The following is a 205970-nucleotide window of genomic DNA, read 5'->3' on the forward strand; positions in this document are numbered from 1 at the left end:
TGAGAATTCTGTTTGTCTTAGAATGATGTTTTCAGGTTTGTTTGGGAGATGCAGGGATATCATGCTGGAAAACTGTCAGATTCAGCACTATCAGTTGTATTTCATGACAGTTTATATTTACCTCTATAAATGCACTTTTTGGGGCCAAATTTTAGGTCATTTGCCATAGACATTTGCTCACTTGTGTTTATGCACTCCTGGCTTTCATCTTCCAGGGACAGTATATGTTTGTACACCAATGTCTGCTTCTGGCTATGGATAACAAGAAAAAACAGGAAGTGGATGCTGGACATGTCTATGCTAACAGTGTTCCTGAAGGTAAATCTGGCCATGATATTCTTCCTGATCAGAACAAAGACACTGCTTCCTCAGTCAGAACATATGTCTCAGCTGACAATAACGGCAGAAAGCGTTGAAAATAATGTCAGACATTACTCTATTTTAGCAAGTATAGCTCAAAGATGGATTGATGTCCACCACATTAAGTCTCCATACCTTAAATTCAGTTTATTACACTTATGCTTCTCCCAAACTGAGTGCCATCTTATCACTGAAATATTCTTGAGCACAGAGCCTAATGAAATAAATAAAACAATGAGAATAAATTTACATTTGTTAAAGGTGGGTTACATGTAGCTTAATAAGTTGGAAACCAGTCAAAAATCAGTAGTAGAAGAGTTATGTCCCCTGATACAGTTTTTCAGTATTCCTTCTTTTGTTGGAGGGGACTATACATTTTACACCTTCTCTTTCAGTCTGTCACAAATCAGTTTTCCAGACTTTCTCTCAAAATTGTTCATCATCTTGAATTGAAACTTCATACAGTTTTGGACCGTTTTCCCACTTGTGACAAAATTATAACTTTTTGTCCTGTTTTGGACTTGGACACTTTTCCAACCTTTCTGTCAAAACAATTGGTTTTTCTGAATTGAAACTTTATTCATGGCTTCACTGAGACAAGTTTAAGACCTTGTTCAGGTTTTGAATGATTTCATCCATTTTTAACAATAGTTGACAGAGCTGATCAGGTCAGTTGGGACATTTACAATACTTTCAGAATGTCTGTTTTTCTTATTATCTCCAAAACTACTAGGGTCAAGTCTATGAAAATCCCTAAGTATGGTGTAAACCTGTGTGTAACATGCATTATGAAAATGTATAACTTTTCAGGTGGTGGACCTTCATTAACCAAATGGTCTGTGCTTTAGACTTTTACAGTGTTTAATACTTGACACAGTTCACATATTTTGTTTAAATACATTCTTCAGAAACTACATTACTTTATTATGAAAAAGTAGTTCCAGTACCAAACTGATTTAAAAATAGCAGCAACTAAAATATCTTCAGTACTGTGTTGATCCAGAGTTTAATAGAACAGCAAGTTGATGTTGTTGTTTTGTTTTTTTTTTGTTGCAATTGTAGAAGACTTCAACCCTTATGAAAACATTCCACTAGCTAAAAGGTCAAAAGATGGAGAGCAGAAGACTCTGTTCTCCTCTGGCAGCAGGAAGAGGAAATCCAAGGTCGTGGGCAGTAAATACATAGAAAAGGATTATGAGAATATTGCCATGATAGAGGATAAGAGGAAAAGCCCACCCCCGATTCCCACAAAACCAGAATCACCCAAAGAACCAGGACAGTACAATAAAGGAATGACATCCTCTCGAGAGTTTCTCTATGAAAATGGAAATGTGAATGATGGCAAGAATGATGTAAAAGAATCTTCTGAGAATGAGGACTCATACAAGGGGAATAACCCTAGCTCTGAAGTTGCCTCAGATGAATCTATTGTTCTGGTTGAAGATAAATAAAGTGTATCATGATTTTTGTGATTTGTTAAACAAAACACACCTGGAAAACATTCATCTCATCCTGAAATATGCCTGGATGGTTTTCATGAGCTTCTCATCTAGTGATGATGCCTGGAGTGTACAAGAATGGAACTGCTGATCATTTTGTTGTTAAGGTGTTTCATTCAAACTTCGTGCGATCTTCAAAGGGTATTGGAGTTTTATGTACCACTTTCTATCAAGAAAGTATGTTTTGTTTCAGAAACTACATATATTTGTTAGGTTATCTTGATATTTTATAAATTTGCATTGTATGTGTACACAGAAAATTGTATGCCACTCTCTAAGCAGTTCTAAATGCTAGCTGGTTTTCTTTTCAGCTTGTTTGAGAATGTTCAGGTGTAGCCACATTCAGTAGTCAAACTACTGTACCTGTATGCCCTGAAAACATCTGTATGTCACTGGAGTCTGTGCCCAATATCCATTATGTGGTTATAATTAAAGGGCAACAAAGGAACTTAAAGCTGGCACTTTGGAGTGGAGTTGGGAGGCAGCATCATTTTTAAACTCATGAGGTGGCACTAATGTTATGAGGACCTCAAGTTGTTTTCATGTTAACAAATTACAGGGTACAAATTTTCACTGTACTGTTGTATCATCGCTAATGTGAGGTCATTAGTAAGAAAGGAAGGTTTGACATCCATAAAATGGTGTCAGTGTCCCATATGCAGCCGGGGCCTATGATGGAGACAGTTCTATTGCTTTCATTGTGTTGAACAACTCTGTCTCTTGTAGACTGGAATTTCTCTTGACAGCAGTAAAGGCCACATTGGTAAGTAAACAGTAATGATTGTGATAGTGGCATATTGGCTGCCATGTATTAATGATTCACATATGCAATGCATATGTACCTTACCAGAGGTTACCATATTTGTAGAGGAAGAATGATTCCTAAATTTTGATTTCATGAGAAACCAACCGTGTTCCAAAGGTGAACAGAATATTTTTCCAAATGTGTGATACAATTGTGTGAATGGAACTTTGCACTGGAGCTGCAGCATTGGTGTACATGAGAGAATGACCATGTGTGACAGTTGGTTTATAACATGTCCACAGTAATAGAGGAAAACAAGGAACAACAGAGGAAAACAAGGAGCAACAGAAGATTTTCAGGAAAACAAAACTGATGAACATGCAGAACAGGATGTTGGAATTTGGTAAACGAGACCGACTTGAGTTAAAAGGGTTACTTTTGATTAACGAACACATTACATTTCAATCATTTTTTTTCTCAAGAAAAAATGTTTGATGTAAGTGGTGCCAGACCTTAAATTACCATAGTTTCGCATAGATTTTTCTTCGCATTGACACATCATACATTTAAAATTAATTAATTATATCCATATATGTCGGGCTAATCAGTACAGTGGGTTTTGCTATTTTAATGAATGGTTATATAGATATCAGTATATCAGCACATTGTCTCAAAAAACAAAAACCCGGACAAATTGTTTAACGTACATATATTACACTTGTATGTATTAAAAATCAAAAATTAGAGAAGATTCACAGTGATTATATAATACATAACCAATATCCATTTAGTGCAGACATTTCTCAGCTTAAGCTTCGTTCTATAGAGCTGGTACCCACTGAGAGGATTGCAGTGCTTTTTAAAATGAGGAACTTCAATTTTCTTGCCAGATGTTCTTATTTAGTGTTTATTTATGTGTTTATATTCTTGCTGTGCATGTATGTGACCTTGCTAAACCTTCCTGGGTCTGCCAGTAACCTGCGGATGGTCGTAGGTTTCCCCCGGGCTCTGCCTGGTTTCCTCCCACCATAATGCTGGCCGCCGTCGTATAAGTGAAATAGTCTTGAGTACGGCATAAAACACCAATCAAATTTCCTGACAACAGTTTTTAACTGTAGATCTAAGCCCCATTCTTGACAGTGGCTGAGATCTTCATACATTTCAGTTACTGATGCTCCATAATAATCTCATTTCTCACTTTTATACTGAATATTTATGTGCCGATATAAAGAAAATGTGTATATGTAAACGTGTAATAACCAGATGCAGAAATATATATATTTTTTCTATAATGTTATTTGATAAAGCTGTATGGAATGATATGTACAGAAATGAGTGTATTGTTGATATGTATTATGATCCTGTCATTTTAACTTAAAAATTAGTGAATGAACCAAGATACATGTAGTTGGCAGTAATGAATACTGCTGGAACAGAAGTCTTATAAATATAAGTGTAGTTGTTATAATTGTTCTTTTTTGTTATACTGTTCTGTCATATACTTTTGCTTTTCTTTTTTTGCTTCTGAGAGTTTCTGTGTTTTGTAACTTTTGGGTTTTTATCTCTCTGTTTCGCTTCTGATCCTTTCAGTAGCTCTCTGCTTCGTACCTATTTTGCTCTTGAGCTTTTTAATAATCATGTCTTTGTACATACATGTATTGTGTCATATGTGCCTTTTTATTTTGCTGCTGATCAAGCCTGTTGATATTTTTTTCATAAGGAGGGTAACATGCTTATATTTAGTGCTGAAATCCAGACTCTTGTTATCTTATTCTTTTGTGTTGCTGCCATACACTTATATGTATTTAAACTGTATGAATATCCCACTGCAAGCTTTCCTGTAATACACATAAAGGCATAGGGTGCATATATAAACAATACAATATTCAGTTTGTAGCTAAAAAGTGAAACGTACTTTTGTACATCTACAAATGTATTATATTGACCCTGATCACACCAGGGGTAATTATTGAAATTTATGTGTGGCTGACAGCAGTGTGTAGCCTCTTGCTTTAAATAGGTAATGTTTTGCAAAGTTTCAAAATAGAGATTAATATGAGTGTAACGGAAATATCGGACAGGGTTGATGAAAAGCAGAAACCTTTGCGGAGATATAGCATTTAGCCGTGATGTTAGAATCTGTACTAAAAGTATTTTAAGAAGATTCATCATTTTATTTCATCTTCTTGGCTACCATACTGGAGGTTTTATTTTCGTTTATGTGCCTATGAAGTGGTGTAAAAAATTTTGGCTAAATAGTACAACTAATGTCGGATTTTGAAATTTGGACATGTGCTGATAAAATCATGTCTGCATGAGTGCTTTAAACCAGACAGAAGTAAAAGCAGCACGATATGTTGTATTTTTCCAAATTCTGTTACTGAATTATAATTTGTAGCCTTGTAGACAATGTGATTTCACAATATGAGATCACTGCATGCAGGTAAATTGACTTTCACATCTTCTGTACACATTACATTATAACAGCAGTGACTCACAGAAAATTCCATTGGTGGAGATATCTCACCACCAGATATGTATGTACTGTACTAGATAAGTATTATTCTAGAACTTAGGAAATCACTTGAAGCTGAAGTAGTGATTGTAATTTGACAAAGAATCAAAATTTCTGAGAAATGTGAACCTAAAAAGTTGGTACATTGATTCGATCTTCAAGCACCACCTGATTTGGTGGCATTTGTAGTCACATCCTTATGAAGGAGTGCTAAATTCAGTGTCACATTTGCCTGATTGTACGTACGTTTAATTCTTCATATACATGGTCTGACATTATTAATAACTGGATTTCCTATAACTAGAATGTAATATCTTTTATACCTAAAATGGAGAACATTTTTTTCTGAATAATCTGTACTAGTAGTCTCAATAATCAGGTCCATGATCTTTGGTTTATTTTCGCAGGAATTTGTATTATAAACCGGGTAATTGTTGGCATACATCTTTGCTGTAGGAAATATGACACTGACCAAATGGTCACCGTTGTCACTGGTTATGTACACATGAATTCAGTTTCAGTTCAAATGTAATAAGCAGTTACATGGATGGTTGAGGATCCAAAGAGTATGAAGGATAAATGAAACGTGTAATAATTCAGAGCTGTGAAAGTTATAGTTTGGGTCACAGTGTAACACAGGCGTCATGATATTTTTATATTCTGCTGACAGAAGTGTTGATTTCTGTATAACATTGTCACATACTAGTATGAACTGTATCAAATCTGCTTAGAGGAGAAGATTTGGCAGTAAAACTCCATAAGGGACGTGAAAAGATGATGGTTTCAAGGTTTCACATGAACTAATAATTACTTTGTATCTGTTCCTTAAACTGCATAGAAGTTAAAAGAGAAGATGTTTGTCAGCGGAGACAACTAGGGCAGCCATGTGGGCCATGCTGAACTCTACCGAGTAGCCAGCAAAGCCCATTGTTTTGTGCATGCTTGCCATCCATATTGCTTATATAAGAGGAGTTTATTCATCACAGTGATGTAGTTCTGTATTTGTCACATATTATTCACACTTTAAAGAAACTAAGGCTCATGAACTTGTAATCAATTAACACAGATTGATTCTGTTACCCAGTGCTTATCATAAACCTCTGACGGGAGTAGGAATTATAGCTTAAAACAGAAATCTACGTGATAGCTAGGGTTGTATTTTGTGCGAGTTGAAGAGACTGAAAGAGGAAAAATACAGCAAATTCTGCTTGAATTGTTAAAATAGACAGTTTATGATCAATCGTGGGTATATTCTCTTTAGGAAATGGAAAATATTCACGTTTCATGAAATGTACATTTATTGACCACAAAGCTAAGATTATCCAACTTATTAACCCAGGATTTAATCATGGCTTCTTGAGGTAACTAAATATAACATTTTCTTGTTCATGTAAGTTTGAAGTCCCAACCGTCAATTAAGAAGGTTTCTACATGTGTCAGTCATAACTAAAGCCATAAGTAATGCAAATACTTCAACATTAAGCCAAACATGAACTACTTGTTCATTTATACTTACAGCTATGTCTTAAGTTGTGAACTCATTTATGGTAAGATCTGCGTTCCTTTAATATCATGAAAGATAATTACAAATTTAAACTGCTGTCTTTAATAAATAGAACATTTAACTATTTCAAGTTGCCATCTACTTTGTACCTGTACCTTCTGTATTACAGTATTGATCGTTATTCTATAGTTTGTTACTGTAGCAACAATTTGTTACTTGCTATCCTTTGTAATAACATTTGTCAGAAACCTTCTTTCATGGATTTAGTAATACATGTTAAGTTGTACTTTCAGGACCAAAAGCTGCCAAGTCATACTGTATTTTACCCTGTTTCTGTTTTCCTTTGCTGAATCTGCTCAATGGCTGCTATTATTCATCTGGTCTTAAACAACTCCATATTAGTCACTCAATCTGTCAGCTGATTGGTCAATTTTTTAACATCATATCCTTTAACATGGTCCAAATTTTTAACATCATCTATTCTTCTATTAGGTCTTCTATTGGCATGTTAATTAATACATGATAAAGTGTGGTGTCAAGCAATCATCACCAGATTCCTTTTTTCTACTGAGATGAATGTCTTTTAATCAAAGATAGTTTTTAGCTCACCGTTACAAAGTAAGGCAAGGTATTGTGAGTGTGGGGGGAAAGTGCTGTCATTGTCCGAGTAAGCTAGCTTTTTTGTTTGGGTCAGGTGAGAAAGGTTTTATGTTTGGGTCTGCTAGCCTTACAGTTTTCACGTCACTTTCATGAAATTTGGTGGGAATGATGAACATTGATTCGAACATTTACTCATGTTGATTGTAAATTAGAGCTGTTTGCATTTTTATTTGAATTAGCAGGTTTTGGACTTTTGTCCAAGCTGGCACTATAGCAAGTGAAGGTAAGGCTTTTTGTTAGTGTCAGCTGCTTCCACAGTTGCTGAAACTTGGTGGGGACAATGGGTATGCTTTGAAGACTTCATGAAATAAATAATTCTAAATAATTGGGTATATTTATATTTTTAATCAAATTATCAGGATTTTGACATTGCCATTTTATCTGACCGACTACTATTCATTTTGGTTGGCCAAGGGAAGATTTTATGTTTGGGTCAGATATTCCAACAGTTTTTACATCATCTTTACGAAACTTGATGAGATTGATGAAGAGTATTTGGCGATTTACTGATTTTGTCAAGTTAGGGTGTCATTTGAACTGAAGCCATTACTGACAAGCTGTCGGGTTTCTCATAACCCGTGTTTTACCAGGTTCAGATATTGTGTTCAGAAGTGATGCAGTACAGGAATGATTAAAAGTTTCCCACCAAATAACTGTCATATAAACTATGAAACAATTGTGAAATGTTTTGGTGAGTAATAATTAATGATATTCTACTGTACCTGATGACAAATGGTTTTTAACGATTTCACAGGATCCACTGAGTGTGTAAGAAATGTGTTACAAACTTAGTGGCTGCTTTGGAATGAACTAAAATACGTCTCACGGCTGTCTCCTCAAGTGAACTGTTTGTACTTGAAATAATTTTTCTTCCTAATTGTATAGGGCCAATGATGTGACCATATAAAATTTGATGTTGTATTCTTGCTTTTCTATGTATTTGAGACTGCTCAACTAAAACAGATTTAGAAGAAGCATATTTTAAGTATTCTTGGACTTTCTATGTATTTACCTTGTATATTTTAATATTACATGTAAAATTCGTTATGACTTCATTGTTTTTTTTTACACTTGCCCACATGCTGATGAACTTGTGTAAAAACAAGAAAAATATGTTACGGAGAGTTTATCTATTATTAAAATTTATTTTACCCATGGTTGATTGCTTTGTTTCTGTCTGATATTTAAAGTTTCCTCCAACTTTCTCTTTAACACAGCACTTACAACAATCTTCTCTGCAAAGAACAGGCTGCCGTAACAAATTATTGGCTCATGCATGGGAAGAAAAGTGCCCATAGTTGTATAACATATGCTATAGAGCTTTAACATTACATGCCTAGGATAAAATGAAGGTCTTCTCAAAACGTGTATGGTACACTGGAGCATGCCTAGGATAAAACAAATAGCATCAGAACCTCCCCAGTACAATATGTTAGGGATAAAATAAATGGCACAAAAACCTTCTGCGTACAAAGTGAAGCATGCCTAGTATTTAAAAAAAGTGCATCAAAACCTCCCACTACACTGTGAAACATGCCTAGGATAAAACAAATGGCATCAACTCCCCCCCCCCCCCCCCCAGTACAAAGTGAAACATGTTTTCGATAAAGAAAATGGCACCAAACCTCCCCAGTACAATGTGAAATATGCCTGGGACAACACAAATGGCACCAAAACCCCCCAGTACACTGTGAAACATGTCAAAGATAAAGCAAATGGCATCAAAACCTCCCCAGTACACTGAAACATGCTTAGGATAAAACATATGGCATCAAGACCTACCCAGTACACTGTGAAACATGCTTAGGATAAAACAAATGGCACCAAAACCCCCCAGTACAAAGTCAAACATGCTTACCATAAAGCAAATGGCATGCAAACCTCCCCAGTACACTGTGAAACGTGCTAGAGATAAAGCACATGGCATCAAAACCTCCCCAGTACAATGTGAAACATGCTTAGGATAAAACAAATGGCACCAAAACCCCCCAGTACAAAGTCAAACATGCCTACCATAAAGCAAATGACATGCAAACCTCCCCAGTACACTGTGAAACGTGCTAGAGATAAAGCACATGGCATCAAAACCTCCCCAGTACAATGTGAAACATGCTTAGGATAAAACAAATGGCACCAAAACCCCCCAGTACAAAGTCAAACATGCCTACCATAAAGCAAATGTCATGCAAACCTCCCCAGTACACTGTGAAACGTGCTAGGGATAAAGCACATGGCATCAAAACCTCCCCAGTACAATGTGAAACATGCTTAGGATAAAACAAATGGCACCAAAACCCACCAGTACAAAGTCAAACATGCCTACCATAAAGCAAATGGCATGCAAACCTCCCCAGTACACTGTGAAATGTGCTAGAGATAAAGCACATGGCATCAAAACCTCCCCAGTACAATGTGAAACATGCTTAGGATAAAACAAATGGCACCAAAACCCCCCAGTACAAAGTCAAACATGCTTACCATAAAGCAAATGACATGCAAACCTCCCCAGTACACTGTGAAACGTGCTAGGGATAAAGCACATGGCATCAAAACCTCCCCAGTACAATGTGAAACATGCTTAGGATAAAACAAATGGCACCAAAACCCCCCAGTACAAAGTCAAACATGCCTACCATAAAGCAAATGGCATGCAAACCTCCCCAGTACACTGTGAAACGTGCTAGGGATAAAGCACATGGCATCAAAACCTCCCCAGTACAATGTGAAACATGCTAAGGATAAAACAAATGGCACCAAAACCCCCCAGTACAAAGTCAAACATGCCTACCATAAAGCAAATGGCATGCAAACCTCCCCAGTACACTGTGAAACGTGCTAGGGATAAAGCACATGGCATCAAAACCTCCCCAGTACAATGTGAAACATGCTTAGGATAAAACAAATGGCACCAAAACCCACCAGTACAAAGTCAAACATGCCTACCATAAAGCAAATGGCATGCAAACCTCCCCAGTACACTGTGAAACGTGCTAGGGATAAAGCACATGGCATCAAAACCTCCCCAGTACAATGTGAAACATGCTTAGGATAAAACAAATGGCACCAAAACCCCCAAGTACAAAGTCAAACATGCCTACCATAAAGCAAATGGCATGCAAACCTCCCCAGTACACTGTGAAACGTGCTAGGGATAAAGCACATGGCATCAAAACCTCCCCAGTACACTGTGAAACGTGCTTAGGATAAAACAAATGGCACCACCACCACCCCCGCCCCTGTACAGTGCAAAACATGCCTGGGATACGATAAAACAAATGGCCTCAAAGCTCACACGTTGCCATGCTCTATGAAGCGTGCGTATAGAATAAACTAATGGCTTCAAAACCTACCACGGAACTTCGGTGCAATATGAAGGAGAGACGAACACACACATCCACTGTTGGAGATGATCACCCTACCGGAGATTATATTCTACATAGACATAGACCTTGTCCTTCGCTGTCACTGCGGGTGGGTTGACTCCAAAAGCCACGGTCATTAGGGGAAAGGGCGCAGTGCCAGAGCTGACATCAGGTTTATGTGTGGAGGAAACCGGACAAAGCCCGAAGGAAACACTCTCACCACGGACAATAGACTACCTCAGAGATCTCTTAGCGTGAAGCCTCAGTGGAGCTAGCGGAAGATGAATTCGAGCCCGGGAAATCATACATTGGTCAAGTACTAAAGTCGTGATCCGTGAAGACCAATTTAGGTACCGGTAGGTCGGCCGCACGTGGCCCGTTTTAAACGCATTCTTTTTTTAAGTTACGTAGCTAAAAAGTGGATCAGCTGTATTCTAAGAGATTACTTGTTCTTGATATCTGGAGATTTTTTTTTCACTGCCATTAACACCTGAGCCAATCTGCTTGGATGCCACTTTAAAAAAGCAGTGCAGTCGTAAGTATCAAAACCGCACAAATATAATCCATCAATTCTAGGCCAACCTGCAGACGTTCTGCTGGCAGTAGATAAAGACTGGAGTAACACTGGTATTTGTTATCACAGTGGTGAGGAAAATATTTTGCCTGGTAAGATAACCTGACGGTAGCGTATATACTATAACCAGTAGACATGTCCCCAAAAGACCCGCCCTTTAAATAGGTCTCTTATGGTCCTAAAACAGCTAAACTGAAACTTAAACCAACTGTACACAGTGTTTAACCGATAGTAGTATCGCGCTGCCTTTCTTGTCTATGACATTGGCGCTATTGAAACCAGTGACCAGACTGGGTTGATTTCCAGAGGATTAAACCTCATGATACATCGGTAGTGTTAAGACCGCTACAGATAATTATCAGCTATAACAACTCAGGACCAGATTGTAGTTTTTCCACACCTAAGCTAACAGACATTTAATGGACGGAGTAGGCCAGGTGGTCAAACAATAAAATCAGAACAGGTAAGTTATGTTTTACCTGAGCTGAACTGGGACAAGTAAACCGCTCTGTTACGCGTACTTGTTCACTAAGGCTCAACCTTTAATCAAGGAATAAGCCTTACAGTCAGGGTAGGCATATCGATTTAATGATCTACAGATGATGTGTTGTGATACTGTATACTGTAAAAGTCTGGCTTGGGTAAGTTAAACATATGTCTTCCTTTTTAATCACAAGCCATTCTCCGGCCTTTTAACTTTGGCACCTGTGCCAATTCTCATTACATGTATAAATGAAGATTCTTTAAAGTTGATGGGAATATTGACTAACAAGGAAATAGATAAGGGAGTGTACTCAAAATTTAAATTTAAAAACACTCAGCAATTAGGGCACATTGGTCATAGTATTGTCTTCTTGTATTCAGGCATTGTGAAACCGGGTGCTGATAAACTACAGATAAGATACACCGCCCTACAAACAAGGGGACCTTTATTGTGCTTATAGTCAATAAAGTGCCAGATATATACAGATTGTATTAAAGGAATTAGCAAGTCTTATGTGTCCTACTACGTGTACTCAGTTGTCTGGACTCGATTTTATGGTCATGAAAATTTATGATGGCTACAAAGGCCCGTGCCGGATTGTCAAATTTATGATTTTCTATTGGGACCAACTACAGGTATAAACCAACCCCGCCTTTGCCTCTAAGTCGCCACAGTGAGCTGTTCAGATATAACAGAGCGATCCAGAATATCGCCCGAGTTGTGGGTCACTGAGGGCACAGGTCTGCCGTGTATTGCTTGATTACCTCGTCACTTATCTCATTGGGTAAACCACACTCAACCCTTATACTTCTGCATGCAGGCCTGTCCATCAGACCTATCAACGAGGCCACGGATTATATCAGCACAATCTACTCCAGTCACAAGACGTATTCACCATAACTTGCTTAAACAAGTAAGTTCGAGTATTTTCTTTGTAATTATTTTATTTCCTTATTATTTTTATGTGGAGTACTTCTTCTTGAGAAAACTTTGAATACTACATCGGGAAAGGGGGTTTTCAGCTTTTGTTCGTGTTACAGAGTATATGATGTCGCCTAACTTATGAAAGTACAAAAAAATCTTCTCAACTTTCTTTTCAGGGCATGAAAGTGGGCTTAAACTACAATTTTACTAAGTCTCTATCCATTAGTTCAGAAATTAAGTAGCCTGATGTGATGACGACATTGGCAATAGCTATCAAAACAACTGTGTTTGGGGGAGAGCCCAAGTTGGGGGTTTATCGATGACATCATTTTAAAATATATATACACGGCAAATGTGTATAAAATAGAGGGGTTATTTAGAAACACAAAAAATGAATTTTTATGGCATGCATGTACCTTTCTTCATTTTCCTTAAAACCCAATCTTGGTTTTATACAACCTTTTCATCTATCCTTTACCGCACAATCGGCTATATTTCAGCCATGTTGTTTTCAGTTTGAGGATATGAAGTATTGCATAAACATATGTGTGCTCCAATTTGAACAGCACTGACCTTTAATCCAATGGGGATATACAAAATATGCATAAAAAGCACCCCCTATAAATCTCCAGTATCTGTGTGTACGCTTACAATAGGCTAGTATAGGAGTACATTGCTCTCACAGCGGACTGTTGGGAACAGATCAGCCATTTAGGTAATCATACATAGCGATTTTTGTTTGTTGTTTTCAATCTGTCTTTTCAACGTACGTTAAGAAATACAGTCAAGCAACGAACTGATATTCAAACTAGACTCCAAAAGATAACGTTATATCTGTATAATGTTCTTTTTGTTCCATGAATAAAGCAACCCTCAAAACTTTTTTTCAAAACTTCGATTTTTGCTCGGGGAAGAGTCAGAACTAGGGGGTTAAGGTGGCGTTCCTATTATGTTCATCGATGACATCATTTCCGAATCTCCCCGGTCATTGACGGAAAATAAGCATAAAATAGAGAGGTTATTGAGAAATATAAAATATGCCTCAAAAATGAAATTTTTATCTCATTTCTTTTTGACAGATCTTTCTTCGTTTCCTTAAAAGGGTACTGTTCGTTTTATGGTACCTTTTCATGTATCATTTAATGTGGAGTTTGGTGGGCTTTGTCGAATTCTATCACTCTATCTGGCATTTGTCCTATTTTCACTCGGCTAGTGGAGTTTGACGCGAGGATACCACAAATCGCACTGAGACCGGGATTACGTTTGTTTAAAGGAAGGGTGCCAAAATCAGATGAAAGGGCGTCAAAACTTATTTGCAAATATGATCTTTAATTTTTTTTTGTGGATTTTTTTTGTTCAAGAGAAAAGGGTAGTTGAAAATATTTTTGTATGGTGGGTATTTGGGACCAACTTTGGGTATTTATCGTGGGTGCATCATAATGTTCTAAATAAGGATGTGATGCTTGTATAATAAATTTATTTGCATGTGAATTTGTTGTTTATATCGAAACATATGCATTTAACCTAAATTATGATCATATTTATGAACATATAAATATGTTCCAAATTGAGGTTTACTACATTAGTTAGCTAAAAAGAACAAATTCTAGAGCAAAAATATTTATTAAACCTGTGTTACATCCTCATTTATGACATTATTAAACAAAGACTATTTATACCAAAAGGTGGCCCCCAAATACCCACCATACAAAAATTATTTTCAAGTGTCTTTTTCTCCTTAAGGAAAAATCGGAAAAAATACTGATTATATTAAAAAAAGATTTATATTTAGGAATAGCTTTTTGCACTCTTTCATCTGAACTTTATGTCATTTTGATGTTTTCTCCACCTTTAAGATTTATCTATTACCCAATAGTGCGTGCAAGTCTATACGTCTTTCCTGCAAAAGATCAATTATTAACCACAGGTCACCGATACTCGTTCACCTTTATCCATGAATCTGACCTTCATCATGTAAGTGTGGGCGGGGCGGGGGTATCTAGAGGATGTCGTCATCCTAGCATGATACTGTAGTGTATGTCGTCATCCTAGCATGATACTGTATTGTATGTCGTCAACCTCGCATGTTACTGTATTGTATGTTGTCATCCTAGCATGTTACTGTATTGTATGTGGTCATCCTAGCATGTTCGTGTATTGTATGTGGTCATCCTAGCATGTTACTGTATTGTATGTGGTCATCCTAGCATGTTACTGCATTGTATGTGGTCATCCTGGCATGTTTCTGTATTGTATGTTGTCATCCTGTATTGTATGTCGTTTGACTAGAATCAGCTGATCCTACAAAGCCATTTCTGACTTAAGTCAAAATTTGAGACAGGAGCCTAATTTTGGGCCCAATAAATTTGAACCTTTTCCCATTACATTAATGTCACCCTATAAGACGAAAGTGTTAAAATTGAAACTTTCAGTATAAAAATCAAAGCACTGTGAAAAGATTTTTAATTTTTGTTAAGTCAGAAATGGTTTTGTAGAATCGACCTCTAACAAATGGATAAACCATTCTTCCATAGTCCTCCTAGCGTGTTACGTACAGACGCAGGTAAACCCTGATGTAATGGTTGTAGGCCTATGTCGTTGGACAACAATCAGACAAATAAATATAGAATTCTTCCTGTTACACACGGGTATATTTCGATGAAAGGGAATTATTCATTTGATGAATGTAACCATCTCTATATTCATCCTTGCATGTTACGTGCACTTAGGGAAAACCGGCTGTGTGGCTTGATGCGTCCATTCTGTTTATCTAATACTCTGTCTGATAGTGGAGTTCTGCCTAATCACACGCTCACGCCCATTTACGAAAAATCTCGTGAAGCGCGAGGACTTCGGACTATCGGAATGGGCGAGTAGTAACAAGAAATCCCGGCGTATACAAAACCAGGTCAAGCCCATCACCTGAGGCCGTTCTATTATATCACAGAGGTACATAGATTGACTATGGCGAGGACAAAGTGTTCATTACATGTGTGTTTGACAAACCTCATGATAGACCAGAACAGCATGAAGTACAAATTAATAGCATGTTTAAAATCGCTGTACTCAGCTAATATAATCATGCGGAGAAAAAAACTCACGCGATGTAAAGTAGTGGCATACACTGAGTCAAAATTGAGAGCTGATGGAACTAGGAAGTATTCCTCTACAGATAACACAGAGGTCTATCTTCGCACACTGACGTGTCATCATGGCGGGTTACACGTAAAGTTCGATTTCTTGTCGTTTCGCTCATTTTTCGCTCAAAATTATGGCACGTTTTTGTTCTGTTCTTAAAACTTTTCCGAAATTTTTTTCTAAAGCTGTTCATGATCCTGACACCTAAGGTGGCACCTGGCTTCACCAAGACAACTTACAGGTGAAATTGGAATATCAGATTGTTTTGTCCATTTTCGTCATGCTTTTTTCTTTGATGTGGATTTTGGCTTAGGTATATACTTCTTCGGCTCAAACATGAAGGAGACATATATTGTATTTATAATACATCAAGAACGTTTGTTCTATTTAATTATTGGCATTATTATTGCTAGAAGACCGTTTTAAACTTCACTTCATTGGTGAGTGATGACGAACACAACCCAGAAAAATGTGTGAAACATCACTTCATTTCTGTGTGATAACGAACACAATCCAGAAAACTGTGTAAAACATCACTTCATTGGTGTGTGATGACGAACATACCTCAGATGACTGTGTAAAACATCATTTCACTGATGTTTGATGACTAACACAACCCAGAAGAGCGTATAAAACATCACTTCATTGGTGTGTGATGACGAACACAACCCAGAAGAGCGTATAAAACATCACTTCATTGCTGTGTGATGACGAACACAACCCAGAAGAGCGTATAAAACGTCACTTCATTGGTGTGTGACGACGAACACAATCCAGAAGAGCGTATAAAACATCACTTCATTGGTGTGTGATGACGAACACAATCCAGAAGAGCGTATAAAACATCACTTCATTGGTGTGTGATGACGAACACAATCCAGAAGACCGTATAAAACATGACTTCAGTGGTGTGTGATGACGAACACAATCCAGAAGATCATATAAAACATCACTTCGTTGGTGTGTGATGACGAACACAATCCAGAAGACCATATAAAACATCACTTCATTGCTGTGTGATGACGAACACACACAGAGGACCGTTTAAAACATCACTTCATTGGTGTGTGATGACGAACACAATCCAGAAGAGCGTATAAAACATCACTTCATTGGTGTGTGATGACGAACACAATCCAGAAGATCATGTAAAACATCACTTCATTGGTGTGTGAGGACGAACACAACACTGAAGACCGTATGAAACATCACTTCATTGGTGCGTGAGGACGAACACAACACTGAAGACCGTATGAAACATCACTTCATTGGTGTGTGATGACGAACACAATCCAGAAGACCATGTAAAACATCACTTCATTGGTGTGTGATGACGAACACAATCCAGAAGACCGTGTAAAACATCACTTCATTGGTGTGTGAGGACGAACACAACACTGAAGACCGTATGAAACATCACTTCATTGGTGTGTGATGACGAACACAATCCAGAAGACCATGTAAAACATCAGTTCATTGGTGTGTGATGACGAACACACCCAGAGGACCGTGTAAACATCACTTCATTGGTGTGTGATGACGAACACAATCCAGAAGATCATGTAAAACATCACTTCATTGGTGTGTGATGACGAACACATCCCAGAAGACAATGTAAAACATCGCTTCATTGGTGTGCGATGACTAACACAGTCCAGGAGACCATATGAAACATCATCAGATCGGTATGTTCGTGAAAACTTAATGTTATCAGTCAAATTCGCGCCAAGCAGCAACCAAAGGTAGTGAGAGAAGTACACATTTATGTTTGTTTTTTCTCTTATTACATGATGCATGTAATGTTAAAGAGTTGCATATTAAATCTCTGAGTCTGAAATGAAACCATATTGGGAAATAAATTATGTTTAAAACAACTTAGTGTTATTATATTTATTATAACGCCTAAAAACTGAATTGATGTAGGCGTAAATGGACAAGAGGTCGGATTTCATCGGTTACTTGTGATCATTAGACAATTGTTACACTGTCGTCGATGCTCTAGTTTTACTCCCCATGAGGTCTTTTGAGTTCAACCAGGGCTTAAGAGACCATCTTAATCTCAGGTTCAACGAGGATGCATGTAATAAAGCCGAGTCCGAGGTGCTTTGTACGGCATTGCTTGGGCCTGTCATCTATATATGTATAGATGTCTATATAGGATATAGTAAATATACTGAAAAAGAAGTATATATAAAAATTGCTATGTATCAGTTTCCAAATATCCATCAGCACTACGAGCGCTGTAAGACTACATATGTAAACAAGACAACAAACCATGGACTTAACAGGGAGTATATCTTATGCTGTTCCACATTCGCGGAATACATATGGCTTTCTGAAAGGAATATATATTACTTACGATCGTGCACGATGGTACACACACAGGCCTGTTTAATACTTCTCGAGATTATTTATGGTGTTGTGCCTCAGGCATGATGGTACATCTAAACAGGAGATGAACCGCCATGACAGCTCACCATAACATGTTCGCTGGGAAGGGGATGTATGCCAAAAGGGAAGGGTCGTCGGTTATCCAAATATTAGCTTTATCTGTACACCGTTATGAAGACGTAAGCCCAACAGAAAACAGATATCATGTGCAACGACACCGGCACTATGAAAGACGCTGAAATGGGAACAAGCATTTATCCTCAAGCATTACGTTCAGGAACTCTGTATGTAATATAACTTGAGGACAGACATGTGAACCTGCTTCTGATAACACCTGAACTTTGATGTTAGGTATGGTAACGTGCGCGATACTCGTGAAAATAACAGGATTATTAGTGATTTTGTTAAAAAAAAATGATGTAAGCATCCAAGGGAAGATTACTGAAAGCTACATCTGAAAAAAACATGTGCTTAGTTTTATAGTGAATTAAATGCAGTCAACTGCTTGAATTCCAAGGTTATGTGTCCATATGTGACCTTTTCGTGACTTGTCTGCTGAACTTCTCTTTGGAAGAAACTATGGCGAAGTTTGCTCGCTTGATTTGAGCTCATTATTTACATTTAATCAGATAAAAGGTACAGTTAGACTTTAAATGAGATTGTTTGTACATGTCCAGCAAATATGGCAGCCTCATTTCACCGTGATTGAAAACCTGTCTTCTGTTCCTATCCTCGTCCCCTCGCCCTCGGCCGCTTTCCGTGACTTTCGGGTCGCGGGTGAGTGTCATCATCCGTCTTCCATAGTATGGCTTACTATTTGTAACACTTTGCGAGTATGATGGAACATAAACACCGCAACTAATTTAATTTAATTCTTTATTTATTTTACTGAGGATGAGATTTGTTTTTTCCCTTAAAATATCATGCTTAAAAGATGAGCGGTGAATGTAAAAATGACATTGTAAGGAATAAACATTTTTATTATACACGATTGTGAACTACTAAATTTTGTAAACTTCCTACTTCTAAAATCACTAAAACATTTGAAAAACATCGCATTTAGACTTCTATAATCAGAGCTAGTCAAATTCTCTGAAATTTTAATTTCAGATTATGACCAATGATAAAATGACAAGAAAGTGTCGGCTCCTGTGATCCTGTATCAGTTGATTGCCCCGGACTCTCGGCCAGCCAGGATGGCATACCCACAGACCTGTTTTCCGCTGATTCTATTGCTTCTACGTACAGGTAATTTCTTACACATTTCAGACAACAAATTCATGGTACGTTATGTAAATAAACCTTGGTGTACTATGACTGGGATCAAAGCGGTGGTTGGGTAGTTTCAAAGGAAATGTGTTCAGTCATTAATTTATTATTTTAGTTAGTATATTCTTAATACCGTTGCATACTCAGCTTCTCTATTAACAAATAGAACCTTACATCCAAGAAAATTGTATGTATGCATGTATGTATGTATGTATGTATGTATGTATGTATGTGTATATAGCCAATGATCAATGTGTTTTGTGTCCATGTCTTAGATACTAGAAAGACATAAGATAAGCTTTAAGGGCTACGGACATTTACATGTCTGTTAAATCGCAAATTTGTTGTCGATATTATCGAAAAAAGGTTTTTAAAATTAAAAACAAAGACATAATGACTGCAAACCATTATTCTTGGCATAAAAATAATCATGTTCTTTGCTTTTAGTTTCTGGATCAAGCTCCTGTGGTGCCACTGACTGGCAAGCGATGGTGCATGTCAACGAGAGCGTCACAAGCGGTATGTCTGTTTCCACAGAACACGAATGACATCTAAATCCGTTTCATAGCGTATGAACTATCCCTGTAATTCATCAGAATTTGAAACAAATCTCATTATAAGAATTTTTATGCATGCAGTTTTCTTGCTCGTTTTCTCCTATGAACAAAAAAAGAGCAAGCATTCTTCAACATATAACTCTGGTTCATTATTTTGAATGACATAATGCTTTTCTTCAAGCTTTGTATCATAATGCACTATGTGTATATGGTACAGATATTGTTAAAAATACAACGAAATTTACCTTGGAGGGCCTCCGTGCCCGAGGTTGTTAGGTGCCAGCCCGGCGCAATGAACCAGGAGACTCATACGAGGCGGTCGCTCTGAGTTCAAATCCAGCTCATGCAAGCTTCCTCTTCCTCTCTGTTGGAACGTCTAACAGCAACTTGTGAATAGTCGTGGGTTTCCCCAGGGCTATATCCGGTTTCCTCCCAGCATAATGCTGGCCTCCTTCGTATACCGAAGTGAAAGTATACTTGGAGTATTCTCCAAGTGAAATATTCTTCAGTAAGCCGTAAAGTACCAATCAAATTAAAAAAAGAAAAGAAAAAAACATTTACCTATGTCGACGTGTGTGTATATTTGTAGACACAGTTCTCATACCTTGGTCTCAGGATGACACAATTACTCAACCAGGAAACTTTGTCTGGAAACCTGGCGGAATTTGTAATACGTTCCTTAATGTGACAGCAACAGGCTTAATCACCACAAAGGATTTGGATTTGGAATCTGGGAATAATCTGGTATGCTTATATAATGTTTGTATATTATACCACGAAAACAGATGTGACCTACCACAAGAATAATCGTACACCTAGCTACAGCTGTTTCCGCAGGCTTTTGCAAGCTGACTGAGCAATTATTTGGAAAGAATGGCAGTATACCCTGTGTACATCTAATTACCAGCTTGGCTTCAAGTCTGGCGGATCCACAGGCCATCAGATTATACATATTATGAAGACAGTAATGAGTTTTTGTTGTTCGTATACCAAAGTCTGGTGTGAAGCATTTGACCTCGTCAGTCATTGAAATCTGCTGAATAAGTATCTTGATTATATTTTGAATATACAAAAACACAGCATGGAGAGTAAAATCAGTATAGCCTCGATAATGTAATACACGCAGATGGCAATTAGTCACGCATAACCTGTACAATCCGGCCTCGTATCGATATACCTCAGTTATGATTTTATTCCAACTGTTAATGCTTAAACAGACTATATGCCAGATATTTTTGGCAAAAACCATATCAGCGCAACTCTAATTGAATCTGTGCTATTATTTTAGATTAGCCAGAATCACAAAACAGCAGCTTTGCCTATGCTCGTATTACCATTTCATTAAAATGAGTATTAGCGTTTGTTAATGCAGGTCCCTTTACTACTTTTTCAAATATTAGAATCATTTTAATACTACAAATACGGGACAAATGCGAGTCCATTATTTTCTGTAAGGCACTAATTTGAGCTATTTTTGGTAAATAATAAAAAAAAATGATTTGATAAGCGAATATGAACTTTTTGCCTAAATCTCCGGTATAGCCTCTTTAAATGGTAGCAACTTAGTCACCCTCTAAATATGAGGGGCGAAATTAACTTTTAACTGAGAATTATCTATATTGATAAATGATTTATGGATATCAATAAATGCTATATGGCTATCAATAAGTGATTTATCGCTATCGATAAATAGTGGTTTTTGTCGATATCGATAAATGATTTATCGATATCAATGTATGAAGTAGCAATATCGATAAATGAATTGGCGATATAGGTAAATGAATTAGCGCTATCGATAAATATCCCTATTTATCGAAGTCGATAAATCCGCCATTATAGCCCTCTGTTAATGACTGCTCCTTCCTGACATTTGCGTAATATTTTTAACCGGAAATTTAAAAATTTTAGCGGAACCAAGTAAAAAGAATGCAATTTGACCAATTTTTTTTACAGGTATTATGCTAATACTTTTATCACTTATAGCACAGTCTGCTGCAATAAATCACCGACCAAGATGAAACTATTTTCGATATATTTCATAAATTCATTTATATCGATATCGCATTTATATCGATAAATCATTCATCGATTTCTATATCGATAAATCATTTATTGATTTCGATAAAGGAATTAGTGATATCGATAATTTTTGATTAAATGCCTCTTCATACCTAGCACTATGGTCCAAACAGACTTAGGTAAAAAAAAATGCAGTGATTTTAATTAAAATTTATATGACGTCTCTGGTCTTATTATACTAATGCTGCGTTACCACAGTTTATGAAAAATCTATAAATATTTATTGATATCGCTAATTCATTATTCGATATAAAAGAAAGATTTATCCATATAGAAAATGTATTAGTGTAATTCATATTTTGCTGTCACCAAATGATTTATCGATATCGATACATGAAACCTATGAATGAATGAATCATATCGATAAATAGTTATATCGATAAATAGCATTTTCTGTTAAGTTTCAAATGGAAACAACAGCTTTCTCTGCGTTTTAGAGAAAATTTCTGTATTTACAATGGCCGAAGTAGCATAGTCAGCTAACCAGAAAGCAAGGCATTGACAACAGGGGTATCTCACCGAGGTTTGTGATTTAATGCAAAAGATCGTGTATTACGTATGACAGAAATACAGGTACCAGTATAATACCTGTAATTCATTTATCGATATCAATAATTCATTTATTGATATCGATCATTCATTTATCGATATCGATAAATTCGACTATTTATATAGAGACATAGATTTTTCTAGTAGCGATGTCAGTAAATAAATTATCGATATCGTCAATTGATTTATCGATTGAGGTAAATCATTTTTGATAATTCTCGATAAAATTTTGGTTTCGTTCCTCATTGGCCTCGTTGGGCCCCAGTGAAAGAGGTAGATAGCTGGCCAGGTTCCTTTTACCAAGGCGGTCGCTGTGAGTTCAAGACCAGCTCATGCTGGCTTCCTCTTCGCCCGTATGTGCAACTTGCGGATGGTCGTGTGTTTCCCCGGGGCTTTGCATGCCGGGTTTCCTTCCCACTCACCATATTCCTGACCGCCGTCGTATAAATGAAAAATTCTCGAGTGCGATGTAAAACACCAATCAAATAAATACATTATGGTTTTCTTAGTCCAGCAGGAGAATTGTGGTTTATATTGTTTTTGAGTAGCAGGCAATTGTTAGATTTGACGTTTAATTTGCATCTGCATACCTGATAGCCGCCGTATATACAAGAAAAGTTTTCTTGGGCATAGCACAATTCCCATATAAAAAAATTACATACACATGTCTTGTCTTGTTCTCACAGACGGAGCGCATGACATGCAATTTCGATTGCAAGGTAAGCCCATTTTACTTTTCTTAACGGTAACTGGCATCAAGGACAACAATGCTTAACAACAATGCTTTTTCTTTGAAAGGACAGAAAAAATGGGTAAAATATACGCCAGAAAACAAAGGTGCTGGTGTCTTTCAAAAATCTACCAGGTATAACATTCTCCGACTTCACAGAACTTGAAAGAAACGGTTCATTCATTGAACACTACGAACAGACCAGTTATTGGGTTCGTATCAATGTATAACATAAACCACAGTACGAAATGATTTGTTTCCATGCTAACAGGCCACATATTTACCATATTTTAAAGGCCTTAAGCTACGAAAAATAATTTTGATAGCACCCAATTCACATACATGCAAAGGAAAATTTTGGGAGAGATCTTTCGAGTATTGAGCAGGATTAAGGGTTGCTCTTAATGAAATTTACGGTTTTATACATGTGATGGTGACTTGTGTTTGTACAGGATGAGAGAGGACAGACTCTTAGTTATCCTCTCCAGATATGGCTGGCAAAGATAAATGAGTACAGTCCTCTTTTTCACCCCGATGTGTACCATTTCCATGTTCCAGAGGTGAGTAGAATCCTCTCTTCTACCCCGATATGTATTATTTCCATGTTCCAGAGATGAGCAGAAACATGCTTTGAGAGCTACGAGTTTATAGACGATGAATCCCGTATCAGGTCATGGACCATTTTCGACCGAGACGGAGAATTCTAAATCTCTAACAAAAGATAATATTGTGTAAAATTTAACAGACTTTGGTTTTCAGAGTGTTGCATTTATCGTTTATTTCAGCTGTCTCCAAATGGATATGCTGTGAACAAAAATATCGCTTGGAATGTTACCGATAGGGACGTCGGCGACAAAGTCGCAAGCTATTCCTTTCAGGTAAGTGTACATTTCCGCATTTTCCACTCTTCCCACTGTTTAACTTTCTGTCGTGTGCACTACCTTCTTTTACCACTAGTCTAATAAAAGCTCAGTCACACTTGAGCAATCTCTGCGATTCATCGCGATTTTTTCTATCGTGGTCAACCGATTTACTGTACTGAAACCCAAGAAACTGTTTGCAGTCACACATCGACTAACCCATCGACTCTTGTAAAACTCCAATCCGCAATAGTCATGTGAATGGATGAAATTAAAGACATTCTGTGACAAAAGTGTGCTTACGATTAATGAAGGCCGTTTGCGATGTTCCTAAGTAGCTCGTATACGACAAAATCAGATCCAGTTAACATTGCCTGGTAGTCAGAGTTTATGTAGCTGGTCGCAGGTAGTTTCGTGCATGCACAAAACCACCCGCGACCACTCCGATTGCCTCGCAATCGCTGCTGATGTCTTTAGATTCATCGAAATTCGTTAAAATCCTCCACAATCAATCTATGATTTAGGAAGATATTTGCTCGCAGAACATAGTTTTAAATCGCGTCCTAAAGGCGCAAATTTTGGTGTTCACGTTTCCCCATGGGTGTATATGCTTCTTGGTCAGCAGGACGTATTATGCTAAGAATGTCTTATAATTGGAACAAGAATGTTACATCAAGAACTTATTGATTCTTTAACCAAAGCAGTAAATTAATAAATTAATTTATCATTGGTTAAATCCATGCAGTCAAATCGGATTTTTCCGCTGGCTAATTCATTAATCAATGGCCTATTTCAGTCAATAACTGACCAAGCCTTTTATCTTTCTGATACTACGAGCGGGAAAATAGCTGTGAAGAAGGCGTTGGATTACGAGACTGGTCCAAAGAATTACACTGGAATTCTTTTGGTTTTCGTAAGTATTTTTGTGAACAAAGTCACACTTACCCTGTTTGACAACTCAAACGAGGTCGCCCACAGTTCAGATTTATTTGTCTACTGGTGTATAATATCGCGCATAAGAATACTTCATTAGACTGCGGCTTCACGTCAGGCGGTTTCGAAGGCGTCTGCTGGAGGGCGGTAGTTTCCTCTGGTTTCTACTAAGTAAATCTCATCACCCTCATAAAAGTGAAATATTCTTAAGGGCGAGATAAATCATCAAGCGGTAAAATTAGATTTCCACCTGCTACAAACCTAGTGCACGGGCATCAGGTGTCACAGAGCATTTCGTCAACATAAACTACACTAGTATCACCACGCTTATTGGCAACAAGTGCAAAAAGATAACAGGACAATCCTTCTAGACTGGTACAGTATTGGTCATTTATCCATTTATGTTGCTTGATTGGTATTTCACGTCGTTCTCAGAAATATTTCCCTAGTAAGAGGGTGTTTGGGTCTAGGATAAAGGAAACCTGATGGCGCCAAAACCTCCGAACAACCGTTTCCAGTTGAAACAATAGCTAGATTGGCATACGTGACTTCATATGTCACTAATGGTGTGAACTGTAGTGCCTTAGAAGTTTCCTCCAGATTACTTCCGCGGGTTATGTGTGGCCATTATTATCTCAATTGGACGTACCCAATCCGTTATGTGTGGCAATATGGCAATTATCACAATGTTAAGTGACCGTACCTTGCCGGTTATTTGTGACCATATGGCAATTACTAGTATCACAATCTCAATTGAACGTACTCTACCCGTTATGTGTGACCAATTGGCAATTATCACAATGTTAAGTCACCGTACCTTACCGATTATTTGTGACCATATGGCAATTATCATATTCCCAATTGTACACATGTTATCGGCCATATGGCAATTATCACAATGTTAAGTGGCCGTACCTTGCCGGTTATTTGTGACCATATGGCAATTACTAGTATCACAATCTCAATTGAACGTACTCTACCCATTATGTGTGGCCAATTGGCAATTATCACAATGTTAAGTGACCTTACCTTACCGGTTATTTGTGACCATATGACAATTATTATATTCCCAATTGTACGTATGTTATCCGTTATGGGTGGCCATATGGCAATTTTTACAATTTTAAGTGACCGTACCTTACCGGTTATTTGTGACCATATGGCAATTATCATATTCCCAATTGTACACATGTTATCCGTTATGTGTGGCCATATGGCTATTATCACAATTTTAAGTGACCGTGCCTTACCGGTTATTTGTGACCATATGACAAGTATCATATTCTCAATTGAAAGTATTCTATCCGTTATGTGTGACCATATGGCAATTATCATATTCTCAATGGGGCGTACTGCACCCGTTATATGTGACCATGTGACAATCCTCATATTCTATATGGCAAAGCTCAGCTGTTAAATGGGTTATTTGTGGCTATATGACAATTATCACTATGTCAAGTGACCATACTACACTGGTAGTGTGTGATAATCTGTCAGTTATTACTCTGGCAAATTGGCGTATTTCATCAGTTATCTGTGACGATATGACAACTATTTTACAATCAATTGGCCGTACCTCACCGGTTATGTTTGACCATATGGCAACTACCACAAAGCCAATTGACCGTACCCCACGGGTTATGTTTGACCATATGGCAATTACCACACGGCAAATTGACCGTACCTCACCAGTTAGGTGTGATCATATGTCAGGTACCACCCGGCAACTTGACCGTGCATCACAGGTTATGTTTGACCATATGGCAATTCGCACACAGCAACTTGACCGTACCTCACCAGTTATGTGTGATCATATGTCAGTTACCACACGGCAACTTAACCGTACCTCACCAGTTATGTGTGATCATATGGCAATTACCTCACGGCAAATTAGCCTTACCTCACCAGTTATGTGTGATCATATGTCAGTTACCACACGGCAACTTGACCATGCCTCACCGATTATGTTTGACTATACGGCAATTACCACACGGCAAATTGACCGTACCTCATCAGCTATGTGTGATCATATGTCAGTTACCACAGTGCAACTTGACCGTACCTGACAAGTTACGTGTGATCATATGTCAATTACCACACGGGGGGCCTCCGTGGCTCAGTTGGTTAGCGCGCTAGCGCAGCGTAATGACCCAGGAGTCTCTCACCAATGCGGTCGATGTGAGTTCAAGTCCAGCTCATGCTGGCTTTCTCTCCGGCCGTATGTGGGAAGGTCCATCAGCTACCTGCGGATGGTCGTGGGTTTCCCTCGGGTTCTGCCCGGTTTCCACCCACCATAATGCTGGCCGCCGTCGTATAAGTGAAATATTCTTGAGTACGGCGTAAAACACCAATCAAAAAAAAAAAATTACCACACGGCAACTTAACCGTACCTCACCAGTTATGTGTGATCATATGGCAACTACCAAACGGCAAATTGGCCTTACCTCACCAGTTATGTGTGATCATATGTCAATTACCACACGGCAACTTAACCGTACCTCACCAGTTATGTGTGACCATATGACAATTACCACACAGCAAATTGACCGTAACTCATCATTTATGTGTGATCATATGTCAGTTACCACACGGCATCTTGACCGCACCTCACCTGTAATGTTTGACCATATGGCAATTGCCACACAGCAAATTGACCGTAACTCATCAGTTACGTGTGATCATATGTCAATTACCTCACGGCAACTTGACCGTGCCTCACTGATTATGTTTGACCATATGGCAATTACCACACAGCTAGTGTTTCATATTATTGTGTAGAGAACCGGAGTACACCGGTCTTAATCGAACGTTAACTTGTACAAATGGCACAATGAGTGTCCAAGAAGGTTTAAGACTGGTACTGAGCCCTCGCTTCATTTGTCAGCTGATAAGAGTCACTTATGTCTTTGCACTGAGCCACAAGTCGATCCCCTTTTCAATGTACTTGAGAGCTGTCTGTTATCTGTATAGTTCACCGTGGGGATGACATCTTCTAAATCTTCTATTGTTAATGTCTCTTTTGTTTACATATACATCACCTGTACAAATTTTCAGGATGACGACACAAACTTGAGGCGTACTGGAACCGCCACTGTTTTCATATCAGTGGAGGACGTTGATGATGAGAACCCTGGTTTTAGGTCAGATCATTACAGCCTACAGATCCCGGAGGAGGTAAGATCACATATATACATTTAGCCTGTCCGGGCATTAGCTAAGATCATTACAGCCTACAGATTCTGAAGGAGGTATTATCACACATATACATTCAGCCTGTCCGGGCAGTAGCTCAAATCATTACAGCCTACAGATACGGGGGAGGCTAAGTCACGCATATACATACAGGTTGTTAGGGCATTAGCTAAGATCATTACAGACTACAACCCCCGGAGGAAGGAATATACTCCTGATGCTACCTTATTTGATGAAGAGTTCAACACATGTTATCGAATCAGCAAGATATGTTTGCGCGACAAACAGTGCCCATTATGGCATATTGAGTTCAATACGGGTAAATTTGTATCTAAGAAATGATTTGTATTCACCATTTTCAATTTTCTTTCCAGAATTCCAGTTGGACGAACGTCCCGTTATTCACCAGTCCTAAGCTAGAGGCCTTTGACCAAGATCTGGGTGTAAACAGCGACATTTTGTACAGACTCGTACCCGGTGAGATATAGCGCCCGTGTGGCTGTGTTGGACTTTGGAAATTGTATAACAAAGTGTACTGTGCATGCAGTTAAATATGTATTGGCTTTCAGTTTCTATTTTGGGGTTGGAATAATCGTAATTTTTATCTAAGGGCTACTCAGACAAATTTTCAGGCTACCTTGATTGTTAAGCTTTTTATTTATGGCATGTTTTGTATAAAATAAGAATTTCTCTGTTTGTTTCCGATATAATTTGGAATACCGGTGTCGAAAATTATTCCATCATTTCTTAAATTTCCATCATTTCCAAGACACATTTTAATAATCTAGGAGCGCTTCATTAATAAATTCAGCAGTCTGAGATTAGTGAGTTAATAATCTAACGATTTTCCCTCGCCATTTGCGTAATCTCTGTCTGAGACGGTTTTTGTGCCACTTTCCCCGTCACCAGGTCCACCTGAACCACAGGCGCTCCACGAGCTGTATCACAATTTCAATGTGGACAAGGACACTGGGGCTATCACGATGGCAAACAAGCTAGACAGAGAGCAGATCAGAAAGGATGGGATTACTCTACCTTTCTCTTTGTATATCGAGGTAATATATACCGTTACCGCTGACCAACAATTAGCCTGTAGCATAATGAGGCCACTTCCTAAAGACGCGCATGCGATGTGAAACAGAGTATCGCTTCTTCGATGAATATGGCGAAGAGCAACTCGTGCGTTATATACATTGTTCTGAAGTTTTTGTCACAGATATTGTTGTTGGAGATTTTTTTTACCCAGCAATGCCAAACCATTCCAAAAGCAGAGGAAGGAAATGGAAGCAGAACATGCCACGTTGCTTGAGGTTCCATTACAGCAAGAAGTTACCTTAGAGCTAATCTTCACGGACAGCTCCGTTTGACTTGAAGTTGTCTAACAATGCGCCTTTAAAATTCATATTGGATAATTACCTTCTCTTATCGACCTTTATTGTGCGTTTCTGTCTACGTCAGCAACGTTACAGTGGAGAATTATGAGGACTGGTCCCTTAAAGTATGGTGGGGATCCGGATAGGGGGCTCACGCTAGATACAGGAACTTTTTAAACGATTTACAGGCTAGATAGAATTAATGCAGAGTATTGTCCATGTGTCTGTATAGTGGAGGAATTTCTACATTTAGCTATGGCGGAAGTTTGTGCTGTCTTGGAAAGCATATATACGGCTAGAATTAAAAATGTAATTATTTTCTGCATTTTATAGGCGTATGAGAACAGCACGATTCAGCGCTCCAACATAACAGTTGTCAGCATCACTGTGACAGACTTGGACGACAATCGGCCTGTGTTCTCACATTCCTTGTATACGACGGAAATTGTAGAACAGCCTACTTTCGGCAGCACCGTGGCCTTCGTGACGGCCACGGATAGTGACGAGGTAAATGCCTATTTGGCTATCTCATTTTCTTACATGACAACAATCAGTGAACTAATCTATTGTGGTCAAAAAGACTGTATTCTTGATTAGAATTTATCCCCACTGCCATCGATGATGAAATTCTAAGAACCAAACAGTCAAATTATTTTATTTTATTTTTCAGAAAGTTTCTGCTGAAATTAACTGTTGTTTTGGTCGTAGCAAAATCGGGGCCGGTACAGGCTGTGCATTGAGAAATCTTAATTTCAACCTTTACATAAAGAATTTTTCAATTATGCAATGGCGGTTAGCTTTTTGGTTGGAGAAAACCATTGGCATTTGGCAAGCTACTGACAAACTTTCCCGCATGTGAAACTCTGGTATTCCACTTCATCTTATTTAGGCATACACCATACTGGTGCAAGTTCTCCAACAAATGTTAGACTGTTGAAACGGTCAAACGAAGGTCATCGGCTGCTTATTGGCACAAAGGACTCATCAGTTAGAGCGCGGGGAAAATGTGCTAATTTCGATTTACGTCACAATTTGTTGGAATGATTTAAAAACTAGGGTGTCAAACATCTTCGCTGAGAAACTTTTTCAGTGACCATTATGCCTTCTGTTCTGCAAATTATGGGTAGAAACTCAGATATCTTGCTATCTGTGACATATTTCCGCTTCATCTTTATCTAATTACGCTTAACCTGGTGGTGTAAGTGTCCATGGTTATCAAATCTGGATGGTGCTTTTATGAACAGTTGCAATCAAGCGCGATTCACATAGCTATATATTTGTACTACTACGGGCTACGAGTTTGAAATTTGAGTACGAATATCTGACTTGACGGTTACATCCACAAATTCCCTTCCAAAGGCAGGATTTGAACCCTAGTATGTCATAGCGATTGGAAGGTAAGCAACATAACCACTGGGCCATAGCCCGCTTCATACTAAATTGGACATTTTATTCCAGTTACACGCAGTATACCATATATATTAGAACCATCATGACGAATTAACTAGCACAATACTGTTTGAATTGCAGGGCGTAAATTCTTATTTCACTTACAAGCTTCTAAACGGCACTGAATATTTTGGGGTGACGGGCAACGAGACAGGACCAGGAATTATTGTAGTGAAGAATGGCACAACGCTGGACAGGGAAACGAACCCAACTTATTGGATCAAAGTGAGTTTCTTACTTTTCGACGGAAACCAGTGGTGCAATTTACGTACATTTTTGGAATATTTTAAGATTTAAGCAGTCAGTTGTAGTTCTGAAGAATCTTGAACGATACTAACTTTTACTTTGTCTACTTCAAAGTCATAATTTATAACATACCCTAAAATTGTGCTTGTACGCGTTGCAGAAGAAAGGTAAATACAAAGGAATCGATGTGACGATTGTATTGCTTAGAATTTTTGACCATAGTTGAAACATTCTGAAGGAATTCTATTTACATTTCTTAAATATTCTTATAAATCGGCCAAAGATATTCTAGCTTTTTAGTGTATATTTTTGTTCTTCGTTAGATTGGAACAAACACAGACACGGACCAAAAGCACACGACTATTTTACAAATATCACTACAAGACGTCAACGACAATGTTCCTATCTTTGATGAAAAGGAGTACCATTTTGAAGTCCGTAACAGAACAGTAAGTACATCATGCTTTCTTTGTTATAAAAGTTTAGAATGAAATTCAAGGAAGAATAAACTATTATAGTTTTACAACATTATTTCACACGTTTTTCTGATCAATCCCAAACTCGGCATGTATCATATAGATTTTTTTAAACGTTAATTTTCATTGTTTGTTTGTTGTTGTTGTTGTACTGCATGGTATGAAGGCCTATTACTGCATGTTTGGTGTATCATTTTTCAACATTGCAGGCTTCGGGAGGCTCGTCTATGGTTTTAGTTGGTGATGTTCTGGGTACAGTATCAGTAAGTACCACTGTACTAGCCTATATTTATTTATTTATTTGGTTGGTGTTTTGTGTCATACTCAAGAATATTTCACTTATACGACGGCGGCCAGCATTATGGTGGGAGGAAAAGGGGCAGGGCCCGGGAAAAACCCTCGACCATCCGCAGGTAGATGACAGACCTTCCACGTACGGTCGTATTAGCCTATATAGTTATTCTGTCCACTTGATCATACCTTGCATAGATAGCCCAATCAATGGCGGTGGCTGGTGAATGGCGAAGAATCAGTAATTTAAGGCATTATGCTTCACTCGGACATCCTTTTGTTGGACAAGATTTACGTATTGGAATCCACAATACTTCCGTATGCTAATTTTATTCAATTGAAGCACATTATTTTTTATATGCAGGCATCCGATAAAGACGATGGAGAAAATGGCAGAGTTTCCTATTCATTTGGGAGTCCCGGGTAAATCTGTGTATGCCTCAGCTAGCATGTCAATACGTATATTTATATAGTTGCCAATAAAGGCTCTTTTTATATGGACTTTTCGACTCTTTGTCACTGTTTTTAATCTGTACTACAAGAATTCTGCATTAACAACAAAGAGTGATTAATATACATCAATATTAGAAATGTAAAAATTTTTAGAATTTGGTTCTGTATTCAGATTAAAAATATATAGTTAAGCTAAGATAGTTTACTGTTTACCTTTAGAATCGATGGTTATCTGAGCATTGACCCAACGTCCGGAAAAATAACGGTATCTCGTACGCCTTTACCCTTGGAAGGGGACATTGCTTCATTGGAGTTCTATGTCAAGGCGACAGACCACGGCAACCCTCGGTTGGAATCGGTGACGTTAGTCAAGGTTGGGTCTTCTAACATAAAATACTCAGTGTAATATTTTGAATTATTTTGAGTAAAGTGAGCAGTACTTTTGTGTATACAGATTTACTTATTTATTCACGCGGAAAGTGCTAATAGAAGGCTATTTTCTTTCAATAATCTGCAATGTTGGATTTATTTGTTTGTTTGACTGGTGTTGTACGCCGTACTCCAGAAAATTTCATCTACGCTGGCGGCAGGCATTAAGGTGGGAGGCAACCAAATAAAACCCATGTTGATCAGTCCGGCATGAAGTTTCTTGAATGTGAAAGTTGTTCTTCATTGTTCGCAAGACCCAATGTTGTGGTTATACATTTTCTGGAGATTTATCCGTTTATTTGGTAATCAACCATGGCATAAACTTTTCGAAGGACATAGACGGGGAGTTTTTATATGATGTTTTGACAATAACTACATCATAAAAGAAAACTGCAGCAAATCATGTACATTATATGAGGAAATTGTAGGCAATATCTGAACACTTCTGTGCGAATGTCTCTTTCAGGTAATACAATACAATGACGACATCAGTTATTTCCTGTACGCTGATGTGTCCGCCGATCTTCTGAGGCGTGATAAGGTCCCCTTACAAGGGTACGTGATGATTTCTTAGCAATGCACAAGACTTCGCTTAACACAGACAACTTGAGATTTGGGCGTGTGGATTACTTCCTTGAACGTCATTTTTGATATTCCTGTAGGGAACTAGGTTTTTTCGGTTTCCAGGGATTGTAGAAGAGGTGACATTTTTCTAAATGACTGCATGCAGAATGAGTACATTTTCTTGCCCCGTTTTTTTTTGGGGGGGGGGAGATTAGTGCTTAAAACCGTATTCAAAAATTTTAGTTTTTAACGTGAGATTTAACCTGACATTTAGTCGAAATTCAGGTACATTAGCGCGCCATTTAGCCCTGCGAGATTTAGAGGAATGTCGCATCCAGAACGCGACATTCCTCTAAACCTTGATTATCCGAATATCGCCCTTCCTGAGTTGAGTTGAAAGTTAAAATTGAATAATGAGATCAATTCTGACGAGATTGAGAGTATATAGGGGAGATTCTGACGAGATCCCGGTAAGGAACGAAAAAGCAATATTTATTCAGGGCGGCGAGATACAGCTAACATCGCGAGATTCGGACGCAGACTCAAGATTTAAACGAGATTCTCTACTGAATATCGTTGCAGCCTATTTGTAATTTCTTCAGAATATCGCGTTGGCCTCCTAATCCGGACTGAATCTCGACATATCGCTGTTCCTAGTTTGGAGAAATGTGTGGGAGGGAGCATTGCCGCCCCTGGCTTCCATGCATCCAGTGCAAAAGGGTAGCGTTTCTGCAAAACAAATATATAATGTTGATTCTGCGAAAAGAAACGTGTAATTTCGCCTTTCCTAGTTTACACGACCCTCACCAATTACTTTTGTATCATATGTCTCAATATCATTGCCTTATGACAGATATGCTACTTCTTTCTTGTAGCGATGTGTCATTATTAACTTCTTTGCCTTACTTTCCATTATGTCTGTTGATAGATATGTCATTGTTGCCTTCGTGGAATGGAGATATCATTTCCGACTTCTTTTAGCATGTGTGCCACCAAAAACCTTGTTATGACATGTATGTCTGCAACAGATCTTCCCTCACATAGAAATGGTGCGTCCCATTGTTTTGTTAACATATTAGCGTTATATATATGTACAGTTTCTTCTGTTGTTTTCTTATCACAAAGGAAGATAAAATTGACACAGTTTACTCATGATTTTGTTTATTTTGTCAGAAATCTGAGTGCAATACTGGGTGAGGACGTGACAATAGCTAATGTGATACCGGACAACAAAGGTGGTTTGGATTTATCCAGGTGAGACGCGTTTCTTTATGGAAAAAAGTTAGCTACCTAGCTCCGAAAAAAGACATTATTTTCACTTTTTGGTATTCAATGTTTCAGCATTTCCAATATCGTACATTTCCAGCGCGTAAAGGCAAAATGACATAAAGTTAATTTTGAAAATATTAAATAACCAAAACGAAGACTTGGAGCAAACGTTTCTCGGACATGTCAGAGTATTTCTGTCGGCAACAAGTGTGTGGATATTGCGGATATGTAAATACTACCATCTGTAATGTTTTCCATTCAAGCATGAGGATTTGTACGTAATCACCTATGGCGTACTTTTCAGATCACAGATTCAACTCACGGCCACCCATTCCAACGGTACCCCAGTGACAAGAGATCAGCTCAGAAGGTATACCAGCCTATTCTTGCACACAAAAGAATCCATCGAGTCCGCGGGTCGATAGAATTTTGCAACAAGTCCTAAAAACTATTCTTGTTCATGAATATTAAGCGAAATGTAACAGGAAGGCGTGGACTGTGGCTCACTGGCATGGTGTGAAACTGCAACCACGAAGGCACACGGTCTTGGGACAGGAAAATTTGTATAGATTGAACTGTTAATTGCTCATTCGTTTAGGACCACTCGTCTCCTACCTATAAGGTTTATGGTCTGTGGGAAATTGTGTCAGTAATAGGAAGTTCGATTCCAGTACCCTGAAAACTACGAGTATATTACAAACAAATAAGTAAATATAGTTTGAATGTTTTGATAGGATTCTCATTCATTTCATCATATCACACTTAACATTCTGAGATGAAGAAACAACTTGGATATACATGTATTATGCCATTGTAACAGAATTCATTTTACTCCATATTCTTAGCCTGGCTAATCGTCATCACGCAGAAATCCAAGCCTTGTTCGATGCCTACAAGCAGACCAATCCATCAGGGGAGAATTCCGAAGAGGGGCTGGGTCCAGCCGTTATCGCACTCATTGTCATTGTCTGTGTTGTCTTCATCACGGCGGTCATTGTCTTATTGGGATACTGCCACATGGCGCGGAAGTGAGTTTTATATTTCATCGGCCATTTCTCTTTAGTTACCAGACGTCGGATTGCTTGTGTCACGGATGGTTAGCAATAATGCAGCAGGCAGCTTCTTTGATTGTAATTGTATTCTAATGGAGACCGTTCTGTTAAAAAAAATGCCTACACAAAAGGAAAGTGCATCTGCAACGACTATAAAGTTTCTAGGGCTTTTATATACCAAGGTCGGTGTAAGCCGATTTATTTCCTTTCCTTTTTTAGGAAAGGTACGTCAGATTGTTTGTTTTATTACTGCGATCTGTTCTCTTTTTTCTGTCCAGAATGAAGAAGTTGGCGCGCTTGGATCAGAACATGACTCTGCGACCGACAATTTATGAAACTCAAGAGTTGAAATTAGACGTTGAGGGCGAAACCTCTGATTATGACAAGTCCGAGTCCTTGGAAGATGAAGACGTGGCAGAAAACGATGTGGAAGAGGGCATTTCTGAACTCCGATGGAATCCCGCTTACACTGGGGGGGATAATGTGGTCAATTTTTCGGAAGTAACCGAGCTGAAGCAGTACTTCACATACCCGCCAGTTAGGAGTTCGGAGGATACTGAAGCTGATGTCAGTGATACGCACAAAAGCCAGGGTGACGCTGACACGGTTGTTAGTCAGGAAAAAGCTACTGACGGCTCCGTTACAGACGTCGAGGACACAGAGAACGTGTTAAGTGTGCCTCTACATGGGGCAGCAACGGATGAGGTTTCAACACTCACTGAATTAACAACCGTACCCGAACCAGATATGGACAGTGATGAGTCAAGAGCTTCTTCTCCTGTGTCTGAGACAGTGCCGTTTGAAAGGGAAGACGGTCCTGATGGCCAAGAAGAGGTTTCTTCGCAATCACAGTCTACACCCCCCGAATCACCCAAACCGCCACGAACCGAACAATTAGTGCCACCTAGAGAGACTGACGGGCGTGCTTCATCCGACAGTCTTATTCATCTCGCGCCACCCATTCCAGTAACTAACTCGGAGCCTCAGTTGCCACTACAAAGCACGGGTTCCCTTGAGCACTACAACCCTACAGAGGATTACGATATGAACACGGAGACAGGCAGCGTACCCGACACAGATAGTAATGAAGTAGCACGGGGTGCAGGCCCAGAACCTGATCCGGATTATAACCACCTGGTGCCATTACCTGAGCCCAAACCAGACTATGCTAAGGTATCCTTCTCTGACACAACCATTGCCATTGATACTGACAACAAGGTCGAAGTTATCAAACAGATCCACGACGAAGAAGAATCGGTTAGCGAGGAAACATCCACACAAGCAGACGACGACGATGTTGCAAAAGATGACTTACCGGCAGTACCAGACGCTACTAAACAACCGCCTTTAACTGGCAATAGCAATCAAGTTGTTAATGACGAGATGCCATCTACCACTGACCGTAATTCGGATTCAAAGAGCAATCTTCTTCCACCGGCGGGTCCATCCGAATCAAAACCGGAAGTAACCCTTGGCTTCGCTAACGCTGCGTTTTTACAGGAGTTGAAGGAAAAAGCCAAAGAAATCAAGAGTAAAAGCTTTTATTTTTCTGAACTGTTAACACATTTTTAGGAAATAAATTGATTTCATCCTAATTTAGTGACGGTTTTTCCCAGCTCACCATTATCCGATCACAACTGTGCGAGGCTTTCATTCTGAATCGGATAATCGACAATTACATGAAAATCACAAGGCTGGAATTTCGGCTGGGTATACTTGGATGTTCTGACTTCAAGGATTAATCTATTGTCATTGGTGCTATCTCTAAATGTTTCATCAAGAATTATAAGAAACATTAAGAATCCATGATCCTGTTCTGTTTTTGTCGTGTGTGCTTACTGTGTTTGACAGGCAATGTTTCCACGCTTATTGACCGAATTTTTATTTAATTCTTAGATGTGTGGGATGCATTGTTCTATTAATCTACCATAAATTCGGCGTTATCCACGTTTGTTTGTAAAACCCAAAGCTCTGTCTCATCCATGTGGATATCTATAAGCAAACGCCTACATTTACAATAATCCAGGTGACAAAAAACACTTCAATATGCAGCAAACCCATTTATAAAACTCTTTTTTTCATATCTCAATGTTGACTTTATATTTATATTCGACATGAATGTTGTACATATATTGTAACACTTTATGATGTTTACGTGATCATTGGAATAAATGTGTTTTCATGTTTCGCAGCTGTTATATAAACCGCAAAATGTGTAAAAAAAAATGTTCATCAAAAGATTTATTATGCTGGCTCTGTACGGTTGGCTGGTGTATTTAACCCCAAAATCATTGATAAAGTGCGATATGTATATCCATTTACCCTTGAAAAGGTTAGTGGAAGAAAATTTTTAATCATTTCATTTTCATTTGCACCTGTTATTCTAAACACTTGTTTTAACGTTTAAATTTTAAAGGTACGTGGAAGGTTAATGAAGAAAAACTCAATTAAAGTTTGGACTAGACTTTATAGGTAAATTGAATTTGACCACACGATTAAGCATTAAGTATATCTATCTTTATGGGTCTTTACTTTTGTATTATACGTGTTGATTTATACGAGTGTTGGTGGCACCTGTGTGGTACTTACATGACGGTGGTGAAGTTGCGATGGTTTTCTCAAGGCTTTTCCGGTTTCCCCCGCTGATACATCTCAACGCCTTCATATATAAATAAATGAAAAATCAATCCAGTGTAAAACATCAATCAAATAAATAAATTTTTGTGAGACAAGGTTAATTTATACCAACACATAACGGGAACATTAACTTATTGTTATGTGAGCTTTATATATAGTATTAATTGGTGCTATACAATTATACATGTAATTTTATATTGTCTAAACACAGTGCCTTCAGTTTGATTGATTTTGGCAATGCTTGGTATTTTTCCATTTGTTTTCTTGGGTTCACTATATGTTAAATGGATTAAAGGTGTTGCTTTCGAACAACGGCATATTTATAAAGTATATACTTTAACCAGTGCTTCATAGAGCAGTTTGGCTTGTATCAAACACGAATGGTACAAATGAGCTTATGCCAAAAATTTCATTCGTGCTTTTAAACTTTCGTTAATTAGATAAATGTAGACTTCATTAAACTATTCATGTGTACAGTTAGGCAATAGTTATATGTATATATATATATGCTGTTCTGTATTACTGTGTGTTGACTGCTTTTCTATAAGATTCGACGTCCTTGTTTCATTCATGCTTCTCCGAAGTGGTGTTCGCTCTGTGGGTATATACTGTATATCATGAATCTAAAACTATGAGCAAACAAACAAAAGAACATCTATGAAAAACAAATAATTTGATCAATTTATTTTCTTTTTATTCAATTTCTTGAATAAAAAGAGTACAGTATGGAAGTGGGTGAAAACTGTAAGAAATTTGGAGTAACCGCAAGCAAACAAATATTCATGGTTAATGTTGAAAATTTTCCTTCTCACATTAACCTTGTCGCATTACCAGTCATGTAACTATTATTCAGCTAATGCGGCCGCGTTCAAACCTAGTTAATCAACTAATATTACATTTATTTTATTTATTTATTTATTTCATGGGTGTTTTACACCGTATTCAAGAATATTTCACTTATACGACGGCGGCTAGCATTGTGGTTTGAAGAATTAATAACTATCTTTGATGACGAAAACGTTCTCAAGTTAACCTTCGTGCAAGTATACCATGCAGAGCTACCCGACTAACGTGATAAATGCCGTCCCTCCTCCAACTCTGTCAAAATGCTGAATCTAACATTATTAAAGTAATATATAACATTTCAATTACATTGAGCAGAAAAAAGTATTTCAGCATCTCCTGAGGATAAAACATGATTGCATAAAAAAGATACACAATCTTAGATAGATTGTACTCTCTAGTTTTTGCTAGTCTTTCATTTTATTTCTTAAAACCAACAACAAGCATCAAATCAGATCATAAAATAATTAGGCTTCGTTAGAAACTATATATGCTGATGTCACATATTTTTTGTAATATTTTTATAATAGTCATTGCTCGATGATTTAACTTGAGGAAATAAAAACTCACTGACATGAAATGCATGGTAGACTCTTCCTGTTGCACACTGGAAATGAGTTAAGTTTCGATTATGGCAAATTGTAATTTTTACATCTTAAAGATAAAAAAGATAAAAAGAGGCTAACTGAAGAGAGAAAACTTGGCAATTAACAATTCTTGAAAAACAGCTTGTTTGTGCATCTTGACATTTCCTATTACTCCATTTATTTATTTATTTATTTGATTATTGATTTTTTTTAATGTCGTGCTCGAGAATGCTCACTTATACTATGGAAGTCAGTTTTATATGTGGAGGAAACCGTAGTGACTGACGTAAACCATATGCTGGTGGAAGACAAATGATCTTTAAAATGTTGTGTTATCGTCACATTTAAACAATAACATGAAAAACAATGTAGTGGGACACATTCCACAAAGGTTGGGGTTTTTTTAACAATAGCATGGCAATATCACATGGTAAACAGATGATTGTAGCATACATTATATACCATTGTGAAAATCCGACACGATGAGGTAAAACAAAGAAGCACGGACACGTCGCAGATGTATATAGTAAACTCGTATACAACAGCTCTTCAAACCCAGCCCTTCTTGTCGGCATTTCTTCTCAAAATTTTATGTTATACAAACAATTGTTGGATGGGATGACGGTTACCTGAATATCAGTCTATGCCATGATGTTATCTATACCAACTAGAATTTGGTATGAGGAAATATAGTTTTCACCTGATACACGTTGTGAATGATGTTCATGTTAACCTCATAATGCTGGCCGCCGCCGTATATATAAGTGAAATATTCTTGAGTACGGCGTAAAACACCAATCAAACAAATAAATAAATCATGTTAAGCTTCTGTAAGTTACCTCTTAATCTAATTCGCTCAACGCAGGCCTGCACGGGCGGGGAGTCGGATCAAGGCACTAGGCTGATCCTCTACGAACATCGCTATATAAGGCGAAATGAGGTATGGCGAGTTTCAAATTAAAGCGAAACGAGAATGAACCATGTTACCCTATCACACACCGGATGTATTAATTGTTTACCACCCACATGTTTGCGAGCCCGTTCGTTAATGACCTCGCTTGAGGGAATGGTTTCGTATCGTCTTGCACACAGGCTCCAAGACTGGAGGCCAAACTTAGACCGACCGACAGACAAAACAATCGACTTACAGAACTGCTTAGTCGAAGATATTTTAAAACACTATATATACACACACTGATGATCAAATGGACTCAGATTCTCCTCATCTCCCGTGGACTCGTTTAGGATTGTTTGGACATACCATTTCTTCTTCAAAGTTTATTTATTTCATTGCTGTTAAATTAATCATTATTAAATAATAATTTATGGAATTAATTGCTGTAACTATAACGAGGTTTTGTGGTGGAGTAAACAAAATAAGGAGCCTGGAAAATGCCAGTTGAAGCTTAGCATTACGTATATACTTTTTTAGATTGGTGTTTAACGATTTATTGTCTGTTTCTTTTAGAGAGTCGCCTATATTCAGCTGTCTGTAAAATCAGTCATTCTCGCTACCAAAATTGCCTTTAGTCAGTGACACATTACAACACAAGCTCTACACATGGATATGTTGGAAGTTCATATTCCTGCAAAGAAAATCAAATTAGAACACTTTTTCCTTTTTCTGATGATAACTGCATAAGCTCAGTTACGACGCCAAGAACTCATTGCCTCGGGTGACGTGATAATCATTAAAAAAACAGTGGCATGCTGGGGAACAATTTCAAATATGACAGTTTTAGAAACAGGATTTACCGTAAAATCAATAGCAGTTTAGGTAACTGGCGTCAACCTCTGTCGAAACATGTCGAACTCGCCCAATATCCAACATGCCACTGGTTTTTGAATGATGATGACGTCATCCGAGGCAATGGGTTCTTGCCGTCGAAACCGAGCTTATGGACTTTACATTATGAATTAGAAAAAGTGTTCTAACTTCATTTTCCTGGTAATGATGTGGACGTTCAACATACCAATGCGTAGACCTTATGTTGTTACGTATCACTGACTAAAGACAATTTTGATAGTGAGTATGACTGATTTTACAGACAGCTGAATGTAGATGAATACAGCTGACGCTGTAAAAGAAATAGATTTATTTATTTATTTGATTGGTGTTTTACGCCGTACTCAAGAATATTTCACTTATACGACGGCGGCCAGCATTATGGTGGGAGGAAACCGGGCAGAGCCCGGGGAAACCCACGACCATCTGGAGGTTGATGCAAGACCTTCCCACGTACGGCCATAGAGGAAGCCAGCATGAGCTGGACTTGAACTCACAGCGGCCGCATTGGTGAGAGGCCCCTGGGTCATTACGCTGCCCTAGCGCGCTAACCAACTGAGCCACGGAGGCCCCAAAAGAACTAGACTATAGTCAGTAATTTTTCACTTATAAATACTGAAGTGGCCAGTTTTCTTGGTAGAGGAAACCAGAGTTTCCGGAGTAAACCAAAGGCCTTTCAGTTTCCCCTGTGTGACACAGAGCGCGGTGAAAATCAATGTATTTTTGTGGAAAGTGTGTAATCTCCAGCAAAGCTGATGTTGATTGCTATTTTTATCAAATTCTTGTCGCTTCGCAAGCCTGCTGAATGTGCAGGATACATGTAATAAAACGTGATGTGAAAACTCAAAAAGATTTCATCTGTATCGGTGGCTGATATCAGACTGTAAAGTATATACATGTATGGTAGTGCCTACTGCAGGTGTTATTTGTACAGAGTAGGCCCTATTGCAAGTTCATTTAACTTGGTCACTGTCTAAAAAAAAATAACAACAAATCAGACGCGACTGCGGATGTCATTTCATTAATTATATGGATACACAAATAGCGGACCCAAATACATATCTTACTTAATTTCTGATTTAGATTTTTATTTAGCTTTTATTTAGTACACCATGCATAAACTAAAAATACATAGCCTACAAGCAGGGCTGCGAATCTAATTTTTTATGACACTTCCCCCCATTTTTTTTGGACAATCAGCATATTTTAACCTGTGACATCAAAAAAAAAAAAAAAAACACAAGGCAATAGTCCACAACATTAATACAGTGTATTCTCCATGATTCTGACAAATTTTCCGAGGGCAACAGCCATGAAGAGTGAACGAATGCAAAATGCGACCTCTAATATCAATATTTCATGAATATCTACTTGGAAGGCACTAGAATCAGAAATTAACGGCTTTATATCTTTATATGTGACTTAATATTTACAATTTTATATGTTTGTCGCTGTAGAGTTGTGGAAAAGTTTGCGTGGCAGGACAATCCTTTTTTCAACTATAGAAATCTAAAAACGACAAACATAGCCTACGCACTTTGAAATAAATCACGCCTGTGAAGTGTTAAGAAATGGAAATTCCATAAATTATAAATTATTATTTCCTGAAACCAAATGTTTGTGATGGTGTTGAACAATTGTTCTTTGTTTCCCTTTTATCATCTGAATTAGTAAACATGGGTTTGTAGAATTTTTAGTACGTAGGCCCCAGTAGGCTACTGTTTTTAGCGTCCAGAAAGATAGAAAAACCCATAAATATATAATTATATGATGTAGACCAAACGTGTACATTTTAGACCTAAATTTATTTGTTGTGGACATTTTTACATTGTGACTTTTCGCAGTCCTACTTCATTTACATGTATATTCTATTCGGGCTTGTCTGTGACGATATTACGAGCCTTTCATTAGTGCTGCTATTTTTGGCTTTTGCTGTGAGGGTGATCTCCCCTTGATATCGTAAAAACTGTGACCACGGGTCGTGCGTCTGGTGTTCCGTCTCAACCATTCAACAGCCAGGAACCATTTTTGGGAACGCCCATTTTTGCTATATATGGACTGTACTTGAGGATTTGATTGACGGTTCCTACTACATGAATAAGCCGATAACTTACGCATTCCTACGATTTCGTTTGACATCATCAGTGTATCCAACATGGAGTCGTTGCTGAAAGCAGTAAGGCGAAGTCCGAATGTTTTACGTGATCCTTTTGGGAAATCCAGACATAAAAGTAAGTTTTTTGAAGGCATGAATTTGAAATGTTTGGTTGATTTTGTCCATGTGTTTTTTAATTTCTTTCCAAAGGAGAATTTTCATATTACTTCACTAAACACCGGCGAGGCGTCGGTTCAGCCCGCGCACTAGCCTCCACGTTATGGTACTCTACAACAACAACATCACTGAGCAACAGATTTATTGGTTTCTGTTTCAAACCGAAAAGATTTAGTCAAATTACTTGTAGGACTGGCAGCTTTGATTAAATTTGGAGAAAACATCAAGAGAGCGGCTTAACATAGATAATGACTCAGGTTAATGATTTGTTTGCTAACCAAAAGAATCTGTTGTATTACAATTGATACGTAATATCGTGTCGACCACACGTGTATGCTTGTGTGTTTAACATGCTGTATCTGATAGTGTATCAGTATATATACTCTGATACAAGCGTTTGTGCCTAAACTCTGATAAATCATGAACACACAAAATCTCATTAAATATCATAGAATGACAGCCGAAATGTCGAGTTAAAAAAATATTTGTTGGTCAGTTAATCTACTAGTCAGAGATTGCTTTGAGTAGCCCAAACTATAGCTGAGACAAACTAAGGTAGCATTCAGCATCAGTCCAATCTACCTCCACGCCAAATATTTCACTTAAAATAACAATTCAAACCTGTCCCAAATTATGCTGGGTATTTACTGATTTCCTAAGTCTCTCGAAGTGTAAATATGCCAAGGTAGGCCAGTGATCAAGCAATATCTTGGTTTTACTAATTTAGAATATATGTAGGAACACTTAGAGCATGACTTTTATTGAACTCTGTGAGCACTTCAACTATTAACTACGAAATCCCATGTATAGATTATACCTTTATATTTGAAGGCAATAAAAAGAAAGCGAGCAACAAACGTATTCCCAATGAAACATTTTTCATGCAGTGAACAGGTAAAATGTCTATTCAACAAATGAACTATAGTACCTGAATTCCTCAGCACAAAGTTACCCTGCATGTAAATTCTTAGGAGTGGTGTGGAGCGGAAGGTTTATTACCTAAGTTACTTTGTTATTCCATAAAAGAGAATTAGCGTAAGCTAATACACAATAATGTTTAAACTACTAGCACAATAGTGCCATTATTGCCATGTGGCCTGAGTACGTGCATATACAATAAGCTAGATAGGGCTGTATATAAGAGGAGTCATTGTTTGTTGGTCAGTAATGTAGGAATGTACATATATATATGTATGTGGATTTTTTTTTTTTTCGAGATTCGAGAACTGTCATCAGAGGCCCAACATACATCATCCATACATAGAGGTGTGCGCATGTATACATGTATATATATCGTAGACTTAAGTAGGCCTACATTATTATGATGGTTACTTGCAGACTGTTCCCACAAGTCTAGAAGTCAGTGGCCAACAGAGTTATGGCTGACAGATGAGGTGGAAAGGGTTAAGGCTCAATTGCTCACACTATTAAACCTGATAAACTGAACTATGGTACCTTAACAGACATGGCATTGGAATGTAAACATAGCCTCTTCAGTGAAAGGGGTACGAAATTTTATTGTGGACTCCTGATTCTGAGAGTTCTTTTGATTTTATAAAGGTGCTTTGAGGTGATGATCTTCTACTGGAAAATTGTAAGTTTCAGCACCAAAAATAATATTTTGTGACCTTTATTTGCCTCTAAAAATGCACTTTTGTGGGTGAAATTTTAGGTGATTTAGGGAAGCTGCAATGTGATTTAGGGAAGCTGCAATGTGATTTTCGGGAAGCTGTAATGTGATTTAGGGAAGCTGCAATGTGATTTAGGGAAGCTGTAATGTGATTTAGGGAAGCTGTAATGTGATTTAGGGAAGATGTAATGTGGAAAGGTTATTTTAAACTTAAGATTAAAGAGAGGTGTTGAAAATAAAGTAAGATCATATGATGGTAACTAAATTTGACCTAAAGTTTCCCTCAAGACTTAACTTACTCATTTTGATTCAGAGTACTGTTGATATTAGAATAGCATTTTGAAAGTTTTGTGATGTATCCTGTTGGAAGTGTATGCTCAAAGCACCAAAAGTGATGTTTTATGACCTTTTTTTGCCGTTTTGTGCAATTTTTTTAGGTCAAATTACAGTAGTTTATTACAGATAAATGGTGACTTGTTTAATCGCACTTTTCAGATTTGAATATTGTTACTTTTACTTCATCCTGTCACATGTTCTTTGCTTTGTGATGGTATTCCTGATATGCACTATCAATGACTACAGTGTATGTATATAATTAGTCACTCAGTGATCTGAAGTCAAGTCGATATATGTCATGGATCAAGATATTCTTAAAGTGCTTAAGCTGTTCAGGAAATGTCATTATGCATGTACAGTAACTTGTGAAATCTGCGTCAAACATGTTTAATGTAGGCCATGGTTTAGATAGCTTTGTAACATGCAGTGTGAGAAACATAAGGAAAACTGTAGTACATGTACATATTCGGTTGATTACTACATTGTACGACATGGTGTTGTTACTACATAATGATATATGTTTGTGTATTTTGTGTTGGATTAAAATCAGGGAGCTAAACTTTTTGCACGTGTACATTTCATACCTACATTTCAGAAAACAGTCCAGCCCACCTGTAGATATTATTGAGATGGATATTTAAGACAGGGTTTTTAAGTCATTTAGTATATAGGCCTATTGTCAACTGATAAACAGTTACATATTTATTGTTGTATGATCTCAGCATGTACATTTGGAGCTACACTATGTTATACCATATTGCATGCATGATTAGATGGTAATCAGCCAGCGCACTGCAATGTACATGTACGTGTTATAAGCCTATCTAATGGATTCACTAATTAGTAAACATTATGAGGTTAATACTATAAACCCATTATGTATATTACCTCCTATCTATATTATAGTACAGGTATGTTAACAGACAACAGGATTGATGTGGCAAATGTTTTGCATACATGTACCTGTAAACTTGACAATCTGTTGTCTGGAAAAGAAAATGTAAAAATAAACTATACTTGTAATACAACTTTTTGGGTATTATCTAATTAATGCATCCTTGTTGTGGCCTGTAAAGTTAGACTATTTGGCTACATGTACCTAGGTGTGTATGTACACACAAAGCTGAGCTGTGCCACGTTCAAAACACAACCTGTACAACATCAGTGCATTTATGTGTATACTCGAGGATATGCAAATAATTTTATTTTATTTAATCATATTCCTGCATGTTCTCCAAGCCTTTTGGTTTGTTGATATTATTGCCGTATTTTTTTTCTGGTTATTTTACCTGCTCTGTATGTTTACCTGTTGACAGAGTTACCCGAGGGTTGGGGGGAGAACAATGGAGCAATTAGTGACGGGATGACCTTCTACCTGAAACACCTGGGCTCCACCCTGGTGGAGGAGCTCCCTGAGGGGGACAGCTATGGGGATGGGATCAGTTCTAAGGCTGTCGCCAGTATTGTTTCTATGGTAAGTACAAGAGCCGTCTGTGTACGTGTCCATTATCATAATCTCCATAAGACTGATTTCCATAATTTTTGAGTCACTAACTTCAATAGCAGGAATGGATTTTGTCTGTAGGTCCGGTGATTTTTTTGATTTTTAAGTAAAGGTGGCTCCACATGTCACAGTGTTTCATGAGCATCAAAGTATACTTCCATATTCCTGATTCACCAAACAAAGTGCAAATATTTACATGTAAAATGTGTTAAGCCTAGTTTGTTTTAAATATACTCTCTTAAAAATAAACAAAATAAACATTATGGTTCACAAGATTAGCCAAAATATGAGCAAAGCAACAGTTGCATGGAAACGTATGATTATGATATTATGTCATTACTCTTTAAGATTCAGTAGCTTTGTATTCAGGGTTATATAAGAATGAGGCCATCCGGTGCACTGGGGTATAATACAAAAACATATCACTGGGTATCAGGTTTTGTTTTTAACCCACTCTGTCAGCAAACTTCTTAGAGTGGGTTAAAGTTTACTTAATCTGTTTGAAGTGGATATTGATTTTACTGGTGTGGACTTTTGATCATCTACTCGTATTTAACATGTTTAAGAGCCAGGTAAAGCTTATTTACACAAATCTCTTAGGGTAAAATAAAAAGAGGGTTGCAAACTGCTGTTTATAAAGTATGCTGTACTTACATGTCAGTTACCAAAGATTGTTAACAGTTCATAAATGTAAACTGAATGATATTTACAGCACCTATTCAATGCATTTTTAATCAAATGTATTTGCCAAATATATTATTTAACTTTGACTATAATTGTTAACTTGAATTCATGATATCTGCAGAGTGACATGCCAAATATAATGTATGCACTTTAATTAGGGCTATCTGCTAGAAGTTGTGAATATGACAATCTCCTTTGAAGTATGGCTGGGAGAATCTCTGTCGGTTTCTCTTTATAACTTATGAGCAGTGAAAGTCTGCAAAAGCTGTATACATTAGCACTTTTGAGACCTGTCTATCTTGCTTCCACCCCAGATTTAGTGCATGTAGCTAACAACATGCTGTAAATTTCCTCCCTGTGACTCTTGTGTTATGTTACTCTCTCACACTCCACGTTGGCACTGAGGTAACCCTCCCAGTGTTCTACATATGGAGCTGTGGATGTGTGCAGTCATCATACTAAGGCAGACTATATTGACATGTGCCCGTCACATTGGCCCCAGTGTGGGTCTAATGTTTGTAAACCTCTCTCTGATATACATGTAGTATTACCCAGGCTTCATATTTTTCTGTGTTTCTCGTCTGTACATATGTATATTTATCATGCACATGTTTGTCACGAATGTTTTACCTCCTGCTCGGTGTGAACTTTGCATTTGAGTGTTGGACTTATAACTATAGTTTTCATTGTAAACATGTTGAGGAGAATTCGGCGCATGTATACCATTACGCAACATTTGTTTTTTTAATCGCAGAGAATTGGATGTTCATTTACACATACGCCACAGATAAACAGTAATTAATACACTTTATTGTAGTTGCGTTATTTTCATATGCCCCGCAGATTGGACGTACTCCAAATCCCTGGTGTTTTTGTCTCATTTTACATGGTTCACCAGTTGCATAATTGCTATACATGAACACATGCATAACCAAACACATGTAGTTTCGTGTAGTGTGACAGCTGTAGATCAGAATGACATGCTGTACTGTGACAGCCGGGATGTCCTGAGGACCAGGGACTGCAACTCTAGTCCTAAATTGAACTAATTTTATTAATGAAGACTGGCGGCACTTGTTCAGAAAAAAGGATCTTTGTTTGAAGGTGTTATTTATGAGATTTTAACAACTGAGAAACATTGCTTTTAAGCTGAACGTTGACTTGTGTAGAAATATTGCAGGAAAATCTGAAATAGAAAAAATTTGTTTTGTTTTGGCTTGATGATAAAGGTTTGCAGTGTCACAGTCAATGGTGTCATTAAAAAGCATGTTTTTTGTTTGTTTTGCGTTTCACTTTTTTAAAATTTTTATGTTATTTCTTTTAAAATGACAATAGTGATGTTTTGTATTGTTTTTTTGAAAGGGAAAATATTCACACATGTATGAATTCATGCCAGTCCTGAATGAACATATTGTGAATGTACCAGAGTTCTGTTCAGCTTGAAACTCCCATTCCTTTTGTGGTAAACGTCAGTCCAGTCAGTCAGGTTAATAATAATTTAGAAACAAGTGTTTGGAGTTTTCTCTATGTACATATAGCTCTGTTAATTATACCCCCCACCCCACCCCCTCATGAGAAAATCTGTCAAATCTTACACATAAGTGTACATGTATGAAGATAAGTATGTGTACATGTACATTTTAACCTAGAATATGCCAATAGTTACACACATAGGATGGAATAACACATAGTCTGTGCTACACATGTAAAAACACAAGTGTCTGTGATATATATGAAAGTAGAAGCATTTCTTTTTTTCTCCTCGGCAGATGGAAAGCTATAAAATAAACGTATACATGTAGGTTATTTTGGGTGTAGTGGTTCATTTGTATTCACATTGTATTCTCATTGTATTCTCAACAGTGTCATGATTTTGTTCACCAAAAGACAACACAGCTTTCACAAACTGCCACTTAGAAATGAAAATTACTGTTATTCAGTGTACATGCTTTGTCATTCACTCACATACTTGTAAAACTGCTGGATAAAACTGGTACAAAGATATGCGAGAAACGCCATCCAACAATTTAGAAGATTTATGGTAGGTTCATCATGGAAACAAGCTAATCATTTCCCTTCTAATTATTTCCCACTCAGATCTAATTAACAGCTGACCCACTGAAAGGTTTATTTTCAGCTGCAGCATCCTTGCCAAAAATTTGCAAGTCCTCTAACAATGAGCGCAAAAAAAAGGTGAACTTGAAGGACTTTTGTTGTCTGTAAAGCTAGGGTTAAAAATGGCAAAAGCCTACATACAAATGCAGATTGTGTACACATGTTTAGATTTACATACATGTGTCTCTTATCATAGGGGTGCGATAGCAAGCAAATGTCAGTATAAATAGCTCCATTGTTTGTCCCACTGTTTTGTCTGCCTAATATATTTAAGCATATGTTTATCACTCCTGAAGAATTTTGTGGTAGTAGTTAATATATAAACGTATAAAGTTGTAGGCTTGGTAAAGGACTTGTTTATGGGAACTGGTAGAAGATTACTCTCTTTCTCCCAGGTGTTGTAGAAATGATATAACCTTGAGTTCTACGAGAAGCACATGGCACTTAAATATTTATTTATTCATTTGATTGGTGTTTTACACAGTACTCAAGAATATTTCACTTATGACAGCGGCCAGCATTATGGTGGGAGGAAACCAACAGCCGCACCAAGTAAATATTTGATTTATTTATTTGATTGGTGTTTTACGCCGTACTCAAGAATATTTCACTTATACGACGGCAGCCAGCATGATGGTGGGTGGAAACCGAGCAGAGCCCGGGGGAAACCCACGACCATCCGCTGGCAGCTTTGCTGGCAGGTTGCTGGCAGACCTTCCCACGTACGACCGGAGAGGAACCAAGTAAAAATAAACACATGTATTGCAACAGGTAGATACGTGTGTGTATATGTACACACCTGTTATCAGATAATTATAAAATAGGTACACATACATGACGTTACATGTATATACAGGTATATGCAGGTAAATTTTGGCAGTGTATGTGTTGCATGGGTAAGTTCTAACCATTGAATTGCATCCATAGACACATTAACAGTGTTATTCAGGGTGGGGTAGCTTCTGTAGGAATGTCATCTATGTAAATGTGCTCGGGCTGATGTCACTTGCATGTGGGGTACAGACTACCCCCAGGGTCACAATGTGTTACCAAGCCTGACCCCACCCAGCAGACTGTAACTCCAGCCTGGTGGCTATATGTAGGTGCATGTATCATGCTCCAGTATGTGTACATGCATTAGTGCTTCACACTCTATTGATCCCTAGTTGCATGTTAATCACACAAGTCTGACCCAGTTTTTCTGTGGATGTTTTATCTTTGTTGGACATGTGTTAGCACCGGGTCAGTTTGTCTCCTGTTTATTACACTATATATGTATATGTAGATGTACATGCTGTACTGTTTACTTCAGAGCTGGATTTAATAAAACGATATGCTCATATAAGGATTGTTGAGCAATGGTGACAGTAATTCTCTTAAGAAACACATAATACACACAGTGTGTAAAAAAAAAAAAATTAAAATTTAAGGGGGGGGGGGTGAGGTGGGGGAAATGTCTTACATCTGCCATGTTATCCAGCGTCACTGTGTAAAACTGCTTGCATGTTTTTAGACATCTGCTCCTATCTTTGTATTTAGAATTAAATTTTTGGTTCACAGCAATATAGTTTATTTTTCTCCTTTCATTCATCCATCTAATAAACGACATGTTGATGTCTTTCATTTCCTGCAGACCCGAGAAATTCCTTTCAAAATGACGAAATGTTTTCATTAAAATGAGAAGATCTTCTTGCTATTCCCTTTTCATTATTTAAAGAAAATTATCCTCTACATTTTGGTGTAACTTCATAGGCTTTAACTCTTTGTTAAAAACACTTGCACATGTATATAGAATAAAATGTTTGCAGTTGTCACAATTATTATTAAATGACCCATATTGTGGCCCATATTCCTAAAGCTGGTATAATGTTATTCTGCCACATAAATGCAGACTATTTTAATAAAGGCACTGTGTGAACTTTAATTAACAGGCAAAAGCTGCTGGAAAGAAGTTAAAAAAGGTCGCCATAACTGTTTCTCCAAAAGGAATTAAAGTTGTGGATTTAATTACAAAGGAAGTCAGTGTTGAAGTATCTATATACAGGTAAGTTGTGACTTAAAATACCAGGATATTTTGTTAAATAATGTCTAGTTGATCTCTTAAAATATATGGAATTCCTTGCCTTTATTCAGTATATTTGTCTGACCGATTCCATGTTGACCAAAAAAAAAAAGTGTGTTTCCATAAGTGAATTTTGCTTGAATGTTGATATAGGTGTTGGTGTAGCTAATTCTAGTGTGAACTGGTGGTTTTACAAATGTACATTACTGGCTTTATTATTGTTTCTTGCATTTAATTGATGTACACAGGTATTGTTCATGAATTTTATTTTTAGATTGCAGATAAATCTGTCAAATAGTCACAAGTTTGGCATGTGAGTCTTACAACAGACTTTTTGCTTGTTTTCAGAATTTCTTTTTGCACAGCTGACCGAAACCATGATAAAGTATTTGCATTTATAGCGAGAAACACAATCAATGAGACAATGGAGTGTCATGCCTATCTGTGCGCCAAAGCCAAAATTGTGAGTTGTTGTAAAAGTTATTTTTATCTGGATTCATCATGTGTGTTAATTCCATTGCTAATATATTGGATTTCTATATTATTATTCCAGCCAAAAAATCAAAGAATAGGTTAAGAAAAGCTTGATTACCGCCACTCACTTTTGAACTGCTTCCAAGCATCTTCTTATCCAGAACTTTTCAGTATGTGCAGAACCATAGTGAAAGGTTTTTGAACCCAGAGACGGCAACAGCTCTTTTTCAAATCTTCCTTAAGAAATTGTTGAAGATAATTATGTCCAAGTCATTCATTAAGCGGTAAAGTTTATTACATTTACTATTAAGGAAGCATGTAAATACATGTAATAATTGTACTGAGGCTGCCTAATTAGGATAATCATGATTGTAATCACACATTACTACTTAATCATTCGCTGTAGATTTAATTTAGAGATGCTTGTTCTTCTGGTCAGATGTCACAAAATGAATCATTACTGAGAATTGATTTCTTATATGAAATGAGGACATAGCTTTTGCAGTCACTTAAAGGGATTCAGAATGGACACTGATTGGCTGACAGTAGAGGTAGGGTTTTCTGGGTTAAATCTTGCAGCCTTATTCAAACTTGAATAAATGTACCATACTTAAAATGCAGCTCATGCAAGGCATAGCCTGGACCTGCCTATCTCTCACACCAGCCAATCAGCAACAGTTCTGTATCCTTTAATTATCTCCCTTGATCTGCACATTTGAGAGTTATCTCCTCCTGTATTCATAAAAAGACTTGTTTGTGATATTTGTTTCTAGGCTCAAGCAGTTACATTAACAGTGTCACAGTCATTTAATGTGGCCAATGAAATCTGGCAAAAGCATGAAGCTAAGAAGAAGCAGAAAGAAAGGGAAAATCAAGAGAAGGTGAGTTAACCAGTTAACATATTGACACAATAGATAGTAACAATAACATTATGTTGTAGCATAGTATTTTAAACAACTTGTCTGCTTTAGTATTCCATAAGACTTGTTTTTGTGTAGAGAAAATTTTAGTGGCAAGAGTGAACCACCCCTTTTCACTAAGTACCTGAAAAAAAAAGAAAGAAAACCCAGTTCAAGTCGCAGACAAATCTGCAAGAGGTTGATTTGAGTAACCAACTGACTAGTCAAACGTGAATTTCTGAGGTGAGAACTGTGTATCGACTTAAAAGAAAGCTTGAATTTATAGATGTATATCTTGTACGAGTCTAACAACATTTCTTCTTGCTATATTTCCCTTTCTTTTTAAAACAATGTGATGTATGACCTTTTGTGATAGTCTTTTAATTTATCCATTAAACCAGAAATGTACATCAGACAAGAGAGTGTCCAGTCCGGTCCAGATGCATATGGTTTTGGTAGATGCTGACATCCACGGCCCTAACAATCCCTCGTCTAACTCTCCATGCGCAATATCAACAGGTAGGGCAGGTCAAACTAGTAGTGTCATTTCACTTAGTCTTAGTATTTTTAAAATTTAAAATACATGTACATATTACAGTAAATCACCTAAAATTTCATGGTCAAAATCATGTAAAGTTATGTGTGATAGATTGTTAATAACATAGTTTGATGTGGTCTTTCACCAAGATCATAGTTGGTAGGTGATGAATTTGTTTCAACTTGATTTGGGTTGTATGCTGTAGTCTTTTCTTATGTATAAAATGGTGATCAGCTTATTAGTGAAGAAAATTGCTAGTTTTCCTTGATCAGTTAATCCACAGTATCTGGAATTTGGAAACACTGGCTCCGGTCCACCACAAGTCCTATTCATAATATATTAAATACTTTGCCTGTATAATCACAAAGAAGATCATGAAAAGTTGCTTTTCTGTTTGGGTTTGTTGCTGTATAATGCATTGTGTGCAATGTTTTGTTAATACTTCGTTTTGTTATGAAGTTCAGTTCACTTGCATCAGAATTGTTTTCAGTTTTGCATGCTTTTCTATGTTGTTTTCTTTTTTCCTTCTCTGTACAGATAGTGTATCTTCCTCTTCTTCTGGGGGTAATCTGGTAAGTTGTTGAAGTGCAAGCATAAGTTACTGTTATCAAAATGCATATTATTTAAGTGTATTACATCTGCCTTATTTCACTTCAAGTCATTTGACCAACAGTATGTGTTATTGGTTTTTAGCCTGAGTTTGTTTGTTCATGAAAACTAATATCCATCATCATCGATAGACTGTACCCACAAAACACAACGGCTACATCATCTTATGTTGTTAATCAATTCGATTGGTTACAAAAATCACTTTGTAAATATGAATTCTTTAAGGAGGCTTGGATACACTATCATACCACTGAGCATTTATGGATGTTTTATTTCCATTATTCAGAACAATTTTGAAGATGAAGATTCATCACTGGATGATGACTTTTCAAGGTAACATATTTCGGAAGTGGTAGAATATGAATTCATGTTTTTGTGAGGTCCCCATAATTCATCTGTTTGCTGGATGTTTATACGTTAGCTTTTTGATCCAGTCATTTGATCTCATGTTTTCAAGTTTTTCTAATCAGCCTCGGTGATTAGTTGATAAAATTGCCATGTATTTAAATTCAGTAAAATTAGAAAAGAATTGAGGAATGCATTTATGTACATTCACAGTACAGTAACATAAAACAGCTAGTTGTGTACATCTTGAAAGATAAGTTTGTTTTCTTTGTCTTTTTTTTGGAGGGGGTGGGGAGAGGAGCAAATATTTGCAAATAGGACCAAATGTTTTAATTTTTCTGTCTTGATGAACATTTTGAACAACAGGTTGACTTGTTTTGTACCCCTTTATCATTGTTTTTGTTTGTATGTTACAGATTAGCTGCTGATCGAAGTAAGCAGGACCAGACCTTCTTTAGAACAGACTTACGACAAGCAGATGTAGATGAATCTGTTCACCAATACATCAATGAGGAGAAATGCTATGAAGCTTTCACTAGACAGAAATCAGTGGAAGATTTACTGTCACTATGACAAAAATCTTTCTTTCGTGTTTTCCCCAATGGTGTTGTAAATTGTGATATGACTTTTTCTTCTGAGGACTTCTGTGTGCTCGTGACAACTGCCATCCAGCTTTTCATAACGGCCAGCGCAATTGCTGCAGTCAGAAGCCACAAAACTGCCATTTTGTTAGTCCAGACGCTTGACCTGATTGACATGTAGGGTCAAGTACATACCGCCACCATTGCTTTGGAGGTAGCTTTCTGATTTGCTGTTGGTACATCTCTCTTTAAATAATGACAGTCTCGTTTTCACAAACAGGTCAGCTGTTTATGAATGAAGGCTTTGGGGAATCCCTCACTGACATGACGTACAGCATACAACTATTGGTATCATCGTTATCAGATTCATCCAACCGTGACCCAACATCTGTCCTAAACACTAAAGTAAATCTGCCGTGCATTAAAAATGTAAGGAATGCAGAATTTTGTTTTCTTCAACCCACACAGGTGGCTTGTTTGAATGTGCGTTTGGATAACATTGCACTGCACATATTGGCCAACAGGCGGGATACGGAAAATCTCTCATTGTCGAAATTATTCCCTACGTGAAGAAGGAAGAACTGCCTCAGTTTTATTTCGTCAGGGTGTCGTGGTTGAGTTGCCCGTCATGTTCACGCAGGCCTACTTATCCGTCACATGTTACTGCCTGGAGAATATCTCCATATGAAACAGCGGCAAGTTGAACATCAGCAGTAGTCAGTGCTAGAACCTATGTTGTCAGATCAGGGTCGGTAACAAGGGACTAGGTACTGGACTACCCATTTTATTTGTCAGCCATGACAGTTTGTGTAACTATGGTAACACTGGCAGTCAAGTTTATTATCACTGGATGAAAAGACAACATTCTGACCAGTCTTAAGACAACATCATGAACTACTCCTCTCTCAGAGTAGTTATAATTGTGATTGACGCACAAGGCATGTTGATCAGAGGATGTTGACAAATCGATATAAAGCACTCTCATTTGTAATCAGATTTTATATTTATTGGTTAAAGTACGGTATATTGGCTCTATATTTGTGCTTTCTCGTGGTGCTGCATTTGTCAGTTTCCTCCCAGTGTGTTTTTGAGGATTCATTCTGAGACTTCCAAAGTGGTCTCCCCTTTAATCATCTTATTTTGCTTCAAGCCTTCATTCCATACATGGACAGTTCGCCTGTTCCTGCCAGCTCAACAACTTACGACTGTGTATTCATTTCATGTGAAAATTTAAGTGAAAAAAATATTAGCGAGGATAAAATTAAGTACTCATCAGGGCAGGTTATGCTCATATTAGTACTGTTGCAAGTGAGCTTGTCTGAAAAAAAAAATTTTACATTGCAAACTTAAAACATACTGTGCCAGTTAACATTCAAGTATTGGTTAATATTTGATGATCAGAAATTGTTTTCAGTTATTGTCATCAGGTAATTGGCTTTGCAACTTTAGTTGGCTCTATGATTCAGTCATTCAAATCTGACCCATCTTAGGCCTTACATGTGCAGTGGTTACATGTACTTCACAATGCAATTTATTTAACAGGGCATTTAATGAACATGCCAGAATTTATATTTATTGTTTTGTTTATGAGTTTTATGTAAGAGCTTATTTAGCTGTTATTCTTTAGCTTTTTGTTATTTGCGCATCCATATGGTAAATTGTATTTTCTCCATAAATATGATAGCCAGTCATGAATGCATGTTTTTGAACTTATTTATTAAATGTTTAGATTGTGAAATGTATGTAACACATTTGTGTTGTTATTTTCTAGTTCATTTATTGGTTAATACATAATCTGTACCTTTCTTTCAAAGTCATGGTTTTCTTGGGTGGGTTGGAGTTTACCATGGGAATGGATTACCAGTCCATGGATGAACATAACTCTGTTCTCTTTCACTTAAATATCCATCCCACCCCCCACCCCCGACCCCCACCTGAATTTGTAATGTTATTGTGAATGATTTTCATTCAGAAAGCTGTCATGGTATATTGTACATCAGCTGATAGCAGTTCAAAACTGAGAAATATAATTCCTGTAATACATTTTAGTTATCATAGGTCAATGCAACTCTCTTTCCCGAAGACCTTCACACAATCGTAAAATGTTCAAGTTTGGAACTCTTTACTCCCCAACCCTATGCAGGTAAAATCAGCTAAAACAACTACAGCTGATTAAAATAGTGCTTGCATTAAAAAAACGTGAAATTGCATGCCATGTAAGTTAACTTGGTTGAACGACACATTGGCGTGTCAGTAATATAACAGTAATAAGCTTTGCAATCATAATGAAAAGAAATGTACATGTAATTGTTTTTTTTCTCTGGAGCTTGAATATCCTGAATATCGCACGCATTTCATTTCCAATACCTGTATGTATTGTTACACATTGTTTCTGTTTATACATTAGCCGTTTTGGCTAAGGCTTTTAAGTTAAAAAGTTTCATTGGCCCTGACCGCTTTTGAATATACTGTTAAACACCAGTAAATTAAATAAAATTTTCAGTTCATTCGATGCAGTAGGGCACGTTTTAGGTCTTTTCTTAAAGCTTTAAAACATTTCCGTAACTGTCTTTACTTGTGCTTCCATTGCGTGCATGTATTTGTACGAGACGTGTAAATTTGTCTTCACAAGTATAGCTAAAACTGCCTGGAATAGTCAGTCCCTCTTAATTATGTTGCTTTGTTATTTTCCAGATTTAGAACGCTTTGTATGCCCATTCATTGCAAACATAATCGCTGGCCCTAAATGATTTAGTGTGGGCCCAAGTTTGCCCCTTTAAAGAAAGTTGTATTGCCTGTATTTTAACATCTACGTGTCCTTTGTTTGACATGGGGTGTAATTTTCTGTTATTCTTCATGACATGGGGTGTAATTTTCTGTCATTCTCCATGACATGGGGTGTAATTTTCTGTTATTCTTCATGACATGGGGTGTAATTTTTGGTTATTCTTCATGACCTGGGGTGTAATTTTCTGTTATTCTTCATGACATGGGATGACAATTTTCTGTTGTTCTACATTGTTACAGTGTACATGTATGTCCTTGTTATTACATAATGAATATGTAAATCATACATGTTTGATTCATCAAGTCCTAATATATCAGTGAAGTACCACCCCTTCATAATTTTATTGGGGGACTGTTTTCTACTCCATGAAATGATTATGTTTAATAAAGATTAAGTCTTTACATGCTGTATAAGGCTGTGTTTGTTTGTAACAGAAGTGGTATTCAGGAGTTGATGTTAGCTATACGGGATCTGACTAAGCTTTTGTCCCCATACTTAAACATGTCTTGTAAATGTGTAAAATGGAGGTATGTGTGTAAATTAGATTGATCATTAAATAATGATGTAAAAATCCAAAGTTTCCTCATGCCAAAGAATTTCTATGATAATGCCTCCAACTTCCACCATCCAACTTCTGTTCATAAAGTGTTCTGCAAGATTAATGAGCCCCAGATAAGCTGAATGAGCCCCAGATAAGCTGGATGAGCCCCAGATAAGCTGGATGAGCCAAATAGCAGAGTGTGTATCAGTACACATGTGCAGGATGCATCAGACGGTAGATAAACAAAACCACAAGGAAAATGATGCCCATGCTACCACATTGCAGACATTGGCGTTAACCTACCATTCTCTAGGTTCACTTTTTATGTATTTTAAACTTAAAACTATGCTTAAGTGTATGTAAGTTTCAGATGTCAGAAGCATTCTCATAATTTTTTGAACTGCGTTTAAGAGCCAAGGGATACAATGCTGTTCATTACATTGAGAGATGCACCACTGTTTATCTGCCATTGTTTATCCCCTTCTAATTATGCTAAAATATGTCATGTGCACTCAAACCTGATATCTGGAATAATCTTTTTTTTTTTACTTTTCATAAAACAGGAAATCACCTTTGACCTACACATGGGATTTCATCTCCCTACAGGCCAGATTCTTGTATACGCCATAAAACACCAACTGAATAAATAAACAAACATTAATCAGACTGACCATAAATCAGTTTAGTTTTCTTCTCATTACCACTGACATAAGAAATATCACAACACGCACTATATATATTCTTCCTGTTTAATGTCCTACTCAGATAAATGATCACCATCACACATTCAGCATTACAACTTCTCTTCAATATCAGTGTTAACATAAGTTGAATTTTTGATGCATTCTGTTAACGAAATTTTAATTTTTTTTTTACTAAAGATTTCTACATTTCAACCAAGAAAGTGTTAGCAGCTGTACAATTCTGTGACTGGGGTGAAATGGAAGATTCTTATGGCATTCAGCCCATGATATTACTTCTTCAGCACTATCCGACTTGAATGTTGTTTTCCAAACATAACTTGTCTGAAAAAATAATTTCTATTTTACATGTTTGCAGTTTTTGTTGACGAAAACTTTCTGTTATTTTGTTGAATAATTATGTTACCCACTGGCACAGCCATGTAAATCCTTCAGAGCAAATGTGAAACAAAAAAAACTAGGAAAATCCAACCACTGATCACTTCTCTCGTCTATTACTGAAAGGATTCTTCACAACCGACTCGTGAATAATAACAAACAAGGGTATGTACGAGAGGAAGTCCAGAAGATCTAGCGAGGTTAGGTGACCCAGCTTCCTTCGCACATCAAACTGATGTTCTCTGCTGATCCCACCTGCCTGGAGTTCCACACAGAGCTGGTCTAATGATACTGTATTAGACTCGGTGTCCACACTGCACTCCCACAAGGCCTTTGAGAAGAAAAATAACAAGTTTGTATATATACATACAGAGTAATTAATGATTGTTCTTGATGCCAACTTTTCAAGTATAAAGTGACCTAAAATTTAGCTCATTTTGCCTGATTCTACAAGTTATATCCATCTCAGAAAAGTGTTTCGTTATTTGTTCAGAAGGTATGAATATATCCTTCTGAAAAAAGTTCAATTTCAGCTCCCAAAGTAATATTTGATGGCATTTATTCACCTTTAACCATTCACCTTTATGGTCGAAATTTAAGGTCATTTAATACTATATAAGTAACCTGAATGACCCTGGTATGAAAACGAAGTGAGAAACTTTCCTATGTACATCGGGACACATATAGAATTGTACAGTATAATTCTGGAACACTTAGAGTAAGGCATATTAGTACATTACTGCTTTCCCAGCCTATACTAATACTGGTTCAACATGGCTGACCTTCCACTGTTCTTCTACAGTGATGATGCCCTGGTGCAGACCCTCTACAGTGTGATTGTAGTGGACTGTTCATTGCAATGATTACCACCAGATACCGGATTTGGATTTGCAGACAATATTTAGATAGGTTAAAATGTTGAGTTTGCTTTTTAGAGAGGGTAACTGAAATAATGGCCAAGATCACAAGGCATTCATGCAAGACTTTAATTCAAACAGAGCTTAGTTTTTCATATTTTTCCTCTGCTCACACAAATGGCCAAATTAGTACCGGTAACCTATTTAAGGCTACCTAAGCTCTGCTCAAATTCGTCTGCCCATAGAGACTTCAGGCAATGGTTATGAGGTCAGAAAGACCTTTCCAAAGTCCTTCTAACCATAGCTGTTTCGCTTTCGTAGTTGAAAATGTGTATGTAGTCTTAGTTTTGAATTTCCTTCACCCTGACTATCCGAGTACATGTAAATGTAGGAACCCCTTGAACTTCAGGTAAGAACTGTATTTTGGGCTCCTACACAACATCAGTCATGAACTTTTGCATGTGATCTTGCACGAAGCTCAGAATTAAATGACGAATTAATAACACATTCACCCTGAGTGTCCGGGTACATGACATATTAATAACACATTCACCCTGAGTGTCCGGGTACATGACATATTAATAACACATTCACCCTGAGTGTCCGGGTACATGACATATTAATAACACATTCACCCTGAGTGTCCGGGTACATGACATATTAATAACACATTCACCCTGAGTGTCCGGGTGCATGACATATTAATAACACACTCACCCTGAGTGTCCGGGTAAATAGACACCGAATATTAATAACACAAGGTTGTATTCTTTATCATCAAGTTCAGATTCTAAAACATGTAAAAACCATATTACTTGAACAAATGTCTGAAATTAAGCATTCAAAAAGAAAAGCTGCAGCTTAAAAATCTTATTAATGCTTATTCCTCGCAGTGCAATAGATTGTTCACACTTCATGGCTTAGCACCAAAGTTTATGTAACTTAATGTTTGCTTATAACACCATCCCAAAGAAGTTGTAATCATATCAGCTGTATTACCTTCCACAGGTCCATCTTCATCTCCAGACTGGCAAAATCTATTTTCCCGATCAAATCTTTCATCCAATCACTGCAAAGAACATGGCGGTATACGTAGGTGAATATTAAAATGCAATTGTTGTTGACTCTTTGCTGATTTTGACAAAAATAAAGCTCTCTTTAGTTCACTTGAACATGCACAACCATATTTTTTATGGTGATTGCTACTCATCAGACTGCCAGCATGGATATACATATATGTACTGGGTTAAGTGCTCGGGGGAAATAACATTACCCTGGGGTTTGTTCAAATACATTTGCATACAAGTACATATGGTTTATGGTCAATCTGGGAAGACTGTCACAAAATTAGGAAAATCACATTTTCATAGCCTTTTTTTGTAGATAATGTTACCTCATGGTCCACTAACCTAGCCATGGAAAAAAATTTAGTACAAAATGGAATGACCAAGTTTTGTGAGAATGGCCCCTGGTAGCAACAGTGAAGCTGCAAAAGTGTTAGAAAATTAGTGCACTCTTACATCCTATTCAGGTATAAATCCACTTACTCTAAGGCAGAAATTCGTTTTGACAAGGCAGCAATGACAGAAAACAGCTTGAAATCTGCCCCTGTTGAAACATCGTATCCCATGAGCTCTAAAATCTGAAATGAAATTCACACAAATTTAACATGTAGTTGTTTAATGTTTCGTGTCAAAATTATTATTCACCATAATTTTATGCGCCAGCCATAGAGAAAACCGATCAACCACAACTACTGAATTTTAACATGGTACTTAGCTGCGGTTTGAAGTAGTGCCTATCAAAAATGTGAATTAGGCTTTGACCAGTGAAATGTGTGTCAATTCTACAAACCATTTAAATTAATCAAACAAAAACATTCAAAGGAATTATCTCTGGTTTTATCTACTTAACATGGGAGCTTAGTGTAAAACTTCATGAAATTAATCATTGCAATTTATTATGGGAACAGGAATCAGCCTCACAACAATGTATTCTTTCAGTCTTTTGATAGGCTACGAGAAGATCAAACGTGCATATTTCTATGCTTGTCTTCAGAACTATGCACATTGTATAAGATAGTCTTCGGTTCAAATCCAGTATATTCCTTCTCATTTCTTTCAAGTTTGTCCTCCTTTTTCCAATTTTATTTCTGCTATTACCTTTACAATTCTAGCAGAACACATTGTACAGAGATGATTCCTGGAATTGCTGCCCTTCTCTTTCATATTTTTGTTCTCTGACTCAGAGTTTATTGTAAAAGATGCTGGCAAATATATCTTATACGGCATGAACACATACACTAGACGACCAAAAATAGAAAAAAAATTAAAAATGAATCTCACCCACTGTAGCATTAATTTTGCATATAACTGTTGCAAGTTTAGCCAATAAAAAGAGTGTCAAATAATACATACCCTGCGTAAATATTCATCTTCTACTTCTGACAGTTTTGTATTCAGGCTTTTCAGAGCACGTATCACCTGTTGCCCTGACAACCATGGATTATCTGGATCTACCTGATGAAATGAAGTAAACCCACAAAAAACCCATAAAAACATTTTAACATACATGAGTATTAAATAATACAATTCATATATTAATTCTTCCTTAGTGAAAAAATCTTTGTAAAATCTAGTAAAAAGTTTTTAAAGAAAGCCATGTTATTTCAAAATTAATGAAATCATGACAATAGTTGTAAAAAGGGTGTAAACTATTTAAAGTCTTACTATAATTAATTTTTGAGGTTCTCACAAGATTTTCCCACATTCACACTCATGGCACTTACACACATGTTGATACACCCACCCATCCAGGGACTGGCGCAATCAAAAAGCCCTCCACTGCATTCACACTAAATTAACTGAACTTTTCATATAGTAGTCACTGCTAAAGCCCTTTGTCCCACGTGATATGCCAGGTTCAATTCTGACCACACACTTTAATATTTAAAGTATTTTGACTCTTTAGTTGTATGTGCTCAGTATCACAGAAAAGTGTCATTATATATTCTGTGTGAAAGGTCGTGCTTATTATGAGGGATTATAATAACAGTTAATGATAGGTTCAAATTGACATCATCATGTTATGACCAAAATAACCCATCACACATATAAAAACAAGACGACAACAAAAAAAGATCATTATGCTTAATGTAGAAAGATAAATTATCACTAAAAATTGACACAACTAGCGCATTCTACCAAGTGCGAAATACTGACTCACAGACTGAAACGCTTCCTTGAAACTGTGATGTGATCCTCTATCAAATATACAGTACTTGGCCAAAAAATCATCTGAAATGAATAGGTCATAACATAATTAATTACCTACATTCACCCGTAAGAAAATCTAAACGAAGATATCCATGGCAATTTCACTCAATTTTCATGCATCACTGCCAGTGAGAAATATTGCCAACCCCAAAAACGACTTGTGTCATTAGTTTCTTTTTTCTCACACGTGGAAACATGTAGACAAACAATTATGAGACAATTAGTCCCAGTATTTTACCAAATGCATTTTATAGTATAAATCTATTCATCAGAGAGAGGACAACAACAACAAGAGGTCTCTGACTTACTCATAATGTCACAGAATTTTTCACCAACCAATCACCATGATGTACAAACTCTATAAAGACAGATTAGTTGGTAAAACATAACTTAAGTTATGTACAATGTAGTGTTTATTATAACATCATACACTTCACATGATTTCTTTGAGCAACAGAGTGATTTGTTGGTGTAAAAGTCCAACAATTATAGATTAAATGAATACACTGCAAAAAAAAACACACACACACACAAAAAAAAAGTGTTTCCAACTTGTGTCATAATTTGATTCATTACTCTACTGACAATTTTCCCGCACTCACAGTCTTCAAATCTTGGTCCACTATCTTTTTCTATCTGAGTACACTCTTCCTGGGGCTGAGGGTATGTCCTCATTTTCAGACGTTCCAACAGAATCTGCTGTTTCTTCCTCCGCTTCTCTGCAAGTTCCAGCCGCATCCTCTCTTCTGCATAGGAAGACTGTTTCAGTGAGGCCTTGCGATGTCGAACACTCCTCTTAGGGTTGGAGGTTGGTGGTAGCGCCATCTGGTTTTTGATTTTGAGTTTTGGCTCAGGTGTACCCTCATGTATTGAGGGTAGAGGAATGTCTGGGATTACTACAGGTGGAAGTTCTGAATTTAGATAAAAAAATCAAATTGTCAAAGCTACATGTATGAGTAGAATTGTTCAACTGGTTTTTCATATCATATGCAAGAATATTTCACTTCTTTCGATAGTAGTTAGTTTCAGGGCTGGAAGAAACTACAACCAGATCAAAGAACATATGATTTAATATTACTGGCTGACAAATGTACAGATCTTACTAAACTACCATGCAAGCGCACACATCTTACCATGTGCAATACTGCTGCAACCTGGTAAACTGGATGTCCCAAATATTTGTTATATATGTTTAATACGTTTGATCATCATCACAATTTACCTGTATCAAAGGAAGATTCCTTTTCCTCAGTTTCCACGATACTGATGACTGCATGAATGCTAAGTTTTCTATCACTAGGTGTTGGAGACGGTGATGCTGGAGGTGTAAGAATCTTTGGTTTTTGCGCACTTTTCTTCAGAGGTTTCCTTTCCTTTTTAACTTTTTTGGGGAGTGGTTTCCTCGTAACTACAGTTTTTGTAACATCTGGCAAGGAATTGGAGTTTTTGTTCAGTGTGTCCTCCTCCTGAAATATTCAAGTTATCAGCATGATAATTATATTCATGCTATCAACATTGGTGGACTGCACTGATACATTAATGCAACAGTCTATAGTGTGTGTTTCATGGTTTTCTGAAATGTCATTTCATACAGCCATTTTGCAGCGGGCCATACTATCTTTTGCTCAAACATCACCAAACCACCCCCACCCACCCCTACCAGCCCTTTGTGGATAGGTTCTATTATCTCATTAAGTGGCTTAACATTATTCATATAAAGATGACACTCAACGTTTTCTTTAACAATGAACACAGAAATGTATCAACAATGTGTTATTTACATCTAATAGTTCTTTGTAATAAAGGGGTGGGATATCCATCTGTCATTTTAAATAAATGACCTCTATCTCATTCCTGCCTTTTTGATTTTTTGATTCCTAATGGGCAAATGAGCTTCGTCCATGAACAGGTTTGGGTAACGTAAATATTAACTCAGATGTTCAAGAGCTTGAACAATATTATGGTACTGGAAGTATATATACCACCATTATCAAAAGATGATTAAGTATTTCCTCCCACAGAAGGAAAGCACAGACATGTGTATCTGATCATCACATTCCTGTATAACTTTGGTACAGTATCTCTGTCTTGATCTGAATAGGGTAGGCAAGTGTCAAAACTAAAGTTATCTTAATTACCTGTATTATTTTTGCTGTGATTAACAAAATAAGAGAAAAATTCTTAACAACAATCAAATAAATAAATCAATTATGTATGAAAAGCCAGGTAAGAGAAATGCCAATGTGTCACATCATTGTGTGATCACAGTTTCACTGTATAAAATAAAATTAAAGTTTATCACCAAACAAATTAAAAGAGCACAGTGACTGTAGTCAACATACCTGTACTTGTATCTGTGATATAACATTATCTCCATCAGTGACAATCCTTGATACTGTCTCAACCAACTCTGTCTCCTTAATAGTTGATAACAGAGGAGTTAAGGGCCTTGGTATCACCTCAGGATGGGTTTGATCTGGAAAATTTAACACATGAATTCTATAATCTCATGACAATAGCCGTGTTTTGGAAATGCCAAACACCTGCATTCCATAATTCCAAGGCTATCAATGTTCTGGAAAAGTTAAACATCTAAATTCCATGATCCCATGGCTATCAATGTTCTGAAAAAGGTAAACACCTAAATTCCATAATCCCATGGTTATCAATGTTCTGGAAAAGGTAAACACCTAACTTCCATAATCCAATAACTATCAAGTATTTGGAAAAGTTCAATGCCTAAATTCCATAATTCCATGACTATCAATGTTCTGGAAAAGTTCAATGCCTAAATTCCATAATTCCATGACTATCAATGTTCTGGAAAAGTTCAATACCTAAATTCCATAATTCCATGACTATCAATGTTCTGGAAAAGTTCAATACCTAAATTACATAATTCCATGACTATCAATGTTCTGGAAAAGTTCAATACCTAAATTCCATAATTCCACGACTATCAATGTTCTGGAAAAGTTTAATACACAAATTCCATTATCTCATTGCAGTGTTCTGGAATATTTTATAATGTGAACTCCATTATCTCACGCAGTGTTCTGGAAAAGCTAATTCCAAACTATCATGGTTATCATTGTTAGGTATAAGTACCACTGATGCTTGAGAGGCAAAGTGGAGACAAACACTAAAGGAAACATAAAAGCGAACAGTTTGAACAGATTCATTCACTGAACCAGTTAAAAGAAAGATCCCTCCAAAGTTTTACTACGTACATCACAAACTATTCAGAATTGACTCAGAATTTCAACCTGTGCTTCTCCTGAAGTGATTGGTGTCTAACAGAATTGTAATCAGCCCTAAGCTATTTGCTGCCCTTTAAACTAACATCTTGCTTACTAGATCTGAAGTAACATCCAGTACATTTGCTAACCCATCTTTTGTTAGGAGAGGTCAAAACTGCTGTGCCAATCAGAATCATTATTTCAATACACACCTCCCAAAAAGTAAGAATTTGATTGGTCGGACAGTAGATGGGCTGAATGCACATTAGATGTTACTTCACATCTGGTATTACAGGCCAGGGGCCACTTGCACAAAGTGATCAAGAGTTGATTGTAAATACCACTGCTATACATGTAAAAAACATATCTTGCCAAGGTAGTTACAATCAACTTAGCCTTCAATCGCTTTGTACAAGCGGCCCCAGAACAGGGAAGGGGCTGTTTGATACTACTTAAGTGAGACAGTGATTCATGTATGTACATTTTTTGAAGGTGAAAACACAAGAGCCTAACCTGCATGTACAATAAAACACAGAAACAAGAAACATTCAGCACTTTATAGTTGCCATACCTGTGGTATGAGTGTTTTCAGCACCATTAACGATGCTACTCTCATTCCCCTCACTGCAATTTCCACCGCTCTCAGCTTTGCTTGTCAAAGAATCTGTGTCCCATCGCACACCAAATTTTTTCCTTTCATGTTGAGCATCTGTGGTTTAAAAAAATAAAACGTAACTGTAAGCGTTCTGAAACCAGAAATGACATACAGGCGTAGTGGTTCACAAAGTGTAGACGAAATAAGATGCACATGCAGCTGAATACAACAGACTAAAAGCTATTCATGAAAGAGGCCTATTGTAAATACAAAATACAACACTATAGCACTTAAATTAACACTAAATTATGACCGGATTAAGTATATATGTAGATGTATAGACAAGAGACACAAAATATTAAGTGTCATATAGGTATGTATGTGATGTGAAAATGTAATCAGTATGTATAAAAGCATCCATAAACTGAAAATCATTTATAAATCTCTTTAATTAACAACATTATTTAAAATCCTAAAACAAAAATGCAAATGCAAATTTACAAACAATATTTAAAAAATTCAACTATTAAGCACTTATAAGATAATGGCTAATCTGTAGACAACAACATATTAACAGAGGTCTGTGCTTATAAATGCAAAGAAAACACTATGATAAAGTATTCATCAGTTGAAAGACCAATAAACATTGTCCAGGAAAATAGTTTGATTTATTTTTTTTAGGATATTTCTAGGAGTGATGTAGTGAACATGAATTTTGAATGATGAAATATAGCTATCCATGTGTGTCAAGTGGCATAAAGCTGAATTGACATCACTGATCCCAATAATACCACAGTAGAATCCAAAGTTTTACATGCATTTTGCTAGGTCGAAAAATATTGTAAAGAAAATAAATCCAACCATTTTCCCAGACAATATTTAAGGTCTTTCATCTGACATGTACATGTACTTCATGCTTACGTGCTCTTTGCCTTTAATATGAAGGCAAACAATTATACAACTCAACACCATTAGCCAGGGATAATTAGCAAAGTCTAACAGTAGGTTAATCATGATATTCATTAATAAACAGCAATCACAAATCTCAGTATTTTTGTTACCATCAATCAGTGCATCAGTGCATTGACAGTGCACCATCAATCCATAGTGCCACAGTTACAACTATCAACAAGTGCTGGTGACACACATAAAAGCATGGGAGATTACTCAAGTTGGTGCTGATAAATCTTATAAAGTTGTGTTAGAAGGGAATAATGCATCATCCACATGAACACATCCAACACAAACATTCAAGCGATACTACCTAATACAAGAGATGGACTTTGGCTGACAGGGCCTAGGTTTGTCTTGGGTGGACTTGGAGTTATCCCCCTTTGATGTGCCTGAAAGTCTTGACCGTTGATGGGTGGGTTTGGAGGATCAGGGACAGGGGCGAGGGCAGGGGCAGCCGCAGCAGCTGCGGCAGAGGGGATAGGCATGGGGAAGCTAATGATGGATGGCAGTACTATGGTGCTGGAGGTAAACGTCATCTCTGTGGGAGATCTGTCCACAGGGGTTTGTACCTCTCGGGCTTTAATCTCTACTGGTGCTGCTACAGGCTCTTCCACTACATACAAAATGTAACGCAAAAATACACTGATCTGGTATTGGGTCTACATTAATAGCTTCTGGTATCTCTGAGTGGTATTTATGATCAAGTTATTTAATCTACCCATATTACATAAATACGTGTCCCAATATTAATTCTAAAACATGTATCAGCCACAAATATAAAGGTACTATATAAAACCATGAACTACTCTACTACACTCCATCTTTGATAAAGCTATTGTAATACTGGGTTAATGTCTACCCTAATTCCTCAATCTTTTCACATATGAAAGATCAACTTTCAGTGCAATTTATGCACATTTTTAATCTGATTATGGGAACAAAACTACAATGGTTTGATTGACCAGTTTTGGGGCTTCACAATAAGTATAATTTTATGAGTCAACACAGAATAATGCCCTCGGAATATTTGAAAAGGTTGATAAATTACAGTAATGTCTAGAAATATACTGACAAGCTATGTCAAACTAAACATGCTTTATAAACATAAATTAGAAATTGTATCATTCCCTGACTAAGAAAAGTAATGGCGACATTTGTTTTAGTTCTAGACATTTTCTTATGTTTGTTACCAGCCTTTTCTGTCTTCTTCAGCTTTAGATGAATCCTTCTGAATGGGATAAATTCTGGCAGACACGTAAGCACATGTATATAAATACTCCACATTGAAAATGGTTCCGAACAGCCTTATATACACAAGTCTTTTTAGACTATGTCAACCATGATAATTAGAAGGTTCTGGGTTCAAATCCCCATCTGGCACAACAGATCTATCATACTTACATATATTTTCTATGAAGTAAGCTGAGGATGTCTTGGAGTGGACAGAGAGGTCTGTATTGATGGAGGATGTGGAACCATGTCTACTGTGGGTACGGGCTTTACTGAGGGTGCTGGAGTCCTTATCACTCTGAGCATCTAGGCGTGTGGAGTCACAACTCTCATCTCCCCCAGGACCACCGAGAGCCACTGTAAAGGGAGGTAACCAAGAGTAATTGTTCATACTTTGCTGATGACAGACTATGAGGAAGTAACTTATGAAAATAGTACTTACAAAAATGCAAATAATAATTACTTGCCCTTAATGATCTAAAATTTCGTCCATAGCTAAATTGCTCATTTTCATAGATCCTAGGAGTTCTATTAACTTATAAAGGTGTTTTGAGGTTCATTTGGAAGGTAGGATAATATCCAAATGCAAAAATGTAAGTTTTAGCACCAGAAGTAATATTTCATCTGCCTCCACAAATGCTCTTCTGTGGTCAAATTTTTTGGTCATTTAGGGTACATTATATTGTTAAACAACTAAGTGACAACTAGATACATTCAAGTACAATTAAACATTTTACACTGAATATGTTGTCTGCTTACAGTACTGTTAAGTCCTTCCATGGACTAAGACTTTTATACAGGTGACTAAATTAAATAGGCACATGTTTTTAAGTCTGAGATGGTGATCATGATTAAGTTTCTTCTTAGAAACAAAATTCATCACAGCTTTTCTTTAAGCTCAAAACCTTACATCCTCATTAACTCAAAACTCACATGACGCAGATGGCCTGTCCTCTCCTGTTGTCTTTTCTACTACAGTGGGAGGTAGAGATATCCCCACTGTATTTCCTTCACTATATGGGGCAGTGCTAGACCTATTGAAGTTAGCTGACTTGCTGGGTGTCGTAGAGGGAGGAGGGGCAGGTGGAAGTGAGGCAGCTGATGAGCGTGACTGCCTTGATAGAGGAGCACGCAACGTAGATCCTGAGAATCACAAACTTAATCTCAGATTTTTTGAAATGATAAAACATTTTAGATGACAAGACATTTTAATATATAAATATTAACATAACACTTTTGTAAAGCCCATTTACTTGTTTCCAAAAAGTCATTAGTGAGAAAAACTATCACAAATTTTTCTGGTTGAGTGAGAAAATCTTGATGACCTTCTCAGAATTTCATGAACGTCTCATAACATTAATGACAAATATTAAAAAAGAAAGAGTTACAAGAACAGAATTCCTTCAAATTTTATGATGTCCATAATCAAACACATAATATATATTTGTTTATTTCATTGGTGTTTTGTATTGTAGCAAAAGACTTAAACGGAGGCATTACAGTGGGAGGAAACGATGCAGAGCCTGGAGAAAACAAGGCACAGCACATCGGGGGAAAGAAGGCACGGAGCATCAGGGAAACAAGGTACAGAGCCTGGAGGAAACAAGGCGTGGAACATCGGGGAAACAAGGCAAGGAACATCAGGGAAACAAGGCAAGGAACATCGGGGAAACAAGGTACGGAGCCAGGAGGAAACAAGGCACGGAGCATCGGGGGAAACAAGGCACGGAGCTTCGGGGAAACAAGGTACAGAGCCTGGAGGAAACAAGGCGTGGAACATCGGGGAAACAAGGCAAGGAACATCAGGGAAACAAGGCAAGGAACATCGGGGAAACAAGGTACGGAGCCAGGAGGAAACAAGGCACGGAGCATCGGGGGAAACAAGGCACGGAGCTTCGGGGAAACAAGGTACGGAGCCAGGAGGAGACAAGGCATGGAGCATCGGGGGAAACAAGGCACAGAGCTTTGGGGAAACAAGGCACAGAGCATGGGGGAAACAAGGCACAGAGCTTCGGGGAAACAAGGCACAGAGCATCAGGGAAACTAACAGCCACAATCACATAATATGGGTAGAATCTGTTCCACTACAATAGTTTCAAATCAGAATTAATTTTCAGTTCGATACATTCAGTCCGAAATATATAAACAGAGAGCATGCCTTTGTGCCATTGTGTTAAATGGTACATCTACCTGCAGTTCTCCTATCTATATTCAGTCTAGTCAGATGTGAGGTTACCAAAAATACATGTTATAACACTTGGGAATTATGGAAAATAATTTGTCATCTGTAAGTCGTGATTTCAGTACTGTCAAGTTTACCAAACTGAAATGAAATGTGAAACTGGTTAGCTGTTTTCATACCTCTCTTTATTTATGTAATCCTGATATAGTAGAATGACACTTACTTTTCTGTGTAAAGTTCCTTACAGGAAGAGCAGTCTGAGATCTGCAAACTCTACGGTTGGTCTCCCTTGGCTTTTGAACTTTAACATATATTTCATCAGACCTCTGTGGATGGATGTTCTAAACATAAGAACAGTTGAAACATGCATGCTGTTATATATCACATTGTTCGATATAACATGATAATATGTAATTTACTAAGAACCACTGAATCACCTTTGTTATTCATTAGAAGATCTAAAGAAAAATATCTGGCAAAATTACATCTGCTGAAAGAAACAGAAGACAGAGAGGAAATACGGCAACAGAATAGGGGCTAAAAGCAGCGCTGCAAACATCAAAAAGATCCACTCAAAATGAAGCTACACATGCAACAAGAAACATTTAAGGGTAATCATCACAGGACATCATGTTAGAAAGTGTCAATTTGTGGATATAAGTTCTGAATTGGCCTGGTCAGTTCTTTGTTACAACTTTATGCATTACCAGTGGTTGTTACAGGAGGTGACAGTGACTGTATAATATGCACTATACTTCATCTAAAGTGTGACATTTTTCACCTGGCATATTTTGTTTGGTTATGATTGATTTATCCACGTTATACGGAAATTTTTTTGATAAGCATAATAAATTTTTGATCAGAAAACTTCAGTGTTGGCATCAAATCTGAGTAACAGAGATTCAGTTCTCATGCCACCCAATATTAAGTCCTACATTATACATGTTGTCAGATTCAGTTCCAATGCCATTTTAATATACATGTTATCTGTATCATTCCTGCATTATCATCAGATACAGTTTTCATGCTGCTCACATTCAAAATTAGCTCCATTTTTATATATAGCCAGATACAGTTTTCATGCTGCTCACATTCAAAATTAGCTCCATTTTTATATATAGCCAGATACAGTTTTCATGCTGCTCACTGTCCAATTAGTTCCATTTTTATATATAGCCAGATACAATTTTCATGCTGCTTAGTCAAATTTAGTTCCATTTTTATATATAGCCAGATACAGTTTTCATGCTGCTTAGTCAAATTTAGTTCCATTTTTATATATAGCCAGATACAATTTTCATGCTGCTTAGTCAAATTTAGTTCCATTTTTATATATAGCCAGATACAATTTTCATGCTGCTTAGTCAAATTTAGTTCCATTTTTATATATAGCCAGATACAATTTTCATGCTGCTTACACTCTAATTTAGTTCCATTATTATATATAGCCAGATACAATTTTCATGCTGCTTAGTCAAATTTAGTTCCATTTTTATATATAGCCAGATACAATTTTCATGCTGCTTACACTCTAATTTAGTTCCATTATTATATATAGCCAGATACAATTTTCATGCTGCTTAGTCAAATTTAGTTCCATTTTTATATATAGCCAGATACAATTTTCATGCTGCTTACACTCTAATTTAGTTCCATTATTATATATAGCCAGATACAATTTTCATGCTGCTTAGTCAAATTTAGTTCCATTTTTATATATAGCCAGATACAATTTTCATGCTGCTTACACTCTAATTTAGTTCCATTTTTATATATAGCCAGATACAATTTTCATGCTACTTAGTCAAATTTAGTTCCATTTTCTATATAACCAGATCAGTTTTCATGTTGCTTGTACATGTATGTAGTTTATACTTGTTCATATCATACTTGTGTTAGTGTATTACATTGTATCAATCAATGCCAGCTACATGTAAATGTCCCAGTGGCAATGACAATCAAGTCCCATGTCAGTTATCAGCTTCAGCATAACCTTGTGCATGTAATCAAGCACTCCTGTTCCCAGCCTCCTATGACTGAAAATGTCTCGAGTCCATTAAGATATATCAAAAGTGTTAGTAACCTACCACAGGATGTCTGTATAAATCAGGGTTAGAGTGTTCTGGTTTAGCTCTGGTGCAATGCAGTTCATGAGATGTGCTGGGGCGATTTCGTTCATTCTCCTACAAGATTGAGTGCAATATGGGTTACAAGCACACGGAGTGACACAACATAAATTTCATAATTAAGTGATGGCTCTAAAGATGCCAATTTAGAAGAGATGTGTCAGCTCCTACAGTGCTGTGTCAGTGTCAGCTATGTACAGTTTTCAGTTAAAGTGCCAATTAAAGTGAACATAAACATGACAAAGTCAGTACCACCTTTCAAACAGCCTGGCAAAACTGTCCCCGAAACAATTCTCCTTTATTATCTTTAAAATTTTTGCTGTGCCATAAAAAAACATTTTATTAAAGTAAGATGGTCTTTCACACCACACATCTAAGTGATATGACATCCCGTCATCTCTTCCATAAGAATTTTCCCAATCTGTGAACAGAACATTCTGAAAACAGCTATGTGCTAAAGTGCTGACTCGTTTCCCCTGACCTCTGACCTCTGGCTGAGGCTGTAAGTCAGGAAAAGAACTGTGGTTTGCTCTGTGCACCACCCATAAATATAACCTTTGACGAACATGTAAAGATTGAAATATCCCTGAGTACAGCGTCAAACACCAATCAAGATAATAAAATATATGAGACTGAGTGTCAGTGACCTACCACAGCATATCTGTATAAATCAGGGTTAGAGTGATCAGGTTTAGCTCTGGTGGGGTGCAGTCCATGAGATGTACTTGGGCGATTTCGTACATTCTCCTACAAGATTGAGTGCAGATGGTGCACAAAAATCAATGAGGGACAAAAGTAACAGATTCTGAACATGCGATTTCTGAAAGGATGTGCCTCTTCCCACAGTTCTTATATTATACTCAGTGTCTCAGCATCAATTAGAGTTTCCTAGATGCAGTGAAAATGAAGTCCCATGTTACGGTCATTTCATCCGTACAATAACACATTCCACATAAACCTATATGCACATGCAGACAGGAAAGGGGTTAATTAGCACCAATATGGACATGAAGACAAGAAAGGGGTTAATTAGCATAAATATGCATGTGATACATTAGTAACCTACCATAGCAGGTAAATCAGTGTTAGAGTGCTCAGAGTTAGCTCTGGTGCGGTGCAATTCATGAGATGTTCTCCCGCGATTTTGTACATTGTCCTACAAGGTTGAGGGACACAAACATTAATGCCAGAAATAACAGATTCTAAAGATGTTAATTCTCACATGACACATCAGTTCCAACAATGATTACTCAGTGTCTCAGCATCAGTTATAGTTTCTCAGACACCATGGATACAGTGAAAATGAAGTTTCAAATCAGTTATTGTCATTTCCGTAACAACACACTCCACATACATGTAGACAGGGGAAAAGCTGATTAGCAAGAAAAAAGCACCTTAACACTGAAAAAAGAGCAACTTAATATAGAGCACATATGAAAGCAGAAACTTAATATAGAACATATTAAAACAGAAATTTAATATAGAACATATTAAAGCAGATACTAAACATAGAAAATATGGAAGCAGAAACTAAACACAGAACATATGGAAGCATAAACTTTACATAGAACATATGGAAGCAGAAACTTAACATAGAACATATGGAAGCAGAAACTTAACATAGAACATATGGAAGCAGAAACTTAACATAGAACATATGGAAGCATAAACTTAACATAGAATATTGAACCATATTAATAATGCAGCCAAGGACGTTCCACAAACATTTCTCGGGATCTAAAGTAGGTATTTCGTGTAAGATTTGTATTTTTATACACAGGCACACATATCGTAAGCACAGTGTTCACATGAATTTTATTCAAACTTCAAACATGAAGATTCAGAAAAAGTTGTGTGACTGCAATAAATCTGATGAAGATATCAACAACAACAAAAAGTAAAGTAAAAAGTAAATGATTTTCAAATACATGCAGTTGTCAGTGTTCTTTCTCTTGATGCTCACTTCAGTTCTATATGGTTTGTTTCTTTAAGGAAACTTGCTGATGGCTTGAAGTGCTGACTTAAGGCTTGCCTTTGACCTCGCTGCTTTGGCTGGAGCTTTATGTCTGCAGGATTATCATAAACCTGGACAAGAGCTGTGGTTTACTTTCCACACTCCAACATGACTGCTATTAATTAACTGACAAATTCTTGAGTATAGCGTCAAAGAATAGTCAAATAACTAAAATAAATCGAACATGTTAGTAACCTACCACAGGTGATCTGAAGGTAACAGGGTTACAGTGCTCAGGTTTAGCTCTGAAACGGTGCAGTTCATGAGATGTGCTCGGGCGATTTCGTACATTCCCCTACAAGATTGAGTGCAGCGTGGGTACAAAAAACAATGAGTGACACAAACATAAATGCCAAAAGTGACGGGTTCTAAACATGCCAATTCTGAAAGGATCAATCAGTCCCTACAGTGGATGAGATGTAGTGTCTCAGTGTCAAAGAACATGCAGTTAAAGAACATGTGAAAGCAAAGTTATGTCAAAATTACGTCAAAACAATTCAGGAACAGTATTTTTTTCCTGGCTCTTTGGGCTGCCTGGCCTCTGACCTTGCTGATTTGACTGAGGGTTAAAGTCAGGAGGTTTGTCAGGTACCTAGTGAAGGATGCTTTTCAACCTCTAAGCATTTTTTCAGTGGAATTTATGCACACAATTAATATGAGTTTATGTTACTTAAGATGCAAGCTTCATAAAACTGTGCAAAGTATTTCTCTACACCCCTTAGTTCTCTCAGTATGCTTCAAAATATTGGCAGCAGAGGCAGTTGAAAAGGTCGAAGAATTAGGGTCAGAGAAAATTCTTCAGTAGGATGCTGTCTAAATGCCAATCTAATAAATTAAATAAATCAAAAGTGTTAGTAACCTACCACAGGAAATCTGTATTTAAAAGGGTTAAAGTGCTCCAGTATAGCCCTGGTGCTGTACATTTCATTAGAAGTGCTTGGTTGACATTGAACACTATCCTACAAGGTCAAATGCGTTAGATGTATAGGTTAAATGAACAGTGACACAAACATTAACAGCCAAAAGAAGCAGTTTCCATAAAGCCCCCATGACAGAAAGAAATAACGAGATGTATAGGTTTGTTTGCTTGCTGGCTTAACATGTAGCAGAAACAAGCCCTATCAGTCAGAAAAAACTGTTCTATTTAAGTCATCTGCCCTTGAAGTTGATGGAAAAAAGGTATTTGTATGCATATACCTAAGAGAACTACATGCATGTACTGAAGATAAATAAAGACTTTTGAATTTAAATTTAGTAACTCTCCCAATACTTGTATTTGCACCATAATCATTACCTCAGTGATGGCTGAATTGCCACGTTGATTTGCCGGAGCACCGTTCACGAAGGTGACAAAAGCCTGTGATGGCTGCAAAATTATAAATCACACAATAATCCTCTGCATAAAAATGGCTATAAAACAATCAAGGATGACCATAAATAAAATGATTCATATTTTTATACATAATGATCAACTTCTACCCAGTACGTGCACATGTTGAAGACAGTATTACAGAAAAACCAAAGATGTTCATTTTCAAATTTTTGTAAACTGGTTTAAACCTCTACGTTAATTATTTGTCTGAAAATTAAAAGACGGAATTTTCGATAGAGGTGTTCATAAATATTACATCATATAATGTTGTCATCATGGTATCCAAACTGTGGATAAATGTATGAAAATGAAAATGATGGAAATAAGCGAGAAAATTTCATTGACAATGATGGGAAGAGATAGAAGAAGATTAAATAATGGAAGACTGATAATGGTGGATGTATACATCTCCATATGATAGAAACAATGTAGAAACTTCCCAGACAATTATAGAATTTAGAGAGAGTAGTGGATTGATGGAAGCATGATATAAATGGTGTCAACATGTCAAAATGATACAGACATGGTAGAACATGAATGAACGATGGTTAGAAGGAGATTAGAACAATGGAAGAAAACATTATTAAAGCCAAATTTCACTATAATGAATGGTGTGCAGGTAAAACTGCACCACCGATACATGAACAGTCTAAGATGTAGTTATTGTTCGTGTTACATACTGAATCCTGATGCCAGTTGTCGCCGTCTTGCACTTCATCTCTCAGGTATAAATCCTCGGCTGATATAATTGACAGGTCCTTAGCAATCTCAGGTAAGGTTAGTTTTACACCTGTCACTGTAAAATTAGCTTCGTCCCTGGTGGATGGGGTGATCACAGAGTGCAAGCGTTTCCAGCGAAGCATGTCCACAATTGTTCACAAGGGAATCCTCCTAGTACATTCTTATAACCCCGTGTGCTGACAGACTACATAGAGTCTGTTTACTGTCCTTAAATCTTAAACATCAAATGACTCCTCCCCATGGGTGTTGGTTTAGTTCCTACATCTGTACTTTCTTTCTCTTAAGTTTTCTTGATCCCAGCTCTCCATTGAAGTTGTGATAAATATCATAATAGTCCATTTCATTTTTTCACTCACTAGATTGTAAGAGACTAATTTTTAAAAAATGAAAACAAATCAAAATGTTGAAATGAAACAATATATAGGTCTATCATCTACAATTCTTAATTTTCCAACTTGAATGCTCTTGGCTTTACGTATTTTTAGATACCAATACATCATCTATATAACAACAGAATACCACAGATGTATTTCTTCAGTTCATATACATATTAAAGACACATCTGTTGATAATTAACTCATCTATATGGAAATATTTTTAAAACTTACACTCATGAATATGTCAGCAACGTAACAACATTTGTACATCTACGCATGGAGTTTTAAACAATGGTTTAAATTAGGTAAACTTAAATCCTGCTTTACCAAGACACTAGTTTGTATTTATCTCAAAATACATACAAGCAAATGAATAACATACAAACGTATACAAAACATTGAAACTTCAGTCAATATTACTTAACCAATTAGCACGGCTTGCTCAGATTGGGTAAACACGGCATGCAGGTAAAAAAACTTCTTTCATAAGAATCATCAATAAGGCAAATAATCTAAACAAAAATGATACTGCTTGTCTTGCCTTGTCACCTGCTCTTTGAGTTAGAACATGTTTCTCATTGCTTACCTGGCACAAAATAATAAATATAATAACACAACCTAGTTTGAAGTTGTACACATACATAAGTGTTGGATGATTTTAAAGCAGGTAAAAAGAAATATAAGCAAAGTGATTTATAACATTTCAGGTAAATGGATATATTGCATTACTCCAAATTTACACCAACAGATCTTATCTGCACCCACATGCCAGTAATTATAATGAAAGTACACATGCAAATAATTGTCACTTCTTTCAGAAATAATCCACATGTTTCAAAGAATACACTGTCTGACTTGTTGACAACTCACAAACACATTTTTACTAAGTCTGCTTCTGAATCCTGAAAATGTCCGCTATATTCTCTAAATAGTGTGACACAGGTCAAACATTACCTCCCAAATGACCTAAAGTTTTCACCGACAAAGTTCATCTTTGGAGGCAAATAATTTGTCCCAGAATATTACTTTAGGTTCTGAAACTTCTATTTTCTTAGTAGGATACTGTCGTACCTTCCAAACAAACCTGAGAACACCTTTCTAAAACCAATAGAATGCTCAGAATCTGGAAGCTTGAGCCATCTAGTCATCGACAAAATATTGGATCATTTAGGGTAGTTCCAGTTGCTAAATAAAAATACAAGGAAAATTACTACAGAACCATGACTTCAATATTGATATATCTCCTAACAAAATTTCTTACAGATATATCTGTAAGATATATCATTTAAATATAAAATATGATCATACCCACTAAATATATGAAGCATGCTTCATATATTTAGTGGGTATGATCATATTTTATATTTAAATGATATATCTGTAAGAAATTTTGTTAGGAGATATATCAATATTGAAGTCATGGTTCTGTAGTAATTTTCCTTGTATTTCCAAGACTTAATGAATCTTCCTCAATTCATACATGTTGGTGTACCAGACCCAAAGACACTGGATATATATCTGAGTTTCCACATACACCCAAGATAATTATACTCAGCTCCACACATTTTAAAAATCTACACTGATTACGATTTGCTTTCAGACAGAAACACCCCCCTTGATATTTTGGGGTATCATTTCTCCAGGTGACCATGTAAAGCTGTCACGGGGCTGTGATTTATCATTGCTGCCATGAGACTGTGGGGGGTGAATAAGGGAATGGTGGCGGGAGTGGGGGTGAGAGGTCAAGTGGTACAAATGTACCTGTACACATCATATTTCAGATAAATTAAACAGATAAATCATAAAACAGCTGAAGGAAAGCTAGGATAAGGGTTTTAACACTTCAATCTAAATCCGCCAAATGGTTTTTGATTTGTTTTTTTTTTCCCATACCATGACGAGGCCAACAAAAAAATTGCTATAAATAAACACAATTTATAAAACTTGTTTTCTTTAATTCACTAAACATCACTCTATCCGATTCATTTTAACTTTTGGTACATAATACCCTAAACAATACAATAACATAAATGACTTTTGATAAACAAAATACTTATAACAGCAGCAATATCTTGAAAATCTTGATAAGTGTGAGCTGGCAACCATATTGACATGTACATATGATACAGATATGGAGTTACACAAGCCTACCTTTACCACAGTCTTTACCTGTCAGGTGTTTGAACAGATGACCTCCTGTACACTACACCTGTGGGTACAACCTCTTACTGTAAACATGGTTTCCAGGTAATATATCATTAACACATTGCCTGACAGGTAATATCGTCTTTGATCGGGTATCCTCTTCAACCAAAACAGACTAGACATAATATTATAGAAAAACAGGTTTGTCACTGTCTATAGCATATCAAGACAAAACAGGTCAAAGGCACTTCATGCTGCAATGTCTTGATTTTTTTTAAGTCAAAGTTGTGCTGGTAGAAAATGGTCTTCTACATGCACTAGGAATAAAACATCAAAGGAAACTAAATACGGTCATTAAAGTCAACAATGAAAAATTTATTCCTGCTATCCAATACAGACCAATTTACCATGTCTCTTCCAATTAGGACACATGGACAGTGAATTCTGTCTTTGAGTACGTACATAAGATTTTGGAAATTGATTAGGAAACTATCCAATTTAAGGCAAGGATAAAATAAACATGAATATCTTAGATAATTGCTTTATAGCAAAGATTACACATTGATGGCATCAAGATCTAAAAAACAAAAACAATGTGTGATGAGAAATGATTAAAACCCAGAATATATGAGCGATGAGGATGACTGGATGACAAACTTGTAGGCTGGCAATGTGATGAGAAAATGTTGAAATATAAGCCTGATACAGATTGCATTGTGTGGTTGTTATGACAACAAAGTTCAGTAATGAAAATGACGGATGATGATAATATGGCAGTAAAAGCATGTTGTTGATTAATGTGCCAATATATATATGAACAACATACCAAAAACATCATACATCATGCACTGTGACAATTAAATTATAAGAAGAAAGTTAAATGCACATGCTGATAAAATATCTACATAATCTGTCATCTTAACACATCAATAACTCCATGTATTTGGTTGAAATGACCTGTTAATCTTACGTGCAGCATAAAAAAAAAGAAACAATTGACTATAAATTTTTTCATTTATTGTTTTCACTGAATTTTAAGGTGTACTCAAAATTAAATTCTTCTGATTTGACCATGCATGGCCAAGAAACTATGCTGACACTTACCCTGGTGTCGGGCACCCAGGTGTTGAGTGCGTCTACCCAACGAAGACGATTCTGATGGCTGATGTCACCATAATGGGAGGCGTCTCTGTTCGGGCTCTCTGCAGAATGCACCCGACACCGAGACTGGCACCCCATGGAACCGGATTCCCACACTGATATTGAGCCTCGCTTGTTGACAGCACATTTAGCATTGTTATTGTTGTAAGTCCCCAAGCTGGTGAAACTGCGCGTCTGAAATACAAGAACATGTTCCAAGGTAATGTTTTCAGTTTCAAAAGCAGAACTGGAGGCACTTTCACAACACTTCATAAGTCAATTTTTCAACAACTTTTGTGTAAATCCGTCACTTTCCACACTGTTTTAACCTAGATGTTATTTAAGTAAAAGGCTATGAGAAAACCGATTTACAATATTTTGTGAAACGCATTGGTAATTTGAATAAAACTTCACATTTCCTCCAAAGTAAGTCTGTATCTATGCCTTTGTTTTTTGTTCTCTTTACTTTTTCCTGTTTTTAGATTTACCTTGATACATCCCTCTGGCAGACATTGTTTAAAGCGTGGAATACACTGAGGCACGGATGGCAATTGTAAACCATTGGCTAACTTTTGGAGGTAAGCTACCTGACCGTTGGTGGGAAAATCCTCCATCATTGTTAACTGATGATTGTTAAACCTGTAGCTGGCTAATCAGATCCTGAGTAAGTTAAAGCATTCTAGCCTTTGATATCGGTCATAGTTAAAGCTGACAAATCTCAGGATTCAGCAGTAGGTCTACATAGCACTGAAGCCTAACTTTACAAACCTTACTATCCAACCTACACTGAAATGATATGACACTGAAAATGACCATGGTAGTCTTAAAGTCGACAATGTCACAGTACCATACTACACCAAACACAGGGCATGAATATCTCCATAGCTTACAAAATACATACAGGCTCTTTCTTGCAGAAATCTGATCTCGGCTAGCTCATTAAAGTCTTATTAGTGAGTGGCTGTTCCCTTGAAACTGTCAGGCAGACCATTGTCAACTTTATTGATTGCTCTGTTTGAAAGTTTGGCTACAGCATGCTAAGTAAACAAGAAAAGTCGAAGAGATTGATAATGACACAACAAGGCTCTATTCATGTGACGCTTTGCAAAGCCACCAGTCACCATTTGAACAGACATGATCCATTTAGGCTTGTTCCAAACTGTTGCCAAATATAGAGCTCATTAATATGCGTGAAGGCATTGAGAGTTGGTGTGTACCGATATGTCAGCCATTAACAATAGAAGAGGGTTACTATGGACGGTGTGACAGAATAGCCCAAAAAACTTCACTTGTCATGACAGATAGTGTGTTAGAAAACTAATTTGTCTGGATGTTTCAAATAGTAAACAACCAAATTGCTATAAAAGTCAAAGAGTTAGAAAACATCAAGTGAGTTTGTCCAGGTGCTTCAGACTGAACAATCTATTTGCACTGCTTCCAATGGTGCAGATGCCCTAAGAACATTAGAACAGAGTATAAGTATGCTTCTGAACCAGTACATTACTGGGCTTGTTTTGAAATCGTTCAATTTCTTTATAATATAAATAGCTTATTATGATTATTATGTACTAATGATACATTGTTTATTTCCTTTGACAACATTTTGTAGATTTTCCTTTTCAGGGTCATGTGTTCCATGTCAAACCATGGAGGTAGCCATGAGCAAACTGAATTAAAAAAAAGCATTCATTTTTTAATAAAAGAGGTTGAGGTCTCTTAGTAGATCGCATAAAAAAATAATTACAGTTGGTGTAATTATAGTGTAAAGTATATTAGCATTTCCTTCAAGTTTCCCATCTATCAAGACACAAAGTAAGACTCACAAATAAGAGTAGACAGACTTTGGTTATTTATATGTATTATTAATTCAGGGGGCTAAACTATGTTATGGTATACCACATGGTATGGTTCACATTATAATGGCAGTGGGGAAAATAGCAATGCATGCTCAACCTCTGTGTTACAAACTACAGCGCTCAAAAAAGATGGAAAGAAAATTTTTGCTTAACTGCCTTTATATATTACTCTGACTGTATGTAACACTAGCTGATTATCCAGCAGAATGCTGATTTGTTTATAATATCAATAAACAATATCATCAATCAACAATTATCAATCCTGGCATTTTATATACATTTCCAGTTTAGAAAATATATACCTTTCAATTTGAACAAGTAGTTTTAAGTTACACCCTTAGAGTTCACTTGCTAGCTAGATAATTCAAGTGATGCACATTTGAAAGATCCATATATACAGCCCTATAACATATCTGGAATTATCACATATTAATACAGTGCATATATACATATAATATTTTTAAAAATATTCTAGAAGTACTCTGGCACAGTATTCTGGCAGTACAGTACTCAGTACTCTGGCTATTCCTTTAACTACATAAATAATCAGTGTGGCCTATCAATGCACTTGAGCCCCAGATATGTATAAACTGGATAATCCTTTCAAGCAAATGAAACGATTACCAAACTGCAATCTACACGTTTATGTACATGAATACCTATAATAAACTGATAAGCTGAATTAACAGGAGTATATATATATAGGTAATGCTGCCACTGGCTTATACTTCGTTCAGACGTCTGACATAGAAAGGGGACAGTTCTAGTAAACGTATAAATATAAACTAAATGCATGACTGACTGTTTGAAAAATTCAGTGAGTGCATGATCGATAAATGTGTTTTTTAAAAGCAAGTTCACTTGACTTGAGGCAAGTGAGGCGGTCAAACAATACATAAGATACACTAAAGGGGATACATGTTTGTGGGGCAGGCATGGAGATCATAAAACAACTTCAATCATACATATGTATCACAAAACGATGTGTCGATCTCTCTGCAGCAGACTGGACCCACTGTCGACATGTTTATGGTGCTACCTCACTTGAACACTATGCTGAACACACCTGACATTATGGCCAATGATTCAAGACAAACTAGTAACACCCCTCCTACGCCCCCCCCCCCACCCCCTTAGTTGGCCTACCCATCCAATTTATTCTCTGCTGCGTGTATAGGGAAGAAATACAAACATGGACAGTTTTAAGGCATGATGGGGCTAAGTACTGAACCTGGGTTTGTGGCTTGTTAGGCTGATGTTCGAACCTCTCAACCACTAATTAAGTTGCCATGAGAGTTGACATGTACATGTACACAGTGTAAACTTTAGCCAGTGGCCCACAGAAGAGTGTGCCAGACAGTAACACACTATAACAGAAAGCTCCACAAGGTTACATGTTTAGACCAGTGGCACTTCATGCATTATTTCCTGTGGGAATATTTTGGAATATGGGTTCAGGCAGCAGAAGAATTTTCAGTTCTCATCACCATTATTTCTGTTATATTTCAGGATAATCTCTGCACACTCTAGTGACAATTTTTGGCAAAAAAATGAAATATGTGTAATGTAATACATGTATTCTGATGTAGGGGGGGAAATGATGCGTGAACTGTGGGATTTAATATGCCATGGAAACAGTTGTGGTACAGTATTCTGATCACACCGTTTTACATCTGCGATCAGTAATGTATTCAGAAATAAAAACATAATGAATATTAAAAATGTTCATAACATCAGACAACTGAATGTTGTTTCTTGTCAGCTGTTCCTCTGGCTAAAAGTCCATAGCAGGTGACAGGTATTTTCTACATGTGCAGCTATCCAGCTAGCAATCCAACATTGGCCAGTTATACATGTATGCCAGCATGGTAGAGAGTGGTTGAGTCTGCATGAACATTTGGTTGACAACAGCCAAATGTTGGTTTTCCAACTTTATCACACAGACAGAATCTAAAAGTTGTGCGTTGTTCAGCAAACAATATGTAGAATTGCTGTTAGAGCTATGCTAACTATCATATGCTTGATTTTTAATGTTTTCTGTTACCCACCCACACATCATTTTACCACCACGCCCCAACCCATCAAAAAAACTTGCCACAGGTGAAAATATCATAAAATTATAATGAATTTAGGCAAATAAAAGCAGTATAATTTTTTTAACCTACAAATTATGACTGCAATAATGCAGTAAATAAGTGCACAAATGTACATGGAGATATACATATATGGCCAGGCCGCCAATTTCCGAAGACTTAAAACAGCATATCTTAACCACGTCAGTAATTTGGATAATAAAGAGTAAAATATACGTTTTCACTTTTTGTCAAATTAACCAGTATTAGAAGTTTTTGAAGCTTATTGTTTTGGTCTTCGCTTGTACCTCAAATCATGTTTACCACAGGCTACCTGTGTAAATAAATAATAGAGAAACAAAGAAACAGATGCATGATGCCTAAACACACCCCCAGTTTGGATTTCGATGCTTTCCTGTGATGCCGTGGGTGATCTCGTAGGGAAGGATGAGGCAATGCAGTACTGTCCAGGTATAAACTCCCGATGAAATCTTGAAAAGATGTTCTAGAATCGGTGGACGAACTTCGGTGTAGAAGTGAGACTTCCCTACTGGGCAATTCCCTGTCATAACTGACTTCACACTTCGTCGCAAATGGGTAACTCGACGCGGGCCTCACCTTTAGAAGGTCGGCAAAACTAGACATTTTGTTTCGAATACCTATTGTCATTTTGTCACATTTTTACTGCATTCGACTCAGCCCTTCCCAAGTCTGCCCATGCTCTCTAATTTTAGTTCCACAAGCTATCGACACGACAAATATCTGCCGCATTTAACACCACGTTTTCCATTCATAGACCGCTCTGATTTCCCCAGCAGTCGCTCATGTTCGGTTAACAGGCGACGTATTATGACGTCACAGATAAAACTTGTAAGCCCGCGGATTAGGGGATTTTCCTCCAGGATCACCTGCAGCTCACCTTGGATTTGCTTTGGCCGCTATATAGCTCTTGATCCAGATTTTAGGTTTACATGCCTATAGTCCAAACACAAGGCGCCCAGCCTAATATCAAAAAACCAATCTGTCACTGTTGTTCCTTCAAAAGTTACACAAAATTATTTGTATTTTTACTTTACGTTCCGGGTCATTTAGAGGATTTTGAATGGCATTGATATGAATGGGTTGGACTTGGAAGAATAAATAAAGAAAGAAACTATTAAAAACAATTAATTTTCGCCTAAACTATTTATTTATTCCTACCATTATTTTAATTTTCTTTTTTTTTCTTTTTAGTTTAGCCAGTTTAGCTCTATATCTACACCTATATATCCATGTACTAGATACTCACTTGAGTTTTGGAGTTACAAGTAATACTGCAATTCAATTATTGTATGACTTGTTGTTTTTCTGGTTTAATAAACTATGTACTTTTTTCGTCATGTTCCCTTGTTAATGTTTGTTGATTAATGAAGCAGGAAGCGATGCGTTCGGAAGTAAAATGATTAGGCTATGCTTAGTAGATTATAAAATAAGCTTTGCTGACTAGCGTTGATTGATAAAATGATGGATTTCTGTGACAGTATCTATGTACATGTATGTAAGTAAAGAGCACAAGATTTTCTCTATGTGTCTCTCATTTGTGTTATAATAGGTTCTTGTGTAAAGTTTAGCCTGAGCATGATGCTTGAATTACATCTGTAAGTGTGACAGGCTATCTGTCTGTAAATGTCAAAGAAAGCTGTATAGAGTATGTACCCACATGCAATATAATATTACGCACCGGTACACACTGTCGTGATATTCAAACCACATAGGTCCTATATGTTGTATAAACTTAACTCTGAAGTAGCTGTCTTGATTTGTTTGGATCGAGTACCGGTATCATAATATCAAACATGTTTGTATGCGTGTTATTTGTGTAATACCTCGATTTTGACCGTGTGCTAATGTAATGTTACACGGAAGTTTGCACTTTCCTTTTTCTTTTTTCTCCACAGTGGAAGGTCTTAATCCATAATCATTCATTCCTCAATGGAAGAGATTCCCTATTGGACAGCTGACAGTGGGGCAAACCAAATGATCTCTAACATAGGGGCGAAAGGTTTTGATATTTTATTAGATAAATAGATCCGCGTTAAAACGTAACATCTGAGCCACAGCTATTGGATAATATTATTTTAATCAGGATGTTTCTGTTTGATGTGTCACATTTTGCTACGGTTCAGCGATTCTAAAGAGAAGGTGTGTGGCTTCGGACATCCGTCGCATAACTGGTGGGAAATGAGGCCGTCCTGGGAAGTTGAAAATAGCATCAGGCTTGACACTGAGGGCTCTTCCCATCATCTGAGGACATCGTTCGTTTATACAGAGGTTACAACGCCGTGAAAAATGGCTGAAGGGAAACCAGCACGAATAGCCGTTCCGAAAGTACGAGGGGTGGATATAATGAGAGACCCAAACCTGAATAAGGTAAGCCAAATACATATGTGTTTGTTTATTATTTATTTTGGCTTCCGTCGCTGTACGTCCTAATGGCTCTAAGAATCGCTCGTCTCAAGCTGTACGATATTCTATGTCCGTGAATTTACATCCCGCGCGCGTGGCGTGATTTGAGTTCACTTGGCAAGATGGATATACATGGTGACTTGACATATAACCACATACATCCAGCCCTGGAAAACCATCATGACACAGCAGTTTTCCCTTTTTTGCACAGGAGTAGTGATATCCACAATAGGTACACTTTCTGTATAGACATGCAGTTCTTAAGCATCTACATCATTTAACATCTACATCTCCTGCATGGAGCTAAATTTCTAATATCTGCAGAAAGTTCAATGATTCAACCAGCTAGACTTTAGCTGAACTGAAATAAAAATGAAAAATTGACAGAAAGAAAAGAAAAATGAAATGGAAGGGTATTGTGTGGCGGTATTATGTTAACTAATCAATGTACATATCTTCCACCAGTCTGGAACACATTTTTGTTCCCTCCATCTGCAAGACAGATCTGAAATAATCTGGTAGTCCTTCATACATAGGAAATTTGGTTGCCCAGATTTCTTTAATTTAGCCCAACAAGATTTGCAGTAAACGTCTTTATTAAATTCACTTTCAGACATTTTCAGCTTTCATTCATTCTAGTCACTATAAATACATTCCAGAAAATGTTTGTTTTATGATTCAGATTATCATTTGGTTTCTAAATGTCACTGTACTCAGTGAACTGTTCACTGGTTAAACTGTTAAAATTTATTATTTGATTGATGTTTTATGCCACACTCAACAAGATTTGTCAAGGACATTTGACACTCGTACAATACCTACGTAAGTCATAAGTTAGAAAGGCTGGTCGACTCAATCAGCAAGCAAGGTAACATAGATGAACCTCTGCAATTGGTTCCCCAGTCATCATACTGATACAAATAATGTTTAGTAGATATTTACTTCATTCACGTTCAGTCTAAAAATTTGGTAGACCAACCGGCAGCATGGTCTCAATTCCTAGTAGCCTGAAAAAAAATCTGGTTGTCCTGTGATGTCGGGCTAGCGAAGTCCTGCGCAATACTGACTGTCAGTTTGTGAAATACCACTGAGCAAGATGTCAGCCATTCAATTAAACTGAAGTCATTTAAACAAGAGATAGAAATCAAAGTGGAAATTAACTGTTATTTTACAGCCTCTATTGCATGCTACATATATCTGTAGGTTCTGTGTTTTTTAGAGAATGGTTTAAACTGTAATGCAGGGTACAGAAAATATCTACATGTACATGTGTGATGTAAGATGAAGTGTGCGGCTAGAGCAGTGAATAATTAACTTACTTCTGTTAGAATTGATATTGTAATGAAGCTTTGCAAAATAAATCACTGCAAAATTAGTCATGGACAAAAATTTATGGTCAAGTATAGTATAGTATTTTTAACTACAAACTGAAACATTTTACTTGATTTTCATTGATTCATATTCACCTTTTAAGGCCATTTAAGTTTTTTTTGGGGGGGGGGGGACTGTGGCTCAGTTGGTTAGCACATAGCGCAGCCTAATCACCCAGGAGCTTCTCACCAATGCGGTTGCTGTGAGTTCAAGTCCAGCTCATGGTTTCCTCTCCTGCTGTAAGAGGGAAAGTCTGTCAGCAACCTGCAGATGGTTGCTCTGCCCGGTTTCCATAATGCTGGCCGTCGTCATATAAGTGAAATATTCTTGAGTACAGCGTAAAACACCAATCAGATAAATAAAGAAGAGTTTTTTTATGAAGTTTGATTAATTTCTTGTTAGAAAAAAAATGAAGTGTTGACATCCAAAGGCCTGTATGTGGTTCTGAAAGTGCATTTTTGCAGGCCAGTTTTCGGTGATACAAGTTGTAATTTCGGGGATGGGAAAACGTCATGAGATGCTGGGAATAGTTGTAATATGTGTCATTACGTATTATTTTGTTTATTTTTTTTTTTTTTTTTTTTGGTTTCAGGGCATGGCGTTTTCTCTAAAGGAGAGGCAGGTGTTAGGTTTACATGGCTTGCTACCTCCAGCCATGCTTGATCAACAACATCAGGTGGAAAGAGTGATGGTGAATTTCCACCGCTGGGAGAATGACCTAGACCGTTACATCTACCTCATCTCTCTACAAGACCGCAACGAGAAGCTGTTCTACAAAGTTGTCACATCTCACATTGACATCATGCTGCCTATCATTTACACTCCGACTGTTGGACTGGCATGTCAGAAATATGGACTGATATTCCGTAAGCCAAGGTACGTAAGATTTATGTGAAATGTAGATCTACATGTACTTTATTGTACATTGTGTCAGTTCTTTTTTGGATATAATAGTTAAAGCTACATGTAGTAACGCCTAAGTTCGTTTCTCATCAGGATATGTTGGCATACTGCATGTATGTGAGCAGCGAAAAAGCTTTCATTATTTATTGTTGTTATTTTAGAATATCCTTCTGTAGCAAGTTTTGACAAAAATGAAATAATGAGCGTGTGGGTTGGTGAGGGGGAGGAAGGGGAATGCTAAAGTAGTATGTGAGCTGTTGTTGGGGAAATAAGGAGTGAAATGTAATGCCCTCAAAGAACCAGATAAGTGTATTGCCACATTCATACACATGCATTTGTTGTATATCTCTCATTCTTCAACCTTTTCGCATGTTTTCCAAGACGTTTATTTAAGCATATTCTGAAGACGTTATTCTTTGACGATTGATAATCATACTTGTTGCGAAGCCCTGAAACTGGCCAATCCAACCAATGTTGTTTTATCTCCAAACTCAGTTAAAAACGGGCATGAATTGCACTGAAAGATGATTTATTATTTTTGAAAAGGTTGCGGAATTAGGGCATATAAAATGCCCTTAAATTACACACATTAGTTGTATTAAATATGAAACATAAATCTGTCTGTTTTCAAATGGCAATTATCAATATAATAACAGGTGTGCGTTGTGTAAGATAATTGTTCACTCCAGTATACATTTATTGTGTGCCAGGTGGGAATATGCTAACACCAAAAGCATTTTACATATTAAACGTAAATGTAGTGTGTATATAAGGAGTAATATGAAAAGCAAATAATAGAATGAGTGTTTAAACATACGTGACACCACCCTAGCTGCTCTAATTTTCCCAAGGGCTTGGTTCTGTAGAAATTGCATGTGTGTCAAATCTTAACAGTTTGGGTCATAATAAAGAAACTGTGCTTTTTTTTCATGGCTGTCTCTGTCCATATAAAATACATATATAATCAGGCTCGGATACGTTTGATTCAGATGGGTAGTAGTCCGTGAGGTTTTTGGTTGAGGACATAATGCAAATTGTATTTTATGCCTTGACAATATACATGTAACTTGAATAAGGAAGAAAAGCAGCAAAGTTAATTTTTTTTTCCAAAACACTGCATTTGCATTAGGAAATAATACAGGTGCACATGTCCCTTGTAACCTGTCGAAGAGGCTAAGAAATTGTGCCTGGGAATTTAATTGTTGTAATTACTGATCTCATTTGCTACAAGCTCAGCCCAGTGACCTTTACAGGAACCATTGAACACCTACATGTAGATGATTTTGTGGAATGTTGCCTAGTCTTTATTTTGTGACGTACTCTTCACGTGTTTTTATAATCTACATAATGCTATGAAATCAACAAGTTCTGATTTCCCGCATTATGTGCAAATTAGGAACAGTGACTCATGAAAAGACTGTCTTAATTAACATCCACAACTTGTGAGCAAAGACTTTCAAAAGGTTGTGATGGACATTGACCTACTGTCGTTACTGCTAATTTCCAACATAGTGGATATAGGTAGGCCTACATCTGTGCACCTGTGTCTGCCTCTTCTCATCTATGCAGTTACCACTGAGATAGATTGTTAACATGTTTTGTCAGTGTTTTATTCTTCTATATACATGTATGTCTTTCAGAGCACAGTGTGGTGTGGTGCACTCAAACAGCTGCGGTGCGTTGATTTAGTGAAATTGAATGATCTAAATGTGTATGTGTACTCGTATATGTTTATGAATGTTATCTGCAAACCAGCAGCACATCAAAATATGTCTAATGCCCAATATAATATTTCGGCAGTTTTCATTATTGTTCCATTTACATTTTGGAATTGTTGAAATTCATGCATTACTGGTACATGTATATTAAGAAAAGTGAATATGACAGGAATCTTTCTAGTAATAATATACATCTGATTTTATATATTAGGGTAATTCCTGAATTTCTGGAGGCATGTCACAATTAAGCACCTCCACTGATGACATGCACAGTTGTTTGATCTGTCCTTGATTGCAGTACATTATGTGCATTGTCAAGGCCTTTTCCATCAGCTAATTAAATGCCTTACCGAGCGTAGCAATGGTATCATTGTGTTGGCAACTGGTCGTCAAATTGATGTTAAATGGAGATGGAATTGATTGAAATAAACCTTACATATGTGAAATGTGGAAGGTTAACCTAAATGTATGACTGCATGAAACATAAAGTAATAAAAGACAAAACATCCCCTGACTAAAACATATCTCAATCAAAAGCAGGATACTTTCTAAAAAGTGTCATACTTTATTATTTTAATGCGATTTCACCGAAATGAAATGACATGATAACACAGAACTACTGCATAATTAAGACATCATTTTAGATCGTTTACAACCATTTTGTTACGTGTAGGCAAAGGGTCATTTCACAAAGTATTGTGTGGCAGGTGGGTATCATTTACAGACCACCACAGACATAAAATGTTACAAATCACAAGCTGTGTAATATTTTCACGACGGTATCACAAATTAATATGTCAGACAGTGGCATACCGTCTCAGCCCAAACCGTATTCATTTCCCCAAATGCATTTTTGTTCTTCATTTTATAATTTAATCAGCAGTTTCTAAATAACAAATATCAAATTGAGTGCAAAATTCATTAGCAAAGCCGAAGATTTATGGCAAAGAGAAGACGGCATCTCACCAGACAACACTTAAAATTAATTAAACCTTATGAAAAAAATTTTTTTCTTTGAATTTAATACAACTGAAGAATTTAAACTTTGCTCCTTCGTCTTTCTCGCATACAAGGGATGTTTTTTCTGTTTTCTTTGATAAAATACAGTAAAATTATTGAAATGCCGTGCTCCAGCCAAGGTGCTTTCTCTGACGATAATTAGGTCAGCACTGCTTTCATCTTATAAGCCACGGCTACAAAATTGAAGCATCAAATCCTATTGCAATTTTGTAAACATTTAATAGGGAATCAAAATCACCAGCACAACCCCTGTGGAGTCTACGACCTGAAAAATACCACAGCCGTGCATCTGCAGCTTGTCTATATAAACTGGGACGCTGGATTTCCTTGTAAATGATACAGTAGGCCTAGTGTGTCAACAGTTCAAGTAGTGGAAGAAATGTTCTTTCAGTACATCCAATTTCCAAGACAACTATATTTATCACTTTGGCCTTCGTCGCCAAAGTTGACAACTTTTATCTCTCCATAGGCTACTGCTTAGACCATTATGCAGAAAATGTTAGAGAGCTAGAGTAAATGTGACGTCACCTTCCTCTTGGTAATGGAGATGTGCTGAGGCTGTGTCAAGACCAAGTTTCTATAAACTATTAATGGATTGAAAAAAATCTTTAATACCGGTTTAAGATACTTTGAATGGTAGCCTTTTGGTGGACATAGACAGTAGTCAGGTACCGCTTTTCTCTTTTAGGGGTTATCGATCTACTTTCCATGAGAACAAATATTTATGGTATTCAGGCTTATGTTATTTATATTTTTGATGTGGGTAACTAACCGGCACCTAAAATGTTACATTGCCCGAAGCATTGTGCATTATTTGTTGAAAACAACATACATGACGTCTTGTTTGACAGCGTGTTTTATTGATGCGTGACGTAGGAATGTGATAGTTTACAGTACATTGATTATGCCTTCATACCACCCAACTCAGACTGGAATGTCATCGTTTTTTTTACATCGATGTTCTAATCACGTGACATCCAATTAGGTGAAATAACAATTTTATCAGGAAGGAAATCCTTTACCGTTTATATAAAGAATAAATTTCTTTTCTTTCAGTTCAGTTTAATGTGCTGAATTTTTGGTGTATATATCCTATATTATTTCAGTAAGCTTACCATACACGTGTAGATATATTGCGACCTACAGTAGCACATCACAAAATACTCAAGTTTTCATATTGTTGGTCGCACTAGACAGTTAGGCCTATCTTTATTTTTATATTATAATATAATGTTTTGTCAGAAGTCGGTGTTTTCTACTGTATACCCAAGAATTATTATACAGGTTATATGGGATGAAATACTGGTAGCCGTTTTGTCCTTGCAAGATGTACTGATATTACACCTCCAGTATAAATTATACACCTGCACTTGTAATACTGAATTTGTTATCCTTGAAGTGTTTATATAGGGCAGAATACCAGCCTATCCTGATGATATTTATTTATTTACTACCAGATAAATCTTTGATGAACTGATTTTGTTTTTCAGAGGTCTGTTCATCACCATCAATGACCTTGGGTATGTGTACGACATCCTTTGTAACTGGCCTGTGGATAATGTGAAGGTCAGTGCTTTTCCTCTTATACCATGGGCATTTTCCTGCTCTGCTGTGGGCATTTCCCTGCTCTGCTGTGGGCATTTTCACCATCTGTGTGGTGTTTCACTCTGCTGTGGGTATTTCCTTTGTCTGTGTGTACATTTCTCCCATCTGCTGTGGACATTTTCCTCATCTGCCATGAGCATTTCCCTCTAAGCTGTGAGCATGTCAATCTTCTGCCATGGGCATTTTCCAGTTCTGCTGTGGGCATTTTCCAGTTCTGCTGTGGGCATTTTCCAGTTCTGCTGTGGGCATTTCCCTGTTCTGCTGTGGGCCTTTCCCTGTTCTGCTGTGAACATTTCCCTCTTCTGCTTTGGGCATGTCAATCTTCTGCCATGGGCATTTCCCTGTTCTGCTGTGGGCATTTCCCTGTTCTGCTGTGGGCATTTCCCTGTTCTGCTGTGGGCATGTCAATCTTCTGCCATGGGCATTTTCCATTTCTGCTGTGGGCATTTCCCTCTTCTGCTGTGGGCATTTCCCTCTTCTGCTGTGGGCATTTCCCTCTTCTGCTGTGGGCATTTCCCTCTTCTGCTTTGGGCATTTCGCTCTTCTGCTGTGGGCATTTCGCTCTTCTGCTGTGGGCATTTCCCTCTTCTGCTGTGGGCATGTCAATCTTCTGCCATGGGCATTTTCCATTTTTGCTGTGGGCATTTCCCTCTTCTGGTGTGAACATTTCCCTTTTCTGCTGTGAGCATTTCCCTTCATTCCATCTTTTTATAATTATGGGTTAATATCAGGTACCATGCAGTACAAGTATTGCAAATTAATTATTTTATTCCTAAACAAAATTCAGAAATGTGAAATACGAGTGTTGTGTGGCTTATAGACTGAACTGCTGTAGAAAGACTGGTGTTAGGAGTGTTTGACCATGGTCACATCATTATTTAGCATTGCATCAATTTAATGAACCTTTCCATGACTTTACCACAATGGCTTAAACAACCAAGTTAACCCATTAACTTACCAACTTCACACAAGTATCACTATTCTCATCACTTTCATTGTTAGGAGATAAATCTCTTGTTGCGTACAAAAAGAATGTTAAAAGACATGGCAGACCTACAGTGGACCTAGATCATACTTCATTGTACAATATAAATCACATTTACCTATTCCTGGACTTGTCTGTATGGGTCATCCACTTTTGTATGAAACAATTCTGCTGGTTTACACAGTATTGTTTTACCTTTTTCTCGCGTCAGCAATCTTCACACTTTTGTAGTTATACATGTAGGATGGCCAAGTGGTTTTAAATACTACTCTTGAGTTTGCTGGCATTGTAAAGTGTCCAAGCCAAACATTGGAATCATTATTTAATACTGGACAGTCTCAATGCTCATGGATCATTTGAACTCTTTACTTATAAATGTAGAGATATGGAAATTACTATTTCAAACTAATGCTGGAGTGTTGAAGGTATTTTGAACATTATCTGTTATGTTTGATTGTGTTGACAGTACATTGTAGTGACAGATGGGGAGCGTATCTTGGGCCTGGGTGACCTAGGTGCCTATGGGATGGGGATACCTGTTGGTAAACTGGCCCTGTACACAGGGCTGGCTGGGGTAACACCCTCACAGTGTCTCCCTATCATGATAGATGTGGGCACAGATAACCAGGTAAGTCAGACTGATGTTCACAACAGTTAATTGTGGCATTATTGTCACTATTATTTCAGGACCATATCTAGAGCCATTCTAATTCCAGAAAACATTTGGGACCCGAAACTAATCAAACTGTATTAAAACTAACAGGTAAATTGAACAAAAAAGTTTTCATATAAATTTCTTTCATTCACACATCTAAAAACTCTCCAAAAGCATCATTTTGGAGTTGAATTTTTTTTTATTTAATTTCTTTATGCAGTCTCAAAACACCTTTTGAGATCAGAACAAGTTTGGGATCAGAACCTTAAATTTTTTTTCTAGGTGATGCTTAAATTTGCATACCTGGTATGTACATTTATACTATAGTAAAATATCTAAATTGTCGTTGAATTTCGGGGGATTTTAATGTTAATCACATAAAATTTCACATGATTTTTCATCAATTTTGTAAGGCAGGTGATTGTTTGATGAAATATTTGATGAAATACATTATTTACTGTATGCTTTCACATTAAATAAATGTATGTTTCAGTTATGTATAGTGAAGCAAATGTTATAACATACAATCATTTTAACAGCATAAGGGAAATTGCTCCTACCGCAGCTAATAAGAGTACAGTGATAAATGTATCAATGTAACGCCTCTGTGAATATCAAATATTGTAGCAGACATTGTGTCTGTGCACCACTAATTGACCAAATCATGTATGACAGACATATTTATGTGTATATATATGTCTAAAGATTAATGTAATGTGCTGTCCCAGAATTGGAAACACTTGTGGCAGCTGTAATGTTTGTTTACTCTATCTAACTGTATGTATCTCGCCCAACATTGTACGCATGATTCAAATACGTACATCTGTACCTGGATACCATGGTGTTAAAATAACTAGTGGGTGTACAATTTATTATTTCTGGTGTTTTGATAGCCAGTACACCTGTTTGTGGTCTCTGAACAGTCAAATAATGGCTGCCAACATCACATGTATGCTGTAGTTACAGACTGGCTAATCAAACAATTGAAGACCATGCCAGTATGTGCTCTCAGAGTTGTAGCTGAAATATTTTGTCTTTCCCATGAAGAAAAAAATTCTCTGAATTGCGAGGTCAGAACTGAATGTAATAAGTACATCCACCTAAGTACATCGAGGTCAGAACTGAATAAAGTAAGTACATGAGTGTCTTGTACATATATATATGTTTTTTGTTTTTTTTTAACGACTTTGCAAAGTAAGCGTGTACATGTGATGAGCATGTGCAGGATTCATTTTGGGTGGGGAGAAAGCAGATTTTATATTTCACTGTCATAGCATAGAAAGCATTACGTGCATGACACTGGCTGCCATAGTGGTGAATACTGGCATACATACGTACATGTACATATAACGGTATAAGGTCTATACACACACTCTGTCAAACAGACCCTAGATCTGATTTACCATCACAGTATAGCTGGGGGTATGGCTACATACAGGTCACTGACAGTAGGCCTGAACTACTTTACAAACCGACAAGAATATTTGCTTGGTTTTACATTTCCCAGTTTAAAGAAAATGAGATGTCCAAAGTATGTGTCCCAAGGTCAGGTCATAAGAGAGCAAGATAGGTGTGTAGGTCTGCATAAAGGTTATAAGGATATACCAGACAAATAATTCATATCCAAACTAGCATTTACTTGTAAATGTTGAAAGAAAAGCATTGACTTATAAACGGTGGCATAATATGTACAGGTTATTTTAAAGAAGATATCTTCTGATTTTGAATAAACTAAAATTAATGTGCATTTTTATGTATGAAGTACTAATTTTGTACTTTATTTCAAAAATGTTTTATGGTACTCTATCAATTTTTGAAGTCGTATCTAGATGTTTTGCTCTCCGTTGTTGAAAGCCAGTTAACCATATTTCTCAGCACATTTTTGTGTTTGTGTTTGAATGTTGTTTGCTGTGTGACTAGGGCCACTGAAATTTAAATTTTGGGTTTACAAGCAGAATGAATCATTTTCCATTGCCAGAGGAGAGTATAAAAATGAAACTGAAATATCATTCAAATTGTGTGAAATGGGGACTTTCTCAGCAATTGTTCTTGTTAAAACTATGTTTATGTTATAGAAGAGTCTTGAAAAATAGGAAAAAATCATAAAAAACATAAAGATGGTACAAAATCTAAAGGTGGATTTTCAGTCTTATTTTTATTCTACTTTTGAATATTTTAGTGTTGACTCGCCCATAAAACATGAAATATGATTGGTGTAACATAAGGTGCATTCCATGAGTTTGTGTGATCTTGTCTAAATTATTCTCATTTGGTCATTATTGTTACATTCTTTATATCAAGTACCTTGCATACATAGTATAGAGTTCTGTTTATTTTCCGCTCACACTTGTAATCCTTACATGGGAAGGTCTGCCAGCAACATGCGGTTGGTCGTGGATCTCGCCCGGGCTCTACCCGTTTTCCATCCACCATAATGCAGGCCGCAGTCGTATAAATGAAATATTCTTGAGTACTTTGTGAAACACCAATGAAATAAGTAAATAATCCTCGTAAGGTCGTGTAACAGTGTCATTTTACAATCAGACAAATGATGAAGTAATTTAAATCTGTATTTCAGTCTTTGTTAGATGATCCCCTGTACATTGGCTTAAAACAGAAGCGTGAAAGAGGCCCCAGGTATGACAAGTTACTGGATGAATTCATGAAAGCTGTGACAAAAAGGTAAGGGTTAAGTTACCAAAGATAATAATTTCTAATAAAGCTTGACTACATGTAGTTGTGATTATATGAAATTTTTTGAAGTTAAAGAGGTTATACCCAAGATTTAGTGCAAAAAATCTACATCCGCTGATCAAATCAAATTATCTGTATTTACTAAGAATAGCTAAAAATAGTGCCTTTCAGTAAGTATCATATGTGTGCATGTACCATTTATAGGGTTAAAATAATCTATAGTTTGAAAAAGTTATAATGTGACTCTTCATAATTTTATTAACATGTGCATAGACAAGACTGATATTTTGTGAAAGGTATTTTTTGAGTTGTTCTAAAACAATAGCAAAAATTCAATTGAATTCCAAAACCCTCTGCCTCTTTAAATATGATAACTGCACTAAAGAAATCATGTTTCAATTACTAATTTTGCAGATATGGAGATAATACTTTGGTGCAATTTGAAGATTTTGGAAATGCCAATGCATTCAGACTTCTGGAGAAATACAGAGACCACTATTGTGTTTTTAATGATGATATTCAAGGTATTTTTTTCTTGTTTTCAAAAAAAGTTTATAGCTCTTGCTGTTGAAAATAGGTCCATACATGTAGTTATGTCATTTGTTGTTGAGAAGGTGTATACAATGAGAATTGTAATGGTCTATGCATTAGATGATCATTTTTTATGTATTATATCCCCACCACATGGTCGCTTTTTCCATCTGGACTTTCGGCTGAAATTGGTGTGTAGCATAGTTCTTCTATTGTTAGGATTCTCAAACTTACACAAAAGAAGTAAAGAGAGACTTGAAGTTGTGCACTACAGGTTGTTTTTTCACATTTTGAATTTGTTTTATGAGTTCTCTTCCTTTGCGCATGTTTAGCTCACCTGTATAAAGTACACGCGTAGCTTATGTCATGCCCTGAGTGTCAGCGTCCAATAATAGAGAAAGTAATGTTAAACAAAATGTTAGGGGTGGTATCTTAAAAAGTACTGCAGGTACTGAGCTCATGGAATGCACACATATAGAGTATGATAGCATGAGGGGAATATTAGTGTATTGTGTTTTAGAATCACTGTTAAACAAAATGTTAGGGCTGATATCCTAAAAAGTATTGTATATTTATTGACCTGAAGTTTTCAATGCATATCAAGCACAATGACACAAGGGAGATGTTCCATCACTGATGCTATGTGAGCATATTATCTACTGTAAATTACAAAAGTCACAAGTTCGGTTCTTTATGCATTGAGCTGAAGTTTTGCATTTATGTGTCTCATACAGGCAAGCTGTTTGGTAGCCTTGCTACAATTTCTAAGTTTTCGACTCATTGATGAGCAAATTTGTGCTGGGCATATTTTGACTATTGGTTGTTTGCAGTGACAGCCATCTTTGATGTAAGATTGAGTTCCCTAAATGACCATAAATGTCCTCCATGACTAACTTGCCCATGTGTGATTATTCTCAGAGCTCTATTGGTTTTAGATTGGTGTTTTGAGGTTTTCTTGAAACAGGGATGACATTCTACTGGAAAATTACAAGTTTCAGCACCAAAAATAATATTTTGTGACAATTATTTGCCTCTAAAAATGCACTTTTGTGGGCGAAATTTTAGGTCATTTAGGACATTGCGCACTGGGTGTCTGAAGTGTGATAAGCAGGACAGAGGCCCTTGGTTGGTAAGGGTATACAATGGGCAATCCACCCTAAATGACCTAAAATTTCGCCCATAAAAGTGAACTTTTAGAGGCATATAATCATCACAAATGTTATTTTGGGTGCTGATCATTACACTTTTCATTGCAAACCTCAAAACACCTTTGTGAATTCAATAAAACTCTCAGAATCAGGAAAAATGGGCAAGTTAGTCATGGACAAAATTTATGGTCATTTTGGGTACACAAACTTACGTCAAAGATTGTTGCCATTGCAAACCATCTGTTTCATGGGACATAACTATAATATCATATGGTGCATGTAACAAATTATGCAAGATAACCTGAAGTTATGCATTCTCACATTTTGATTTTTTGATTAGTTGTCTGCATTTGCCCATACACCTGTATGTTGTGCATACCCATGTTGTCCGCAGTGGTAATTGTCAGCAGAAAGTGAACATGTAGGGTGTGAAAAGTTTCTTGCCGAAACTCCAGATTAAACATTTGAAAAATTATTCACATTAATAACAGTTTTAAGCAAGTATTCACCTGTATTGAGCTGTATGCGAGAACAGTGATAGCAGGGAATCTGGAAAATTCAAAGACAGCTTTTTATTAATTGCTTTAATTACATTTAGCATTAAATTTTACAGTGTATTACGCAAAACATCATCTGTTTTCAGGTACAGCGGCTGTAGCTGTGGCAGGGATTATAGCCAGTCTGAAAATCACAGGAAAGAAACTGTCAGACAATGTGTTTGTGTTCCAGGGAGCAGGGGAGGTAAGCATTGCACAGAATATAACCACCAGTTAGTGAGCTGTATGGTGTACATGTAGAATTGATTCAGCTGTGGTTTCAGATTCTAGTAGCAGTGAGTAGTGTAGTGTCCTTTATATTAAAGAACTACACATTACAGGAAATTATTAATTGCCACATGTTAACATTAATGGAAATCTTGTTTCTATGCTTTTTATTTACTTGCTAAATCAAACTATTTAGGAGTCAACTCTTGTCATGCAAACAGATGAACACATTTCGCTTTGCTATTCCGTGTATTTTGTGAAGAAAAAAAAAATCGAAGAACCAAAATACCTCAAAGATTAATTTGTCTATATAGTAATTCAGTGACGCTCAGATATGAGAAACTGTATTTCCAACTCAAACTGTAAAGCTTGTGATGATATTTATTCACAACTGAAAGATTAAACTCTTTATTCTAACAGGCATCCATAGGAATTGCATTGCTAGTTGTCATGGCGATGCAGGCTGAAGGTGTGTCTAGAGAAGAAGCCATCAAAAAGATCTGGATGGTGGATTCCAAAGGATTAATTGTCAAGGTACACAGCAAAACATTAATCCTTGCTCAGTAATTTCTCACGTTGAATGTGTGAGACCTGAAATGTTAACCCATTCAAGACTTGTCTATAATACCAGAAGCTTACATGGCAAAGGCCAGTAGTCCAGAGAGCAACACTTGGTAATGAGGGTGTGCATTGGAAAACCCGATATGCTTACCCGAAACTTCATGTTTTTTTTTGTTTTTGTTTTTTGTGGTCCTACCCAGATGTTAATCGGGTGTTGAGAGATGCAGTGATCTGAGTGTCACCCTGAATAGTCTCCACACATGGCATTGGATACATAAGTAATGTAACTCTTATGTTGTATAACTTCATTTTGACTCAATATTTCAGCATTATATTTTGCCATCATCAGGACTTCTGTTTTTCAGAGTTACTCTACTTCTTTATTATGTGAAACAGCCGTGGAGCTATTGAATTTTGTGTTAGATACCTGGTCCAGTACAATAAATAGATTAATGAAGAGTATATGTGAGTGTAGAAGTATTTCATTTTCTTCAGGTGTCAGTTATTCACTTATCTCTGTTCTCCTGTGTGTGTAGAATCGGCCCAGGGGAGGAGTGACAGGTCACAAAGAGATGTTTGCCCAAGATCATAAACCCATTGACAAGCTGGAGGACATTGTGGAAGCCATTAAGCCAACAGCCATTATAGGTAACATATTTACCTTTTCTAGATTATGACAGTTGTAGACTTCAAACTCATTAAGTTCCACCTGTCTCCATATGCTCATATACACGTACTGTAATATAACAGCCTGTTGGTTGAATGTTAAACTTACAAAGAGAGTTCGAGACAGAAATATTGAAAAGAGTTATTCTCAGGTATGAGAAGCTGAAACAAGTCGAGGTTTATAAGTTAAGAATCTACTCCAGACTTAACACACAGTTAAGAATAGATTCTCAACTCCAGACTTAACACACAGTTAAGAATAGATTCTCAACTCCAGACTTAACACACAGTTAAGAATAGATTCATAACTCCAGACTTAACACACAGTTAAGAATAGATTCTCAGCTCCAGACTTAACACATGGTTAAGAATAGATTCTCAACTCCAGACTTAACACACAGTTAAGAATAGATTCTCAACTCCAGACTTAACACACAGTTAAGAATAGATTCATAACTCCAGACTTAACACACAGTTAAGAATAGATTCTCAGCTCCAGACTTAACACATGGTTAAGAATAGATTCTCAACTCCAGACTTAACACACAGTTAAGAATAGACTCTCAACTCCAGACTTAACACACAGTTAAGAATAGATTCTCAACTCCAGACTTAACACACAGTTAAGAATAGATTCTCAACTCCAGACTTAACACACAGTTAAGAATAGATTCTCAACTCCAGACTTAACACACAGTTAAGAATAGACACTCAACTCCAGACTTAACACACAGTTAAGAATAGAGTCTCAACTCCAGACTTAACACACAGTTAAGAATAGATTCTCAACTCCAGACTTAACACACAGTTAAGAATAGATTCTCAACTCCAGACTTAACACACAGTTAAGAATAGATTCTCAACTCCAGACTTTTAAAGATTCTTAAAGCCAACAGAATAGATTCTTAGATTCTTAAATCGACGAAGAGAAAAAAACACTTTTTTGTAAACAGTGGCTACTTAATGTATTCGGACACCTGCTCAAAGTTCGTCTAGTAGTGGCACTATATGTTGGCCCTGACGACAGCCTACATGCATGAGTGAATTGAGTTGTGGTTTGAATTTCATTACTTTTCTTCTAGGCTTTGCACATTGTTATGGCCGTAATCATTTCTGTCCTAACTTTCAACAAGTTACAGCAGACTTCTACTCTGGAGATCTACTTTAAGTTTTTGTCAAGACAAATGGAAATGTGTATTCAGAATGGTGGCCAACCTGAAACTGAAGGCTGTGACACCCTCCAACAAACAGGTACATGGACAAACAATGTTAGGAACATGGTATTTAATTTAAAAAGAGCAATCAATCAAGTGCGTTTTGGTAAACTGTTACACAGGTGCAGCAGCTGTACCTGGGGCCTTCACAGAAAAACTGCTGAAGACAATGGCCAAAAATCACAAACATCCCATCATCTTTGCTTTGAGTAACCCGACGAGTAAAGCCGAATGCACCGCAGAGCAGGCCTACAAAGCTACTGAGGTGGGTAACGGGGCAGGTGACTCGGGGTAAACTGCAGACAGCCATGCAAAGACTGGGTTACCTTACTGCTTGTAAATGTTGTTTCTCCAACATTGTAAAATGTACAGAGTAAATATAGTAGATTTCCTGGAGAATTCAATCATGCTAGTGCCATAGATAAAATATTTTCTATCCATGAGATCTGTAGGTGCTGAAGTGTTTTAAAAGTTGGCTGAATGATAGTGAAGAAACATGTTTTTGGGTATTTTGGTTGCGAATTCCGTGGTTTACTGTATGAAAATGCTGTTCTCCAAAAAGTCATCTGGTTCTAATAAAGATTTCTTTTCAGTTTAGACTTTTTAAAAACTGTTGTGGTTATGAGACATTTAGTGTAACAAGTCCCTGTTTTATTTGAGAATTTCTCCTTGCCTTGATGTCTGATTTATTGTTTCGCATTGCAGGGTCAGTGTGTGTTTGCCAGTGGCTCACCATTCAGTCCAGTCCAGCTAAAGGGCAAGACTTACCACCCTGGTCAGGGGAATAATGCCTACATCTTCCCTGGGGTGGCCCTCGCTGTGGTTGTTAGTGACATCCGTATTGTGTCAGAGGACATATTCCTCACCTCTGCCAAGGTATGCTCCTTTCTGAGGCTGATCCACATCTGAGATGCCCAATATTATAATTATAGGTGACAACTGCACTGGCAGCCGTGTTGGATCTGTAACAGTACATATAGTGAGTGTGACACTCCAGGGGCTGGTTCTAGGAAGCCGTCGCAAATTACACCTAGTGTAACTTCAATGAAACCATATGGTGAAGACATACCTGTATTACGATAAAATGGGTATAAAATAATATGTTTGTTTTTAATCAGATAAGTCTCTGGTGATGACATAGTTGGTGTTAAATGTCCTTATCAGTTCATGAGAAACTCTTATGCTTTAAAATAACTTTTTGATTCTTTTCCAACATACATGTATATAAAGGTAGGAATTTGACCTTTGACATTTCAGCTTATCTCCTTACATTAACATGGCTTAGATCAAGATTTAAGCAGCACTCAGGTTTCTCCACCGGTAAAGTGATGGTCCATTTTATAGGTGTGAAGTTCTTGAGTAGGATATGTTGTTCAACCACACTCAAACAAATTAAATTTAACATCAATTTAATTAATAAATTTAAAGAACTCTCAAGTAAATAAGTTTACACACATTGGTTATATAATACTTGTTCCTGTTGTATTCATCAGATAACATGAATAATGAAAATGCTTACACATCTTATTCCAGTCTCTTGCCAAGCTAGTGACACAGAACGACCTGGACAAGGGACGTGTGTACCCGCCACTGTCAGACATCCTCACTGTCTCCACACAGATCGCTGCAGATGTGGTCGAGTTTGCGTACAGAAACAACATGGCTCACAGATTCCCAGAGCCCAAGGACAAATTAGAGTTCATCAAGTCTGTACAGTATGATACCAACTATGAGAGTTTTATACCTCACATATATGACTGGCCAGTCAGTGGAAAACTATAAAGCTCTTGTTAATGTTATTAGTTATGTCTGCTGCTTTTCTGTCACAGAAAGTCAGATTATGTTATTATTATCTGAGGGATGAGTGCATCGCTGAGTAGAATATGAATGGATAAAGGGTCTGCTGGTTTTACCACATTTATTTATTGATAGTACATGTACATGTACATAAATGAGAATAGACAATATACAATGTGGAGCTTAGAATTGCAATTACAGTGTATTTTGGATGAACAGTACTGTATGTTTGCAAGTGTTAGAAACAAAAATCTACCATCTCTGAGCATTAAGTAAATCTTGTTAATATTTTCAATTATGTATGGGTTGCTTTTCTTACTGAGAATTGAAAAATTCAGCATTACACATAATTTATCAAGATTAGACCAATTTCTCCCCTTAGCAATGTTGCCGAACATACTGGATTAAGTCTGTTTTTCATTGTATGTTTGTTTATACCATTTAGCTTAAATCTAATTTCTTCTTATTCATTTCCAAAGTACACATGAATGTGTACCATAACATACATATAGTTTTTCTTCGTTTCTCTTATTTATTGTTGTTGCCATACATTAGTGTGGCATATAATGTGCAGTAGGCTACTTTGGCTGCTTTGTTAACTATTAACAATTACATTTAGACAAACGATAATACATTCAGGATGTGTTATTTGAATACAAATACTTGAAATGCTATGAAGGTAGGTGCTTAAGAGTTACTGTAGGCCCCTATATTTCCCGTCTACTTTATGCTTACTGGTATAAAAAGGGAAATTATTATAGCTGCGTGAACAAGGTGATCAGGAGGTACAGCCTTCTCAACATCCTGTATTAATTGAAAATGATTTTGTTTTTAGAATTGTATGGTATGCAAGTACACTATTGTTCCAGTGTACCATTAAGGTTGTAGTGGTTCAGACCATCAGTATATTCTTATGGATATACACTTTCTTTTACGAACCACTGCATGTGATTGTATTTAAATGTAAGCCAGACAATATAGTAGCCAAATATATGATAACAACTTGAATGTTCATAAAGCTAAAAGATGTATATCTTATTGGTTGACATCATCATAAATTTTTTAGAAAACTTTGTTAAATTTATTACTTTCTACAGTCCATGCTATATATGTAGTAAAGATTTTGTTACTGTCAGAAACAAATAGAATATTTGAGATAGTAGAGAGAAGTGGCTACTTTTATAGCGATACAGAAACAAAATTTTGCTTATGCATTGATGTTAAAATTTTACTATGTAAAATATAAGGCTTTCTTATTTTGACATTACTTTTTCCCTTTATAACAGAAATTAATTTCTTTTATTTTAAAGTGATTATGGTATGATACATATTATGCATAGGTTACACAATACATTTTAGATCAAATTCCATTTTTCGTTGTTTTATTTGGCCAAAATATGTCTCCTTTCTCTTTTGAGAAAAGATAATGTTTTTGAAATTCATTTTGTCAGTTTGCTATATTTGTATGTGATATTTTAATTATTTTCATGACCAGTATAAATCAGTGTTTATATAGGTTATTGTTTTACAGTTAAAACTAAATAATTATTGCATTCCAATACCAGTCATGGTATCAAATGTTAAAGCATTATTGGCATTCCAGTGTACTGTACCCTATTCTGTCATTACATTAGAGCAATCTCTAAAAGAAGCTGCAGCTATGATATCTGTGGCACGGTTTTTGAGGAGTATGTGTATGATGAAAGTGTGGCAGTTAAAGTGTCTGGTGGATTTGTTCCTTGTAAGGCTGAGGTTACTCTCTAAAAACACATTATTATTATAACTGTTAAATGCAGATTTATTATTTTCAAGTGGATTTTATATTATATGTATAATCTTTTCAACCGGTTTTATTTTTATGTTTTAGCTGAATTCCAAGTATCCATATGAAAATAAAATCACTGTTAAATTTATCTTTTTTGTTGTTGTTTTTTGACTTCATAATTAAGCAGATGATCTCGCCATATGATTTACAGCCTCTAGAATATCACTATAGGTACTGAAATCAAGCACCTCTTGTGTAATTCTGTTCTTTATCTTTCTATTCACTGCTCAGTCTGGGAACTATGGTGTAATAATTGGCTTGTACATTTTGTCTTTCCTATAAGGCCACACCAATTGAAGTCTTTGTTTTACAGGCAAAATGAAGCGTTTCTTTCACATTCCAGCAATTGTTCCGGCCAAAGACATATTTTACTTGATTTCAACTCCGTACATAAGCAGAAAAACCATTAAAATCATTTAGATCAGATAAATACAAAGGTGGATTTTCAATTTTATTTTTATTCTGTTTTTGAATTTGTTAGGTGTCTGTTCACACATTAAATGTTAAATGAAATTTATGTCTCAGCCCTGAAGAGAAAATATATCTTCTGCTTCTTATAACTGGCCAAAGGCTTAATTCAGGAATTTGTTGTAGAAAATGAGATTTGAGATGAGGAAACCATAATATGGCAATTGCAGACATAATAACAGTTGCACAAGTAATGGTACACACAGATCCAACACCCACCCCTCCCCCCCCCCCCCACCCCGCCCATTTTTGGTATACTAGCTGCAATTTATCATATGGTTGGCCTGCACACCATTGAAACTGAAACTTATAAATAACATCTTGTAACCTCTTCAAAATCTGAATGTAAATTAATTAATAAAATGAAAGAAAGCTTTCACTTAATATATGGCTGGGATGAAATTTACTAATAAAGTGTTCATTTGCACCAGACAATCTGCTTATAACTCTGTGCATGTTCATAATCAAAAGTTAAATCAAAGAGAACACCAAAATAAAGTATTTATCAGATGAAAGACCATGAAACACTGTCCAGAAAAATAGTTCGATTCATTTTTTTAGAATTTTTCTAACCGACTTAAATGAAAGGAAAACGCAGGATTTTATGATGGTCTGTTGGGACTCAGATGGTATCAGCGATGTCACAGTAATATTTATGGCCTGGAATAGTTCGTTTCAAGGTCCATTTGTTGAATGCATTCATAGCTCTAAATGAAGATGCCTTTTGAATGATGAAAAATACCGCAATCAAGTGGCAAAAAGCTGAATTGACATCGCTGGTCCCAATGTAGTGGGAAAAGGCCAAAGTAGGATCCAAAGGTTGAAATGCATTTTACTAGGTCGAAAAATATTGTAAAAAAATAAATCAAACTATTTTCTAGGACAATATTTAACAGACGTTCAGCTGACTTCATACTTCATCTTAGTAGGCTGTGTTCTTTGCCTTTCATCATTTTACTGAGGTGGATTTTAGTCCGTTTTTCGATTCTTGTCTTGATCCAAACTGACTTTAGCTCTACCCGCAAGTCCGCGCTTGCGCCAATATCCTAGCAACCAAACAACTATGGCCGCCAGCTAGCTGGTTTTGGCAAGTGCGTTCTAAATATCGGGAAATAATATGCACTGTTAATCACGTCAGGTAAACGAAAATGTCTAAAACCAAAAGAGGGAAAAGTGGTGGATCTACAGCGGTTGGAGGTGGTTTGCCACGCTGGGAACAAGGATTGTTGTCCACACATTTTGAAGAGGTCTGTGCGTTTCTGGGCTGTTTACGCTGCCTGACATTACTATAGAGTGTAGTGGTCTCAAAACAGTGTAGTGGACTCATTAACGTTTATTTTAAACCAACGATTTGAATTCACATAGATGTCTCCAAGATTATCTTTTGAAATGCAGAATTGTAATTGTGAATAAAGAGGAAGAAGGATATGTCATAATTCAAAAAGGTATTACATGATAAAGAAATATTAAAAAATTAGAAGCTGTTAAGCGGCTGATTACCTTTTGCCCTCTAACTTATTTAAGTGACTTTTAACGTCAGTTTTAAGCATTGGAATTTTCTTTGGTATTTCAGAACATGTATTGATTCATTTTTCAGAAAAAAAATATATGTATTCCATCCTATATATACCATATAGTCTGTCACAATCACATGTGATACAGTGTCATATACATTTATTCATTTATGGCGTCATATGACTGAAAAATTGTTAAGTATGACTTTAACCCCTAGCATTCATAAATGAATGAATACTGTCTTATTATGACACTTGCCTGTTTTTCCCCTTGCAGACAGTATTGTAGCGTCTGAACCATTATTCCATTTCATTTTTTTGTGTGTGTGTCAGAACGTGCTTGCTAGACATATTTATGTATCCCGCTGATCTGAAATCTCTGCTTTTCAATTAGGATATATAGGCAATGTTATGTGGTCATGGTCTTCTTCTTTCACACTCCTACATTGTCTTATGAATTACCAATATAGCAATTTACAGTATCATATTGCTTTTTTGTTCCTCAGGACACATGGAAAGGAAATGTAACATTTGTAGCCCCCAATAAATATGAAGATGTCAGACACATTGATGCTCTTTCAACAGCTGTTTCAAGTGGATTGCGAAAGCTTTTCAGCATCATCACCCGGGAGGAACTTTATGCAGTGGTTTGTGCAACCTTTTTTCCCATGACTTGTTCAGTGTTCCAGTTGTTTGTACAAGTAGCATGATATGGTGTTTAATACATTACTTCGATCATGTGACAGTTGTGTCTTTATTAGCAGAATAGTCTCAATTTAATTTTTCACATCCTCACTTCCTCTGATGCAATGATAAAGTTTACAGATAATTTGGAATAGGAATATTGCTGCAACAAACATGATTTGGACAAGCACTTGAATGATTTTTTTGGCATAACTTTTAAGATATAATTAAAATAGGTTTAATTCAGTAAAAAATACTTGACCATGTCGTAAAACAACAGCCAGTCAATCAAACGTTGACCACATATCAGCATTTTCTTGTTTTTGTTTGACAGGTTAAAGATCTGGGAAACCCCAAAAATAAGAAAGCGAAAGAGGTTCCTGCTAATTTTGAAGTGTGTGAAGCTTGCAAACAGTACCTGGACTTGGGAGAAGAAATACCTGTCCACCTGCTGGCCAAACTTCTCAAATTTAGGCTTTTAGATATTAAAACCCGAGATATGAAAAGGCGTGATGTAGAAAAAAAGGTAAGAAACTGTTAAGGAATTTTTATTCTTGGCTTTGAATGATCTAAGATATATCAGGCATCATCAATCTATTTGTGAATCTGTGTGATCCTTATTTGATTTCCATCCAGCAGTGTAAATATACCTGGTAAGGCATTGCTATGTTGCAATTGGAAATTAAACAAAAGCATGTACATGTATGTGTCAGGGGAAAAAATATCTCACTATTGTTATTTCATCTTATTTAGGATGCCATATTTGATGAGGTAAAATATTTTAGTATATTGTACATATACCTCGATATTGTTGTTGATAATTTGCTGTGTTGTACATTTACACAAAATCAGTTTGGCCCACATGAATGGTTTCAAACAATAAATGGTTAGCAGTTCACCTCTAAATATATCTAATGAGGAACAAGTGTCATTATGATATTCATAATTGAGCATTACATTAAATGTTTTTTCTCAACTGAAATGAACTACATTGTTTTATTTATTAAATATCATAAGGTAGCCAGTTTGTGATACCAGCTGAAAGTAAGCTTGCTCACTAAAATATAAATCAAGCTACTGCTGAAAAGTCTCACATCCTGAGCAGTTTTATTCCTGACATCACCCTTTTCATGCAGGTCATACTGTAGTGTATCTTCAGCAATCAGCAGTTCACTCGTCCGAAGACATAAGTCTCGAGTGAAAATATATTACAGGTCATCTTTGTTGATGTTGATAGGTCAGAAGTATATTTCACAAGATTTTCCTCCCTGAACCGAAAAAAAGTCCCAAATTTGCTGTTGTACACAAAATCGGTCATGTTGCATGTCAACAGGTCTATGTTTTAGTACTTTATCAATTTCCCACATAATTCATATGGAATCATGAACTCATTTTTGAGCATTGTGTGTACATAGCCTTTGGAGAAGAACTTGACAAACCTTCTTGGCTAAAATCTGTAACAAGACCACATAGAGTTGAATTTGAGTCTACAACTTCATTGATCAAAGGCTGATTGGCTGTAGCTAGAGCAGTGCTTTGTTTTTTGTTGTATACTTTTTGTATACTATTTCAAAAAAGGATGTGATTTTCCAGTGTGTTTTAATATTTCTTGAAAATATGATTGTATATAAACATGAATGAATAAGGAATACAGTTAGGCTAACTCACCCATACATTGAAGCTATTTTTCTTACTTAATTTTTTTTGTTGTTTTTTTTTAATGTATACATGGATTTCTTCTAACATTTGTAAGATTGTGACCGGTTGGAGATCTACATTTATGTACATGTATATTTGTGTGGTACCTAATCCATCTGTGATGGTACAGTATCTGAATACCTACATGCTTTTAAGGATGATTCATCATCCACTAAAAAGGTGAGAGGTGAAGAAATTTAAACAATTTTTGATTGGTATATTTTGTTCAGACCTTCCTTATCAACTCTGTTGTTTACATGTAATTCTTTCACTTGAATTTTGTGTGGCAAGCACATGTTTTAATATGAATGTAATGCCAGTGCATGTTGAAGACAGTGCCATTGTATTTACATGTTATGTGATGTGTGGTCAGCAACTTTTTTTTGACGGTTGCAATATTTGTGATGTTAGAAGTGCTGCCCAAAATGCCATCTCTGATGTTGTTGATGGTTTGTGAGCATGAGGTTAGCTAGAAATGCGAAAGAGGTTGTTTCATAAATGAATAACTTAGATATATGAATGATACAAAAGAGGGATTTCTTTCTTGATATAGATATAAGTGTGCAAGCTGTGATTCCTTACCTACTCAACCTTAATAAATAGAGTTGATACCGGTAATACATTTAAAGTTCAAGTACATTGTAAACATTAGGTCTGCTAGAACAATACAATTGTCAGTAGTAAATTAGGTTTAGCATTTCATACATTTTACCTCTCTAACTATATTATTCTTATACCTAGTTGGGCATAAACATTTACCTATGGAAGTCTTGGAAATATGTTAATTTGTACATATCTTCATTTGTAGGGCAAAGGAAAAGAGAGAGTTAAATCTGGTAAAAAGGGCGGTAAGAAAACTCCAGACCCGCCAGCTGCTAAAGAGGGCAGCAAGTTGAAAAAGAGGGGAGAAGAAGATGCAGATAAAAAATACATTGGTACGTTTGAATACATTCATGAGATCTTGTGTGTTGTTGCTATTTACTTTTCCTCATTCACAGGTAAGGAGACAATAAGGCAGAATTTCTATATGATGGATTGCATATGTCTTGTATTAAGAAACATTGAATGCTGTATTTAAAATTGAATTTCAATTTCATTATTCCTCTGCACTCTTCTGCAATATGCACAATGATAACGGTATGCCATCAGGACTCGTGGTTGGCATTTTTTGAAAGTGCAGAAGTCAGCTGTTAGGGGCAAAATACAGAAATTTTGGTTTGAATCACTGAACAGAAATGGCAAATTTACAACCATTGATGATAGTGCGATATATAGTCTCTTTAAATATTATAATAAGATTTGGACATTTCATTCAGAGCTAGTTAAGGTATTTTTGAACGTCTGAAGTTATCAGTTTATTTTAAGTCAAGTTACTTCAAACAAAACCTGCATTGTTTACCTGTAAGCATTTAGGTGTAGAGAAAAATTGTGTAATGATTTTTTGGTGCTTTTTAGATGATGAACCAGATGATGGACCTGAGCATTACATCTTAGTCCAGGGTTTCAATGATGCCAAACTGATAGCCGCCTTGTCCGATATTGGAGTAAATGTGAATGCTGTAATAAGGGTTTCATCCCAGGAATACCCTAGACCTCCCACAGAGGCCAAAGAAGCAGAAGGGGAGAACGATGATAAAACACTAGGTATGTATCACTGTTTTCTTCCCTAAAATTCACTTTAAATGTCCATTTTTATAGGCAAGTATAGGTTATAAAATATTTTTTTTGTTGCTGAAATTTACATTTACATTACAGTAGGATAGTATCATATTTTAAAACAAACTTCAAACACCCTTTCGGAAACTTAATAAAACTGTCAGAATTGGGAAAAATGAGTAACTTACGATTATGGACGAAAATTATGCAGTGTTTTGTATGTCAACTGATATAAATTCACATCCTGTCTACCAGCTGCAGAAGCTGAGGCCAAGGCTGCAAGAGTTGCTGTAAAGAAAGAACTGAAGAAGTTCTGGTCAGAGTTGCTACCTACATTACAAAGACAACCAGACTCCTCAAAACTCCATGATGTAGCTCGTCTCGATTATGAGGTTCCAAACTTGATAGTACCTAGCAATCTGGAGGATGCAGAGCAAAAGGTAATAATTCACCAGTTTTAAAGTTTCTGTAGCTGTATTGTGCCTCTCTATCCCTAACCACATGTGTGACATATGTATATATATATATATGTTTTAAGAACCTTCAAACTTGATTTTTATTTTGTGTTTTTTTTCATACTTATGTATACTGAGACATTAAATTCAACTTTTTTCTTTTGGTGAAAGTTTGTATAAGCAGAGAAAAGTGAATAATTGCAGCGTTTTTATGTTTTATCCTAATTTTCAGCTGACATTTGGCACAGCTGTGTTTGAGGATATAGCCTGTAAGATATATGACTTGGTGGATGCGAAACGTCAGTACCATTGCTATATGGAGAATATAAGGCTGATCAGTGTTCCTGAGTGTGGTCAGCCTCAACCCCCACCCTCTGGTAAGTTGTCTACTTCGTTCTCAGACCATTTTACTGGAATATTTAGTATCACAAGTGGTTTTAGTAAAATGACATAGAGGCTTGATAATTCAGACAAAATTTAACCAGTCTTTGTAAATATGTTGATAACAAAGCATGTATATACATGTACATGTAAACCAAGTTTTCTTTTGATAATCATAAACGTATTAGACTGTTTATTAAAAACTCTCTAAGCATACATTCAGTTTCTTTTGCCATATGGTATGTGAATGTGTAGAAGAAGACAAAAACTCAGAAGTTGTAAAAGTGGTTTCAGGCTTTTTTTATCATGTTTATGAACACCTGTTCAGTGGACAGGCTTCTTGGCTTTGATATACATTTACTCCATCTGCTGAAGTTAATATGTACATGATGTATTCAGATTTGCCAGGTGCTCCAGGTGGCACAATTCCGAGTGTCACACCCTCCATGCTTCAGACTGAGGCCGATATGAGATACTACAATGACCTAATGAGTATTATACCTCAGGAGAGTGTCAGTGTTCCTCTTATCATGCACTGTATGCTGGAACAGGTATGTACAAAATAAACTTAATTAATTTCACCCTTAAAGATGGGTGGAAAATACAACAGTGATCATTTAGAATTTCTCTACATTTCATGTTCAGATACTCTTTACTTTGTGAGCTTTAAATAATCAAAAATTAGACTCACATGCCGAGCCATTATCTCCCCTGATTTCAAATATGAATTAACACAAGAGATCAAGGGAGGTAAGTAGTCCACACTAAGATCAGTCTGATCATATATATGTGTTAAGATCCTCTGTATGCACGTTCACTCATAATTTTTAATCTTGTCTACATATGTATGAGTCACATGTGGTGTTATTAAGGTAATAGGTGATACAAAAGTAATTGAAAAATGTTGTATTCTGATTCCACAGATTGTTGCTACCGAAGAAGACAAGACTCCTCCGAGTGCAGCAAAACCTCCGCCTAGAACAGATGGCTTGAATGATTCTCTAGCCTCTCACATCAGTAGCGTGGCCTTCAAACTAGCACTCTCTGAGGAGGAACATAATGTAAGTAATAAAGCATTAACCTTTTACCTTATTAAACTTTGAGTCTTTCTGTTTACAATACATTGAGAAATATTTTGGGGTTTAGCTTTTATTCCATGCTTCCTTGAGAGTATAAAGGTATATTAATTTGGGCCTGCTCTGTCAAACTTTTTGCCTGATTTCTTATCCAAATATTAACTGAGTTCTCCAAATATTTACTGAGTTTTCCAAATATTAACTGAGTTTATTAAAATCTTGTGTGAAGGCTCACCTAGTGAAACCTCAATATGTGCTTGTTCTGTTTATGCTTTCCTGAAACTACCAGTGAGAATAACAGCAGCATTTTTCATTGCCTTCAGAGCCTGACAGAAGTTTTAGAGTTGCCTGAGCGTCCCCCTGATTCGCCCCGTAACCCACTTCTCATGAACAGAGGAGATGAGATCACAAAGAGAACACAACACTTGAAGGCTAAGTATGGCTTCAATCCAGAGCAAGTGGAGAGGGACATGCTCAAACATTTGCCGCTCTCCTCCCTGTGTCAGCTACCCCGTCCTTCTTCTAAGATAGCGCGAGAAAGATCTGCTCGGCTGCAAGAGCTTATACATTTCTGCTGCACTGGAGGATTAACTCCTTCAGGTCAGTCACTTCTCATGATTCATTAATCATGCCATATTAAACTGACGAAAATCTGCAGCCCTATCAGTGAAATGTACCCTCTGCTGCATGTATTTGGAATGAAATACTGGATTGATCAATATGTGTTATTATTTAAAATGTCATACTATTTCGGGGTACAAATCATACATTTTTTTAAATTCAGTAAATGTTCAGCAGTTGATTCTGGTGTAGAGCTTTTAGTGGTGAATACTGTTGAGACCTGTATCTTGTACCTCCTGATTCTAGAGATTGACAGAGCTTTCAAGCAGTTTGTCCTGGAGTGCATGGACCTGACCTGCACTGACCCTAATGGATTTATTGTCACCAAGGAGGGCGAGGGGGCTGACCACACCTCTATCCCCTGGGACGACCCCTACCCATACTTCAAAGGCATGATGACTGAGGAGGACAAGGCTCTGTATGAGGAAGAAAGAAAAGCAGCACGTGATCTGGAAAAAGAGGAAAGTAAGAATACATTTAATCATTCAGAATTAATATTATGTTTATAACTAGAGTAATACTTTTGTGCTAAGCGTATTTTCTTATAATTTTATGTAGTGTTGAAATTTTGTGTTGAGGATTATACATCTGCCTGAATCAGTATCTTGTGGATTTCCTGGATTACCCTATTATATTGTTTTCTTTTATAAGTTTACTCTTCTGTTTAAGGTGTTTGTCATTCCATGGCTTATATCAATATGCAGAACTAAATCTGAATATATAAACTATTCTTTATGTTACCCAGGTCTTGAGAATGTGGCCCAGAAGTCCCCAGTTTCTCCCCCAGCCAGAACTGGATCAAGCTGTAGCAAAGGCAGCACACCATCATCATCTAATGAAGAGTTAGATAAGGGGGATAAGAGAGCCTCCAGAGCACGCAGGAAGAAATCCAAGTCTGGTAAGGCTGGCGGAAGAATTTATATTTTCTGAAAATATTTTTCCATGTAGTTCTAAAAGTTTTGTCACTTTCTGTGTGAAGTCTGATTGACTGATGTTTCATAGACTTACAGTTGCTCAGAAGAGAACCAAATTCCAACAAATATCATACTTGTGATAGCAAACAGGATCTGGTGCCATATTAATCTAAAATTAATCCCTGGAACGAAAACATAAAATGGGTAAATTCACAAACTCACTACAGACCTTGATGATTTAATAAATCACTGCTGTGACACATTAAGTAAATTTCATACATGTAATCTATTTTATATAGAAATTCTTTTTACAATCTTATTTTCAGATTGTGTGATAACATTTTGATGCTAAACATCATGGACTAATTCAAAATGGATAGATTAAAATAGTGAAGGTTTGTGTTGTGTTTTACAGGTGATGGTAAGAGTCGTCAGAAGAGCTCTAGTGTGGAAAAGAAGAAGTGTGTATCTGTAGAGGAGATTGTAGAGGAGGCGCCTCGCCCTGAATCAAGTAGCAGTCACAAGAGTATCCTAAGGTCTCGGTCTAGATCAGCCTCAGGGAGCAGGCTTAACTCAAGGACCAACTCAGGTAGGAATTCACGATAGCTGCATACTGTGTGGTCAGAGATACTCATGACTTATATTCAGCAAGTTTTTGTTCATTTAGAGTTAACTGTAGTATTTAATGATGACCAGTTCATACATCTATATAACAGCACATTCTGTTAAATATCAAAATAACCGCTTCGGTGGGCGTCCGCCTCAAAGTTGGGAGACCCGGGATCAAACTCGGTCACACCAAAGACAGAAACAATGTAATGCCCCGGTATTAGTATAATGTGACTGGGTGGGGTGTCATGTATGGTGTCTTTGGCATGATACTTCAGTGATGGCAGTAGTTACAGATTTACCCTGTGACAAGAAGACACAGTATATGTACACACACCTAATGACTCCTCCTTGTCGTATGACTGAAAAATTGTGAAATACAGTGTAAAACCCACAGTGTACATACATACATAAACTATCAAAATATAATGAGACATCTTCATGCATCCTTGAGATTCGTATGTATATCACTGAAAAGGCCCACCAGTCAAGCTTGTGTATATGCTAAAACAACAACGTATCTTGTCTCTACCTCCTCCATGACAATACTGGTGCAATGCTGTTACGTTTTTCTGATGAATGAGTTAACCCTTCTCACATTACAAAACCTTACTGTTAAGGTAGGTGGTTTATTCTGCTGGCACTGCGATTCTTGCCATTCATAATGCTGTCAGCTATCAGAACATTAATTTGATCAAATCAAAATCTTTTGCTGTTACAGTGCACTTCAACACAACCGAGGAAGGGCATCCCGTGAAGCAGCCTGGAGATGAGGAGCCAGGCGATGTGCCTGAGGAGCCAGACAAGACCACAGAGGAGAGTCTGGTGGACATTCTAGGGTGCTCAGAAGAGGGACCTAGACCAGTGGTGCTTCGCAGAGCACTTTGAGCCACATGTCTTAGCTCAGGTTAGTTGAACTGCACAGTAGCAACACAAGGCTTAATGCATTCCATTCTACATGCACCCATAGCATGGCTTCTGAATGGAGAAAAACAGAATCATCATCAGCGGTATAAATGTTTCAGTAAAGAGTAAATCTTCAGGGCTTCCTTTTTGTGAAGAAAACGAAAGCAGGAAGACTCAGGCATAATATTGTTTCTCTTTTTTGAAGAAATTGCTTCTTGTGTTTAAATTGTTAGAAAAAGTGTTTTGGATTTAGCTAAAATTAGTAAAATTATGAGGTGTGTGAGGTGTTTTGATTTTCCCATTGTCTGTCTCATCACTGCAGAATGATATTCTTTTAAACATACATTGCTCTTATGACTTGATTTGAAACTTGTGTTTTGTGAAATGTTATGATAGTGCTATCCATATTTATGTACATCAGGTGTTGAAGGAAGCCTCATACTGCCTGCCTTTTGTGGACACATATTACCACAAGCGGGACAACTCCCTGCTTATCGTCTTACACAACCCATATAACTCAGAGTTACAGAACCATGTGGACTGGCACACAGAACTTCATTGTAATGTTGGTTTTAGGTCAGTGTCAATGCTTTGTGTCGACATTCCTGTTGTTTTTAGTCTTGCTTAATTATGGTAATGCATGACCAGCTGCATATGCACACTAATTAAGTTGCTGGCCTTTCATATTACACTTTTAAGATCAAGATATTAATGCACAGTATCTTTTTAATGTATCTTTTTCCATGCTATTTTTTCACTAACAAGAATTTTATTGAAGAACAAGTTTTTCACAGTCTTGATTGTAATTTTGAATTAGTGGTGTATTGTATGTTCTACAAAGGCATTTTATTTGAATAAATATGTCTGCTTTCTCCATGTAACTATTAATGTCAGCCAGATACACATAGCACCAGTTTCTCATGTTTTGTTGGTTTTTTTTCCGTTAAAATAGAAACTACCTGGAGCATGTGTCCCATTCAGTGACGGGCTGGGTGGCAGAGATAGAAGCTAGCTATCAGGCACAGCAACTGACCAGCGAGTTACAGAAACTGAAAGCAGATGAAGAAGCAGCTGCCAAGGCTGCTGAAAAAGGGGCCAAAGCAAAGAAGTCTCCACGCAAGTCCCAGAGTGAGTAATATGCTCCTGTTAAATCCAGTGGTAAGGTTTAGTCTAAGATCTGACCCTGGAGAATTTCTTTGTACTTTCTCTCTGAATATTTGAAAACTTCTATGGAATTAGACTACAGTCAGCCACTCAATCTAAATATTTGCCTTCTGACAGTTTTTAGTAGTTTCTGAAAGGAAATTTAAGAATTGTCCTTGTCATCGAATGAATCTTGAATTCAGGAAAATCTGTATATTCACCCCCATGTTAAAATTGACAGATTGACCCTATGGTGCCTTAAAGTGATGACATCATGTCACAATGGGCATAATTCTGTTGTATTACATTGTAACTGTTCAGATTGTAAATGTTCAGATTGTTAATGTTCATATTGACAGTGGTCATGCTGAATGCAGCTCATTAACCAGAAGTCACGTTGTAGTTGTAATAAATTTGGGTCATCATAGTTTTTCAAGCCACTGTATGGAAAAGAGGAGAGGGTAATAGTATGGGGCATATTTTCAATCAGGCAAAAGTCCAAAAAGTTCCCCCAGCAGTGTTGAAAGACCTCAGTCCGCCAATGAGATTTTCTTACGGCCTCAGTCTATCAAGGCCTGGAAAATGGAGCAAGAACAACTGCAAGCCGAGGCTGAAGAGCTGGAGAGGCAAAACAGGACAAGAAGAGCAAAGCTGATAAAAGGGTGAGCATACTTAGCAATATTTTAGTTACACATGTACTATATAAATGTGTGAAGACATGTAATATGCAACCTTGGGACCAACTTAGGTGTTAAATGTTATAAAAAATGGGGTTAAGTGTATTTATTGTTTTTTTCTTTGATTTTAACAATGTATGATATAAATCAATGTGTTTATTATTTCAGAGTGTAAAATTCCAGGTAAATGATAAAAGTGATTAAACAAACCGTATAGTTTCTAATAGTTATTTAGAATGCTTTTCTCTCCTTCTAGGTAGTTATCTTTCTGAACTTTTAAAGCATCTCCTTCAGTCAGGATATTAATATTTAATAAACGTATTTGAACGTACTTTCTACGGTACCATTGTTTAATATTTACAGTAAATATGTTATATGTGTATGTGCTCTTCTGAAGCTTAATTCAAACTGAAAATACTAATTTTCCTCTCTTTTTACTTCTAGTTTTCTTGGTAGCTGGTAAAGGCATTGAAGAATTAACCTACCTCACTATCATAATTACTGACTGATGTTCTCTCTTCTGAGCTAGGCTTTATACATTGCCAGGCTCTAGCCCTTCCAGTTTCCTGGCATTCTTTTCCCTGAGCATTAGATTGGGAATAGGAAGATGCTTCTGTTTGTCTCAGCCCTTGTTTTTCAGTGAGACTAGCTGAGTCTGCCATTTTCTGTAACTCATCTGTTATTCAGACTATTTTACCTTTAAGTGTTAAAGCCTATACATGTTAATGTACATTGGTCTTGGTTGTCTTGGAGTACATAGAGCTCTGTTGCCTGTTCAGCTAAAAATGTTAATAAAATGTAGCCCTTTGATGAATCATTAAAGTTTCATGGTGGGTTTAGTTTATTTTGAAACCAAAGTATACTTACAAAGGCATATAGTTTCAAGTAGAACTATTGTAGACAGTAAGCCCATGTTAACTGTATGTGTAATTTTGTTTATACAGAAAGATGATGACCGACTGAGTAAGGCTTCCAAAAGGACCAAACTCTCGTAACAGCAGCAAGTCTAAGACCTCTCAGAAGGAATCCATATGCAATGACATCTCTGAGGAGGTGCTGGAAGAGCCAGAAACCTACTGGCCTGTGAGTGGTTGAGGATTTTGTCATTAATCGAGTTACCACTGGCATTTTTACCCTGTAATAATGCTATGATTTTAATGAAAAGTGCCTTTTTGATACAATTCCCCAATTTCAGCTAATCTGCAATATAGTACAATTTAACAATATTAACCTAATGGTATGTTTTTTGGAATATGTGTAATCTTTATTAAAGCACATTTAAATTTAAATGGTATTTCTAAATTTATGTACATTGACATGTATGCATTGTTGTTTTAATGTGTGTGTCATGAATTATTTACTTTTTTACTCTTAGCATGCATATGCATTACTTGATGAACAGTACAATGAAGATAAATGAAATATGCACTTCTTTTTTTTTTGTGCTTTAGTTCACCGGCTATGACATGGGTAACAACCTGATCCATGTGTCAGGGATCACCACCACCATGTTCCCTGTGGACGGCGGTCAGATTAGGACCCAGAAGACAGAGTTCCTTCACGGCCAGACTAGTGTGGAAACCTCTGTTCTCAAGGATGGTCACGTATTCGTGGTGCACCTTCTGGACCCTCATGAGGAAGAGGAGGAGGAGCCAGACGAGGAGCTGAGGCAGGCAGAGAAAGAGGAGGAGGAGTTGCAGAGACAAAAGGAGATTGAGGATGTCAAATCTGATGCTGAGGGTGAGTAGTTGCACAATTTCAATTCAAGTTTGACAATTTAACAATGTGTAGTCAAAAATATTGAAGAAATGGGTATCCATGCATTCACTTCAGACATTGAAATGAATTGTTCGTCCCCTACCTGTACCTAGGAAGAGGTGTGAAAACCAGAGGTTTAGACCTCGCCCATCTGTCCATCAAAAAACATTTTGCTACACTTTTTTCATAGCATTTCTTGGTATTGAATTAAATGTTGCCTAGGGCTAAACCATAGCAACTTACAGATGATTTTCAAACCATTTTTGACAAAATTATTGCCATTTTTGTTTGATTGTGGACATTACAGATATTATTGTGGCAACTCAAACCAGTAAGCAATACATTCAGACAGCTGTATTAATGTTCTGTATGTATCCTCAAATCGATGTCATGTTGCACAGAAGTAATAAAGGTGAAAGACATGAGCTCCAGACTGACTGAAAAAAAATTCTGTAAGAATGGGAATCTTACAGAGCTTTGTGCCAATATTAGGTGAGAGTGGTCCATATTGTTTAACATTTGCAGAAGAGGAAGGGAGCAATAAGGCATTTGAAGGGAAGGAATCTTCTGGAGAAGTACAGAAAAGTACGGAGAGTACACAAGTGAAGGATATTCCCAAGAAGCCTTCTGTCAGTGGGTTTGGCTCCGTGTTTGCTCAGCTCAGTGATGGCATGTGTCTGGCCTTCAGCACGTTTGGGGCCACAGGAGACCCAGAAGGTGGTAAGACAAGATTTTGGCATTTTATACCTGTCACAACAGAAGTTGAATCTGTGCACAGATAATTTGTGATATTAGATTATTCATATGCACAGGACTTGTAGTACTTTTAGTTTCAGTCTGACAAGTGACATTTACCTTATCATTATGTATATCAGAAATTTAAAATGAATGAGCTTGTCGTTAAACAACAATTAAACAGATAATTAAATAAGATACATCTACATATATCAGGTGTGTGTATTTATTTATTTATTTATTTATATGACAAGGTTTTACGTGGTACTCAAGAATATTTCACTTAGATATGACCGTGGCCAATATTATGTTGCAAGAACACTGGGTAGAGCCCATGGTGAGCCTGCGACTGGCAGCTTGCAGACCTTCCTACATGTATCGATGTGTGTGTGTTTTGATGTATTATAGAAGTGGAATGTAAGGAAGAAGAATCTGACCCTCTCCTAGCTGAGATGACAGCTCCCAGCCCAACACCTCAGGATTCCAAGGCTTCAGCAGCCAAAGTGAAGAAAGAGAAGGGCAAGGATAAACCTCCCACTCCAGATGCATTACAGGTAAGATCACGGGGTACAACACCAGTATGCATATTAAGGGTACTGTGTTCATCCTACCAATTTACTACAAGTTAGGGAGAAAACCAAGGTGACAATCATTAGAAATAGTGATTTTCTGCAGCACCATGTAATTTGTCACTTTCATTTTTACAGAAGATTTATAGTGCAGTTTGATACATGCAAATTGTTAGTAAATGCTCTGTATTCTGTTTGCATTAGGAATCTGAATCAGAGAACTTGAAGGATGGAGAGTCAGGTGTGAGTCAACTATTCCAGCAGCTGTATGTCACCTGTCCTGACGGCCTCAATGTCAGGTACTTCCTGGAGAGCTCTATTGGTATGTGGCAATGTTTTGGCTTCATTAGTTTTACATACACTGCATTTGACCTAAAATTTTGTCCTTGACCAAGTTACCCATTTAGCCCAATTCTGAGAGTTTTGTTGAACTAGGAATGGTGGTATGAGGCTTTTTTGTTTGATAGGATGATATGTTAGCTTGTGGGGTAATGTAAGTTTCAGCACTAAAAGTAATGACAGCTTCTATTTTCCTCTAAAAATGTTTTTGGAGGAGAATTTTAGGCCATATAAAGTGTCTTATGTACAATATTTTGCATGACAAAATTTTAGGATTTTCTGTTTGATTAAATGCCAGTATTCTTAGAAGAGTGTTTGTATTCCATGGTGCTTCCAATTGTTTCATCTCTGCAAAAGATACAGTGCTGGCATGTGAAAGTTATTGGGCAGTCTTCAGTCACAAGTGGTTGGTTAGGGTAGCGTCCATACCAAGCCTTGATAAATACCTCTTTTATATTAAATATAGAAGATCAATAATAAAAGCCCATAAAGGAACAAGAAGAGTTAGCAATTTTAACTGCCGCCACATGTTAATGCATGTATTTATAAACCTTTCATTTTATATTTCAGGTGTTGTCCCGGCGTCTGAGGATGATCGCCGCCTGGTGGTCCGGATGAGCTACCCCTTTAAGACTCAAGGGACACAACCCTGTGAGTCTATCAGGAAGAAATTTGCTCTCACGGAGAATTGTAGGACAGTAACCACTGAAGGGACTGTGGTCAAACACATGACAGATGGCACAGTACAGGTAAGTGATCAGACAACATTACAGAGGCTCAGTTAACAAGAGAAAAATATATCCCTTGAATTTAACCTTTTAGTTCTTCTATTCAGTCAGTTTTGATTTTTCTGGGAGTATCATTTTAGAATGTGTTTATAAATTTTTTTGGCTTGTTTGTGGCTAAATGTACGCATGCAGTACATGTCTTCATTACTGAAGCAATTTGTAGCTAATTTTAAATTATGGTTTTTTATGCATATCAGAAAATGAATGTAACATTATGTGCATTTCCAGAGTTTGGATTATGTCTGTTTTGTGTGTGTACAGGTTCTGTACTCTGATGGCACAGTGAGTACATACACCACAGCCTATGGCCACTTACCTGTGGTTGACCAGTGTAGCACACCCAAGCCAGAACAGGGGGTGCCACAGTTACAGGGGGTGACTGACACTGACACTGAGCCACACAAGAAAAGTGAGTCAGACGAACGTCTCTTTAATATTATTTTGAATGTTTTTTGGTTTCATGTCACCTAGTAAGAAACCCTGATATGCAAATTATGGTTGCTTAGTACAACTGAAAGCAACTAATGCAAAATGCAGAGTGAAAAAAAAACTTGCTTCTCTCTGTTTGAGAAAATAGAAATATTGATAAGTTTTTTTATAAGATGTTTACTATAAAGATGACCACAAAAGGAAACATCTAAACAAATTATGTATGACAATGTTATTTACACTACATTTTTAAGCACATTTACTGCTATGTGTGAATGTGATATTAACCTATTTCCATCTGTCCACCAGGTGCAAAGAGTAAGCCTAGTGCTAAGAGTATCAGCACAGATAAATCTGAGGAGGCACCCCCAGAGAAGAAATGGGCCTGGATGACAACCTTACCTAGTGGGGAGAGAACACTTACCAAGGAAGATGGAGAGCCTGTCAACATCAAGCCTGTCATGGTGTGTCTGGCGTCTGACCCAGAAACCAAACAGGTATGTTTACTGTATTGTGGTGGTATGCAAATTAGAATACTCATTCAGTACATTTAAATAGCATGAGAGAAGCATTTCTTGCCTGCTACATGTACATTTAGATTGTCAGATGCAGTGTATTTCTCCCAAAGGTTTGTATTAATTTTGCTTTTTTCATTTTATCTTTGCAAAATTATCTGCAATATTTTTCAATTTCTTTACCATATATGTGGAGATATATTCACTGAAATTTTAACATTTGTTACAAATGAAAAAAATGGAGACTATTAGACTTGTTAAGGTGAATTAGTGGCTTACAGCAATATTACATCCATATCAGATTCTTGGCGATGACAGACTTTTGTTATTAGTTACTGTATTTTATTGTGTTACTCAGTCGATGGCGACCCGTGATGACCATGTGATCACAATCAGTTACCCAGATGGTACGACCATCGTGGAGCATAATGATGGGACACGCATCACCACATACTATAGGGAGAACCAGGTACCTGTAGACCACGAGGACACAGTCGAAACAGGTATGTACTCCACAAGTCACTCATCCATGTGGTCACATGCAGTAAGCTATTTATGCATGTGGCTCATTCATAATGATGCTGACAGATGTTGGCACTTTGTTGTCAGACGTGTCAACAAGTAGTCTGTCATTGTGTTCATGTGCTGGTCCTGTTAAAAAGATCCACAAAAGAATGGGAAATTAACTGTGTGATGTTTATGTATTTTTTCTTTTCTTTTTTTCCTTTTGTCTACCTAATACATGTAGATGATCAAAATAATAATAAAAATTACAAATTCTACATTCATACTCTTTAAAGGGATGGCATTTGGCTCATAACTGTCAGTTAAATTATGTATGAATTCATTTTTTAAATGTATTACCTTTGAAATTGTTTGTGCTGTAATTGGATTGGTCCTTTTATGATTACTTTGTTTTTCTATTAGGAGAAATGCCCCAGTATGCTCTTCAGCAGATCAAGTTTGTCAAGGTGGAATGTCTTGGGTACACCACTATTGAGTTTAACTGCGATACCAGTGAGAACCTGACAGTGTTTGGGAATGGAACTACAGTGAATGTCTTCCCTGACGGCTACTACATGATCCACCATTCTGATGGAGGGCGTTTTGAAGTCGACCCTGAGGGATCAAGCATCTACTACCCTCGCCCCAACAAATACATGGAGCAGATTGTCCCAGACAGGGAGATCCAGTATGCCTTGCGACACAATGCCGATGTCATCTGTGAAACTGTGGACCCAGATGGCAATGCATTTTCTGTCAAGTACACCGGTGATACGTTGGTAACACCGGCTGAGTCTGAAGAGGCTCAATCAGAGCTGAGCAGCCTGGACACACCCACAGAGAAAAAACTTGTCTCTTACAAGCAGCATGCACCACGCTTCTTTGTCATACACAAGTCAGGACGCGGCACAGAGCTGCTGCGATATCAGGACGTGGCTGAGTACTTAGACAAGATGGAGCAGGACCCCAGCACAGCCATGCTGCAGGACCCTATGCCTGACTTCCCCGGGGCTAGTGGAATAACAGTCCTCAAGCCCATCGAGGGAACACCCTGTGATACTTGGCTGAAGAAGTATGACATGGACTCCATTATGCCACCAGGGATTCGATCTCGTGACCTCACCACACTCCCTCCAAAAGAGGTGAAAACAGATGGTCCCATGTTTGGGACAAATCTGGGGAAAGGGTTGTGTGTGGGAGCAGCTGTGAAACAGGCTAGTCGCTTCCCAGTGTTAAAATGTCCAAATACCATAGAAATTCGTCAGCTTATACAGTACAGGCCAGTGGGAGAAGTTCTCCGAAAGAAGTATGTAACATTGTTGCTTTTTTGGATGTCCTAATTCATCTTAATGCTATTATTAAGATGAATGTACATATATTAGACTTGATTATATCCACCTTACAATAATAAATGATACTGAGCACAATTTAGTTTGCCTATAGGTTATTATTACTGATATAATACTATTTTGTGACTTGTCTGTAATAGTAAGTGAAGTATGTAAAACCTTTGTGTGCAGAGAAATAAAATTTGTGATATAATATGGGAAAGGTGCCTGTAAATCTCATTGCACAGTATAGGTTATTAGTCAGATGTAACAGCCTGTTCCTCTGGTGTGTGCAGATTACAAACAGGCCTGAAGGATTATGCTGAGTTTGTCAAGCAGAGGAACACCACCTCCGACATGTTACAAGTGCAGGACCCACGCAGTGAAGAGGAGAAAACCTTAGCTGAACGTCTACAGGCACTTGTCACAGAACACCACCCAAAACGACCTAATTCAGGTAACGGATAAAGGCAAAATAAAGTACCAAAATATCAAGTCATCATGAGTTATGTGTCTCCTGTGCTTGATAGGCTTGTGGTCATAATAATCTTTTACAAAGCATGAACATTTCTAATTGGTTAGTGTTGGTTTGATTGACAGTTGTGCATAATTTGTATATTGCGTATTGACTATGATCTTTTTCCCTGCATGGAAAGTTTTGCACTTTACAGTAAATTTTACTAACACAATGTATTGTTGTGGCAATAACTTGCAGTAGTGCAAAAGAAAGACATTCGATTTCGAACAAAAGTTACATGTGTAGTGACGCTTTCCTTCTCCTCCTACAGCTGATGTGAAGGCTGTGTATGAAAAAGCCACAGAGCCCACCACGCCCAGTCCTCCACATACCCCTACTCCCAAGAGGACTAAGGCTGACTGGGAGAGGGACCAGAGGGAGAGACAGGAGGAGCAAGAGGGCAGGGAGGCCCTCAGGCACAAAAAAATACCCCCGTACTTTGACAGTGAACTGGGCAAGGCATTCCTACATACACAGGTCAGTCTGCAAGGAAATATTGCAGTTGTCAAATCTGGAGGAATCTTTTATATTCTGAGAAACCGGAGTGTAACAGACATTGAGTTGCTGTGTGGACTGTTTGACTAACCTACCAAAATCTGTTCTTAATCTCTTGGGACAAAAGATCATAAATACTCATCTAATACTAATTTCTGGATGTAGACAAGTGTAACATTCCCTTGTTGATCTCCCTGGTCTCCCTGTTTTAAATGCAGGGCAAGGACATGGAAGAGATGATGAGACAACTGTCAGCAGACTTAAAGCACGAGAGAGTGGTCAGTGAGACAGGTGTGTCAGACATCTCAACACCTATGGACTTACCTGCTACAGACAGTGCCCGCCAGCTGTATGGTATGTACAATGATCACATTAGTGTTCTGAGCATGTCACATGTATTCCAGAGTGGTTGATGCTAAGAGTGGTTAAAAAGTGTTCTCATCACTTTATTATCTTCAAAAGAAATTAAATTATGGAGGATGTCTATGATTACAGTCAGTGACGGATGATTTCATGGAAATTTTTACTAACTAGTCACACCCAGCTGTGCTAAGTTGGTGAAGAATAATGTGAAATTTTATATGATCATCTTTAAATCACATGTTTTTTAACATAAATCACATATTTTTTACAGCTCTAGCTGTTGAAAAATTCCATGAAATGATAGTTGACTTACTGTGTTTTACATGTAAGTTGATAGTGAATCACCTTTGATAGGAAGTAAACAGTGTTTTGTGATCAATTTGGCAGTGCACAGTTCCCAGATGAGTGCCACAGAGATCCCACTTCCTTCCCCACCGGGTAACAGTTCAGGCAAAATGGTGGACATTCCTGAGAGCCCTAAAGGTAAGCAGTTACAGCTAACAAATGCCCATATCAGTGAATTTCTTAGGTGAAATTAATTCTTATCTCTCAGTGCTCGTTGATTTAAAACTGAAACATTCCTTAATGAACACTGAAGTATTCATGAATGAATTAAAAGCTTCATGTATTTTCAACATTTTTGTGATAGAGAATGTGATGATAGTGCAAGAATAAATGGCTCTAAGAAATTAGAGTGTTATACAAGTACACACCAGTAATGTGTAAATCTGTTTCACTCAGGCATGGGAACTGGTATGACCCCATCAGGTCTCAGACCTGGTAACCCCACCCCAGCTCATGCAGCTGGCCAAGGTTCCCCAGCCCCTCTCAGACCAAAGAACCCTACCCCATCACACAGCAACAGGACTGTTCAGGACAGACCAGGTAGGGCTATTGTACAATTAGTGTGAATCATTAAATTGTATGATTAAGTTATAATAAGGCCTATAATTTGTTCTTTTGGGGAGTGATGTGGGTCAGTGGTAAGGTGTTTGACTGGTATTACTTGGGCATGTTTGGTGCAGGTTCATTGAAGGCCACTCATCTGCCACCAATGTGGTTTGGAAGTCTGAACCTCACATGTGGGAAAAGTTTGGACATTTACTCATAAAACTGACTGCCATGATATGCTCAAGTGAAAAATACTTGAGAATGGTGTTAAGAACAGTATTATAAATAAATAAATAATTCTATTCTTTGTGGGGGAAAAAAGAGATGTCAGTATTTGGTGGGTTCTTGCCATTCATAAATAACCCCCTCTTTCTTTACCTAACCCACTTTGATATGTGGAAGATATTGGTCAGTGTGAAGACTTTGTTACTTGCTGCTGTGTTTTAGGGAATCCCACCCCAACCAAGTCGAACCTATCTGGAGGTGCTGAGGGGCAGGGCGAGGTCTCTAACCAAGGCTACCCAAGCATAATGGAGCAGCCCGAGGAGGAGAAGACAGGTAAGTGTTTTGTAATTCTTCAACTGTATTACAATTCACATATTACAACAATGAATGTTTTCACTGTTTTGTCTTTCATTTTTTCATCTAAATATGCAATTTTCTCCACACACACTGTAAAAAGCAATTCTCTTGATGCTATGACACATTTCTGACAATTTACCGAAAATGTCAAGTTTAACAATATTTCTTTATTTCTTAAGTTATTTAACAACTAAGGCATGTAAGGATCCTTCTAGAGAATCCCTTGGACTTGTTGCATTCTTAACGATTACTTTTACTTTGAGAGTAAAGGACATCATTCCTGATTTATTAGCGTTGTGCAAGTGTGCTGGTTTAGTGCTTGAGAAATTGGCATACTCAGAATCGCAGCAACACTCTTGTGGTGTAAATATCAACTGCATGACATAGACTCAGTGTTGCATTGTGTTTTCCTGCAGTCATAAGCCAGTTGCCAACAGGTGACACAGAGTTGATCCTGACCAGAAGTCTTGCTGTGGATGTGAAAGGGGAACTAAGGACAGAGGCCATACGTTTGCCTAATGCCATACAAGGAGGGCGGCCAGGAGCATTGCCCAACATTAAGGTAATGCAACAGCTAAATCTCTAGGGTGGGGTGGTACTGATAGGGACAGTGATAGGAGAGCTGAGAACAGAGGCCATACATCTGTCTAATGTCCTATGGGAAGGGCAGCCAGGAGCATTGCCCAACATGAAGGTAATGCGACAGCTAAGTCTGTAGGGTGCTGATAGGGACAGTGATAGGAGAGCTGAGGAGAGAGACCATACATCTGCCTACTGTCATATGGGAAGGGTGACACCACAGTAGGATCTATAGGGGTGGGATGGTGTTGATAGGGATAGCGATAGGAGTGCTGAGGAAAGACGCCATACATCTGCCTACTGTCAGATGGGAAGGGTGACACCACAGGTGGATCTATAGGGGTGGGATGGTGCTGAGAGGGACAGTGATAGGAGAACTGAGGACAGAGGTCATACATCTGCCTACTGTCATATGGGAAGGGTGACACTACAAGTGGATCCATAGGGGTGGGATGGTGCTGAGAGGGACAGTGATAGGAGAGCTGAGGACAGAGGCCATACATCTGCCTACTGTCATATGGGAAGGGTGACACCACAGGTGGATCCATAGGGGTGGTGTGGTGCTGAGAGGGACAGTGATAAGAGAGCTGAGGTCATAGGCCATACATCTGCCTAATGTTATATGGGGAGGGCAGTCATGAGCATTGTCCAACATTAAGGTAATGCCACAGGTAGATCTGTAGGGTTGGGGTGGTGCTGGTACAGCCCACAAATTGCTGTCATTGCTGCCTACATGTAGCTTAATTCAGTATAGGAGGTTGGCGTTCTTGTTGTTATAATATATTTTTTTTTGTTCTCATCAGTCTGGACATCAATCATTTTTTCTTACTGTTACAATGTGTAACCTGATTTCAGTACAAGACTGTTAATGTTAAGGATCCAGTTCACATTGCTACCTGACCTGTTTTGATTTCTGTACAAGATTGTTAATGTTAAGGATCCAGTTCACATTGCTACCTGACCTGTTTTGATTTCTGTACAAGATTGTGAATGTTAAGGATTCAGTTCACATTGCTACCTGATCTGTTTGATTTCTGTACAAGACTGTTAATGCTAAGGATCCAGTTCAAATTGCTACCTGACCTGTTTTGATTTCAGTACAAGATTGTTAATGTGAAGGATCCAGTTCACATTGCTACCTGATCTGTTTTGATTTCAGTACAAGATTGTTAATGTTAAGGGTCCAGTTCACATTGCTACCTGACCTGTTTGATTTCTGTACAAGATTGTTAATGTTAAGGATCCAGTTCACATTGCCACCTGACCTGTTTTGATTTCTGTACAAGATTGTTAATGTGAAGGATCTAGTTCACGTTGCTACCTGACCTGTTTGATTTCAGTACAAGACTGTTAATGTTAAGGATCTAGTTCACATTGCTGCCTGACCTGTTTGATTTCTGTACAAGACTGTTAATGTTAAGGATCTAGTTCACATTGCTGCCTGACCTGTTTGATTTCAGTACAAGACTGTTAATGTTAAGGATCTAGTTCACATTGCTGCCTGACCTGATTGATTTCAGTACAAGACTGTTAATGTTAAGGATCTAGTTCACGTTGCTACCTGACCTGTTTGATTTCTGTACAAGATTGTTAATGTTAAGGATCTAGTTCACATTGCTGCCTGACCTGTTTGATTTCTGTACAAGATTGTTAATGTTAAGGATTCAGTTCACATTGCTACCTGACCTGTTTTGATTTCTGTACAAGACTGTTAATGTTAAGGATCCAGTTCACATTGCCACCTGACCTGTTTGATTACTGTACAAGATTGTTAATGTTAAGGATTCAGTTCACATTGCTACCTGACCTGTTTTGATTTCTGTACAAGACTGTTAATGTTAAGGATCCAGTTCACATTGCCACCTGACCTGTTTGATTACTGTACAAGACTGTTAATGTTAAGGATCCAGTTCACATTGCCACCTGACCTGTTTGATTACTGTACAAGACTGTTAATGTTAAGGATCTGGTTCACGTTGCTACCTGACCTGTTTGATTTCTGTACAAGATTGTTAATGTTAAGGATCTAGTTCACATTGCCACCTGACCTGTTTGATTTCTGTACAAGACTGTTAATGTTAAGGATCTAGTTCACATTGCTACCTGACCTGTTTTGATTTCAGTACAAGACTGTTGAAGATCCTGTCCGTCGTAATGTGAGGAACATGATGGCAACTGGAGCCACTATCAAAGGTCAAGGTCAGCTGCAGCGTTTGCGGGGCCTGAACCTGATGCCTGAGGAGGTGCAGTATGGAGTGTTGAAGGAAGGTTACACCTATGCTTATACCGTGTCTCTGAGGAACACCGGCTCAGACTCATGCCGCTTCAAGATCCGCCAGCCCCCACCCAGCACGGGACTGCGGGCTCTCTATAAACCAGGACCAGTAAGCTTTGCCATTCACTTGACAAATGTTGATGTCATAAAAGTCAAACAATATAATAACAATGAACAATAAAATCAGTGACTACAAGTAAGCTATTCGTTTTGTCTCATTCCAAGAATTTACCTGTAAAGGTTCGAGAGAATTTTAGGCTAAATACAGCAGTTTCAAAGAGATGAAGAATAAGAGCACAAGAAGCTATGATTATAGTACATCTCAAAGTATGCTTTCAAGCTTAAGTGGTGCTCTCTTTTTATGAGCCTGGTAAGAGTTGTCTCTCTTGTTTAAACCCTCAGGTTGCTGCAGGTATGAAAGTGGATCTGTGCCTAGAGCTGTACGCCATAGCTGTGGGTGTGGAGGGAGAGTCAGGAGTGGGAGCTATCAGCCATAACCTGGAGATCATCACTGAGGTTGACAACTTGTACCTTCCTATCAGAGCAAATATCCTTTCACTTTTTTTGTTGATGATGACATTAAATTAGGTGTATAAAGATATACAGCAGTGATTTATTATGCATGAGCAAGCTTTAATAATCACCTAGCTTATACATATCAATTAGTTTAGTTTCTAATTTAGGTGATTAAATGCAATCTGCTGAATGATCTTTATTCAGATATAGTTTACCCATTTTTTTAAAACGTCTTTCACATATTAAAGAAAGACATTTTGTGCTCCTTTGACGTGTCTGAATTTAGCCACTAATATTGGCACAGGTTTTTAAGTAGACTACCAGAATGGTTTATATGTTGCAGCTTGTAAGTGTTAATTAATAGTTAATTCTATAGTTCTTTACATATCTGGTATTATTAAGTTCCTGCTTGTCTTCAGTATGGTCTGCCCATGTTTTGCCTTAACCCTGTCCACCAGTATTAACAGCTCATGAATATGAGAACAGGAGTTCTGATAGCCCAAGAGGAGGGAAATCCCCAGGGACCAGGCTGGTGTCCACGCGACCCCCAGCTAACACAGGCATCATCAGGCCGCGTAAGGAGAGTCACAGGGGTAAGCTCACAAACACACTATACCTTGACTAAGGGTTGAACAAATGTCACAAAGTAAAGTGGTTTAAATTTACAGTGAACCAGCCTTTTTTAAAGAAAATTATTTTTTGTAGTTTTGTGATTAGTGAAACATATGATATTTGGGATTTTAGTGCCATGAGCCCCTCTTATGAAGCAGTCAGAAGATATGTGATCATGGTAAATGTGCCTGATGTAGCATTGTAGCGACAACTTTATATGTTTGGGCCCCCTCACCTTTTATGAGTGGTTTGAAATTGGAATCTGTAATCAACATTATGTATGAATTATATATATGTCATAGTGATGGATAATTACACACCTGTACAAATTGGCCTCAAATTCTGCATTTTTTCTTCATACATGTCTGTTTTATTTTTCCAGATGGAGCAATTCCTGTTTTCTAAGGAGCCAAAGTGATAAAGGTCTTCTGTGCTTTGGAATATCAGTGAATATTTGATATTTGTTGAAATGTCAAATGCTGATGTACCAACCTGTGCTTGATTCCTGACAATGCTAACTTTATCACCCAGTATGTTACCTATAATGATTACATAAGCTCCATTTGGTCGTCTTTTTAAATTCACAGATGTGAACAACTCAGTTAAGGCAGGTTCACCTGTCTATACATTGTCAACTTTTACCCAACATTTTATTAAAATGACTGTGATAATAAATTTACACAAACCATTTATGTGTGTTCCTATTTTACAAGTGGTAGGTATTTCTTGTGATGTTTCCTTTTATTTATAAACAGAACAGTTTTCGTACAAATTAATTCTTTTTGTGTGTCTCAATCTGTCCAATGTACATAGCAGTTTCCTGTTGCTCTGTTTTGCTATGACTAGACTGTGATAAAATAAATGCTATTCCAAACTTATTGCCGAGGGAGTTTTCATTAATCCTTGTGAAAATATGCTTGACACAGAACACCTATTTAGAATGGAGTACGACACTTGCAGATTTGTCACTTGTATGGGTATTAGTAATTCCATATTTTACTTGTTCAGTTGTCACCCGGTATTAGATAATGCAGTATGCTCACTACTTCGTCTTATTAAGAATATTTACAATTTTTTAAGAATAACGCCCTTATATAACGGCAGTCAGGATTATGGGTGTGGAAAGCCATCAGCAGGTATCTGTCAAGGTTATGTTGCATCAATGGAAGCTGGATTCAACCTTCAGTCTTACTGACATATTCAAGAGCTGACTGACTACAGCCAGAGAGATGCTTTAACTTAATGATTAAAATGTTCCAAAACAAATATCAGGTCCCAGGATCACAAAGTAATCTTAGACTTGAGTCCAACTTTTAACCATTAAACTTTGTTCCTTTCCATGATTTTAGTTCAAATTTGCTTTAAAATAACTTATCCAGAATTTTCATAGGCAAGCAATATTTCCACCTGGTTACATAAAAAATAACAACTTTTTAAGATTTGAAATATTTGGCTTAAATCATACAATCGCTTTGAGATCCTGGTGCCTGGTGGGTGTTATGGGCAGGAGGTATATTCTGTGAGGAAGATGGTACACATGTACCTATTTATGATAGCAGGCACTGCACAAGATAAGTACATGTACACAGATTTGGGGGAGAAGAAGAGTGTATACACATCATTAAATATCTTTAAAAAATAATAACAAAAAACACATAAATGATGGCAAATGTAGCCTTTATTTCTTAACTTTTGGGAAAAATGTGGTAATATACAGGATATACAATTCAACCATAGATAATTGACAAAATGTACAGTCTGATCTAACGCTTTAACAACCACCAGAGTTATGTGCCCTTGGACAAAGGATTATTACTGGTGGCAACACTACTGATGGGAGGTGGTCAGCATTTAGTGACATGCTTGTAATGTTACAAGGTTTAACAGTCACCAGAGTTATGTGCCCTAAGACGCAGGATTATTGCTGGTGACAACACTGTTGATGGGAGGTGATCAGCATCTAGTGACATACTCAAAATGTTACAAGGTTTAACATTCACCAGAGTTACATTGTATGTGCCCTAAGACGCAGGATTATTGCTGGTGACAACACTGTTGATGGGAGGTGGTCAGAATTTAGTGACACACTCAAAATGTTACAAGGTTTAAAAACTACCAGAATTATGTTCGCTAAGACGCAGGATTATTACTAGTGACAGCACTACTGATGGGAGGTAGTCAGCATTTAGTGACATACTCGTAATGTTATAAGGTTTAACACCCACTTCCATTCTTTTCTCCTGGATGTATTTTATTATAAATGAGGTGAGAAGTATTAAAATGAGGTGAGCACTAAGGATATGCACATACTATATGCACCGTAGTGAGGTGCTTGAGATATACACTAAGGATACACCAATAGAGCTTTATTACAAGGACAGCTCTATTAATACAGAAAGGTCCACACCATGGAGCTGTACTGGTACTTACACTTTACTTAGTGAGATGCTGCGGGTGTAACAAGATTTAACAAAAAAAAACAACAAAATTAAGCCCTGAGACTATAGATCTTAGCAAGGTATAAAATGTGTTATTATTTGATGATCTTCTTTACAATTAAAACCTACAAATGAGATACGCGGAAAACGATAATGATCAAATTGTGAATCGCATCAACAAAGCTGTAACTACATACAGGAAAATCTAACCCTGGTCACTCGTTCTGTGACTGAATTTATGATATAACTTTGTTGATTGAAAACAGCTCTAGATCTGTTCATGGTAAATCACATCCAAATTAAAAACAATGTTAAAAATGAATGTACATGTCTTTCATTACAATTAATTACCAGGTGTAAAGACTCCTGTAAAGACATTGTCCAGGAAAAGTTAATACCCATACATGATGTGTCTCCCCAATATTCCTGCCTTGTGATGAAACAATAACAACCCATAGGTGCATTTATCTGTTTATTCATGAAACAAGTTCATGTGTGAAAAGTTTCTGCTAGTAAGGGACAAAATTAGCCCTGTATCTTACTTGTGTAGAGCTCAAGTAGAGCAAAAACTGAATTTTCTACCTTGGTTAAAATATATTGAGTGTTTCTCAAAGTGAACATCAAATAACATACATGTAGGACACCTGCGAACTTTACAAGTTCTCAAAAACATTGTAGCCTGAGAAGTTAGAAGGATTAAGAATTTAATTATCAGATTAAATTTCTAAAAAAAGGTTTTAACCACTGTGAAACAGTGATAATACTAGAACTTAAAAATTCTAACAAAATAGAAGGATTAGGCTTGCAGGTGAAGCAGAGTTGCTACTTGGCTACTAAATAGCAAATGAGGAGTATAAGTAAAAATGATAATTTGGATACACATGGATGCCCTTGACCATTAAAAAGGAAAACATGATGACAGCATGTTTCATAATGATACTAAAGCTATTCCTGTCCAGGTATTCTCAAAAAATGTCACATACTATCCTCCCCTTTTGAAACAGAATAAATCTGTTATGTATTAAAATTTTCATTCAAGTCATAACAAAGTTTGCTCGTGCAACATCTGTTATTTTATTCATCAAAATTACACTAAATATGCACTCTGGGGAGTTGTGCCAACATTTCTCTATTCACAGTTCGGGGTAGCAGCTTGAAACTGCAGTTACACGTGTATGTCAGGTCATCATTATATGGTATACAACCTGTTCATAATTGAAAAAAAAAAAAAACCCATGCATAATAATAACAGCTCACCCTAGGAGATCCCAGTCTGATTAGTACAACTATAGTCTACAATAACTTAGCACTATCTACAGCATTTTCAGTCACACCTTAGCACTCCTGCCCACTTAGCACTACAGTTTAGTACATGTATGCACTATAGCCCGAACAGTGATGTGTCTGATGAGCACATTGGCACTAATGTGTCCAGTAAAGGCAGATTCACATCAAAGCATAACCGTCTAGAAATGCTCGTCACAAACATTAAAGTTTCAGCATGAAAAGTTTCAACATCACAGTACTGTCTCTTTTAGTATAACACTATCACGGCACTATAAGTTATCATTGGACTGGTAACAACATCATGATCAACATTACAACTATGTTCCTTGCTTCCTCTGTGAGATGCAGCCCTTCAAATATTCATGTATATATACATATGAAAGTTACACCTGCCTGGTAATGATGTAAATTAGGCTGTTTATAAAACTAAAACTTTCAGTAAATCATAAGTTCTGATTAAATACTTTACATGGCATTTTTCCAGAAGTCAACAAGTAAGCAATCTAACAACTCCTAAATGATGTTTTGTTTTGTTTTTTTGCTAAAAAGGAGAAGAAACAAATCTTTGCCCCCCTCCCTATCCTCTATACTTGTATATACCATTAAAACAATGTAAGTTTCTTGAACGTGGAGATTGACTGGTTGTCGGGTTCACACATTAAAATTTAGTTCCCTAAAAACATCAACATTTATGGACCTTTCCCAAATGAAACTAGAACAGTTTGACATAACTTGTCTCATAACTATTTCTTCCACATACAGTGTGGCTTTGTCTGCCCACATACCAAGTATATACATGTACATCTTCGGGTATGGAAATAAACAGACTTTCTCTCAAGGACTGAAAACTAGGCATTTCTTTCTTATTTTCCTGTTGCTTTTCACCGGTATGCAACCATGACATTTGACACCAACAAACTGTAATGATTAATCTTCTCCCTGGCTAACCAAACATCTCTCATGACTTCTAAACTCTAACATGAATTGTCACATCCCTTCGTAATCTGCATATCTTCATGTCACAAACTTGTCAGCCAACAAAACAAATACATTCCACCCTCATCTGCATACCTTCTCACAAAGGAAATGACTTTTCTCTGAAATTCCTGCTCTATGTGGACACATTTTCCCACAACATACACAATTTCATGGTATCAGTAAAACAAAATGTAATGAAATATGGATGAATCAAGTTAGCCCTGGCGGAACTTTTCTCACACCAGTCCATCTTTCCTTCACAATCACTCAGCTGTTCTCATGATCTCCCATGTACTGTAGTGTCACATCTCTCAGGCTTGAGCCACGGAGCGAGGGTTTCCAATAATCCCACCTGGTCCTGCCAAGTTCGTCTGTCCCATGAGGTCAAGGTCAATTTGGCGAGCGGCCAATCGTCCTTCACTGATAGCCCAGACCACAAGAGATTGTCCACGACGGCAATCTGATACAAACATACCAAACTTAAGTCAGTAACATTTTTCTGGTAACATTTTTTTGGTGTTTTACGCTGTACTCAAGAACACTGAGTCGGTAGCAAGTGCCGGACAATACGATTGTAATATTTAGTCCTTAAGTGTACTAATGGGATAGAATGAAAAGTGTTCTTCAGAGACAAGATTTAGTACTGCTCATTACCAAACATTCTCTACTGATATACTCCAAAACAAGGTAACACCATGAGTATGGCATTAAACATCAATAAAATGATATAAATGTCAGTCACTTGCACAATATCTTAACATTTCTGCACACAGCACAGTGTTAATTCTTCAAGGCACCAGGGAAAATGAGCCCAAAAAGTGAAACCGTGCATAAAGGTTACGAAAACCTGTTACATGGCCTTACCTCCAGCAGCATAGACCTGTGGAATACTGGTATTGTAGAGCCCTTTGGGGGTCTGGTAGTTAGATCTGGGATCAAGGTCAATGCCGAGCTCTGTGGAGATGCTCTTCTCTGGCCCCAGGAAGCCCATGGCTAACAGAACCAAATCACAGTGGAATACCTTCTCCGAGTCTAGAACAAAAGTAGGGGTATTACAGTAGGGGTAGGCACTGATGTACTATAACAAAGCTTAACATACTTGAATGGGGGGGCGGCATATTTTTTAATCCCGCTAGGTGGCGCTAGAGTGAAGCAGGACTGTGAGCCATTGTCAGGTCAAAAGTGGGCTGTGGCACAACGTCCACAATGTCACAAAGTATTAGTTTCTATTATAATACATGTATTGTAGTGTCTTTTATGTGTGGTCATCAAGATGAGCTGGGAAAGAAACATCTGACATTAACAAAATGACATGGAGGTCCTTCTGCCAGGCGTCACATCCATCACTATTACTACATGTACCTGGAGATATGGAGGACTGTAACTGTAATTTTTCATTTATTGTAGACTGGTAAAACCCAGGTCATTTAGGCTAGTTAAGAGTTAGAGAGTAAATCACGCCTTACCTGGCACCTCCTTCATGTTCCACCTGCCTGTGTCGTCTTGGGTCCAGTCTACCAACACTGTCCTGATACCACTCACGTTGCCCTTACCATCATCCAGAAACTCCTGAGGAGCAAAGATCACCAAAGGTGAAGTAAAGCCATCACCTTCCATTCATTACTACTTGGTCATATCCATTGATAGGGTCACCTTTTAAAAATTCACACTGTGGAAGGCAATCATTTGGTCAGGTGTATTACCATTACTACCCTAATTCCTCAACCCTTTTGCATATGAAAGAGCAATTTTTTAATGCACATTATGCACATTTTTTTCTTCTTGATTTTGGAGACAAAACTACATTGGTTGGATTAGCCAGTTTCACAAAAAGTAAAATTTTATCTATCAACACAGAATCATGCCTTCACACCTACATACACCTTGCAAACATGCGGAAAGGTTGACTTGCAGTACATGTACTTGTATATATTTTCTTCGTCGCTCACCTTGCTCATAATACTGAAGATCCTGGGGTCCCCTCCCCACTTGAGCTTGACCTCCTCATGACCGTAGTCCACACGGAAGATTTTAGGCCACAGGGGCCAGGGATTATCCTTGGCTCGTGTCGGGGGCGGGCAGGGCAGGATCTCAAATGTTACGATGGATTTGGCACCCTGAAATGTCAGATATTATGATCTAGCAGGGTATAAATCTTGCACTGCCTTTGTTTGTGAAATCTGTCCCTAACAAACACCTTGAAATGATCCTAATACAAATTTTACTCATCATAATTTTAATTATTTTCTAATATGATTGGTGTTTAATGCCATACTCAAAAACATTCATAAATATTATATGACTGCGGCCAGCATTATGGTGGGAGAAATCCAGGCAGAGCTCCAGGGAGACCCACGACCATCCAAAGGTTGCTGACAGGTCTTCCTACATATGGACAGAGAGAAAGCCAGAGGCTTCATATGTACAAGATCAGGACAAAAAAGCATTCTGGGTAGATAAGGTAGGTTTCTGAGCACGGACGTGAACAAAATTGCAGCCTATTTGCAAGAAACCCTCACCTGTCTGAGAGAGGTAGCAATACAGTCCACTCCTGTGTCCCCTCCCCCGATGATGAGCACATTCTTGTCTTTGGCTAACAGCTGCAGATTCTTTAGTTCACTGCCCTCTTGTTTCTGCTGCCAGTTCTCCAGGAAGCTCATGGCAAAGTGGATACCATTCAACTGTCGACCTGCAAGGACAAGTTCAACATTTGTAATAACATCTTCTGTTCTTAAAATACACTTATTTGATTGTCACTAAACATCATAGTAAAGTGTTGTGTAGTAGCTATAGTAGTAAATTAATTGATGATTGGCTTAAAACTGTCTGGGCCCAGTTCCACAGAGAAGTCAGAGGCAAAGTTGATCACAACTACCAAGGCAATATTTGTCGTTAACACGGTAATTACAATCAAAGCCTAGGACTTCTTTGTGGAACAAGACCGTGAACCCTGAAGTCTATCAGCATGTCAGTCTGTGAGGTCCTGCTGACAGTTTTCTCTTGTACGTTCACAAGACATTTTCTAAGTCTTATAATGTTTCTTCTAGAGTTTTTCACCCTCTCACCAATGTGGTCGCTGTGAGTTCAAGTCCAGCTCATGCTGGCTTCCTTTCCAGCCATACGTGGGAAGGTCTTCAGCAACCTGCGGATGGTCTTGGGATTCCCCGGGCTCTGCCCGTATTCCACTCACCATAATGCTGGCTGCCGTGGTATAAGTGAAATATTCTTGAGTACTGAGTAAAATACCAATCAATTAACTAAATATATCTCCAGCCACAAGTGCCCACATATACAAAGCCCTCTTAACGTTACGAGTATGTAACTACCATGGCAACTCGCAATGTACATGTAGGCATTACGTCCCCATGCAGGTCATGTGCTCGTAACGTTAAGAGGGCTTCGTACAAGTGGGCCCTGGCTGCTAGAGGATCCAATAAATGTTGAGGACTGCATCTCTACACACTAATAGATCCCCTATCCACTCAAATAATGGTGATGTTTCCTTGTTGTTATTAGTACCTGGGATGGGCAGGTCCCTGGGGTGAGTGGCCCCACAGGTGAGTAATACCGCGTCATTGGCCTCCATCAGCTGTTTGGCAGGTAGGTTCACACCGACTTCCACCCCTGTCTGGAAGACGACGCCCTCTGCCGCCATCAAGTCCACTCGCCTCTGCACCACCTGTACAAGGACAATAGTTAGTTACAGTCATTACGTTAAACAAAACCAATTTTTGCTTTTCTTAAAATTTGCTTACCTGCAGAATCTCTAGACCAATATATGTATTTATGATGAGTAATTTCTACCATTACAACAGTCTGATTGAAGAATACTCTGGTTCTCAAGGGTCACAGATGCTTTGTACTGTGAATGATTTTATTACATCCTGCAAATACTGTGCTGAGTCAACACAGATGTAATGCACTAAATGACCTAAAACTTTGCCAACAAAAGTGCATTTTTAGAGGCAAATTAATGTCACAAAATATTATATTTGGTATATAAAATAAAAAGTTTCCTCCAGTTAAATAGGAGGCTCTGGCTGTACCTGTTTGCTGAGCTTCATGGTAGGGATTCCGTAACGCAGTAACCCTCCTATGCGGTTATTCCTCTCATACACGGTCACCAAATGTCCAGCCTGGGAACAACAACAACAAATAATAAATGTGTAATACACTTATAACAATAATCATGAATAATATTTAAATAAATTAACAGTCAAATGATATACAGCTATACCACATCATTTTTGGTATGTCTTATTAAAACATTACCACACATGAAACTAGCTCATCATAAATTATTACTTTATTTGCAGTAATTTCACTGGTTTACTACAGAATGTTCTTTGGTATTGTCATTCTAGTCAAAACAAATCTGAGGTTGATTGCTTGGAAACAATGCCAATCATGGCCTAAGCCTAAGTGAAAGAAGACAATATTTTCCATCCAAATTCAAAGAAATTTCTACTACCACCTGACCGTCATTAGTAAATGGATTAGTTTTGGCCATGTGGAGAAAGATTAGATATTCTGGTTCTCATATACCCTGCGGTTGAGTGCAGCAGGAGAGGTGACTCAAATGTTCTTGCAGACTGCCGGTGTGCAAAACAGTTGAAGACGTTTGACTTTCACCAGTGCTCAGTGGCAGTGGACATATTCTTGTATAGTTGGTGAGGACCGTCACTTTTATGAAAATCAGGCCTAAACATTGGCTTATGGGATAGGTGAGGAAGTTTTTACCTTGTTAAGCTGGGCTGCAGCAGCCAATCCTGATGGCCCACTGCCAACCACAGCTACTTTCTTCCCCGTACGTTTCAGAGGTGGCTCAGGTATGATCCAGCCTTCTTCAAATGCGTGGTCGATAATGGCACACTCGATATTCTTAATAGTCACCGGTGAAGCATTGATGCCCAATACACAGGCACCCTGAAAGACATGTCATTCATAGTATATATATATATATATATATATATATATATTCATGTAGTTGAGAAGTTGAAAAGTCTCATTTGTTTAAAGTGCCAAATAAACCACTAGTTTAAAACATTTACCTCCCCGTACAAATCACTGTTAGAAGACATGGTTTCCAGTATTCTTGACTTTAATTATTGGTAGCTCCTGTATCCAGCACTTTATCACAAAACAACATGAAAATATTAGACAAAGATCATCATCAAGTTAAGTCTGCTCTTCTACAAGCATATATAGTATAGGTTAACAAAAAACAAAAAACATTCACGCACAAGTGTACAAATATAAGTTTGTGCAAATCTGCCTGGCTCCTACCTCACATGGAGCAGGGCAAGCCCGTCCTGTGAACTCTGGGAAATTGTTTGTCTGTAACAGCTGGTCCAAGGCTTCCTTCCACTGGTCCTGTTACCAAACATGTTTACACATGATACAGTATCTCATTTTCAGTTCACTAAATGCCAAAAATCAGACAAGTTTGTTCTAGACAGAACAAACAGGACCTCATAAATCTGAAGTTAAATAACTTATTTTTAATAATCACTGCTGTGCTCCAAAAATATTCAGCAAAAATACTAATAATAGAAATTCCTCAGCTTTACACAATACAGAGTTCTTAATAAATACAATTAATAGTGTCTCTAAGAAAATTTCTAAGACTTACTTTCAGCTTACTGTAGGTGGAAAATTTAACAATTGGAAGAAGACAAAATTTTTATCTTTATCTCTCGCAGAAGAGGATATCAAAGAAACATTACAAAAACATGATGTACACATCTCATGTTGCCATCTTTTCCCAGTTGTTTGCCAAAACAGCAGCAAATTCTGATATGTTCTGTATGTCTCTATGACTTAGCTACCAGCCAGATTAGACGAGTGCTTACCCTGAAGACAAGATCGTTCCACTTTGGTATGATGTTACCCAAGGGACAGCCATTACTGGACTGACAGAACGGCACTCCACACTCCATGCACCTGCCAACACAATCATCAGTTATCGTGTATTCAGTATTCTACAATGGTTATTCTTTGCAGTTACACACTTATGGCCAGGAATATTTGAATCCAGACATGCTTGTCTGGTTACACGTCTGGAAAACCTTCACATTAAATCTGACTTAACTTCATTACAGCAAGTCAGCAGTTTCGAGTAAGCATCAATATCAACGTGCAAAAATGGTAATACAGAGAACAAACAACAGCTCATGGTACATGATGTCTATGCTACAACACTGAACACTTTGCCAACAGTCCAGTTTTCAGCTCAGTCCTAATTTTTATGTTAGTATTTTTGACTTAAAACTATGCTGAAGTCTGTGTAAAGTGTCAGGTGTCACAAATGTTCACATAAAATACATGCAATTTGCAGAATGGAGTACGAGATCCGAGAGTTACCATGGTTTAACACAGGTAGACATGCTGTTGATCCTCTTCCCTAAGATCCCTACGTGTCATGAGCCCTCAAATCTGATATCAAGCTTATTGCCCCTCCCCCTCTCATCTACCCTTGTTCCTTTCCTTACCTGGCTGCCTGCACCTGTAGCCCCTCCTTCACCTCCTTGTGGTTGTAGATCTCCTCCCAGTCCTGCATTCGCTTCTCTGCCTTCCTGTACTGGTTTGTTGCCCTGTGATACTTAACAAACCCACGCGTCTTGTCAGAGCTAGTTCCTTAGCCTTATTCATCAGTGTCATGTCTGGCACAACCGACTCAATGTCATCAATGTCAACAGACTCCTCCATATTCTGAAAACATTGACACAAATGAATTATTGGAAACTTTCAATTTATATGACCCTACGTGAGAAGGTCTGTAGCAACCTGTGGGTGCTCGTGGCTTTCCCCCGGGCTCTGCCCCGTTTCCTCGAACCATAATGCTGGCTGCCGTCATATAAGTGAAATATTCTTGAGTACGGCGTAAAACACCAATCAAATAAATAAATAAATCAATTTATATGATTAGTGTTTTACGCTGTACTCAAGAATATTTCACGTATGCTACGAGGGCCAGCATTATGGGGGAAAGAAACTGGACAGAGCACGAAGGAAACCCACGGCCACCCGCAGGTTACTGGAGATCTTCCCATGTACGGCCGGAGACGAAGCCAGCATGAACTGGATTTGAACTCAGAGCGATCGCATTGGTGAGAGGTTCCTGGGTTATTGTGCCGTGCTGGTGTGCTAACCATCTCAGCCACAGACACCACTGGAAACTTTCAAAGTAGAATGAGAATACATTTCTATACATTTTGTACTGTTTCATTTTTTTTTCTTTCTGTTTTCATTCTGGCCTGTTATTATATGAAGTAACAGAAACACAATTCTAACCCAATCAAAAGCCTATTATTTTGGTCACACCATCATATAAAAATCTGTCATTTATAAAAGTGTGACAATTCTATATAATGGATTTACATCTGCATGAGAAAAATTTGGAGTTCTATTTTCATCCACAGGTGAACAAATTACCTTTTACATTATGAGTTTGTATTTTTTTTAAGGTGACACCAATTTAATTCTGTGTTTTACAGGCAAGGCGACAATAAAAATCCAAAAATGGAATAAAGAAAATTGATAATCCACCTTTTTATTTTCTCCGATCTTCACACTTGTATATATTTTTCTGCTTTCAAGTTTTTTCGACCACTTAAATATGTCTTTAAACAGAACTATTGTTGAAACAGTCCACATTTCCCACAAATTAGATGATTTTTCAGTTATATTTTTATACCCTCCTCCTGACACAAAAGATTATTTCTGCCTGTAAACAAAACTCTTAATTGGTGTGGCTTAAGTGAGCATTTTCCCACTTGGTGAGTCCACATACCTTGATCTCCTCGGCATTCACCAAATCTTCTCCGTAGTCATTACTGAGATTGTCTGCTCTCTTCACCTCAACATCGACTTCTCTCTCCGCAGCCTCTTTCTTCATATCCTCCAGAGCACGACGGTACTCCTGTGAGGGAATACCTGCAATACACAATTCTCAACTTCACGCAAATGTCTCAACAACAGGTGACTCAAGTCACATACAAATAGTCCATCTAACTGTGGGGAAGAAACGGAGGTTTGAAACAACTGTTCAAACTTAAGTGCAACAGTTTAATTAGAGCATAGTTCACAATTTTGGAACAATGCTTAATTTGCACTCCATTTAGCGTAATGAAAAGGCTGTAAGGCACTATTATCTATACTTCAGAGCTTCACAAAACATGTGGAAAATGACATGCATACATGAGTTAATAACTGGGAGAATCAGATTACACGGCCAATTTAAGCAGTGGCACCAATCAAAAACAGACATGTACACCCATATTCACTATTAATAAATAACATTCTTCATTGATTCAGGACTTCTTTGTAGAAACAAACTCTTCTGAGTGCAAATGCATATTCAAACTGTCCTCTACCTTGATGAATTCCTTTTTCTCTGTCTCCAGTTGTCAATGATCCTTTGTCCAAGTTCTGATCCTGTTTTCTGACAGAACTCTGTGATCAGATCTTTAACAAATGTCAGATCTTCTTCGGCTTCCAAGGGTTCCAGGTCAACAGACTCAGGGTTACAACGCTGAATGAACAATTTCCACCTAACAAGAGAACATAATGATCATGTCAGATCTTCCTTGGCTTCCAGGTCAACAGACTTAGGGTTACAATGCTGAATGAACAACTTCCACCTAACAAGAGAATACAATGACCAATATTTTGCTAGTGATTTAATCTTGTTGACAATTATTCAGTTGTGCTTTTTTTGCTGTACTAATGTTAGTTTTTTTGGTGGCAGCAATGTTTGTGGCTGGACATCACATCTCATAACAACCTTCAGAAATGTCATAACAACCTTCAGACGTAAAGACGAAGTGAAGAATGTTCACTTCGGCCCTTATAATTACATCATCACGCAATTCCACAACAGGGGGCCGTTGTGGCTCAGTTGGTTAGTGCACTAGCGCAGCGTAATGATCCAGGAGCCTCTCACCAATGCCGTCGCTGTGAGTTCAAGTCCAGCTCATGCTGGCTTCCTCTTGGGCCGTACGTGGGAAGGTCTCTTAGCAACCTGCGGATGATCGTGGGTTTCTCCCGGGCTCTGCCCGGTTTCCACCCACCATAATGCTGGCCGCTGTCGTATAAGTGAAATATTCTTGAGTACGGCGTAAAATAACAATCAAATAAATACATAAATAAATTCCATAACATACACTGTCCTAAGAATTATATATATTAACAGAAGAGCTGTTTTATATCACTGTTTAGATTTTCACAAGAATCTGTTTTGCTTCTTTTAACAGGAATTCTGTTGGGAGTGCACAGTCATTACTCACTTATCATACACATAGGCCAGTCCTCCAGACATACCAGCTGCGAAGTTCCGTCCAGTCAGTCCCAGAACAATGACCCGCCCTCCAGTCATGTACTCACAACCATGGTCTCCCACACCCTGGCACAGAATAACAAAACAGGTAATGTTAGGTGACATAGTCTAGGATAGTCAGAGCTTTGCAGACTGACATCTTCAATACGAACAGTTATCCCTGTTTTTGCAATTTTTTAATATTGATTATTAGTTTGGAAAGTTCACTGAGTCTCTTGAGATGAATACCAAAAAAAATCTCCTTTTCAAATGTCTTTTTGAAAACCCAAGAAGATTTTTCTTTACTTACATGGAAGGTCTCCCTGATACCACAGTAGTTTTTTTTTCCCCAGCTCTCTGATTTCCAAACTTTGTACTTGAATGATCAAATCATATATGAAGAAAACAACAGGAGTGTGCTTCTAGGGAAGAGAACTCACCTCGCAGATAGCCGTTGCCCCAGAATTGCGGACACAGAACCTCTCAGCAGCTTGACCCCTGAAGAAGGCCCGGCCAGACGTAGCCCCATACAGGCACACATTGCCCACTACGATGTTATCCTCTGTGCGGAAGCCTGGGGACATGTCCTTAGGGGGGTAAATCACGACCTCACCTCCTGATAGGCCCTGTGATAGGCACATGTATAAACGGCATTACACTAGGTGTGACAGGTGCATCTAGTGCATCTAGATGTGACAAAACTTTCACTATCTACAAGGTACCAAAGCTGAAATGTCTTGTCTGTAAAATGACATTAAGTAGCACAACTAAAAAGTTGATAAAATCACACAAAAAGTGTCATGGTGTGAATCTTCTTTCTTTCCTCTTCTTCTTGGCTAATTTGCCTTAAGTTTAACATTTTTTTAATTTACAGAATTTAAAATCTATTTTCATCATATCATGATGATATCAGAACAGTTTAAATACACACACATTTATCATGCTGCCTCACTGGAATAACTGGTCAAAGACGTGACACTTCACCCAGTCATATTATACAAAACGCTATTTCTCCAATGTTTTTAACCAAGTTTTGAGTTTGAAGTCATAGCAGAAGATGCCATCTTACCTTACAGACATAGTCATTGGCATCTCCTTCAAGTGTCACACTGACCCCACGAGCCAGGAAAGCACAGAAACTCTGACCTCCTGCCCCATTCAGGTTGATGATAATACTGCTGTTATCTGGCAAGCCCTTGTCCACGTATTTCCTGAAAGCCATATGTCAGCCCCCTGTCAATACTAACTCCTTCCGGCTTGTCATATATACACCAACAGGACAGCTATTTGATTGGTGCTTGACAGTGTACTCAAGAATATTTCTCTTGCACTTTGAGAATTACACAACTGTCTTAAATGCTTAAGGTTGTCAGTTAAGAAATTAATCAAACTTCACAAAAAACTCTTATGTTGCATTATAAGGTAGATAAATGAATAAGAATTAAGTCAAATGTGTCAACTGAAAAATGTTAGAAATTGAGTGAAATACAGTATATGACAGCTGCTGGCATGATGGTGGGAGGATCTGTCTGAGGGGAACCCATGATTGCTGGCACACTTTCCTGTCACAAGTGTAGTATACACACAATCTCATTAGTCAAATGTTAAAGATCATTAGCCATCAGCAAGTATCTGAATACCACAGAGAGGAGAACATGTGTCACTTACCTGGAGATGTGATAACTGAGAGTTGATCCAAAGCAACGGACTTCGTTTCTGATCTGGGTGTTGATGGTGACTGTCTGACTCTTTCCCTCAATCACGTCACGTGACTTCTCTATTATTTCGTTGTCCTGCAGTTACAATGAGACAAAGTACAAGTCTGGCTAACCTGCTTCTTACAGCTAAATTTATTTTGAGAACAAACTTTACAATTACTGATAAATGTAAGAATGTGATAATCTGACTTGACATTTTAAGTGTCAAAGGCTATTACATGTACAACACTTGTGTATGTATAATAACCCTATCTGTAACAAAAAGAACAATTAATCAAATGATGTATATGTGATACATATATGATGTATTTGTGAAAAGTAAACAAACTTCTGACTTTTGTGATCAAGATCATCAGTTTGTAACAGAAAAGATTACATGAACATTTGCATTCCAGTTTTTTTTATAAAAAAAAAGTATTGGTTTGGTACACTATATATTGTATATATCAAAGTCTTGTCTGTTACTCACCAGTCTCTCCTCTAGCTTAAACTCCTGAGGGGTGCTGTTCCTGACAATGTTCACCCCGGGTCTCAGCTCAAGGGCATTTGCCAGGATCTTAGAGAAGTCCAGAAGTTGAGCTTTAGGGTTACTAGAGTCTGGCTCAAATTTAAGCTTATCAGTTCGACCAATCACTTCCTGGAATGTTCTGAAGCCCATCTGAGCCATCAGTTCTCTCACCTGTCCAATCAGAATGGAGAACAAAGGTCACAATCGAAGCTTCCCCCGCACTAATGTCTTCGATACCTAATATACCCATGGTTTCTCTCTGTTAATATCACAGTGTGAAACATGAATTTTCAAATTTAACTAAGAATTAAGAAAAATAACCCAGACAGTATAAATGAAATTCTTTAATGAAATGCAAGAAAATTGTATTACTATCCAATTTCTCTTGAACAATCAAATGAAAATTAAGACTAGTCCTTATTAAAATTAGAACTTTACCTCTTCTGCTAACAAAAACAGATAGTTCACCACGTAGTCAGGCTGCCCTTCAAACTTCTTCCGTAAGATAGGATCCTATTAGAAAAAACAAACCATTTCTTTCATGCTTATTTAATCATAACAATGGCACAAACTGTCCATTGAAACAGCAATGCAAGAAATCACCACACAGTATTTCCGGTAATTGTGAATTTCAAACGTAGTAATTTATGTGCCATTAAAAATGAAGACTGTATATGAGTACTGCGACTTCATCAATTAATCCTGAAATATACGATGCTTTTTACCTTAAGCTTCAAAAGCCTTTCACAATTTACCTTTGTTTTACCCCATACAGGGATTCATAGAAGTCAACATTTTGAAAAGCGGAAACTCAAAATTCATTTTTTTTCTGGTCCAGGTTGAATTTAGTTATATTTTAAACACCGACTATAATATGGTATTGAGTTAAATTCCGCTTTATCACTATATAAGAAGATGATACTTCGGACATACTGCGAGCAGTATTCAAAGAGCCAAAAAGGTGTCACTTGTTTTTGCAAGGGCATTTGACTGTGGAATGAGCACTTTTAATCAACTGGCAAAGTGACCTGTCACTTTTTTGAGCAGTTAAACATAAAATATATAAATTCACTATTAACACGACCAATCTTTCACACAGTCAGGCAACATGACTAGTTTTGGATTGTTTTCGGTTTTAATCATCCTCGGTAGGGGGTCAGAGACCACTAACATTTTGTTGTTGTTGAACGGCCATTGCATTGTTATATACATTTCATAATTTGTTAGAAGTTCACTCACTGGTTCAATGGTGACACACAGCCAATGGGATAGCCCATATCAGAGTCAAATTCATTGGAAGTCAGCATGTGTTGTATCTACTTCTCTTTCACTTTCATGGCATACCGAAGATTTATCAAACTAAATACGAATGGACTCCCACTTTGTTTTACATTCACTAAGCATTATCACCATAGTCTGAATATATTTAAAGCCTAATTTTAATTTAATTACAGCCAATACCTGCATGACTACTTCAGCTTGTCACGGATGCAATGGTTGGCGATTGATGTCGACTGCTCATCACTATGCACATATTTTCGAAAGCAATTCAGTTTTTATCCAAAAATTTAAGTACAGGTACCAGAAAAACACAAAACTGATTTTTTACCCCTATTTTCAGTTTGTAACTAAATTTTACCACCTGGGTCCCTGACCATGTTTCCAATCTGAAATATTACAAGAAAATGTGTAAAGGGAGCATTCTAGTTCTTATACTAGCAGTAGCTAGGGTGAATTTCCCTTTAATTAGCTTAGTTGGTTGAGCGCTGGACTTCAGTTATAGAGATCAGAGTTCAAATCCTGGTGTCACCCACATAAAAAATCCATCAACCATTACACGGGGTGAACTCAGATCTCGAAGATATTCTATATTATATCACTCTATATCTGAGTGACACTTTGTCAACTTGTACATACCTGAGTGGCCACCCCCACGGGGCAAGTGTTGAGGTGACATTTCCTCATCATGGTACAGCCCAGGGCGATGAGGGGAGCTGTGCTGAAGCCAAACTCATCAGCACCCAGCAAGGCAGCAATCATCACGTCACGACCTTAATAACAACAACAACGGCATCGTTTCTATACCTTCACCATAAGTCATGTACTATCAGACCTAGATACATATTAAAACACAAAGAAAGAAAAAAAGAGAGACATAGCTTGGTACATCATTTTTGATGGGATAATTCAGTGATTGTGCACTAACTAGCTGTATTACAAAGATATCTAAACACACAGTTTGGCAGACCAGAAGGAGGACCAAAAGTGGTTTTGATAGCTTTATTCAAGGTGTGAAGAAGCTTACCATTTCACAAATGTCGACATTGAGCTGCAACGACGATTTGATTTGCATCTAAACTTACCAGTCCTGATTTGACCATCGGCTTGCAAGGTAATACGAGAGCGGAGGTTGTTCATCACCAGGGTCTGGTGGGTCTCAGAGATTCCCAGTTCCCACGGTAACCCAGCATTTTTGATGCCAGTCCAGCTACTGGCTCCCGTCCCACCATCATGGCCGGATATGGTGATGTGTTCAGCTTTACCCTATGGTACAGAGAACAGACCTGAATGCCCTGAACCAGACTACGAGATATTCAGCATCTTACCCTATTTAAGGTTCAACAAAAGAGAGATTAAAACATGATACAAATCTCAGAGCAGAAGTATTTGGAGACAATAGAGTAAATTTGAAAACTTTTACATCACGAACTGAAAAGTCAAACCAAATGTTCACAACAGCTATAAGAAGATGGCCTCCCAAGGAAGTTTTACAAAGTATTCTAAGTAGTTAGCAAAGTAAATGTCAGTGTCCTTACCTTAGCGACACCAGCAGCCACAATACCAACTCCCACTTCTGACACCAACTTCACACTGATCCTGGCTAAAGGGTTGGCACATTTCAGGTCATAGATCAACTACAATGATGAAACAGTAAAGCTCAATGCTGGAGAATGGCTGACAAGGTGTGAGAATCCCGATTTTTACGCATGCTGCAAGATTCTAACATGTATTCACACAATCACTGGCCACACGGCATTCTGTCGAAAAATTGTTTTCACACAACAGAGAAACTTTAACCCTCCTGAAAGTTAGTGGTTGCATTGGAAAGGATGTAGTTGATTCAACCCACATATTACAAAATATGCTATCATAAAATCTACCTCAATACACAAACGGCAATATTATACCCATTGTGTTGACTGTAACACAAAGGTGTGAAGTGAAAGTGAAACAAACTTGGGATTTTATCTCCAGACTCACCTCGGCCAGATCCTCAATGGAATAGATGTCGTGATGAGGGGGAGGACTGATCAGCCCCACCCCGGGGATAGAGTGACGCGTTTTGGCTATCTCCTTGGTTACCTGACAAATGAAAGAGGATATCATGTCGTTTCAGAGAAATGAAAACATTTTGGACACTAGCAGATTCACCTCAAAAAACTAATTTTTATAATCATACTTTTGTTCATCATATGGCTTCACAAATACTGTCAGTAAGTACAATGTCTTTGTTTATACCATCGCAAAGTATCTCACCTTGTAACCAGGTAACTCTCCACCCTCCCCAGGTTTGGCCCCCTGAGCCATCTTAATCTGTAACTCATCAGCATTGGCAAGATAGGCGCTTGTCACACCAAATCTACCTGAGGCCACCTGGAAACACAACAGGACTAATCTTAGCAAACGACTTACTTTACATTTCATACCAGATGACACGATATCAGATTATGACAGAACTCTTCAACAATCTTACTTTTATACATGTAATACTGCTCCACATAATATAACCATCATAAAAGATTGCTTCGTTTGGAGGAAAGGAAAGTCATCGTAAAGCTGCCAATTCACAGACTTAAACATGTGTTTCATTTATATCACATAGGGCTTATAAATCAAAAGCATCTAGTTTATTAACACTTGAAATTCATGTAATGTGAAATCACATCCTGGAGCGAGATTTGCATGTTATCAGATAGACTTGTGTTCATGTATCAGTCCTATCATTTTGAATAAAATTCAAGATAAGAAGAGTGTACTGCATTCCTTCCTTTACTTTGTTCTCACTCACACATCGCAGTCTACCACTGGATAACCAGCAAATAGCTGCCACTGCCTCAGTCTCACCTGTTTAATGGCTGACCTGCTGTTGTTCTGAGGATCCTGGTTGAGATACCTGTCAGGGTTCTCTCCCCCTTCCCCGGTGTTTGACTTTCCACCCACACGATTCATGGCCTTAGCCAGGGCAGTGTGAGCCTCAATAGAGATGCTGCCGAAACTCATGGCACCTGAAGACACATAGCACTTATAAGGGGTATGTTGTTTTTGAAATATTTTGATTTCAAAGCAGAAATAATAGTGGACTACATATCATGGAAACAAAGATGAAGTCCAACGAGAAAGGCTTACTATGACAAATAGTTGTGCTGTTTTATGCATGAATGTCATCTGTGAAGATGTGTTCTGGACAGGCAACAATTGTATTATCATAAACAATAATTCATCTCTCAAATAGGACTAAAACACTGTTCAGGTAAACAAATTTTCTTATTTTTCTTTTTAGCCAGGGACAGAACTTGCCTAATACCAATATTCCATTGAAAGTTGTCCCCCTTAATCCTTATCACCTACCAGTTATCTCCCCTACCTGTACAGAACCTCTTCACAATCATGGCTGCCTCCTCCACCTCTGAGATGTCAATGGGTTTAGGGTCAGTGTTAAAGTTCAGTTGTCCCCTCAGAGTGCACCGCCTAGCACTTTGTGTGGCTGACTCTGAGAATTTGGCATAAGCTCCTCTGCTGTTACTCTTTGCTGCATGCTACAAAATTACAACACAACTACGGTCTTACAAGTTCGCTAAGTTATAATTCTGAACATGGCAAAAACTAGAATAAAACTCAATTTAATCACCATTCATTCGCAAATGATTCTAATTTTAATCTAGTGAAGTACTCTGATGAAGCTCAAATCTAAACATGACCACTTTTGACTTGTATGTATAAGGTCTTAACACGAAGAGCTTTCTGGCTGAAGGAAACTTTCATAGCTCTTTAATAGCTCTACATCTATGACTATACATTAGAATGATAACTGTGAATATCTCTGTGATTACCTGTAAGTTAGCGATGGTGTCAGGGTCATTCATGTGTTTCTCTCCCCCCTGTCTCCAGTGGTAGAAACCTGGGTTTGTCACTATCAGGTTATCACCTGTGCCCCTCTTGGTGAAAGCAAACTTGTGACGGTTCAGTGCCTAAGACATTAAACAACACATTTATGTTTTGTATTGCACCATCACTTCACGCCATAAATAATGAAATATTACGTGTTTATCTTTTACACTCAAGACTAATGATATTAAAATGTATCAGATGATTTTGAAACAACAAAATCTTGCGAACATGTATGTCTTTTTCCTGTCTTTTCACAGCTTCTCCATTGTAAACAGTCCACAAATATAACTATCTGGATTAAAGCACATCTAGACCCATATATACTCCCATGTCCAAAAGAAAGTCAGAGTTACCTCCTCTGCCAGGACACTGAAGCCAGCTCCTCCAATACGTGAGGCTGTGCCCCTGAAGCACAGGTTCACCACTTCCTTACTCAGGCCAACTGCCTCAAAGATCTGGGCCCCCTACATGCAAAGAAAAACACAAGGGGATACATACGCAGGTAAACGCAGGTACACATACTCTGACATTCCTTCTGAGGGCTTTATTTCAAGTAGAATGATAAAATTACACTTTCTCTGAAGCCCTCCAAATGTAGTTTTGTCTCCAACATCAAATTAAAAACGTGCATAAGCCATGGACAAAGGCTGAGGAATTTATAGAGTACGTGTATTTTCCTTCACATTGCTCTCTCCTGTCAAGTAACATTAACCCTTATTCATTCATTCATGTCAGTCACAATATACACAGCTATGTTATTATGTTTAATCCATCCTTCATTTATCTGCGCACTTACAAATACACCAACCTTTTGGACACCCTTTAAGCTTATGTTTATAATGATGACCATATCCTTGTCTATCCTAATTTATACCTTGTAACTGTGGAGGGTGGAAATACCCATCTTAGCCATGACCTTGGAGATGCCCCGGGCACAAGCTGCCCTGTAGTTAGAGTAAATCTCCCAATCTGTCAGAGGTGGGTCAACCAATCCCTCATTTCTCAGGTCACAAATTGTCTCCAAGACCAAATATGGACAGATGGCATCTGTACCATAACCAAGCAACACACACATGTGGTGGACCTCCCTGGTGAGCAAAGGTAAACCCCAGAGAACATGAAGTATCCATATTACCTCATTCATTGAAAAAAAAAATCAAAAAACAAGCAAATTCAGTAAATTTACATCTCATGCTAAGTAAGCAAAAGTTATGCATGTTTTTTGACCTTGATAACATATATAAAATGACCCAGCACACCAAATTTTATCATTATTTGCAGTAATTTTGGCACAAAAAAGACCAAAGGAAATCCCAGCATTAATTAAATATAGAAAACTTGTGCAGCTTGTCCTGCTTTTCCAGTAGTTCCACAAACGTCCACATAAAATTTTACAAAAACTGGACAATTCTTTGAGCAGTCATTGTATGGAAACCAAAGCCAGACAGATGGTCAGATATACGGAGGCACAGACCCAAATTAATATCTCTGATATGTTTGAGGAAGGGAAAGAAAACACCATTTACCTGGCTTCTCCAGTTTCAACGATCAGACCAACTTTCATCCTGAGCTTCTCCTCAATCAGATGATGATGGACTGCTCCCACAGCCAGCAGGGGACTGAAAACCATACACGTCAGCCATTAGTTCATTCAATTATTTATCACCATTACCAGTGAAAGGAATTATGACATGACAGAATCACAGAAGATCAAAGACATGTAATCAAAGTGAGGTTGGCCCATTTATAATACAGTAAATCAGCTATGATTTCATGAAATCTTTCACCAACTAATCACAGTTGGTTTAGTTGGTGAAAATGTATGTGAAATCATATTTGATTTACTGTAAATGATGTGAAATTTTACACCAATTTTGTACAGGAGGAGATTAGATGGTGAAAAATTCTATGAAATTATAGCTGATTTCCTGTTTGTATGAGTTTGGACTGCTCTACATTCTTTGTACATCCCCAGACTCCCATGAGTACATACCTGATAGGTATATACTCCTCTCCTGACTTCCTGTCAGACAGTACAATCAGGGTGTAGTTACTATTGGCAGCCTCCGCAGCCTCTTGACACACAGTCCTGATGGCAGGAAGTAGTCCGTCCGCACCTTGCTCTACTGGATACACTGTGTCAATCACCACAGTCTACAACACACCACAAACCCACTGACATCAACAATTCCTTACATGTGATTTTAAGGCTATTATCTCAGTCAGTGTAATCCTTAACAATATAATATACACACCATTTTTTTTCAAAATCACACAAGATTTTGTAACCATAATACTTTATTTTACATAAAATGAGCAGTACTCTGTACTACCACAAAATAGTTGCATACATTAAATAAAATGTTTTAAACAATGACTATGAGTTAAATACACTGTAATATTGAGTCAAAGTTAATTCATCACTAAGATTAAGCCAAAAATCCATCAATATAAGCAATCATTTTAGAAGACACAAGGCAGAATACATCAGACCTAAGAATTTCAAATTGTGATAAACATTTTTAACATAACTCCTGTTTGATGTTTTTAATTTTACCTCATTGCATTCCAGTATAAGTATTTGAATAAAATTGAACATTGTAACTTCAGCCAAAGCTGGCTTTGTGTAATCAGTCCCTGTTCTCAAACCAGACATTAATACAACTATCATGGACCCGGGGTCTCCGTGCTGAGGGGGTCAGCACGTCAGCACGGCGCAATAACCCAGAAGTCCACTCCGGCCGTACATGGGAAGGTTTGTCAGCAGCTTGCGGATCGGTCATGAGTTTCCCCTGGCTCCTCCTTTTCCTTTGGTTTCCTCCCACCATAATGCTGGCTTCCTCTCTGGCCGTACATGCGAAGGTCTGTCAGCAGCTTGCGGATCGGTCATGAGTTTCCCCTGGCTCCTCCTTTTCCTTCGGTTTCCTCCCACCATAATGCTGGCTTCCTCTCCGGCCGTACATGCGAAGGTCTGTCAGCAGCTTGCGGATCGGTCGTGAGTTTACCCTGGTTCCTCCCCGTCCTTTGGTTTCCTTCCACCATAATGCTGGCTATGTTGTATAAGTGAAATATTCTTGAGTACGGTGTAAAATCCCAAACAAATAAATAAATAAATATCATGTACCTTCCATCCCCTGAACTTGGTGTTTTTGATGACGACCATATCCCTGAGGGAGAGGATGGGTTGTTCTAACCACAGACGTCGACACTGCTCTGCGCTCGCCTCCAGGATGTTAGCCTCTGGGCCAATCGGACAGGCCTACAACACATTTGAAACACAGGATTGAGACTAGCACAAAGGTTTACTTCATGTAGCCAAATTAGCAACCTTCTTTCCAATGTGACCACTACTGAACAGTGTTGCAACTGTTGCTTTATTGTTAGATACACAACAGTTGTGTTGTTGAATATTTGTGAAAAAAAAGTACGGAGCTAACCGTACAAAAATTCATATCTAGCAACCTAAAAGTTAAAAGGAAGACCGAACTTGAAGCAAGATTATCAGTACACAATATATATATATTTTTTTTCTGTCTACACTGCTGTCTACTGAACAGAAATTATATAGGTGTAGATACAAGATTGTTAAGTTACAATCAGCACAGTTTTAAATGCAGACAATTCTGTTATAAATATGAAATACCCAGTAAAATTGAATGTAAAATCATACTTATAGTACACACTCCAAATTGAGGCTTTATTCCTCCCAAATTAATTCAGTAACAAGCTAACGGTATATAAAACAACGTGTCAGTACAATTAGAATTACATGTTTGCATATACATATATGCATAATATCACTAGTGCAAGGGCACTCATACAAAAATCAATATGTGGCACAGGAAAGGACAAAATGGAAGAAAGCTCGGGACCCTTGTGGTTTACTTTAGAACAAAACCCATTAACATTTGTATTTAATCTATTTAAAAAAGCTGGATCTTGGTCACAAGCATGGTTTGCTAACAAAAGTTCCATGAAACACGCCATAACACAGAGAAGGAATCAATCAATACACAGGCTTACCAAGGACATAACAACTTTTTCTCGGAATGGATCAATTGGAGGATTTGTGACTTGAGCAAAGAGCTGTTTGAAGTAGTCGTACATCAGAGGGTTGTACTCGGAGAGACAGGCCAGAGGAGCGTCATTACCCATAGAGCCCAGAGCTTCTTTCCTGCAAAACGAAAACAAAAAAGCAGTGCAAAAGGAGCAGGCTATAGCCATTAAGTGGCAACAGAAGAAAATGCTTCAGGTGATTTTTTAAAAGACTGGGGGAAGATGCACAATACGAAGCAGCTAGAATCAACACATATAACTTTCCAACTCTTACTCAGACAATTCAAATAACCTTATCTTGCTCAAATGCAAAGTGAACAATTATTAGTGACAACTGTTCCTTTACATGACAATTTCACCTGTTAAATAAATAATTACCTGTCTTTGACCATAGGTAGGACGAGTAAACTGAGAGTCTCTATGGTGTAGCCAAACATTGGCAGTCTCCTGTCCTGCTCCACTCTGCTCCCCTTGTTACTATCAGACATCAAAACCAATGATTCTACACGGCGCTTTGTTGGATGGTTCTTGTGAAGGTCATCCATGGTTATTGTCTGTAATCAGACAAACGTAAATGTATCTTAAAATGTCAAAGATGGCAAGTTTCTCCGATCCACATGCAACACAGAGGACGTTTATCCAAGTTATCTTCTTACCATTAATGTAGAAAATTGTTTAAAACATATTTGCTAATTGTAATATAAAACTTTTATTTTGATGCACAGCTCAGTCTATCATGAGCTCCATTTTGTATTAAAACCTTGTAAACTGTATTTTAATATTGTATCAGTAACATGGCCATGAAGGGTGGAGAAAGGAACGTCCCACATCATGGAATGTCAGAAGTTGCATTGCCACTTAAAAGTTTTCTGATAGTAAAATAGACATTAAAGAAGGTGATGTCATAATGCCATGGTTATTGTTGTCATTCCCGTATCTGATTTATCTACATGAGCATACCTCCTCTTTGAGCCACTTGGACACAGGCCTGAGGTTGGAGATGTTGGTTTTCAGCACATCATCTTTGATGAATACTTTCTCCTGGGTGTCAACCAACAGCATGCGGCCAGGTTTGAGGCGGCCCTGAAATAACAACATGGAATATATCAGTCAATGCTCTTTTCAATTACTGACTCATTTATGTGCATATTTTTATACATGTATCTCTCACTCAGGAAACTTTGTTTTAAAAGTGCTTTTAATAATCAAAAAGCTAAAATGAGTAGCCATGATACATGTACATATGTAGATACATGGCCCCGGGATCGAGAAGCAATCTTACACTTAAGTCAAAATCTAAAATGACTTTAAAATTGTTATCTCTTATGTCACATGATCAAAATATTTCTTGACAACGTAAATTCTGTGTAAGTTATTGTAAAACAATTTTCAGTTAAAATAACAAGAAGGAACACACCAAATTTAATGACTGAATTGTGACTAAAGTTTAAGACTGCTTTGTAATCCTGGGGCCTGGTACTCACACCTATCAAAACTTCAGGTAGTGCTCTTTAGGAATCGAAACAAAAACATATTACAGGAAATCTCAACAAAAAAAACCACCAAAATACAGACATGGTCAAAGCGTTAGCAAACTTGCTCCATGACAGGTACATTTACCTTTTGAATGACATCACCAGATTTGACATCAGCCACACCCACTTCACTGGCCATGTACATGTGGTTATCCTTGGTGACATAAAATCTGGATGGCCTCAAACCATTCCTGTCCAGTATGGCACCAATGTAACGCCCATCCGTGAAGGTTAGCAGAGCTACAACAACAATAGTCTTATTAAAGACAATCTCCTACACCAAAATGAAACCTATCACATCTTCAATTATTAAGGCTAAGGTTGTAAGATTTCGGCCTTCAGCATATGTTTTGTTTTATGTTCAACAATACCAGACATAACGCTCAGACAAATCCTATCATACAGAAATAATTATTAAAGGACTAGTGTCCAGATTTACCTACTGGTCCTAATTATAATGATTATAGCCTGTTTAAACATTATATCACCAAAGGGCTTTTGAGTAATGTAATAATGTTGTTTCGAGATTTCGAGATGGATTCTAGCTACGCAGAAGTAAATATATGCCATATCAATTTGAACTCACAGTGGGTGATGCTGAAGTTCCGATTTATAACAATGACACCAAGTTTTCAGACTATGAATCTGATTTTTGTCCAGGCATTTCCAATCGCACTAGTAATACTTACTGGTAAGCAATAGTTTTATCCTAGGTTGCACTGTGACTTTCGTGTTTTATCTTTTATATTTATTTATTATTCTTCCCCTCTGTTCACTTAACAATAACTATCATTCTATTTGAGGGGGATTCTAAATTCATACCTATATTTGATGACAGCAACCGGAACATGTCATTTTCCACATTCCGAACAGCCTAAGACCATAGGGGCATATAATTGTGTACAATATAAATACATGTACAATGTGGACGATGGCGTTAGTGTACAGAGATTTAGTATATATCAGTTTTCAGTTTAATTAATAGTGTTTTATAACTACTGTGTGCAGGTGCCATTGTAGAAATTCAGCTGTATTCCTCTCGTAGCTTTCAGCTATGAAATGACGAGAGCAGAAACAGCTGTTTTCGGTGAGTACAAAATCCTTCCATCTTATGTAGTGAATCCATGCCTTCAGGGGGTTATATCATCTGAAAACTTGAAAAACTAAACTTTGACCACTTGTTTTTACAACCGTATGCAGAACAGCAAACCACTGCGTGGAGAAATGTGATAAGCGATATGTTGTTGCTCTTGTAGCTTTTTTAACACTGAACTAAATGGCAAAGCTCTGACAGCTCGTAAAGGTTGGACTTGTATGACGTAATTCAGCTGAGTCTTGGTGGAAAAGATGCATAAAACCAGTCTCATTATCTTGTGATTTTAAGTGCCAAGTAATTAAATTAATGTACCTTTTTTTCAATATTTTCTTTACATTCAATTTAACAATATATACAGAGGTAGCTAATTATGGATAAAAAATAAATCTGGACACTAATCCTTTAAGCCACCCTGAGCTTCATTCCCATGAATATTTCTGAAGAGAAATGGGCAACTGATATTTGTTCATTTTATAATACAAATATTACTATGATAATCTTTTTTTTTTTTACAATTTTAAGGCTGACAAATACAAGTTGTCGTATACTAATTTGTACAGACAGCACAAGTGACTTTTTCCTGCTTTATATGTACAAGCTCTTTATACACCATCAAGGTTTCAGAAATGGGAGACTTGAAGACAAGCTACACAAAACGTACAAATGACAGTAGAACGCATTGTTTTCTTCTGTGATGTTTTCATGAGCGCACACACGCCAATAATTGTGACGTATTAAAGGAAAGAACAAATGATTTCACGGTTCTGGACCATTTTGACACAGGCATGAAGAAGTTTTACGAGTATCCCATTGTACAACCTACATGTACATTGTCCTACAATCTCATAATGTTATAATCATAACTATAGAAGTACAAGAGGAGAAATGCACAATTTAATAAGCCTGACTGATTCCAGACCTGGTCCGTCCCAGGGTTCCATGGCGAAGGCGCTCCACCTGTAAAAGGCTCTTTTATCTGCTGACATGTATTTGTCATTCTGCCAGGCTTCTGGTACCATCGTCATCACTGCCTGTAGACAGAACAATGAGAACAGAGATTCATCACAGCACCTAACAACATTACCAATACACGCAAATATTCCGCATTACTGCATGATGCAGGCCTAGGAGAGTTCTACATTAATTTCCTCACAGCCTCAAGCAATTGTTAAATTCAATATTTCAACAATTAGATGAAATTTGGAAGAAATGCAGGTGGGAAACCAAAGCACTCTTGCCAAGTTTTGGCAGATATGACAACCAGAGGAAATTTTTGCAAAACATGACTTTCAACACAAACGATCTTCTACTAATGAAAATTATATCTGGTAGAGCAACAAATACTTACTATGAATTGTAATTTAAAATCATTTAGTTTAATAATAATCTGTCAGATAAAACTTACAATGTATGATTTTACTTTGTATCACAGACTATTTTGTTAGACAATAAATCCAACTGCATCATTCTCACCTCAGGTAATGACCTTCCCCCGGCCATGCAGAGGAATTCCAGGACATTGTCCACACAGCCTGAGTCTGACATGCCCTCCTCCACAACCGGGTAGAGAAGTTTCAGCTTGTCGCCATACCTCTTACTCTGCATGACCCCCTCACGGGCACTCATCAGGTTACGGTTCCCACGTAGTGTGTTAATCTCACCATTGTGGGCCAGGTACCTGATGGCAGGAACAGTTATAATTAATCATGATTCTGTGTAGAATTTGTGAAGCCCTGAAATTGACTAATCCAACCAATTTAGGTCTGTCTCTAAAATCCATCTTAAAATGAGTATAAATTGGACTTAAAGCTGCTCTTTCATGGACAAATGGTTGAGAAAATAGGGTAGTCATATTGGGAATGATATCAACACTGAGTGTAGTCCCTACACTGTAAGTATTTATCATAATCAACTTAGTACATCAATGTCTGAAATACTGGCTAACACCCTGAGGCTGCTTTACTATCAAAGTGGTCATATTTACTGGGTATCATCTACAGATATAAAGGCATGACATGTAAGCTTACTCCAGATTATTTCCATCACAAGGTGAAAATCAGATTTAAAGGTAAAGGAAATGTGGGTGGATGGGAACCTTGAAACCTCAGCACCTACAAGACAAAATAGCAAACAGAATGCAGAGAGTGGGACTTGATGGACAGAGCCCTGTCTTACCTTTGTGGGTGGGCCCTCTCCCAGCTGGGGAAGGTGTTGGTGGAGAAGCGGCTGTGAACCAGGGCCAGGTGAGTCTCATAACTGGTGTCAGACAGGTCCTTAAAATATTGCCACAACTGACGAGTTGTTAGCTGGCCCTACAACAACAACAAAAGTGACTGATTAAAATAAATTGGACTATTTAATTACTGTCATGAAAAAGGTTAATGTTCATCTTACTGTCACAAATTGAACATACGCCACAAACCATAATACAATCCTCTGGTATTTGTAACAAAGCTAAATTTTGTTACAAATTAACATTGTTGCATAGTACGTTCTTTTCTTCATTTGTATGATATTCAACCGGTCAACTCCCTTGTGATGAAAACAAAGACTGAAATACCAATGGCGATTAAAGTCCAATATATTCCAATATTTTTTAGAGACAAATTGTTTATGCTGTCTTGAGTTAAACATGCAATACAAAACACAAAACAGGCCTCATGTGTCATGTTAGTGCAGCACTTTCGTGGCTGTATTTGTATATTTAACTCTCTTGTAATGAAAACAAAAAATGCCAACCAAAGCATAAGTCCAACACCCAATCCTACATAATAGACTAAAAGTATCCCAGGGCTATGTTGGAATGTGCTGTGAATGCTGTGATGTGAGTGGGTTTAAGGTGTTCTATCTTGATGATCTCAGAGGTTCTCAAGTATGGGGTAACATCTGCTTGTTTACTGAGCCAACAGGTAAAATGCTCTCTTACACAACATAACCACAGCAGATACTTGCAGGGCTGCGTTAGACCAGGCGCACTGAAGATGAACCCCAAAGCCTGGAATGCAGACAGACAAAATACCAATGGGATATCCTCGTCAAACATAATTGCTGTGATGTTGATGTGTAGTCTGCAGAGTTTCTGGAGGTTTTAGTTACGATGTGCAGCAGCTTATGTCACTGTAGCCTATTAAGTACTCGCATGTGGTAAAATATACATGCACACAGAGGCTGGCAATGTGGGAGGCACAATTCTCTCTTATAAATAAATACCGATACTTAACAATGTTTAGCTTATGTTCTTGTTTCCTTCTGATGAAAAACAAGCTGTATGCAATAAGCTTATTGTAAATAACATCAAATATAAACAGTTGACGGCATTTTAGGAACTGGCACTGGACATCGTAATTTGAATAATACCTCTACTGTAACAAATGTGACACTTTAAAATTTCCAATTTTATTCTGCCCTGTCAAGTGTTATCTCCATGACAACATACATGTGAATGAATTGAATTTATTTATTACACAGGTAATTTCATTGGTTGCATGTTGCAACTTTTCCTTGAAATCACAAAAACCTCAAATGATTGTCCCCAGTGCTTGCTTGTAAACTGAAGAATGGTTATTTATTTCAATTTTTCATTTTGGTTTCACTCCAAAAATAATGACATTCTCAAAATTAAGAGAGACTCCTATAAACTAGATCTAACTTAAAAATGTACATTAATGAAGAACACAGTGATTTATTCTGTATAGCCTTTGTAGCTTTATCTTCATATTGACCATTTAGACAGACTTGCCTTAGGAAGCCTCAACATTTTTAACATTTGCCCCTGGACTAGGCCGCATAAAGGCATTATCATGCATCAGGCTGATGTGATGTGCAGCATTAAAGGTCATGCAGAAGCAAGTGTGGCCACCACATGCTGGTCACTTTGATGCCAGCATATTATTAGCATTTCACAGATGGAAGCAAACTGCTTGTGTTCGGAGAATGAGATAAAAGGATAAGGATATTTTTGAATTTTTCTTGTGCAATGAGTCCTTCATGTTGTGTAATACTAAAAAGGTACTACAGAAGAGCAGGTGCAGTAGAGCGTATCTTGAGAGAGACTCACTATTTGGATGATTGCTGAAAAGTAGATAATACTGTTCATCTAGAGAGATTAATAGTGAGTACATGTGTTATCAGTAGACAGCCACCAGCACTGCAATCTGCAACCTGCTATATTTAAAAAAATTCAGCAGGTAACCCGCCTACTTTGACCAAAGCCCCTACATGTAGTTTGCCTTCAATTTAAAACTGTAAAATTTAATTTAATTCTCTGGATCACTTTTTACTATTCCTTGGTTGCCGTCTACTCTCAAATATAATAATAGCACAGGTGATAATGTAATGCATGATATTTGAATTTGCCTATTAATACTTTATCTAAATCTATGGTATCCCTGAGGCAGTAGTGTTCTTTCCCTAAATATATGTATGGCCCAGGGAACTTCCTTTCAGAGAATAATCCCATCCCACAGAGCACAAATGTTACAGAAACAACATCCTCCATCAAATATTTACATCCTAGCTCAGGTTATGCTTGTGTATAAATAAAGCAAAGAGACATCCAATGAAGCGGCTCATGAATCGTCTTCTCCACGGCAGTATTGGGTATATTTTTGCTCCCTGTCATGTTTATAGCATGTACTCCCCATGTGATGGAAATGAATTTATGGCCACTATTCCGAGTTGTGAATTCACTAGAACTGGCTGATGGGCTGAGCATAAAGAAGAAACATGAGCAGTCCCCGGTGGACAAATTTTCCCCATGAGAGGAGTTGTTGGTGATTGGTTGTGAGATCAGAGGCGCCGTGGGTGTATCAGCTCCTGTCCGCCACATCGACACGGAAATTCACAAAAGTGTATTGATCTCCATGACTCTAGTCCACAATACATTACAACGCCAACACAAACACTCAGCCAGTGCAACGGTATCTGTATAAAGCAATGTTCATGTTAACTACTAGCTTTCTGAGCAATGTACTATTCAGGTACTAATGATACTATCCACTGCAGGACACACTAAGGTTTCATCATGGTGTTATCATGGCAATAACCTCCCTTATATTGTGTCTCCAACCAATGGTTATATGTACATTTTATATTTATTTATTTATTTTGATTGTTGCTTAATGCCATTCTCAAGGATTTCCCACTTTCTGATTCTTCCCACAATAATGCTTGCTGCCAGAGTGCAAGATAAATATTTTCAAGTATGACATTAAATACCAATCAAATAAATTATTAAATAATTTTTTTTCACTTACATCGTGGCGGTCAATTTAATGGGTTGAGGAAAATGGAGTTCTCAGCATAAACCAACAACCTTTGGCAATTTTCCCGCATAACCTGTGTAAATTTTCTGTTCAGTTAATTGCCCTTAATTAGCATATGTATGGGCCTTCTGTTCAGCGACTTGTCCCTGGTTTGTATGGGCCTTCTGTTCAGCGACTTGTCCCTGATTTGTATGAGTCTTCTGTTCAGCGACTTGTCCCTGGTTTGTATGGGTCTTCTGTTCAGTCACTTGTCCCTTGTTTGCATGGGTCTTCTGTTCAGTCACTTGTCCCTGGTTTGCATGGGTCTTCTGTTCAGTCACTTGTCCCTGGTTTGTATGGGTCTTCTGTTCAGCCACTTGTCCCTGGTTTGTATGGGTCTTCTGTTCAGTCACTTGTCCCTGGTTTGTATGGGCCTTCTGTTCAGTCACTTGTCCCTTGTTTGTATGGGCCTTCTGTTCAGTCACTTGTCCCTGGTTTCTATGGGTCTTCTGTTCAGTCACTTGTCCCTGGTTTGTATGGGTCTTCTGTTCAGTCACTTGTCCCTGGTTTGCATGGGTCTTGTGGTCAGCCAGTTGTTCTGGGTTTTTGAATGAGACTTGTCCATACTTTATTTCAAGTCATGGGTTTCCGTTCAAGCACTTATCCCTAGTATATGTGTGATTTTTCTGTTCAGCCACTTCTCCTTGCATTATGTACGAGTTTTCTGTTTAGCAAAGTATACCTTTATGTATACAACATTTTATTTTCTGGAATTGTGCAGAACAGAATATGTACAATTGTTTTGCACATATGTATAGCTAGAATCAGAAATAGATGTCCGAAATATCCCTGTTCTATCCCCCAACATTTTCAAAAATAAAGGAAAGAAAAATCTTTAAAAAAAATGACAGGACATCATGTTGTCAAGTTTTGCTTCATATAAATTGGTGGCCAAAAGAAACTTTACGACTCTGTGAGTTAAATTTAACCAGCCTTTTCAGCAAATTAATACCAAATTATTGTAGGGAAACACTGAACGAAGCATATTCCCATGTGCGACAAGTGTCATATACGCCCACACGACTTTGTTTTGGGACAACGAAGAAAGTTGAAAAATCATGTGACCCATGGATGGCTGCAACTGCACATATAATAAATGTATAAAAACATTACACACTAAAAACCACCAAAGTAATGTCTCGATTGACTCCAGAACAAAGCGAGAGGGCCCTGGGTATGGTATCCATGGGAGCCACTTGTGCCCACATTGCAAGGACCTTTGGCTGCTCTCATGTAACTGTGTCAAACTTGATGCAACGTTACAGACAGACAGCGCAGACATCAGACAGGCCAAGAACAGGCAGGCCTAGGGTAACTACACCCAGAGAAGACGGGTACCTGCACACCTCACACCTGAGGAACTGCTTCCTGACAATGACGTCATCGTCAATCAATGGTCACCGTGTCAGTTGGCAGGCCATGTCCAGGAGACACCACTGGTCATCATCTACGGCAACCTAACAGCTCAACATTACGTGGATGAAATTCTACTTCCTGTTGTCCTGCCATTCCTTCAACAGCAGCCACGTGGTGTCGTGTACCAGCATGACAACGCCAGACTCCATACAGCTCCAGTTGTGCAGAACTTCCTAGATGCCACCGACTTCAACATCTTGCCACGTTCCCTAGATATGTCCCCATAGAACATCTTTGAAATATCATGGGTCGCCGGGTGAAACAACGGCCACACCTTGCAGTCAACTGACAAGAACTGGCGTTTGCTCTCCAAGATGAATTGCAACGAATCCGACGTCATCTCATCAGACGACTGACTTTTTCTATGTGTCAGAGAGTTTTTGCATGTATTGAAGGAAGGGGTGGCCACACGTGATACTGATTGGTTTTGATATTGACTGATTTTAATAATATTCAGCTTTTTGTATACTCCGCCCACTGTTAACCAAGATGGAATGGCTATTTTTCTACCTCTGCTTTGTTCACTTGTACAATGATTGGAGGGCTGCTTTGTCTGTTCTTACTCAAGACTTTCAATATCTAAAGTCAATGGTCTTTTCAATATATTAAACTTCAGTTATCCTGTTTTCTGCTTTGGCAAAATAAATTGTTTTGAACTCTTTGTGAAGTTTCTTTTGGCCGTCAGTTTAGATTATTAAATGGGCCATTCGTGATGTGCACTCATTGCACTACTGGTACATCCAGTTTGAATGGAGAAATGTAGCAATCAGAAAAAAATACAGTGTACATGAAAATACACCACAGCAGTAAATACCTGAATGTGAGTAATTATGAAAATAATTACCCACTTGTAATTAAACTTAAGTATGTGCAAGTTTAGATTAAGCATGCACAAGATTATAGAGAAAGTGTATGCTAAGTTTCATGGAAACAGGTTCAGTACTTTAGGAAGAGCTGCATGGACAAAATCTGCATACATGGAAAAGCACTATTATACAAAGTCCTAGATGGTGGTAATCTTGAAAATAATAACCTAATTGCTAATAAACTTAAGCATGTACAAGTTCAGACCATAGGCAAGATGTATGGTAAGTTTCATCAAAATCGGCACAGTAGTTTGGGAGGAGATGCATGGACAAAATAGTGACTACAGGCAGAAAGACGGACAGATAGGGTGATTCCAGTATACCCTCCTCCCCTAGCTTCGTTGAGGGGTGTATACTTAGAGAATAAATATCAAAACAGCTTGCCGTATCTAATGTGTCTGTATGAGCACCCATTTAGCAAAATGACCCACATACATGTAATGTGTCTGAGTTCTGGCTGGAGAACACCAGGCTGCAGCCTGATACAACAATCATACCTCCATTCTGTAAACATGTATTATGCCCGCACCAAAAATATACACTAGATTCTTTTTGCTGTTCTTAGCTCATATACTAACAGCCACCCAGCTTTCAATGTCAGGCAACTAAAATTAATATAATACACCTACATGTAATACCATACTACAGCCTTATTACACCTATTACGTATTCCAACCCTGTTTTACAGCCTGAAAGAGCTCCACTCTGTGCTCAAATATCTATATAACTGAATGGAATGTCTCAATACAACACTAACTTCCTGTCCACCATCTGCATGAAATATCGCCGGTAGTAAGAGAATGGTCTATCTGACAATCCCTGACAACAGATGTAGCCTTAAACACGCTATGTATCCAGGCTATGATCAAGGGCATTCTGGATGGAAACTATGTGTTGTAATCAGCTGTATAGACCCGGTCTCTTGTGCAATGGAAGCCATGATGCATCCAAGCAATACTATCCTGAATTACTGCATTAGCACCGCACAAACACATCAACTGAGCCCCCTACGGGAGTTGTTCCCGGAAATCGTAAGAGATTACTCCCTCTTTCTAATGCCAATCACCGTTTTAGAACGACATCCCAGAATTTTACTATCAAGAAAAAGATAAAATGCTAATTTTTCCTCCAATTTTCATTCTAATTAAGGGTCAATAGAATATAAAGGTTGCTGTAAGTATTCTGCATTCCAAACAGTGAAAATCTCAGACATCTTTTAATCACACAAATAGCTGAATTAGGGGCAGGGTGTTATGGGATTCATCTTATGTGGTGACAGAATGAATTTACTCCATGTCTGCACACCATTACCCAGATGTAAGTGCCTGCTCTGCTTTTGTATGATGCTGCTCGCACATCATTTACACAACCTTTCAGTGAAAGAAAGTTTGTGTTACATGTAGCTCTCACATCAGAGTCTCTGCAGACCATCTACTGGCGAAGCTGTATCCAACAGATAACATGCAAGAATACATCTAAGACAATGAAAAGAGGGTATAAATTTACCTCCAGTTTAGGAGTTGAGCAAAAGCTCAACTCCTAAAAAAAACAAAAAAACAACCAGAATAGATGCAAAACCTTAGATGCAATTTTACAGCTTGATTAAAGAAAAACATGTATTGTTCAGGTAGGTGTGCGTAAATATTTCACATAAATGATAAAATAACCTGTCCAGGTCATATCGGTTAGTACGGTAAACATGCCCTATATCTAGGGTCAAATTTGGGTTGTAACACTGTTAGTGTCTACTTTAGAAGAAATCAAAAATATTCAAATCTGTTAATTTGCATGCCTTTTCCAGGATTTGAACATTTTCCATCAAATAATACATCATCAGAATTTGTTTAGAGCCACACAGATATAAATGCCGTGTAGTTGGATTATTTATTCACTCGGTCAATACCCTTGGTGTTGATGCTTGAAAAAATATGTGTAATGTGGACTGGACAGATAATTAGAATGCAAAGCCCTAAATGAATCATATTTATACTCATCAAAAAGATCTCTAAATTGGTTGGTACACCCACACAGGCTTCTATTGTGGAATGCAATTACAACCATCCACAAATCAGACTCAGCAAAGTCCACATTTTAACCCAGGGCCTCTGAGGCCAATCAATTTACACCACAGGGGTTTCCAGTTCCAATTACATGTCTAAATCACTTTAACATGGATAAAATGTCTCAACCTTTACCTTGCCATGAGTTTATAAAGACAGCCTCGCTTTACTTCAACAATTCCGAAAGCCAGCATGGACAAGGCATTGATTCTAAGGAAACCCTAAGAATTTTATCTGCTAATGCTGGCTTTTGTGATAAAGTATTTACAGGAAATCCTTAATTAACTGTGCCGTGAAGAAAAAGTAATCCTCAATGAGCAGACGGCTTTCAGGATGACCCAGCCACATAATACCTGTATTGTTAGATGTGCTTTTAAACACCATATACCTATTAGATCAGCTACTATTCACATAATCTTAATGGCATTTACTGTACTATACGGCTTGCACAATACCAAGAGAAGAAAAATGGTAAAACAATCTTATCACATGAAAACAAAAACTGATACAACACACCGATCTAAATATCTCAAATTTAACAGCCAATACAATGGCTTCTCTAATTACAATCAGACATCCGTACATCTAGTTCCGAAGACATGCATATGTGCATTTACTAAATTTGGGCCTACTTTGGTCATGGTCATCCTTCACTTCCAGTCAGAATAGTGCTCTACATCTTGTTTACTTTCCATATATTAACATCAAGATAAACTGTGACTTCTGTGGTGAGATTTTCATTATTAATTACCATTCTGGGAGTTGATTCAACACCTAAAACATGTCTGAATCCTCTCGATAGTGAAAATAACAACCCTTAAAGCTTTCCCACCCACCGCCCAAGAAGCTGGCAAAAGAGAGATAAAGTGACGGGTTTTCAGAAAACCGTCTTGTTCAGGAGATTAACAGTGATTTAAATGAAAGGTCACTGGTGTTAGAGTCTTCATTGAAAGCTGCTTTCAACTGAATCATTTCCAGCATCTTCAATCCTTCAAAGTCACATGAAGATTATACTCTCCTTGAAGCCATCAAATTCTGGCAGTCGACAAAATCATGGGATGCAGGTAACCATGGCAACAATTTGCAAATGAACACTGAATAGCCACCCAGGAAAAAACTGATGGCAAGAGCAGCCAGGCACGCATTATTTGTCACTGCAACTTGCCCACCTTCCTGAAGGATTATTACAAAAGCATGACCTTAAGAATTGGAGCGTGGCCCAGCTTGAGTTGAGGTCATCTATAAATAGACCTGTTTGCCCTACTGCCGATAGTACTTTGTACTTTTAAACTAAAATTGTAATAGCAGAATGCTTTTACCACACCACACTAATACAGTGTTATAAACAGATAAAACTTCAACCCAATGAAAAAAGTTGTCCAATAAAGTGTGCTAGTCCCTAAAACAGACCTAACATACATGTATAAGATGATGGTTGTGATGAAGCTATACATGTAGAAGGGGTTATAGCATCTAAAGCACTGATACTGATTACAGACAGGCCCAAGTAAAGATCATCTAGTAAGATGTTCAGTTGTTGTTCATGTTGTGTCTATACATGTCCATGTATCTTCACATTCCCTTTCATCAGCAAACATACATACGAAAATGCTACCCACATAACTGGTAATTACCAGCTGGCACAGAAGAATGATATAATTAGGGCAACCCTAGTACACATGTGGATGATACAGCCAAGTTGCACAGTTTAACTATGTGTGCTGATATCCACAGCTTGTACTGATTACAGACACATACAGATTCCAATTCCTACCCACCAAAGCTTTCCTGTCAATAGCTAAACAATAGTAAATCTCCTCTGGATATTTGGGTGAGACGTGTTTTTTTTTTTTTCTTGTCTTTTTTTTCTCATTCACTGACAGAATTTATTAATTTTTCCCAGACACGAAAGCAATTCCTTACAGACAAATCACCAAGAACTGAACTCTTGGGATGGGTAATATAACAACCTTTTCATATACTAGAGAAGGCTCAATCAAATCTTCCTGACAACCAACATGTTTCTGCAATGAAACAAAAAATGACACAAAAATTTCCATCTGAGCTCTGTGCTGCTCTTCACGTACATGTACAATATTTTTCCCAGTACCTGTGCACCTGGTGACCTCCACCAGCACAGGTGCTGCCCATGCAGAACTCTTACCTTATACACAATTGTTTCAGTGTGCAGGCTGCAGATGTAAAAACGTAGTCCCTTCTTTGGCACGTGGTGAGATGCATATTTCCGTACCAAGTAGACCTGATGGAAAAATAGAAATCATTGTGAGTGAAGTGCAGTAGGTTAAGATCAGTATACAGTGACATTCTACAAGTCCACAGGAGGTCACCCTGTTTTTCCTGTTCTTAGGTCAGTATACAGCGTACTTATGTACGTAAATGTCACATTTCTATATTTACAATCCCCTTTATGAATGAAGTACACCATGTATAAAATATGTTTACATATAGATGTTACTCCCCAATTTATAACATTCATAGTGAACTGAAGAAGAAATATGTAACACAATTGATGCACACATATATTACAAGTATGTTAACATGAAACTAATTTATATTCACTAAAACAGGGCAAACTGGTTGTTTCCACACCTAAACCAAAATCAGTTTTGGCAAGAAACTAGTATTCATTGAAGTCCTCATTTACTAAGATTATCTCTGTGGAAATACATAATAAACAACAGTAATGTAAAAACAGCAACAAAACCAATGGCTTTTCTGTACTGGATAAACATGACCTTGAAAGAGGTTGCCCTTCACATTTCCGTACACGTAATACTACTACACCTAGCACGTATAAAGTGTGACATGGTTACTGACCCTCCTAAAGAAAGCGGAAATGTTTGGTTGTATCAGCTAACCTATATCTATTACACATCTGGGTCTGGGCGGAGAAAACAAAACAAAGCTTGCTAAGGTGTCGAGTAAGACTAATGACCCTGTGGTAAAAGTCCAACCTTTATCGAATGGGGAACTCGTAAAACTCCTTCCTGCCTATATCAAGGTAGACCAAAGCTGTCAACTCATTTTTCCTTCCTTTATTATATCACAATAACTGGTGAACGTGTGCTCATAAAATGTCCACACATGCTGCAACGTCACAGAACGATGTGTTCTACTCTAACTTGGAATGTCTGTGTAGCTTGAGCCCCCAAGTCCTTGAGTCTTCCATTACTACACAAAATACGATTCACAAAACATGCATAAAATCCTTAACAACTGACTTTTATAATTTACTGCACATCATATTCAGTCTAAAACATTCAATTTTATAATAATAAAAAAAAATCCTTTATTATTAGTCAAATTATATGGACCAAAGTAACACATGTAAGTAAAAGTTTACTACCTTTTCGTTGAAGGGTAAAGGTTTTGTTAGCCTTTTTTGCTTACATATTTAAACATATCATAATAATTTGTGCTAAATGTCTTGGTATATTTAAGTATAACATGCCACACTATACTAATAGTACCAATAATGGACCACATGGTGATATAATATTTGTTTAAGATATTCCATTTACATTTAATCTGCCACTGGTTTAGAGAAAGATTTTGTACAGAAATTATGTAAACGATTGAGATTACCAAGATGTCCTAAAATTCTATTCCTTCTGAAAGACACATTTTTTCAACGACACATAAATACATGTACCTATCAAAATGCTATACTCTAGATTATGGAAACTGTTTAGTACGATGAGGGAGGAGCAAGTATAAACCTTGGCTACAGAAAAAATTCAGTGGCATAAGGCAGAATTGAACTCTCAGCTTTGGCTGGAAAGATGGCCTGCTCAGTATGTGAAAGTTTTACATATACATAAACGAGCACCCTTGAGGTATTCATTTTGTGCTGCCATACAATTTGATTCAGCTTTTATAATGACAAATGTGAAACTTCCGCAATCAATGACATTTTCCTTATGTGCTATTACCGATTGAGTACCTTCAAATGAAATGGTTTCCATTTTTTTTGTATAAGCGAGGATAAACACTTGAGAAACTGTTGGCAACATAATATGAGAAAACAAGGTATCTTCACTGAGTATGGAATTTAAAAAAAAAAAAAAAAAATACTCCTTAACAATCAGCGGCTGTTGATGAGAAGCTCAGGAAGACCACTTACATGTATGTCAGAGTCTAGCTATCTTTCTGATGTATTCTTGTCATACTCTCACTAACCCATTAACACACATCTCACTTCTTGTATCTATCATACAATGTTCACATGTTGTCTAAGTGAAGCACCGTTTGGTGACCTATAAGTCTACCATCTTAGCCTTTGTGTGTGTATGTTCTGCTTGCGTCACCAGACCGTCGTTCGCTGTTACTAGTACAGTATCTAGGTTAACAGATACAATGACATTCCTTTATTCATGAATAGCAACATTTTAGGAGCTTAAATTAATCACTGAGAATACTTAAACTGAAACAGGTTTTTCAGTTTGACAGCTTTGTCTCACAGGGACCATGGAGAGCAAAAACTAAATATACATCTACATGTAAAAATAGATAAACAGCATGTAAATACAGTTCATTTTATTTTACATAATCAATACAATCTGTATATGCATGTAAAATAAGTGTGTAAAATGTACATTCTCTACCTCCTTATACTATTATTATTAAATAGTGACATGCATCTTGTTTTAATTGGACTGCCACATCAACAAGTGGAATGTGATATTTTCATATCACAACAATATTCTCACCTGGCGTAGAAAATCATCCTGTTCCAGCTTACCAGTTACAAAAACCTGAGAAAGACAAAACACACACTTTACTAGAATGGGAAAAATTCAAAATGGTACTGAAGTCAGCATCATTTGTTAAAAAATCCCACCAAAAATCAATATCTGAATTCATATTTATTCTTTAATTTTTATTATTTTAATGTTTTTAAAAGAGAACTAAAAGTATTCAGACGTTTAAACTGTTTTGGACTATACTGTTAAAATTTGTTGCAACCCTGTGCAAATCACAATCAGTTTACTAGTATACTATTTCAATTTTATTCTGGCATGTGTGTTTATTTATTTATTTGATTGCTGTTTTACGCCGTACTCAAGCATATTTCACTTATATGACAGCAGCCAGCATTATGGTGGGAGGAAACCCAAGGTCATCTGCAGGTTGCTGGCAGACCTTCCTACGTACGGCCGGAGAGGAAGCCAGCATGATCTGGACTTGAACTCACTGCACCATGTGTGTTGCATAAGGTTTTAACCATCTCTTCAACCAATATTTTGAAACATTCTGAGAGAACTTTGGGGTGTGGAGAAATGAATTGCACAGTTTTATGAAACTTGTATCTTTAATGACACAAACAAACCATTTCAGCATCCTTTTCGTAATAATTGAATGCATAAATTACACAGACAAAAGTGCTTGAGTGGTTGAAAAGGTTAAAGATTTACAGTATATGCTATATCGTGGAAACGTGGAGAGGGGATGGGCATATTCAAATTTGTCCCACGCAGTAACTGCTCTAGGACAAGAGAGAGTGTCATGTTAGACTGCCAGATCTTTTTGTTAAGAATAAGACGGCTTTCCAGCTTGAGGCAAATCTTACATTTGTCCCTCGTCACGAGAGCCAATTAACTTCGAGAAATTGTAGATCCTTTTACTCTTGGGCAAAATCCTGCTGAATAAGACATTTGCGTCTGAGAACGTAAGAGGATTTCGCACTGACGTGGCTGTCAGTGCGGCACTAAATTAATGAGTACTAGATCAAACAGAGCCTGTTCCAAAAAATCAATCTCACCGCGTCACCAACGGTGTCAGACCATCGCTGGGTAAATACTGATTCAAGAAGGAACTGAATTTATGTTAGACGGCTGTTGTAACAGACCTGTTGGTTCCGTTGAGGAAATTAAAACCAGAGCCGATATATGGCAACTACTATGATCCATCTTTGGGTCTGGAAAACATCGGGCACAGCTGTGCTTGCTCAGGCCACATACCGGAATAAATAAATAAATGAGATTGGACAGTATCTCAAAGATCTCATCCCGGTCAATTTAATTCTCTCAAGTTACAGACATAATTTATCAAACACCATTCTCTTACCTGTTTTAGGATTGGTTCATTGACTTTGGCCACTTGACCAATCACAGAACTGTCCACAGGAACTGGTCTCCAACATAGAATCTGGTGACAAAAAAAATCATAAAGAGATTGACAAAAAGAAAATGATAGATGGTTATGCGGCTAATTCATCTGCCTAACCGTAATAATATTACCAATCCATCTGTTACAGGCCTTTACCTCATCAACCCAATTATTCTGATTTCAATGAAAGTGTTGGATGTACAGAATTGTTTTTCTGACATTCAAGAATCGATGAGACAAATGAACCAGAATCCAGTTTAAAATGAATTCAATAAAAAATGGTACTTCCAACAGCAAATAAGGATGGAAAAAGCTTTTTTATGGGGAAGGTTGTAAAGCTACGCTGAATCTAAAATGCGTCTATAAATCAGGTGCACATAAATGACAAAGAATTTAAACCCATTAGACAAGTGTACAGTGGTCTGAGGCTTTCCTGAGCTTCTTCCACTCCATTTACCTAATTCTGAAATCCCAATATAAACAAAAGTAATGTCTTATGACTTTTTATACACCTTTTTAGCAGTGGTTTTTATGGTAAACACGGCACACAGAAACATTCCACCATATATACTATCACTATCGAGTCATTATTTCAGATCCACCAGTGCAGTCAATCTCTATTAATTATTACTGCAATATGTTTTCATGCACAGGTTGTTTCATAAAACCCAGTGACCATGAGCTATTGACAAAGGAATAATATTGTTTACCTTTTCTCATAGAGCACAGCATACTCATCAATCACCACTGGTTTAACACAGCACCCGATCAATAGGTAACAGTGTTCACTTGGTTCTATCACATGACCCCATTAATTATCACAGGTGTATTTATTAGTGAATTGCTACATTTAGCTTGCAAAGGTGTCTGCAACACTACAACACCCAGCTACTTACTACAAATGCTTCAAGTATTAAAATACACGTGTACAGACTCAATTATGTTATGGTACCCTAACATAAAGAGAAAAAAAAAAAAATACTGCTGCTGTAAAACAGTCGAAGAGAATCAAAATCTGAAAATTGGGCAGACTTAAGAGAGAACAGTTTAATAACAGATGCACATGTAGACAGAATTTCAAGTTGGCTTCAGTGGTTACATTACTTTACATAGCTCAAGCTGGAAGCTCAGAGAGATTGATGGAATTGATGGTAAAGTTCATGTACTTGTGTAGCTGGTAAGAAAAATCAATACTAATGCTAAACCCATTATCACTGCTGGTCAATGGACAATCTGACCATCACCATAACGGTCAGTCTAAGTGTTGACCAGCTATCCAGACCAGACAGAACAGGTCAAGGTTATCTGACAAGGTTAAACAAGGTTAAACAAAAAAGCTTTTAATATAATCATGAAACACAAACGTATTGCAGTGCAAGGTTAATTTAAATTTCCTCATCTTCAACACGAAGGAACTAGTATTTAGAATTACATTTTATCATGAAATTACAAAATTAGCTTATCGTATGCCAGGTAAACATATTTAAATTACTGTAGGCATAAAAGTTTTCTAAAACCCTTTACTGGATAATGAAGAATTCCAAAACATGGTCATTCGGGCTGGCAGAAGTAGATTTCCCCAGAGTAAAAGTTCATGTCATTGAATTTAATAATCAACACATCTGATTTGATGATTCTGGCTGCCCAAAAGAGGGAGGTTAAGGACAGGTGAATGCATGATGTTACCGATCTATTTTGTTTTCCATGTTATTGCAACAGGCACACACTTACTACGTACATGTATGTGTACACCACACCAGAGTTGACTTAATTAGTAAATATCCCCCCAGTTTAATACCATACTAGAGTTACACCAGTCTAATCCTTTGCAAGATTTACATCATTCTATAACTGAATCAATTTACTTAATTATAATTTCCATGGTAATGAAATCAAGACAACAGTTCAAGTAAGTTCAAAAGCTGAACAATGTATACAAGATTTAATAACACGATACATATTGTCCTCCATATGGCATTGGAAAATGTTAATTAATTCCTCAATATACATGATGCAGTGCTGAAGGGCAATAAAAATGTGCTGACAACAAACATCTCTGAAGAATCATTAAAAATATGAACAAGAAACAAGGAAGTATTAAGATTCATTTATAATATTTATCCATGATTCAATCTTTGTATGAAGTACCTATATAGTGAAAAAAAGCTCAAGAACATCAAAACACCGTTGTGACCAAGCGGAAACCAAAAGTCTAAGAGAGGAGATAGTAGATCCGCTCTCTTGGTTTGCAGCTAAAGTTACATAAGGTACTGAAGTGGTTAACATTGAGGGCATGTTAATCAGCTAGCAAGGAGAATCTACATGTAATAAAGTATCAAAGATATTGTTACCTCAAGTCCAAATTTCTCCACAACCTCAGCAAAGGCTGCCTCACATTCCGTCGTCTTCTGGGTGTCCATGAACAGGATTCCAGTCGCATATTTGCCAGGCTCAGGTAACTTGATGCCATTACCAAGCTCCTGACTGTAAAACGGCAAAAAGAAAAAAAGAGGATGTTAGAGTAGCCATCTCGGTGTCATGAACAGTACAGCAATTGTATTACTCATTCTAAAATGTTTTCGGAATTAATAACATTCATGATGGTAATGACATACTGATGGTTCCATAAATTTCAAATTAATCCATAACCATACAATTAATGTATTCGTTTTGAATTCTCCAGTCAATGAATATTAGAATAATAGTGATACAAAGTATTATTAATGATTATTAAAAAATATGTGATTCAATAAGAGTAGAGTTAAATGAATGAGAAAGAATTAAATAATATTCAAGAGTTATGAAACAGTTACCATTATTAGCATATTTGCAAGGGATGTAAAAACTGTGCAGCTCAGAGAAGACGGGGATTGTTATTATTACATGTATCTCAGAGAATGTTTGAATATTCTGAGGGCATGGCTTGTTATCATACCTGTCACATTACATGGACTGTGCTTCCAACAAAGCAATGCAATGGAAAAGTATGGAAATGAATAGTCAAAACAGAGAGGGAAGGTGATGATGGGTATGAATTTTACAGACCCCAAAATATTACTTATGATTTAATTTGAATGTACAATTAAATATACATGTATATATATACATTCCTTAACAAAATTAAGTTAATTTCAAAACTTCCATCTTCAGCACTTTTTGAAAAGATGATAATTTTTATGCTTTTAGAAAATCCTAATCCATAAGAAAATACACAGCCTATGCCATTTTAACAAAATTGAACATTGGAGGATTTCCCAAAGGAGAGAGCTTGGGGTGGGATTTTGGCCGAGGTCTGCACCAGATTTAAGCATTAGAATGTTTGTGTTGTGATAATAACAAGCCAGGTCCACAACGTTCAACCAGTGAGGGATGTAATGAACTGACGCTAAGGTGACAGCCGTGCCGCGGTGGCCATATAGTGACGCACCCTATCACCTGCCCGCGGGTTAGACTCTATTGAGCTTAGCTGGACAAGGATACCGGGCTGAGTGAGACAGACTGAGGGGCAGAATTTCACGATCTGAAATGTACGTGATAAATTCCAACCATGGCCCAACAACATACACCACAACAATCCCACGATGCATTTCACTGAGAGACCTACACAAGAGTTTAGACCAGATTACATGTGCCATTGTGTACACAGTATACTCAAGAATACAGGGTACATGTCAATATGATAAGTCACTGTGAAATAATATATATAATCAGAAATAATATATGTATGGGTAATTTTACTTAGCAATGTAGTATAAGTATATTCTTGTACAAAGGTATAGATAATAGCATTTAACATCTAAAAACGCAACTTTTTCATATCATGGTATTCTTTATTGATATATTCCAACACATATTCTCTTAAAAAATATCTAAGCACAAACTGTGTTATCACAGTGATCTTAAATACAATTAGTATAAGCACAAATCATATTCTTTTCATTAACCAAATGATCTGTATATTTATCAGTGTGCAGTACACATATTTAAGCTCTAACAGGTGATAAATATTCAAGAGAAAAAAATAACATTTAACTACCAGTACATGTATATCTGCAATTTGGATATGAAGCATCAACATTTCCAAAAACAAACCTATATATAAATACATCATATAAAAACTCTTAGGTTGAGCCTATTATTGATGAAGACTAACCCAGAGTCTGGCTAAACATGGGCATGTAGCACTGACCTAAGTAGGAAGCTAGCTCACCTCAAGCGTTCCACGTAGAAGGAATGTGGAATGGCTGTCAACACACCGGCACCATCCCCGGAATCATTGTCACATCCACATGCACCACGGTGCTCCATCCGCACCAACATTGTCTCCGCATCCCGTAACACCTAAACAAACAAAAGTGAATTTATTCAAATTAAAATTCACTATTTATAATATTTTATCTCAAAGTTCTGAAAAGAATTTAGTACATCTAATTTGACCTGATCATAGTCAGTCAGGTCTGGTGTAACTATAAAAGACCCCATGCAGTGTTACACAAAGGATAGACCCAGAATGGTCTGCTGTCAGATTTGTAACTATCAGCTTCAAGGTCAAGGAGTTTGCTCTATGTCTGGCATTAATCAGCTGGCCCTGTAGAAACCTTCTCAGAAGCACTGTGAAGGCCTCTATGAATTCCTGTTTTATTTTAACACCTCAACCCCACTAAAACTAGCATCTGTTTTAGCCAAATGTATGCTGTTAGGCTGACTGTGGGTATGTTACAGACAGCTACCGGTAGTTCGGTAGTCTGTACTTGCTTGGCCTGTATGCATATGGATATACCAGTGCATGTATGTATATTACACTCACAGAAGTGTACACAAAGCCCATAAAAATGGCAGGTCTTGCTTCTGGAAATGTTATCAGTGAGGGGTAGTTTCACAGTGTATGTATAATTTGTAAACCCCAAGGCTATAATACATTGATGTTAGAGAGACATGTGACATGAGACATGTAAACATGTGCACAAATGCACCCACACATCTAAAGTAAATCCTTTATGAAGATATAGTCAGAAAAATCAGGTGTACGCGCATATATTTCGATTAAACCCAATACGCGAGTCTTTATGTATATAACAATGGACTAGTCTTAGGGCTAGAATGGAAAGCAAATTCAGAGCCATGATTATGAAATTTAGGAGTGTTAGTTAATTTCTGTGGCAATAACTAGGGTATTTATTCCTAATTATCACTTCTAAAGCAATTTTTAGCTCTAAATCACCAATATGTAACAGAACTAACTACAGCACAAGCATCTGCTGTGATCAAGATATCAAATGAGTAGCCTAAGGAATGCATGAGGCCCCACAGCAAGTTCTGCTGTTTTTGCAGCAAATAATTATTCCATGCATTAGGATTTTTTGTTTTATTTCTCCAGGCTTCAAACAGGATTACATAAATGAACTAAATTGAGCTTAATGTAGTATAGAGGTTTTCTTGCAAGCTTAATTTACTTCATTTCAAAAATTATATTTTTTTGGGTTCAAAACTAATAATCAAAACACAATGTTTTGGTGAGGAGTCCTCAAGCAAAAGAACAATCCACAATGATGGACTGACACAGGCCTGTACACAATGCTGAAGGGAGAATACCTGAAAAAAACAATATTCTTTATTTCCATACCTCCACCTACTCTTTACATGAGATGCCTTAAAATTTTTACCGCTATCTGAACCATCAATGCTGAAAGTTATATTTTGTGACTTTTACTTACCCTTAAGAATGCCTTTTTTCCAAATAACTTTATAGATCAAAAGCAGTACTCAAAAAATTTACCATAACAAAATGCTGCCTACGCACATCATACACGACAAATATATGCCCACAAATATATGCCCAAAGCTTTGAAAGAATAGCTGCCATTCAGAATAATTTCATTCCTCAAAGCATGTTAATTAAGTTTATATAACGGTCGACATAACCTGGCCATGTGTAATTAATTTGTTAGGCGGAACCTCATTTGACTGACAGTCACAGAAGATTCCATAACTGAAGTCTTGGAAATAAGGTGTTGAATCAAAATAGAATATGAAAAAAATTAGGTATTATCATAAGCCTCTTGCGATTCCTGACATATCCTATCAGAAAGTTCATGATTCTGTGTGTGTACTTTTTAACGTTATAGCAATAACAGACACATGGGCGTATGAATATCACCATGGCAATGGCCATCAATGTTGAAGGTGAAGGATTGAAGAATAAAGATAGTCATATGCACATGTCAGAGTACCTGTACACACATAAGCTGGATAAAAGGTCAGGTGAGAGAAAGTTGTGTAGGCTCAGGTCATGCCAGAAAATCAATGCTAATTCTTTATTCAGCACGGTATTCTAAGCACAAACATATATGTACAGGAAGTCAACAACACAGCCAATCGGAAGGGTATGGCTGTAAAAGTACATGTACATTTTACACCTTTAATACTCCTCCATCCAAAAAATGACTGAAACATGCAGTAGATGTTCAAGAGCAAGTTCTTGTGTAGATAAACTTAATCTTGTCATGTAATTATACTAGAAAAAAATGTGAGGCCTTTAATATAGGCGTTGGAAATTCTATGACCTGTAATTTGCCATAGGGCATTGATTTATAATAATAAAAAAACCCTGATAATGTACATTTACTGAAGATAAAGTATATGTGCCATCTGTTGGTTTGAGAGTAAGCAACATTTTGATATTTCAATGTCAATATGGATGGCAGAAAATATACAGTATAAAGCTCATAAAAAATGTCTTAACTTCACAAAATACACATACACAAACATGCACCAATTATACTGCTAGGCTGAAGCTAAGTCAGCAGGCGTTGGATTTGAACACACCACCTACATGTATATGGTCTGACCTAAGACTGTAGCACACCTGGCCAGAATAAACCAATGCTTAAATCACTGTTTTAAGTGAATAACTAAATTAAGAATTTACTCTGTGGGTTTACACACTAGCATTTTTTACATCTCCTCTTTTGAAATCAGCACTCTGCCAACTAGTAGTGGGTTGAGACACAAAAATGCCTTCAAGCTACTACTAATATTAAGCGCTGGAAACTAGTCTTTGACACTTGTTTACTTGTTTACTTGCTTACATGTAACCAATATAGAACATATGAATACAGGTAAATATCTTGCTTCACATTTCTGTCTGCATATGCACGAGCATGTACATGTAGTTCTTGATGTACTGTCACTATGGCTGAAAACATACCAGATATGTAGGAGTGTTTATAAAGTCATATAATATACACAATGTACTTATATATGTTGTATCTAGGGCATCGACATTTTATTTTTGATTATGTAAGTAACAGAATCGAGGACTTTTTTTCTTCTCAAATTTCTGGTTTGAGAGTATAAGACAAGTAGCATGATACCATGTACTCAGGCAGTTCGCAAGCTACATTTTATATCTGCACAAAGACCTAGACCTTCCAGCCCTTTCTTTAGGATTTCAATTTCATGTAATTCCATAAACACGAGAGATATGCTATCACAATTTACCTTGTTGGATTTAATGCCATCGATGCTGACGACATAGCCAACACCACATGCATCTTTCTCGTACTCAGGATTGTACAGCGCCTGCTCTCCAGGGGGCCCTGTGATGGGAGTCACTGTCTCCATGGTTCCCACTCTGAATCACTGTCTTAATAAAGGCTGCAGTTATATATCTCTGAATAACCTGGAGTCCTAAGGCTGTGCTTCTGTACAAATGTTGTATCCACTCAGGTGAAACTTGATGTCAGATTCCAACCTCTAGTGGAATTCAGCCGTCCTTGTCTGACCTGTACAACACAAATAATGTCCACTCATCAGTTTTCTAACACAAAATTTCTTATCAACATCAATGCTTAACGCATACCCATGGTCCATCATTGCCACAGTGCCCTTATACTAATGGACGTTCTGTATGGTGTAGTACCATCCATCAGAAATGTGTGTTTAATTGAGAGGTGCCTGTATTAAATGTCTCCAAATGGATGTACATGTATGCATTAGAAAGGTCAAATGATGACTGGTTCAGACGACATGATATTTAGTAATTGGGCTCCTCCTCTGTATCCCATAATCCTCATCAAAGATTACGTAACTTATGCTTGGATTTTCTTATCCATAAGTATATAGGATAGCGTTTCTGTTTTTTTTTTCTGCAGAACATTCTATATTCGCTCAAGAGAAACACACAGTAAGCTGCAGTTGGAATTCATACTATTATCTGTTACAAAATTAACCAGGGCTTACACCTGCAACAAGGATCTCTATCAGAAACAACCAGGTAAATGTATGTATACATAATACAATTCACACACATATATTTTCAGCACCCTCAGCGTGGAAATAAAAAATGCAGCCAAAATAGGTCAGTGTTCTGAACATGTTCACAAGTAGAACACATGCACGCAACTAAAATATCTAGCAACTGCAAGTATGGACACATTCCTATGCTGTCTTATTTAGTTACAAAAAAAAACAAAAAGAACAAAAGGAAATGAAAACGGCATTATTATGCTGGTGAGCAAATCAGAACACAACCTGAAAGAAAATCTCCCTGCTTTTAGTTATACACAATTCAAAAATGTCACTGGGAGCAAAGTGTAGACATTTCATTGGGCTCTGCTGACATACATGTATCATAGGTTATTTACTGTAAATTCAGTGCACAATTTTCACAGGCCTACATTTTCTGAAGAGAGCATCAGATCTTTAATATTCATGCTTCTTTAGATAACTTGTCAGCAGGTCAGCATGTATTTAGCATTTAGAGATACACACACCTATAATTACACTGGCATTTACTCCTCACTCCTGATTAGAATTAACTGCGCCTTATTCCAAAGCCATGAAAGCAGTCACTGATTTATCATCCGTTGTCAGGCAGGCCATTCTACACTGACACAAAGTACAGCAGGCTAAGACTGGGGAGACTGGGAAGGCAATGGCTACCCTGGTCATTTTTCAGCTCCTCTTTAAATTGAGCCTGCAATTTCCAGTGGTGCCACTCAGTTAGCGCTTGAAGTTAGTTGATTCAAACCACTGCTTTGACATCATTTTGTACACATGAAATGACACGCCAGAAGCACGGTCTCTTAACCAACATTTTGTAGGCCACTGAAGCTGCAATATGTATACTGCATTATTCCAATTAGGTTCACTATTAGCTTTCCTGTCAGACAGACCATACGACTGAGAAATTCTTGTTCAAGGCATGCACTAGAAGATCTAGATATACCACACGATAATTCAAGAAAAGACTTTTATGCACCTAACTCGAATGTTAAGAGGTTCAATGAACTCTCCAAGGTACATAACGATCAATGCCCGATGATAGTGCAGCCCGCACTGCAGGTGATAGTATTCATGCACTGCACCTGGCTGTGACCCAGGACATTATACACATAGATGCACTGCACGTGCCTGTAACCCGGGACATCATACACATAGATGCACTGCACCTGACTGTAACCTGGGACATCATACACATAGATTCACCGCAACTGGCTGTAACCTGGGGCATCATACAGTACACATAGATGCACTGCACCTGGCTGTAACCTGGGACATCATACACATAGATGCACTACACATGGCTGTAACCTGGGACATCATACACATAGATTCACTGCACCTGACTGTAACCTGGGACATCATAAACATAGATTCACTGCACCTGGCTGTAACCTGGGACACCATACACATAGATTCACTGCACCTGACTGTAACCTGGGACATCATAAACATAGATTCACCGCAACTAGCTGTAACCTGGGGCATCATACAGTACACATAGATGCACTGCACCTGGCTGTAACCTGGGACATCATACACATAGATGCACTACACATGGCTGTAACCTGGGACATCATACACATAGATTCACTGCACCTGCCTGTAACCTGGGACATCATAAACATAGATTCACTGCACCTGGCTGTAACCTGGGACATCATACACATAGATTCACTGCACCTGACTGTAACCTGGGACATCATAAACATAGATTCACTGCACCTGGCTGTAACCTGGGACACCATACACATAGATGCACTGCACCTGGCTGTAACCTGGGACATCATAAACATAGATTCACCGCACCTGTCTGTAATCTGGGACATCATACACATAGATTCACTGCACCTGACTGTAACCTGGGACATCATACATATAGATTCACTGCACCTGGCTGAAAACTGGGACACCATACACATAGATTCACCGACACCTGGCTGTAACCTGGGACACCATACACATAGATGCACTGCACCTGGCTGTAAACTGGGACATCATACATATAGATTCATTGCACCTGGCTGTAACCTGGGACACCATACACATAGATGCACTGCACCTGGCTGTAACCTGGACACCATACACATAGATGCACTGCACCTGGCTGTAACCTGGACACCATACACATAGATGCGCTGCACCTGGCTGTAACCTGGGACATCATACACTGCACCTGGCTGTAACCTGGGACATCATACCCACAGATTCACTGCATCTGGCTATAACCTGGGGCATCATAAACATAGATTCACTGCACCTGGCTGTAACTTGGGACATCATACACATAGATTCACTGCACCTGGCTATAACCTGGGACATAATACAAATAGATGCACTGCGCCTGGCTGTAACCTGGGACACCATACACATAGATTCACTGCACCTGACTGTAACCTGGGACACCATACACATAGATGCACTGCACCTGGCTGTAACCTGGGACATAATACACATAGACACACTGTAGGTATGAACTATTAAACAGTTCTGTGTGCATGTGCATGCACTACAGGTTTCTGCTGTTAGAATTACTGGCTTGTGTTTCTAGGTCTAGAGATTATTTATCTGCTGATAATATCAACGTTTCTCACAAAGTAATAAACAATTAACATGAATACCAAACAGTAAATCTTATAATTAGCATGGATCTATATGCCTGTGGCTCAGCGCCATATATGGCACATCTACAGTAAGGCTATTGTCATTATCACACCAGATGCCCATAAAATTGTTGGGATTTAAATGAGTACAATAAAGCATGTGAATTGGAGTAATTATTTTTCAATGTCTGATCCATTAAATCACAAGAATGAAGATGAGAAACAGGCTTGTCAGGTGACAAAAATTTCTAATGACTTGCAATTCCTATTGAAGAGCTCTACAAGATGGCTACTTCTCTCATCACCTATCATCAGATGATTTGACAGTCATTCTAATATTGTAGCTGAATCAGATTTATGCTACAATAAAACAACTCATTGCTTGTGATATGTCATTAATTAAAGAGAAATTAGGTCCTGCATTACTGGTTCCATCCACTGGTAGTCAGTTCACTTCATGGAAATGACACCCAATGCATTATTTTCAACTAATGACATACATGTACACGGAAAGTACATGTAATTAGCTGTACAAAGAAACACACAGCATTCTTGTAAATTATTATACAGAAGAAAAAAAAACACACATAAAAAAAGCTACCCTTTAATATGTTCTTTAAGCCTGATCTTCATTAATAAACCCTTTCCCATTTTTGGAACATTTGGGAAGCCTTTTATGTGTACAAAGTGTGCCTATATTTAGGCTACCATATTAGAGTGTGTAGAAGTACATGTACATGCAAGTCTGTTCCAACCGAAATACTACAACAATGGTCAAGGGTCACCAATCATTTTGTCAACTTGTCAAAACCCCTGATTTCTAGTCCCTCATTTTAATGTGCCTTGTAAAGTCTCTTGAAGGACATGACCTTCAAGGCATCTTAGATTTCAAGGTTACCTTTTTGAATTAATATAGCCCCCACAGAGTTAATGTATCACTTCTAGTGGGTCTATAATACAGCCTTTGTTTGTAATAGTCTGTGGGCCATCTCCATACTTATATAGTATGGAGATTTATATACAGGATTTATTTATTTATTTGATTGGCGTTTTATGCCGTATTAAAAAATATTTCACTCATACGACAACGGCCAGTATTATGGAGGGATGAAACCTTAACAAGAGTTAAAATGTGTACATAAATGATCATGAGTTGGTGTATGACATACACATCATACACTAAATGCAACGCAGAAAACAGAAGTGAATTATATCCAGGTTTATGTCTATTTACTCAATGCCAAGAACATGTATAATGTCTGAACATGTAATTCATCTAATTCAATTTGTCATTCCTAATCATAGTGTTTTAGGTCCATTCACTGCACACCTTTAACTTGTATACGCTACAAACCATATGTATACATAATACATGTATATATTTATTTTAAATAAATGTAGCCCTATATACAATGTAACCCCTACAGTAGCTGCCCATTCTGCCCACATAATACTCTGATTTCATTATTACATTTCTTAGCCATGCAGCACCTGCTGTTACAGTCATGCAGTACCTATTATTACAGTCCTTCAGCACCTACATGTATATTTACTGTCATACAACACCTATTGTTACCGTTATACAGCACCTAATGTTACAGTCATGCAGTACCTATTGTTAGTCATACAGCACCTAATGTTATTGTCATACAGCACCTATTGTTACAGTCATACAGCACCTTGTTACAGTTATACAGCACCTATTGTTACAGTCTTACAGCACCTATTGCTACAGTTACATCTATATAGCATGTATTGTCAAATTAAATTTTCCTTTAATAATGACAAAAGTAGCCTAATTGGGAGCTTCATGCATGTTTGTTTGAATAAATGTATATATATGTAAATCAAATTTTTATGTTACCTGGCTATCATTAATAACTACCTTACTCGTTAATTACTTATGTTGTTCTGAAAACAATCATTTTAAAGGGCATATCACATGAAACATTTTCAAAGGAACAGAGCATCTACTATTCATAAGAGGACATTTAAGGACAACTGGGGAGACATGCCTGGGGGTAAATCTACCACATATACGTATATGCTGTAAACTACACGTACATATGCCTGTAGTATAGCTCCATACACCGCACCTAATCTTGTTATTTGACAACCAAAAAGGAACCCCTATTTTTATCAAACGCTTTGAAAATTAAATTGTTGCTCCTCTTTTACATTCTACATGAACAAGTGTATGTCAATGTATTAATTGATAACAATTTGGTCTAAACTGATTATAATCTACTGTCCTAGGCGTCCTCATGAGGTCAGCTAAAGGTCATGACCCCAGAACAGTCCATGGCTCTTTCTCAGAATTACTCATGCAATCAGGTAAAAACAGCCTCACACACTGTTCTCTGAATGCTAGCTGGGGTAAATTTTTCTGTTTGAACTCATCCATCACAACTGGTATGAGTACTTTTATGTGTACTTGTACCTTTCACATTAACAATATTTCATACAATGCCATAAAACTAATTCTATAGTTAATCTATATTTTATCATTTTTATTTCATCATCATCTTTCTATTTCCTCTTACCTTTTCTATATTATGCTCTTATCTCCTTGACTTACAGCATATCTTGAGTATAAAAATGCAACCTCCCCACTATGGAACCTCAAGTCTAACAAGTCTGCGCATTGTCACAAAGTGCATACAAAATGTAGCCAAAACGTTGAAGTCCAGACACACAGGTGCAAAGCACACCTGATGTTAACTGTGTTAATACCTTTATGCAGCCTTGGAAAATGAAGGTATAGTACAAACAAATACCTGTCTAGCCTTATCATAATGACTGTGGTAGTAGTGGTGATAAATCTGAGCAATGTCAGCCATGATGCCACTAATACAGTAGTTAGCCATTTTTGACAGGAAATTTTTAGCAGGGCATAATCCATTATCACTTCATTTAAGTTCCGTGATTTGATTGAACAAACATACTGTGACTGATAATTTGCAGACCGTTTTTGTGAACAGTGTACACTGTGATAACTGTATTTTTTGGAATGATCACAATCAGAGTCTCAACTTTCAAGCTATTATTCTCTCAACTACATTTCCTGGTAGAGTTGGTGCAGCTAACTGGGGATTGCTAACTGAAACTGGCGAAATAAGGGAAAAATATGAAGTAATATGAATGACATATGATTAAATTGTCCAGTATGACCAGTAAAATGATCTTGAACTATCCCCTGCTGATTCTGCTGCTAGCATGAAAAACAACAACTTTTTTTTTTACCAGTATTGGTAGAAAGTCGATTGAGACCAACCAGGGTTTTAGTGTAAAAATATGTAAAGTAGCCTATATATACATCAACATGTACATCATCACATACTTGCATGTACCTCTGATTATCTCCCTTTTGTAATCTGCCACTGAGTATGGATTTATTTATTGACTTATCTGATTGGTGTTTTACACCGTACTCAAGAATGTTTCACTTATACAACGACACCCAGCACTATGGTGGGAGGAAACGAGGTAGAGCACTGAGGAAACCCACGACCATCCACAGGTTCTGAGTATGGGAATGGGATATAGGCCTAATAGATCATTCACAAAAAAATATAATTTTCTCCGATAATAAAATGAGTAATTTACAGAGCTGTGCATTGTAAACATCCAAACTAAAGAATGAGTGAAACTTTTATGGATTCTCCTGTAAAACTGTTAACAAGATGTTTGTGCCCATTTCTTCAGTTAACAGTTTTTTGGTGTTTTTTATTTTTCTTCCTTATAGCTGGAAATTTTTTTAACCCATCCCCTTCATAATCTTTCACAAATGTTTATCAATGTTATCAGGTACTGCTATATGACTATCTGCTGTACAGGCATATGTTAATATGATCAGGGTTATGTGAAGGATGAAGGCTGAGACAGGTTAACAGCTGGAGTTGCATGTAGAATTATTCTAAGCTATAGGCAGGTTAGTATAATACAGGTCACCACCTGTCCAAAGTTTACATAGCATACATGTAGATGATGTAAGGGGAGACAAATGCTGCTGATGATGCACCAGAGAAAATACCATCCTAATGATGAAGGTGTAATATGGTGTCAACAATTGACAGAGCCATTATGGACAGATATACAACAACAAAGTTAGATTTCTGGAGAGTGTGGTGTTCCTCTATAGGCTGACACAAATAACACACCTGGTGAAAACCATAATACTCTACACAAGATCAATACTTGATTCAGTAGGCCAAATTAATTACAAACATAGCTACACACGAGGACAAGCTGAATATACACAGGCAGCTTATATATTTATACCAGAAGAAAACTTGCCTTCGTAGTTTGATGTCCCTATCTCTGTAACACTTGATCTAAATTTGCATACATATGACCACCATGACCACCAGCCATGCAATTACATCTGTCCTAATAGTCACATGAAATACAATATTAAGTGCAATTTTATTCAATCATGAATGATAAATTAAATCCATATACTAACTGCAATGAAATCAATTTAACCCGACACTGACAGCTTTGTTTCCAATGCCCTTGATTTGTTGATGGTCATAATCAGCAAGATAACTATCAGGTTAGCAATAATGACTGTACATGCATTCATAACGGAACAACTGACTGTGGTTACACAGACCGTAGCTCATCTCCCATAGACAAGTAACAACTTAACAAGACGCCGTCGGCCTTGCTTGTTTCTGTTTTCCCTTTGCATTAAAGGTGGAAAACGCTGACATCGATGGGTGAATGAATTGCAGCATGGCTCGCTAGCCATGTGTATGCAAATTAAATAACAGCTTGGAGATATTAAAAGAGGAATACATACTGTTTCTGCGGAACCTTGACGTGGTGACAGAGCCTGCTTGTTGAGTCCGCTACCTCCGACACGGCTTTGGCTTCAGCGTACAACGAACTGCCTCGCGCGTGTGGCTAGCCAGTTGGGGCTCACGAAGGGGGTGCGTGCCAGAGAAATACCCACCAGCCAAATGCCCTTTATATGAACGCGGCAGCGATAACACCTCTTCTAAGTTTAAGTAGCACACATACCAAGTATGTGTCTGATGATACATTCATCTGATTAATAATCTGACAAACTTTTATCAAATCTGGACATCAAAGTTTAATAAAAATCAACTCTACGACCTCTGAGAAACAACACGCGAGGCACTCATGTCTATGAGACTTTGATTGGTCCACATGGTTCTACTATTTCATGTGATGTGGGGGTCCTAGACATTTTGATTTCATTCATAAATTTGTAGTCCACTCGTCGTTAAAAGTATCAGACATTTTAGAAGTTTTTTATGCATTAAAGACTTTCATTCGCAATAAATACAAGACAGGAGCATGTGACCTACAATTTTCCACTTACAGGTTTATTTGAACATACCCACGTATGACTAAGAGTTGTTTTCCGTGTCCCCCTTCACAAGAAAATCAATGGTAGTGCCTGATGGAAATTTTAACCTTGACCACGAGTTGTTCACGTGAAACTCCTTATATGGATCCCCGGGAAACATTTTCATTGGTCCTTGCACTAATGTATACAAACACATAAATTCCCACGTGGCTTTATATACGCTAGTGTAGTAGCATGTCTAACATTCAGAATCCTTGCCGGGCAATCAAACAAATCTGACTACACGGCGTGTATCTAGTTATATACATATATATATATCTTCAATCAGTGGGAATCAGGCATATTTTGGTAGAGCGTTCTATTCGAATGGAGTTTAGTTCTAACCAGTTTGAAATCCTAATAAATTTGGCGGACGAAAGAGCTCGCGATACGGGACAGAGTATTAATGATTCTCCCAAGACAAGGGAGTTCCCGGAATTCGGTTTCCCGAATGCTGATGTACTGACCCATAGCCTAAGACGTTTCACCAAGCTTCCATCTGTCCCTGATGTTAGAGAAGAAGATGCACCACAAAATCGACATGAGAATACAGTTGGAAACAACGTGCGAGTTGTGAACGGATCGGATATTGGTGATATTCCCATTGAATATCGAATCGAGGCACTAGCGGATTTCGAGCTCCCTGTCAAAGGTAACTAAACGATATTCTATTCGAGCTAGTATGTGAAGTTATATATGTACCACCTATCTCAGTTTGAAGAACAATTATCTCTGTGTGGTTATATCTATCGGATATGTGGTGTTTTGAACTCAGTTAACGGCATATTTCACAGCCTTCAATCTATCCTTGGAATAGAAATTCAGACATTCACAACTAAAAATTAGATAAATCAGAAAATAATCAGTGTAGTCGGTGTTGAGTATTTTTGTTCGCGCACTTTCTCAGGAGAATATATTTTTTTCATAATTTATGGTTGTTAATGTATGCCTCTACAGCTATCTGTGCATGTTTTTTTTTTCTTGTGCTGGCTATGGCTTTTGTGTTTGCTTGGCGTGCATTCTTCAGGCACACTGCGTACCATATTGTACTCCCACGCCAGAGATGTCCTCGCATATAGCCGGGGAAAGTGCAGAAGTGTTAGTGTCTAAAGACAAAAGGAAAAATCGATATTTTCCATTATCAAGCGATCCAGTTCGCCCTTGGAATAGAAATAGCTCAGTGTTGACGTGGACTGTTTGTAATTTGTAAACATCCCTAAAATCTTGCTGAGCATTTATGAAAGCGGGCGAGTATTTTTAGATTCAAAATGTCCATTGGCATTTCGATCGTTTTTCAGACAAAATTAATAAGGATTGTTTTCCTTTTTGGTTTAACGCTTTTAATGGATCTTTGAAATTGCTCTGCACACAGTCGAGTCATATAGTACGGACAAAAGTAAGCTTATTATTCTAACAAAGCTCATCCGAAGCGCCATTTTAACGAATTTTTGTACAGCATTAATTATTGGGCTTTCTATGTCAATTCCATTATAAATGTCTATCGTGTTCACGCTTAAATATACATGTATGTATCAACAGACGAGGCTTTTACAGGCTATGTATAGATTGTTGTGTTCAGACGATATAGTCTGTATTATAGGTCGTGTACGCAAATAAACTGGCGAATACAGGTGCTTCCGTGGCCCTTACAATGCCCTGTGGCCTCCGTGGAACTGTATGTATAGTCAGGAGTGACCTTCTCTGACCCGGCCCATGGTCAGCTGCCGATGATCGGCGCACCTTTGAATATAGTCTTTCAGTATGCTGCATATATACACGAACATAAGGCCATATATACTTCTTCGAGCGCAATAGCACTCACCTCACGTCTTCTGATATGTTAAACAGTTGTTGCACACGAGTCCCAGCTACAATAGTGTATAGATTGTTATATACCGATAATGGATACACAAACTAAAGGCCTGAATCATATGATTAGTGTTATACATGTCACTCTTCTGTCTGCATGTACGTACGTGAGTTCGTCTGCGGTTCCTTAATTTGAACAAGACACTGCTGGCATGCAGGTTTCTTTGCATCCAAAATTAATTTTTGTATTATTACAGTATATACGTCTATAGAAGAATTCAGCTTAAGGTTTGTTCTTTTTTTGTCTTTTTGCAGGCTTCTATGTGGACAAACGTATTATCCCTGGCTTCCAATACACCGTTCGTTTTAACGGCACACAGACATGGCTATTCAATGGCGAGCCTCGTTTACTGAAGAGTGTTGGAATGGGATACGGCAAACGTCTGACTTTCGCCGGGGAAAGTCCAACAGACAGCATCTGCTTTTGGTCCGACAGCTGTGAAGATGGATATGCTTTTGCTGTCCATGCCGTAGAGGAGGGCGATGAATTCGTGATCTGTGATGAAAGGCTTCGTCCTCTTGGACGAGCCCATATTGAATCTCTACTCCTCCCTCAGCGGGAAATTAGCACGTTTACTACAGGGGGCGACGTCACCATGCGCGTGAAGGTAGTCGTGTCGGTGGTTGCCGAGTATAATCTCGAGCGTCATGGAATGCTCCCTTTAGTCAGTGGCGAGACGGCCGTGGCGGAGGGCGTTGCAATTGTGATGAAAAAACGCAAGCAGCGAAATGCCATGACTGTTAGAATTGAACAGGTTGTGCTTCCAAAAGTCGGCCCATGTTCACTCTGCAAAGAACTTTAAACATTTGAACGATTTATACGAATTCTGATGTGCTAAATCCGAACAAATCCATTGATAGCGCGTAGGCCTATACATGGCATATTGGGGTCATTTTGTCCGCTTTTATTGAGCGCTCTTGCATTTAAAATATATATTGTATATCGTTTGTTTGTTTTTTTTTAATTACAACTATATGCATTATATTCCAGTCCTGTTTGAGATATTTTTGGTTTTTGTTTTATGAATAAATATATTTTGAGCAACGAACTACCTATTTTGTGTTGCAGAAATTATTTTGATATAACGGCATACATGTATAACGAAAGAATACTCGGCACTGCTTATTGTAAAGTGGCTTTATCTGTCGTTTGTGTTGTATGTTTCATTTTGATTTATTTGGTGCATAGGTACACCATACTTACGACGACTGCATGTTCAGATCCAGTTCTTTCGGGATATGTTACGGCGTGACTACTGGGTATTCAGATCCAGTTCTTACTGGTTTTACTGCGGCATGACGATTGTGTGTTCAAATCCAGTTGTTACTGGTTCTGCTGCGCCGTGACGGCTGCGTGTTCAGATCAGATCTTACTGGTTCTGCCGCGGCGTGAGGGCTGCGTGTTTAGATCCAGTTTTTACTGGTTCTGCTGCGACGTGACGGCTGCGTGTTCAAATGCAGTTCTTACTGGTTCGCTGCGGCGTGACGACTGCGTGTTCAGATGCAGTTCTTACTGGTTCTGCTGCGGCGTGAGGGCTGCGTGTTTAGATCCAGTTTTTTTACTGGTTCTGCTGTAGCATGTCGGCTGCGTGTTCAGATCCAGTTCTTACTGGTTCTGCTGCTGCGTGACGATTGTGTGTTCAGATCCAGTTTTTACTGGTTCCGCTGCAGCGTGAGGGCTGCGTGTTCAGATGCAGTTCTTACTGGTTCTGCTGCGGCGTGAGGGCTGCGTGTTTAGATCCAGTTCTTACTGGTTCTGCTGCGGCGAGACGATTGCTTGTTCAGATCCAGTTTTTACTGGTTCTGCTGCGGCGTGACGATTGAATGATGGAATTCAGTTCTTCCTGGTTCTGCTGGTTCTGCTGCGGCGTAAAGAGTTGGTTTTCAGATCCAGTTCTAATACTGATGAGCCTGCTGCGCGTGAAGGCTGTATGTTCAAATCCAGTTTTTACTGGTTCTGCTGCGGCGTGAGGGCTGCGTGTTCAGATCCAGTTTTTACTGGTTCTTCTGCGGCGTGACGGCTGTGTGTTCAGATGCAGTTCTTACTGGTTCTGCTGCGGCGTGACGATTGAATGATGGAATTCAGTTCTTCCTGGTTCTGCTGCGGCGTAAAGAGTTGGTTTTCAGATCCAGTTGTAATATTGACGAGCCTGCTGCGCGTGAAGGCTGTATGTTCAAATCCAGTTTTTACTGGTTCTGCTGTGGCATAGGCCTTACATGGCGTCAGCTGGAATGTTCCTGTAAACCGTAAACAATAATGTCGCGTGTTCAAATTCAGCTCTTAATTACTTGTTCTGCTGCGGTGTGACGTCAAGAACTGTGGGAACTTCCAGAATAATCATTCTTGTCGGCTAGCTAAGGTCGTTTCAGACAGGTTCATGCCAATAGGGTTCTACAGTTCTTGAACCATGTGCTGGACCGAGTGTTCTTCATATAGGTCCTGTTCTGTAACACCACTATAGCCTATAAAGTCGCAAGTATAAGCCTATTAGTCTATACTTGTCAGGTGCTGTATGATGATGGATTTGTACCCCGGCATTTGCACGATTTCCTCCACTATCCACTATTTCACGGCATTCGGTGAAATACACCGAGTATAAATCAAATCATAAATATAAATATAAATCATATATATATTTGATTTATACTCGGTGTATTTCACCGAATGTCATGTATATATCTTGTCATGTATAATTGATACTGAGACTGCCCCTCTCTTATCCGTTTAGTAAAACGCCCGCGCATTTGTCAATCCCATTGACCAGTAAATAAACCATATTATTTTACAACACTGTAAAATGTCCAGAATCTGTTTATGGGCTTTATCGTATGGATGATGCTCATGGCATTTCGCAAGACTGGTCGAATCCACAGACTTTCGAACCATGGCTTACGAGTGAACGGACCATTTCGTCAAATTCGCCATATGTACATGTGTATGTAGAGGCCTTATACTCACCATAGGAGAGGCGAGGTTTAGGTTGTCGACACCACCCGCATTTACATGTCTCTTCCTTCATTAAAAACTAACCGACTTTACTAAAACTTCTTACTCATTAGTAATAAAGCTTTCTGGCGGTAGTAAATATAGCCTACCACATTTAACTATACATTTCGTGCCGGAATCACGTTTTATACACAATAACGGCCGCCTCAGATGGCGTGGCTGAAAGTTCCACTGGCGAGTCGGTGGTGTTGGCAAAGTGGAAATTCTTCCTTTCCCCCTTGTCTCTATTCGCATGTGTGATGTATAGCCTTTATATACTTATGTATATGACGCATTCGTTATACAAGCCATGGTTCGAATCTCGGTGCTCGAGTGGGCCCCAAGTGCACGGAGGCTTTGCAGAGGGTCCAGTGCGTACCTCCCTGTATGCCTGTATATGTATATCATTGAAGCGTTCTGTTTGAAGCCCAGGTTCATTTAGGTTGTTATTACATGTGCATGGGGATGTCACAGTTTATGACAACATAACAATTTAAACATATATCAACTGTATGTATAAGAGATGGTTAAAACGCTATATAGCGCTTACTATAGCTATGACTATACATCATGTCATTGACAAGTGAAGTTGTGTTCGCAGGAAATATTGCAAGTCATTAACCTTACTCGCCATGCAGATATCGTCTGTGTATATAGCCCTTGGCTAGAAGGTGATATCAATCGCGCTAATCTTTCCATCCATTCATCAACAAGCGTGAGCTGATGAGTACCTGAATTGCTATTTCTGTACACAGAAATCGGTAAATCTTGACAAAGCCGGTGTCTTATGAAAGAGACTACAATAGCTGGGTTTTCTACATGTGATAAACCTTTCAGCATGGACGTCAGAATAGGCGAGTTTCGAGTTCGAAGTCTTTCAAAGTTGAAGGTAGAAAAAGTCCAGCTGCCAAAAATGTAAAGCAACTATATATGATCATATTCGCTGTAAAATGGACGTTTGAAAAAAGTGTCATTAAAAATAATTTAGAGTGGAGGAATGATAGAGAAGATTGAGAATCTGAATGTCTGTGAACTTGACAAGTTCCTAAAGGAAAGAGGTGTCATTTGTGCCACTGGAAAAGGGTGAGATTGGTAAACGGTAAATTAATGTCAACAAAGGTTGACTAACATTTTTTACCATTCACATGACGCAGAAAGGGTGTTTTTATTTTTGAGTTCCAACTCCAAACTCCCTATTGACATTGTATCCAAAATATTCCAATCCAGTTCGTTGTCTCGTTACATACAAATAGATGAAAAATCAGTATTACTTTGTATATATGCATGATGTACATAAGTCTGCATCTTTTCCTACGTATACATAACTATTTCTAAAGGCTATAATGTTAGTCTATGCCTTCATATGTCTCAGCGTATAGATAACCAAGTTATAATCGATGTTAAGCGCCAAGCCACACATTCGTCCTTATGAAAGCCGTGCATGATACATCATTAAAAATTCATTCGATCGATTTCACGGTTTTCGTTAGAAAATTTTCATCTTTTGGTCTGTATTATTTATTTATTTATATGATGGACTGATATTTAACGCCGCAGTCAAGATTTTTGCACTAATATAACGGCGAGCAAGTCATTTGGATGCCGTACCCAAACTCCAAGGTTTAGCGCCGCTGTATAAGCATCAGAAATGAAGGTCGAATAGGCCCCTATAGCCCTGTGAAAATAGGCCTGTTTAAAATTTTGTAAGCATCCATCGAAGAAGTGAAAAGTATGCATGCATGTCTAGAGGTCTGCGTGTCATGGCTATATTTGTACACCGTGCATGCATGTCTAGAGGCCTGCGTGTCATGGCTATATATGTACACCCGTTAACATCACAGCTAGTAATGTGATCAAGATCAGCTACTAACATGTTACGCGCGGCAGCTAATTTGTATAGTACATGCACATCAGATTTGAACTATATTTGAACATCAAATATAGTACAGAGATGTATCGTTCTGTTCATTTTGTTATCCCAAGTTCATAATTTAGGTCCCGAAGTGGGTTTGTCGGTATGTTGATACGGCACATACAGGCTGTAGGCCGTTTTGTGGTACATGGGGGGTGGGTGTTTCAACAAGCCTTTTATTTCTTTACTTTTTTCATTGTGTTTACTGCCATAGTCAATAATATTGAACATAAATACCACGGATGTCAAACCTATAGGGTTATGGAAACCGAGCAAACCCTGGTGGAAAACTATATACCAACCCTCACTAGGCATCTAAACACTCTGACGTAAAGCCGTATAGTCGTATACAAGTGAAGGCTGTATTAAAGGCCAAGACGAAGGGGATGTGGTCGGGGTCCGAATGCGTACTCAACATCGGCCTTCGGCAGGGAATTTTTAGATTCTTTCTCCATGTTCTCGTTGTTCGTGGGGCCTTAATTGGTAATTATTAAATAGTCGGCGGTGCTCTTTGAGCCGTTTGCGCTGTTCATATATAACTTTTTTTAATCAGTACGGCATACAGGTCCTATAAGTCACATACATGTGTGACTGTTTGCCAATAGCTTCCATGTCGTGCAAAGATCGCAACATGCATTCCTCCATATTTAAAACTGACCGCTATTGTATAAGTGAAACATTCATTATTATGGCGATAAATAACAACAGATTAACCTTTAATGACTACTTTGTTAACTATATATACACTGTGTAATGTTGGGCAACTGAAATACTGTACATAACTTTATACAAAAAGTCTTCAACGATATGAATTAAGTAATACAATATAGTATACGTATTTTTAGAAATCATACGTATCTTCATGCAAAACTGATGCTCACTGCATGTAAAGCCAGTTTGTAAATGCATGCATGAGACAAATTTTTCGGATCACACAGAAGCTAATAACACGGGACAGAATTACCTACCAATGTCTCTTTAATAGCAGCTGTTTAGACATAACAGTTATAACTATGATTTTTGAAACAATTATAACGAGTGTATATATATATAGAAATATCAATTATATATGTGTATAACATAAACCCCAAATATTCAATTTCTCTTAAGAGTAAATTTGCCTTTCTGCCAGAATTTGGTTGAAAATCTATAGAACTTTCATGAAATAAAAACAAAAACACAATATATTTTGTACATTCTTAGAGATTAAGTGACGAGAAAATAGAAAAGAATTCGGTCAGAACAAAAATCATCGCCTCGGAACTTGCACTGTTTTGACCGGACATAACCTCACGTAAGGAATGCCTGGCTAAATGTTCTTTTACTGACCAAGGTCCGGCTGTGTCCTCATACAACTGGGGTCAGTGTGGACACAGCCGTGTTCCGGACATGTGGTGACACACGGCTTAAGGTCTCACTTGGCTGTATAAACAAAGACAACCTCGTTTGTGAGCATGGTTATTTCGTGAAATGTTCTTTTGTCTCTAAATATATATCTGCACCGGTCCTGGGCCATATAATATACATGTAATTGTCCAGAAGCAAGACAAAACATAAAGAGAGAAAAAAAAAGCAAAACTTTTTTCAAGAAACGAACATTACACTCACATGTTTATATGCTTGGTTGATATGATTGTCGTTTGATGAAGTTTACTGTGATAAGTAAATTTATCAAACAATTTGCATGCAGAAATAAATCAACAAAGTGAATGATTTTATCACGCTCGAATGGATGTGTAAATGTTAATTGGTCTTCGTAAGAAACACTCCTCCTTGTAAGACAAGGAAACATTAGGGCAACTGTTATGTCGGTTCATTCAAGTAAATCATGCTTCACCCTTCATGCAATGAGGTATGTCCGCGTTGGTACATTTCTACGAACAGGGTCAACCGGTACACAGGCCAGGAATTTCGACCTTTCAAATCGACAGGATATGTTCTGGTCTCCAACGGTATTAGGTGTACGGTGTTAAGTCCAAGGTCTACAAGACGATCTCCTATGTACATTTAAATTTAAGCCGGTGAAACTGGCAAAAATGGTTCATGGAAATGGTTCATGCGTAAATTAAAAGGGATCAGCCTCAAAGTACCCAGAAATTTATCATGTCAGCGTGGGTTTTGAACAAGATTCAATACAAATTATATGCGAACTACTTTAAAGGATGAGCTGTTTAGTTTTTCATACAATGAACGAAGCGTGGTCATCTCAGCAGCCAGTGTTGGAATATGTGCATGTGTATTGCGTTGAACTAACCCAAACAGACAAAAATTTGATGGCAAACATAAACAGACAATAATAATAAATAAGCAAATTAACGGCAAAGAAATACAATGCCACGGACAGCAAGCTGGAATCATTAATTTATTTTCTTCCTAGATTTTGCATCGATGTTCAGAAGGTTAATGTGTAGATTCTTATCCGGACGCATGTTTCTGTGCCAGAAGAGTACAGGAATGAAATATACACATGACAACAAGAGGACTGTGATGACGCATGTAAACGATATAGGTTGCGTCATACACATTCATGATACATATACAAAGCATTCAATACGTCACCTGTATACAGACACTGGTGCTATAAATGGCATTACAAAGGTAGATTAGTTCGGATTTAATCTCACGAACAGTGATTTTACGAGTCAAGGAGCGATCAGTGATTGATCACTGTGGAATCACGCACTGGCTGCATGAGAGAGAGCAAAGATAACAGGTAGTCGAGTACTGGTTCCGGAAGGACACAACCCCAGTCCTATATACACTTCACCCCTGGCATTTCGTTAGACTGTTGATATATTATACACATTATAAGTACAGGTTATACAATATCATATATAGGTTGAAAAAGCTTTTATATTTAATTCTTAACTTGTCAGCTTGAGCATCTAGTTAGGGAAACGCATATCGTCTTGCAGGAACTGTAGATATATCAATATACTCTTCTTCTTACAGACTTAACAAAACTAACCAAACTAGACTAAAGCTGGTAAAGTCTCTGTACCGCTCCTCGCTTGGCGAGTCAAAAAAAGATCGCATCTAAAAAAAAAAACATGTATTTGCTTAATGTACCCAAGAACATATAGCTATACCAGGAACAGGGACACGTCGGTGTATTAACTCAGACAGGTGACAATACGAGAGTAAATATCCGTATTTATACACCTATACAAGTGTGTATATATACATAAAACGGTGTTCTGTGTGGTGTTCCAAGACGATCTATATTAGCTGCCAGACATAGCAAGGGCATTAACAGATAGGATGGAAAGTGAACAAATCTGTTACCAAAGATATAAGTTTGTGTATAGCAGAACACCATGTGATGGGCGCTCATGCAGGCAGCTGACAAACTAAATGTTCAGGGGTACCTTAATTTGACCAGTACGTGCTTCGCCAAAATATATCCCGGATATGCCAGACGCCACGGTTCCCGGACCTCATATGGAAAGGGGGTAGCGCCGCATATTGGGCACATAGTTTGTAGATGATAAATTGTAGATTGGTTCTCAGCAAAGGAAACTTTGGAAAACTTGGTCTACATTCCGTGGCGGGCAAAATTTAACAAACTTTAGGACATACTAACTTATACTGATGGAGTTTGATCGCGCCAGATTACATTCGTACACGACATCTAAATATGAGATGTTTCATTCTGCTCAACTTAGCTTTCAGAAATACAACGTGTTCAATGTGGAAGCTAAGCTGAGAACATGGCCAACCGATCTCAGAGTTGACTGACATGGTGTGATACATATGAAGAAAAACAAAGAGATCAGAATTTCAGCGAATTTAACTTCATTTAACTGATTGGTGATTATGGCAAAAAACTTATATTCAACAACATTTCTAGTACACATCAGTACATCATTGACATATATGAATCGACGGTCAGCTTCAGTGGTGGAATTGTGAAAATGCCTCAAGTAAATCCCATTGCTGCCTGCTCACCATGGCGAGTAAAAAGTGAGGAAATCCCCCATATACTGAGTACTTTACTTTAAGGTCCGACGGCCTTTAATGTATACATGTAATTGTCATGTATGTCTATATACAGGGGACCAAAGTTCTAAACTCCTACAACTCCCACCAACAGCCTCTCATCCCGTTCACCACTGGAGGACCTTTCTTTTAGCGTTGTTTTCTAACTTTGCGTG

At 37.6% G+C, this 205970-nt stretch overlaps 8 protein-coding genes across 19 annotated transcripts in view; 6 read left to right on the forward strand and 2 right to left on the reverse strand.

Moving 5' to 3' along the window:
- LOC135468220 (receptor-type tyrosine-protein phosphatase C-like) overlaps nt 1–8445 on the forward strand; it is a 23136-nt gene extending 14691 nt beyond the window's left edge. For both annotated transcript variants that reach the window (XM_064746348.1, XM_064746357.1), the window contains 2 exons: nt 216–318; nt 1423–8445. In XM_064746348.1, the coding sequence (XP_064602418.1) occupies nt 216–318; nt 1423–1811 (492 nt within the window). In that variant the 3' untranslated portion in view covers nt 1812–8445. The remainder of the gene's footprint in view (nt 1–215; nt 319–1422) is intronic.
- Nucleotides 8446–11482: 3037 nt separating this feature from the next.
- On the forward strand, nt 11483–37994 carry LOC135482233 (cadherin-related tumor suppressor-like). 3 transcript variants are annotated; one of them, XM_064762108.1, is made up of 23 exons: nt 11483–11682; nt 12339–12616; nt 19267–19404; nt 19873–19944; nt 20572–20726; nt 23297–23329; nt 23793–23900; nt 24126–24218; nt 24997–25113; nt 28188–28307; nt 28700–28802; nt 29235–29380; nt 30032–30205; nt 31229–31372; nt 31717–31842; nt 32079–32132; nt 32525–32583; nt 32833–32986; nt 33509–33597; nt 34780–34860; nt 35180–35245; nt 35721–35903; nt 36206–37994. In XM_064762108.1, exons 3-23 carry the CDS (start codon nt 19353–19355, stop codon nt 37497–37499), a joined length of 3423 nt encoding a protein of 1140 aa, XP_064618178.1. In that variant the 5' UTR covers nt 11483–11682; nt 12339–12616; nt 19267–19352; the 3' UTR covers nt 37500–37994. The 3 variants fall into 3 exon arrangements, with proteins under 3 accessions (XP_064618178.1, XP_064618180.1, XP_064618179.1); XM_064762110.1 differs by having other exon boundaries at nt 12524–12616; XM_064762109.1 differs by lacking the exon at nt 11483–11682 and adding an exon at nt 11770–11860.
- Nucleotides 37995–43900: 5906 nt separating this feature from the next.
- On the forward strand, nt 43901–58964 carry LOC135471963 (low density lipoprotein receptor adapter protein 1-like). The gene is made up of 9 exons (XM_064751431.1): nt 43901–44011; nt 47335–47492; nt 52253–52365; nt 52732–52846; nt 53631–53738; nt 54158–54275; nt 54832–54866; nt 55190–55236; nt 55665–58964. Exons 1-9 carry the CDS (start codon nt 43936–43938, stop codon nt 55819–55821), a joined length of 927 nt encoding a protein of 308 aa, XP_064607501.1. The 5' UTR covers nt 43901–43935; the 3' UTR covers nt 55822–58964.
- A 933-nt stretch (nt 58965–59897) lies between these two features.
- LOC135481447 (uncharacterized) lies at nt 59898–82617 on the reverse strand. 9 transcript variants are annotated; one of them, XM_064761273.1, is made up of 18 exons: nt 82449–82617; nt 78004–78075; nt 77573–77668; nt 76909–77004; nt 75762–75851; nt 74657–74752; nt 72793–72910; nt 71321–71530; nt 70559–70744; nt 68180–68317; nt 66712–66845; nt 65592–65835; nt 64972–65280; nt 64320–64390; nt 63512–63613; nt 62642–62736; nt 62094–62163; nt 59898–60568 (listed from the first exon to the last, which is right to left on the reverse strand). In XM_064761273.1, exons 1-18 carry the CDS (start codon nt 82581–82583, stop codon nt 60338–60340), a joined length of 2493 nt encoding a protein of 830 aa, XP_064617343.1. In that variant the 5' UTR covers nt 82584–82617; the 3' UTR covers nt 59898–60337. The 9 variants fall into 9 exon arrangements, with proteins under 9 accessions (XP_064617343.1, XP_064617335.1, XP_064617353.1 ...); XM_064761265.1 differs by lacking the exon at nt 82449–82617 and adding an exon at nt 78762–80371; XM_064761283.1 differs by lacking the exons at nt 77573–77668; nt 82449–82617 and adding an exon at nt 78762–80371.
- A 5915-nt stretch (nt 82618–88532) lies between these two features.
- LOC135469772 (NADP-dependent malic enzyme-like) lies at nt 88533–108362 on the forward strand. Its single transcript, XM_064748366.1, has 12 exons — nt 88533–88821; nt 90821–91104; nt 95360–95435; nt 96926–97087; nt 99693–99796; nt 100223–100332; nt 102131–102228; nt 102672–102785; nt 103349–103460; nt 104815–104957; nt 105398–105568; nt 106226–108362. The coding sequence occupies exons 1-12, from the start codon at nt 88741–88743 to the stop codon at nt 106472–106474; spliced, it is 1704 nt and encodes a 567-aa protein (XP_064604436.1). The 5' UTR covers nt 88533–88740; the 3' UTR covers nt 106475–108362.
- A 1486-nt stretch (nt 108363–109848) lies between these two features.
- On the forward strand, nt 109849–135782 carry LOC135475042 (sperm-associated antigen 17-like). Its single transcript, XM_064754815.1, is given in 39 exon segments — nt 109849–110029; nt 110803–110943; nt 111315–111506; nt 113487–113613; nt 114134–114322; nt 114590–114774; nt 115022–115166; nt 115570–115721; nt 116094–116231; nt 116570–116846; nt 117114–117332; nt 117613–117765; nt 118197–118370; nt 119112–119227; nt 119229–119297; nt 119718–119872; nt 120249–120424; nt 120930–121104; nt 122115–122199; nt 122568–122856; nt 123400–123594; nt 124018–124163; nt 124383–124500; nt 125088–125266; nt 125567–125714; nt 126044–126231; nt 126608–126752; nt 127177–128059; nt 128378–128538; nt 128870–129075; nt 129312–129447; nt 129844–129939; nt 130198–130341; nt 130795–130905; nt 131346–131491; nt 133632–133892; nt 134186–134330; nt 134755–134892; nt 135294–135782. Coding segments are annotated over 39 exon segments (6825 nt in total). The 5' UTR covers nt 109849–109930; the 3' UTR covers nt 135317–135782.
- A 1477-nt stretch (nt 135783–137259) lies between these two features.
- On the reverse strand, nt 137260–194566 carry LOC135481753 (uncharacterized). Its single transcript, XM_064761432.1, is given in 48 exon segments — nt 137260–140074; nt 140479–140646; nt 141081–141183; nt 141564–141731; nt 142134–142303; nt 143134–143293; nt 143661–143750; nt 144355–144540; nt 144901–144987; nt 145467–145557; nt 146106–146239; nt 146242–146325; nt 147407–147535; nt 147629–147648; nt 147997–148166; nt 148902–149017; nt 149371–149556; nt 150000–150141; nt 150599–150723; nt 151118–151327; nt 151595–151669; nt 153074–153207; nt 153520–153700; nt 153973–154071; nt 154418–154519; nt 154694–154810; nt 155282–155442; nt 155802–155973; nt 156268–156405; nt 156679–156789; nt 157200–157413; nt 157852–157944; nt 158319–158479; nt 159450–159584; nt 160349–160499; nt 160760–160935; nt 161342–161464; nt 162002–162156; nt 163932–164043; nt 164486–164690; nt 165188–165324; nt 174822–174917; nt 177388–177432; nt 178745–178825; nt 181138–181270; nt 182997–183127; nt 186287–186570; nt 194477–194566. Coding segments are annotated over 47 exon segments (6249 nt in total). The 5' UTR covers nt 186410–186570; nt 194477–194566; the 3' UTR covers nt 137260–139925.
- Nucleotides 194567–195279: 713 nt separating this feature from the next.
- LOC135461453 (uncharacterized) lies at nt 195280–197967 on the forward strand. Its single transcript, XM_064738561.1, has 2 exons — nt 195280–195701; nt 197174–197967. Exons 1-2 carry the CDS (start codon nt 195377–195379, stop codon nt 197719–197721), a joined length of 873 nt encoding a protein of 290 aa, XP_064594631.1. The 5' UTR covers nt 195280–195376; the 3' UTR covers nt 197722–197967.
- The last annotated feature ends 8003 nt before the right edge of the window (nt 197968–205970 follow it).

This window comes from Liolophura sinensis, chromosome 1 (genome assembly GCF_032854445.1).
Source record: "Liolophura sinensis isolate JHLJ2023 chromosome 1, CUHK_Ljap_v2, whole genome shotgun sequence".
Lineage (NCBI taxonomy): Eukaryota > Metazoa > Mollusca > Polyplacophora > Chitonida > Chitonidae > Liolophura > Liolophura sinensis.

What these genes read in the sequence shown, in the direction of transcription:
- LOC135482233 (XM_064762108.1), top strand. Translation starts at nt 19,353, where the DNA reads ATGGCATACCCACAGACCTGTTTTCCGCTGATTCTATTGCTTCTACGT. An exon ending in CATGCAATTTCGATTGCAAG is followed by an intron (nt 23,330 to 23,792) that starts GTAAGCCCATTT and finishes GTGTTTGTACAG; the next exon opens with GATGAGAGAGGACAGACTCT. An exon ending in ACCATTTCCATGTTCCAGAG is followed by an intron (nt 23,901 to 24,125) that starts GTGAGTAGAATC and finishes CGTTTATTTCAG; the next exon opens with CTGTCTCCAAATGGATATGC.
- LOC135471963 (XM_064751431.1), top strand. Translation starts at nt 43,936, where the DNA reads ATGGAGTCGTTGCTGAAAGCAGTAAGGCGAAGTCCGAATGTTTTACGT. An exon ending in TCGCCAGTATTGTTTCTATG is followed by an intron (nt 47,493 to 52,252) that starts GTAAGTACAAGA and finishes TTTAATTAACAG; the next exon opens with GCAAAAGCTGCTGGAAAGAA. An exon ending in TCCATGCGCAATATCAACAG is followed by an intron (nt 54,276 to 54,831) that starts GTAGGGCAGGTC and finishes TTCTCTGTACAG; the next exon opens with ATAGTGTATCTTCCTCTTCT.
- LOC135481447 (XM_064761265.1), bottom strand. Translation starts at nt 78,944, where the DNA reads ATGCTTCGCTGGAAACGCTTGCACTCTGTGATCACCCCATCCACCAGG. An exon ending in ACAACTGGCATCAGGATTCA is followed by an intron (nt 78,076 to 78,761) that starts GTATGTAACACG and finishes ATAATTTTGCAG; the next exon opens with CCATCACAGGCTTTTGTCAC. An exon ending in TGAAGATGGACCTGTGGAAG is followed by an intron (nt 60,569 to 62,093) that starts GTAATACAGCTG and finishes TTCTTCTCAAAG; the next exon opens with GCCTTGTGGGAGTGCAGTGT.
- LOC135469772 (XM_064748366.1), top strand. Translation starts at nt 88,741, where the DNA reads ATGGCTGAAGGGAAACCAGCACGAATAGCCGTTCCGAAAGTACGAGGG. An exon ending in GAGACCCAAACCTGAATAAG is followed by an intron (nt 88,822 to 90,820) that starts GTAAGCCAAATA and finishes TTTTGGTTTCAG; the next exon opens with GGCATGGCGTTTTCTCTAAA. An exon ending in ATGTGGGCACAGATAACCAG is followed by an intron (nt 97,088 to 99,692) that starts GTAAGTCAGACT and finishes TCTGTATTTCAG; the next exon opens with TCTTTGTTAGATGATCCCCT.
- LOC135461453 (XM_064738561.1), top strand. Translation starts at nt 195,377, where the DNA reads ATGGAGTTTAGTTCTAACCAGTTTGAAATCCTAATAAATTTGGCGGAC. An exon ending in TTTCGAGCTCCCTGTCAAAG is followed by an intron (nt 195,702 to 197,173) that starts GTAACTAAACGA and finishes GTCTTTTTGCAG; the next exon opens with GCTTCTATGTGGACAAACGT.